This window comes from Apodemus sylvaticus, chromosome 9 (assembly GCF_947179515.1).
Source record: "Apodemus sylvaticus chromosome 9, mApoSyl1.1, whole genome shotgun sequence".
Classification (NCBI taxonomy): Eukaryota; Metazoa; Chordata; class Mammalia; order Rodentia; family Muridae; genus Apodemus; species Apodemus sylvaticus.
In genome coordinates, this window is record NC_067480.1 from 62256118 (window position 1) to 62544475 (window position 288358).

The 288358-nt window shown below is 36.8% G+C and overlaps 1 pseudogene; it reads left to right on the forward strand.

Moving 5' to 3' along the window:
- Nucleotides 1–44055: 44055 nt before the first annotated feature.
- LOC127691910 (ADP/ATP translocase 2-like) lies at nt 44056–174314 on the forward strand (annotated as a pseudogene).
- The last annotated feature ends 114044 nt before the right edge of the window (nt 174315–288358 follow it).

Genomic DNA, 288358 nt, shown 5'->3' on the forward strand with positions numbered 1-288358 from the left:
AGCTACTGCAGTACACTATTGGCTGCTGGGGATGTTAATGATCATGTAGAGATTTTCTTATACACCTATCTATTATGACACACTCTGTTTAGAATAGAGTATATCATATATTCTCCTTTTAGTGTCCTTAGAGCAAAAAATCCATCAAGTAATAATATGTATATACATGAAATGTACTATGAAGAAAAATATACTGTCTACAGAAATTATTAGAGAAACAGACATTTCCTTTTCAAGTATACAAAGTTCTACAATCAAGATTTCTTAGTTTAATTATCTGAATGGTTTTCTGACGATTTTAATGAAAAATGCATCAGAGATGTTTTATTATTTGGCAAAAATGTACAAAATGATTTTTTAGATACAATTCCTGTTGTCACCATTAATATCTTCAAGGAGTATCAGCAATTGAATGAAACTCCATGAGCATGACTTTTCAAATGGAAGTCTCAAATCTCATGCAGAGCAGGCCTTGACCTGGTCTTTGGAACACATTTCCTAGTAATAATGACATGTACTAACTGCAAATAATTGAAATAGATGTAATTCTATGATACTTTAAAACAATTATTAAGCTCTGACATGAAAAATGATGATATGTAATACTCAGAAGCACCAATTTTGTAGTTTAAAATAAAACTCTTTATTGAAGATCAAGTTTGCCTAACCAGAGAAATGCCTAAAGGATAGGAGAGTTTTCTTCAGATTTCAGTATAATGGAATATGACACTACATGTCTGCATGTTCCCATTTATTCTCATAAGTTTAATTGTATTATTGTATGGTAAATGACCTGGAAAAAATGAGAAAGTTGATTGCCAAATACATCGTGTTTGTTTGTGGGCATGAAGCATCACTTAGTTGATGCTAATTTAATTAATCTCACCTAGAGCATGCACATTATCATGGTACTTAATGTACTGAAAATATGTACCCAGGATTTTGACACTATTCTCTATTACTGATACATTTTACTCTTGGCATTATATTAATATATCATTAAGACAACTTCCAACAAAGATACAAGATCACAGTTTCTGGCTTTAATTTAAAAAATGAGAATATTCCCAGGATCAAAAATTATCTTATGATTGAATTTTCTATCCCATTTTGTATTTTGGTAATCTATGATATATATTATGGATGAAAATTTATCTTTTAAAAATCAATATAATGAAGGCAAAAAAGCATATCAATAGAAATAAAATACTGAATTTACAGTAAATAACTGCTATCAATTTCACTTGTTCTATGAAATTATGTTTTTTTTTTCAGTTTCATTTTAAAAACTTAACAGAATTGTGATAGTTCTCCTTAGCTAAGAGGACAGAATAACTATTTGCTTTACATTCACTATCTTGCCTGAAGGGTGAAAAACTGAATTTACCCAGTAATTGCTCCATTTGTGAAATGCAGCATCAAAGCCTTTATGTATTTTCTGTAGTCTCTTGGAAAGGCTCATGTCTAATTTTTATGCTCATATCGTTCATAAAATAGTCCTCTGACTCTTCTATTTTCTCTTGTAATTACAAGGTTTCTTACTCCATTGTGAATATTCCTCTGAACTAATCTTAGCTTAACTGAACTTTTTTTGAAAACCTGCCTATCCATCAAATATGACAGACCTAATGCATTCAGTAGCCATAGAAAATCAATGAGCTACACACTTTCCCACTTCCTGCCACAATCAATAGTGTTCAGATAATGGGTGGAACATTTTTAATCACAACAACTCAGAATCTTCATAGCATAAATCTTTCCTCTTCATTTCCCACTTCCTGAATTTGTAGACACTGAGTAACATCTATACAGATGTTATCATCAGTGAAGTAATGCAATTAGATGATATGTCAATGCTAACAGCTTCAGATCACAAATGCCAGAATTCTGGCCAATGTCTCATCTTTTATACTCTCCACTTTAAATCTACATGTTGAGTATACTCTACAACAATGTGAGAAGTTGTTTATATTTCTGTTCATTTAAATATGCCTATAGAAGGAAAGACAGGCTTTTATATTTTAATAAACTAATTTGAAGTCTTTAGGAATGGTTTAAAAGATTTTCTTTTGTAGTTTATGTTTTGTTAGTTTTTCATACATGTACATACACACACATACACACACACACACACACACACACACAGTCTCAGACTATTAGAGTTGTAGTTCTTAGCAGCTTAGAATTTAGATTCAGGAGAACAAAGACAAATTTTAAGTAGATATTTGTTCAGAAATCTTTCTCTACGTGTAAAATGGATGGGCCTCATATATAGCAATCACATACTCCACAACTGAGTTTTTTCAGTGTTTCTATTGCAGAATGTTATTCTGTAAATCTATCAATTAAATGAAACATATCATCATCTCTAAACATTGGTCCATTTCTTTCTATGTGGCTTGTACTCAGCTAGCTTCCTAAGGTTCTGGGTACATAGTGGAGAATCAATGTCTTTGAAATAGTTCATTTAGTGGATAAATTTAAATAGTGAAGCATAAAACATACTAAAATGTGTTCTTAAATATAGTTCCTACAAGATTTCAAGAGATCTATAATTGTTATATTTAATAGTGCAAAGAAAAAATCCATTACATTTCCTTTTCCTAAAAATAGGATGTGTAGAAATGTTCTAAAGTTATATTTTATATTTTATTTCTTTGTTGTTTCATAACAGCTATTTTGCTATCTTATTTTCTAGACTAGGTTTTTATTATAGTTCAAATACCTAATGGAACTGCATATATAAAAATTAGACAGCATATATAATTGGTTCTTACTCATATTTTAAATCCTATACTAATTTTACTTATAAAAATAAGATTGTTTTCATCATATATTTGATCTTAATGATCATAGTACAATATAAATATGAATATACTTTGTCTATGGCTTTGTACACACACACACACACACACACACACACACTTTAAAATTAAGTTAATATTTGAATTAAGTTATCTAGGTCCATCCACACAAGCAAAACTTTAAAATAACTTCTGTCTTTTTGCTTTGATGTAGCTAGTCCAATATGACATTAGAGTAGATATTCATGCTGTTGGATTTTCTGTTTTAGAGAAAAAAAAGTAGGAATGAAATCATTCTTTCTTAAGATGAGTCAAAGTTTGTTAAATAGATGGTAACTGAGCCCCAGTTCCTAAAGGTTCCTTATATTATTTTGTCATTACTTGTGAGAGAAATTCCCAGTGACTTCTTTATCAGAGCTGTTGTCATGAGAGACAACAGGATTATGACGCTAGGGTTAGTTAACTTCCCCTGCCATCAAGTATTTTAGATCCAGTTCCTTTTATTTTAATGTAAAACAGTATTGATGTTCAACATTGCAAATATAAGAATTTAGTTCATTTGTTCTCATTAGCAAGGATTAAAATTAGCCCTCTTACTACCCCACAAAATACATATATGGACATTCAAATACTTGGTTACCTTATACTTTCTTATGAATTAAGAGTTATGGAATTTGCTTTGGCCTTTTATTATAATGCATCTAATTCACTGGATATTCAATTCCTTTCTTGTTTTTTGACCTCTGTAACCTGTAGCGATAGAAAGAATTGCCAACATATTCTAATTGAAATATTAAAAGGCCTAAGTTGTTTAAAAAAACAACTCTTCTTGGCTTTTAAAGATATTTTAGAAATTAAGTTCTGTAACTGCTATAAATTAATAAAAAGAATAAAAGAAATTAATTTCTTTGCTAACATTTCAATTTCTAAGTAAACAATGCATGTCTTTTCTTTTTCATTTTTCTGCATTTTATCTTTAATCATTTCTTTCCTAATTTCTTTCTGTTATCCCTCCATCTCTATTTTCGTTCTTTACTTCTTCCATTCTTCTCTTTCTTCTTCCTTTCATTATCTTTGAGAGCCTCTTATTTGAAGAATGATGTCGGTTTTTCTTTCAGAAGATGCTGTCCCTGAGCTAGTTACTGATACTTCTCTCTTCATCTACAAGTGACAATGCTACAGTCAGATACTGCTGTTTTATTTTTTTCTAAATTCATAAATTTTAACTCGGGAACAAATGTTTTGTAGGCATACTATTTCCAAGTTCTTTCACACTTCCAATATAACAAATGTATAATAATCTGAATTTTTCTTATTTTTAATTCATTTTTGAGAAGATTACACAAATTTTAAAAACTAAGCCTTATCACATTCCTTACTTTCTGGATGTTTGTATGTTTTTATCTATAATTTTCTAAACTGTGTCTTTTTGAGAGTTCTATTGCTGTGGCATGATACCATGAAACATGAAAGTGCAGCTCTTATTTTTAAAAAGCATTTAATTGGGACCTCTAAACAGTTTCAGAGATTTAGTCACCCTCATCATGCTGGGAATCATGGTGGCCCAGAGGCAGACTTTGTGCTGGACAAGAGTCTGAGAATTCTATATCCTGAAATAGCTGTTCCTAAATCCCATCCTAAGTGCATTATCTCCTCCAACAAGGACACACCTCCTCATTTTTCAAATAGCACCCTTTGATGACCAAGTCCTCAAATTTAGGAGCTTATGTGGCTCATTCTTATTCAATCCACCATAGTAAGTAAATTATATGATGGTGGACATGGTTACATGGAAGCAGACATGGAGTTGGAGAAGTAGATGAGAGTCCTTACATCCTCATCCCCTCTCCTTAAAGTGCACCTTGAGGCAAATACCTCCTACAACAGTGACTAATCCTCTAATACCCCCTGACACTTTCAAATAGTGACCAAATATTCTAATCGATAAACTTATGGAGCCAGTTCAAATACAACCAATCATAATAAGTAAGCTACATGAAACACTCTCTCTATGATGAAATTTTAAACATTTATAATAAATATGATCATGTTTTAGAAATAATCAAGTCTTTAATAGTTGCTTCTACTGATGTTTTCTCTTTTAGTCATTTTTTCAATATTTTATGAATTGATAGTACTCTTGAGAATTTTATGAGTACTTCACTTACATCATGTCTGCACCTTTTCCACAAAACTCCTATGTTCCCCCACTACTTCTGAATATATATATATATATATATATATATATATATATGTGTATGTTTGCATATATATATATACACACACACACATATATATATATATATATATATATATATATATATATATATATATATATATATATGAAGAAAGAGAAATAGAACTTATGTCAATTTATTGTTGGCCCTACATATATGGTTTTAGGCCTCATCATTTAGGATCATCAAGATGCTTGTTTTTGTCAAAGACTGATTGTCTGGCTCTCAGCAGCCTGTAATTCTTGAGCTAGGAGTAAGATCTTTAGATTTCCCCTAATCCTCATTGGGATTGAAATCAGGGATGGTGATACATTCAGATATTCTTTCATTGAACAGGATAGTTTCACTACTCCTATATTTTTTTGTTTTTCCATATGAATGTGAGAATTGTGCATTCAAGGGCTGCAAAGAATTGTGTTGAAATTCTGAGGGGAATCTATAGATTGCTTTTGGTGAGATGTCCATCTATTCTTTGTTAATACTACTGATCAATGAGCATGGGGCATATTTCAGTCTTCTGATATCTTCTTTAATTTCTTTCTTTAGACACCTGAAGTTATTGTCATACATTTCTTTCATTTGCTCGGTTAGAGTTACACCAAATGATTTTATATTATTTGTAGATAATGTGAAAGGTATTGTTTTCCTGATTTCTTGCTTAGCTTATTTATCATTTATATAAAGGAATGTTTCTTTTTTAAAGTTAATTTTGTATCCAATCACTTTTCTGAAGGTGCTTATCAGCTTTGGAAGTTCTCTGGTAGACTATTTTAGGTCATATATATGTATTATCATATTGTCTACAAATAGCAATACTTTGACTTCTTCCTTTACAATTGGTATTCTGTTGATTTCCTTTACTTGTCTTTTTGCTTTATCTAGAACTATGTTGTAGAGATTAGGAGAGAGTTGACAGACTTGTATTGTCCATGATTTTAGTGGAATAGTTTAACAACTTCCTCCATTTAATTTGATGTTGGATATTTGCTTGCTGTATTTTGCCATTGTTATGTTTATATTTTCACCTCCATCCTTGAATTCTTTAATATGTTTAATATGGAGAGATGTTGGATTTTGTCAAAAGCTTTATCAGGATCTATTGAGATAATCATGTGGTTTTTAATCATGTTGTTTTTATTTTTTCTGACAAAGCCCAGTCAATCAGTCAGTCAAGGGGTTCTCCAGCACATGAGCAAGGATTAAAAAGGAAATAGACAATTAGAACAACATTATAGCATGACCCCAGTCAATTCTGAGACTGAAGATGGGTTTAACTATTTCCAGTCCACTTTTATACCATTTTAATTATATGCAGGAATTAAGATTGATAATAATACAATGAGGAACAAGCAAGACATTAAACACAAAATAGTCAAGGCAATAAGCAAAGTCTCGCCCATGACAGTAGTTTCCAAGAGGCTGTCAGAATGACCAAAATACCTGAGCCTACTTCCTTGCCCAAGCCCAAAATCTTGCCTGAAGTTTGCTTCTTTCATTGTACCCTAAGATTAAACTTCCTGCATTAACATACTTCCCTATTATAGCCTAATATCAGATTCTTGCCTAAACTTAACTTTCCTTTCATGCCCTAATGTCAGACTCCTGCTTGAGCTTGCATTACCTAATGTCAGATTCCTGACTGAAGCCCTTGTCCTTGTCCTTGGTCAATATCAAGTTCCTGCCAGGCAGCAAGGTACCCCAATATGGCTAGCTATATTTTTCCTTTACATTTTTGTATGATAGATCACACTGATGTATTTTCATATATTGAACAATTGCTAAATTTCTGGGATAAACCCTAGTTGATAATGATGGGTGTTCTTATATTTAGTTTGTGAATATTTTATTGAGTATTTTTACATCAATATTTATAAAAGAATTAGTCTGAATTTTAATGCTTTGTTGTGTCTTTCGTTGAGATATCAGGATGATTTTGGACTTATGGAATGACTAAATGAGTTTGGTAATGCTCCTTCTAGATTTCTTTGTGCATGTGTATGTATGTTTGTGTGTGTGTGTGTGTGTGTTTGTGTGTATGTGTCTCTGTGTGTCTGTTGGTTTGTATGTATTTATAATATTTTGAGGCATATTAATATTGCTCTTCTTTGAAAGTCTGATAAAATTCTGTACTAAAATCATCTGACCCTGCTTTTTGTTGTTTGTTGTTTGCAGGTTTGAATTTTTGGTTAGGAGACTTTTAATGGTTGCTTCTGTTTCCTTAGGGAATATAGGACTATTTAAATTGTTTACCAGGCTTTATTTTGGTAAATGGTTTCTGTCTAGAAAATTATCCAGTTTATTTAGATTTTCTAATTTTGTGGCATACAGACTTTTGAAGTAAGACTTATTGATTCATTCAATTTCTTCAGTGTCAGTTATTATGACTCCATTTTTATTTTTATTTTTTTATATATTTTTTATTTACATTTCAAATGATTTCCCTTTTTCTGGTCCCCAACTCCCTGAAAGTCACATAAGCCTCCTTCCCTCCCTCTGTTCTCCCACCTATCCCTTCCCACTTCCCTCTTCTGGTTTTGTCTTATACTGCAACACTGAGTCTTTCCAGAACTAGGAGCCACTCCTCAGTTCTTCTTGTACCTCATTTGATGTGCGAATCATGTTTTGGGTATTCCAGTTTTCTAGGTTAATATCCACTTATTAGTGAGTGCATACCATGATTGATCTTTTGAGACTGGGTTACCTCACTTAGTATGATGTTCTCCAGCTCCATCCACTTGCCTAAGAATTTCATGAATTGATTGTTTCTAATGGTTGAATAGTACTCCATTGTGTATATATACCACATTTTTTGCATCCATTCTTCTGTTGAGGGATACCTGGGTTCTTTCCAGCTTCTGGCTATTGTAAATAGGGCTGCTATGAACATAGTGGAGCATATATCCTTATTACATGCTGGGGAATCCTTTGGTTATATGCCCAGGAGTGGTATAGCAGAATCTTTCAGAAGTGACATGCCCAGTTTTCTGAGGTACTGCCAGACTGATTTCCAGAGTAGTTGTACTAATTTGCAGCCCCACCAGCAGTGGAGGAGTGTTCCTCTTTCTCCACATCTTCGCCAACACCTGCTGTCTCCTGAATTTTTAATCTTAGCCATTCTGACTGGTGTAAGGTGAAATCTCAGGGTTGTTTTGATTTGCATTTCCCTGATGACTAATGAAGTTGAGCATTTTTTAAGATGATTCTCCACCATCCGAAGTTCTTCAGGTGAGAATTCTTTGTTTCACTCTGTACCCCATTTTTTAATAGGGTTGTTTGGTTTTCTGGAGTCTAACTTCTTGAGTTCTTTATATATATTGGATATTAGCCCTCTATCTGATGTAGGATTGGTGAAGATCTTTTCCCAATTTGTTGGTTGCCGATTTGTCCTCTTGATGGTGTCCTTTGCCTTACAGAAACTTTGTAATTTTATGAGGTCCCATTTGTCAATTCTTGATCTTAGAGCATATGCTATTGGTGTTCTGTTCAGAAACTTTGTCCCTGTACCGATGTCCTCAAGGGTCTTCCCCAGTTTCTTTTCTATTAGCTTCAGAGTGTCTGGCTTTATGTGGAGGTCCTTGATCCATTTGGATTTGAGCTTAGTAGAAGGAGACAAGGATGGATCAATTCGCATTCTTCTGCATGCTGACCTCCAGTTGAACCAGCACCATTTGGTGAAAAGGCTATCTATGTTCCCTTGGATGTTTTCAGCCCTTTGTCGAGGATCAAGTGGCCATAGGTGTATGGGTTCATTTCTGGATTTTCAATCCTGTTCCATTGATCCTCCTGCCTGTCACTGTACCAATACCATGCAGTTTTTAATACTATTGCTCTGTAGTATTTCTTGAGGTCAGGGATACTGATTCCCCCAGGCTTTCTTTTGTTGCTGAGAATAGTTTTAGCTATCCTGGGTTTTTTGTTGTTCCAGATGAATTTGATAATTGCTCTTTCTAACTCTGTGAAGAATTTAGTTGGGATTTTGATGGGTATTGCATTGAATCTGTATATTGCTTTTGGCAAAATGGCCATTTTAACTATATTGATTCTACCTATCCATGAGCATGGGAGGTTTTCCCATTTTTTGAGGTCTTCTTCCATTTCCTTCTTCAGAGTCTTGAAGTTCTTGTCATACAGATCTTTCACATGTTTGGTAAGAGTCACCCCAAGATACTTTATGCTGATTGTGGCTATTGTGAAGGGGGTCATTTCCCTAATTTCTTTCTTAGCCTGCTTATCCTTTGAGTATAGGAAGGCCACTGATTTGCTTGAGTTGATTTTATAACCTGCCACTTTGCTGAAGTTGTTTATCAGTTGTAGGAGCTCTCTAGTGGAGTTTTTTGGGTCACTTAGGTGGACTATCATGTCGTCTGCAAATAATGATAGTTTGACTTCTTCCTTTCCGATTTGTATCCCTTTGACCTCCTTATGTTGTCAAATTGCCCGATCTAGTACCTCAAGTACAATATTGAAAAGATAAGGAGAAAGGGGGAAGCCTTGTCTGGTCCCTGATTTCAGTGGGATTGCTTCAAGTTTTTCTCCATTTAGTTTGATTCTGGCCACCGGTTTGCTGTATATTGCTTTTACTATGTTAGGTATGGGCCTTGAATTCCTGTTCTCTCCAAGACTTTTAGCATGAAAGGATGCTGAATTTTGTCAAATGCTTTTTCAGCATCCTATGAAATGACCATGTGGTTTTTTCTTTGATTTTGTTTATGTAGTGGATTGCATTGATGGGTTTCCGTATATTGAACCAACCCTGCATTCCCGGGATAAAGCCTACTTGATCATGTTAGATGATCGTTTTGATGTGTTCTTGGATTCGGTTGGCAAGAATTTTATTGAGTATTTTTGCAACGATGTTCATAAGGGAAATTGGTCTGAAGTTCTCTTTCTTTGTTGGATCTTTGTGTCGTTTTAGTGTCAGTGTAATTGTGGCTTCGTAGAAGGAATTGGGTAGTGTTCCTTCTGTTTCTATTTTGTGGAATAGTTTGAAGAGTATTGGTGTTAACTCTTCTTTGAAGGTCTGATAGAATTCTGCACTGAAACCATCTGGTCCTGTGCTTTTTTTGGTTGGAAGACTTTCTATGACTCCTCCTATTTCTTTAGGCATTATGGGACTGTTTAGATGCTCTAGTTGGTCCTGATTCAATTTTGGTATTTGGTATCTGTCAAGGAAATTGTCCATTTCCTTCAGATTCTCCATTTGTGTTGAGTACAGGCTCTTGTAGTAGGATCTGATGATTTTTTGGATTTCCTCAGTTTCCGTTGTTATATCTCCCTTTTCATATCTAAGTTTGTTAATTTGGATACTTTCTCTGTGCCCTTTGGTCAGTTTGGTTAAGGGTTTATCTATCTTGTTGATTTTCTCAAAGAACCAGCTCCTGGTTTTGTTGATTCTTTGTATGGTTCTCTTTGTTTCTACTTGATTGATTTTGGCCCTGAGTTTGATGATTTCCTGCCTTCTACTCCTCCTGTGCGAAATAGCTTCTTTTTGTTCCAGGGCTTTCAGGTGTGTCATTAAGCTGGTAATATATGCTCTCTCCATTTTCTTTTAGGAGGCACTCAGGGCTATGAGTTTTCCTCTTAGCACTGCTTTCATTGTGTCCCATAGTTTGGGGTATGTTGTGTCTTCATTTTCATTGTGTTCTAAAAAGTCTTTAATTTCTTTCTTTATTTCTTCCTTGACCAAGGTATCATTGAGTAGAATATTGTTCAGTTTCCACGTGTATGTGGGTTTTCTGTTGTTTTTGTTGCTATTGAAGACAACTTTTACTCCATAGTGATCTGATAAGAGGCATAGGATTAGTTCGATCTTCTTATATTTGTTGAGGACTGTCTTGTGACCAATTATATGGTCGATTTTGGAGAAGGTACCATGAGGTGCTGAGAAAAAGGTATATTCTTTTGCTTTAGGATAGAATGTTCTATATATATCTGTTAAATCTAACTGGTCCAAAGCTTCAATTAGTTTCATTGTGTACCTGTTTAGTCTCTGTTTTCCTGATCGGTCCATTGAAGAAAATGCAGTGTTGAAGTCAACCACAATTATTGGGTTAGGTGCAATATGTTCTTTGAGTTTCAATAAAGTTTCTTTTAAAGAGGGTGCCCTTCCATTTGGAGCATAGATGTTCAGGATTGAGAGTTCTTCTTGTTGTATTTTTCCTTTGACCAGCAAGAAGTGTTTCTCAGAGTCTCTTTTGATGACTTTGAGTTGAAAGTCAATTTTATCTGATATTAAAATGGATACTCCAGCTTGTTTCCTGAGACCATTTGCTTGTAAAATTGTCTCCCAGCCTTTTACTTAAGGTAGTGTTTGTCTTTGACCCTGAGGTGTGTTTATTGTAAGCAGCAAAATGTAGGGTCCTGTTTACGTATCCAGTCAGTTAGTCTGTGTCTTTTTATTGGGGCATTAAGTCCGTTGATGTTAAGAGATATTAAGGAATAGTGATTGTTACTTCCTATCATTTTTGACGTTATTTTTTTAAATTTGATTGCTTAACGTCTTTTGGGTTTGATGAAAGGTTACTATCTTGCTTTTTCCAGGGTGAAGTTTCCCTCCTTGTATTGGTGTTTTCCTCCTATTATCCTTTGTAGGGCTGGGTTTGTGGATAGATATTGGGTAAACTTGGTTTTGTCATGAAATATCTTAGTTTCTCCATTTACGGTGATTGAGAGTTTTGCTGGATATAGTAGTTTTGGCTGGGATTTGTGTTCTCTTAGAGTCTGCATGAGATCTGCCCAGGACCTTCTAGCCTTCATAGTCTCAGGTAAAAAGTCTGCTGTGATTCTGATAGGTCTTCCTTTATATGTTACTAGGCCTTTTTCTCTTACTGCCTTTAATATTCTTTCTTTGTTTAGTACATTTGGTGTTTTGATTATTATGTGACGGGAAGTATTTCTGTTCTGGTCCAGTTTGTTTGGAGTTCTGTAGGCTTCTTGTATATACATGGGCATCTCTCTCTTTAGGTTAGGGAAGTTTTCTTCCATGATTTTATTGAAGATATTTGCTGGCCCTTTAAGTTATAAATCTTCACTCTCATCTATGTCTATAATCCTTAGGTTTGGTCTTCTCATTGTGTCCTGGATTTCCTGGATGTTTTGGGTTACAAGCTTTTTTCATTTTGCATTTTCTTTAACTGTTGAGTCCATGGTTTCTATGTTATCTTCAGCATCTAAGATTCTTTCTTCTCTCTCTTGTATTCTGTTGTTGATATTTACATCTATTTCTCCCGATTTCTTCCCAAGGTTCTCTATCTCCAAAGTTGACTCACTTTGAGTTTTCTTAGTTGTTTCTACTTCTGATTTTAGATCCTGGATGGTTTTGCTTAGCTCCTTCACTTGCTTGTTTGTGCTTTCCTGTAATTCTTTAAGAGATTTTTGTGTTTCCTCTTTCATGACCTCAGCCTGTTGACCAAAGTTCTCCTGTATTTCTTTAAGTGTTTTTTGTGTTTCCTCATTATTGGCTTTTGTATTCTCCTGGATTTCTTTCAATGATTTTTGTGTTTCCCTTGCAAGGGCTTCTAATTTTTGATCCATTTTCTACTGAATTTCTTTAAGTATGTCCTTCATGTGTTCCTGTACCAGCATCATGACCAGTGATTTTAAATCCAAATCTTGTTTTACTGGTGTGATGGGGTATCCAGGACATGCTGGTAGTGGAGAATTGGGTTCAGATGTTGCCATATTGCCTTGATTTCTGTTAGTGACCTTCCTGCATTTGCCTTTTGCCATCTAGTTCTCACTGGTGTTATTTGGTCTTGTCAGTGCTGGACTCACCAGTGCAAGCTGCCCCTTCCCAGTTGGCCTCTGGTGCACAGCTTACCTCCTGCACTGCCTGGAGACAGGGTGCTGCGGCCTAGGCTGGCTGTTCAGATCCCGAAGCAGTCACCCGAAGGCTCCCGCTGGTGCCCGCTGGATTCACTGGAGCACACTGACTTCTCCCAGCTGGCCGCCCAGAAGCCCCTCCTGCCTCTTGCAGGACCTGGAGAGGACCTGGGTGTCGCTGCCCAGGCTGATCTGGATCAGGAAGCGGAGAGAGTTGAGCTGAGGGCTCCCGCCAGAGGTCTCAGGACTGGGACCCAAGCTCTGAGCTGCAGGAGCAAGCCGTGCTGCGAGCTCCCAGACTGCCTCTGGGTGTACACCGGGTCTCCCGCACTTCCTGGAGACCGAGTGCTGTAGCCCTGGCCATTCAGATCCCAAAGCAGGCACCGGAAGGCTCCTGCTGGGGCCTGCTGGATTCACACCGACTTCTCCCCGCTGGCCTGCTGATGTGTTCTTGGGTGCCCTCTAGTGTGCTTTGCCCCAGATTGTGTCTGTGAGCCAGATGGAGCCTGTGTGCACCCCCATGGAGTTCAGACAGTGTGCGCTCACAGACAGGGACCTCACCTGTGTGCTGATCACTCAGCTGGGCAGCTGATCCCCCAACCGGGCTGGTGCATACAAGGTTATCCTGGCCGCCCAGGCCCTGGGTCCATGCAAAAGCCTGGGAGGCCAAGGTCCGAGCAAAGTTCCCCTCGGTCTATGACTGTGAACTGGGTCCACCAGGTGACCAGGATGGCGGGCGTGCGAGCTCGCGCTCCCTGAAATAGCTGGGAGAGTCTGCTGGGCTAACAACCTCCTGGGCGGGTTGACACCCAGATGGCCCACCAAGCTGCCCAGTTCTTGGGGTCAGTCCATGGCCTGTTGGGGCCTAGACCCCCGCTTTGTTAGCCTCAGGCTATGCTTGTCAGCTGTCTCTGCCCTCCCGAGCTCTCTGGGTCCTGTAGGCAAAATGAAGGCGCGCGCGCTGGCCAGGGCCAAAAAACCTCCTGGCTGGGTTGGCACCCTGATGGCCCCCCGAACAGCCCAGGGCCTGGGTGCAGGCCAACGCTTGTTGGGTTCAGACCCCCGTGATGTTGGCCTCAGGTTATGTTTGTGTACCTCAGTCTGTCAGATCTCTCTGGAGTCCGAAACCAAGATGGAGGTGAGCCTCTCCTGACTGGCGGGAGGCCGAGTTCTGAAGTTTTTCTGTGCTTCTTTATGGGATTTACTAATTTCATCTTTAAAAACTTCTCTTATAAGAATGGATTTAAGGTAACCTTCTTGTGATTCTGCTGAATTTGTATATCTAGTGCTTGCTCTAGCAGAATAGCTAGGTTCTGGTGGTACTATATTACCCTGGCCTTTGTTGATTTTATTCATGGGCTATCCTTTAACCATCTGGTTGTGACTGGGGAAGCAAGAAAATTCAGACAATTGATCTCGGGGAACAGGAGGCTGCTCACCTATGCTGAGCATGCCCCAGGTCTACACAGCAGGCCATGGATTAACTGGGCACAGGTCTAACCTGGATGTTCCTGAGTCACTGCAAGGTTTATCAGATAGGCAGAGGGCAACAAAAATATGTGGGCCAGATGTTGGAGGTCTGGATACAGAATGTACCTCACCTTTGCTGGTTATCACTCATTTTCAGCACCTTGTCAGACATTCATATCTACCCTTACCACTGTCCACTGCAAATATGATTCTTCTATTATTAATGCTGAAAGTGACATTTGTCTATGAGTATAAAAAGTAAAAATTTGGATGATAATTTGACAATATATCAATTTCACTAGGAACAGCAGCAAATCCCATCTATAGTCTCATTAGCCCATGGGTGTACCATTAGGTTTGTACAACTATGCATGGATTTCATCCTGTGAAGTAAGCCTCAAATCCAATTACCAAGTATAATATCACCCCTATAATATTTTTATCACTGTTATATAATATTAATAAGCACCTCTTTCCTAAAGTTTGGTAGCACAGTTCGTTTTGGATCCACCATTGGGTAATGCCTATGATTCTTACAGATTCAAGGCAATCCTCAACAAAATTCCAACACAATTTTTATAGAACTTAAAAGAACAATTTTCAACTTTATATGAAAAAACAAATAACCCAGAATAGATAAAACAATCCTGAATAATAGAAAATTTTCTGGAGGTATCACTAACCCTGAAGTCAAATTATAGAACTATAGTGATAAACAAACAAAGAAACAAAAAACCTCACATGTTATTGTCATAAAAAATGCATGTTTATCAATGGAATCAAATTGAACACCCATCTATAAGATTAAATACTTATGGACACCTGATTTTTGATTTAAGAAAAGAAACACAAGAAATCATCTGCAATAAATTGTGTTGCTCTAACTGGATGCAGGCAGAATAATGCAAATATATCCATATTTATAACCGACAAAAAAGTGAAGTACAAGCGGATCAAATACCTTAACATAAAACTAGACACACTGAACTTGATAAAAGAGAAAGTACAGAAGAACTTAAACTCATTGGCACAAACACTAAGATTAAAGATAAAAGAGACCTCATGAAACTTAAAAGCTCCAGTATGGAAATGAATAGCATCGATAAGATATAGTGGTGAATGAATAACATCAATAAGACCTACTGAATGTATAAAGATTTTTGACAATTCTACATCTGATAGAGGTCTAATATTAAAAATATATAGTACATTCATGAAAATTGATATTAAGGTCCTGCCCAGTGAGCTGTAGAAGGAGAGAAGCCCCGCGGCCATACTCGCTGCCTGCCTGGACAGAAAAGGGTCACTAGGTACTGTATCACCCTGAGCTTTAGATCTCTGGTGGTGCGAACCGCCAGGGGTCTGCCTGCCCTCAGGAACTGAGCATATAGGTGGTTCATCTGCAAGCCAGTCCATCACAGGAACTGTGTCCTATGTGAGAATCAACAGAGAGAGTGACCCCCACCACACCATCTTCGCTCCATAATAAAGCAGACAGAGAACATCTGGTTGACTTTGACAGCTTAAGTATAACATTGCTTGAGGCAAGACTGAGAAGGGCTCCAAAGGCACAAAAGAGGAAGGCAGCATATCAGTAATCTGTGCCAGAGGAAACCCAGTCATCCAGTGTTGCAGAGATAACCTTAAAGATCCACAGTAGTTTGAAGCACCAGCCAGTGACAATAAGACCATCTAACACCTGGAAGAACTAGATGGCTAAAGGCAAATGTAGGAACATTACCAACAGAAACCAAGGCATTATGGCAGCATCTGAAGCCAATTCTCCAACACTAGCAAATCCTGGATACCCCAGCACACCAGAAAAGCAAGATTTGGATTTAAAATCACTGGTCATGATACTGGTACAGGAACACATGACAGACATACTTAAAGAAATTCAGGAGAAAATGGATCAAAAATTAGAAGCCCTTACAAGGGAAACACAAAAATCATTGAAAGAAATTCAGGAGAATACAAAAGCCAATAAGGAGGAAATGCAAAAATCACTTAAAGAAATACAGGAGAACTTTGATCAACAGGCAGAAGTCATGAAAGAGGAAACACAAAAATTTCTTAAAGAATTAGAGGAAAACACAAACAAGCAAATGACAGAACTGAGCACAAACTTCCAGGATCTAAAAAAAGAAATAGAAACAACTAAAAAAGGACAAAGGGATATAACTTTGGAGATAGAAAATCTTGGGAAGAAATCAGGGATCATAGATGCAAATATCAACAACAGAATACAAGAGATAGAAGAAAGAATCTCAGATGCCGAAGATACCATAGAAACCATGGACACAATAGTTAAGGGAAATGCAAAATGCAAAAAGCTTGTAAACCAAAACATCCAGGAAATCCAGGACACAATGAGAAAGCCAAATCTAAGGATTATAGGCATTGATGAGAGTGAAGATTTACAACTTAAAGGGCCAGCAAATATCTTCAACAAAATTATGGAAGAAAACTTCCCTAACCTAAACAGAAAGATGCCCATGAATATACAAGAAGCCTACAGAACTCCAAACAGACTGGACCAGAACAGAAATACCTCCTGTCACATAATAATCAAAATACCAAATGTACTAAAAAAGAAAGAATACTTAGGGCAGTAAGAGTAAAAGGGCAAGTAACATATAAAGGAAGACCTATCAGAATTACACCAGATTTCTCACCAGAGACCATGAAAGCTAGAAGATCCTGGGCAGAGCTCATGCAGACTCTAAGAGAACACAAATGCCACCCAAGACTACTATACCCAGTGAAACTCTCAATTACTATAGATGGAGAAACCAATATATTCCATGACAAAACCAAATTTACACAATATCTTTCTACAAACCCAGCCGTACAAAGGATAATAGGGGAAAACACCATTACAAAAAGGGAAACTATACCCTGGAAAAAGCAGGATGTTAAGCTTCTTTCATCAAACCCAAAGAAGATAACCACACATGTATAAAATTAAAATAAAAAATGATAGTAAGCAATAACCACTACTTCTTAATACCTCTTAACATCAATGGACTCAATTCCCCAATAAAAAGACATAGACTAACAGACTGGTTACGTGAACAGGACCCTACATTTTGCTGCATACAGGAAACACGCCTCAGTGTCAAAGACAAAAACTACCTTAGAGTAAAAGGCTGGAAGACAATTCTACAAGCAAATGGTCCCAGGAAACAAGCCAGAGTTGCCATTCTAATTTCAGATAAAATTGACTTTCAACCTAATGTCATCAAAAGAAACATAGAAGGTCACTACTTGCTGGTCAAAGAAAAAATCAACAAGAAGAACTCTCAATCCTGAACATCTATGCCCCAAATACAAGGGCACCCTCATTCATAAAAGAATCTTTACTAAAGCTCAAAGTACACATTGCTCCTAAAACAATAATTGTGGGTGACTTCAACACTCCACTCTCACCAATGGACCGATCAGGAAAACAGAAACTAAACAGGGAGACGGTGAAACTAATAGAAGCTTTGAACGAATTGGAGTTAACATATATATATATATATATATATATATATATATATATATATATATATATATATATATATAACTTTTCATGCCAAAACAAAAGAATATACCTTTTTCTCAGCACCTCATGGTACCTTCTCCAAAACAGATCATATAGTTGGTCACAAGACAGACCTCAACAAATATATAAGAAGATTGAAATAATCCCATGCCTCTTATCAGATCACTATGGAGTAAAAGTGGTCTTTAATAACAGTAAAAACAACAGAAAGCCCACATACACATGAAAACTGAACAAAACTCTATGCAATGATACCTTGGCCAAGGAAGAAATAAAGAAAGAAATCAAAGATTTCTTAGAATTTAATGAAAATGAAGGCACAACATACATAAATCTATGGGACACAATGAAAGCAGTGCTAAGAGGAAAACTCATAGCTTTGAGTGCCTCCAAAAAGAAATTCGAGAGAGCATACACTAGATGATTAATGGAACAATTGAAAGCCCTGGAACAAGAAGAAGCCAATTCACCCAGGAGGAGAAGAAGACAGGAAATCATCAAACTCAGGGCTGAAATCAATCAAGTAGAAACCAAGAGAACCATACAAAGAATCAACAAAACCAAAAACTGGTTCTTTGAAAAAATCAACAAGATAGATAAAACTTTAGCCAGACTAACCAAAGGGCACAGAGAAAGTATCCAAATAAACAAAATTAGAAATGAAAACAGAGATATTACAACAGAATCCGAGGAAATTCAAAAAATCATCAGATCCTACTACAAAAACCTGTACTCAACACAACTGGATAATCTGTAGGAAATGGACATTTTCTTAGACAGATACCAATTACCAAAATTAAACCAGGATCAAATAGACCATCTAAACAGACTCATTACCCTTAAAGAACTCAAAGGGTTCATATATAGGCTTCTGACCAAAAAAAGCACAGGACCAGATGGTTTCAGTGCTGAATTCTATCAGACCTTCAAAGAAGACTTAACACCAATACTCTTCAAACTTTTCCACCAAATAGAAACAGAAGGAACATTACCCAACTCCTTCTTTGAAACCACTATTATGCTGACATCAAAACCACACAAAGATCCAACTAAGAAACAGAATTTCAGGCCAATTTCCCTTATGAATATCGATGCAAAAATACTAAATAAAATTCTTGCCCACCAAATCCAAGAACACATCAAAATGATCATCTACCATGATCAAGTAGGCTTCATCCCAGGGATGCAGGGATGGTTCAATATTAGGAAATCAATAAATGCTATCCACTACATAAAAAAAAACTCAAAGAAAAAACACATGATCATGTCATTAGATGCTGAAAAAGCATTTGACAATATTCACATCCTTTCATGCTAAAAGTCTTGGAAAGAACAGGAATTCAAGGCCCATATCTAAACATAGTAAAAGCAATATACAGTAAACTGGTAGCCAACATCAAACTAAATGGAGAGAAAATTGAAGCAATCCCACTAAAATCAGGGACTAGACAAGGCTGTCCTCTCTATATATATCTTTTCAATATAGTTCTTGAAGTCCTAGCTAGAGCAATTAGACAACATAAGGAAGTCAAAGGGATACAAATTGGAAAGGAAGAAGTCAAACTATCACTATTTGCAGATGATATGATAGTATACTTAAGTGACCCTAAAAACTCTACTAGAGAACTCCTACATCTGATAAACAACTTCAGCAAAGTGGCTGGCTACAAAAGCAATGTAAGCAAATCAGTAGCCTTTATATATTCAAAGGATAAGCAGACTCAGAAAGAAATTAGGGAAATGACTCCCTTCACAATAGCTACAAACAGCATAAAGTATCTTGGGATGACTCTAACCAAACAAGTGAAAGACCTATATGACAAGAACTTCAGATCTCTGAAGAAGGAAATCGAAGAAGATCTCAGAAAATGGAAAAATCGTCCATGCTCATGGATTGGCAGGATTAATATGGTTAAAATGGCCATCTTGCCAAAGGCAATCTACAGATTCAATGCTATTCCCATAAAAATCCCAATCCAGTTCTTTTTTTTAATATTTTTATTTTCTATATTCTTTGTTTACATTCCAAATGATTTCCCCTTTCCCGGATCCCCCCTCCCCATATGTCCCATAAACCTTCTCTCCATCCATTCTCCAATCAACTCCCTCCTTTTTTTCTCACTCCTTATATTCCCCTCCAATCCTAGATCAATACTTTCCAGGATCAGGACCTTCTCCATACTTCTTCATGGGAGTCATTTGTTATGCGATTTGTGCCTTGGGTATTCAGGGCTTCTGGGCTAATTAATATCCACTTATCAGAGATTGCATTCCATGTGTATTTTTTGTGACTGGGTTACCTCACTTATGATGATATTTTCCAGATCAAACCATTTCCCTAAAAATTTTGTGAATTCATTGTATCTAATTGCTGAGTAGTATTCCATTGTATAAATATACCACATTTTCTGTATCCATTCCTCCTTTGAGGAGCATCTGGATTCTTTCCAGCTCTTTCTGTTATAAATAAGGCTGCTATGAACATAATGGAGCATGTGTCTTTATTGCATGCTGGGGAATCCTTTGGGTATATGCCCAGGAGAGGTACAGTAGGGTCCTCCGGAAGTGTCATGTCAAGTTTTCTGAGGAACCTCCAGACTGATTTCCAAAGTGGTTGTACCATCTTACAGCCCCACCAGCAGTGGAGGAGTGTTTCTCTTTCTCCACATCCTCGCCAACACCTGCTGTCTCCTGAGTTTTTTACCTTAGCCATTCTGACTGGTGTAAGGTGAAATCTCAGGGTTTTTTTTTTTTTTTTAAGTATTTTTTTATTCGATATAATTTATTTACATTTCAAATGATTACCCTTTTATAGCCCGCCCACTCCCCGAATGTCCCATAAGCCCACTTCTCTTCCCCTATCCTCCCACCCACCCCTTCCCACTTCCCCGTTCTGGTTTTGCTGAATACTATTTCACTGAGTCGTTCCAGAACCAGGGGCCACTCCTCCTTTCTTCTTGTACCTCATTTGATGTGTGGATTATGTTTTGGGTATTCCAGTTTTCTAGGTTAATATCCACTTATTAGTGAGTGCATACCATGATTCACCTTTTGAGTCTGGGTTACCTCACTTAGTATGATATTCTCTAGCTCCATCCATTTGCCTAAGACTTTCATGAATTCATTGTTTCTAATGGCTGAATAGTACTCCATTGTGTAGATATACCACATTTTTTGCATCCACTCTTCTGTTGAGGGATACCTGGGTTCTTTCCAGCATCTGGCAATTATAAATAGGGCTGCTATGAACAGAGTAGAACATGTATCCTTATTACATGGTGGGGAGTCTTCTGGGTATATGCCCAGGAGTGGTATAGCAGGATCTTCTGGAAGTGAGGTGCCCAGTATTCGGAGGAACCGCCAGACTGATTTCCAGAGTGGTTGTACCAATTTGCAACCCCACCAGCAGTGGAGGAGTGTTCCTCTTTCTCCACACCCTCTCCAACACCTGCTGTCTCCTGAATTTTTAATCTTAGCCATTCTGACTGGTGTAAGATGAAATCTTAGGGTTGTTTTGATTTGCATTTCCCTAATGACTAATGAAGTTGAGCATTTTTTAAGACGCTTCTCCACCATCCGAAGTTCTTCAGGTGAGAATTCTTTGTTTAACTCTGTACCCCATTTTTTAATAGGGTTGTTTGGTTTTCTGGAGTCTAACTTCTTGAGTTCTTTATATATATTGGATATTAGCCCTCTATCTGATGTAGGATTGGTGAATATCTTTTCCCAATTTGTTGGTTGCCGATTTGTCCTCTTGATGGTGTCCTTTGCCTTACAGAAACTGTAATTTTATGAGGTCCCATTTGTCAATTCTTGCTCTTAGATCATACGCTATTGGTGTTCTGTTCAGAAACTTTCTCCCTGTACCGATGTCCTCAAGGGTCTTCCCCAGTTTTTTTTCTATTAGCTTCAGAGTGTCTGGCTTTATGTGGAGGTCCTTGATCCATTTGGATTTGAGCTTAGTACAAGGAGACAAGGATGGATCAATTCGCATTCTTCTGCATGCTGACCTCCAGTTGAACCAGCACCATTTGTTGAAAAGGCTATCTTTTTTCCAATGGATGTTTTCAGCCTCTTTGTCGAGGATCAAGTGCTCATAGGTGTGTGGGTTCATTTCTGGATCTTCAATCCTGTTCCATTGATCCTCCTGCCTGTCACTGTACCAATACCATGCAGTTTTTAACACTATTGCTCTGTAGTATTGCTTGAGGTCAGGGATACTGATTCCCCCAGATTTTCTTTTGTTGCTGAGAATAGTTTTAGCTATCCTGGTTTTTTTGTTGTTCCAGATGAATTTGATAATTGCTCTTTCTAACTCTGTGAAGAATTGAGTTGGGATTTTGATGGGTATTGAATTGAATCTGTATAGTGCTTTAGGCAAAATGGCCATTTTAACTATATTGATTCTACCGATCCATGAGCATGGGAGGTTTTCCCATTTTTTGAGGTCTTCTTCCATTTCCTTCTTCAGAGTCTTGAAGTTCTTGTCATACAGATCTTTCACATGTTTGGTAAGAGTCACCCCATGATACTTTATGCTGTTTGTGGCTATTGTGAACGGGGTCATTTCCCTAATTTCTTTCTCAGCCTGCTTATCCTTTGAGTATAGGAAGGCCACTGATTTGCTTGAGTTGATTTTATAACCTGCCACTTTTCTGAAGTTGTTTATCAGCTGTAGGAGCTCTCTAGTGGAGTTCTTTGGGTCACTTAGGTAGACGATCATGTCGTCTGCAAATAATGATAGTTTGACTTCTTCCTTTCCAATTTGTATCCCTTTGACCTCCTTATGTTGTCGAATTGCCCGAGCTAGTACCTCAAGTACAATATTGAAAAGATAAGGAGAAAGGGGGCAGCCTTGTTTGGTCCCTGATTTCAGTGGGATTGCTTCAAGTTTCTCTCCATTTAGTTTGATGCTGGCTACCGGTTTGCTGTATATTTCTTTTACTATATTTAGGTATGGGCCTTGAATTCCTGTTCTCTCCAAGACTTTAAGCATGAAAGGATGCTGAATTTTGTCAAATGCTTTTTCAGGTTGGAAGACTTTCTATGACTCCTTCTATTTCTTTAGGCATTATGGGACTGTTTAGATGGTCTAGTTGGTCCTGATTTAATTTTGGTATTTGGTATCTGTCAAGGAAATTGTCCATTTCCTCCAGATTCTCCAGTTGTGTTGAGTACAGGCTCTTGTAGTAGGATCTGATGATTTTTTGTATTTCCTCTGTTTCCGTTGTTATATCTCCCTTTTCATTTCTAAATTTGTTAATTTGGATATTTTCTCTGTGCCCTTTGGTCAGTCTGGCTAAGGGATTATCTATCTTGTTGATTTTCTCAAAGAACCAGCTCCTGGTTTTGTTGATTTTTTGTTTGGTTCTCTTTGTTTCTACTTGATTGATTTTGGCCCTGAGTTTGATGATTTCCTGCCTTCTACTCCTCCTGTGCGAAATAGCTTCTTTTTGTTCTAGGGCTTTCAGGTGTGTCATTAAGCTGGTAATGTATGCTCTCTCCATTTTCTTTTTGGAGGCACTCAGGACTATGAGTTTTCCTCTTAGCACTGCTTTCATTGTGTCCCATAGATTTGGGTATGTTGTGTCTTCATTTTCATTAAGTTCTAAAAAGTCTTTAATTTCTTTCTTTATTTCTTCCTTGACCAAGATATCATTGAGTAGAATATTGTTCAGTTTCCACGTGTATGTGGGTTTTCTGTTGTTTCTGTTGCTATTGAAGACCACTTTTACTCCATAGTGATCAGATAGGAGGCATGGGATTAGTTCAATCTTCTTATATTTGTTGAGGTCTGTCTTGTGACCAATTATATGGTCGATTTTGGAGAAGGTACCATGAGGTGCTGAGAAAAAGGTATATTCTTTTGTTTTAGGATAGAATGTTCTATATATATCTGTTAAATCTAATTGGTCCAAAGCTTCAATTAGTTTCATTGTGTCCCTGTTTAGTTTCTGTTTTCCTGATCGGTCCATTGAGGAAAGTGCAGTGTTGAAGTCACCCACAATTATTGTGTTAGGTGCAATGTGTGCTTTTAGTTTTAATAAAGTTTCTTTTACGAAAGAGGGTGCCCTTGCATTTGGGGCATAGATGTTCAGGATTGACAGTTCTTCTTTTTGTATTTTTCCTTTGACCAGCAAGAAGTGTCCCTCAGAGTCTCTTTTGATGACTTTGGGTTGAAAGTCAATTTTATCTGATATTAAAATGGCTACTCCAGCTTGTTTCCTGAGACCATTTGCTTGTAAAATTGTCTTCCAGCATTTTACTCTAAGGTAGTGTTTGTCTTTGACCCTGAGGTGTGTTTCCTGTAAGCAGCAAAATGTAGGGTCCTGTTTACGTATCCATTCAGTTAGTCTGTGTCTTTTTATTGGGGCATTAAGTCCATTGATGTTAAGAGATATTAAGGAATAGTGATTGTTACTTCCTATCATTTTTGACGTTATTTTTTAAATTTGAATGCTTAACTTCTTTTGGGTTTGATGAAAGGTTACTATCTTGCTTTTTCCAGGGTGAAGTTTCCCTCCTTGTATTGGTGTTGTCCTCCTATTATCCTTTTTAGGGCCGGATTTGTGGATAGATATTGGGTAAACTTGGTTTTGTCATGAAATATCTTAGTTTCTCCATCTATGGTGATTGAGAGTTTTGCTGGATATAGTAGTTTTTGTTGGCATTTGTGTTCTCTTAGAGTCTGCATGAGATCTGTCCAGGACCTTCTAGCCTTCATAGTCTCAGGTGAAAAGTCTGCTGTGATTTTGATAGGTCTTCTTTTATATGTTACTTGGCCTTTTTCTCTTACTGCCTTTAGTATTCTTTTTTTTGTTTAGAACATTTGGTGTTTTGATTATTATGTGATGGGAAGTATTTCTGTTCTGGTCCAGTCTGTTTGGAGTTCTGTAGGCTTCTTGTATATTCATGGGCATCTCTCTCTTTAGGTTAGGGAAGTTTTCTTCCATAATTTTATTGAAGATATTTGCTGGCCCTTTAAGTTGTAAATCTTCACTCTCATCTATGCCTATAATCCTTAGGTTTGGTCTTCTCATTGTGTCCTGGATTTCCTGGATATTTTGGGTTACAAGCTTTTTGCATTTTGCATTTTCTTTAACTGTTGAGTCCATGGTTTCTATGGAATCTTCAACATCTGAGATTCTTTCTTCTATCTCTTGTATTCTGTTGTTGATATTTGCATCTCTGTCCCCTGATTTCTTCCCAAGGCTTTCTATCTCCAAAGTTGTCTCCCTTTGAGTTTTCTTAGTTGTTTCTACTTCTGATTTTAGATCCTGGATGGTTTTGCTTAGCTCCTTCACTTGCTTGTTTGTGCTTTCCTGTAATTCTTTAAGAGATTTTTGTGTTTCCTCTTTCATGACCTCAGCCTGTTGACCAAAGTTCTCCTGTATTTCTTTAAGTGTTTTTTGCATTTCCTCCTTGTTGGCTTTTGTATTCTCCTGGATTTCTTTCAATGATTTTTGTGTTTCCCTTGGTAGGGCTTCTAACTTTTGATCCATTTTCTCCTGAATTTCTTTAAGTATGTCCTTCATGTGTTCCTGTACCAGCATCATGACCAGTGATTTTAAATCCAAATCTTGTTTTACTGGTGTGATGGGGTATCCAGGACATGTTGGTAGAGGAGAATTGGGTTCAGATGTTGCCATATTGCCTTGATTTCTGTTAGTGACGTTCCTGCGTTTGCCTTTTGCCATCTAGTTCTCACTGGTGTTAGTTTGTCTTGTCAGTGCTGGACTCACCAGTGCAAGCTGCCCCTTCTCAGTTGGCCTCTGGTGCACAGCTTACCTCCTGCACTGCTTGTAGACAGGGTGCTGCTGCCCAGGCTGTTCAGATCCCAAAGCAAGCACCCGAAGCCTCCCGTTGGGGCCCGCTGGATTCACTGGAGCACACTGACTTCTCCCAGCTGGCCGCCCGGAAGCCCAGCTAGCCACTTGCAGGACTTGGAGATGTGGTGCTGCTGCCCAGGCTGATCTGGATCCAGACGTGGAGAGAGTAGAGCTGAGGGCTTCCGCCTGAGGCCTTGCCCCAGATTGTGTCTCAGTCTGTCTGATCCCTGGAGTCCGGAACCAAGATGGATGCACCTCTCTTGACTGGTGGGAGGCCGAGTTCTGAAGTGGCTTCCGTGCAGGAAAGGCACCGCACAACTGCAGCTGCTTGCCGCCCGGCTGGTCAGCGAAGGTCAGTGGTCGTGGGCCAGGGCCTAACTGGACCCTGTGTCGCCTTGGTTCCACTGCTGATGGCCCTTCAGCTGGACCAGCCACTGCTGCACTGCTGCTGCCGCTGCCGCCGCCACCGCCACCTCCCGGTAAACTTCCTCAGGGTTGTTTTGATCTGCATTTCCCTAATGAATAATGATGTTGAGAACTTCTTTTTTTTTTTTATTCGATATAATTTATTTACATTTCAAATGATTTCCCCTTTTCTAGCCCCCCACTCCCCGAAAGTCCCTTAAGTCCCCTTCTCTTTCCCTGTCCTCCCACCCACCCCTTCCCACTTCCCTGTTCTGGTTTTGCCGAATACTGTTTCACTAAGTCTCTCCAGAACCAGGACTTCTTAAGGTGCTTCTCGGCCATCCGAATTTCTTCAGGTGAAAATTCTTTGTTTTGATCTGTACCCCATTTTTAATAGGGTTATTTGGTTCCCTGGGGTCTAACTTCTTGAGTTCTTTGCATATATTTGATATTAGCCCTCTATCCGATGTAGGGTTGGTGAATATCGTTTCCCAATTTGATGGTTGTCGTTTTGTCCTTTTAAAACTGTCCTTCGCCTTACAGAAACTTTGTAATTTTATGAGGTCCCATTTGTCAATTCTTGATCTTAGAGCATAAGCTATTGGTGATCTGTTCAGGAACTTTTCCCCAGTGCCCAGGTCCTCTAGGGTCTTGTAACCCAAAATGTACAGGAAATTCAAGGCACAGTGAGAAGAGCAAATTAAGGATTATAGGCATAGATGAGAGTGAAGATTTATAACTTAAAGGGCCAGCAAATATCTTCAATAAAATTATGGAAGAAAACTTCCCTAACCTAAAGAGAGAGATGCCCATGAATATACAAGAAGCCTACAGAACTCCAAACAGACTGGACCTGAGCAGAAATACCTCCCGTCACATAATAATCAAAACACCAAATGTACCAAACAAAGAAAGAATATTAAAGGCAGTAAGAGAAAAAGGCCAAGTAACCCATAAAGGAAGACCTATCAGAATCACAGCAGACTTTTCACCTGAGACTATGAAAGCTAGAAGATCCTGGGCAGATTTCATGCAGACTCTAAGAGAACACAAATGCCAGCCAAAACTACTATATCCAGCAAAACTCTCAATCACCATAGATGGAGAAACTAAGATATTTCATGACAAAACCAAGTTTACCCAATATCTATTCACAAACCCAGCCCTACAAAGGATAATAGGAGGAAAACACCAATACAAGGAGGGAAACTTCACCCTGGAAAAAGCAAGATAGTAACTTTCTCTTCAAACCCAGAAGAAGTTAAGCAATCAAATTTTAAAAATAACATCAAAAATAACAGGAAGTAACAATCACTATTTCTTAATATCTCTTAACATCAATGGACTCAATGCCCCAATAAAAGACATCGACTAACTGACTGGATACGTAAACAGGACCCTACATTTTGCTGAATACAGGAAATACACCTCAGGGTCAAAGACAAACACTACCATAGAGTAAAAGTCTGGAAGACAATTTTACAAGCAAATGGTCTCAGGAAACAAGCTGGCATAGCCATTCTAATATCAGATAAAAGTAACTTTCAACCCAAGGTCATCAAAAGAGACTGAGGGACACTTCTTGCTAGTCAAAGGAAAAATACAACAGGAAGAACTCTCAATCCTAAACATCTATACTCCAAATGCAAGGGCACCCTCATTCAGAAAAGAAACTTTGTTAAAGCTCAAAGCACACATTGCACCTAACACAATAATTGTGCGTGACTTCAATACTGCACTTTCCTCATTGGACCTATCAGGAAAACAGAAACTGAACAGGGACACAATGAAACTAATTGAAGCTTTGGACCAGTTAGATTTAACAGATATATATATAGAAAATTCTATCCTAAAGTAAAAGAATATACCTTTTTCTCAGCACCTCATGGTACCTTCTCCATAATCGACCATATAATTGGTCACAAGGCAGACCTCAACAAATATAAGAAGATTGAACTAATCCCATGCCTCCTATCAGATCACTATGGAGTAAAAGTGGTCTTCAATAGCAACAAAAACAACAGAAATACCACATACACGTGGAAACTGAACAATATTCTACTCAATGATATCTTGGTCAAGGAAGAAATAAAGAAAGAAATTAAAGACTTTTTAGAACTTAATGAAAATTAAGACACAACATACCCAAATCTATGGGACACAATGAAAGCAGTGCTAAGAGGAAAACTCATAGCCCTGAGTGCCTCCAAAAAGAAAATGGAGAAAGCATACACTACCAGCTTAACGACACACTTGAAAGCCCTGGAACAAAAAGAAGCTATTTCACCCAGGAGGAGTAGAAGGCAGGAAATCATCAAACTCAGGGCTGAAATCAATCAAGTAGAAACAAAGAGAACCATACAAAGAATCAACAAAACCAGGAGATGGTTCTTTGAGAAAATCAACAAGATAGATAAAGCCTTAGCCAGACTAACCAAAGGGCACAGAGACAGTATCCAGATTACCAAACCTAGAAATGAAAAGGGAGATATAACAACAGAAACTGAGGAAATTAAAAAAAATCATTAGATCCTACTACAAATGTCTATACTCAACACAACTGGAGAATCTGGAGGAAATTTACTGGAAATCTGGAGGACAGTTTACTAGACAGATATCTGACACCAAAACTATATCAGGATCAAATAGATCAACTAAACAGTCCCATAACACCTGAAGAAATAAAAAGGGTCATAGAAAGTCTCCCAACCAAAAAAGCACGGGACCAGATGGCTTCAGTGCAGAATTCTATCAGACCTTCATAGAAGACCTAACACCAATACTCTTCAAACTATTCTACAAAATAGAAAGAGAAGGAACTCTACCCAACTCATTCTATGAAGCCACAATTACGCTGATACCAAAACCACACAAAGATACAACAAAGAAAGAGAACTTCAGGTCAATTTCTCTTGTGAATATTGATACAAAAATCCTTAATAATATTCTTGCCAACTGAATCCAAGAACACATCAAAACAATCATCCACCACGATCAAGTAGGCTTCATCCCAGGGATGCAGGGATGGTTCAATATAAGGAAATCCATCAATGCTATCCACTACATAAACAAACTCAAAGAAAAAAACCACATGGTCATTTCATTGGATGCTGAAAAGGCATTTGACAAAATTCAGCATCCTTTCATGCTTAAAGTCTTGGAGAGAACAGGAATTCAAGGCCCATACCTAAACATAGTAAAAGCAATATACAGCAAACCGGTAGCCAACATCAAACTAAATGGAGAGAAACTTGAAGCAATCACACTAAAATCAGGTACTAGACAAGGCTGTCCTCTCTCTCCATATCTTTTCAGTATAGTATTTGAAATTCTTGCTAGAGCAATTAGACAACATAAGGAGGTCAAGTGGATACAAATTGGAAAGGAAGAAGTCAAATTATCACTATTTGCAGATGACATGATAGTCTACTTAAGTGACCTGAAAACCTCCACCAGAGAACTCCTACAGCTGATAAACAACTTCAGCAAAGTGGCTGGTTATAAAATCTACTCAAGCAAATCAGTTGCCTTCCTATACTCAAAGGATAAGCAGGCTGAGAAAGAAGTTAGGGAAATAAGACCCTTCGCAATAGCCACAAACAATATAAAGTATCTTGGTGTGACTCTAACCAAACAAGTGAATGATCTATATGACAAGACCTTCAGGTCTCTGAAGAAGGAAATCGAAGAAGACCTCAGAAAATGGAAAAATGTGCCATGCTCGTGGATCGGCAGGATTAATATAGTTTAAATGGCCATCTTGCCAAAAGCAATCTACAGATTCAATGCAATCCCCATCAAAATCCCAACTCAGTTTTCACAGAGTTAGAAAAACCAATCCAGTTCTTCATAGAGCTAGAAAGAACAATTCTCAAATTCATCTGGAATAACAAAAATCTCAGGATAGCTAAAACTATTCTCAACAGTAAAAGAACTTCAGGGGGATTCAGTATCCCCGACTTTAAACTTTACTACAGGGCAATAGTGATAAAAACTATATGGTATTGGGACAATGTCAGGCAAGCGGATCAATGGAATAGGATTGAAGACCCATATATGAACCAACACACCTATGGTCACTTGATCTTGGACAAAGGAGCTGAAAGCATCCACTGGAAAAAAGATAGTCTTTTCAACAAATGGTGCTGGTTCAATTGATGGTCAGCATGCAGAAGAATGTGAATCTATCCATTGTTATCTCCTTGTACTAAGCTCAGCTCCAAATGGATCAAGGACCTCCAAATAAAACCCGACACAATGAAACTAATAGAAAAGAAACTGGGGAAGACCCTGGAGGACATGGGCACAGTGGAAAAGTTCCTGAATAGAACACCAACAGCTTATGCTCTAAGATCAAGAACTGACAAATGGGACCTCATAAAACTACAAAGTTTCTGTAAGGCAAAGGACGTTGTCAAAAGGACAAAATGTCAACCAACAAATTGGGAAAGTATCTTCACCAACCCTAAATCTGACAGAGGGCTAATATCTAATATATACAAAGAACTCAAGAAGGTAGAACCCAGAGAACCAAATAACCCCATTAAAAGTGGGGTACGGAGCTAAACAAAGAATTTTCACATGAAGAACTTCCTAGAGCTGAGAAACACCTTAAGAAATGTTCAACATCATTCATCATTAGGGAAATGCAAATCAAAACAACTCTGAGATTTCATCTCACACCAGTCAGAATGGCTAAGGTCAAAAACTCAGGAAACAGCAGGTGTTGGCAAGGATGTGGAGAAAGAAGAACACTCCTCCACTGCTGGTGGGATTGCAAGATGGTGCAACCACTTTGGAAATCAGTCTGGCGGTTCCTCAGAAAACTGGGCATGACACTTCCTGAGGACCCTGTTATATCACTCCTGGGCATATATCCAGAGGATTCTTCAGCATGCAATAAGGACACATGCTCCAGTATGTTCATAGCAGCCCTATTTGTAATAGCCAGAAGCTGGAGGGAGACCAGGTGTCCTTCAACAGAGGAATGGATACAAAAAATGTGGTGTATTTACACAATGGAGTATTCAACTATTAGAAACAATGGATTCATGAAATTCTTAGACAAATGCATGGAGCTGGAGAACATCATACTAAGTGAGGTAACCCAGTCTCAAAAGATCAATCATGGTATGCACTCACTCATAAGTGGATATTAGCCTAGAAACTTTGAATACCCAAGACATAATCCACAAATTAAATGATGTCCAAAAAGAATGGAGGAGTTTCCCCTGGTTTTGGAAAGGCTCAGTGCAAGAGTATAGGGGAAATCCAGAACAGGGAAGTGGGAAGGGGTAGATGGAGGAACAGGGGGAGGGAATAGGGTTTATGGGACTTGCAGTGAGTGGGGACCCAGAAAAAGGGAAATCATATGAAATGTAAATAAAAAATATATCAATAAAAAATAAAATAAAATATAAATTACAAAATGATTCCAAAGCAAGCTACATAGAAGCATCTAAAATTTCCTTTTACTTGTAAATAGTCTATATTCGTTATGGAAAAGGAGTATCTCAATAAATACAAATGCTTTAAATTTTTTTAAAAAATTGATATTAAATAAACTAAATAGTCCAATAAAAATGCGCATGAGTTTCCTGACACTAGAGTAGTGTCAGGCATTGGCTTTCAGGCACTGGGTATCAAGTGAGATGAGTCAGTGGTTGGCCACTCCCACTAGTTCTCAAGTTCTGTATGGCCTTTACTACACCACATCTTACAGCAGGACAAATTGTAGATTGAAGGTTTTGGGACTGGGTTAGTGTCCTAGTCCCTTCAGTAGAAATGCTGCCTGTTTACAAGAGATGGCTAGTTTAGTCAATTGTACTTCACTAGGAGTCTTCACAGGGCTCACTTGTATAGAGTCCTGGGCATTTCCATTACACTAAGTTTCTCCTTTCCTCCTAAAATGCACCCCCAATTCTCAGTTTCCGACTCCTTGGTTTGCTTTAGAACCCCTTTTTCCTACTGTGTTGTCTCTTCCAACCTTAATAATATGTGTCTAGTCTTATTGAGTGACATGCCATGTTTACATGAGTCCCCTGGTTGACCTGTCTTTTTCTGAGAAAACAGAGGAAGTGTGGATTTAGTCTAGATGAAGTTTGGGGACAGGCAAACTGGGATGAGCAGAATGAGGGGAAACTCTGTTTAGGCCATAATACATGAGAGAAGAAAAAAAAAACAAGGAAAAAGGGGAAAAAGCTCTAAGCAGATAATTTTTAATAGAGGAATCTCAAATGTCTAAGAAACAAAGAAACAATTAAGGACATGTTTAACATCCTTAGGCATCATGGAAATGTAAACCAAAACTACATTGAGATTCCATCTTGTACTTGTCAGAACTGCTAAGAGTAAAAACACACGTAACAGCTAATTCTGAAATGGTTGTGAAATAAGAGTGACTTTGCTCCAAATTTGTGCAGTCACTTTTAAAATAAATGTTGCATTTTTTCCTAAATAGGAACTAATCTGCCTCAAGACATAGTTATAGCACTTGTGTATATTTCCAAAGAATGATCTATTCTAGCACAAGACACTTACTCAACTGTGTTTCTATCAGCTTTATTCATGATAGTAATTGGAAACACCATACATGCTTCTGGGTATTGATAGGTGGATAAAGAAAACATAATACATTTAAATAATAGTGTATTACTTAGCTATTCAACGAAAATAACAAATTAAAAATTTCAGGGCAAATGTATGGAAAATTATCCTCAGTGAAGTAAAACTTTTGAGGTTTGGTCTGTTCCTCTTTATTGTAATATCAAGTACAGACCTCTAAGACCCAGTTGCTCCAGGGAGAAGACAGTCCAGACAGAGACCCAAGTGATGCTATATGACCTTGCCTCCATGTTATTTCTGATTGGTAAATAAAGATACCTATAGCCTACAGCTGAGGACAGTTGAGATAGGTGGTGCTTGGTGATCCTTGCCTGGGGGGCGGGGATCAGCAGAGACCATGAGGAGAGAGAGAATAGGGGAAGAAGGAGGGGGAAGACACAATGGGTTAGAAGTCAAGAAAGCATGGTCCTGAGTTCTGGCCAATTAGATTTAAGAGCAGCCAGATAAAACATAAGAACTCTCCAAGACATCTTTCAAAAAAAAAAAAAAAAAAAAACATAACTCTGTGTTCTAGATAAGGAATAGATTTTGATAGCATAGAAAGTAGATATCGGCTCAGCTCTAGTGCTGTTTAAGGCTTATAAAATACAAATGGGGTGTGTGTGTGTGTGTGTGTTTTATCTTGGAATTAAATGCTTAAAACTGGGATAGAAACCCGATTAGGATTATATTTTCTGCAAAATAGGAGGAGCAGAAAGATGACTTTGTTATGTTTTCATTTATAAGTAGATATTAGCTTTTAAGTAAATTATAATCAAACTACAATCCATAGACCCATAGAGTTTAGAAAAATACTTTATTTGGGATGTAAGGATTTTCCTGGGAAAGGGAGATAGAAGAGTTTTTTTAGGTGTACTAAGTGAGATTAGGGAAAGGGGAAGTAGAGATAAGGTCCTAGAAGAAAGAAGAGAGCTTGAATTGGGCGCATGATATAAAAGCATAGTGCAGTAGAATCTTCCACGTGAATCTTTGAGTGGGACTCTAGTCTTAAAAATAAATAAATGACTTCTTATGCTAGTCTCTATACCCAGAGCTTGGTGCATTTTAGATTATCATCAGTGAAGCTTCCTCTGGTGGTAGATGGGAGCAAACTAGACCAATAGCAAGACATTATTCAGAGATACAGTCTAAATTGGAGGTCTCTATTAGTCTCCTCTCCTTAGAAATCAAGGAACCCCATAACAGACGGAAAGGAAAAATTGTAGGACTCAGAAGGGATGGAGGATACCAGGAAGACAAACCTCACTGAATCAATGAAGCAGGGCTGATTTGTGTTCACAGAGACAGAAATATCAAGCATTGTACAAGGTGACATATATGGATCTATTTTCATTTTTCTACATAATTACTGCCAGTTAGACTAACACTATTTACTGAAGAAGCTTTTTTCCAATCATATATTTTTCACTTGTCAAAGATCAAGCCACCATAAATATGTGGGTTTATTTGTGTATCTTCAATTCTGTTACATTGTTTGACTTGTCTGTCTCTGTACCAATACAATGCAGTTTTTATCACTATTGCCCTGTATTGCTTGAGGACTGGGATGGTGATTTCCCCAGAAGTTCTTTTATTTTTGAGTACTGTTTTTATTATGCTATTTTTTGTTTTTCCAGATAAATTTTATGATTGTTCTTTCCATGTCTGTGAAGAATTGTTTGGAATTATGGTGAGGATTATATTGAATTTGTAGATTACTTTTGGTAAGATGATCATTTTTACTATGTTAATCTTACTGATCCATGAACATGGGAGATCTTCACATCTTCTGAGGTCATCTTCAATTATTTCTTCAGGGACTTGAAGTTCTTGACATACAGAACGTGTTTGGTTCTAGTTATATCAATGTATTTTATATTATTTGTGACTATTTTGGTGTTTCCGTATTTTCATCCTTAGACTGTTTGTCATTTTTATGAAGAAAAGCTACTGATTTGTTTGAGTTAATACAATATTTAACCACTTTGCTGAAGTTGTTTATCAGCTAGAGAAGTTCTCTGGTAGATTTTTGGGGGTGGCTTGTGTATACTATCATATCCTTTGCAAATAGTGATATCTTTATTTCTTCTTTGCCAATTTGTATCCCCTTGATCTACTTTTTTTCTTTTGTCTTATTGCTCTAGCTGGAAGGTGAAGTACTATATTGAATAGATGCATGAAGGGGGACAGACTTGTCCCTGATTTAGTGGGATTACTTCAGGTATATCTGCATTTAATTTGATATTGGCTCATGGTTTGCTGTATACTGCTTTTATTATGCTTATGTATGTGCCTTTAGTTACTGATCTCTCCAATACTTTTAACAAAAGAGGTACTATATTTTGTCAAATGTTTTTTAGCATCGAAATTGATGACCATGTGATTTTTTTTCCTTTGAGCTTGTTTATACAGTGGATTTTGTTAATGGATTCTCAAATATTGAACCAACCTTGCATCCCTGGAAAGAAGCATATTTGCTCAACATGAATTATGGTGTGGTTTGTTCTTGGATTTGATTTAGTAAAAACTTACTGAGTATTTTTGCATTGATGTCATGAACAAAATTGGTCTGAAATTCTCTTTTTCTGCAGGGTCTTTGTGTGGTTTAGCTATGACAGTAACTGGCTTAACAGAATGAATTAGGTAGTGTTCCTTCTGTTTGTATTTTATGGGATAGTTTGTAAAGTGTTGCTATTATTTCTTCTTTGAAGGTCTGGTAGAATTTTGTGTTAAAGCAAATTGCCATGGGCTTTGGGGGATTAGGGGTTTTAAATTAGTTTTTCCTTAGGTGATTTGGGTTTGTTTGGATAGTTTATATGATCTTGATTTAAGTTTGGTACTTTGTGGTTCGTGTCTAGAAAAGGATCATTTCATCTAGACTTTCCAGGTTTGTTTAGTATAAGCTTTGTAGTAGAATCTGATATATTTTTAATTTCCTCGGTTTCTGTTGTAATGTTATATTTTTCATTTCTAATTTTGTTAATTTAGATTCATTCTCTGTGCTCTTTAGTTTTTTAGTCTAAGGGTTCATCTATCTTGTTGATTTTCTCAAAGGGCCAGCTTTTGATTTTGTTGATTCTTTGTATTATTCTCTTTGCTTCTCTTTGGTTGATCTCTGCCCTAAGTTTGACTATTTACAACTCACAGACCACATGAGCTTTTGTGCTAATATCCACTTATCAGCAAGTGCATATTGTGTGTGTTCTTTTGTGATTGGGTTCCCTCACTCAGGATGATATTTCTCATCTCTTCATTGAGCTCCCTTTCTACTCCCTTGGATGTGTTTGCTTCTTTCTATGCTAAAGCTTTCAGGTATGCTATTAATTTGCTAATATGGGATCTCTCCAATTTCATTCTTTTTTAATTTTTAATTTTATTAGATATTTGTATCACTTACATTTCAAGTAGTATCCCTTTTCCTCATTACCCATCCAAAAATATCCCTCTCCTCTCCCCCCTCCCCCTGCTTACCAATGCCCCCCCCTCCAACTTTCCTGACCCTGCATTCCCCTACACTGGTACCTTCACAAGACCAGTGGCCTCTCCCCCTTATTGATATCTGAAAAGGTCATCCTCTGCTACATATGAATCTGGAGTCATGGATCCCTCCATGTATACTCTTTGGTTAGTGGTTTACTCCCTGGAAACTCTAGGGGTACTGGTTGATATATATTATTGTTCCTCCTATGGGGTTGCAAACTTCTTCAGGTCCTTGGGTCCTTTCCCTATTTCCTCCATTCGGTACACTATGCTCAGTCTATTGGTTGGCTCTAAGCCATGAGTATTTTGATGCACCTTCTAAGAAGGATCAAAGTATCAACACTTTGGTCTTTCTTGTTTTTGAGCTTCATGTGGTCTGTGAGTTGTATCAATTAAAGTAAATGTGGTACACTTAGACAATGGAGTACTACTCAGCTATTAAAAACAATGACTTCATGAAATTTTTAGTCAAATGGGTGGAACTAGAAAATATCATCCTGAGTGAGGTAACACAATCACAAAAGAACACAGACAATATGCACTCGCTGATAAGTGTATAGTAGCACAAAAGCTCAGAATATTCAATTTTATAAGGAACTAACTGCTATGAAGTTTCCTCTTAACATTGCTTTTATTTTGTCACAAAAGTTTTAGTTGTTGTGTCTTCATTTTCTTAAAATTCTGTAAAGTCTTTAATGTTTGAGTTTATTTCTCCCTTGACCAAGTTGAGTAGAGAGTTGTTCAGTTTCCATGAGTATGTGGGGTTTCTCTTATTTTTGTTATTGTTGAAATCCAGCTTTTTCCCTTGGTGATTAGAAAGATTATTTCAAATTTCCAGTATCTGTTGAAGCCTGTTTTATGCCCAAATATGCAATCATTTTGGAGAAAGTTACATGAGGTGCTGATAAGAAGTTACATTTTCTTGTTGGGGGTGAAATATTTTCTATATATATATATCTGTTCAATCAATTTGGTTTATAACTTCTGTGAGTTTTACAGAGTATATAGTTTCTCTTTCAATGGCATGTCTATTGGTAAGAGTGGGGTGTTGATGTCTCCCACTGTTATTTTGAGGGTTTCCCTATGTGTTTTTGAACTTTACTAAAGTTTACTTTATGAATGTGTGTGTCCTATAATTTTGGGCCAGAATGGAAACTTTCTCATTCGATTTTTCCTTTGAAAAATGTCCTTCACCATGTCATTTGATAAGTTTTGGTTGAAAGTCTTTATTCTATATTAGAATGGATATTTCTGCTTTTTTCTTGGGACCATTTGCTTGGAAGAGTTTTTTCCCAGCCTTTTACTCTGAGATATTTTCTGTCTCTGTCACTGATTTGTGTTTCTTGTATGCAGCAACATGATGGATCCTGCTTATCTATCCAGTCTATCCTGATTATATATTTTTATTGGTGAATTGAGTCCATTTATATTGAGAGATATTAAAGACAGGTGATTGTTAGTTCCTCTTACATTTGTTTTTGTAGGTGGCATTGAGTGTATGTGATTCTCCTTTTGGTTTTGTTATGAGAAGATTAATTTCTTGTTTCTTCTTTGGTGTAGATACTCTCTTTGTGATGGAGATTTCCTTCTAGAATCCTCTGTACTGCTAGATTGGTAGATTGTTTAAATTTGTTTTTTCATGAAATATTTTGTTTCTCCATCTATGATGATTGAGAGTTTTATAGCATATAGTAACCTGGGCTGCCATTTGTATACTCCTAATTTCTGTAGGACCTATGTCCAGGCTCTTCTGACTTTTAGATTCTCTGTTCAGCAGTCTGATGTAACTATTACAGGTCTGCCTTTATGTATCTACCTGGCCTTGCATCTTTTAGCCTTCGTTCTTTGATCTGTGCTTTTAGTGTTTTGATTATTATATGAGGATTTTCTGTTCTGTTCTAATCTTTTTAGCATTCTATAGGTGTCTTTTACATTTATAGACTTAGCTTTCTTTAAGTTGTGGAAGATTTCTTCTATGATTTTGTTGAAGAATTTTTCTGGTCCTTTGAAGTGAGAATCTTTGCACTCTTCTATTCCTACTATTCTTAGGTTTGGTCTTTTCATTGTGTCCGGGATTTCCTGGATGACTGTGGTTTATGAGGTTTTATCCTTTGCAATTTTTGACTTTTGTATCAATATCTTCTAAGATGTCTTCTATGCCTGATATTCTTTCTTCTATCTTTTGTATTCTATTCGGTTGTTGATGCTTGCATCTGTACCTCTTGACCTCATTCCAAGGTTTTCCATTTCTAGACCTGCCTCCCTTTGTGACTTTTTTTTTTTATTGTTTCTACTTCTATTTTTAGGTCTTGGACTGCTTTGTTGAATTGCTTCACCTGTTTGTTTGTGTTTTCCTGTATTTCTTAAAAGGATTTAATTTTTTTCTCTTTATGGATGTCTACATATTTACAGCTTTATTTCATTTAGTGGGTAATTTCTGTCCTCCTTGAAGGACTGTATTATCTTCATGAGATATGATTTTAGGTCAGCATCCTGGTTTTCTAGAGTGTTGGGGTATCCAGGGCTTGCTATGGTTGGCAACCTGGGTTCTGATGGTGCCATTTTATATTGGTTTCTATTGCTTATGGTCTTGAGTTTGTCTCTCACTATCTGGTTATCTCTGGTGTTAACTAGCCTGGATGTCTCTGTCTTGAGTGTGCCTCCTGTTTCCCTGGGTTACTACAGGTGTCCTTAGAGGCCTGTGGCCCTGGCTGCAGCAGATTCCCTGGGAAGCCCTCAGACTACTGGTTCTTCAGAGTGGCATACACACTTATGATCTGCTTAGACAGAAGGTGTGGGTTTATTGTCATTATTTGGTAAGAAATATAGTGCATGAGAACTTTGGAAGACTGTAATTTATAGGTTCCACAAGAAAAGAGTTAAGACTGAGTCACATACAAAACAAAATACAAAATTTCCAAGTTCATAGTTTAGGAAATGTAGCATTCAGAAAGTATCTCAATAAGATAAAATCATAAAGATATCACCTCCTGTTCATAGTCTGAAAGCCATGTGTTTGAGCAACTGTAATATATTGCTCTTAGTGTATGTTGCTATTAAGCCAGATATTGCCCTTGCTTTAGTAAGCTGGTGGGAAGAAGTCACAATTATATTTCTCAGCCATTCTTACAGACAGCCATCCTCTTTTTGGCTAAGACTAAGTTTTTATCCTCAAATTTTAGATACCTTTGGGCATTGGAAGTTTCCATGAAATATAACCCATACGATGTTCTCATTTTCATTGGTTAACAAAGATAAACAACTCTTTGGGTGTATTTGTGAGTGTCAGTTCTCTACACCTGTGTAGGCAGTCTTCTGACCAACTGACTGGTTGTTTCCCATTTCCCCATGCATATTTTGTCTTTGTGAGGATTCTTCTCGCTTCTCTAGAAGTGAGAACTCTGTGATATGAGTTTTTTTTTTCATTGTCTAATGTTGTGCTTCTTATGGCTCTGTCTTTTATTCTACTCACACTAGCATTCATCAAATGTTCTTCAGAGTTATGAAGTGTCTTTGTGGAAAAGTGAAATTTATGATTGGAAAGTTTATCATAAATTTTCTTTAATCACCCAAGTTTACCATTTTATGGGTTTTAATTCTACAGTAAATAATCATTTAACATTTTAAGGGATAAAATATAATTTGATGGCAATATTTCTTCCTTCTCTTTCTTCCCTCTAAGCAATCTTATAATTCCTGTCCAACTGTCCTTCAATTTGTGCCATATTTGTAATACTTTTTGGAGAAATACTTTCTTTAGTGGAATCAATATTTAACATTTTCTCTACATTAATTATAAAACTTATTAATTAAATATTTAGATTTTCAATATCTATCACCATTTATGTAATGTTGTTCTTTCTCTATTCTTGGCATGGAGTTCATGTTTCTTGTCTAAAATTTGATTAAGATATTAAAATCTCTGCATAATTTATTGTTTTTGATAGATCATGTTTGTACTTTCAAAACTATTGAATGAATAATATACATTGTGTCATTCCTCCCAGTAAACTAATTTAAATATGCAAAGAATTGTCTAATCATCCATTTAAATTAGATTCCCATTTTGATTATTCTCTTCTTCATTGATGAAATTCCATGAGTCTCTCCTGCCCCTTGCATATTTTTACATATAACGATGTTCCGTGAAGTTGTATATATTATATATATATATAAATATATAATATATATATATATATATATTATATATATATATATATATATATATATATATATATATATATTAATTTTAGGAGCTATTGAGTTCATGTAGACAACCATTATTTTTAAAAATTAGAATATGTATGCAACTGTTATAGAGCAAATTTCTCCAGCTATATAGTTCAACAATTTGAGCAAAGTCTTTCTTTTTCCTTTAAGATACATAAATACTCTCTCTTGTTGCAATGGAAATATGTAGGTAATAAAATATGAACTAAGGATCTATTCAGTTTTCAACCAAATTAAAGAAAAAAAAAGGCTGAGAGATACCTCAAAATTTGTTCATCATCCTTAATACTTTGAAAAATGAAAACTAAAAATCATTGAGATTTTATTTTATCCCAGGGAAGAGGGATAACATCATGGAAAAAAACAGCAGGAGCAGCAGTAACAGCAACAACAACAACAACAACAAAACTCACCATAAATACTGGTTCAAATCATGGCAAAAGAGGAATGCTCATCCATTGTTGATAGGAATGCAAATTGGTACAGCCATGCTGGAGGATTATAGAGATTGCACAGATTATAGAGAATCTGTAAAAGTTAAAAGTTAAAGCTACATCTCCCGTATGACCTGGCTATATGACTTTTTGGCAACTTCCTACACCTCAGATACTTGATTAACAATGTTCACTGCTGCATTCATGATAGCTAGGGAATGGGAACACATAAATTAGTGCCTTTCAAAGGAGGAATTCATAATGAAAATAAGATACATATACACTGTGGGATTTACTCATATGTAAGAAAAATGGAAATTCATGAAATTTACAGTTAATTGCATGGGCCAAGAAAATATATTTGGTGTGATGTGTCCAAGAATCAGAAGGCAAAATAATGCATATTCTTTATTTTCTCTGGTTCCTAGCTGTAAATATTCAGACTTGAGAATACAACATGAATTATCCATGGCAATCATGAAAAAATAAAAGTACAATAGGCTTGAGCAAGGGTGTTCTTGAGAAAAATATGCGAATAAGGCAACATTAAGGGGCAACCTGCAAACAGGAAGGAAGCCCCAAATGGGGAAGAAGGGAAAAATGAATACAGAAGAATAAGAAAAAATAAAAAATGAGTCTAATAAAACCCCATGGAATCATATTATTTTGAATTTATTTAAAATTATAAAATATTCATCAATGCATGCACATATATGCATACATACAAACAAAGAAACTAGAGAGACTTAGTCATATTTCAAAGAGACTAAAGCAACTTGGTCTGATAGTGTTCTACAATAAAATATAATTTAACAAAAATATGCAGCTACAGTTATGAGATTTCTCTATTCAATTGGTTGCTCAGAGTAAAGTATGTAATTCCCAAATCAATATAGTTTATATACCCTCAGTGGAGGAATGGATACAAAAAATGTGGTATATATACACAATGGGGTACTATTTAGCCATTAGAAACAATGAATTCATGAAATTCTTAGACAAATGGATGGAGCTAAGAACATCATACTAAGTGAGTATGAGTAAACAAGTCTCAAAAGATCAATCATGGTATGCACTCACTGATAAGCGGATATCAGCCTAGAAACTTGGAATACCCAAGACATAATCCACATATCAAATGATGTCCAAGAAGAACAGAGGAGTGGCCCCTGGTTCTGGAAAAGCTCAGTGCAGTAGAGTAGGGCAATACCAGAACAGGGAAGTGGGAAGGGATGGACAGAAGAACAGGGGGAGGGAAGAGGGCTTATGGGACTTTGGGGGAGTGGGGAGCCAGGAAAGGGGAAATAATTTGAAATGTAAATAATAGGTATATTGTATAAAATAAAAGAATCCCCTACTGTCATTTTGTAAATCTTTGAAATGTTCTGTATATTAAGTTTATACTCACATATAAATAAGTGTAGCTACCACCATTTATCATCATTTTCTTTATAGAAAATGGAGACAGTCCAAGAAATCCAATGCTAGATGTAATAGATCATTGGGAAACAGGCATGAATAGCTGTATCTGTATCACAGCATGTGCATCTACAATTCAGAAAATCTCTCAAAGGAAGAGGAAGAGATATTAGAAGAGCCAGGATAAAAGGAATCTGCTGTGACATAGTCTTTCCTATAAATATATGCATAAATAATACCAGAATTATATAATAGCATTGATGAAAGAATTTTTTTCCAGTGTCTTACTCCCAGAAGAAGACTGTAGGCAGCTATTGATTGCTAGGAAGGAAGAATTAGTCTCTCTCATACAAGAAAGCTTTCCCTGAAACCATAAACACAAACACAACAAAAATGGTCTCAACTGGTTTTATTGTTACATGTTTACATGTCATACACACACACATACACACACACACACACACTCACAAACATACACACACACTTACACACAAACACACATACCCAAACACATGGCACTAATTGCTTATTTTAGTGTATTAATTAGACTGTTTTCATTAAACATTCATTTTTCCACTGCATTAAGGACCATTTTCTTTTAAATCTATTGTTGATCATGAAGGTAAAAATCATGAATCAATAAAATGGACCTTTCAAATCAACAGACTGTCATCTAGAGACACTAAAGAGGTGAATTTTAGCCCGTTCAGATCCATTTTGAATGTCTAAACTTTAAGCAGAAAAGGAATGAGCTTCAGTATTGCAAATCATTTGGTTTATATTTACTTTTTAAATCTAAAATTTGAAACTAATGCATAGTACATCGACAAATGTTACTTTAATTGGAATATTCAGTGCTCTGAAATTTTAGTGTTAATAGCAATGATTTAATGGGAGATAGTAGAGAGTGTAAAGACTTGGAAATATGAAATACATTTAAATATAGCCTTTTTCATGCAAATTTTCTGTAATCAAGATGAGTAAATTACTTTATAAGATTCTCTATTCTCATTCCTATTGAGGGTTACTATTTTCTATCTTCTAGTGCTGTGCTAATTAGCATGATAACTTATAAAAAAAACTTTTGCTTAAGAAGGGCTAGACTAATAATAGTAACTGTCTGATTTCAATTTGATTTAAATTTAACAATAAGAATATTTATACGACTCAAGTTCTTCTATCTGTCATACACTGAGATGCATTCTGCTCTGTTACCCATAATTCCAGAAAGAGGCTGCATGGCTAAGTGACCAAAATACTCCTTTGTCTTTAAAGATGCCTATATTTCTGAAAGTGAATTTTCTACTTTTGTTTTTTTTCTTAGTCTTTTGAATAAATTGATGTGAAAATTATTTCATTGTAGACTTCATCACTCATTTACTGTATGAGTTTGATAAAAATATTTTATCTTACATTATTTCTATTCTTAACAGGAAGATTGCAATTGTTTTATCAATTATTACTATTAGACAAGTTAATATTTACAGGGTTTATAAAAATTATGTATTTTTGTATCTAAATGAACCTTTCATTTATAAAGACCATGAGGGTGATAAAGCCAAATGGATTCAAATCCCAAGGGGGCAATGAAGAAAGTTGAGGTAGGAACAATCACTGATGTGCAGATTCACTTGTTCCCTTATCTGGAAATTTTCTGCCCTGAATATAGAGATTCCTAGTCAGTTTTACAGCTGATTCCAGGTTATCTGCACAGTTGAAATTCACTAGGAGTTACAAACAAAATGAATGTGATAACCATGTCTAATCTCAATCAGAATGGCCAAGATAATAGAACATGGGTTTTGGGCAACTCCCATTCAAAATCCACAGGTGACAGCCAAAGTGAGAAATAACTATTTATTTAGTAAAGTAGTTCACTGCCCCATTGCTTCTTGTTACTAAGATAGGTGCTATGTAGCTCTTTTCTGTAAGCTATTTTGAAGTGTTTTAACTTTTTTGTTATGATAATATGCAATTATTATGTAAAAAATTTACTTAAAATTACTGAGTATACTAAATTGACTAAAAAATTTTAATGTATTATATATAAATAAATTTCTTCAATCATCACCCTTGATCATCCCAGATTAAAGCTTGTTTGTGTATGTGCTTTGAGGCAGTGGCCTAGAACAAAAGAGTAAGGGGATATTTCTTGTAGAACTGCTTTCTGGGATGGAGGTACAGAGGGACAACAGATTTTCATCAAAAGGAGATTTTTATCTTTTATTATGGATGGTGTGGTTTGCTGATTATCTGTTTGGCTGTTAATCTATTTTATAAATAGAAAGAAAGAAAAAAGTACATGCAGTGTGTAGGTGAAGAAGCAGGGAGGATCTGGCAGACTTTATGGGAGAAAAACCATCAGAATATGTTGTATGAAGGAATTATTTTTGAAAACAACGATGTAGCTCTCAGAGTGGCTAAAAGCATGCAAGGAACTCTCTCTCCCTCTCTCTCTGAAATGTATGACCTTAAAATATTTTTAGTGAGATTTAAAAATAAATTATATTTTTAATTTAACTATCCTTTTAGAAATTCAAATTTTTACTTCAAAGTATTTTTTTATTGAAGTATAGATTCTTCTATACCACATATCCTAGCCACAGTTTCTCCTCTCTCTGCTCCTCCTAGCTACGCCCACAGCCACTCTCCTCTGATTTAGTCCCCCTCTTTTTCCACACCAGACATGAGAATACCTCAAAGAAATGATAGTCAAGCAGGACAGAATAGAATAAAGTTGGACAAAGGAAGAATACTTTGCATTTTCTGTATGTCTTATTAATTTGTCCTTGATATTTTCAGGATATAAAGTTTGACTTTAGGACTCATAAAGAGAGATTGGTGAAAACTGACTATATTGAAGTGCTGAATCCAGGATTAGACAGCATCATTCTCTGTGGCCTGTGTAATTTGAGGTATTGTTATCTCTCCTTTATAAGCAATATTTATTAGCTGTTTTTTGTTTGTTTGTTTTTGTCTGTCTGTTAGTTTTTTATTAATGAACAAGGGATTTTGCTCACACTATTTGACATATATCAAACTACAGTGTTAAAGTTCTTGCTTTAGCAGTCATTGAAATATCTCTTTGGTGTCATCCAGGCTAATTTCAGATTGTTTTTGCAACAATAGGTAAAATCAAAACTAAGGAATAAATAAATGCCAGTTGTTCAGGAGTAGTATGAAATTATTATGAATAATTTCAAAGATAGATTGGTTCAACTGACAATCCATTGTTAGTCATGAATTGAATTAATTCTTCTTTCTACATCTTCAAAACACTTTAGTTGGTACATGAAGGACAATTCTGAGTATGCAAATTTAAAAAATAGTGTTTTAAAACTTGTTACTAAACCTTCCATTTCTCTATCCTGTAACAGCAAAACCCTCCATAGATTCCTCATTATAGCCTAAACCTTATAAGCACAGTTTTTTTTCTGGTCACATTCTTTTGACACTGTCAGTTTTTGAGCCAATATCAATAACACCCACTGTGTTTTACTTATAACATTCTAAGCTTTAATGCTAGACTCTTGATTCTTTGAAATAATTCCACTGAAGCAATGTGAATCGTTGATCAGGTTGGAACAGCAACATTTTATTGTGTTGAATATGTTTACACTGTTAGCAAAACTCTGAGAAAATCAACTTAGGAAAATAATTATCTTTGTGTTCACATTTTGGAAGTATAAATGTGTCTTGTCTTGAAAGCTGAGGTGGAGAAGAGTGATTCACAACCCTTTAACTAAGAAGGACAGAAAGGAAACATTAACACTTCTGTGTTTCTCCTTATCTCCTCTTCACTCGCACAAACTAATGCAAAGCACTAGCCATATCCAGTAAATTCTCATTTGGTTTAATCTTCTCTGGAAATCTGACATACATCTTTAGTGGTATATGCTATTAGCATCCCAGACTCTTTTTGTTGTTGTTGTTGTTACTATGAATACCATCAAACTAACAAAATTAACCATCCCTAACATCAGAGGTAATACTAAATGCCTGTTTTTTATGTATTGTAAGTTCCTGATATTTTTCATATTTCTAGAATTACTAAAGCTTAATTTCTCAAGAATTTGATGTCTTGTAAATTATATAGAAGTCTCTTATTTGCAAGAGAATTCTTCTATTAAATGTCAGTAATATAATATGTGAAATATACGCAAGAAAAATATGTACTATACATAATGTAAGTATACAGAAGGCCCATGTAAGGATGTCAAGATAAATATACTAGATCTACCACAATGCTGCAAAATTCTGTTCCCAACTACTCTCCCAACTGTCTGATCTGGAAAACAGGCTCTATTTAAGCAAGTACAAGACTTCTTTTATTCTTACAATTATTAACCATGATTTGCAATATGGTTAATTTTAGAAATTTAACAAAATGAAACACATTGTCTATGTAGGTCTTGAAATTTTTCCAAGTAAAAATTACAAGGTGTTGTGCTTTTTATATATTCACAAAGAATGCCTTCAAGGACAGCGAGGTGTCAACTATCCTAATCTGCCTTTAGTTTGCAAGGGCACATTTCATTTTTTGTTCTTGATTTGACTGAAATATAAGGCTTGTGAATATTTTCCTTGCCATTTCTTGATAAGTTACACTATATGGTCTAACTTTTGCCACCATATTAAGTGTGAATTTCTCATGTAGACATTCTGAGACATTTTCTTTTGGTACTCTTAAGCTAATATTATTACACTGATCATGTTTTTCTTTTCTGCTTTTATCGTAGATTTTGAAATAAAACCTTATACCTTAGAACAAGTAAGGAGTTGTTCATTGTTAGCGACTTTGACTGTTATCATTGAACTCATCATTTCCATGTTTATGACTGTTGAGACTGGATGAATGTGCTGTTTTATTGTCACTTAAAAACAACATTATTTGTTGGAAATATTAGATTCGTAGAAATACTACTAGTACAGGACAAGTAATCTTCAGAAAATAGAGTTTTAACTTAGTAGTGTATAATTAATCAAAATATGTAATATAATTAACATAATTATATGTAACATCTTAATAATTAAACATTAATATTTAATTTTTATTTAATTGATTATCAATTGATTAAAATATTTTACCTAGAACAAGTTTTATTTTTTTGGTCAAATAACTGAGTTTATTAGGGTTTCTTAAAGGAATATGGGTAAGTCATAGGTGGACAGAAGTCCCAACTACTGTCTAAGAAACTCCTTTCATTTGGCTCTACATCTACAGGAGAATCAACACAAATCTGCATTCAGAGTACCACCTACCCTTAGGGTATTAATGATGACAGCAAGCTCATACCACATAAAACAGACGAAATCTAACACTGGGAAAGTTCAATGCTTCTTCTCACTGTGTTGTGGAGAATTCCTGAGATCATCAGAATTCTGCTAATCTCAGAAAACACTTCGTAACCATGAGAAAGACAGCTTGTTTCTTTGCATTTTACCCATACACCAATGCAATGGCACCTTGGGACAAGATAGAGTTACTCTGGCTGGGATTAAGTCTAGTCCTTTAAAACCTTTGGATTTCCAAACCACATGATGTATCCGGGATGCAAAGCATATTTGACCTTCTAGCCACCAGAAATGTTAACTCAATAAAATCACTTCTGTGTAACATAGCCAGTGTCAATTTTTTAGCTATTGTTTTTTTAAATACTATTATACATATAATATGAGTGTGTGTGTGTGTGTGTGTGTGTGTGTATGTGTACTTACACTCTAGACTTTATTCCCCTCCTAGTCCATCCTCTGACTGTTTTCCATCCCATACATCCTCCCTGCCACCTCTGTCTCCACGAGGATATCCCCACTCCCCGAACCTTCAATCCACCAGACTTCTAAACTCCCTGGAGCCTCCAGTCTCTTGAGGGTTAGGTGCATCTTCTCTGACTGAACTCAGAACTGGTAGTCCTCTGCTGAATAATATGGAAGGTAGACTTCTGCCTCCTCCTCCCAATACACATTTTGTCCTTTTGTTTTTGGTTTTTTTCCAGAGAGACTATCTTAGAGTAGATATTCTGCTTTCCTGGGTTTTATACTATGGATTCCTCCCAGGCATTTCTGCTGAGGCTTAGGTATTGCTCATTATGCTGCCTGGTTGGTGGTCCAGTGCCTGAGAGATCACCAAGGTCCAGATTAATTGAAACTGCTAGTCTTCCAATGGGCTCACCCTCCTCCTTGGCTTCTTCCAGATTTTCCCTAATTCAGCCTTAGGCAACAGCAGCTTCTGTTGATTGGTTGGGTGAAGGTATCTGCATCTGACTCATTCAGCCTCTTGTTGGGTGTTTCAAAGGGCAGTCATGATAGGCCCCTTTTTGTCAGTGCTCCATAGCTTTCATGGGGACTCACCTTGAGATGGATCATACTTTGGGCATATCACTTGACCTATTTTTGCTCAGACTCCTCTCTATTTCCATCCCTGCAGTTCTTTCACGTAGGAAAAATTATGTCAGAGTTTTGACTGTGTGATGGCAACCCCATCCCTCACTTGATGCCCTATCTTTATACTGAAGGGTGGGCTTTGAAAGTTCCCTCTTCCAACTTTAGAGCCTTTCATCTAATGTGTCTCTTATTGAGGCCTGAGTGTTTCAACCTTTTACCTCTTGAGGTTGCCTGTTTCCATTCTTTCTGCTGGCTTTTGGGGCTTCAGTCCTTTTCCCCTACCCAATACCAGATCATGTTCCCCTCTTCCCCTCTTCCCCTCTTTCCCTCTTACCCTCTTCCCCTCTTCCCCTCTTACCCTCTTCCCCTCTTCCCCTCTTTCCCCCTTCCCTTTTCCCCTTACCCTTTACCTCTCATGTTCCTCCCTCCCTTCCACCTAGTGGTTGCTTTCTTCTCCTTCCTAAGTGGGATTCAGGCATCCTCACTTGGGCCCTTCAACTTGTTGACCTTCTAGAGTTCTGTGGACTGCATCTTGTATATGCTGTACTTTTTTTGGCTATTATCCACTTATTAGGGAGTACATACCATGCATATACTTTTGAGTCTGAGTTACCTCACTCAGAATAAAGTTTTCTTGTTCCATCAATTTGCCTTCAAAACTCAGGATGTCCTTGCTCTTAATAGCTGAGTATTACTCCATTCTGTAATCAAACCAGATTTTTGTATTAATTCTTCTGACATGGGACATCTGGGTTGTTTCAAGATTCTGACTATCACAAACATGGACACTATTAACAGAATAGAACCTGTGACCCTGTGGCCTGGTGGGGCATTTTTTAGGTATATTACCAAGAGGGGTATTGTGGAATCTTCAGGTAGATCTGTTTCCAATTTTCTGAGAAACCCACATTGATTTCCAGAGTGCTTGCACAAATTTGCAATCCTACCAGCAATGGAGGAGTATTCCTCTTTCTCCACATCCTCTCAAACATTTGAATGGTTTTGATCTTAGCTGTTCTGATTGGCATAAGGTAGAATGTCAGAATCATTTTGATATGCATTTCTCTGATAACTAAAGACTTGACCAATTCTTTAGGTGCTTCTCAGCCATTTGAGATTCCTCTGTTGTAAATTATTTGTTTGATTCTCTATCCCACTTTCTGATTGGGTTGTTTGGTTTTTTTTGTGGTTAGTTTCTTAAGTACTTAATAAATTTTGGATATTATCTCTACATAGGATGTGGGTTACTAAAGAATTTTTTCCCTATTTTTAGGATGCCAAATTGTCCTATTGACTTTGTCCTTTGACTGATAGAAACATTTTAGCTTCATGAGGTCCCATTTATCAATTCTTGATCTTAGAGTTTGAGCCACAGGAGTTTAGAAAATTTTGTTTAATGTTTAGAAATGTTTAGAAAATTTCCCCATGTGCTAATAAGTTCAACGTTCTTTCCCACTTTCTGTTCTTTTAGATTCAGTGTATCTGGTTTCATGTTGATGTCCTTGATCCACTTGGATTTGACCTTTGGGCAAGGTGACAAAAGTGGTTCTATTTTCATTTTTCTACATACAGATAGCTAGTTAGATCAAGAGTATTTATTGAAAATGTTTTCTTTTTATCATTGTATAATTTGGGATTATTTGTCAAAGATCAAGTGTGAATAAACATATGTATTTATTAATGTGTTTTTAATTCTATTCCATTGATCTACCTGCCTGTCACTGTACCACAGCCATGCAGTTTTTATCATTATTGCTCTGTAGTAAAATTTAAAATCAGGGTTGGTAATTCCCCCCACCCATGATGTTCTTTTATTGTTCAAAATTGTTTTTGCTATTCTGGGTTTTTGGCCTTTCCAGATGAAATTGAGAATTACTCTTTCCATGTCTTTGAAGAATTTTGTTGGGGATCACCTTGAAAAATCTGTAGATTGCCTTTGGTAGTGTATCCATTTTTACTATCTTAATTCTGCTAACCCATGAGCATGGGATATCTTTCCATTTTCTGAGATCTTCCATTTCTTTCTTGAGAGACTTAAACTTAACGTCATACAGATCTTTCACTTGCTTGGTTAGAGTTACCACACCATATTTTATATTATTTGTGACCATTGTGAAGGGAGGTATTTTCCTAATTTCTTTCTCAGCCTATTTATCGTTTGTATAAAAGAAGGCAACTGGTTCATTTGAGTTAATTCTATTTCCAGTGATACATTTATTTCTTCTTTGCCAATATGTAATCCCTTGATCTCTTTTTATTGTCTTATTGGTCTAGCTAGCACTTCAAGTATTATATTGAATAGAGATGGGTAGAGTGAGCATCCTTGTCTTGTCCCTGACTTTAGTGGGATTGCTTCAACTATATATCTATTTAATTTGATACTGGCTGTTGATTTGCAATAAATTGCTTTTATTATAGTTAAGTATGGTTCTTTAATTCCTGATCTGTCCAATGCTTTTAAAATCAAGTGGTGTTGTATTTTGTCAAGGCCTTTTTCTGCATCTAAGGAGATGACATATGATTTTTTTTCTTTGAGTTTGTTTATATAGTGGAATATGGTAACGGATTTTCAAATGCTGAACCAATATTGTATCCCTGATATAAAGCCTATATGATCATGATGAATGATGGTTTTGATGTGTTCTTGGATTCAGTTTGCAAGAATTTTATTGAGTAGTTTGGCATCAATACTCAAGTGAGATTGGTCTAATATTCTTTTTATGTTAGGACCTGTGTGGTGTAGTTATCAAAGTAATTGTGGCTTCATAGAATGAATCAGGTAATGTCCCTTCTGTTTCTATTTTATGGAATAGTTTGAGGAATATTGGTATTAGGTCTTCTTTGAAGTTCTGGTAGAATTCTGCTCTAAAACTGTCTTGACCTGGGCTTTTTTTTTTTTTTTTTTTTTTTTTTTTTTTTTTTTTTTTTTTTTTTTTTGGAGGTTTTAAATGACTTCTATTACTTTATGGGATATAGCCCTGTTTTGATAGTTTGCCTGATCTCAATTTAACTTTGATATATGGTATCTGGTTAGAAAGTCATCCATTTCATCTAGATTTTCCAGTTCTGTTATGTATAGGCTTTTGTAGTAGGATCTGATGATTTTTCGACTTTCTTCCATTTCTATGGTATGTCTCCCCTTCCATTTATTATTTTGTTAATTTGGATAATGCCTATCAGCCCATTATTTAGTTTGGCTAGGGGTTTATCAATCTTGCTGATTCTCTTTAAGAAGCAGCTTTTTTTTTTTTTAAATTCTTGCATTGTTCTATTTGTTTCTATTTGGTTGATTTCTGCCCTGAGTTTGACTATTTCCTGCCTTCCAATCCTCTTGGGTGAATTTACTTTTTTTGTTCTAGAGCTCTCAGGTGTGCTGTTAGATTGCTAGTATAAGATCTCTCCACTTTCTTTACCAGGGCGCTTCCTGCTATGAATTTTCCTCTTAGCACTGCTTTCATTGTGTTCCATAACTCTGAGTATGATGTGTGAACATTTTCATTAAATTTCAGGAAGTTTTTAATTTCTTTATTTCTTCATTGGCCAAGTTATCATTGAGTAGAGAATTGTTCAGTTTCCACTTGTATGTAGGCTTTCTCTTGTTTTTGCTGTTATTGAAGACAAGCCTTAGGTCATGGTGATTTGATAGAATATATGAGATTATTTTAAACTTCTTGTATCAGTTGAGGATTGTTTTGCAATCAATTATATGGTTGGTTTTGGAGAAGGTACCATGAGTTACTGACTGAGAAGAAATTGCATTCTTTGTTTTATGGTGAAACATTTTGGAGATATCTTTTAAATCTATTGCATTACTAACCTCTATTAGTTTCACTGTGTCTATGTTTAGTTTCTGATTCAAGACCTGTCTATTAGTTAGAGAGGGGTGTTGAAATCTCCCACTATTATTGTGTGGGGTTCAATGTGTATCTTGAGTTTTAGTAAAGTTTCTTTTATGTTTGTGGATGCCTCTTCATTTGGTTCATATATGTTCAGAATTGAGACTCTCTCTGGGGATTTTTTCCTTCAATGAATATAAAATGTCATTTTTCATCATGCTTGATAACTTTTGGTTGAAAGTCTATTTTATTGGATATTAGGAGGGCAACTCCAGCTTGTGTCTTGGAACCATTCACTTGGAAGACCCTTTATCCATTGTTTTACTCTGAGATAGAATTTGTCTTTGTTATTGAGGTGTTAGTCCACTGGGCTCCCATCTACAACTGTGGTACTTCAGAAAGATCCTTATCAAATGTTCTTAAGTGCAGAGGATCTCCTGGGATGCCTCAAGATGTGGTATCTTCTGGAGAGCAGACTAGCGAGCTGTCTGTCCCTTTAGAGAGGACCAGTCAGATGAGAAGTTTTAAAATTTTTATTTCTTAAATTTTTATTTCTTAAATTTTTATTAATTATTTTATTTAAATTCTGCTAATCATCTCCCAGACCCTCCCTACAGTTCTTCATCTCATTCCTCCTCCATCTTGCCTCCAAGAGGGTGCTGCTCACTCTCTCTTCCACCTGTAACATCCCCCTTCCTTGGGGCCTTAAGTCTTTACTGGATTAGGTACATCTTCTCTCACTAAGACCAGACCAGGCCGTCCTCTGCTATATATGTTCTGGTGCCCTCAGTCCAGCACCTGTATGTTACCTGATTGGTGGCTTAGTCTCTGGAAGCTTCTAGGGATCTGGGTTTCTTGAGAGTCCTGGTCTTCCTATAGGATCACTCTCCTTTTTAGTTCCTTATCCAATTTTGGGGTAAAAGTATCACATGTGTCTCAGTTAGCTACTTTGCAGATCCTCTCAGAGCACAGACATATTAGGTCTTGTCTATAAGAACATCATAGCATAAGTAATAGTGTGAGTATTTGGTGCCCTCCACCTCATGAGATGAATCACAAGTTAGACCAGTCACTGGACAGCCTTTCCTTCAGTCTCTTCTCCATTATTGTCCCTGTAGTACTTTTAAAAGAGGAACAATTCTCAGTCAGAAATTTTGACTGTGAATTTGTAACACTGTCCCTCAATTTAGGTCCCTGTCTGTGCATAGGAGGTGGCCACTTTAAGTTTCCTGTTGGGGATCTGTGCTGTTTGCATATTGATGTTAATTTCACTTTCCCCGGAAGGTGTTATCTGGAATGAGGAATAAGTCATGTACACAGGCTACATCTTGTGAACCTCCATGATTACATAAAGGGATCGATCACTGGGCAAGCAGGCAGGACAGAGGGAGAGAAGAACCAGGAGAGAGGAGCTTTGGGGTTGGGGATTGCAAAAGGGCAAGGTGTGGCTACTTGTATCTCCCGATCTGCCAGGATTCACCGTTAAAGGAATTAGATTTAATATGACTTACAAGATTAGGATTCTACTTGTTGAGACCAAAGATTGAGTTAAAATTGTTTTTGAACAATGTTTGTGTGATGTTTTTCTTCTCTCAGCAACTCAACTGGGTACCAAAGAGAAAGGTACAGTGGCAAAGAATGGGTTTGCCTGATGTGCACCACAAAAGCTGTAGGGGTGATTTGAAGTATGGGACTGATGTGGTAGTGACTCACTAATGGGAACTTTGAGAGTTGGGTGAAGAAATTTCAACAATAAACAGGCCAGAGAGTCTGCCAAGATGGGAACAAACTACTGGTGCCATGTCACCCACCATGTTGCCCAGAGTAGTGAGGGATATTGTTACTCATTTTAATATTTTCTGCAAAATTCCCACTTATTCACTGTTGGCATTTTGACTAAGATCACCTCCTTTGAGTCATGGGAGTCTCTTATATCCAAGGTCTCTAGGACTTTGTAGAGGGTCCCCCAACTACCGACCCCAGAAGCTCAAAGTGTCTGTTCTCCTGTGCCTCCAGGATTCTTTCATGACCTCCACCCCTATGCTGACCCTATTCCCTTTTTCCCTCCCTTGTCCCTCTACCTCAAAGGTTCCTCCCTCTCTGTCCCTCCTATTATTAGTCTGTGATTCTCATTCTAATTGGGATGAAGCATCCTCTCTAGGGCCTTCCTTCTTATTAAACTTCTTATGATATATATGTTATATCCTGAGTATTTTGTACATTTGGCTAATATACACTTACCAGTGAGGACATACCATGCATTTCCTTTTAGGTCAGAGTTGCCTCACATAAGATGACATTTTCTAGGGTTGGTGAAGATATTTTCCCAATTTGTTGGTTGCCATTTTTCCTTTTGACAGTGTCCTTTGCCTTACAGAAACTTTGTAATTTTATGAAGTCCCATTTGTCAGTTCTTGATCTTAAGGCATAAGCTATTGGTGTTCTGCTCAGGAAAATTTCCCCTGTGCCCATGTCCTCAAGGGTCTTCCCAAGTTTCTTTTCTATTAGTTTTAGTGTATCTGGTTTTAAGTAGAGGTCCTTGATCCACTTGGAGTTGAGCTTAGTACAAGGAGATAAGAATGGATCAATTTGCATTCTTCTTCATGTTGACCTCCAGTTGAATCAGCACCATTTGTTGAAAAGGCTATCTTTTTGGTACTGAATGGTTTCAGCTCCTTTGTCGAAGAACAAGTGACCATAGGTGTGGGGGTTCATTTCTGGGTTTTCAACTTCATTCCATTGATTTACCTGCCTTTCACTGTACAAATACCTTGCAGTTTTTTGTTTTTTGTTTTTTTGTTTTTTTAACACTATTGCTCTGTAGTACTGCTTGAAGTCCAGGTTACTGATTCTCACAGTTCTTTGACTGTTGGGAATAGTTTTAGCTATTCTGGGTTTTTTGTTATTCCAGATGAATTTGAGAATTGCTATTTATAACTCTATAATGAACTGAGCACTTGGGAGGCAGAGGCAGGTGCATTTCTGAGTTCAAGGCCAGCATGGTCTACAGAGTGAGTTCCAGGACAGCCAGGGCTAGGCAGAGAAAGCCTGTCTCAGAAAAAAAAAAAGAACTGAGTTTGGATTTTTATGGGGATTGCACTGAATCTGTATATTGCTGTTGGCAAGATGGCCATTTTTACTATATTAATCCCGCCAATCTAAGAGCATGGAAGATTTTTCCCTTTTCTGAGGTCTACTTCAATTTCGTTCTTCAAAGACCTGAAGTTCTTGCCATATAGATCTTTCACTTGTTTGGTTAGAGTCACAGCAAGATACATTATATTGTTTGAGGCTATTGTGAAAGGTGTCACTTCTCTAATTTCTTTCTCAGTCTGCTTATCCTTTGAGTATAGGAAGGCAACTGATTTGCTTGAGTTGATTTTATATCCAGCCACTTTGCTGAAGTTGTTTATCAGCTGTAGGAGTTCTCTAGTGGAGTTTTTTGGGTCACTTAATTATACTATCATATCATCTGTGAATAGTGATAATTTGACTTCTTCCTTTCCAATTTGAATCCCTTTGACCTCCTTATGTTGTCTAATAGCTCTAGCTAGAGCTTCCAATACTCTATTGAAAAGATATGGAGAGAGAGGGCAGTCTTGTCTCTTCCCTTATTTTAGTGGGATTGCTTCAAGATTCTCTCCATTTAGTTTGATGTTGGCTACATCTGACAGAGGGCTAATATCAAATATATACAAAGAACTCAAGAAGGTAGACTCCAGAGAGCCAAATAACCTTATTAAAAAATGGGGTATAGAGCTAAACAAAGAATTTTCACCTGAAAAATTTCGAATGGCTGAGAAACACCTTAAGAAATGTTCAACATTATTAATCATTAGGGAAATGAAAATCAAAACAACCCTGAGATTTCATCTCACACCAGTCAGAATGGCTAAATTTAAAAACTCAGGAGACAGCAGGTATTAGTGAGGATGTGGGGGAAAGAGGAACACTCCTCCACTGCTGGTGGGATTGCAAGCTGGTACAGCCACTCTGGAAATCAGTCTGGCAGTTCATCAGAAAACTGGGCATGACACTTCCAGAGGAACCTGTTATACCACTTCTGGGCATGTACCCAGAGGTTTCCCTGGCATGCAATAAGGACACGTGCTCCACTATATTCACAGCGGCCTTATTTATAATAGCCAGAAGCTGGAAAGAATCCAGATGTCCCTCAATGGAGGAATGAATACAGAAAATGTGGTATATTTACACAATGGAATACTACTCAGCAATTAAAAATAATGAATTCATGGAATTTTAGGCGAGTGGGTAGACTTGGAAAATATCATCCTAAGTGTGGAAACCCAATCTCAAAAGAATACACATGGAATGCATTCTCTAATAAGTGGATAGTAATTAGACCAGAAACTCTGAATACTCAAGACACAACATATCAAATGATTCCTAATTTCTCTCCATTTAATTTGATGTTAGCTGTTTGGATGCTTCATATTAATTTTATTATATTGAGGTACATAACATGAATTACAGATCATTCCAATATGCTTAAACCGAGAAGTGCTGTATATTGTCTAAGGCTTTTTCACCATCTAATTTTGATGATCATGTGAAGTTTTTCTTGATTTTTTTTTTTACATAGTTATTACATTGATCAATTTTTATCTATTGAACCATCCCTTCATCTCTGGGATAAAGCCTACTTTATTATATTGAAATACAGTTTCATGTGTTCCTGAATTTCGTTTCCAAGAATTTTTTAAGTATTTTTGCCTCAATATTCATAAGCAAAATTGGTCTTAATTTCTCTTTCTTCATTGGCTATTGGTGTGGTTTAGGTATCAGAGTAACTATGGCTACAGGCAAAGAGTGAATTGGGTAGTGTTCTTTCTGTTTCTATTTTGCAAAATACTTTGAGGAGTATTGGTGCTAGCTCTTCTTTAAGATTTGGCAGAATTATGCCCTAAAATCATCTGGCCTTGACCTTTTTTTGTTAGGAAGGTTTTAATGGGTACATCTATTTTTGTATTGTTTTTTGGAATATTTAGATAGTTTATCTGATCTTGATTTAAATTTGGTACATGGTATCTATCTAGAAAATCATCCATTTCATGTAAATTTTCCTGTGTGGTTCAGTATAGTAATATCTGATGATTTTTTTAATTTCCTAAGTTTATTTTCTAAAAGAACCAGCTCTTGGTTTTGCACATTTTTTTTTATTCACTCTATTTTTCTAACTGTTTGATTTTTATCTCTGAGTTTGAGTAATTTCTCCCATATACTCCTGTTGGGTGTGCTTGCTTTTTTTTGTCCTAATGCTTTTAGGGATGCTATTTAGTTGCTGGTAAGGGATCTCTTCAATTTCTTTATCAAGGCACTCAGTGCTGTTAATTTTCCTCTTAACACTGCTTTCATTGTGTCCCACAAGTTTGGGTATGTTGTGACTTCATTTCATTGAATTTTTTATTTTATTTGTTTTATTAGATATTTGCTTTATTTAATTTTAAATGGTATTCTCTTTACTTGTTGAATTCTATAAAAACTAAAATCGCTGCCTTAATTTCTTCCTTGATCAAGTTATCATTAAGCAGAGAGTTGTTTAGCTTCCACGAGTATGTGGGTTTTCTGTTGTTTTTGTTGATAGTGAAGTCCAGAGGTTGTCTGATAGGAGGCATGGAATTATTTCAATTTTCTTGTATCTATTGAACCTTGTTTTGCAAATTATTATATGGTCAGTTTTGGAGAAGGTACTATAATATGCAGAGAAGAAAGTATATTCTTTTGTTTTAGGATGAGATGTTTTATAGATATTCATTAAATACATTTGGTTCCTAATTTCTTTTAGGTTTACTATGTCTCTGTTTAGTTTCTATTTCCATGATCTGTCCATTGGTGAGAGTGGGGTTGTGAAGTCTCCCACTATTATTGTATTAGGTTCAATGTTTGCTCTGGGCTTCAGCAATGTTACTTTTACAAATGTGGCTCTCCTTTGATTTAGGGCACAAATTTTCAGAATTGAGAGTTCATTTTGATAGATTTTTTTCCTTTGAAGAGTATATAGTGTCCTTATCCATCTTTTTTGATAACTTTTTGTTTAAAGTCTATTTTGTTAGATAATTAAAATGGCCACTCCAGCTTGTTTCTTGAGATAATTGCTTGGAAAACTTTTTTCCAGTCTTATACTCCACGATAGTTTCTGTTCTTGCAATTGAAGTGTGTTTCATGTGAGCAGCAAAATTTTGGATCCTATTTATATTTCCAGTCTGTTAGCTTGTCTCTTTTTATTGCGGTATTGAGTCCATTGATATTGAGAAAAAATACTTTTTTTTTAATTATAAGGAGTGAAAAGAAATTAAAAGTATAATTGATAACTATCAATACTGTCATTATGGAAATGGCTTTTAGCAAATACTAGTTAGATGAATATTATTGCTTCCTACTTTTAAGTATTATATACAATACTGAGAGGTGGGGTTTGAGGTTTGGGGGCCCATATTGCCTGTACTTGCTATATTCACTCTCCTGCTTATATACAGATAAAATCTGATCAATTGCTATACTGTACCTGTAAAATAAATTTGAATCTTCTATTATTGAAATGAAATTATTACATTAATATTCAGATTTTATTAGAGAAATTTTGGAATATAATTTACAGTAGAAAAAAGTCAGGCACTTGAACATACAAAGCTACAAATGGCATATTTATATTTCACCTCTAGACACAAGGCTCATCTTGGTAGAGGAGTTGAGAGAATGTAAGATGCAGACTTTAGGGAAGTCCATCGCTAAATTCTATGTTCAGGTCATGACAGGGCTATTATACTCATAAAACAATAGTCATTGTGCTTGACACACAAAATCAAGCAATATTCAAGCCTATAATTATTCCAGCATGGTTGGGAAAGCAAGCAATGAGTTTCTACCCATACCTCAGGAGCTCTTAACACATCATTGTTGCTGGAAGAGGCAGACAGCTTCACTCAAGGGTTCAACTACTGTCAAATGAACTTAGTTACAGTTGATGCCTGGATATACACATGATTATATGGGCAAAAAATCTGGAATATATGTGTTATTAAAAAAGGAAAAAGATTGAAGTATATAAAAGGAAAAGAAGTAGATAATGGAATTTTGAGGAACTTGTGAAAGTTTGAAGGAAGAGTTGGGGATAAATATGATCAACATACATTGTGTTCAATTTTTGAATTCTCAAACATTTTTATACAATATATCAAAATTTTGTCCTAGCCCCAGAGTCCAGAAGCCAAAATCATTTGTCAAACCAGTCCTGTTCTGCACTAACATGTTGCCAGTCCTGTCCAGTACTTCCCTGCCTCTTCTTCTATTTCTTTCAAAACAACAGATGCCTCTGTGTATTTCTTCAAGAATTTCTTTCCCAAAGTAGTAGCCATGGCCATCTTCAAGATAGTGGCAGCACCCATCAAGTGGGTCAAGCTTCTATTGCAAGTGCAACATTCCAGCAAGAAAATCACTGCAGAAAAGCAACACAAAGGCATTATAGGCTGTGAGGTTTGTATTCCCAAGTAAGAGGGTGTTCTGTCCTTCTGGTATAAAAACCTGGCCAATGTCCTCAGATACTTCCCCACTCAGGCTCTCACCTTTGCCTTCAAAGATAAATACAAGCAGCTCTTTCTTGGTTGTTAGACAAAAGGATCCAGTTTTGGCAATCCTTTGCAGGAAACATGCATTAAGTGGTGTTGCTGGGACTTTATCCTTGTGGTTTGTATAGTCTCTTGATTTTCCCATACCTGTCTAGCAGCTGATGTGGACAAAGATGGAACTGATTGGTAAAGATATGCAAATATGATTGGATTAAAAGACAGTTCCAATGCTTTAATGTGTCAGTACAGGGTATTATCATCTACCAAGCTGCCAACTTTGAGATCTATGACACTGCAAAGGGAATGTTCACATATCCCAAGAATAGTTACATCTTCATCAGCTGGATGATTGCATTGTCTTTTAGATATAGTTCACCATCATATGATGATGCAGCAGGGATGCAAAGAAATATAAATATATATATATGTGTGTGTGTATGTATATTTAACAGGCATGTTGCTTGACTGCTGGTAGATAAAGCAAGGATGACTTTTTTTCAAAGGTGCCTGGTCCATTGTTCTTTTTATGTTTGTCTGGTATGATGAGATCAAGAAGTGCACATAATTATGTCCCAGGTGTTCGCCCCAAGAACAGCCATGTTGTATAACATAAAATATCTTGAAAATTTCTGGACAGACTTCCTGGGCTTGTCTGTCTTATCAATAGCAAATTCATGTATTGTAGTCATTTTTCACTGTGGTATATTTCTTCAAATAAATCTTTTATATCTGTTCAAAAGTAATCACAATCTTACATAAGGTGACCTGTAGCTAGTGCTTATTAAGAACACCATTGCCTTTATATCCCACAACTGTTAGAAGAATTTCAATAGCAACATTCAAACAATCTAACAACAATTTCTGGAGGCATTTGTACTCTTAGGTTTCTGGCAGATCTGTTGGCTCATTAAGTCTCAATGAGATGTTTTGTAGGCAAATGAAAGTAATTCAATTTAAAGGCTCTTGAGCAAAATATGTTCCTTAGCTCAACTGGCTAATTATACTTAAGCATGTGGAGAGCTGGACATCTCCCAAACAAAAAACAATTCTAAATTCTTTCAACTGAAGTTCTTCAATTCATAAGACAAAATTGTTTAGTCTCTAAACACACAAAAAATTGTTACCTCCAAATGCTTCATCCAAATATATTCTGCCTTAAGCCTATGTTCTCATTTTAAAGATCATTTGGAAGTTTATGTTACTTATTAAAAGATTATAATCCAGCCTTTAATACTGTGTCACTAAAATTACAGACATATTTAAAGTTGTGGCTTATACCTTTGCAATTACTACATTGAAGACTCAGTGCTTTGTGTAGAAATATACAGTCTAATTTATTCTCTTAGAAGGTATTTCAGTTGCATTCTACCATTAATTAGGTCTTGTAGAGGTACTAATAAACCTATGTGTCTAAACATCTCATAATGGCCAATTCAATATTATATATCCATGTGCATGCATATCACTAAGCTACAAACTGTAAATTTTCAAAGTGTTGTAAGGACACAGCATATTTATTTATTAGACTGGATAAATTATGGGATTTGTGTATGCTGTAGGTTTCACATGAATAGTAAAAATTATTCTTAAAAGAAATAGGATATACATGTATGAAGATTAATATTTCTTGTATTTTCCTACTTCATTATTTGATGTTTATCTATAGAAATTATTGAAGTTATCAGTGGCAATTAAATAAAAAAGCAACTTTAGAAATAGAACCATTCTCAAATGTGTCTTTCAAAAAGTGCAAAAGTTTTTCTTAATTGCTAACGTTATGGTATAGAGTGGGTTTTTTGTATCCTCAGGTTTTCCTTAAAATTCAAGTGAAAAATATAAATGATTTTATTGACACCAGTTTTTCACAATTTGTGTAAACATACACATGGTAAATGTGTCTCACACATACACACATACACACACAAACAAGCACACACACACAATACACATATTCTTTTGGCAATTGTTATTATTTTACTTTCTATCTTACATGTGAAATCCAAAGTCACACACACACACACACACACACACACACACACACACACACACACATATTCTTTTGGCAATTGCTATTATTTTACTTTCTATCTTACATGTGGAGTCCAAAGTCACACACACACACACACACACAAATACACACACACACACACACTGTGGTGCATTTCCCCCCACATCAACCATTCTATAATTGGTTGTCTCAGCTCATTTGAACTCTCACCTGAGCTCCTTAGGTTTGAAGATGATAAGATCAAAATGCCAGTCTCTACTTTTTCAAGAGATCTATCTACTGCCATTAGTGTTTGATTTTCTTCAATGTGAAATTATATTTGGTTTTGTTTATTAGTGTTACATTTAAAAATGCTCAACTTTGTTAGTCATTAGGGAAATGCAAATCAAAACAACCCTGATATTTCACCTTACACCAGTCAGAATGGCTAAGATTAAAAATTCAAGAGACAGCAGGTGTTGGCAAGGATGTGGAGAAAGAGGAACACTCCTCCACTGCTGGTAGGTTGCAAATTGGTACAACCACTCTGGAAATCAGTCTGGCAGTTCCTCAGAAAACTGGGCACCTCACTTCCATAAGATCCTGCTATACCACTCCTGGGCATATACCCAGAGGATTCCCCAGCATGTAATAAGGATACATGCTCCACTGTGTTCATAGCAGCCCTATTTATAATTGCCAGAAGCTAAATAGAACCCAGGTATCCCTCAACAGAATTGTGGATGCAAAAAATGTGGTGTATCTACACAATGGAGTACTATTCAGCCATTAGAAACAATGAATTCATGAAATTCTTAGGCAAGTGGATGGAGCTGAAGAACACCATACTAAGTGAGGTAACCCAGTCTCAAAAGATCAATCATGGTATGCACTCACTAATAAGTGGATATTAACCTAGAAAACTGGAATACCCAAAACATAATCCATACATCAAATGAGGTACAAGAAGAACGGAGGAGTGGCCCCTTGTTCTGGAAAGACTAAGTGAAACAGTATAGGGCAAAACCAGAACAGGGAAGTGGGAAGGGGTGGGTGGGAGAATAGGGCGAGGGAATGAGGCTTATGGTACATTTGGGGAATTGGGGGCTAGAAGAGGGGAAATCATTTGAAATGTAAGTAAAAAATATATCGAATAAAAAATAAAAATAAATTAGAAATATAAATATACAGTCAGAAGGGGATATGGCATGTCATATTACATTGGCAAAATAAATGACAGAACTTTTGAATCGATTTACTTTTAATTTTCTGTGGAAATGTACATTCCTTGCTGGGATTAATTTTCAAAAAATAAAAATATTAAGACACATGCATACTATTTCCATGGCCTTAAAATATGGTACAATAGTAAAACATTATGCATTATTTTCATTTCTAAAGTGTACAACAAGTTCTTGCTTAGGAAGTGTAACTGGTTTTAAGTATCTAAGACTGCAAACCATAATGCATCACCCACTACATATTAATAAATCAATGCTCTTCCAATAAATATACAAACAATATACATATGCCACACTAATTTTTAACAAGATACAGTGAACCAGAACTGCTTTCTCCCCCTTTCAGATAACAAGATGAATGTTAATTCAATTTTAAAAGTCAATGAATAAAGAACAGTTCTACATAAACCATCTAATACTGTTCTAACTAGACTTTCAAATCATGCTTACCTTTCTCTGAAGTGTTTTGTATAAAGGTAACCTTGACTCCTTCTATAATTTGTTCTACCCTTTTGAAATTTGCATCAAAATTATTATCTTTATTCAAATTATTTTGGTAAACTATAGACATGTGCATATGCAGAATTTTTTGCAATCACACATTTTACATGATTTGAACACAAGTGTTTTGTGTTTCTTCTCCCTGTAAATCCTGTTAAATACTTGCTTTAACAAAATTAATCTATTCAATAGATTTTCTTTGCTCAGCCCCTTAATATTTAAGCCAAAATTGTGTAACTTCATTATTTTAACAAGTCTACAGTATTAAATAGAAATAAACTTAATTTTTTTAATTTATAACATCAGCGAATGTCATTACATACCTAAATGACAAATGAACTATTTCAAATTCAGGAATTGTATTTAATTAGAAATAATAATATGTACTATTTTAGACAAAGATCTATATTAGCTTTAATACACACACTATTTATGAAGGATTAAAAGTTTAAAAATATTAACTCAATACATTTAATAGCTATTAACAATGTTTGCCAGTATTAAAAGAGTATCATATCCATTGTTTTTCTTAAGCAAAGTATTCATAATATGTGAATATTTTTATATATATTTAACTAGAATACTTAATAATTGGATGAATTTCAGAAATTTGTCTACAATTACTTATAAAGTCTGCAGAAATTTGAGACATGTCTATAAAATATAAGGAAAGAAATTTTACTCATGTTTTATAAGATATTCCCATTATAAAAAGTGTTTCTTTTCCCCCATTCAAACTCAGATCTAAAGTTTCCAGCAGAATAGCAAAATATTTTACTGACAGACTAAAGTACCATGGAGTAGCCAATCATATACAATATTATATCTTCTCCAGACTTCACCCTTTTAGAATCTTTCAAAAAACATTTTTAAATGCACATCTTAGAAATAGCTTAAAGAAAATAAACATACTTTTTTCTTGTCAGTGACAGCTGTATCAAATGCACTGAGTCACACTGCCATGTGTGATCCATCCTTGAAATTATAGGAAGTACAGGCATTAGATTGTGATCAGTAATGATGACTTAGAAACCCAAGAAAATCCCAGCAGGATATTGAAAAGTAAATGTATTTCATACAGCTTAACTAGTGTGCCTAACACATTTACCCAAAAAGGAGTAATTTAACATTCTCTTTTTAGTATCAAACTTGCAAACACTGTGACCTCTAATTTAGAAGACAGTGTTATGCAACTATTTTCTTCAAAGTAAAACATCCCTTTTTGGAGGCAACAAGTATATCATAAAGCTCAGAAATCTAAAGGAACTCAAGAGGCCCAAGGAGATCAGCAGCACTTTACGAGATTCATATGGGCAAAGTTTTAAGAGCAGAAACAAGTGCTGTTGATAAGACATTCTTGGCACTAGCCAACTTCTTAGACAGGAGTTTCCCAGGAAGCAGTTTTGCTTAGTCATATTTCATGTGTCTTTTCAGTAATAGAACTACCTAAAGTCACTCATGCTCCCTTAAGTAACCCTTTACTTATATTTCTTTAAATAACCCAGAAGAACAAGGAAAAGGATAACTCACAAAAATACATTTCAGCAGAATAGTTTCCTTGGTGTGGATTGGCATCCTATCTGGATCCCACCGGTGGAAAAGTTCTATTTTTCTAATACAAGAAAATTATGTCTTGGACTGTGGAGGAGAGAAGGCAAACAAGGAGACCAGTATACAATTTTGCTGTTTCTTTTGGTAGATATTAGAAATTGTATACTGTTAGCAGATGACTAACAAGGGAGGAATCAGGGAACCATTAGTAGTAGATGAGAAATAGCATATCAAAACATATGGGAAGCATTTATTGCATTCACTGGGTTATAACAAAAAAGAAAACAAAGAAGTAAAGAAGGAAGGAAGGAAGGAAGGAAGGAAGGAAGGAAGGAAGGAAGGAAGGAAGGAAGGAAGGAGGAAGGAGGGAGGGAGGAAGAAAGAAAAGAGTGGATATGAGATTGTAGAGATGTGTTGCTGGTAGCACTCTGGTGATACAGGAAGGGATATGAAAAGATACATGGTATATACACTTATACATTTAAAAAATTAAAATAAATATAAAAATTTATTTTCCTTTCATTCTAGATAACCAACAAGTAAATATATAAAATTATGTCTTACAGTATTATGTGATAATATGAGGAGACTCAAATAACTCTTCATAAATGTTGGTAAGATAAGTCAGACTGAAAAATGATAGTAAATAGTATCAATTAAAGAACATTCTCAAAAATGCAGAGGTAGAGAGAAAGAGAAAATATCGGTGTTGTAGTTAGATTAGATGAAAAGATGAAGCAATTAGTCCTAAAGACAAGATTTCGGAGTGGTGATACTACCTGACGAAGCTGTAATGTGAGTATGTTACTCAGTGTTTGCCAGCATTTGTAAAACTCACAATATAAACAGAATCAAAATAGAGGACATGAAGTCCAACAATTCACATATTAATATTGGCTAATTATCATAACAAGTATCTGAAATTCATGCTTATTATTTCCACAAAGCAAAAATAGTCAACAAATGAAATCAATTCATGTAAAAAGATTGATAAGGCACACAAAGTTCATAATCATATTATTTTATAATAATATTATGTTTCAAATACTTAAAAGAAATAAATGATTAGTGTCAATATGACAGTCAGGCAGAATTTGTTACATTTTAGAATTAATGTATTTTATGTTTTGGTATCAAATATTTTTAATGAACAGAAAATGAAGAATACAGAATTTCCTCACAGTTCATGTTTTGTCTTTGGTACATGAGGTATCCCATAACTTTTGCATGAGGTATATGAGACATTTCCTATATCATTGTCATAATTTTGTGGGATTTATAATATAACAAAATGAATATCAATTTCATAGATGTATAAACATATTGATCAATATGAGTGATTATTCTATGAATTGATTCCTTTAACTTCTATTTTTATTTCAGGTCATGATAAATACATTATTTTTAAATATGGAATGTCAGGGAAGTTTAAAAATCAGGCTTTACTTCTCCATTTTCACAGTAATAAAATAGGAGGAGAATCTAAGTCTATAGATCAATTTTTAATCTGAGAATAGAGAAGAAAATGTTACTGTTTAAAAGGCCTATCTATAAAAAGAACTGTGTATGTTTCATCATCTCAATCCTGAACATGATTGGTTTTTTTTTTTTTTTTGAAGTAAAAGAATGCCAGAAATAGAAAAACTAAGCCTTTGTTGCTTGATTTTCTTTTCTTTGTGTTGTATGAAAATTGGAGCTACTAATATTAGCAGCACAGTCTGGTTAAGTCTTCTGTGGTGATTGGAATGTCCCTTGCTGAGCTAGTTAAGTGGGTCTTGAGTAGATTTGTGGCAAATGAATATATGAAAGATGACTAGGATGACTAAGAAATGAAATTTCTTCTTAAATGTAATCAGTTTATATATAAATTGAGCAGATGAAATTGAAAATTTAAAGTTTAATAATCTTGCATATCTGTGAATCATGTCACCAAAAAGAAGAAAACAATGCACCAGTTCTATGTAGGCAAAATCTGTATCATGTTGACATTTGGTAGGTTAGATTTCTCTTGAACCTTTATTCTTGGCTTTTGTTCTTGCCATACTGGTTAATTCTGAGGGTGATTGCTGAAATCCTCTGTGATTTCTGATCTCTTCTTTAACAAAGAGGATTAGATCGTTCAATAAGGTTTTAACTTTAATTTTTAACTTTAAAACTGAAATGATCAACTTGCAACCTTGTAATCCAGATTAGGATTTTAACCAATCACTGGGTAAATGAAAAAGCCAGTTGAGATTGAAAAGTAATGATTTGTATTTTCAGGGGAATTAGTTCCTTCATTTCTACTGGGTTCATCCAAGAGTGAGTCCAGTGGTTCCTAGAATAAATAGAATCTCTTACTGTTATAACTTCCAATGAGGAAGTGTGTGCTCTAATATAATACATGGCTTTACTTTGTTAATATGTAACTTTAAGACATCCAGTCTTACAGAGTCTCACCATAACTCAAACACCATTTGGTAAAGGCAGCAGATAAATTTCCTTGCAGGGCCAAAACAAAGATATGTTTACATATCCCTAATAAATCTACCAGACTGGAAATAATGGGAAGGCATCGACTGATTCTCTGTGACTACCCTATCTCATAAAGTAAATGTCTTAAAGTGGCACATCCATTTTCCAAAAACAAACAAACAAAAACATTCTATTGCAGCAGTTTCATACATTTTATATCCTCACAATGTCACAAATTATTGAAAATAAACTTAAAAAGTGTGCTGTTTTCAATAGTTTCCACTTTCTTCAATAATCCTAATTGAAGAAGCAGGGGTGTTGATTGCTAACTCAGTTTCTACTGTTAAGTTTTCAGATTCCTCAGACTGAAAAAGGCATGTATAGGTATTATAATTTTAGAGAAAGAAGTTTCAAAGGCCAGTTGCATGATTCCAAGTGCAGACAAAGAAACCAATGTCTAATGTCCACAGAGGGGACCAGGAATCCAGGCTGATGGCAGCTGAGGAGTTTCCCTCAACACCAGAGTGAAAGCCAAACTTTAGTTTTTTATAGAGAGGGCTTTTTAAACTTAGAGATCATACTGGAGTGATAGCTATTCACTGTCACAGTAGTAAGTATTCAGTTTAGTACAAGGAGATGAAGATGGATCAATTCACATTCTTCTGCATGCTGACCTCCAATTGAATGAGCACCATTTGTTGAAAAGGCTATCTTTTTTCACTGGATGTTTTCAGCTCCTTTTTCGAAGATCAAGTGGCCATAGGTATATGGGTTCATTTTTGGATCTTCAATCCTATTCCGTTTATCCGCTTGCCTGTCACTGTACCAATACCATGAAGTGTTTAACACTATTGCTCTGTAGTATTGCTTGAGGTCCAGGATACTGATTCCCCCAGAAGTTCTTTTGCTGTTGAGAGTAGTTTTAGCTATCCTTGGTTTTTTGTTATTCCAGATGAATTTGAGAATTGCTCTTTCTAACTCTATGAAGAACTGAATTGGGCAAGGAACTCCACGGAAAGCCAGACACAGAAACTAATAGAAACTGGGGAAGTCCCTTGAAGACAGCGGTACGGAGGAAAGTTCCTGAACAGAACACCAATAGCTTATTCTCTAAGATAAAGAATTGACAAATGGGACCTCATAAAATTATAAAGTTTCTATAAGCCAAAGGACACCATCAAAAGGACAAATTGGGAGCTTTAGATTTCTGGGGGTGCAAACTGTCAGGGATCTGCCTGCACTCAGGAACTGAGCAAATAGGCGGTTCATCTGCCAGTCCACCTGGCATGGGGCCTGTGTCCTGCCTGAAGAGCAGCAGAGGAAGAGAATCCCTGCAGCCATATTTGCTGCCTGCCAGGGCAGTAAAGCATCACTAGGTACTGTATCACCCCAGCTTTAGATCACTGGAGGTGCAAACCACCAGGGGTTTGCCTGCACTCAGGAACTGAGCACATAGGCCCTTCTGCCAGACAGTTGGGCATGGGGCCTGTGTCCTGCCTGGAGAGCAGCAGAAGGAGAGAATCCCCGCTGCCATAATCACTGCCTGCCTGGGCAGAAAAGCGTCACTAGGTACTATTTCACCCCGAGCTTTAGATCTCTGGGGGTGCAAACCACCAGGGGCCTGCCTGTGCCCAAGAACTAAGCACATAGGAAATTCATCTCCCAGCTGGTAGGTGATGGGGCCTGTGTCCTGCTAGGAAAGCAGCAGAGGGAGCAACTACACCTAGCCATCTTCATGGCCTGCCAGGGCAGAAAAGCATCATTAGGTACTGTATTATCCTGAGCTTAAGATCTCTGGGGGTGCAAATCTCCAGGGGTCTGCCTGCACCCAGGACCTGAGAACATAGGTGGTGCATCTGCAACCCAGTCGGTCATGGGGCCTATGTCCTACATGAGAATCAACAGAGGGAGTGACCCCACCACACACCATCTTCGCTCTATAACAAAGCCATCAGAGAACACCTGGTTCACCTTGAAAACCCAAGTATTACATTGCTTGAGGCAAAACTGAGCAGGGCTCCAAAGGCACAAAAGAGGAAGGCAGCATATCAGTAATCTGTGCCAGAGGAAATCCAGTCATCCAGTGTCATGGAAATAGCCTTAAAGGTCCACTGTAGGTTGAAGCACCAGCCAGTGACAATAAGACCATCTAACACCAGTGAGATCTAAATGGCTAAAGGCAAACATAGGAACATTACTAATAGAAACCAAGGCATTATGGCAGCATCTGAACCCAATTCTCCAACAATAGCAAATCCTGAATAATCAAATAACACCAGAAAAATGAGTTGGATTTAAAAGCACTGGTAAGGATGCTGTTAGAGGAACACATGAAGCACATAAATGAATTTCTTAAAGAAATTCAGGAGAAAAATGATCAAAAGCTAGAAGCCCTTAAAAGGGAAACACAAAAATCACTTAAAGAAGTTCAGGACAACATTGGTCAGAAATTAGTAGCCAATAAGGAGGAAATGCAAAAATCACTTAAAAAAAATCCAGGAGAACTTTGATCAACAGGCAGAAGTCATGAAAGAGGAAACACAAAAATCTCTCAAAGAATCAGAGGAAAACACAAACAAGCAAATGACAGAACTGAGCAAGAAATTACAGGATCTAAAAACAGAAGTAGAAACAATCAAGGAAGCACAAACAGAGACAACTGTGAAAATAGAAAACCTTGGGAAGAAATCAGGGACCACAGACGCAAATATCAACAACAGAATACAGGAGATAAAAGAAAGAATCTTAGATGCTGAAGATACCATTGAAACTATGGACTCAACAGTGAAAGAAAATGCAAAATGCAAAAAGCTTGTAACCCAAAATATCCAGGAAATACAGGACACAATGAGAAAGCCAAATATAAGGATTATAGGCATTGATGAGAGTGAAGATTTACAACTTAAAGGGCCAGCAAATATCTTCAACAAAATTATGGAAGAAAACTTCCCTAACCTAAAGAGGGAGATGCCATGAATATACAAGAAGCCTACAGAACCCCAAACAGACTGGACCAGAACAGAATACCTCCTGTCACATAATAATCAAAATCCCAAATGTACTAAATAAAGAAAGAATACTTAGGGCAGCAAGAGAAAAAGGACAAGTAACATATAAAGGAAGACCTATCAGAATTACACCAGACTTCTCACCAGAGACCATGAAAGCTAGAAGATCCTGGGCAGAGCTCATGCATACACTAAGAGAACACAAATGCCAGCCGTGACTACTATACCCAGCGAAACTCTCAATTACTATAGATGGAGAAACCAAGATATTCCATGACAAAATCAAATTTATACAATATTTTTCCACAAACCCCTCCCTACAAAGGATAATAGAGGGAAAACACCTTTACAATGAGGGAAACTATACCCTGGAAAAAGCAGGATATTAAGCTTCTTTCATCAAACCCAAAAGAAGATAACCACACAAGTATAAAATTAATATCAAGTGGATATTAACCTAGCAAACTGGAATACCCAAAACATAATCCACACATCAAATGAGGTACAAGAAGAAAGGAAGAGTGGCCCCTTGTTCTGGAAAGACTCAGTGAAGCAGTATTCGGCAAAACCAGAACGGGGGAGTGGGAAGGGGTGGGTGGGAGGACAGGGGGAGAGAAGGGGGCTTGCGGGACTTTCGGGGAGTGGGGGGGCTAGAAAAGGGGAAATCATTTGAAATGTAAATAAAAAATATATAGAATAGAGCGGCAGCAGCAGCAGCAGCAGCAGCAGCAGCGGCTGGTCCAGAGGAAGGGCCATCAGCAGTAGAACCAAGCGGACAGGGTCCAGGCAGACCCTGCGCCCACGACTACTGGCCATCGCTGGCCAGCCAGGCTGCGAGCAGCGGTAGATTTATGGTGCCTTTCACCACACAGAAGCCACATCAGAACTCTGCCTCCCGCCAGTCAGTTACGAGGCCTCCATATTGGTTCTCAGTCTACAGAGAAATCAGACTGAGGTACACAAATATAACCCGAGACCAACATTGCAGGGGTCTAAGCCCGACGGGCGTTGGCCTGCACCCAGGCCCTGGGCTGATCGGGGGGCCACCAGGGTGCAAACCCAGCCAGGAGGTTTTTTCCCCCGGGCCAGCGCGTGACACCACCATTTTGCCTAAGGGAAGCCAGAGAGACCTCGCAGGCAAAACCAAACCTGCTAACAGGCATAGGCCGAGGCGGACATAGCAGGGGTCTCAGACCGTCAGGCCCTGGACTGCCCCAGGTCCTGGGCTGCTCGGTGGGCCATCTGTGTGCCAACCCAGCCAGGAGGTTGTTTGCCCGGGCCAGCGTGCGCCGCCGCCATTTTGCCTACGGGAAGCCAGAGAGACTAGCAGACAAAACCAAACCAGCTAACAGGCATAGCCCAAGGCGGACATAGCAGGGGTCTCAGACGGTCAGGCCCTGGACTGCCCCCAGGGCCTGGGCTACTCAGTGGGCCATCTGTGTGCCGACCCAGCCAGGAGGTTGTTTATCCGGGCCGGTTTGCGCACCACCACCATTTTGCCTACGGGAAGCCAGAGAGACCTAGCAGGCAAAACCAAACCAACTAACAGGCATAGCCCGAGGCGGACATAGCAGGGGTCTCAGACGGTCAGGCCCTGGACTGCCCCCCAGGCCCTGGGCTGCTCGGTGGGCCATCTGTGTGCTGACCCGGCCTGGAGGTTGTTAGCCCAGCAGACTCTCCCAGCACTCTCAGGGTGCACACGCACGCCACCATCCTAGCCACCTGACAGACCCAATTAACACTCACAGCTGAGGGGAACTTTGCTCCGACATTGGCCTGCCAGGCTTTTACCTAGACTCAGGGCCTGAGCAGCTAGGCTAGCCTTGTGTGCACCAACCCGGTTGGGAGTTCTGCTGCCCAGCAGAGAGATCAGCAGACAGAAAAGGTCCCTGCAGCATACAGCCTCAGCACTCCCTGAAGGAGCAAACGGGCACCTTCTGGCTCACAGACACAATCTGGGGCAATGAACACTAGGGCTGCAGCGGCACCCAAGAGGAGGAAAGCACATCAACAACCTGCAACAGGGGAAACCCTGCCCTCCAGTGTTGCAGAAATAGCCCTAGAGCCTCTCAGGAGGCTGAAACACCAGTCGGAGACAAGACCAATTAGCTCCAGAGAACAAGATGGTAAAGGGCTAACACAGGAACGCTACTAACAGAAATCTAGGCAATATGGCAGCATCTGAACCAAACTCTCCAACATCAGCAAGTCCTGGTTATGCCAACAAACCAGAGAAACAAGATTTGGATTTAAAATCACTGTTCATGATGCTGCTAGAAGAACACAAAAAGGACATGAATGAATCTTTAAAGAAATACAGAGGAACATGAATAAGCTAGAAACCCATATAATGGAAACACAAAAAACACTTAAAGAAATGCAGGAGAATAAGGCCCAAGAGATAGAAGCCAATAAAGAAGAAAGGCAAAAAAAAAAAAAAAAAAAACTTAAAGAAATGCAGGAGAACTTGAGTCAACAGGCAGAAGTCATGAAAGAGGAAACACAAAAATCTCTTAAAGAATTACAGGAAAACACAGACAAACAAATGATGGAACTGAGCAAAACCACCCTGGACCTAAAAACAGAAGTAGAAACAACTAAGAAATCACAAAGGGAGACAAATTTGGAGATAGAAAACCTTGAGAAGAAATCAGAGGCCATAGATGCAAATATAAACAACAGAATACAAGAGATGGAAGAAAGAATCTCAGATGCTGAAGATACCATAGAAACCATTGACTCAACTGTCAAAGAAAATGCAAAATGCAAAAAGCTTGTATCCCAGAACATCCAGGAAATCCAGGATACAATGAGAAGACCAAACCTAAGGATTATAGGTATAGATGAGAGTGAAGATTTACAACAGAAAGGGCCAGCAAATATCTTCAACAAAATTATGGAAGAAAACTTTCCTAACTTAAAGAGAGAGATGCCTATGAATAAACAAGAAGCCTACAGAACTCCAAACAGACTGTACCTGAGCAGAAATACCTCCCGTCACATAATAATCAAAACCCCAAATGCACTAAACAAAGAAAGAATATTAAAGGCAGTAAGAGAGAAAGGCCAAGTAACATATAAAGGAAGACCTATCAGAATCACACCAGACTTCTCACCAGAGACCATGAAAGCTAGAAGATCCTGGGCAGATCTCATGCAGACTCTAAGAGAACACAAATGTCAGCCAAGACTACTATACCCAGCAAAACTCTCATTGACCATAGATGGAGAAACCAAGATATTCCATGACAAAACCAAATTCACACAATATCTTTCCACAAACCCATCTCTGCAAAGAATAATAAGAGGAAAACTCCAATACAAGGATGGAAACTATACCCTGGAAAAAGCAAGATAACCTTCCTTCCTCAAACCCAAAAGAAGATAACCACTCAAATATAAAAAGAACATCAAAAATGACAGGAAGTAATAATCAATATTCCCTAATATCTCTTAACATCAATGGTCTCAATTCCCCAATAAAAAGACATAGACTAACAGACTGGATAAGTAAACAGGACCCTACAATTTGCTGTATACTGGAGACACACCTCAGTGTCAAAGATAAAAACTACCTTAGAGTAAAAGGCTGGAAGACAATCTTACAAGCCAATGGTCACAGGAAACGAGCAGGAGTAGCCATTCTAATATCAGATAAAATTGACTTTCAACCTAAAGTCATCAAAAGAGACACAGAAGGACATTTCTTGCTGGTCAAAGGAAAAATCCACCAAGAAGAACTTTCAATTCTGAATATCTATGCGCCAAATGCAAGGGCACCCTCATTTGTAAAAGAAACCTTACTAAAGCTCAAAGCACACATTGCACCTAACACAATAATTGTGGGGGACTTCAACACTCCACTTTCCTCAATGGACCGATCGGGAAAACAGAAACTAAACAGGGACACAGTAAAACTAATTGAAGCTTTGGACCAATTGGATTTGACTGATATTTATAGAACATTTCACCCTAAAGCAAAAGAATATACCTTTTTCTCAGCACCTCATGGTACCTTCTCCAAAATCGACCATATAATTGGACACAAGGCAGACCTCAACAAAAGAAGATTGAACTAATCCCATGCCTCCTATCAGATCACTATGGAGTAAAAGTGATCTTCAATAGCAACAAAAACAACAGAAAACCCACATTCACGTGGAAACTGAACAATATTCTATTCAATGATACCTTGGTCAAGGAAGAAATAAAGAAAGAAATTAAAGACTTTTTAGAACACAATGAAAATGAAAACACAACATACCCAAATCTATGGGACACAATGAAAGCAGTGCTAAGAGGAAAACTCATAGCCATGAGTGCCTCCTAAAAGAAAATGGAGAGAGCATACATTACCAGCTTAATGACACACCTGAAAGCCCTGGAACAAAAAGAAGCTATTTCACCCAAGAGGAGTAGAAGGCAGGAAATCATCAAACTCAGAGCCGAAATCAATCAAGTAGAAACAAAGAGAACCATACAAAAAATCAACAAAACCAGGAGCTGGTACTTTGAGAAAATCAACAAGATAGATAAACCCTTAGCCAGACTGACCAAAGGGCACAGAGAAAGTATCCAAATTAACAAACTTAGAAATGAAAAGGGAGATATAACAACAGAAACTGAAGAAATCCAAAAAATCATCAGATACTACTACAAGAGACTGTACTCAACACAACTAGAGAATCTGGAGGAAATGGACAATTTCCTTGACAGATACCAAATACCAAAATTAAATCAGAACCAACTAGACCATCTAAATAGTCCCATAATGCCTAAAGAAATAGAAGGAGTCATAGAAAGTCTTCCAACCAAAAAAAGCACAAGACCAGATGGTTTCAGTGCAGAATTCTATCAGACCTTCAAAAAAGAGTTAACACCAATACTCTTCAAACTATTCCACAAAAAAGAAACAGAAGGAACACTACCCAATTCCTTCTACGAAGCCACAATTATGCTGATACCAAAGCCACACAACGATCCAACAAAGAAAGAGAACTTCAGACCAATTTCCCTTATGAACATCGATGCAAAAATACTCAATAAAAGTCTTGCCAACCGAATCTAAGAACACATCAAAATGATCATCCACCATGATCAAGTAGGCTTTATGCCGGGAATGCAGGGTTGGTTCAATATACGGAAATCCATCAATGCAATCCACTACATAAACAAACTCAAAGAACAAAACCACATGGTCATTTCATTGGATGCTGAAAAAGCATTTGACAAAATTCAGCATCCTTTCATGCTTAAAGTCTTGGAGAGAACAGGAATTCAAGGCCTATACCTAAACATAGTAAAAGCAATATACAGCAAACCGGTAGCCAGCATCAAACTAAATGGACAGAAACTTGAAGCAATCCCACTGAAATCAGGGACCAGACAAGGCTGCCCCCTTTCTCCTTATCTTTTCAATATTGTACTTGAGGTACTAGCTCGGGCAATTCGACAACATAAGGAGCTCAAAGGGATACAAATTGGAAAGGAAGAAATCAAACTTTCATTATTTGCAGACGACATGATAGTCTACCTAAGTGACCCAAAAAATTCCACTAGAGAGCTCCTACAGCTGATAAACAACTTTAGCAAAGTGGCAGGTTATAAAATAAACACAAGCAAATCAGTGGCCTTCCTATACTCAAAGGATAAGCAGGCTGAGAAAGAAATTAGGGAAATGACCCCCTTGACAATAGCCACAAACAGTATAAAGTATCTTGGGGTGACTCTTACCAAACATGTGAAAGATCTGTATGACAAGAACTTCAAGACTCTGAAGAAGGAAATGGAAGAAGACCTCAAAAAATGGGAAAACCTCTCAAGCTCATGGATCGGTAGAATCAATATAATTAAAATGGCCATTTTGCCAAAAGCAATATACAGATTCAATGCAATACCCATCAAAATCCCAACTCAATTCTTCACAGAGTTAGAAAGAGCAATTATCAAATTCACCTGGAATAACAAAAAACTCAGGATAGCTAAAACTATTCTCAGCAACAAAAGAAAGCCTGGGGGAATCAGCATCCCTGACCTCAAGAAATACTACAGAGCAATAGTGTTAAAAACAGCATGGTATTGGTACAGTGACAGGCAGGAGGATCAATGGAACAGGATTGAAGATCCAGAAATGAACCCACACACCTATGGCCACTTGATCCTCGACAAAGAGGCTGAAAACATCCAATGGAAAAAAGATAGCCTTTTCAACAAATGGTGCTGGTTCAACTGGAGGGCAGCATGCAGAAGAATGCGAATTGATCCATCCTTGTCTCCTTGTACTAAGCTCAAATCCAAATGGATCAAGGACCTCCACATAAAGCCAGACACTCTGAAGCTAATAGAAAAGAAACTGGGGAAGACCCTTGTGGCCATCAGTACAGGGAGAAAGTTTCTGAACAGAACAGCGATAGCGTATGCTCTAAGCGCAAGAATTGACAAATGGGACCTCATAAAATTACAAAGTTTCTGTAAGGCAAAGGACACCATCAAGAGGACAAATCGGCAGCCAACAAATTGGGAAAAGATCTTCACCAATCCTACATCAGATAGAGGGCTAATATCCAATATATATAAAGAACTCAAGAAGTTAGACTCCAGAAAACCAAACAACCCTATTAAAAAATGGGGTACAGAGTTAAACAAAGAATTCTCACCTGAAGAACTTCGGATGGCGGAGAAGCATCTTAAAAAATGCTCAACTTCATTAGTCATTAGGGAAATGTAAATCAAAACAACCCTGAGATTTCATCTTACACCAGTCAGAATGGCTAAGATTAAAAATTCAGGAGACAGCAGGTGTTGGAGAGTGTGTGGAGAAAGAGGAACACTCCTCCACTGCTGGTGGGGTTGCAAATTGGTACAACCACTCTGGAAATCAGTCTGGCGGTTCCTCTGAAAACTGGGCACCTCATTTCCAGAAGATCCTGCTATACCACTCCTGGGCATATACCCAGAGGATTCCCCACCATGTAATAAGGATACATGCTCTACTATATTCATAGCAGCCCTATTTATAATTGCCAGATGCTGGAAAGAACCCAGGTATCCCTCAACAGAAGAGTGGATGCAAAAAATGTGGTATATCTACACAATGGAGTACTATTCAGCCATTAGAAACAATGAATTCATGAAATTCTTAGCGAAATGGATGGAGCTAGAGAACATCATACTAAGTGAGGTAACCCAGACTCAAAAGGTGAATCATGGTATGCACTCACTAATAAGTGGATATTAACCTAGAAGACTGGAATACCCAAAACATATTCCACACATCAAATGAGGTACAAGAAGAAAGGAGGAGTAGCCCCTGGTTCTGGAAAGACTCAGTGAAGCAGTATTCGACAAAACCAGAACGGGGAAGTGGGAAGGGGTGAGTGGGAGGACAGGGGAAGAGAAGGGCGCTTACGGGACTTTCAGGGAGTGGGGGGCTAAAAAAGGGGAAATTATTTGAAATGTAAATAAATTATATCGAATAAAATAATTTAAAAAAATATAGAATTAAAATAAATAAATAAATAAATAATTTTTTTAAAAAAATTAACATCAAAAATGATAGGAAGCAATAACCACTACTCCTTAATATCTCTTAACATCAATGGACTCAATTCCCCAATAAAAAGACATAGACTAACAGATTGGTTATATAAACAGGACCCTACATTTTGCTGCATACAGGAAACACACCTCAGTGTCAAAGACAAAAACTACCTTAGATTAAAAGGCTGGAAGACAATTCTACAAGCAAATGTTCTCAGGAAACAAGCCGGAGTTGCCATTCTAATATCAGATAAAATTGACTTTCAACCGAATGTCATCAAAAGAGACATGGATGGACACTTCTTACTGGTGAAAGGAATAATCCACCAAGGAGAATTCTCAATCCTGAATATCTATGCTCCAAATACAAGGTCGCCCTCATTTATAAAAGAAATTTTACTAAATCTCAAAGCACACATTGCACCTAACACAATAATTGTGGGTGACTTCAGCACTCCACTCTCATCAATGGACCGATCAGCAAAAGAGAAACTAAACAGGGAGACAGTGAAACTAATTGAAGCTTTGGACCAATTGTATTAAACGAATATATATAGAACTTTTCATCCCAAAGCAAAAGAATATACCTTTTTCTCAGCACCTCATGTTACCCTCTCCAAAATCGATCATATAGTTGGTCACAAGACAGACCTCAACAAATATAAGAAGATTGAAATAATCCCATGCCTCCTATCCGATCACTATAGAGTAAAAATGGTTTTTAATAACAATAAAAACAACAGAAAGCCCACATACACATGGAAACTGAACAGTACTCTACTCAATGATACCTTGATCCAGGAAGAAATAAAGAAATAAAATAATTTTTAGAATTTAATGAAAATGAAGGCATAACATACACAAATCTATGGGACACAATGAAAGCAGTGCTAAGAGGAAAACTCATAGCTTTGAGTGCCTCCAAAAAGAAATTCAAGAGAGCATACACTAGAAGATTAATGGAACAACTGAAAGCCCTAGAACAAAAAGAAGCTAATTCACCCAGGAGGAGAAGATAGGAAATCATCAAACACAGGACTGAAATCAATCAAGTAGAAACCAAGAGAACCCTACAAAGAATGAACAAAATGAGGAGCTGGTTCTTTGAAAAAATCAACAAGATAGATAAATCCTTAGCCAGACTAACCATTGGGCACAGAGAAAGTATCTGAATTAACAAACGTAGAAATGAAAAGGGAGATATTACAACAGAAACTGAGGAAATTCAAAAAATCATCAAATCCTACTACAAAAGCCTGTACTCAAAACAACTGGAGAATCTGGAGGAAATGGACAATTTCTTAGTCAGATACCAAATACCAAAATTAAACTAGGACCAAATAGATCATCTAAACAGACCCATAACCCCTAAAGAAATAGAAGGGGCCATAGATAGCCTTCCAACCAAAAAACAAAAACAAAAACAAAAACAAAAACAAAAACAAAAAGCACTAGACCAGATGGTTTCAGTGCAGAATTCTATCATACTTTCAAAGAAGACTTAATACCAATACTCTTCAAATTATTCCACCAAATAGAAACAGAAGAAACACTACCCAACTCCTTCTACGAAGCCACAAATACGCTGATACCAAAACCACAAAAAGATCCAACTAAGAAAGAGAATTTCAGGCCAATTTCCCTTATGAATATCGATGCAAAAATACTCAATACAATTCTTGCCCACCAAATGCAAGAACACATCAAAACCATCATCCACCAGGAACAAGGAGGCTTCATCCCAGGGATGGTTCAATAAAAGGAAATCCATAAATGCTATCCTCTACATAAACAAACTCAAAGAAAAAAACCACGTGATCATTTCATTGATGCTGGAAAAGCATTTGACAAAATTCAGCATCCTTTCCTGCTAAAAGTTTTGCAAAGAATAGGAATTCAAGGCCCATATCTAAACATAGTAGAAGCAATATACAGCAAACCCGTAGCCAACATCAAACTAAATGGAGAGAAACTTGAAGCAATCCCACTAAAATCAGGGACTAGACAAGTTTGCCCCCTCTCTCCATATCTTTTTAATATATATAATAGTTCTTGAAGACCTAGCTAGAGCAATTAGACAACATAAGGAGGTCAAAGGGATACAAATTAGAAAGGAAGAGGTCAAACTATCATTATTTGCAGATAATATGATAGTCTACCTAAGTGACCCAAAAAACTCCACTAGAGAACTCCTACAGTTGATAAACAACTTCAGGAAAGTGGCTGGTTATAAAACCAACTCAAGCAAATCAGTAGCCTTCCTATACTCAAAGGATAAGCAGGCTGAGAAAGAAATTAGGGAAATGACCCCCTTCACAATGGCCACAAAGACTATAAAGGACCTTGGGGCGACACCTACCAAACATGTGAAAGATCTGTATGACAAGAACTTCAAGATTCTGAAGAAGGAAATGGAAGAAGACCTCAAAAAATGGAAAAACCTCCCATGCTCATGGATTGGAAGGATTAATATACTTAAAATGGTCATTTTGCCAAAAGCAATATACAAATTCAAAGCAATACCCATCAAAATCACAACTCAATTCTTCATAGGGTTAGAAAGAGCAATTCTCAAATTCATCTGGAATAACAAAAAATCCAGGATTGCTAAAACAATTTTCAACAACAAAAGAAATTCTGGGGGTATCAGTATCCCTGTCCTCAAGCAATACTACCGAGCTATAGTGTTAAAAAAAATGCATGGTATTGGTACAGTGACAGGCAGGCAGATCAATGGAACAATCTTCAATTTAAGATCCAGAAATGAACCCACACACCTATGACCACTTGATCCTCGACAAAGGGGCTGAAAATATCCAATGGAAAAAAGATAGCCTTTTCAACAAATGGTGCTGGTTCAAATGGAGGTCAGCATGCAGAAAAATGTGAATTGATCTATCCTTGTCTCCTTGTACTTAGCCCAACTCCAAATGGATCAAGGACCTCCACATAAAGTCAGACACTTTGAAGGTAATAGAAAAGAAACTGGGGAAGACCCTTGATGACATCAGCACAGGGGGTAAAGTTCCTGAACAGAACACCAGTAGCTCATGCTCTAAGATCAAGAATTGACAAATGATACCTCATAAAATTACAATGTTTCTGTAAAGCAAAGGACATCATCAAAAGGACAAATCGGCAACCAACAAATTGGGAAAAGATCTTCACCAACCCTACATCAGATAGAGGGCTAATATCCAATATATACAAAGAACTCAAGAAGTTAGACCCAAGAGAACCAAATAACCCTTTTAAAAAATGAGGTACAGAGTTAAACAAAGAATTTTCACCTGAACAACTTCGGATGGTGGAATAACATCTTAAAAAATGTTCAACTTCTTTAGTCATCAGGGTAATACAAATCAAAACAACCCTGAAATTTCACCTTACACCAGTCAGAATGCCTAAGATTAAAAACTCAGGAGACAGCAGGTGTTGGCCAGGATGTGGAGAAAGAGGAACACTCCTCCACTGCTGGTGGAGTTGCAAATTGGTACAACCACTCTGGAAATCAGTCTGGCAGTTCCTCAGAAAACTGAGCACGTCACTTCCAAAAGATCCTGCTATACCATACCACTCCTGGGTATATACCCAGAGGATTCTCCAGCATGTGATAAGGACATATGCTCCACTATGTTCATAGCAGCCCTATTTATAATAGCCAGAAGCTGGAAAGAACCCAGGTAATCCTCAACAGAAGAATGGATGCAAAAAATAAGGTATATATACACAATGGAGTATTATTCAGCCATTAGAAACAAAGAATTCATGAAATTCTTAGCAAATGGATGGAGCTGGAGAACATCATACTAAGTGAGGTAACCCAGTCTCAAAAGATCAATCATAGTATGCACTCACTAATAAGTGGATATTAGCCTGTTAAACTGGAATACCCAAAACATAATCCACACATCAAATGAGGTACAAGAAAAACAGAGGATTGGCCCCTGGTTCTGGAAAGACTCAGTGTAGCAGTAAAAGGCAAAACCAGAAAAGAGAAGTGGGAAGGGGTGGGTGGAAGAACAGAGGGAGGGAAGGGGACTTATGTGACTTTCAGGGAGTGTGGGACCAGAAAAGTAATCATTTGAAATGTAAATAAAAAATATATCTTATAAAATAAAAATACATCGGAAAAAAAACAATGAATTCGTTAATTTTTTAGGCAAATGGTTAGAACTGGAAAATATCATCCTAAGCATGGTAAAGCAATCACAAAAGAATACACATGGAATGCAGTCATTGATAAGTGGATATTAATTAGCCCTGAAAATCTGAATACTGAAGATACAATTATGTTCTATGTTCCATGAATAAGGAAGAAGAGTGCCCTAATCCTGGAAAGTCTTGATCCAGCATTTTAGGGGAGTACTAGGACAGAGAAAAGGGAGGGGGAAGGATAGGAGAATGGGTGGAGAGAAGGAGATTTATGGGACATATGGGGAGTGGGGAGCTGGGAAAGGGGAAAGCTTTGGAATGTAAAGAAACAATATCGAAAAAATATATATATATGTAATAACTTAAAATACGTACCAAAAAAAGCTATTTTCTGTCCCACTTTATTTAGGAATATTTAGGCAGTTGAAAATATGCAAATGCCCGCCAATAAAAATGGATAATAAAAATAATTCATAGCTACAGAATCTTTCCAGTTTGCATCTGTGCCCCTTACCCAACCTTGTACCACTGCTCTCTGTAATCACATCCTGCCCTGAGAGAGTTGATCTCTCAGGGGTGCTGACAGACCTAAGATCACAGACACATAGACTCACAGGAGAAACAAACTTGAAAGTCAGAGACAGCAAGACCAGCTGACATTAGGGATAACCAGATGGCTAGAACAAGTGCAACAACATAAGCAATAGAAACTAAAGACACTTGTCATTATCAGAAAACAGTTCTTCCACTATACCAAGCCCTGGATACTCCAACACACTGGAAAAGCACAATTCTGATTTAAAAACGCATTCCCTGATGATAATAAAGGACTTTAGGAAGAACATATATAACTCAAAGAAATACAGGAGGACACACGTAAACAGGTAGAAGCACTTAAAAGAGGAAACACATAAATACCTTAAAGAATTACAGGAAAATACAACCAAATAGGTGAAGAAATTGAACAAAACCATCCAGGATCTAAAAAGGAAATTCAAACAATAAAAAAAGTCATAAAGGGAGGCAGCCCTGAAGATAGAAAACCTAGAAAAGAGATCACAAGTCATAGATGCAAGCATCACCAACATAATACAGGATAGAAGAGAGAATCTCAGGTGTAGAAAATATCACAGAAAACATTGAAATAACAGTCAAAGAAAACACAAAATGCAAAAAGCTCATAACCCAATATTTTCAGGAAATCCAGGACACAATGAAAAGACCAAACCTAAGGATAATAGATATAGAAGAGAGCAAAGATTCCCAAATTAAAGGGCTAGGGAATGCCTTCAAAAAGTTATAGAAGAAAACTTTTCTAATCTAAAGAAAGGAATGCCCATAAACACACAAGAAACCTATAGATCCCCAAATAGATTGAACCAGAAAAGAAATTTGTTCCATCACATAATAATCAAAACAAAAATCACACGAAACAAAGAAAAATATTAAAATCGGTAAGGAAAAAGGCCAAGTAACATATACTGGCAAACTTATCACAATTACAAAAGACTTCTCAACAGAGACTCTAAAAGCATGAAGATCCTGGGGAGTTGTCAGACAGACTGTAAGAGAACACAAATGCCAGGCATGGCTGTTATACCCAGCAAAACTCACAATTGCTAACGAAGGAGAAACCAAAATATTCCACAACAAAACCAAATTTAAACAATTTCTTTCTACAAATCCAGCCCTACAAATGATACTAGATGGAAAACTCGAACATATGGAGGAAAATTACACTCTAGAAAAAGAAAGAAAGTAATCTTCTCTCAAGGAACCCAAATGAAGATAGCCACACAAACATAATGCAACTTCTAAAAACAAAACAAAATAAAACAAAAGTCCCAGGAAGTATAAATCACTGGTCCTTGATATATCTTAATGTCAATGGACTCAATTCCCACAAATAAAGGCATGGACTAACGAACTAGATACTACAACAGGGCCCAGCATTTTGCTGCATATAGGAAACACACCTCTGAGACAAAGATAGACACTATCTCAGATTAAAGACTTAATTTTTTTCCATTTAAATGGTCCCAAGAAACAAGCTGGAGTAATCATTTTAATGTTGAACAAAAAACGTTAGACCAAAAGTTTTCAAAAAGAATGAGGAATGATACTTTCATACTCATCAAAGGAACAGTCAACTCAATTCTGAACCTCTATACTCCAAATGCAAGGTCACCTTTATTGATAAAAGAATCTTTACTATAGCTCAAGATACACTTTGAACTTCAATATCAGGATGCTTTTACACTCCAATCTCATCACTTGACAGATCATGGAAGCAGAAACTAAACAGAGATGCAGTGAAACTAAGAAAAGGTGTGATCCAAATAGATTAAAGATTTGTATTTATCTCTATATTTATATCTACATAAAACATTTCATTCTAAAACAAAATAATATAACTTCTTCTCATCACCTCATCGTATCTTATCCAGAACTGACCATATAATTGGTTCCAAAACAAGTCTCAATATGTAACATGTGCAAGAAGGGTGCAATAATTGCATAGGTCCTATCAGATCACCATGGACTAAGGCTGATCTTCAATAACAAAAGAAACAACAGAAAGCCCACATACACATGGAAGCTGAACAACTATATATTCAATGATATATTAGTCAAGAAAGAAATAAGAGACCAAATAATAGTAGCTTAACAGAACATCTGAAAGCTCTAGAGCAAAATGTTGTTTTGTTGTTTCCAAATACAACCAAGAAGAGTAGAACAGGAAATAATTAAATTGAGGCCTGAAAAGAAACAAGTAGAAACAAAGAGAACACGAAAGATTTTAAACAAAGAGGAGCTGGTTTTTTGAGAAAAAATTAAGATAGATAAAACTTTAGCCAGATTAACCAGAGGGCACAGAGACAGCATTCAAATGTAAAACCATAGAAATTAAAAAAGATATATAGCAAGAGAAGCCATAGAAATGCAAAAAATATCATCAAATCCTTCTACAAAAGCCTATACTGAACACAATTTGAAAACCTGGATGAAATTAGTAATTTTCTAGACAGATACCAGGTTACAAATTTAAACATTCCCATAACTCTTAATGAATTTAAGCAGTCATTAAAAGCCTCCCAATTAAAAAAAAAAAAAAAAAAAAAAAAAAAAAAAAAAAAAAAGCCCACAACCAGATGGGTTTAGTGAAGCATGCTATTAGACCTTCAAAGAAGACCTAATACCAATCCTCTTCCAACTATGCCACAAAATAGAAACAGAAGTAACACTACCAAATTCATTCTATGAATTCACAGTTGCACTTATACTTAAACCACTCAAACACCCAACAAAGAAAGAGAACTTAAAACCAATTTCCCTTATGAATATCGATACAAAACTACTCAATAAAATTCTCTCAAACCAAATACACATCAATATGGTTTTCAGCAAAGTGGATGAATATAAAATCAACTCAAACAAATCAGTGCCTTCCTCTACTGAAAGGATAAAAAGACCGAGAAAGAAATTAGGGCAACAACACCCTTTGCAATAGCCACAAATAATATAAAATACCATGGTGAGACTATAAGAAAGCAAGTGAAAGACCTGTATGACTAGAACATCAAGTTTTGGAAGAAAGAAATAGTAGAAAACTTCAGGATATGGCAAGAACTCCCATGCTCCTGGATTAATATAGTAAAAATGGACACCTTATTGAAAGCAATATATAGATTCAATGGAATGACCATCAAAATTCCAACCTAACTCTTCATAGAGTTAGAAAGAGCAACTCTCAAATTCATTTGGAATAACCAAGAAAATGGGATAACTAAAGCTATTTTAAACAATAAAAGAACTTCAATGGGAATCCCCATCCCTGACCTCAAGCTGTATGACAGAGCAATAATGATAAAAATTGCATGAAATTCTTAGGCAAATGGATGGAGCTGGAGAACATCATACTAAGTGAGGTAACCCAGTCTCAAAAGATCAATCATGGTATTCACTCACTAATAAGTGTATATTAGCCTGGAAAACTCGAATACCCAAAAGATAATCTACACATCAAATGAGGTACGAGAAAAATGGAGGAGTGGCCCCTGTGTATTGGCAGGATTAATATAGTAAAAATGTGAATCCTGCTGAATACCATCTAGAGATTCAATGCAATCCCCATCAAAATTTTAACTCAATTCTTTATAGACTTAGAAAGAGCAATTTCCAAATTTATCTGGAATAACAAAAAACCCAGGATATTGAAAAGTATTCTCAACAATAAAAGAACTTATGGGGAATTCAGCATCCCTGATCTCAAGCTATACTACAGTGCAATTGTCTTAAAAATTGCATTGTATTGGTGCAGTGACAGGAGGGTAGATCAATGGAATAGAATTGAAGACCCTGAAATGAACCCACATACCTATGGTCACTTGGTCTTTGTCAAAGGAGCTAAAACCACCCAGTGAAATAAAGACAGCATTTTCAACAAATGGTGCTGGTTCAACTGCAGGTCAACAAAAGAATGCAAAGTGATCCATTCTTTTCTCCCTGTGAAAAGCTAAAGTCCACGTAGATCAAGTATCTACACATAAAACCAGACACACTGAAGCTTATAAGGAGAAAGTGGGGAGGAATCTTGAACACATGGGCACAAGGGAAGAGTTCCTGCACAGAACACCAATGGCTTATGCTCTAAGAACAAGAATTGACAAATGGCTCTGCATAAAATTGCAAACTTTCTGTAAGGCAAAAAGACACTGTCAATAGAAAAAATGGGAACCAACAGACTAGGAAAAGATATTTTCCAATCCGACATCAGATAGAGGGGTAATATTCAATATATGCAAAGAACTCAAGAAGCTAGGCTCCAGAAAACCAAATAACCCTGTTAACAAATGGGTAACAGAGGTAAACAGAGAATTTTCAACTGAGGAAATCTGAAGGGCTTAGAAGCACCTAAAGATTGTATTGATGGATTTCCGTATATTGAACCAACCCTGCATTCCCGGGATAAAGCCTACTTGATCATGGTGGATGATCGTTTTGATGTGTTCTTGGATTCGGTTGGCAAGAATTTTATTGAGTATTTTTGCATCGATGTTCATAAGGGAAATTGGTCTGAAGTTCTCTTTCTTTGTTGGATCTTTGTGTGGCTTTGGTATCAGCGTAATTGTGGCTTCGTAGAAGGAATTGGGTAGTGTTCCTTCTGTTTCTATTTTGTGGAATAGTTTGAAGAGTATTGGTGTTAACTCTTCTTTGAAGGTCTGGTAGAATTCTGCACTGAAACCATCTGGTCCTGTGCTTTTTTTGGTTGGAAGACTTTCTATGACTCCTTCTATTTCTTTAGGCTTTATGGGACTGTTTAGATGGTCTAGTTGGTCCTGATTTAATTTTGGTATTTGGTATCTGTCAAGGAAATTGTCCATTTCCTCCAGATTCTCCAGTTGTGTTGAGTACAGGCTCTTGTAGTAGGATCTGATGATTTTTTGGATTTCCTCAGTTTCCGTTGTTATGTCTCCCTTTTCATTTCTAAGTTTGTTAATTTGGATACTTTCTCTGTGCCCTTTGGTCAGTCTGGCTAAGGGTTTATCTATCTTGTTGATTTTCTCAAAGAACCAGCTCCTGGTTTTGTTGATTTTTTGTATGGTTCTCTTTGTTTCTACTTGATTGATTTCGGCCCTGAGTTTGATGATTTCCTGCCTTCTACTCCTCCTGGGTGAAATAGCTTCTTTTTGTTCTAGGGCTTTCAGGTGTGTCATTAAGTTGGTAATGTATGCTCTCTCCATTTTCTTTTTGGAGGCACTCAGGGCTATGAGTTTTCCTCTTAGCACTGCTTTCATTGTGTCCCATAGATTTGGGTATGTTGTGTTTTCATTTTCATTGTGTTCTAAAAAGTCTTTAATTTCTTTCTTTATTTCTTCCTTGACCAAGGTGTCATTGAGTAGAGTATTGTTCAATTTCCACGTGTATGTGGGTTTTCTGTTGTTTCTGTTGCTATTGAAGACCACTTTTATTCCATAGTGATCAGATAGGAGGCATGGGATTAGTTCTATCTTCTTATATTTGTTGAGGTCTGTCTTGTGACCAATTATATGGTCGATTTTGGAGAAGGTACCATGAGGTGCTGAAAAAAAGGTATATTCTTTTGTTTTAGGATAGAATGTTCTATATATATCAGTTAAATCTAATTGGTCCAAAGCTTCAATTAGTTTCATTGTGTCCTTGTTTAGTTTCTGTTTTCCTGATCGGTCCATTGAGGAAAGTGCAGTGTTGAAGTCACCCACAATTATTGTGTTAGGTGCAATGTGTGCTTTGAATTTTAATAAAGTTTCTTTTATGAAAGAGGGTGCCCTTGCATTTGGAGCATAGATGTTCAGGATTGAGAGTTCTTCTTGTTGTATTTTTCCTTTGACCAGCAAGAAGTGTCCCTCAGAGTCTCTTTTGATGACTTTGGGTTGAAAGTCAATTTTATCTGATATTAAAATGGCTACTCCAGCTTGTTTCCTGAGACCATTTGCTTGTAAAATTGTCTTCCAGCCTTTTACTCTAAGGTAGTGTTTGTCTTTGACCCTGAGGTGTGTTTCCTGTAAGCAGCAAAATGTAGGGTCCTGTTTACGTATCCAGTCAGTTAGTCTGTGTCTTTTTATTGGGGCATTGAGTCCATTGATGTTAAGAGATATTAAGGAATAGTGATTGTTACTTCCTATCATTTTTGACGTTATTTTTTAAATTTGATTGCTTAACTTCTTTTGGGTTTGATGAAAGGTTACTATCTTGCTTTTTTCAGGGTGAAGTTTCCCTCCTTGTATTGGTGTTGTCCTCCTATTATCCTTTTTAGGGCTGGGTTTGTGGATAGATATTGGGTGAACTTGGTTTTGTCACTACATAAACAAACTCAAAGAACAAAACCACATGGTCATTTCATTGGATGCTGAAAAAGCATTTGACAAAATTCAGCATCCTTTCATGCTTAAAGTCTTGGAGAGAACAGGAATTCAAGGCCCATACCTAAACATAGTAAAAGCAATATACAGCAAACCGGTAGCCAGCATCAAACTAAACGGAGAGAAACTTGAAGCAATCCCACTGAAATCAGGGACCAGACAAGGCTGCCCCCTTTCTCCTTATCTTTTCAATATTGTACTTGAGGTACTAGCTCGGGCAATTCGACAACATAAGGAGGTCAAAGGGATACAAATTGGAAAGGAGGAAGTCAAACTATCATTATTTGCAGACGACATGATCGTCTACCTAAGTGACCCAAAGAACTCCACTAGAGAGCTCCTACAGCTGATAAACAACTTCAGCAAAGTGGCAGGTTACAAAATCAACTCAAGCAAATCAGTGGCCTTCCTATACTCAAAGGATAAGCAGGCTGAGAAAGAAATTAGGGAAATGACCCCCTTCACAATAGCCACAAACAGTATAAAGTATCTTGGGGTGACTCTTACCAAACATGCGAAAGATCTGTATGACAAGAACTTCAAGACTCTGAAGAAGGAAATGGAAGAAGACCTCAAAAAATGGGAAAACCTCCCATGCTCATGGATCGGTAGAATCAATATAGTTAAAATGGCCATTTTGCCTAAAGCACTATACAGATTCAATGCAATACCCATCAAAATCCCAACTCAATTCTTCACAGAGTTAGAAAGAGCAATTATCAAATTCATCTGGAACAACAAAAAACCCAGGATAGCTAAAACTATTCTCAGCAGCAAAAGAAAATCTGGGGGAATCAGTATCCCTGACCTCAAGCAATACTACAGAGCAATAGTGTTAAAAACTGCATGGTATTGGTACAGTGACAGGCAGGAGGATCAATGGAACAGGATTGAAGATCCAGAAATGAACCCACACACCTATGGCCACTTGATCCTCGACAAAGAGGCTGAAAACATCCAATGGAAAAAAGATAGCCTTTTCAACAAATGGTGATGGTTCAACTGGAGGTCAGCATGCAGAAGAATGCGAATTGATCCATCCTTGTCTCCTTGTACTAAGCTCAAATCCAAATGGATCAAGGACCTCCACATAAAGCCAGACACTCTGAAGCTAATAGAAAAGAAACTGGGGAAGACCCTTGAGGACATCGGTACAGGGAGAAAGTTTCTGAACAGAACACCAATAGCGTATGCTCTAAGAGCAAGAATTGACAAATGGGACCTCATAAGGTTACAGAGTTTCTGTAAGGCAAAGGACACCATCAAGAGGACAGATCGGCAACCAACAAATTGGGAAAAGATCTTCACCAATCCTACATCAGATAGAGGGCTAATATCGAATATATATAAAGAACTCAAGAAGTTAGACTCCAGAAAACCGAACAACCCTATTAAAAAATGGGGTACAGAGTTAAACAAAGAATTCTCACCTGAAGAACTTCGGATGGTGGAGAAGCATCTTAAAAAATGCTCAACTTCATTAGTCATTAGGGAAATGCAAATCAAAACAACCCTAAGATTTCATCTTACACCAGTCAGAATGGCTAAGATTAAAAATTCAGGAGACAGCAGGTGTTGGAGAGGGTGCGGAGAAAGAGGAACACTCCTCCTCTGCTGGTGGGGTTGCAAATTGGTACAACCACTCTGGAAATCAGTCTGGCGGTTCCTCCGAAAACTGGGCACCTCACTTCCAGAAGATCCTGCTATACCACTCCTGGGCATATACCCAGAGGATTCCCCACCATGTAATAAGGATACATGCTCTACTATGTTCATAGCAGCCCTATTTATAATTGCCAGATGCTGGAAAGAACCCAGGTATCCCTCAACAGAAGAGTGGATACAAAAAATGTGGTATATCTACACAATGGAGTACCATTAGAAACAATGAATTCATGAAATTCTTAGGCAAATGGATGGAGCTAGAGAACATCATAATAAGTGAGGTAACCCAGACTCAAAAGGTGAATCATGGTATGCACTCACTAATAAGTGGTTATTAACCTAGAAAACTGGAATACCCAAAACATAATCCACACATCAAATGAGATACAAGAAGAAAGCAGGAGTGGTCCCTGGTTCTGGAAAGACTCAGTGAAACAGTATTTGGCAAAACCAGAACGGGGAACTGGGAAGGGGTGGGAGGGAGGACAGGGGAAGAGAAGGGGGCTTGCGGGACTTTCGGGGAGTCGGGGGGGGGCTAGAAAAGGGGAAATCATTTGAAATGTAAATAAATTATATCGAATAAAAAAAATCAAAAAAAAAAAAAAAGAAGCACCTAAAGAAATGTTCAACATCCTTAGTAATCAGGGATATGCAAATCAAAACAACCCTAAGATTATACCTCACACCAGTACCAGTCAGAGTGGCTAAAACCAAAGCCTTAGGTGACAGAAAAAGCTTGTGAGGATATGGAGAAAGAGGACCACTCCCCCGCTGTCAGGGGATTGCAAGTAGGTGCCACTCCAGGAATCAGTCTTGTGGTTTTTCAGAATATTGGACATAATATTACCTAAGGAGCCAGCTATACCATTTCTGGGCATATAACCAAAATATTCCCCAACATATAACAAAGACACATGATCTACTATGTTTATAACAGCCTTACTTATCATAGACAGGAAGCTGGAAAGCACCCAGATGTCCATCAACAGAGGAATGGATTAAAAAAAATGTGTTACATTTATAAAATGGAGTACTACTAAGCTACTTAAAACATTGGATTCATGAAATTATTAGGCAAATAGATGTACCTGAATCATCCTGATTCAGGTAAACCAATCACAAAGGAGCACACATGGTATGCACTCAGTGAGACTGGTGGTATATATTGTTCTTCCTATGCAAACCCCTTCAACTCCTTCAGTCCTTTCCCTAATCCCTCCATTGGGGACCCCAAACTCAGGCAGTGTGGATAAGTGGATATTAACCAAAAAGTTCAGAATACCCATTATAAAATTCAGAGACCACATGAAGCTCAAGATGAAAGTCAAAATGTTGGTGCTTAGGTCCTTCTTACAAAGGGGAACATTGGTCTGGGTGTGGGGTCCCCAATTGAGTTGAGGGGTGGTCCTGAAGAGCTGAAGGGGTTTACAGCCTTATTGGAATAACAACAATGTAGGCCACACAGACACCTCAAGATTCCCAGGGACTTAACCATCAGCCAAGGGGTACATATGTTTCCAGCCAAAAATGTAACAGAGGAATGCCTTGTTGGGCATCAGTGAGAGGAGTGGTCCTTGGTCAGGTGAAGGTTCAATAGATGCCTCAACAAAGGTAAATCAATGTCGGGGGAGGTGGGATTGGGTCAGGTAGAGGGGCATATATGTGGAGGCAGGGAGTGGGAGGAGGTGTTGCTGGTTTTGGGGGAGGGGGAAGCAGGGAAATCTTTACCATTTGAAATGTAATGAAGATTATATTCAATAAATAAAAAAAATTGAAAGAAAGGGGAACAAAATACTCACAGAAGCAAATAAGGAGGAATGTGCAGAGCAGAGACTTTAAGAAAAGCCATCCAGAGACTGTCCCAGGAGAGGATTCATCCCAGATACAGTTACCAAACTCTGACACTATTGTGGATGCTAAGAAAGGCCTGCTGAAAGAAGCCTGGCATAGCTGTTTCCTGAGAGGCCCTGCCATAGCCTTAGAAATATAGAGTTGGATAATTGCAGCCAACCATTGTGCCTGAGTTTGGGGTCCCCAATAGAGGGATTAGGGAAAGGACTGAAGGAGTTGAAGGGGTTTGCATAGGGAGAACAACAATATATACAATCAGAAACCCCAGAGCTCCCAGGAACTGAGCCACCAACTAAGGAGCATACATAGTTCTACATGCATATGTAACAGATGATGGCCTTGTCAGGCATGAATGGGAGGAGAGATCTTTGATCCAATGAAGGTTTGATTGATGTCTCAGTGTAGGGGAATTGAGTGCGGGGAGTTGGGAGTGTGTGGGTGGGTGGAGGAACACTCTCAAAGAAGCAGGGAGCAGTCCTGAGGAGGTAAGGGTTTTCCAAGAGGTATGGGAAACCAGATAAGGGGATAACACTTGAAATGTAAATAAAACAAATAAACAAACAAACTTGTGATAGAGATCTTCACAGTTTATATTATTTCTGACAGTGGTAGCAATGGGAAAGGACTCAGATTTTGTTGTTTTTGTTGTTGTTGTTGTTGTTGTTGTTGTTGTTGTTTTTATGGGCCTTGTCACTGGAAGTTGAACCATGCTCAAGTGAGTATATAGGCAACAAAGTTCGGAATTGTTTTTGCCTTATGTTTTGTTTTGTTTTTTTCCTTCTGGTGGACCTGGAAAGACTGAGAAGTGTAATTGAATGGGTTGCATTATGGAATTCCAAAATAAGCAATAAAAATATTGTGGAAAGAAAAGAAATGAAGTCATTAATATATATGAAATTCATTTTAAAGTTTAAATAAAAAAAATGTTTTAATCTGACCTATATGGCTGCTTTGCGTGCATAAGTGCACTATGTGCATGCTTGCATGCTTAGTACACCTGAAATACATACAATGTCATCAAATACATTGAAACTACAGACACAAATTTGCAAGCAGTGATATGGATGTTAAAAAATGAACTGTAATCCTCTAGAAGAGCATGCAGTATTATTACCCCTATGATATCTCCTCAGTTAGCCATAATTTTTTAATAAAATTTATTCTAAAATAATATGATTCTCTGCATGATACTTTTTGCATAATATAATAGAGATGATGAATCATTTAAATATAATATCATTTTATGAAACAAAAGAGAATAATTTCTTCATTGTCAGTGTGTTTATCTTTTAAAATATGTACAAATCAAGATCCATTGATTTTAATCATTTATTTTCCCTTTATTTCTCTTAGATAAGAACAATTCTGGGTCAAAATTTTGAAGATGGGTAGGGGGCCTAATGCCTCAACTGGGGGCTATATATATATATATATATATATATATATATATATATATATTCACACGTGAGGTACCGAGAATGTGTATTCTATTGCTTAAGGGTGAAATGTTCTGTAGCTATCTGCTAAATACATTTGGTTCATAACTTCTGTTAGTTTCACTGTGTTTAGATTCTGTTTCAATGACCTGTTCATTGGCAAGCTGTTGATGTCTCCCACTATTATTGTATGTGGTTCAATGGGTGTTTTGAGCTTTAGTGAAGTTTCTTTTATGAATATGGGGCTCTAGTATTTTGGGCATAGATGTTCAGAATTGAGAGTTCCTCTTGGTAGATTTGTCCTTTGGTGAATATGAAGTGTCCTTTCCAACTCTTTTGGTTGGGAGAATATTTTACTGAGTATTAGAAAGGCTACTCAAGCTTGTTTCTTGGACACATTTGCTTGAAAAACTTTTTCCCACTCCTTTACTTTGAAGTAGTATCTGTTTTTGTCACTCAGGTGTGTTTCTTGTGTGCAGCAAAAAGCTGGATCCTGTTTATGTATCCAGTCTCTTAGACTGTGTCTTTTTATTAGGGAAATAAATCCATTGATGTTAAGAGATATTAAAGGAGAGGCAGTCTGGGAGCTCACAACACAGCTTGCTCCTGTGGCACTGAACTTAGGTTCCAGTCCTGAGGCCTCTAGCGGGAGCCCTCAGATCTCCCCTTTTCCAGATCCAGATCAGCCTGGGCAGCAACACCACATATCCAGGTCCTGCAAGAGGCAAGAGGGGCTTCTGGGCAGCCAGCGTGGAGAAGTTGGTGTGCTCCAGTGAATCCAAGGGGCCCCAGCAGGAGCCTTCAGGTGCCTGCTTTGGGAACTGAACAGCCTGGGCCACAGCACTCAGTCACCAGGAAGTGCGGGAGACCTGGTGTGCACCCAGAGGCAGTCTGGGAGCTCACAGCACAGCTTGCACCTATGGCACTGAGCTTAGGTTCCAGTCCTGAGACCTCTGGCGGGAGCCCTCAGATCTCTCCCCTTCCGGATCGAGATCAGCCTGGGCGGCAACACCACATCTCAAGGTCCTGCAAGAGGCAAGAGGGGCTTCCTCCCGGTGGCCAGCGGGGAGAAGTCAGTGTGCTCCGGTGAATCCAGCAGGCACCAGCAGGAGCCTTCAGGTGTCTGCTTCCGGATCTGAACAGCCTGGGCAACAGCACCCTGTCTCCAGGCAGTGCAGGAGGTAAGCTGTGCATCAGAGGCCACCTGGGAAGGGGCAGCTTGCCTTGGTGAGTCCAGCATTGACAAGACCAACTAACACCAGTGAGAACTAGATGGCAAAAGGCAAATGCAGACCTCAACAAATATAAGAAGATCGAACTAATCCCATGCCTCCTATCAGATCACTATGGAGTAAAAGCGGTCTTCAATAGCAACAAAAACAACAGAAAACCCACATACACGTGGAAACTGAACAATATTCTACTCAATGATACCTTGGTCAAGGAAGAAATAAAGAAAGAAATTAAAGACTTTTTAGAATATAATGAAAATGAAGACACAACATTCCCAAACCTATGGGACACAATGAAAGCAGTGCTAAGAGGAAAATTCATAGCCCTGAGTGCCTCCGAAAAGAAAATGGAGAGAGCATACATTACCAGCTTAATGACACACCTGAAAGCCCTGGAACAAAAAGAAGCTATTTCACCCAAGAGGAGTAGAAGGCAGGAAATCATCAAACTCAGGGCCGAAATCAATCAAGTAGAAACAAAGAGAACCATACAAAGAATCAACAAAACCAGGAGCTGGTTCTTAGAGAAAATCAACAAGATAGATAAACCCTTAACCAGACTGACCAAAGGGCACAGAGAAAGTATCCAAATTAACAAACTTAGAAATGAAAAGGGAGATATAACAACGGAAACTGAGGAAATCCAAAAAATCATCAGATCCTACTACAAGAGCCTGTACTCAACACAACTGGAGAATCTGGAGGAAATGGACAATTTCTTTGACAGATACCAAAATTAAATCAGGACCAAATAGATCATCTAAACAGTACCATAATGCCTCAGGAAATAGAAGGAGTCATAGAATGACTTCCAACCAAAAAAAACACAGGACCCGATGGTTTCAGTACAGAATTCTATCAGACCTTCAAAGAAGAGTTAACACCAATATTCTTCAAACTATTCCACAAAATAGAAACAGAAGGCACACTACCCAATTCCTTCTACGAAGCCACAATTACGCTGATACCAAAACCACACAAAGATCCAACAAAGAAAGAGAACTTCAGGCCAATTTCCCTTATGAACATCGATGCAAAAATACTCAATAAAATTCTTGCCAAACAAATCCAAGAACACATTAAAATGATCATTCACCATGATCAAGTAGGCTTTATCCCAGGAATGCAGGGTTGGTTCAATATACTGAAATCCATCAATGCAATCCACTACATAAACAAACTCAATGAAAAAAACTACATGGTCATTTCATTGGATGCTGAAAAAGCATTTGACAAAATTCAACATCCTTTCATGCTTAAAGTCTTGGAAAGAACAGGAATTCAAGGCACATACCTAAACATAGCAAAAGCAATATACAGCAAACCGGTAGCCAGCATCAACCTAAATGCAGAGAAACTTGAAGCAATCCCACTAAAATCAGGGAGTAGACAGGGCTGCCCGCTTTCTCCTTATCTTTTCAATATTGTACTTGAGGTACTAGCTCGAGCAATTCAACAGCATAAGGAGGTCAAAGGGATACAAATTGGAAAGGAAGAAGTCAAACTATCATTATTTGCAGATGACATGATAGTCTACCTGTGTGACCCCAAAAACTCCACTAGAGAACTCCTACAACTGATAAACAACTTCAGCAAAGTGGCAGGTTATAAAATCAACTCAAGCTAATCAGTTGCCTTCCTATACTCAAAGGATAAGCAGGCTGAGAAAGAAATTAGGGAAATGACCCCCTTCACAATAGCCACAAACAGTATAAAGTATCTTGGGGTGACTCTTACCAAACATGTGAAAGATCTGTATGACAAGAACTTCAAGACTCTGAAGAAGGAAGTGGAAGAAGACCTCAAAATTGGGAAAACCTCCCAGGCTCATGGATTGGTAGAATCAATATAGTTAAAATGGCCATTTTGCCAAAAGCAATATACAGATTCAATGCAATACCCATCAAAATCCCAACTCAATTCTTCACAGAGTTAGAAAGAGCAATTATCAAATTCACCTGGAATAACAAAAAACCCAGGATAGCTAAAACTATTCTCAGCAACAAAAGAGAGTCTGGGGGAATCAGTATCCCTGACCTCAAGCAATACTACAGAGCAATAGTGTTAAAAACTGCATGGTATTGGTACAGTGACAGGCAGGAGGATCAATGGAACAGGATTGAAAATCCAGAAATGAACCCACACACCTATGGCCACTTGATCCTCGACAAAGAGGCTGAAAACATCCAATGGAAAAAAGATAGCCTTTTCAACAAATGGTGCTGGTTCAACTGGAGGTCAGCATGCAGAAGAATGTGAATTGATCCATCCTTGTCTCGTTGTACTAAGCTCAAATCCAAAAGGATCAAGGACCTCCACATAAAGCAAGACACTCTGAAGCTAATAGAAAAGAAACTGGGGAAGACCCTTGAGGATATCAGTACAGGGAGAAAGTTTCTGAACAGAACACCAATAGCATATGCTCTAAGGTCAAGAATTGACAAATGGGACATCATAAAATTACAAAGTTTCTGTAAGGCAAAGGACACCATCAAGAGGACAAATCAGCAACTAACATATTGGGAAAAGATCTTCACCAATCCTACATCAGATAGAGGGCTAATATCCAATATATATAAAGAACTCAAGAAGTTAGACTCCAGAAAACCAAACAACCCTATTAAAAAATGGGGTACAGAGTTAAACAAAGAATTCTCACCTGAAGAACTTCGGATGGCAGAGAAGCATCTTAAAAAATGCTCAACTTCATTAGTCATTAGGGAAATGCAAATCAAAACAACCCTGAGATTTCACCTTACACCAGTCAGAATGGCTAAGATTAAAAATTCAGGAGACTGCAGGTGTTGGAGAGGATGTGGAGAAAGAGGAACACTCCTCCACTGCTGGTGGGGTTGCAAATTGGTACAACCACTCTGGAAATCACTCTGGCAGTTCCTCTGAAAACTGGGCACCTCACTTCCAGAAGATCCTGCTATACCACTCCTGGGCATATACCCAGAGGATTCCCCACCATGTAATAAGGATACATGCTCTACTATGTTCATAGCAGCCCTATTTATAATTGCCAGATGCTGGAAAGAACCCAGGTATCCCTCAACAGAAGAGTGGATGCAAAAAATATGGTATATCTACACAATGGAGTACTATTCAGTCATTAGAAACAATGAATTCATGAAATTCTTAGGCAAATGGATGGAGCTAGAGAACATCATACTAAGTGAGGTAATCCAGACTCAAAAGGTGAATCATGGTATGCACTCACTAATAAGTGGATATTAACCTAGAAAACTGGAATATCCAAAATATAATCCACACATCAAATAAGGTACATGAAGAAAGGAGGAGTGGCCCCTTCTTCTGGAAAGACTCAGTGAAGCAGTATTCGGCAAAACCAGAACAGGGAAGTGGGAAGGGGTGGGTGGGAGGACAGGGGGAGAGAAGGGGGCTTACGGGACTTCCGGGGAGTGTGGGGCTAGAAAAGGTGAAATCATTTGAAATGTAAATAAAAAATATATCGAATTAAAAAAAAAAAGAACACCCATCCTACTCACGAAGTCTCCCTTTTTGTGACCTGAAAAAAAAAAGAGATATTAAAGACCAATGATTATTATTTCCTGTTATTTTCATTGTTAGAGGTAATAATACATGTTCTTGTGACTCTATTTTGGGGGGCTGTTGTGAACCTACTAATTTCTTGGGTTTTCTTGAATGTAGTTACCTTGCTTGCTTTGGATTTTTCTTCCTTTGATTAGTAAAACTATATTGTTTAAATTTGTTTTCTTCATGAAATATCTACGTTTCTTCATCTTTGGTGAATGAGAGTTTTCCTGAGTATAGTAGCCTATTTTCTTAAGGTTTATATTACATCTGTCTAGGATATTCTAGGTTTTAGTCTCTTTAGAGATGATTGGTATAATTATGATAGGTCTGCCTTTATCTGTAACTTGGCCATTTCTCTTCTAATACTCTTTCTTTGTCCTATACATTTAGTGGTTTAATTATTGTGTGATAAGAGGAATTTCTTTTTTCTTTTTTTTACATTTATTTTTTATTATGTATTTTCTTTATTTTCATTTCAAATGTTATCCCCTTACCTTAATTCTGAACATCTATGCCACAAATGCAATGGTCCACATATTAATAAAATAAACTCTATTAAAGCTCAAAACATACATTGAAACACACACAGTCATAGTGGGAGACATCACCATGACACTCTCATCAACTTACAGGTCATTGAAACAGAAATTAAAATAGACAAAATGAAACTAATAGAGGATACGAACCAAATGGATTTAACAGATAGCTGCAAAGCATTTTACCCTGAAACAAAAGAATATACCTCCTTCTCAGCACCTCATGGTACCTATTCCAAAACTGACCATATAATCAGACAAAAAAAAAAAAAAAAAAAAAAACAAGCTTCAACAGATACAAGAATACTGAAATAAGACTCTATCAGGTCACCACAAGCTAAGGCTGGACATCAATAACAACAAAAACAAGAGGAAAACCACATATCCGTGGAAAGTAAATAACTCTCTACTCCATGATAACTTAGGAAAGAAATAAAGAAAGAAGTTAAAGACTTATTGAAATCCAGTGAAAATGATGACACAACATACCCACACTTCTTGGATACAATGAAAGCAGTGCTAAGAAATCACATATCACTAAGTACCCTGATAAAGAAATTAGAGAGATCTTCCACTAGCAACTTAAGAGCACAACTGAAAGCCCTAGAATAAAAAGAAACAAACATACCCAAAAGGATTGGACAACAGGAAATAATCAAACTCAAGGCTGAAACCAACCAAATAGAAACAAAAATGAAAGATACAAAGAATCAACAAAACTAAAAGGTGGTTCTTTTAGAAAATCCACCAGATAGATAAACCCCTAGCCAAACTAACTAAAGGGCAAAAAGACATTATCCAATTTAACAAAATCTGAAATGAAAAGGGAGGCATAAGAACAGAAACTGAAGAAATTTAAAAAATCATCAGATACGACTATAAAAGGCTATTCTCAAAAATGTAAATGAAATGGAAAATGTAGATAAAATGGATGATTTTCTAGACAGATACTATGTTCTAAAGTTAAATCAAGATGAGGTAAACTAGCTAAACTGGCCAATATCCCTTAAGGAACTTAAGAAACCTTTCAAAACTTCCTAACACCCTGCCCCTCAAAAAGAAAGAAAGAAAGAAAGAAAGAAAGAAAGAAAGAAAGAAAGAAAGAAAGAAAGAAAGAAAGAAAGAAAGAAAGAAAGAAAGAAAGAAAGAAAGAAAGAAAGAAAGCCCAGGTCCAGATGGCTTTAGTGTGGAATTCTACCAGACCTTCAAAGCAGAGGTAATACTAACACTCCTCCAATTAGTCCATAAAATGGAAATAGAAGGAACACTACCAAATTCATTCTATGAAGCCACAATTACTCTTATACGTAAAACAAAGACCCAACAAAGAAAAAGAACTTCAGACCAATTTCCTTTATGAATATCAATGCAAATATTCTCAATCAAATTCTTGCAAAGTGAATCCAAGAACACATGAAAAAAATCACCGTGATCAAGTAGGCTTCACCCAGTGATGCATGGTTGGTTCAATATATAAGACTCCATTTATGTAATCTATATAAACTATATAAACAAACTCAAAGAAAAAATATTATATGATCGTCTCATTAGATGCTGAACAAGCATTTTACTAAATGCAATACACTTTCATGTTAAATGTATTGGAGAGATCACCAATGCAAGGTCCATTCCTAAACATAATAAAAGCAATATATAGCCAACCAAAAGCCAATATCAAACTAATATTAATACCAGGTACAAGACAAAGATGCCTTCACCTTCAATCAATATGGTATTTGAAGTTCTAGCTAGAAGAGTAAGACCACAAAAAGAGATCAAGGTGATACAAATTGGCAAAAACGAAGTCTCAGTATCACTATTCGAAAATGATATATTAATATACATAAACAACCTCAAAAAAGTCTCAAAGAGAACTTCTACAGCTGATAAGCAACTTCAGCAAAGTGGCTGGATATAAAATTAGCACAAATAAATCAGTAGTTTTCCTTTATACAAATGATAAATGGGATGAGAAAGAAAATAGGGAAATAAGACCCTTTACAATAGAGACAAATTATATATAATATCTTTGTTTAACTTTAACCAAACTAGTGAAAGATCTATATGAGAAGAACTTCAAGTCTCTCAAGAAAGAAATCAAAGAAGACCTCAGAAAATGGAGTGAGTGATCTCTCATGCTCATGGACTGGTAGAATTAACATAGTAAAAATAGCCATCTTTCAAAAGCAATCCACAGATTCATTGCAATTCCCATGAAAATTCCAACACAATTCTTCGAAGACATGGAAAGAACAGTTTTCAGTTTCACGTGGAAAAACAAAAACCCAAGCACAGTGAAAACAATTCTTAAGAATAAAAAGAAAACAAGCTTTATTACAGACCAATAGTGATAAAAGTTGCATGTTATTGGTACAGAGACATGTAGGTATATCAATAGAGTAAAACTGAAGACACAGAAATGCAAGCACATACTTCTGGACACTTGATCATTGACAAAGAAGCAAAAAACTTACAATAGAAAAAAAAAGCATGTTCAATAAATGGTACACATCTAACTGGCAGTTGGTATATAGGAAAATAAAAATAGATCCATATTTATCACCTCAGACAAAGCTCAAGTCCAAGTGTATCAGGCACCTCAGATACACTGAATGTAATTGAAGAGAAATTGGGAAAAAGCCTTGAACTCACTGGCAAGACAAAGTTTCTAAACAGAACTCCAATGACTCAGACTCTTAAGATCAAGAATTGATAAATGGGACCTCATGAAACTGAAAGGCTCTGTAATGCAAAAAATATACTCAATAGGACAAATCAACAACCTACAGATAGGGAAAAATATCTTCACTAACCCCACATCTGATAGAGGGCTAATATCTAAAATATCTAAGGAACTCAAGAAATAACCTCCAAAAAACCAAGCAATTCAATCCAAAAATGGGATTCACAACAGAGGAATCTGGAGTGGCCTAGAAGCACTTGAAAAAAAAATCTTCAAAGTCCTTAGTCATCAGGGAAATGCAAATAAAAATGAGACTGACATTCTACCTTACACCAATCAGATTGGATAAAATTAAATACTCAGGGGACAGAACATGTTGAAGAGGATGTGGAGAAAGAGAAACACTTCTTCATCACTGGTGGGATTGTAAACTGGGAAAATGACTCTGGAAATCAATATGGAGTTGCCTCAGAAAATTGGGAATAGATCTACCTGAAGACCCAGCTATACCACTCTTGTGCATATACCCAAAATATGCCCTACACTACCATAGGGGCATGTGATCCATTATGTTCCTAGAGACCTTATCTGTGAAATTCAGAAGCTGGAAACAACACAGATGTCACACAATACAAAAATGGATACAGAAAATGTGGTTCATTTACACAACTGAACATTATTCAATTATTAAGAAGGAGGATATCATGATTTTTTCAGGAAAATAAAAGGAACTAGAAAATATTTTTCTAAGTGAGATAACTCAGACCACAAAGGACCTGAATGGTATTTGCTCACTAAAACAATGGATATTAGACAAAAAATACAAAATACCTATGATACAATATACAGAATTCAAGGTTAACATACAGAAGGGCCTAAGTGAGGATACTTCAATCCCTCTTGGGAATGAGAACAAATCATTCGCTGGTGGCAGAGGGAATGAGGGACCTGGGTGGGAGAGGGGAAGGTGAAGTGAAATGAGGAACATGATCAGGTATTAGGGGTACAGGAGAAAAGCCCCGAAGGTCAGAAGAATCAATGGAAATAAGAAATCTCTGAGTGTGGGAGTCAGAGGGACCCTCCAGAATGTACCAGAAACCTAGGAGGTAAGAGACTCTCAGGAATCAAAGGAAGGTATCTTAGATGAAATGCCCAACAGTGGGGAGAGGGAACTTATAAACTCTACTTCCAGTAGAAAGACAGGGCATCAGGTGGAGGGATGGTGTTTACATCCTACAGTCAAAAATACTGACTGAGAATTGTTCCTGGGTAAAAGAATTGCAGGGACAGAACTATAGAAGATACTGAGGGAAAGGAGGTTACTGGCCCAAATTAGGATGTTTCTCAAGGGGAGTCTCCAAGGCCTGATACTATTACTTATGCTATTGTGTGCTTATAGCCAGCAGCCTAGCATGGCTTTCCTCTGAGAGGCCTAACAAGCAACTGACTGAAACAGACTCAGACTCACCCATTGACTGAAGTTGTCCATCTCTGCTCTTGAATGCTGAGGAGTAGGGCAGACCCATAGGAAAACCATCAGCCTCAACTAACCAGGACCCCTGGGATCTCTCAGGCACTATGACACCAACCAGGCAACACACACTAGCTGGACTGAGGCCTCTGATATATATAGCAGAGGACTGCCTGGTCTGGCCTCAGTGAGAGAAGATATGCCTAACCCTCAAGAGACATGAGGCACCACAGAGTGCGGAGGCCTGGTAGTCGGGGAGTGGATGGTAGGGTGAAAGGGGTGTGATGGGCAAGCAAGTGGACATCCTGGGGGAGAGAAAGCAGGAATAGAATTAGGAAGTCTGGGAGTGCAGACCAGTAGATGGATAATGACTGGACTTCAAAAATAAAATAAAACTAATAATAGGAGAGGAGGGAAGGGGAGCGGAGGGAAAGGAAGGGGAGGGGAGGGGAGAGGAGAGTAAAGGAAAGAAAAAAGAAAAGAAAAAGAAAAGAAAAGATAAAGAAAGGAAAAACTTTATAGATGGAGATAGAGCTCAGTGGTTGATAGTTGAGTAGACACGAAGTTACTATCCTTAATCCATCCTTGTTCTACTCCATGTAACCTTTGACTCATCACTAAATCTGAAGATATATGTGTAAAGCATACTCACTTTCTTTTCAATGTCAAGGTATGCAGTTTATTTATTATGGTTTATAATTTGGTATCCCTTTGGGGCTGCACGTTTCAGTTGTCTGCTTTTCCAGAGGTCCTGAGTGAGTTTAACTTCTAACACCCACATCAGATTGCTTATAATCAGCTCCAGGAGAACCTGACATCTCTGGTCTATGTGGGTATACTTACAGACAGACGCATAGTTAAAAATAATAAATTTAAATTTTAAACAAAGTAGAAAAATTATCTTCATTTTAAAATATATGATTCACTTAATCATTGTTTTGTTACTTGGAGAGACATCAGAATCATGGTGACTCTTACAAAAAGGAAAGCATTTAATTGGGGGTTGCTTAGAGTTTCAGAGACTTAGTTCATTATCATCACTGCAGGGTACAAGGTGGCAGGCAAAATTGGTTCATGAGATGTGATTAAGAGTTACATTCAGATCCTTAGTCTGAGAAAGAGAGAATGGTCCTGGTGTGAACTTTATAAACCTCAAAGCTCACCTGCAGTGACACACTTTCTTCAACAAGACCATGCATCCCAGTTTCTCAACTAGTGACTCTCCCTTAATGACTAAGTCTTCACATATATCAGCCTATTTGTGCCATTCTTATTCAAACCATCACAATGACTATATAAAATAAGATCATGTATTACATAAGACACGATTAAGTTAGAAACATAATAAAATAATCAAATTTAGTCAGTAGTGATATTTTATTCTGATAAGTAACTACTTTATTTCTAACCTGTAGATCAATTAAAGATGAGGATTCTGAAAATCAAGAGCTCTCAGGATGTTCTTTTCTTGTTTCACATACTGGGAGGTCAGATCATAGATCTGTGGAAGTCATCACCAACAGTATTAAGTATTCTTTTTGTTATGGGATTCCGGTGAGCTCATTTTACTGTTCTTTATTCTATTGTGTTTGAAATTCTCTATCCTAGTTTTCCTGATATAATTTAAAAACAAACATGAGTCATTATGTTTGTAATCTACTTTGATTAGTTTGTATGTGGTAACATTTTAATTTTAGGAGTAATATACTTATCAGCCTGTTCTTTGTGGATAGGCCTGGTAGGTGTTTTTGATCATGTAGTCAATGAGATGCAATTATCCTGATTCTGTAATTATAATCATGATATGGACACTATTGTCCATAAAATGGAATTATCTGGAAGGCACATTCCAAATACCATTATGTAGTGATTTATTGTCTGTATCAACCCAGAGTATTATTAAAAAGTGTTTTTGAAACTTATATTCAAAAATTGGGATACCACAGGAAAAAGAAAATAATTAATTATTAATCACATATGGCCTACTAAAACTAATTCAATGATGTATAAATGACTTATATAGACAAGGCACAAAAGGGATTATATGTGCAGTTTTAGCCATTATGATTCATATACTCATACAATCCTATATTTTATTGCTCATATACCTGATTACAGAGGCAGCTAGCTAGCTAATAGGTGATATCAATATATTACTTACTCAAAGTAAGGAAGAATCATGGTTCATTGTAGTTCTCTTAATTTTCTGTTATATATTTATGTGTATGTATGTGTATGAAAATGTATTATGAATGCAAATTAAAGTATTTTGGCTGTACAATTTTATAGTGACTAAAAATATTGTTACATATGTGGACATATATAAAAGTCTATCTGTTTATCATGACTACATATTCATGAATATGTTCAAGTATATATACATATACACATACACATACATATATAAACTTCTGATATCAACAGTATACTATAAGCTCATGAGAACACTAATTGGGTTAGCTGTCTTAGAACTAACAGTTTCATTGTTCTTACCAGATGAATGCTTAGGCTATGGATTTCTATTGAAAATTCAATGAGTAAATAAATTGCTCAATCAATTTTATTTTCTTTATTACTGAAACAATATATATGTTTATGTATGCATATACAAGAGAGATTTCATGGCACTGACAACCTCTAAATGCTTTAAAATTAATGAGGGAATAAAATAGATGGCAGATGTTTTTTCCATTTGTCAAATGTTTGGATCCTACATAGAACTTTGAATACTTGCTTTTGCATTTCCTAACTCCATTATTTCTTTCTAAACTTTTATTCAATATATTGTTCCCTCAGAGTATGTGATAAATCTAAAGGTACTCTATCTCAAGGGATGAAAAAAATCTCAAATTGGATTAAAAGTTAATGAAATATTTTACTACCACATTTTACCAAACCATTTGCAAGTTGCATCTGAGCAGCTTGATAATTTTAAAACCTCTCTTCTCTTCTCAGTCAGTGAAAGGACATGAAAAAGTTCTAATTTTATGATCCAGAAAGTCACATGCAAACGAGAGAAATTAGGTTATAAAAGGAAGATACCATACAACTGGCATAATGGTCGGTAATCTGCTAAGTACAGCTGTTTCAACATGTGCTATGATTATGGAGCAGAACAAACATGTTAGGCTTTGTCGTTCATTTAATACCTTATAAACAATTGGACTAATTTGGACAAGGCTAATGGAACAGTGCAAATGACACTCTTGTAAAAGGTTGGTGAATATGCAATGCAAATTGGACAGAAATTCTAAGCTTAAACATGTGGCTAATTTTAAAATGTCTAGAATAAAAAGACTACTTTAATATTCCATTGGGATATAAAGTTATTCCTATCATAAATAACACTATACTTTTAAATAAATGTAATCACTCTGATGGTGTGTTCCTGCCATTACTACCAAAGTAAAACCATGTCTTAAACTTTTCCATCTACACATTCTTGTAGAAAATGTACCACAGTTCTCCTTTGAAACTATCAGATCAAATGAACTAATATTTTTTTCTTTTTTAACAGAGAATATTCCCATGTTATTTTAGTGTGTTTGGGCAGAATGACAATGAAGGCTAATTTATTAGTAATTGACATTAGTATTTTTAAAAATATGGATTAGAAACCACAAGAGTCTGTTCAATATAGGTAGAATATCCATATAAATTCAAAGTAATAAACAATAATAAAACTAGAGAATTTCACTGATTTTAACAAGAATAGTTTTAGAGTAAATGTAGGGAAAAGAGGCAGAATGGTTCCACAAACTTTGATATAACAAATCTAAGCAAAACATTAAATTGATGGTCGTCAACTAGAAAGACAGTTCTTGATAAATATGTGTAAATTGTTAGCAGGCATATTTGAGTCAGATGAATAGACACACCACACACACATACACAAAAATAACAAAACAAACAAACAAACAAAAAAGTCAAGGATAACTGCTAAAAGAGACTGGACAAATTTTCAGGACAAATTGATGAAGGACAACTACATAATGTTTTTATTTTATTTATTTTGGAGAAAAACAGTTTGTTAGAAAAGAAGTACATTGTTTGTTACATCAGAAACAATGATTGTAGTATCACAAGAAGCAGAAGGAAAATATCCTGGGCAAGGTGAGCAGGGTGATTACAGTTTTAATGAATATAGTTGAGAGTGCTTACTAGGTATGGGCAAGTTAGAATGAGTTGTAAGGGGTGAAGCATAATCAAACTACATGGTGGTTTGGAAGAAAAATTGGCCCCATAGGCTCATAGGGAATGTGTCTATTTGGAAGTTTGGTATTGTTAGAGTAGATTTGGTTTTGTTGGAGGAAATTTGTCACATGTATTTATTTGTTTGCTTGTACACCAAAAGCTGTTCTCCTCCAGGTTCCCACCTCATAGAATGCCTACCCCCATCCCTTCCTCTCCTGAGAGGCACCCCACTGTTGCCTTAAGTCTCTGCAGGTATAAGCACATCCTCTCCCAGTGAGGCCAAAAAACTAATTTGTTGGGGAACAGATGCCACAGTTAGGTTACTGCTTTAGGGACAGGCCCTGCTCCAGTTGTTAGGAGCTGGAGACTGAGCTGCACATCTTCTACATATGTGGTTGAGGACTTTACAATACCTGTATGCTCTTTGGTTGGTTGCCGGATTCCAGCCTCAAAAAGAGTCAGGGGTCATCACGGACTAGGAATACTTGGTAGGTGAGTAAGAAAACACATCAATTGAGGAAACGGACAGGCTTGATCATTCCCATGAGGTCTTTCTGAATTCTGGAGTCAGAAAGCCCGTATATATTTGACTCAACCCCAGTCTTTTATTGAAACCATACAAGGATGTTGGGTTACTAAGTTCATAGAGGGGTGGGTAAATGCTTCTCTATTTTCCTGTGACAACACTTTCTTGTGATAGAGCAGTACAGAAGATTTATAACAGAAAAAAAAGAAACTATAAAAATCACAAACATGAAAGTTTTGTAGCAAGCACAATTCATGTATATATATATATATATATATATATATATATATATATATATATATATCCCAACCACCAGTCTCCAGCGAAGTCAGGGGCAGCAGCATTGTAGTAAGAAACTCAGTATATTTCAGATATGTATGAGACAGTATAGTTTCATAAAAGGGCAAACATGAGGTCATGCTGCTAACCTTGCAGTATTCAAGAACTCGTCGGTCTGTCTACAAAAACATCCTCACTTAACCTGTACGGAGAATTTCTAGGGGTTTGTTGCCATTGCCCCTGAACCCAAAGAACTCATTGCTGACTTTCTGGGAAATATCTGTATGTTATTCCATCCTCACTTTTGTAATAAAAATGTCTTGTATTTATTATATAGAATTGAGACTAAGACTTGGGGGAAGAGCTGCAGATTGACTCATCTCTGCCTGTGGCTCTAGGTTAACTTTCATTTCCACCTCAAGCAAATAACTGACATATATTTCTCTTGAATTCATGAAAAGCTTTCACTTTAATATTATTAGTAAGGTCTAGGTCCTGGAATCAAGTGGGCTACTACTAGGCCTTGTCAGGTCACCAAACACCAGCTTAATCAAGAAAGGAAGAAATAGAAGGAACAGTACATAGATAAGAGAATAAGTACTAAGAATATTTGCAGAAATGACATCAGAGATGCAGATACCCACAGCCAATATTTGGATGGAGCTCAGTTTACTTATGGAAGAGTTGGGGTTAAGTGTTTAAGGCTTACCCCAAGGGAAGAGGAACTCCACAAGAAGATTGACAGAGTCAACTCACCTGCATCCTTGAGAACTCTCAGAGACTGAACCACCAACTGTTGCGGACACCCCACATTAAGATACCTTGTGTACCCTTCCCCCCCCTGCAACTAGTTGGCTAGCGGGCACCCAACTCTTCCGATGGCTACCTCCGGCCTTTGTTCTGCAAACAAAGGGGCTCCACACCTCGGCTATCGACACCGCCCCCAGGCCGGCGTTCACCTGAGCTCCCAGGCAGTAGGCAGACGACCCGCTGAGACTTGGAGCCAGAGAATTCACAGCACCGCCTTTGAAGCTACCGACTTCTGGGGGGTTGGCCGATCCCCCAAATGTCTATAAAACCTGTCTTCAATTTATTAAAAGCAGTCTTGACCAGAATCCTAGGCTTGACTCAAATCCCTTGTCTGTGTCCCTGTACCCCAAGATTCTCTCAACAGGTAACCTGGTTCACATGTAGCCGCTGGCGGCTACATACTGGCGCCTGAACGTGGGAGACCTGGCACGAGAGAATTCCTGAGGTGGCCCTATCCAGCGAAGCTTCGCAGAAAAAGGTGAAAATTAATGGTATCTGCACGGTAAGCAACATAGAAGTCAAAACTAGCGCTAGTGAATTCGTGTCTATCGTTGTGAGTGCAAGGAAGAGATACAGTTTTTCAAGCATACTGTGTGCACCCGACACAGGAGTTGCTTGGGTTAAAAGGATAGGAAAAAATGGGACAGGAAAGTTCGCGCGAGATCTGCGCACGCAACATTCAAGAGTTGCTTCAGGCAAAAGGGATTGGGTTTGAAGAGGAAAGATTAGAAGATTTCTTGGACCAGATATATTCCTGTTGTCCTTGGTTCCGAGAAAAACGAACGTTAAATGAGAGAACTTGGCTGAGAATTGGTAATTCGCTAAAGGCAGCCAAGGCAGACAATATCACCCTCTGCCTTTGGACTCTGATTAAGGACATCATAGAGGAAGGGAGTTTGGAAGAATTAGGTGTTATTCATGAAAGTGAGGATTTTCAAGTAAAAGGCCATGTGGAGAGGATCCCTGTTATAGAAAATTCTCCACAACCTGAGTCTCGTAAACAAAGAGACAGTTCTGATGAGTCTGTGGTTAGGAAAAAAATAGCTCATCCCGAGAAAGGAGCAATTGAAGTTCATGGAGAAACTTGGCCCCCTGTAGCGCCATCCGCGCCGCCTGTGACCTTGATGGCAGAGGCCGAAATCCAGAAGGATATGCAATTACAAAAGTTAGAGTTTGAAATTAAATTGCAGAAATTAATGAGTTACAGGAGCTAAAAAGGGTCTCTAATACTAGAGAGAACAATAACTCGGAGACCCGCCAGTCGCCATTAGAAAGAGTTATAAACCAGGCCCGCGGAGAGGGGCAGGATACGTCAGAAATCTTAGCTTTTCCAGTCCTTGAGATAGAAGACCAGGACAATGTGGTCAGACAATATCAGACCTTGGAATTTAAGGTGATAAAAGAGTTAAAGCTAGCCGTAGCCCAGTACGGCCCGACAGCTCCCTTTACACAGGCGTTGTTGGATACTGTGATTGAGTCGAATCTAACTCCACAGGATTGGAAAACGCTGTGTAAAGCTACGTTGTCGGGGGGGAGATTTCTTGCTCTGGAGTTCTGAATGGCGTGAGGCTTGCAAAAGAACCGCCGCCACTAACACTCAAGCAGGCCATCCAGAATGGAATGCGGAGATGTTGTTGGGGGAAGGCCTATTTGAAGGAAATAATAACCAGATTGGGTTTCCCATCGCAGTGTATGCGCAGATTGCGGTGGCCGCCCGCCGTGCTTGGACTCTGTTACCAGCTAAGGGAGATATTAGTGGAAATCTAACAGCTGTGAAACAGGCTCCCGACGAACTCTTTCAGGATTTCGTAGACAGATTGCTGAAAACGGCTAATAGAATTTTTGGAAACTCTCAGGCAGAGAATCCGCTGGTTACGCAACTAGCCTATGAGAATGCTAATGCGGCCTGCCGAGAGGCCATTAGACCCCAGAGAGGAAAGACAGACCTAGCCGGTTACATTCGCCTTTGTTCTGAGATCGGTCCGTCCTATAATCAGGGTTTAGCTATAGCTGCAGCGCTGCAGGGAACAACTATTCAAGGGATTCTGTCACAAAGACGAGGAAATAGGAGATGTTTTAAATGTGGTAGTCTGGGTCATTTTAAAAGTGATTGTCCTGATAATAAGCCCAGTATAAACGGGCAATCAGGTGGTCCACCAGGAACGTGCCATAAGTGTAGAAAAGGAAATCAATGGGTTAAGAGAGACAAGTCAAAAAATAACTTCCAAGGTAGACCAGTGTCGGGAAACGGGGGGAGGGGCCAGCCCCAGGCCCCGATGCATCAGACTGTCTGCGGGGCACAGCTACTGCCGAGCCAAGGAAATCCATCCTTGACCTCGCCAGAGCTACACCAGGAAGTGCAGGGTTGGACCTCTGTTGCATCGGCCATGCCGTACTAGCTCCAGAGATGGGAGTTCAGGTTTTGCCCACGGGAGTTTTTGGGCCATTACGTGAAGGTACTTGGGGATTGTTGTTAGGACGAAGCAGTTCTACTGTGAAGGGACTGCAGATTTATCCAGGAGTCATAGACAGTGATTATGAGGGAGAAATTAAAATTATGGCTGCTTCCTCTCGTGGTGTCATAAGTATTCCAGCTAATCAAAGAATTGCCCAGTTAGTCTTGGTGCCCTTACATCCACTGCCTTCCAAATTCATTAAAGATAAGAGAGGGGAGGAGGGCTTTGGCTCCTCCGGAGTGTTCTGGGTTCAGTCTATTACTAATAAAAGACCTAACCTTAAATTGACTATTGAAGGAAAGAGTTTTGAAGGATTAATAGATACGGGAGCTGATGTTACAATTATTAAGGGACAGGACTGGCCGTCTAATTGGCCATTGACAGAGACCCTAACGCATCTGCAAGGGATCGGTTATGCAAATAATCTGAAACAGAGCGCTAGACTTCTAACTTGGAAAGATGCAGATGGAAATTCAGGACAAATTCGGCCTTTCGTGATGCAGAAGTTGCCTACCACGCTCTGGGGCAGAGACCTGTTATCTCAGATGAATTTGATTCTGTGTAATCCTAATGAAATTGCCTCTAAGCAAAAGACAGTGTCGGAGGAATCCGAACCTACTCGGGGGCTTGGATATGAAGGACAAGGCACTAGTAGGTTTAAAAACCCCCAGGCAAACCCTAACTCTAGAAGTCTGGGGCATTTTCAGTAATGGCCACTATCTCGCCTGCACCCCACGCCGATAAAATTCAATGGCTTAGCGACATTCCAGTGTGGGTTGATCAGTGGCCTTTAACTAAAGAGAAATTGGAGGCTGCCTCTCTTTTGGTGCAGGAACAGTTAGAGGCAGGACATCTTATAGAGTCATTATCTCCATGGAACACGCCGATATTCGTAATTAAAAAGAAGTCCGGCAAATGGAGATTGTTACAGGATTTAAGAAAGGTAAATGAAACAATGTTGCCCATGGGAACCTTCCAAACAGGTCTTCCATCTCCTGTGGCTATTCCAAAAGGGTTTCATAAAATAGTCATAGATTTAAAAGATTGTTTCTTTACCATTCCTTTGCACCCTGAAGACTGCAAAAGGTTTGCGTTCAGTGTTCCTTCTATTAACTTTGCAGAGCCTATGAAAAGGTTTGAATGGACCGTGCTTCCCCAGGGCATGGCAAACAGCCCCGCCTTGTGCCAGAAATTCGTAGCACAGGCCATTCAACCTGTGAGACAGAAATGGCCAGATATTTACTTTGTCCATTTCACAGATGATTTTCTAATTGCAGGAAAAAATCCTCAGACCTTGCTTTTATGTTTTAGAGATTTGCAGCAAGCCCTGGTCGCTAAAGGGCTGCAGATAGCTCCAGAGAAGATTCAGATTCAGGAGCCATATAACTATCTAGGTTTTAAACTTACGGACCAGTCAATTTTTTCCCAGAAGATAATTATCCGCAGGGACAATTTGAAAACTTTAAATGATTTTCAGAAATTATTGGGTGACATTAATTGGCTTCGGCCGTATTTAAAACTTACCACAGGGGAATTACAACCTTTATTTGATATTCTTAAAGGAAATGCTGATCCGACATCCCCTAGGGTATTAACTTCTGAAGGACTTTTTGCCTTACAGACAGTGGAGAAAGCTATTGAGAACCAATTTATTACCTATATAGATTATTCCTTACCTCTGCATCTGCTAATTTTTAATACTACTCATTCGCCTACAGGATTATTATGGCAAAAGGCTCCTCTGATGTGGATTCATTTGAGGGTGTCTTCTAGGCGTAATATCTTGCCATATTTTGAAGCAGTGGCCCAAGTAATTATGCTTGGTAGAAAGCAGGCATTGACTTATTTTGGTAAGGAACCGGACTTTATTATACAACCTTACAGTGTAAATCAGGATGAATGGCTAAAACAGCATAGCACAGATTGGCTGCTGGCTCAGATTGGTTTTAAAGGGTGTATAGACAATCATTATCCTCAAGACAAGTTAATAAAGTTTTTAAATATGCATGAGGTCGTATTTCCAAAAATGACATCTCTACAGCCGCTGCAGAATGCACTCCTAGTGTTCACAGATGGTTCATCAAAAGGAAAAGCCGGATATCGTGTTAACAATCAACAGGTGGTCGTAGAAACGCCTGGGTTATCTGCTCAGTTATCAGAGCTTACAGCAGTGCTGTGTGTTTTTCAAACTGTAAATAGTACGTTTAATCTCTTTACTGACAGTGCTTATGTTGCATTTTCGATACCGCAACTAGAAACCTGTGGCATGTTTAATTTTAATACGCCAGCTGGATCCTTGTTTTCACAATTGCAAGGTATCATTCTTGCTAGAAAAAATCCTTTTTATATAGGACATATTAGATCTCACTCGGGTCTCCCTGGACCTCTGGCTCAGGGCAATGAGTGCATTGACAAAGCACTAATTGGTCAAGTCTTGGCACTCACACCCATAGAATTGGCAAAACGTGATCATGATAAATTTCATCTTTCTAGTCATACGTTGAGGCTCCGTCATAAAATCACAAAGGAGCAAGCTAGAATGATCGTAAAGCAATGCCCTAATTGTCTCACTTTAGCACCAGTGCCCCATTTAGGGGTTAATCCACGTGGCCTGGTGCCCAATCAAATTTGGCAAATGGATGTAACTCACTATGCGGAGTTTGGGAAATTAAAATTTATACATGTTTGCATTGATACGTGCTCAGGACTTATTTTTGCTTCCCTGCATACCGGAGAAGCCTCTAGAAATGTAATTGATCATTGTTTACAAGCCTTTAATACCATGGGAGTACCCAAGGTCATTAAGACAGACAATGGACCAGCCTACACTGGTAAGAACTTTATCTCATTTTGTAAAGAATTTAATATAAAACTTAAAACTGGAATTCCTTATAATCCAATGGGGCAAGGAATAGTGGAGCGCGCCCATCGCACGCTTAAAAATTGGCTTATTAAAACTAAGAAGGGAAATTTATATCCCCCTCGGTCCCCAAAGTCACATCTTGCCTTTGTTCTATTCGTTTTAAATTTTCTCCAAACGGATGCGGAAGGCCAGTCTGCCGCTGACAGGCATTGGCATCCGGCTACTTCCAATTCCTACGCCATGGTTAAGTGGCGGGATCCTTTAAATAATTCTTGGAAAGGCCCAGACCCCGTTTTGATATGGGGAAGAGGCGCGGTATGCGTTTTTTCACAAGAACAGGACGAAGCGCGTTGGTTGCCAGAGAGATTGGTAAGACAAGTGGATTCAACCCCAAAAACGGTTGGTAAGTATATTTAGGTCAGAAGGCTGTTTTCCAAGCCGCCCCCCCCATTCATTTGGGGAGATATAGTTCCTTTGTCTTCTTGCAAATTAAGTTGCAAGCCAGGCCTTTTGCCTGAGTGGATTCCACCCCCAAACTGTAGGTAAGTATAATTAATTCAAAGGCTGTTTTTCAAGCCACCTCCCAGTTGCTTGGGGAGGCATAGTTCCTTTGTGTTCATGCAAACTAAGTCGCCGGCCAGGGCTCTTCCCTGAGGCCACTGAATTTCAATTAAACCAAAAACCGGTTTGACCTCCCAAGACTAACCAGACAGGTTCTCTTAATCTCCTTTTATATTTGAAGCAGATAACACTCAGAAGACGAAATTCCTTCAGCAATGGCCCTAGGTGGAGGATGGGTTGCCTTTTCAGCTAGCCAACGCTTAGCTGCAGAGAATTTACTCTGCCAGTGGAAATCCTCGGAGATGAGGCTGCTTGATACTCGGAATCATGCGTGTTTGTTGTCACAACAAACATGGGCATCAGTTGAGGTGCGAGGCGAGGCACTGCAAGGGAAAGGGAAAAAATTCCTGGCTCCGAGTTTCCCTGAAAAGCACGCCCAGCTGCATGGGGGTTTGACATCGTAAGACCGTCCTGAAAAAGGCGGTCTAGCCCCCCCCCCCTGAAAAAAGATGTCGGTAACACTTAAGGGGGCTGCGGCCAATGCTTTCACTCACTGATGAATGCCCGTCATCCATTGGATGAACTTAATCATTTCCACTGAGTGGTTTTAAATTTAATAATTAAGGGGGAATTGTACCCTTCCCCCCCTGCAACTAGTTGGCTAGCGGGCACCCAACTCTTCCGATGGCTACCTCCGGCCTTTGTTCTGCAAACAAAGGGGCTCCACACCTCGGCTATCGACACCGCCCCCAGGCCGGCATTCACCTGAGCTCCCAGGCAGTAGGCAGACGACCCGCTGAGACTTGGAGCCAGAGAATTCACAGCACCGCCTTTGAAGCTACCGACTTCTGGGGGGTTGGCCGATCCCCCAAATGTCTATAAAACCTGTCTTCAATTTATTAAAAGCAGTCTTGACCAGAATCCTAGGCTTGACTCAAATCCCTTGTCTGTGTCCCTGTACCCCAAGATTCTCTCAACAGGTAACCTGGTTCACATGTAGCCGCTGGCGGCTACAACCTTGGACCCTTGAGAGCAAGGAAGAAAAACTTGCCACAGGTACTGTGTTTCAGGGCACAGGGCTATGGCCTCTTGTGGGCCCCAGTATGAGTACTGAAAGGCCCCAAGGCATACTTCTTTGGTGCAAGTACATCCTCATGTCATTGGAGTTTTTATTTTACTCATTCTGAGCTGTGTAAGGTGGAATCTCAGGGTCATTTGCATTTCCCTGATGATTTAAGATTCTGAACATTTCTTTATGTGCTTCTTGGCCATTGGAGATTCCTCTGTTGAGAAATCTATGTTTAGCTCTGTACCCCATTTTCTTTTTTATTTTATATTTTTATTTTCTATATTCTTTGTTTACAGTCCAAATGATTTCCCCTTTCCCAGATTCCCCCCTCCCCATATGTCCCATAAACCTTCTTCTCTCCACCCATTCTCCAATCACCTCCCTCCTTTTTCTCTGTCCTTATATTCCCCTCCAATGCTAGATCAATCCTTTCCAGGATCAGACCCTCTCCATACTTCTTCATGGGAGTAATTTGTTATGCGATTTGTGCCTTGGGTATTCAGAGCTTCTGGGCTAATTAATATCCACTTATCAGAGATTGCATTCCATGTGTATTCTTCTGTGGTTGGGTTACCTCACTTAGGATGATATTTTCCAGATCAAACCATTTGCCTAAACATTTTGTGAATTCATTGTTTATAATTGCTGAGTAGTATTCCATTGTGTAAATATACCACATTTTCTGTATCCATTCCTCCCTTGAGGGACATCTGGGTTCTTTCCAGCTTCTGGCTATTATAAATAGGGCTGCTATGAACATAATGGAGCATGTGTCTTTATTGCATGCAGGGAAATCCTTTGGATATATGCCCAGGAGAGGTATAGCAGGGTCCTCCAGAAGTGTCATGTCCAGTTTTCTGAGAAACCACCAGACTGATTTCCAAAATGGTTGTACCATCTTACAGCCCCACCAGCAGTGGAGGAGTGTTCCTCTTTTTCCACATCCTCACCAACACCTGCTGTCTCCTGAGTTTTTGACCTTAGCCATTCTGACTGGCATCCCATTTTCTAATTGAATTTTTGGCTATTTGGAATCTAAATTCATGAGTACTTTATAAATTTTGGATATTAGTCCTTTAGTGGATATAGAGTTAGGAAATAAAATTTCCTAATCTATAGGCAGCCATTTTGTCCTCTTGATAGTGTCCTTTGTCTTACAGAAGTTTTTGGTTTCAAGACATCCCAGTTATCAATTCTTGATCTTAGAGCCTGAGCCATTGGCATTCTGCTCAGAAAATTATCCGCTGTACCAATACGTTCAAGGCTATTTCTCACTTTCTCCAGTATTAGAGTTAGTGTATCCCATTTTATGTTGAAGTCTTTCTCCAGTATTAGCTTTAGTGTGACCCATTTTATATTGAGGTCCTTGATCCACTTGGACTTGAGTTTTGTGCTGGCTGACAAATAACAATTATTTACATTGTTCTATGCAGTCATATGGTTAGACCTGCACCATTTGTTTACGATGTTTAAGTGTTTTTTTTTCTATTGCATGATTTTGGCTTCTTTATTAAAATCAAGTGTTCATTTGAGTTTTTGGAGTCTTCAATATCATTTCATTTTTTAATATGGCTTTTTCCATACCGATACTATGAAGTTTTTTATTGCTATTATTCTGTTCTACATCTTGAGATCAGCAATAGTGATTCTACCAGAAAACCTTTATTCAGAATTTTTTTAGCTCTCCTGGTTTTTGTTGTTGTAGTTGTTGCTGTTGTTTGCTTTTTTGTTTGTTTGTTTTTCTTTATGAAGTTGAAAAATTGCTTTTTCAAAGTCTATAAAAATTTGTTGATATTTTGATGGGAATTTCATTTAATTTGTTCATTGCTTTTGGTAAATTGATGATTTTTACTATGTTAATACAATTAATCCTTGAATTTGGGACATCATATCTTCTGATATCTTCTTCAGTTTCTTTCTTCAGAGACTTGATGTTCCCACCATATAGAACTTTCACTTTCTTGTTTAGAATTATGTCAACATATTTTATGTTATTTGTGACTATTATGAATGGTGTTGTTTCTCTAATTTCTCAGCCTATCTATTCTTTTGAGTAGAGGAAGACTATAGATTTGTTAGAGCTAATTTTATATCCAGCCACCTTGCAAACCTTGTTTATCTGTTGTAGGAGTTGACTATCATATCATCTGCAAATTGTGATATCTTTACTTCTTCCTTCCCAATTTGTACTCTTTTGATTTTCTTTTGTTGCCTAATTGCTCTGACTAGAACTTAGAGTACTGTATTGAATACATAGGGGGAGAGTGGGCAGCCTTGTCTTGTCCCTGATTTAATGGGATTTCATTGAGTTTTTCTCCATTTAGTTTGACATTGGCTATTGGTTTGCTATATACTGCTTTTATTATGTTTAGGTATAGACCTTGGATTCCTGATCTCTACTGTACTTTTAACATTAAGTTTTGTAGTTTGTTCAAAAGCTTTTAAGCATCTAATGAGATGATCATGTGTTGTTTTTTTTTTCCTTTGAGTTTATTTTATATAGTGGATTGCATTGATGGATTTCCATATATTGAACCATCCCTTCATTTTCATTGAATTCTAGAAAGTCTGTAATTGCTTTATTTTATGCCTGACCAAGTTCATATTGAGCAAAAAGTTGTACAGTTTCCATGAATATATGGGGTTTCTGTTCTGTTTTGTTGAAGTTCAGCCTTAAATCCATGGTGATTGGATAAAATGCAAAGGGGTTATTTCAATTTTCTCTTATCTGTTGAACTTTGACTTGTGCCCAGTTACAAGTTTAATATTGCAGAAGTTTCTGAGAGATGCTGGTTCTTTTGTTTTGTGGTGAAATATTCTGTAGATATCTGTTACATTCACTTGGTTCCTAAAATCTGTTACTTTCATTGTTTGTCTTTTGATGACTGGTCATTGGTGAAAGGGGAATATTGAAGTATCCCACAATTAATTGTATAGGGTTCAATGTATGATTTGAGGTTTAGAAATATTCCTTTTATGAATGCAAATACCCTTGCTTTTGGGGCATATATTTTCTGAATTGAGATGTCATTTTGGTGGATTTTTTTTTGATGAGTCTAGTGTCCGTCCCTGACATTGTTCTATGCAGTAATATGGTTAGACCTGCACCATTTGTTTACGATGTTTAAGTGTTTTTTTTTTCTATTGCATGATTTTGGCTTCTTTATTAAAATCAAGTGTTCATTTGAGTTTTTGGAGTCTTCAATATAATTTCATTTTTTAATATGGCTTTTTCCATACCGATACTATGAAGTTTTTTATTGCTATTATTCTGTTCTACATCTTGAGATCAGCAATAGTGATTTTATTTTTAAAATCACTTCATTAAAATCTTCCAACCCTTTACTCTGAGGTAGTGTCTAAATTTGTTTCTGAGATGTATTTCTTATATGTAGCAGAATGACTGATCTTGTTTTTGCATCGATTCTGTTAGGTTGTGTATTTTTATTAGTGAATTGACTCCATTGATACTGAGAGATATTTATGATCAATTATTGTTATTTCCTGATTTTTGATGTTGGATATGGCACTGTGTGTAAATGTGTGTGTCTATGTATTTTAATTATATTGTTTTTGCTATGAAATAATTAGTTTTTTTTTCTTTCTATGGTGTAGTTACCCTTCTTGCATTAGAGTTTTTACTTAGTATCCTCTGTAGGGCTGTATGAGTAGAAAATAGTGTTTAAATTTGGTTTTGTCACAGAATAACATGGTTTCTTCATTTATGGTGATTGAAAGTTTTGTAGATATAGTAGTCTGTGCTAACATCTGCATTTTCTTAGAGTCTCCAAGGCATCTGTCCATGATTTTCTGACTTTCAGAAACACTTTTGAGAAGTAAGGTGGAATTCTAATAGAGCTTCCTTCCTATGTTACTTGTACATCTTTGTCTTGCAGCTTTTAATATTCTTCCTAAGTTATGTGTAACATTGAGCTGCCTTTTAATTCTGAGATACTCAATCCAGGCCTATTGTGACATTCTCTCCTCTTGCCTGCCAATCTGGATATAGAACGCTCAGCTACATTTCCAGGACCATATCTGCCTGTCTTGCGTCATGGTTCCTACCATGATGACATTGGAAGAAATTTCCTGAACTTTAAGCCAACCTCATTTAAATGTTTTTGTATATAAAGTATGCCATTGTTTTGTCTCTTCACAGCAATAGGTACCCTAACTAAAATAGGATATTAACCGTAAAAGGAAGAATATCCCAGTAATACAAAACAACAACAACAGCAACAACAAAAAATGAACCAAGGATGAACTTACATTTGTACCAGTTGTATAAATGTTATGAATAAAGAAAACGTAATCTAATAACAACTGAAATAAAATAATGACCATTGAATAATGTAAAGGAACATCCCAGAGAAAAACGATTTAAAGAATAATCAAATTATATTTGATAACATAGTACTAAGTCTTAAGTTACCATTTTGTCTTTATGAGACAATGTCAAAAATAGGACAACCAAAACAAAACAAAGAAATAATTAAAATATCAAAATGTCAAGTATAAGAAGGAAATAAAAGAAAAACCTCTGATCATTATAAAAATTAGAAGCAGCATACACTAAATGATAATTGAAGGGAATAAAGATAAAGTTGTATGATGAAAGAAAAATAAGAATACATGTACACCTATATAGTGTATGAAATTAAACCTTTATATCTTTATAATAAGGAAATTTATTGAGGGACTTGCAGAAAGAATAGAAGAATAGCTTTATAAGTAATGGAATATAGCCCACCAGTTAGCAAAATCATGATGGGTATGCCTCAGAGAGGCAGAGCCCTTACAAATAAGCATCTTGAAGACTTATGCTCTTATGGAGCAATTCTTGGCTTATCGACCTCATGTCTTTATTAATCGATGAGATGTAACCAGGCTCTGAAATTCAAGATTTGTTCTCTCAATGAAAAGTCTGCTGAATGATCAATTGCTGATTCTATGTCATAACTCAGTTTACTCTGGATATCAAAGCTTTTCTTTCTTTGACAGAAAATAAGAGTTTGAGTCTTATTATAGGGAAAATAAACAATTTTCACTGATGTAAAAAACAAGCAGTATATAAAATTTATTGTAAAATAATATAAAACAATTGTAATAATTTGTGCAGCATCTGGAAAGACTCAGTGAAACAGTATTCGGCAAAACCAGAACGGGGAACTGGGAAGGGGTGGGAGGGAGGACAGGGGAAGAGAAGGAGGCTTACGGGACTTTTGGAGAGTGGGGGGGGGCTAGAAAAGGGGAAATCACTTGAAATGTAAATAAATTATATCGAATAAAAAAAATTAAAAAAAAACATAATAATACATTATATATATATATATATATATATATATATATATATATATATATATATGTGTGTGTGTGTGTGTGTGTGTGTGTGTGTGTGTGTGTGTGTGTGTGTGTGTAAGATAGCACCAAAACTATGACTAGGCAAACATTTTAAAAATAAATTCCCAACTATATCTGGAAGTGTGATGTAGGATTGAAACTAAGTGTAGCATGAGAATACAAATAATTAAATTATTGAACACATGACATTGGGAATTAAAAATTATATGGCATCGGTCATTGCTGAAATGATAGGTGTTTTATTGATGCAAAGAATAATTTAAACATTAAAATTCAATTGTATTTAAAGATTAAATGATGAGATTATATGGTAATCTAAATATATACATAAAATTATTTGATGATAATGAAGACACAGAGTAGTGGGTGATAAGCAAAAGAAATAAGATACGGCTACTAGGAATGTCAAGTGAAACTATATTTTAAAAATTAAAAAAAAAAGTATTCTGGAGTTGGAGAACTGTCTGAGTTTTGAAAGTTCCTGTCTTATCTTGAAGACTGGTTTCCAGTGTTGAGCACCAATGTAAAATGGTGATATATTCTTCTAATTCCTGTGTCAGTAGTATAGAGAAGCTCATTCCATAAGCTCTCAGTAGTGCCTCAGAACAGAAAGTATAAGCTGAGATTCAGTGAGTGTCTTAGAAGGGAATAGGGTTAAAATGGAGAGGGAAACTCTGATGTTCTTCTCTGGCCTCAACTCTGACATTTATGAACTCAGGCACAACACAAACTGGGAGATAATCATATGCCCCCACCACACATGAACACAATACACACATACACATACAATTTTAATTTATTAAAGATATAATTGATTTTTTTACATTTTTTTTCATTTTTCTTAAGTAGACCTCAACCCATTCTTGACCTTTTAAGGCCTTGTATAGTATTACATAATCAGAGACACACCCTGTATTACTATCTTTCTCATTGTACCAATCAAAGAGACTTTTTCAAGTGAGATTTTTAGCTCTGTATTCCCTCCTGCAGGCAGAATATCACATGCCTTAAACCTATTCTGTAAAAATTAACAATTCTTCCTAAATTCCCATGTATAGAAAATAAAATCCCTTCTTCATAACTTAAGAAGAATATATATCTTTCAAAATGTAGACCAGACAAGAAATGTTCATTTGTCAAGAACTATCCAAGAGAAACATTAATATCATTGAAGCTTGTGCTATCATTGACAAGAGGTCAGAACATCTGACCTGGATGTAGAAGAAAAGTCAAGACACATACTCCAGACCAAGCCCATTTATTTACATTTCTGTCTTTTGCCGAAGACCTCATTTTTTTTTTTGAGTCCTGCTGGTAAAATCATTGCTTTTTAGTGGCTATAAAATGATATGATGCTTGTTCTATCTTTTATTTCCTATGGTGTAACATGGGCAACAAGAAATAGAATATGAAATAAAACTTTTGAGAATATAAATGAATATTAACTATGCCTAGGATTTACAGATAAGGCTGTTAACTTGCAAGCCTTCTTAAAAGTCAGGAATGCAAATCGATTGTCTTAAGAAAATAAAACATAGTAAGGAAGAATAATTAATGAGCTAAAATTTTAGTTTAATATATAAATCACTTTTCCCTTAATTTTCCTCTAGATAGTAGTTGATATTCATTTTCTAACACAGTTCAAACTACCTTACACTAAATACAAACATGTGAAATATAAAATAATATTAAATATCTATGATCAGGTGTGTATTTCAAGAAATGTTTCAAAAGATGAACTGATCCTTCAGTGGATGGTATATTTCACACACAATCATCTACTGCATGCTATTTTGCAATAAGATACTTTCTTTCCTATGTTCAGAAGTATTTTTAAATCATATTAACTTATCTTTCACTATAAAGGGGTTAAAGATGACTTAGATCAGTATTATGTAACTATTTTGGATGAAATTGTTTTAAATAAATCATTTATTTATTAAAATTCTCTTAAATAAATAAATCATTTATTTATTTAAAATAAAATATTAAAATTCTCTAAACACTGAATTTTCTACAGTGTACTGCCATTTTGCCTACAAACATTTGGAAGCAAATGGAATTTTACTAAGTCCGTTCTATATATCTCAGGAGACAGAACATTGATGTTATGATCTTCTATCTGTGAATTGCCAGGCTACTTCTAAATAATAACATTACATATACCTTAAATAATTCCTCAACCTTTATATTTCATTTCTGTTGGTATGTATAAGCAGGAAAAATCATATCCATACTGAGGCATTTTGTGGAGTATGACTTTTCTTTTGGCTTTTGTGACAGGCAATAATATAAACACTTTGCTTTAAACCCATGAAGCAATTATAGTTATTCTTATCTGGACCTATTACTCATAATATACCAGGCAAAAGGCACAATGGTTCTGTCAGTTTAGAAAGTCAAAAAGTTTTGACAATGGCCAGCTAAGCAGATGACTGAACAAGGTGTGTAGCAAAAAAAATATATATATATATTTACAAATTTTGTCTCATAAAGGACACTACTAACAGCCCCACATTAGATAGAGATGTACAGCAGGTCATTAACTATGTATGTTTTTCTTGTATCACCTACTTTTTGTTATATCTCCAATCAGTATTTCATGTAAGTTAGGCCAACATGGAACTTGTAGTTGTGCTATCTTCATGGCTCAGCCTTTATGGGAACAGGTATAATAGTATTCCACGTACATACTATGAAGCCTGGCTCAGGGGCTGTTATAATGGAATCGTTGCCAATATGCTTGATCAGTTGCACAATAATATCAAAACCAGGATCTGTTACAATTCCAAAGGAGAGGTGCTTTTATTAATTTATAGGGAAATGATATATATCAAGAGAAACTCTCTAAATAATACATGAATTCCACCCAGGTTGAAATTTAGCTATTTGTTTACAGCTCAATAATCAACTTTACTTGCAGTAAAAGGCCAAAATAAACTCATATTCATGTTAGTGGAGTAAACAAACCATTATATGTCTCTCTCCCTTTTCCTCTTATTCCTGTTCTAGAAGAGTCAAAATTAAGAACTGAAGTACAGGGAAGCATCTAGGGTGTAAAAGAAAAGCAGCAGTAGTGAGCAGAGGAAGAAAAGGCCACTTTTTCTTTTCTTTTCTCTTCTTTTTTTACTGGATATATTCTTTATTTACATTTCAAATGTTGTCCCCTTTCTGGTTCCCCCCTTCCCTGAAAATCCCATAAGCCATCTCCCCTTCCCCAACCAACTCTCTCCCACTTTCCTGTCCTGGTATTCCTCTACGTTATTGCATCAAGTCTTTCCAGGACCAAGGGCCTCTCCTCCCTTCAGTGTCTAACACTTCACAGCTGTCTGTACATTTTGATTTCTGTTACTACCAATTATAAACACAGCCAGCAAACAAACAGCCTTATTATTGACTTAGGATATCATTCTCGTGGGATATTGTAAGGTCCTTTCCATATAACATAATAAAGAAAAGCTCAGCCACATGGAGCAAATTGTCTAAAATCATCATTGTGGGCCACTAATATAATCTGAAACTGGAATGTCAGAAATGATCTTAGTTAAATCTCCATCTCTAGCTTTATGTGAAAGCAGCTAAAATGTGGTACTTAAGAGAGGGATCCTAGAGGATGGCATCATCGTCATTATGGGGACATTCTGCTTTAGTCACTTTCAATGTTTTCTGCCAATCCTTAAGGAATCTTTGCTTCCTTAAACTTGTGTGCCTTTGATTTTTTTCCTGATAACCAGGCTGAAAGAAAAGAAATCTCAAAACTGAAACCACCATAACTCTGAAACAAGTTAAAAACGTTTCCCATCATAAGTTGAGAATATAAGGTATTTACAATGGCAAGCTGTTGGCTAACAAAAATACGTTATCATAAAAATAAAAATCAAATAAATAAATAAGTTAAACACTTTCAATAAGTATATGTAAGAAAATTAAGTCTCAAATCATGTGCCTTACATTAAATATCCTAAGAAAACATTATAAAATGTTCCACAGTTTTAGTTAGAATGTTAGCTAGTCCTTGTCCTTGTCTATAGAATCTCACAGTCACAGTACTGGTGTACTGGTTCATTAATTCTTGTCTAGTTTACTGAAATTCCTGTTGGGGCTAAGTCTCTCATGCCTCTTTGACCTAATTTTTTGTCTATCTGTATAAAGAATTTCTTCTTCAAAGTTTAGCTTACTTGATTTTTCTTTCCTTCCTTTCTATTTTTATGACTGTGTGTTAACCTTGATTAATGTGAAGGCAGAGAGTGTTCAGTATGTTAATGTATTTTCTTACTTGGTAAGCAAAATAACCTTGCAATGTTCAGTACTTGCTGAAAATACAAATGAACCTGTTTCTTTAATTGTTGTATTTCTTTTTACATTTCTGTTTGTGTTCTGAAGCATTCATTTGCCACCCTGTTAACCTCACACAAATTATTCTATACAGGACACACCAAAAAAAAAATACATCAAGTCTAGAAAATTTCTTTCGTGTTGCTACAATACAGGTATGAATGTGAAACAAAAATCTAACAATGCTCACTTTCTCCTGACCATGAACACAGTTCCATCTAGTTTGCTCATGTTATGGACTGAATTATTTGTGCATACCCGCTTCAGAGGCTGACATACTGCCTTCCATATTGATAGCATTAAGAGAGATGGATTTGGTAGGAAACCATTTCAGTGGTATGGGTGTCTTACTGAAGGTCTTGGTATCATTATAAAAGAGGGAATACTGATGTCTCTAGGCTTCTTCTCCCTTGTGGAATACAAAGAAAAGCTGTTACCATACAGTATTGAAAAGAAATCTCTTTGTAACTAGCTGGCCACAAAGTTGGATATTTTCTTTTCCCTTTTGCAACACAGAAGTCCTATGCTACCTATGCTGGCTTTAACCTCATTCTATAACTCAGGCAATTGCTGAGCATATATTAATACCTTTGCCTTTTGAGTAGTTAATGCTATAAATCTTTTCCATTAGGACTAGAAAAATCTATGATGTTTTTTTTTCCTATGCACCAAAACATACATATGAATTTCAGATTTTCTTGAGATACTATCTAGAGTTTCTTCACGGAACTAGGTAAAACATGAAAAATGTGCATTAATTCAAATAGAGGTCTAGAGAAAGAAAATGATGAAAGTGGGCAGATAATACATTTTGCTATTTTTAACAAACAAGAAAAGCAAATGAACCAAAGATATAACCAAAAAAAAGTTCCTTTTTCTTTTCTTTATAGAAGAATTTTAATAGAAAATCATGGCTGTTTAGGCAAGGGATCACATCTAAGTACAATCATGGTCTGTGTGACTTGGTTACAATCCAGAAAAGCCTTGTAATCCAGGAGATAGAAGCAAGAATATATATAAGCTCAATGTCTGCCTGGTGTAGAGCAAGTTTCAGGTATAGAAAAGCATAGGGCAATGTATGGTGGTTAATGCCTTTAGTTTCAGGAGACTGAGGCAAGCCGATCTCTGAGTTCTAGTCAGTCAGTTCAGATGGTCAGTGAGTTAAGTTTAGTGAGTTGAACTGGGTTTAGCGAGGCAGTTTTGGAGACAATGCAGTGAGTGAAGTAAAGTGGAACTGAGTTCCTTTGTGAGTTCCTTCAGTTAAGTACAGTCAGCAGAGCCAATGACTAAGAAGGAGCCAGAAGATTAGAACAGTTAGAGTTAGTTTGAGGCAACACAGAAATGTTCAGTCAGATGAGAGAATCCAGACTGTATCAGCCAGCTTGGATCAGAGTTTGAGTCAGAAGAGTTTACTTGAACCAGCCAGCCAGAGGTCAGAAAGAAATAGAAAGTGTGAATACAAATTGGAAGGGAAGAAGTCAAAATATCATTATTTGCAGACGATATAATAGTATACACAAGCAACTCCAAAACTTCCACCAGAGAATACCTACAGCTGATAAACTATTTTGATGAAGTGGAAATAAAACCAGATATGTTGAATCTAATAGAATAGAAAGGAAGCAAGCTTCAAACACATTGTCACAGAAGAAAATTTCCTGAAGAGAATACCAATGGCTAATGCTCTAATATCAACAATTGACTAATAAAATTTAAAAGCTTCTGTAAGGCAAAAGACGCTATCAATGAGTCAAAACTGCAACGCGCAGAATGGGAAAAGATCTTTAAAAACCCTACATCTGATAGAGACGTAGGCTAACATCCAAAATACATAAGAATTCAAGAACTAAATAACCCTATAAAAATTGGGTACAGAACTAAACAAAGATTTCTCAACTGAAGAATCTCAAATGGCTTAGAAGCACTTAAAAAATGTTCAACCTCTTTAGTCATCAGGGGAATGAACATTAAAAGGATACTGATATTCTACCTCACACTGATCAGATTTGCTAAGATCAAAATCCCAGGTGACAGCAGATGCCGGTGAGGATTTGGAAGAAATAAATTAAAAATAACATTATGGCCATACCTTGTTTTGTTATGGTAGGTGAAGAATACATGTATATAAAGCCTTATGCATTTTAAAAACCTATCTAAACTCTAAAATGCATATTTTATTGTTATTAAAATATTCTCATCTTTACCAGGAAAGTATGAGTATGAATGAAATATTTAAATGAAGGACATGATGGTGTTTGCTACCCTATAGGAAGAACAACATTATCAATCAACCAGAAACCCCAGAGCTCCCAGGGACTAAACCGCTAACCAAAGAGTACACATGGTAGGACCCAAGGCTCCATCTGCATACAGTGCAGAGGCTAGCCTTGTCTGGCATCTGTGGGAGAAGAGGCACTTGGCCCTGTGAACCCTAGATGCCCTAGTGAAAGGGAATGCCAGGATGGTGCGTTGGGAGTAGGCAGGTGGTTGGGAGAGCACTGTCATAGAAGCAGGGCAAGGGGGAATAGGATATGGTGTTTCCAGAGAGGAAACCAAGAAAGGGGATAACATTTGAAATATAAATAAATTAAATATCCAAGAAAAAAAAGAAATATAGTAAATCATACATTTATCATAATGTGATTTTTCTTTCAAAAATTACTGTATTTACCCAAGTTTATATGATAGATTCAAGTGTATACTAATCTATAAATTGAGGTTGATATAAAAATGGCTCTGTTCCTTTAATTATTATTGCTCATACCTGATCATTTGATTAGCACCCAAGAATTATGTGCATAAAGAACCAATAAAATATTTTTACTGATATGGACAGTGTTTGATTCCATATATATATATACATATGTACATACATACATACCTATATCCATTCAAAGAGATTCTTTGAAGACCTAGTGGTCCTTATGTTTTCTAAGCAAACTCTCCTCAGTAAATCTAGTAAGCCTTAGGTGTTGTCCGACTTCTATTGCTTTTGCTCTCATTAAATATCCTTGGATAAAAAGCAGTTTAGAGGTCAAAGTATTTAGTTTAACTAATTATACACACACATTCACACACACACACACACACACACACACAGAGAGAGAGAGAGAGAGAGAGAGAGAAAATCTAGCCACTGTTAACATAGATATGGTTACACTATAATGAGACATTTTCCCAGGTGATTGTCTCTTTAATTGTCATGCTGACAATTAAAATTAAACATCTTACTAGCCCATATTTGTAGATGAATAAAAATACATGGCCTGGAATGAGTAAAATGTAATGAAATATGCCTAATATATTCCTTTTTTAATGTTTTTTTTTATTACTCAGGGAATACTGTAGGAGATGTTAGAGTTTGTACAAGTAGTATCAAAAAGTCAGCTCTGACAAAGTATTTCCTAGACATAGTTCCATAAACAACACTGATATTATCAGTGATAATATCAATGAAAATGTTAAAATGGAGGGACTAGGGTCTCATGGTGTCTCATTCCTTGACAAACGATTACAGATTACTAATGAGTGCTAGGAGTCTGAGAATGGAGTCTCATAGCTGTGATTCCTTATTGTTGTCCAATGTTGAGTGGTCACATTTATAATCATATTTACACACATAAGAAACCAGACTGAGCAAGTTGTATTTATATATTTGTGTGCAAGTATATACATACACACACATATGCACATGCACACACACACAAATAATAATCAAATTAAAACATGCTAACGATGTGATCTATGGGAAGAGTGTGGAGGAAAGGGACCTGGAAGGGGCTGGAAGGAATAAAGCAAGGCAAAGTGATCTAATTCTAGTTCAATTAAAACATACTTTAAAAGTATGATTATCTTTTGTCATTACATTAAGCTATAATTATTTTTAGATAATTCAGAAACACCTAGTAACTTTTTTCTTAATAAGCTGTTATTCAACTATAAATTTAAAATTCAAGCAAAACCAAAGCATATTGCTACATAAAACTACCTTCTTTGTCAACTTGGGGATCAAATGAAATAAAAGTATAATATTAATTTTGCATTTTATCTAACACAATGAAGCTGTCACTGCCTCAGTTTAATTGCATTGGTCAGTCAGGTAATGGATATAACTATCCACTGTCTTACAAGCTTTTCAAGTACCACAAGCTAAGCTAAAAAGAAAGGTTTTCTGAAACTCTGTATAGAGTTGACAACCCTCTATCTCATCTGCAGATAAGACTCTGAATACCACAGAATACACTTCTTTTTTTTAATATTTTTATTTTCTATATTCTTTGTTTACATTCCAAGATCCCCCCTCCCCATATGTCCCATAAACCTTCTTCTCTCCATCCATTCTCCAATCACCTCCCTCCTTTCTTTTCTCTGTCTTTATATTCCCTTCTAGTGCTAGACCAATCCTTTCCAGGATCAGAATACACTTCTAAGACCAATATATACACTTTCTCTCAGCTTGGTAAGTGTCTGTTGATTTACAAATAGATATCTCAGATTTCAGTCATATTTCCTGGCATGCAAATATTTCTGTCTAAAATGCATAATGAAACAAAAGCAGAAAATTATCCCTACATATGTAAATCCAGATTGTAATCATCTTATTGCAGCAAGTAGATTATGTTAGTCACAGGCTGTATAAAAAATAATATCATTTACATATATAGTTCATTAAAAGTCATTGTTGTGGAGTGTGAGGTGGTGACTAAATAGTTAGAGCCTGACATTTGAGAACCTGAATTTGGATCTAAAGAACTTAAAACGTTGGATGGCTACTCATAATTCCTGCTTCAGAAGCTGGAGAGTAAGCTTACAAAAATGATTAGCTATTAGGATAACATAGCTTTGACTGAGTGATCTTGAGTCAGTGAATAGATATGCATATATGTATCACACAGAGAAACACACTCATACACAAACACTCATACACACACATATATATGTAAATGAGTATATGCACAGAGATAAAAAATTAAATTTATTTTAAGTATACTACAATATGATATACAGTATTCTCTTAAAGGATTTTAAGAGTACAACCATGCTCTCTGTGCATTTCATCATTTATGGTCAGAGGACCATAGTACAAACCAAGTGAATTAAGTATGTTGCTTATTCCTTGTTTTATATTTTTCTCAGAATTCTGGGGGCTAGTATAACAAAATAACCGTGTTGGTAAGCCTACTTACTTCTACGGGCATTGTCTTGTTTCCTTTGGTTTGCTAATGGTGATCATCATGTTTATGAATCTTTTAGGGTTTCAACAACATCAGAATTTATTAAATCTGAATACACTAACAGGGTTTAGTTTCAATAATGGCAACTTGTCCCATAATCCACCTACATATTATCTTGGCAGAGGGAGATGTTACTGTTTCTCTTTTGATATGAATTACTTAAATTAACGTTCTTACTTCACAATACATACTATACATACCTACATACCCTTGTGTGTTTGTTAAAGAATGACAAAAATGAAGCCATGAAGTGTTTATTGGCATCAAAGGTGGGTTGAGACATAAAAATATTGATAAGATATCTAACCAGACAAGAGGCAGGAAGGAGCTTCTGTTTAAGATGCTTAAGCAAAGCTCTTTAGCTTTGACAGGGAATATGCAGAGTCCAATTCTAAGGTGACACACACACACACACACACACACACACACACACACACACACAAACAGGTCTGGAAATAAAACAAAATAGAACAAAACATCCAAAACAATTCAGAAGCAGGAAACATCAAGTCAGATCTAGATGCAGATTGTCAGCAGGAAGAGGATAACAGTCAAATAACCTGTTGACTCAGCAGAGAACTGAACTTAGAACTAAGTCAAAGAGTCCTTTATTCTTGATGTGCACACCACTCTTCAAATGATTATTTGACTTAGGAACATGACAGTTCAGGTTTATACAAACCTGACTATATAATGTTCAATAAAAGGAATTACCATCCCTTCTCCTTGGTCTTGTGTGTCTGATAATTTTTTTAAAACTAAGTTCCTTGAAGATATTGTAATAAACCCATGTTATCTGAAGAGTTTCAATTCACAGCAATTAACTTTTAGGATTGTTCCTTTTCTATTTCCAGAAATAAGTCATTTATATTTCTGCAATGTATGGGCACCAGCCAAATGATAAACTGTATAGGTTCACCCATGATCTAAAGTTATCCTTTTCCATTAACAGAGTCTGCAAGGGGAGTGAATATGATCAAGAACATTGTTTTGTACAATATAGATTGATAAGCGTAAGCCTACTTGAGATGTTAGCCATCATCTAATAACAATAATCAACAGAATATTGTCTGGTTAAATAGATTTTATTTTATTCTAAATAATTCTGAATTAGAACAAAGATACAGAAAAAGAAGAATTCAATTGTAACCATTAAAAGACAGATTCTCTTAGATGAGCCATGATTTTAAAAGCCTATAACCACTTAGTGTTTCATAATGAGCCAAGTTATGAAACCATGATACTTTTTCTTTAAAAAATCAATAATGATTTTCTTAAAAAAATCAAAACCCATGACTTATTGAGATGACTGATGCAATGCAAGCCTTTGTATTAAATACCACACAAAGTCTTTCTACTTAACAACTGTGCATAAATTGTTTTGCAGAATAGTCTTAAGAAGGGTTCATTTATGAATATATTCTACTGCTTTCTTTTCTGATTCTATAAAGCTTCAGGGAAAGTATTTTCTGCTTTCTTGAATTTGCTATATGTACATAAATAACGGTAAAATCAAACAATTAGTAAGGCTACTAAAGAAATTTAACTGTACATTAATGTATTCTAGCTGAAAAGTTATAAAACAAAGTTAATTCAGTCTCAAAATATGAATTTGAGCCCCTAAAGTATAGATTTTTATTTTGGGAGAAAGGGCAATTGGAAGAGAAGTTTACATGAAGATTATATGGGTCATTAAAATTAAAATAGCTCAACAGTATATTTTCATAAATTTTAATGTTTTAGATCAAATAAGTTAATAAATGGACTCATAATTTTAAGGGTAACAAATAAAATATTTCCTTTAATAGGAACCTTGCTACAAAAAACTTAATTTAAAATGTACCAAGAAATTAAATGAAAAATTAATTTTTATAAATATTACCAAGATATTAAAAGCACTTGTTCACAGGTACATTTTTATAACTGCATAATACAGCATGAACCAAAAATCTTCACCTTTAAGAAATGCTAGATTTCTCTCTCAAATACATTGAAATAGTATTTGTTGCAAAATGTTAATTATTGTGATTAATTGGAAAGTATTATACCTTGAATCTGTAAATATTTTATGCAGGTAAAAAAAAAAACCTCTCCATTTTCAGAAGTCAATATTCTGTCATTATAGCCCATGTAAATGGCTTAATTAAAAATAAACTAACATACATATAAATATGAACCCCTTTTATAAAAGATTTCTTGATGAAAAGCTGTTTTCCACTTTTCCTTTTTTTTAAAACAAAACAACAACAAAAATTAAATAAGCATGGCTATGACATAAATATTTTGAAAGTTGTTTCAAAAATAACTGAATCAAATAAGATCAACAACAGATAAGTAAAAAGTAGAAATTCATTTACTTGTTTTAAATAAAAGAAAAAGTTACTTCAAAAATAGAATAATAAGTACAGCAATCAAAATATCAACTCCATACTGTAACATAAGAACATCTTTGCTTTAGTACTGGCTAAAGGTGAGAAATACCATAAGCGGCTCTAATGCCTGCCTCCTAACTTTCTTAACACTTTATACAACCTATTGGAACACCACTACCTAGAAGCTGTAGTGTATAAGCAACAATGGGAATCACCTGGGCACCTCATTGTGTTTGATTTATGCTTGATGGCTGCTCCATAGCTGAACTAGCACACCCTCTTGTTTCAACTTAAACTTCAAGGCATTCGTAAACGGCATATTAACTGGCACATAGGGCCCTTTTGTAGAAATCTCACTTCTGTTCTGCTATACAGGAACTCTGGAATCATCTTCCTTCTTTCTTACTCCACCCCATCCTGCTCCTTTTCCCCCTCTTCCTCCTTGTCCTCCTCCTCTCCTGTTCCTCCTCTTCTTTCTCCCTGCCCCTGTAAGCTGTACTTTTGCTATTTTAAGAAAGCTCCATCCTAAACTTATGTTCTCTTTATGTGATGCTGTAGCTCTTTGAGTTCAAAATATTAAACTGTGGAGCCACCAGTAGATAGTCTTGATCCATTATACATATTTTCTTGATTAAGCTAACAATATCTCACAACAAAATCAAAACTCAGGACTATTAAAAAGGGGCTGAAGATAAGGATTAGAATGGGATGAACTATAAGAAAAATAAGTAAAGATAGAAGGTGGGCACACATTTGCATCTCTAACAAAGAAGTTAATTGCAATAGATACTAGCTAACAAAGGCAAAATCAGTTTTCTTCAGTGGAGTGACACTAGGTCTGTCACCTACACTATAGTGCAGGTTTTACACACAAGAGCAGTTTGCCAACATGAAAAGCACTAAATTCATTTTATATGCTTTGTTTCATTGTTATTGTTTATTTTTCTTTTATTTCTCATTGATTTGTGTTTATATTTGTATTGTTTTTGGGAGAGAGAGTGAGAGAGAGTGGAGAGACAGAAAGAACATGAAGTTGGGTCAGTAGAAATATGGGAGAAGATTCAGTAGATGGCAGAGATAGAATATGATGAAAATATTTTGTTTCAAGAAATATTTTTAATGACATTTTAAAACCTGTGACTTTTTAGATGTACTCTACTGCCTCTACCTATTTAAGTGAATATTAGTGGTTACAAGAGAAATACAATACCTTCCCTAGTTTCCAGAATTTCTAGGGGGAACAGCCTCTGGAAATTTATAGTGGTAGATGGAATAGCAAGAGGTACAATATTGACTGCCTTCTTTACTTTCTTTTCCTCTTAAGATTCCTGCCAATTACTTCCCTCGGATTACTTTCTGCTCTACTTATAAAAGAACTTAATCTAAAAGTAACATTTTACTGAACAGCATTTAGTTCAGAAAGGTCACTATGTTAAACTACGTTGTGTGGTTATATGATATGCCTGAGCGTGGGTGATTTATAGTGAAGGGAATTTTATTGATCCATGGATCTGGAAGATGAAAAGTCCAGGATCAAGGAATGAACATCTGGCCATGATTTTTGTAGTAAAACAGCAGAAGGACAAAGATAGGTCAAGACAGAGAATAAGATAAAATGCCCAGCCTTAGCCCTTTTATAATGGTCATTAATCTGCTCATGAGAAAGAAGACATTGTGAGTTAAGACCTCCCCTGAGGGAGGCCCCACTGTTTTGAATTTAAGTTTTTAATGGGATAATTTTTAGGGTGCATCCAAAGCAGAACAGTAATAAATAGTGCATGAACATAGATTGGATACTTGTTTTCAAATGGTGTGAATTCTATTGAGGAATTATAGGAAATTTATCATGACTTTAGAACTTTTTTTCTGCTAAGAGTAAATTTTTTAGGACATTTGTGTATGTTTGTATGTATAGGGGTATTGTGTCATATTTTTAACTAAGTTTCCAGTCTGCCACAATAATAAAACAAACACTATATGATTCACATATGCAAATAAGAACAGAATTCAAATTGTTTTATATATGTATGTATGTATATATATATATATATATATATATATATATATATATATATATCAACGTGTTTTCTAACTGAATTTTATTTAAAATATAAAGATAATGACAACAATTATAGTGGAAATGTAGTTTGATTCACCTTAAAAATTAACTGTTAAGATGTACCCTATATGGAGCTGGGGAATAATATTAATACAGCAAACAACATAGTTACCTAGGCATCAATATAGATAGCAATTCTTTATACTACCAATTGACAACTTAATTAATTAGAGTCCTGGAATGTTCCATTACAAAGAATAACAGTGTAACTCTGTAATTGTGCATATGTGTGTGTTAACATATATTTAACATATATATATATGTATGTATAATGTTTTCTGATTATATATATATGTATATACATATATATACATATACATATATATATATATATATATATAATCAGATAAATAATGACAATAATTGGAAAAACCAAATATAAACTTTGTGATCAGTTCAACACTTGTTTTAATAGCATAGTTTTCACAAACATGGCATTCTAAGGGGAAATGTGTTTGAGAAATTATAAGGGAATAGGATAGTAAGATGTAGAAAGTATTAAAAAATGATCTATGCTAAAATTATTATGTAATCTAAAATTATGTTAAAATGTAATTAGGATTGGGACTAAAACAATTGACACATCAAGAAAGCAGATGTGCTTTAACATACAAGTATACATTAGGGGATATAACAAAAGCAGACGTGATGAAACAGGTTGAGTTCATGGAGCCTGCAGTTTTCCCAAGCTGTCTGTTTTATGTCTACTTAATTCATTTCTTTACAAAGGACATTGGCTATATTTCAGTGTTGATAAATAATAAACAATGGATCACATGTATAGTTTGACATGCTCTAACTAGCTAATAGAGATTTACACTTTTACTTGTCTTTTTCTGTTAGGAAGTATGGTCTTTTATATGACACATATCAGTCTGGACACAAACCTTTAGCCCACTGTAAGTACACTTGGTGAACAGTCTATAGCTGTGTTCTCCAATCCATGTGCATCACTAATATAGTGGAATATTCTGTCTGCCTAAATTATATACCTGTCTTTTCTAGAATTGTTTCTCTGCTCAGATACAATAAAGGGATCCCACATTAGCTCCTTCAAATGAAAGCAAAGCAGAAAGAGAGAAAAATGTCTTCAGGATTTAATTTCTATTGTAATTTCACACACACATACATATACACATATACAGAGAGAAGCAGAATTAATATTTTTAGTGAATAAGCAGGTATATTTTGGAATGCCTATTGCTTGTATTTCCAACTTAGAGTAAAAGCATCTCTGCCCTTTATTTCATGCAGTAGGTCTTTCCAAGAAACAAACTTTTGCAAGAAACTTTTCATGGAAGAAACAAAAGCATGGAATGTGGAGATGGCTCAGCACAAGAGCTCATACTTCCCTTGCAGAGGGTACAGGTTCTCAGAATACACATTAGGCACTTTACAATTGCCTGCAATCTCAACACTAGAGAATCAAAAGCCCTATTTTGAACTCCTCAGACACCTGCACTCATACATGCAATGAACATGTCCCCCAACCAAATACACAGATACAGACATAGACACAGACACACAGACACCCCCCCCACACACACACATACACACACACAGTTGGTTTTGTTTTGGTTCTGCTTTCACCAGTTACATGTCAAAATAAAGAGGTGAGAGATGTCACCACACACCTTTGTGAGCATTTAGCAAGAGGAAAAAAGTATAACTTGAGTTACTAGTTGACTGCAATCATTTAACATATGACATCAAATCTCCACCAATAAATGTAGAACTGTCAGGGCACTTGCAGAAAATCACACACACATACACACACACACACACACACACACAAACAAACACACACATAAGGGCATCACAGCAATCTTAATTTTGAAAAATTAGAATAACTATGATTTTGATCTTATGTCTTCACACAAATTCCTTCAACAAAAACATATATGTGGCCTATATTCAGGAGATATGTAGGTATTTACTAAGATCGATTGCTCCGATACAAATGTTGCAATGCAGTACAATCAGGTTAAGCCATATTGTCATGTTTTTAAATTTACAAAAAAAAATGAAAATAAAAAATCAGAACAAATAATGAATAGTATACCTTAAGGTACTGAACTCAAAATCCAAATGACCTTTCTGCATAGAAAGTAAACACAGCTTTCAGAAATACAGAAGGCTCTGCTTATGCCCAGGAGTGGTATAACAGGGAACTCCAGAAGTGTCATACCCAGTTTTCTGAGGAATCCCCAGACTGATTTACAGAGTGGTTGTACTAGCTTGCAATCCCACCAGAAGTGGAGTAGTTTTCCTCTTTCTCCACATCCTCATCAACACCTACTGTTTCCTGAGTTTTTCATCTTAGCCATTCTGACTGGTGTGACATGAAATCTCAGGGTTGTTTTGATTTGCATTTCCCTAATGAGTAAGGATGTTGAACATTTCTTAAGGTGCTTCTCAGCCATTCGACATTCTTCAGGTGAAAATTCTTTGTTTAGCTCTGTACCCTATTTTTTAGTAGGGTTATTTGGCTCTCTGGAGTCTACCTTTTTGAGTTCTTTGTATATATTGGATGCTAATCCTCTGTCAAAAGTAGGGTTGATGAAGATCTTTTCCCAATTTGTTGGTTGTTGTTTTGTCTGATTGACAGTGTCCTTTGCCTTTGCTCCACTATGTCCATAGCAGCCTTATTTATAATAGCCAGAAGCTGGAAAGAACCCAGATATCCCTCAATGGTGTAATGGATACAGAAAATGTGGCATATTTACACAATGGAATACTACTGAGCAATTAAAAACAATGAATTAATGAAATTTTTAGGCAAATGGTTGGAAATGGTGGAAAATATCATCCTAAATGAGGTAACCCAATCACAAAAGAACACACATGGAATGCAGTCGCTGATAAGTGGATATTAGCCCAGAAGCTCTGAATACTCAAGACAAAATTAACATATCAAATGATTTCCAAGAAGAAGGAAGGAGAGGGCCCTGATCCTGAAAAGGCTTGATGCAGCATTGTAGGGGATTTCCAGGACATAGAAATGGGACTGGGGGTGATTGGGGAATGGGCAGAGGGAAGAGGGATTATGGGACTCATGGAGACTGGGAACCAGGAAAGGGGAAATCATTTGGAATGTAAACAAAGAATATAGAAAATAAATTTTAAAAAAAAAAGAAGAGAAAAAAAAGAAATATCTAGCAACAACAGCAAAGAAACTAAAAAACTAACTTAATAAATAAATAAAGGAACCCAATACTACAGCCAAAAGGAAAGAAAGATAGAAAAGATAGAAAGAAAGATAGAAAGACAGAAAGAAAGAAAGAAAGAAAGAAAGAAAGAAAGAAAGAAAGAAAGAAAGAAAGAAAGAAAGAAAGAAAGAGGCACTAGAAGGTTGATCTTGTGCAGATTTTCAGCTCTTCCATGTTCTAACTGTATTCACTATAAAAAGAAACAACAACAAAATAAACTACGTATGTGGGTTTGAATAAATAAATAAATAAAAAAAAGAAGGCTCTGCCTATCTATTCTGGGCAGAAACTTGAGACACATTAGTTTCACCAAAGTACTATAGCATATGCCCACAATTATATTGGATTTTATGATTTATTTCATTATTGTCCAGTAGATTGCCAAAAATGTAAGACATATAATTATGCAAGTAACATTTCACACATAAGTTACCTATAAAGTATCTTAATAACCCTAAATGAAAATATATTCATAAACTATAATTTGAAAAAAATACAAATATGTGGATGGGACATAATCATTAAGGGTTTACTTCACAGAGTGCTGAAGCAAAATTTCAATTGGAAAATAATTATGCTATATGAAAGATGAATATACTGCATTTCTTTCCCAGGGAAACCTATTAGATGGGAAAACAAATGAACTGGGCTTACAACCATGATCATAAAATGCCTCTTGTGATATTTATTTCTATTTATTGATTTAAAGTCACAAATTTATCTTGATGTATTTTGCTCACCAAATTGTGAGGAAACATTCTTGTCTCTCCTAGGATATTTTTGTGTTCCTTATTTTGTGCCCTCTCATTTGTACTCAAATGATTTTAATTGCAGGTATCGAAAATGGTATTTTAATTACTATCCTCTGAGAAGTCCACCTGAACTCTCGGGCTAAATCCTGCTTTCATTATACTCTAATATGCACCTACGTTGTCAAATTTATTTATATCTACATTCCAGATAATAAAGACTATTAAGAAATGGATTTTTTTCTAAATATTTTATTTTATCATCATCCAGATTATGAAGCATGCCAAAGAATCCTATTGAACAGAAAAATGTGAGTTTATAACAGAATTGTAACTACCAGCATGCTTAATTAACAATACTTGAGGAGGGCTGGGGAGATGGCTCAGCGGTTAAGAGCACTGACTGCTCTTCTGGAGGTCCTGAGTTCGATTCCCAGCAACCACATGGTGGCTCATAACCATCTGTAACAAGATCTGATGCTGTCTTCTGGTGTGTCTGAAGACAGCTACAGTATTTCTACATATACTAAACAAATCTTAAAAAAACAATACTTGAGGATATTTTAACCTATGCAAGTCAGGCATAGGACAGCACGAAGCTTGTCTACATAGATACTGACATTAGTGTCTGATAATTTTTTTTATTCGATATAATTTATTTACCTTTCAAATTATTTCCCTTTTCTAGCCCCCCACTCCCCGAATTAATTGATTTGATAATATTAGAAAATAATATAAAATAAACCTCCATAGTAATGACACTAAAAATATGCCATGCTCAGCATCTATTCAGTGCTCTAAATTTGAGGTACATTTTATAATCTTTTTATTGTGTATTAACCAGTTCCTGAAAGAATTATATTGATAAATTAAGACTTTTTTAAATTTATTTTATCAAATTCTTGCTGTACACTCAATGAAAGTTGTTGTCCTAAGGTGCCAGGACAGAGACATAACAAATGAACCAAAGATTACTTGTTCTTGGGATATAAAAATCTGATCCACGTGGAGGATTGTTTTCTGAGAATTCTGTAGTTTCCAAAGCTGTAACAGCTGTTCAATGACTAAACTTTGAGGCAAGCAAGCCATCATAAATAATAATAAAGATCAGACACACCATACAAAGGCCAGTATCTGCCCCCAGGATGCTTAAAACTAAGGTATTCTGCAGAGGACCATATAATCACTTCTTAATAATGTGATTATTGAGATGGAAGAAAAAAAAAGTATTTTTTTACCTTTTTAAAAATATTTCATTTATTTACATTTCAAATGTTTTCCCCTTTTGAGGTCTCCCCTTTGAAAACCTCCTATCCCAATCCCCCTTGACCTGCCTCTATGAGGGTGCTCCATCACCCACCCACCCACCCACCCACCCACCTACTTTCATTTTCCTCCCCTAGCATTATCCTACACTGGGGTATCAAACACACTCAAGCCCAAGGGCCACTCCTCCCACTGATGTTCGACAAGGCCATCCTCTGCTGCATGTGTCTGAAACCATGTGTACTCTTTGATTGGTGGTCCAGTACCCTGGAGCTCCAGGGGGGTCTGGTCAGTTGACACTATTGTTTCCCCCATGAGGCTGTAAACACCCTCAGCTCCCTCAATTCCTTCTTCACCTCCTCCGGGGGTTCCTGCTGTCAGTCCGATGGTTGGCTGCAAGCATTCACCTCTGTGTTTGTCAAATATCTGTGTTTGTCAAGTGACTGTACGTGTGTGGGTTTTTTTCATGGTCTTCAATCCTATCCCATTGATCTTCCTGCCCGTCTGCAAACAGTTTTTATCACTATTTCTCTGTAGTAGAGCTTGAGGTAAGGGATGGTGATTCCCCCAGAAGATCTTTTGTTGTGGAGAAAAGTTTTTGCTATCCTGGGTTTTTTATTGTTACAGATGAATTTGAGAATTGCTCTTTCTAGATCTATGAAGAATTGATTTGGAAATTTGAAGGGGATTGCATTGAAGCTGTAGATTGCTTTTGGCAAGATGGCCATTTTTACTATATTGATCCTGCCAATCCATGAACACGAGAGATCTTTCCATCTTCTGAGACCTTCAATTTCTTTCTTCAGAGGCTTGAAATTATCTTTCACTTGCTTTGTTATACCTAGATATGAAATATTATTTGGGACTATTGCTGCTGATATGTCTTTCTAGTCACTATTATACTGCCTAAAGATTCCTGGACATTTGCCCACCCCGTTGGGCAGATTTCTTGCAGATTAACATAAAAATTAACTTTCATGAATTAGCTCATTAATGAATTAGCTCATTAGGTCTTTTCTCTAGCTGCTCCATTGGGGACCCTATGCTCAGGCCATTGGTCGGTTGTGAGCCATGGGTATTTTGAGACACCTTCTAAGAAGGATCAAAGTATCAACACTTTGGTCTTTCTTCTTCTTGAGCTTCATGTGGTCTATAAGTTGTATCTTTGGTATTACATGCTTTGGGGATAATATCCATTTATCAGCAATTGCATACTATGTGTGTTCTTTTGTGATTGGGTTAACTCACTCAGGTTGACAATTTTTAGCTCTATCAATTTGCCTAAGAATTTCATGAATTCATTGTTTTTAATAGTTGAATAGTACTCCATTGTGTAAATGTACCACATTTTCTTGTATCAATTCCTCTGTTGAGGGACATCTGGGTTCTTTTCAGCTTCTGGCTATTATAAATAAGGCCGCTATAAACATAGTGGAGCATGTATCCTTTTTACATGTTGGAACATCTTCTGGCTATATGACCAGGCGTAGTATAGCTGGGTCCTCAGGTAATAACAGACTGGATACAACATTTACTGCATGCAGGGAACTCATCTCAAGCACAAAGACAGAAACGACCTCATAGTAAAACACTGGAAAACAATTTTCCAAAAAAATTGTCCCAAGAAACGAGCTGGTGTAGCCATTCTAATAATGAATAAAATTGACTTTCAACCTAAAGCAATCAAAAGAGATAAGGAAGGACACTGCATATCATCAAAGGAAACATCTGCCAAGATGAATTTTTAATTCTGAACATCTATGTTCCAAATACAAGGGCAACCACATTCATAAAAGAAACTTTACTAAAGCTCAAACCACACATTGCATCTCACACAATAGTGGGAGGTTTCAACACCCCACTCTCATCAATGAACAGTACAGGAAACACAAACTATACAGAGACACAGTGAAACTAAAAGAAGTTATGAACAAAGTGGATTTAATAGATATCTACAGAACATTTTATCCTAAAACAAAAGGATACCTTCTTCTCAGTGGCTCACAGTACCTTCTCCAAAACTGACCATATTTAGCATGTTTTTAATAGTTTATATTCAGAGTTTTTTAGGGCATTAAGTTCAATTATATCAGTCTCATTCAAATTTAATCAGTTTGCCCAAATTTTCTTATAACATTTTGTTTAGGAACTTGGGTAAACAATAGCAGCAGATGGTATCTACATGAATCTATCATCTATCTACCTGACTATATTTCATTGTAATGCTGAACTTCATTATGTGATTATCACAATGGTTGTATGTACATATGAACACATCCATGCTTTAGTTATATAAGATCAAATTTTACCTGGTACACTTTTTTCTTACATGTTGATTAATTTGGTATTATTCTGAGTATGTAAATTAATTATGTTGCCTAAATTAAAGCAAATATTTAATAGATAATGACAAAGTTTATAATTTTGGTAGAAGAGCATATCAATTTGAAAATATTTGCATTTCCACACCTTAAAAGAAATATTATTCCCTTCCAGACTAACATTAATTTCCTCTTTGAAACTGAGGAATAGCTTTTCATGAGAATCTATGGTAATCTATGAGAATATGGTAATCTAAAAGTTAATCCTTTCCTAACTCCCCCATACCTGTCAGTTTTTCAACTGGTTGAGTACTTCTTAAAATTTCTTCTCACACTATCAGGAAGGAAGCTAATGTACTGTGAATCATTCTAGAGTGTACATTGCTTACATTCCTAATTATTGGCATCATAATAACTATATTGTATAATTGGCTGGTTTTGTTGGAAGAACAAAACAGAACTTTCACTTTATACAACCAGAGATTAGTGGCAAAGACCTTTTTGACTATTTAATGCCCTTCCATTTGATAGTCAAATAAAAATTTTAAATCATGTGATCTCAAATACACTTGAAATAACCCACATTATGTTGTGTAGCGTACACAATATGGGATAGGGCAGAAAAGGCTTATGAGTTAATTGAGTTTTCTCTGTTGCTATTGCTCAAGTCAGTCAGTGGATTAAGTAACAACTGTTTTCATCCATATGAACTTATCAATGTACATCACATAAAAGCTGCTGTTACTGCTGTAGAAAGCAAAGTGGAAAAAGTGGGAGGAACAATGGCAAAGAAGTGAATGCCAGTGCACTTTTGGGCATTATTGCAGGTTTAATGCACTGCTTGATTTGGGAGTTCCTTTTTCTTTCCTTGATTATTGCATTGGTTTCAATTTGGGAATGAGGATTTAAAAGAAAAAAAACTTCATCCCAATTATTTTCTCCTTTAGTTTTACTTTATTCGGGGAATCCACATCACATACTGTCAGCATCATAATAACATAGTACTTGAGGAGATCTCCTGCAGTCTTTACTATCAGTGAATGTTATTTTTAATAATTCCATACCAATTCTTTCTTTATCCCTGCCACATATTATATCAGAATGTAAGTTCATTGTAGCTGTGTAAAGTTTACTATCCTCATAAATGTATTTTGGTATGGTGAACTATATGGAGGTATGTCATCATATATTTACAGGTATATGCATATATTGTGATGTTAAAAAGCCATTCTGGATATGAAATATATTCATTTAAATTCAATTTTTACAAAATTTCCAAAGCAGAAAAGTATGTTTAAAAATTAGCAAATTGATATTCTAGTTTCTATGTAAATAGTCAAAATTAATGATGAAAGGAAGAGGTAGAGATGATCATGGTAAGGTTAGGTTGGCACACAAAGAAGGAAAGCAAAGAAAGACTAAGGTTTTTCTGTGCATTATGTTCTTAATATATATAAAAGTGCAATTTGCAGACCACATGAAGCTCAAGAAGAAGGAAGGCCAAAATGAGGATGCTTTAGTTCTTCTTAGAAGTGGGAACAAAATATTCAAGAAGGAAATATGGCAAGAAGGTGTGGAGCAGAGACTGAAGGAAAGGCCATCCAGAGACTTCCCCACCTGGAGATTCATCCCATATACAGTCACCAAATCCAGACACTATTGTGGATGCCAAGAAGTGCTTTCTGATCCTGATATAGGTTTCTTCTAAGAGACACTGCCAGAGCCTGATACATACAGAGGTGGAGGCTCACAGCCAAACATTGGACTGAGCTTGGGGTCACCAACGGTGGAATTAGAGAAAGGTCTGATGGAAATGAAGGGGTTTGCAACTTAATAGGAAGAACAGCAATATCAACCATCAGATACCCCCCCCCCCAGAGCTCCCAGTAATTAAACAAGTAACCAAAGAGTATACATGGTGGATTACATGGCTCCAGCTGTTTACATAGTAGAGGATTGTCTTGTCAGACATCAATGGGAGGAGAGGCCCTTGGTCCTGTGAAGGCTTGATGCCCCAGGGTAGAAGTATGCCAGAGCATGGGTGCAGGGGGAATGAGTGAGAGGACACTATCATAGAAGCAGGGAGAGAGAAGATGAGATGGGGATTCCCAGAAGGGAAACCAGGAAAGGAGAAAACATTTGAAATGTAAATAAATAAATATATCCATTAAATCCATATATATATATATATATATATATATATATATATATATATATATATATATAGGTAATGTGCTGTGTTTAGCGTGCAAGAGGTGATCATTAGCAGCTACAATCACCATGTTCCCTACCATGATGACAATGGACTAAACCTCTCAATAAACTCCCATTAATTGTTTTCTTTTATGGGAGCTGATATGGTCATGGTATCTATTCACAGCAACAAAACTGTGTCTAAATACTCCATCCTTTGAACCTGATTTGACCTGATCCTCATCATGTAGACCGAGAGGTTCACAGAAGACCGTGATAATTCTTTGATCAAACAAATCCAAGTTCTCACATCCTGTAAACATAAGAAAATACAAGGTGTAAACAAAACATTAATACATTATTAAACTGTATAGAATATCAATATCTAGACCTTTTAACCACAGAATTGTTTCAAAATTTCATCGTGTTTATGAAACTTTAAGTAGGAAGGAGTCTGCAATTCGGAAGCATGAAAAAGCTTGCAGAATGGTTGTGTCACACATTACATCATCCTCTGTTTTCTGACTACCTATGTGTTGTACAAATTACTTTAATCCTTGTAATGGAGTTTCTACCCCACCTTTGGTTATTGAGTTCCCGGATAAAAAACACACAGCCTAAGCTGGGCAGATACCTAGCCTTCACGCTGTTAGAATCTACTTTCCTTACTATTTACTACATTCTATTGGGGCTGATTTTAACTCCCATCAGCCTGCTCTCAGGGTTATGTTTTTATGGCTCACCTAACCCTTCTCCTTTATCCTCCTGCATCTTCTTGTCTTCCTCTGATCCCAAGTCCAGGAAACCTATACCCCACATATGTCTCTTCTGCACAGCTATTGGCTGTTTGCATCTTTATTCACTAATCAGAAATAACTTGGTGCAGGTTCACAGGGGCTACTCACAGACTCCAGGTTTTGGGGCCCTCACTTAGCATTACAAGAGATATTAAAAGACAATACCTCAATACCTGTTTACCTTGCAAATCAGCATTGCTCTGTGTTTTCTTAATTTATGATTAACTGTACTAATAAGTTTTTTAAGGGATCTCCATACTGTTCTTTTTTATGTGTATATGTGTATATGTCCATATATCTAGGGTCAAAGGTCTGTAAGTGAAACAAAATAGGACTTAAATTTCAGGTACTTGAAAACAAATAAATGTAACTACTAGGAATTAAAGTGAAGTATTCTGTACCTCCCTTTTCCCACATGTTCCTCTGTCTCTCCCACATCCCTCTCTTGCTCTTTCTCATGTGCTTATTTTGTTCCCATTCTATGTAGGATTGAAGCATCTACACTTTGGTCTTCTTACTTCTTAAGTACCATATGGTTTGTGGGTCATATCCTTGTTATTCTGAGCTTTTGGTGGTAATATTCACTTATCAGTGAGTATAGACCTTTTATGACTGGATTATCTCACTGAGAATAATACTTTCTAGTTTTATCCATTTGCCTACACATTTCATTAAGTCGTTGTTTTTAATAGCTGATTAAAACTCCATTGTATAAATGTGCCACATTTTCTGTATTCATTCCTCTGTCGAGGGACACTTGAGTTGTTTCCAGTTTCCGGCTATTATAAAGAAGGCTGCTACAAACATAGTGAAGCATGTGTCCTTGTAATATATTGGAGCATCTTTAGGTTATATGCCCAGGAGTGGTACATCTGGTCCTTCAAATAGAACTATTTTCAACTTTTTGAGGAACTGGCAGAGTGGTTGTTCTAACTTGCAACCCCACCAGCAATGGAGATATGTTCCTCTTTCTCCACATTCACACCAGCATCTGTCACATGAGTTTTTGATATTATCCATTCTGATTGTTGTGAAGTAGAATTTCAGAATCGTTTTGATTTGCATTTCCCTGATGACTAAGGAGGTTGAACAATTCTTTAAGTGCTTGTCAACCATTTGAGATTCCTCAGTTCAGAAGTCTTTGTTGAGCTCATTTTATTAGGGTTATTTGGATCTCTAGAGTCTAACTTTCTGAGTTCTTTGTATATATTGAATATTAGCCCTCTATCAGATGTAGGGTTGGTGAAGATCTTTTTCCAATCTGCGGGTTGTCATTTTGTCCTATTGACAGTGTCCTTTGTCATATAAAAACTTTTCAGTTTTTGAGGTCCCATTTATCAATTGTTGATCTTAAAGAATAACCCACTGGTGTTCTTTTCAAGAAATTTACCTCTGTGGCAATGTGTTTGAGGCTCTTTCTAACTTTCTATTCTATTAGATTCAGCATTATCTGGTTTTATGTGGAAGTCCTTGATCTACTTGGACTTGAGCTTTGCACAAAGAGATAAAAATGGATCAATTTACATTCTTCTACATGATGACTGCCAGTTGAACCAGCACTTTTCGTTGAAAATCCTGTCTTTTTTTCTACTGAATGGTTTTGGCTTTTTTGTTATATTTCAAGTGACCATAGGTGTGTGGGTTTATTTCTGGGTCTTCAGTTCTATTCCATTGATCTATCTGTCTGCCTCTCTACCAATATAATGCAGTTTTTGTTATTATTCCTCTGTAGTACAGCTTGAGTTCTAAGATGGTGATTCCCTCAGAAGTATTACTATTGAGGATGGTTTGTGCTATCTTGAGATTTTTGTTATTCCAGATGAATTTAGGAATTGTTCTATATCTGTGAAGAATGGAGTTGAAATTTTGATGGGGATTGCATTGAATCTGTAAATTCCTGTTGGTAAGATGGCCATTTTTACTATGTTAATCCTGCCCATCCATGAGAAGTACAAAGGCTAAGGAAATTGAATGCAAACATGTTACAGTGGGGAATGTGGAACTGGGCAGAGTCACTAGAAATCTCAGACTCCAGGAAATGGAGAGAGTCCCAGGACCCAATGGAGATGGCATTAGCTGAAACACCCAACAAAGGGGAAGTATAAGCTTTAAAGACCACCTCCTGTATATAGGCACAGCCCCCAGTTGAGGGATGGTGCCACCTATGCATCTCAAATCTTTTAACTCAGAAATGTTCCTTTCCAAAGAAAAAATAGGGACAAAAATGGAGCAAAGGCTGAAGGAAAGACCATCCAGAGACTGTCTCATATAGGGATCCATCCCATCTGCAGATACCAACGCCCCCTTCTTGTTAATGCCAAGAAGTAGTTGCTGACAGGAGCCTGGCATGGCTGTTCCCTAAAGGTTCTATCACCACCTGACTAATACAGATGCAGATACTCACAGCCAATCATCAGATTGTGCCTGGGTATCTTAATGGAAGAGCTAGGTGAAGTACTGAAGGAGATGAAGGGGATTGTAATCCCATAGGAAGTACAATATCAACTAACTAAATCACTCAGAGTTCCCAGGGACTAAACCACCAACCAAAGAGTATGCATGGAGGTATCCATGGCATCAGCCACATATGTAGCAAAGGGTGGCCTTATCTGACATCAATGTAGGGGAAACAATTGTTTCTGTGGCGGCTTGAAGTCCGAACATAGGGGGATGCTACAGGGGTGAGGCAGGAGTGGGTGAGTGGACAGAGGGGTGCACTCATATAGGCAATGTAGAAGGGGGAGAGGAAGGATAGGTTGCGAAGGTCTGTGGAGGGATAGCCCAGAAGTGGGATATCCTTTGAAATGTAAATGTATAAAATGATTAATAAAACCCCACAAAGTGTGATATTCTGTAAGAACAGTTCTTTTTGTGCTTTTAACTGTTGAGCCACTTCTCTAATACTAGCTCAATTATTTTCAATATTGTATTATTTTAGAAAAAAAAACTTACTTCCACCCATTAAATATTTAAGACTAGACACAGAATAAAATATTCCACATTTGCTAAATATTAATGCTGTCAATAGCAAACTGTCAGAAAATACAAGTACTTAAGGTTAATTCAGACTCATAATAAAAATATTATATATTCTTGTATTCTGGACATTATCTGATATGGGTAGCTAATTATTATAGGAATAATGGATGTTGATCTCTGGTCAAATTAATCTTAAAGCTTTTGGTTATGAATAGGTACACTAAAAACCAGTTATCTAGGACTGGAGACATGGCTCAGAGTTTAAGAGCACTGACTGCTCTTCCATATGTCTTGAGTTCAATTCACCACAACCACATGGAGGCTCACAACCATCTATAATGAAATCTGATCTTCTCTTCTGGCATGCAGGCATATAGGCAGATAAAACACAGTATACATAATAAATAAATACATGAAGTCTTTAAAAAATTTTAAAAACAATATCTAACTAGTAAAAGAATCTCATTACTGTTGGCCAATCACATTAGAGATGTAAGCCAATGCTTATAATGAATTTATAGGAAATCCAATGTAGGTAGCCTGTTTCCATATACTAATCATAACTCATTCAGCTTTTTGATGATTTTTCCTATAATTGGTTTGAGGACATTGTAGATTTACCTCCATCTTTCATGATAATAAATAAGTTTAGAATGCATTTATCTTTCTGTACTCCATTATTGTATTGTTTTGAGTATTTGATATTTTAAGGAGAAATCCATCCCATTTAGGGCTGTATGTTCTTAGGCCCCTCTTTCTTTGTAAAGTATGGGTATGTGTCTCTGTATTTTTTCCCATCTGCTGCTGGAAGAAGACAACCACATAATGACTAGGTAAGTCTCTGATCTATGAATATAGCAGAGTATCATTAGGAACCATGTTATTGACTTTGTTTGTTTGTTTGTTTAGTAAAGTGTTGTTTGGTTTTATGCTGATCTCTGGGATATCTACTTTCTAGTTCTTTAGTTCTCAAGAAGTATTGCTTATAGGTTCCTTCCTTTGAAGTGGCCATTAGATCAAATTAGACAGTGACTATCTATTTCCTCAAGTTCTGTGCCACTATTGCTCCAGCAGATTTTGTAGGAAATATAGATTATAGGTGGAAGGATTTGTAGCTGCATTAGTATCCACATTTCTTTCTCAGTAGCAACCCTGTCTCATCACTATAAGCCTTGCCTGGACAGGTTAGACTGTATTCTCTATTACTAGGAGTCCTTACTGGGGTACCCTTTATAGATTCCAGGAAGTTTGAACTGCACTGTTTCCACACTACTCCCAAAATGTGCCCCCAATTCCACCTGTCTATCCCTACACTATTGTTGCATCTTTACCCTCACCCAGATCCTCTATCACTCATCCACACTCACACATAGTCCACCAGCAAAATCTAATCTGTTTCCTCCTCCCAAGGAGATCAATGCATTCACATATCCCTGGCTCGAGCCCTCTTCTTTAACAAATCTCCCTGGGTATGTGTATTGTTGATTGGTTATCATTTATTTTTAAAAAATCAAAATATAAGTAAATACATACAGCATTGCTCTTTCTAGATCTAGATTTTTATTTACAGGGAAATATAAATATACATATGTATATATATCCCTGTAAATTTCAAGACATCATCTTTTTTCTTTTTTTATTGGATACTTTCTTTATGTACATTTCAAATGTTATCCCCTTTCCAAGTCTCCCCCTCCCAGACACCCTGCATCATCCCTCTTCCTCTGCTTCTATGAGGGTTCCTGCCCAACTACCCACCCACTCCTGCCTCCCGACCCTGGCATTCCCCTACACTGGTGCATGAAGTATTCACAGGACCAAGGGCCTCTCCTTCCATTGATAACTTATGAGGCCATTCTCTGCTACATATGCAGCTGGAGCCATAGGTTCTTCCATGTATACTCATTGGTTGGTGCTTTAGTTCCGGGGAGCTTTGAGGGATCTGGTTCTTGTTCTTCCTATGGGGTTACAAAGCCCTTCAGCTTCTTCAGACCTTTCTCTAACTCCTCCATTGGGGACCTCATGCTCAGTACATTGGTTGGCTGAGATCATCTGCCTCTCTATTTGTCAGGCGGTGGTAGAGCCTCTCAGGAGACAGCTATATCAGGCTCCTATCAGCAAGCATTTCCTGACATCCACAATTATGTCTGAGTTTGGTGACTGTATATGGGATAGATCCCCAAGTGGGGAAGTCTCTGGATGGAATTTCTTTCAATCTCTCTGCTCCATACTTAGTCTCCATAATTTCTCCCCTGAGTATTTTGATTCCCCTCTAAGAAGACCAAAGCATCCACACATTGGTCTTTCTTCTTTTTCAAATTCATATGGTCTGTGAATTCTATCTTAGGTATTCTGAGCTTTTTAGCTAATATCCACTTATCAGTGAGTGCATACCATGGGTGTTCATTTGTGATTGGAATACTTTACTCAGTATGATATTTTCTAGTCCCATCCATTTGCCTAAGAATTTCATGAAGTCATGGTTTTAATAGCTTAATAGTAGTCCATTGTGTAAACATACTACATTTTCTGTATCCATTCCTCTGTTGAAGGACATTTGGATTCTTTCCAGCATTTGGCTATTACAAATAAGGCTACTAACATAGTAGAGCATGTGTCCTTGTTTTATGTTGGAGCATCTTTTGGGTATATGCCCAAGAGTGGTTTAGCTTTGTCCTCAGGTAGTACTATGTCCGATTTTCTGAGGAACTGCCAAAGTGATTTCTAGAGTGGTTGTATCAGCTTGCAATCCCACCAGCAATGGAGGACTATTCCACTTTCTCCACATCTTCTCTCACCTGAGTTTTTGATCTTAGCCATTCTGACTGGTGTGAGGTTAAATTTCAGGAACCTTTTGATTTGCATTTCCCTGATAAGGTGCTTTTTAGCCATTCAATATTCCTTAGCTGAGAACTCTTTGCTTAGCTCTGTACTGTTGGACATAACCCTGTGGTCATCATTCTCACTGGACTCCACCCTTGGAGACACCTGGCTACAGCCAGGTTTTTCCCACCTCACAGTTATCTGGCAAGAGCCGGGTAACCCAGCCCACTTTAAAAGGAGGTTTCGTGCCCCTTCACTCTCTCTTGCTTTTCTCTCTTGCCCTTGCTTTTGTCCCTGTTTCTCTTCTCTCGCCCTTTTCCTCCCTCTTTCCACATGGACATGGCCAGCTCTCAACCCTCTATATCTTTTCTTTCCCTCTTTCCTTCTCTATCTCCTTTTCTCTTTTAACTTTTCTATAATAATGCTTTGAAATAATGGACTGTCTTTTCTTATCAAAACCCACCATGGAGGAACATGGGACAGGTCTCAGAGTCACCAGGCACCAGGAAATGACTCAGCCTCTTCACAGCCAGGCTTCCTCTACATAGTACATGAGCAGGCCATGTGAGAACAGCCATGCCTTCTGGACGAAGACCTCCCCATTAGCCAGGCAGCCAATCTCTTCAGGTACTCTGTTGCCTGCCATCTCTACTCAGGTAAGGTGCATGTGCCCAGCCTGTTTTCCCCTATGTGGACCCAGCCTGACCATTTTCCTTAGCCGTTCCCTCTGCCTGCTTTCTCTATGGTGGGTTCACAGGCCCTGCCCATTTTTACCCACACTGTTACCCAGTTTTTTTTTTTTTAATTTATTTATTTATTTTTTATTCGATATATTCTTTTTTTTTTAATTGTTTTATTCGAAATAATTTATTTACATTTCAAATGATTTCCCCTTTTCTAGCCCCCCCCCCACTCCCCGAAAGTCCCGTAAGCCCCCTTCTCTTCCCCTGTCCTCCCTCCCACCCCTTCCCAGTTCCCCGTTCTGGTTTTGCCAAATACTGTTTCACTGAGTCTTTCCAGAACCAGGGACCGCTCCTCCTTTCTTCTTGTATCTCATTTGATGTGTGGATTATGTTTTGGGTATTCCAGTTTTCTAGGTTAATAACCACTTATTAGTGAGTGCATACCATGATTCACCTATTGAGTCTGGGTTACCTCACTTAGTATGATGTTCTCTAGCTCCATCCATTTGCCTAAGAATTTCATGAATTCGTTGTTTCTAATGGCTGAATAGTACTCCATTGTGTAGATATACCACATTTTTTGCATCCACTCTTCTGTTGGCGGATACCTGGGTTCTTTCCAGCATATGGCAATTATAAATAGGGCTGCTATGAACAAAGTAGAGCATGTATCCTTATTACATGGTAGGGAATCCTCTGGGTATATGCCCAGGAGTGGTATAGCAGGATCTTCTGGAAGTGAGGTGCCCAGTTTTCGGAGGAACCGGCAGACTGATTTCCAGAGTGGTTGTACCAATTTGCAACCCCACCAGCAGTGGAGGAGTGTTCCTCTTTCTCCACACCCTCTCCAACACCTGCTGTCTCCTGAATTTTTAATCTTAGCCATTCTGACTGGTGTAAGATGAAATCTTAGTGTTGTTTTGATTTGTATTTCCCTAATGACTAATGAAGTTGAGCATTTTTTAAGATGCTTCTCCACCATCCGAAGTTCTTCAGGTGAGAATTCTTTGTTTAACTCTGTACCCCATTTTTTAATAGGGTTGTTTGGTTTTCTGGAGTCTAACTTCTTGAGTTCTTTATATATATTGGATATTAGCCCTCTATCTGATGTAGGATTGGTGAAGATCTTTTCCCAATTTGTTGGTTGCTGATCTGTCCTCTTGATGGTGTCCTTTGCCTTACAGAAACTCTGTAACCTTATGAGGTCCCATTTGTCAATTCTTGCTCTTAGAGCATAAGCTATTGGTGTTCTGTTCAGAAACTTTCTCCCTGTACCGATGTCCTCAAGGGTCTTCCCCAGTTTCTTTTCTATTAGCTTCAGAGTGTCTGGCTTTATGTGGAGGTCCTTGATCCATTTGGAGTTGAGCTTAGTACAAGGAGACAAGGATGGACCAATTCCCATTCTTCTGCATGCTGACCTCCAGTTGAACCAGCACCATTTGTTAAAAAGGCTATCTTTTTTCCATTGGATGTTTTCAGGCTCTTTGTTGAGGATCAAGTGGCCATAGGTGTGTGGGTTCATTTCTGGATCTTCAATCCTGTTCCATTGATCCTCCTGCCTGTCACTGTACCAATACCATGCAGTTTTTAACACTATTGCTCTGTAGTATTGCTTGAGGTCAGGGATACTGATTCCCCGAGATTTTCTTTTGTTGCTGAGAATAGTTTTAGCTATCCTGGGTTTTTTGTTGTTCCAGATGAATTTGATAATTGCTCTTTCTAACTCTGTGAAGAATTGAGTTGGGATTTTGATGGGTATTGCATTGAATCTGTATATTGCTTTTGGCAAAATGGCCATTTTAACTATATTGATTCTACCGATCCATGAGCATGGGAGGTTTTCCCATTTTTTGAGGTCTTCTTCCATTTCCTTCTTCAGAGTCTTGAAGTTCTTGTCATACAGATCTTTCACATGTTTGGTAAGAGTCACCCCAAGATACTTTATACTGTTTGTGGCTATTGTGAAGGGGGTCATTTCCCTAATTTCTTTCTCAGCCTGCTTATCCTTTGAGTATAGGAAGGCCACTGATTTGCTTGAGTTGATTTTATAACCTGCCACTTTGCTGAAGTTGTTTATCAGCTATAGGAGCTCTCTAGTGGAATTTTTTGGGTCACTAAGGTAGACTATCATGTCGTCTGCAAATAATGATAGTTTGACTTCCTCCTTTCCAATTTGTATCCCTTTGACCTCCTTATGTTGTCGAATTGCCCGAGCTAGTACCTCAAGCACAATATTGAAAAGATAAGGAGAAAGGGGGCAGCCTTGTCTGTTCCCTGATTTCAGTGGGATTGCTTCAAGTTTCTCTCCATTTAGTTTGATGCTGGTTACCGGTTTGCTGTATATTGCTTTTACTATGTTTAGGTATGGGCCTTGAAATCCTGTTCTCTCCAAGACTTTAAGCATGAAAGGATGCTGAATTTTGTCAAATGCTTTTTCGGCATCCAATGAAATGACCATGTGGTTTTGTTCTTTGAGTTTGTTTATGTAGTGGATTGTATTGATGGATTTCCGTATATTGAACCAACCCTGCATTCCCGGGATAAAGCCTACTTGATCATGGTGGATGATCGTTTTGATGTGTTCTTGGATTCGGTTGGCAAGAATTTTATTGAGTATTTTTGCATCGATGTTCATAAGGGAAATTGGTCTGAAGTTCTCTTTCTTTGTTGGATCTATGTGTGGCTTTGGTATCAGCGTAATTGTGGCTTCGTAGAAGGAATTGGGTAGTGTTCCTTCTGTTTCTATTTTGTGGAATAGTTTGAAGAGTATTGGTGTTAACTCTTCTTTGAAGGTCTGGTAGAATTCTGCACTGAAACCATCTGGTCCTGTGCTTTTTTTGGTTGGAAGACTTCCTATGACTCCTTCTATTTCTTTAGGCTTTATGGGACTGTTTAGATGGTCTAGTTGGTCCTGATTTAATTTTGGTATTTGGTATCTGTCAAGGAAATTGTCCATTTCCTCCAGATTTTCCAGTTGTGTTGAGTACAGGTTCTTGTAGTAGGATCTGATGATTTTTTGGATTTCCTCAGTTTCCGTTGTTATATCTCCCTTTTCATTTCTAAGTTTGTTAATTTGGAAACTTTCTCTGTGCCCTTTGGTCAGTCTGGCTAAGGGTTTATCTATCTTGTTGATTTTCTCAAAGAACCAGCTCCTGGTTTTGTTGATTTTTTATATGGTTCTTTTTGTTTCTACTTGATTGATTTCGGCCCTGAGTTTGATGATTTCCTGCCTTCTACTCCTCCTGGGTGAAATAGCTTCTTTTTGTTCTAGGGCTTTCAGGTGTGTCATTAAGCTGCTAATGTATGCTCTCTCGGTTTTCTTTTTGGAGGCACTCAGGGCTATGAGTTTTCTTCTTAGCACTGCTTTCATTATGTCCCATAGATTTGGGTATGTTGTGTTTTCATTTTCATTGTGTTCTAAAAAGTCTTTAATTTCTTTCTTTATTTCTTCCTTGACCAAGGTATCATTGAGTAGAGTATTGTTCAATTTCCATGTGTATGTGGGTTTTCTATTGTTTCTGTTGCTATTGAAGACCACTTTTACTCCATAGTGATCAGATAGGAGGCATGGGATTATTTCGATCTTCTTATATTTCTTGAAGTCTGTCTTGTGACCAACTATATGGTCGATTTTGGAGAAGGTACCATGAGGTGCTGAAAAAAAGGTATATTCTTTTGTTTTAGGATAGAATGTTCTATATATATCTGTTAAATCTAATTGGTCCAAAGCTTCAATTAGTTTCATTGTGTCCTTGTTAAGTTTCTGTTTTCCTGATCGGTCCATTGAGGAAAGTGCAGTGTTGAAGTCACCCACAATTATTGTGTTAGGTGCAATGTGTGCTTTGAGTTTTAATAAAGTTTCTTTTATGAAAGAGGGTGCCCTTGCATTTGGGGCATAGATGTTCAGGATTGAGAGTTCTTCTTGTTGTATTTTTCCTTTGACCAGCAAGAAGTGTCCCTCAGAGTCTCTTTTGATGACTTTGGGTTGAAAGTCAATTTTATCTGATATTAAAATGGCTACTCCAGCTTGTTTCCTGAGACCATTTGCTTGTAAAATTGTCTTCCAGCCTTTTACTCTAAGGTAGTGTTTGTCTTTGACCCTGAGGTGTGTTTCCTGTAAGCAGCAAAATGTAGGGTCCTGTTTACGTATCCAGTCAGTTCGTCTGTGTCTTTTTATTGGGGCATTAAGTCCATTGATGTTAAGAGATATTAAGGAATAGTGATTGTTACTTCCTATCATTTTTGACGTTATTTTCAAAATTTGATTGCTTAACTTCTTTTGGGTTTGATGAAAGGTTACTATCTTGCTTTTTCCAGGGTGAAGTTTCCCTCCTTGTATTGGTGTTGTCCTCCTATTATCCTTTTTAGAGCTGGGTTTGTGGATAGATATTGGGTAAACTTGGTTTTGTCGTTAAATATCTTAGTTTCTCCATCTATGGTGATTGAGAGTTTTGCTGGATATAGTAGTTTTGGTTGGCATTTGTGTTCTCTTAGAGTCTGCATGAGATCTGCCCAGGACCTTCTAGCCTTCATAGTCTCAGGTGAAAAGTCTGCTGTGATTCAGATAGGTCTTCCTTTATATGTTACTTGGCCTTTTTCTCTTACTGCCTTTAATATTCTTTCTTTGTTTAGAACATTTGGTGTTTTGATTATTATGTGACGGGAAGTATTTCTGTTCTGGTCCAGTCTGTTTGTAGTTCTGTAGGCTTCTTGTATATTCATGGGCATCTCTCTCTTTAGGTTAGGGAAGTTTTCTTCCATAATTTTATTGAAGATATTTGCTGGCCCTTTAAGTTGTAAATCTTCACTCTCATTTATGCCTATAATCCTTAGGTTTGGTCTTCTCATTGTGTCCTGGATTTCCTGGATATTTTGGGTTACAAGCTTTTTGCATTTTGCATTTTCTTTAACTGTTGAGTCCATGGTTTCTATGGAATCTTCAGCATCTGAGATTCTTTCTTCTATTTCTTGTATTCTGTTGTTGATATTTGCATCTCTGTCCCCTGATTTCTTCCCAAGGCTTTCTATCTCCAAAGTTATCTCCCTTTGAGTTTTCTTAGTTGTTTCTACTTCTGATTTTAGATCCTGGATGGTTTTGCTTAGCTCCTTCACTTGCTTGTTTGTGCTTTCCTGTAATTCTTTATGAGATTTTTGTGTTTCCTCTTTCTTGACCTCAGCCTGTTGACCAAAGTTCTCCTGTATTTCTTTAAGAGATTTTTGTGTTTCGTCTTTCATGACCTCAGCCTGTTGACCAAAGTTCTCCTGTATTTCTTTAACTGTTTTTTGCATTTCGTCCTTGTTGGCTTTTGTATTCTCCTGGATTTCTTTCAATGATTTTTGTGTTTCCCTTGCAAGGGCTTCTAACTTTTGATCCATTTTCTCCTGAATTTCTTTAAGTATGTCCTTCATGTGTTCCTGTACCAGCATCATGACCAGTGATTTTAAATCCAAATCTTGTTTTACTGGTGTGATGGGGTATCCAGGACATGCTGGTAGAGGAGAATTGGGTTCAGATGTTGCCATATTGCCTTGATTTCTGTTAGTGACGTTCCTGCGTTTGCCTTTTGCCATCTAGCTCTCACTGGTGTTACTTGGTCTTATCAGTGCTGGACTCACTAGTGCAAGCTGCCCCTTCCCCGTTGGCCTCTGGTGCACAGCTTACACCCTGCACTGCCTGTAGACAGGGTGCTGCTGTCCAGGCTGTTCAGATCCCGAAGCAGGCACCTGAATGCTCCCGCTGGGGCCGCAGGATTTCCCGGAGCACACCGACTTCTCCCAGCTGGCCGCCCGGAAGCCCCCACTAGCCTCTTGAGGGACTTGGAGATGTGATGCGGCTGCCCAGGCTGATCTGAAGCAGAGAGAGTTGAGCTGAGGGCTTCTGCCTGAGGCCTTGCCCCAGATTGTGTCTGTGGACCAGATAGAGCTGGTGTGCACCCCCAGGGACCGCCGAAGTTGTAGGCTGCTGTGACCTCCCCTGTGTTCTGCTCACTCCGCTGGGCAGCAGATTCCCCAACCAGGCTGGCGCGCACAAGGTTAGCCTGGTCGCCCAGTCCCTGAGTCCAGGCAAAAGCCTGGGAGGCCAAGGTCCGAACAAAGTTCCCCTAGGGCTATGACTGTTAATTGGGTCCACCAGGTGACCCAGATGGCCAGCGTGCGAGTCCGCGCTCCCGAAAGCACCGGGAGAGTCTGCTGTGCTAACAATCTCCTGGGCGGGTTGACACACAGATGGCCCACCAAGCCGCCCAGTTCTTGGGGTCAGTCCTGTGCCTTTTGGGGCCTAGACCCCCGTTTTGTTAGCCTCAGGCTACGCTTGTTAGCCGTCTCTGCCCTCCCAAGCACTCTGGGTCCTGTAGGCAAAATGGCGGCGCATGCGCAGGCCAGGGCAAAAAAACCTCCTGGCTGGGTTGGCACCCCGATGGCTACCCGAACAGCCCAGGGCCTGGGTGCAGGCAAACGCCCATCGGGCTCAGACCCCTGCGGTGTTGGCCTCGTATTATGTTTGTGTACCTCAGTCTGTCCGATCTCTGGAGCCCAGAATCAAGATGGAGGTGAGTCTCTCCTGACTGGCGGGAAGCCGAGTTCTGAAGTGGCTTCCGTGCAGCGAAAGGCTCCGCAGAACCGCAGCTGCTTGCCGCCCGGCTGGTCAGCGAAGGTCAGTGGTCATGGGCACAGGGCCTAACTGGACCCTGTGTCGCTTTGGTTCCACTGCTGATGGCCCTTCAGCTGGACGAGCCACTGCTGCACTGCTGCTGCCGCCGCCGCCGCCCCCGAACCACTGTTACCCAGTTTTAATAGGATTATTTGCTTCTCTGGAATCTAACTTCTTGAGTTCTTTGTATATATTCAAAATTAGTCCTCCAGTGGATGTAGGATTGGTAAAGATATTTTTATCAAGTTGTTGATTGTTGTTTTGTTCTATTGACAGTGTCCTATGCTTAAAGGAATTTTGAAATTTTATGAGGTTCCACCTGTCAATTCTTGATCTTAGAGCATAACCCATTGGTGTTCTGTTCAGGAAATTTTCTCCTGTGCCTGTGTGCTTGAAGGCCTTCCCAACTTTCTTTTCTATTAGTTTTAGTGTATCTAGTTTTATGTAGAGGTCCTTGATCTTCACATAAAAGAAAAGAGATAAAATATTTGTAAAAGAAGATAAGAATTGATGTATTTTCATTCTTCTACATACTGACCACCATTTGAACCAGCAGCATTTATTGAAAATGTTGTCTTTTTTCTACTGAATGGTTTTAGCTCCATTGTCAATGACATCCTTTTTAAACAGCAGAGTAATACTTCATTGTATAAATGTATCATATATTCTTTATCCATTAGCAGATTGTGAGATAAGTGGGGTGAATGTAGTCTCTGTCTGTTATGGATAAAGTCACAATAAACAGAGTTGAGCAAGTGACTATGGGGTAGAATAGAAAAAGGTATACGTCTAAGAGTGATATAGCTTGGTCTTAAGGTAAATAGGTAACTACAATTTTTTTAATATTTTTAATTTCTGTATTCTTTGTTTACATTCCAAATGATTTCCCCTTTCCCAGATCCGCACTTCCCATATGTCCTATAAACCTTCTTCTCTCCACCCATTCTCCAATCATCTCCCTCCTTTTTCTCTGTCGTTATATTCCCCTCCAACTCTAGATCAATCCTTTCCGTGATCAGGACCCTCTCAATACTTCTTGATGGGAATCATTTGTTATGTGATTTGTGCCTTGGGTACTCAGAGCTTCTGGGCTAATTAATATCCACTTATCAGAGATTGCATTCCATGTGTATTCTTTTGTGATTGGGTTACCACACTTAGGATGATATTTTCCAGATCAAACCATTTGCCTAAAAATTTTGTTAATTCATTGTTTCTAATTGCTGAGTAGTATTCCATTGTGTAAATATACCACATTTTCTGTATCCATTCCTTCTTTGAGGGACATCTGGGTTCTTTCCAGCTTCTGGCTATTATAAATAAGGCTGCTATGAACATAATGGAGCATGTGTCTTTATTGCATGGCAGGGAATCCTTTGGGTATATGCCCAGAAGAGGTATAGCAGGGTCCTCTGGAAGTGTCATGTCCTGTTTTCTGAGGATCCGCCAGACTGATTTCCAAAGTGGTTGTACCATCTTACAGCCCCACCAGTAGGGCAGGAGTGTTCCTCTTTCTCCACATCCTCGCCAACACCTGCTGTCTCCTGAGTTTTTGACCTTAGCCATTCAGACTGGTGTAAGGTGAAATCTCAGGGTTATTTGGATTTGCATTTCCCTAATGACTAATGATGTGGAGCACTTCTTAAGGTGCCTCTCAGCCATCTGAATTTCTTCAGGTGAAAATTCTTTGTTTACATCTGTACCCCATTTTTAATAGGGTTATTTGGTTCCCTGGGGTCTAACTCCTTGAGTTCTTTGTATATATTGGATATTAGCCCTCTATCAGATGTTGGGTTGATGAATATCCTTTCCCAATTTGATGGTTGCTGTTTTGTCCTTTTAAAAGTGTCCTTTGCCTTACAGAAACTTTGTAATTTTATGAGGTCCCATTTGTCAATTCTTTTTTTTTTATTCGATATAATTTATTTACATTTCAAATGATTTCCCCTTTTCTAGCCCCTCCACTCCCCGAAAGTCCCATAAGCCCCCTTCTCTTCCCCTGTCCTCCCTCCCACCCCTTCCCAGTTCCCCGTTCTGGTTTTGCCGAATACTGTTTCACTGAGTCTTTCCAGAACCAGGGGCCACTCCTCCTTTCTTCTTGTATCTCATTTGATGTGTGGATTATGTTTTGGGTATTCCAGTTTTCTAGGTTAATAACCACTTATTAGTGAGTGCATACCATGATTCACCTTTTGAGTCTGGGTTACCTCACTTAGTATGATGTTCTCTAGCTCCATCCATTTGCCTAAGAATTTCATGAATTCATTGTTTCTAATGGCTGAATAGTACTCCATTGTGTAGATATACCACATTTTTTGCATCCACTCTTCTGTTGAGGGATACCTGGGTTCTTTCCAGCATCTGGCAATTATAAATAGGGCTGCTATGAACATAGTAGAGCATGTATCCTTATTACATGGTGGGGAATCCTCTGGGTATATGCCCAGGAGTGGTATAGCAGGATCTTCTGGAAGTGAGGTGCCCAGTTTTCGGAGGAACCGCCAGACTGATTTCCAGAGTGGTTGTACCAATTTGCAACCCCACCAGCAGTGGAGGAGTGTTCCTCTTTCTCCACACCCTCTCCAACACCTGCTGTCTCCTGAATTTTTAATCTTAGCCATTCTGACTGGTGTAAGATGAAATCTTAGTGTTGTTTTGATTTGCATTTCCCTAATGACTAATGAAGTTGAGCATTTTTTAAGATGCTTCTCCGCCATCCGAAGTTCTTCAGGTGAGAATTCTTTGTTTAACTCTGTACCCCATTTTTTAATAGGGTTGTTTGGTTTTCTGGAGTGTAACTTCTTGAGTTCTTTATATATATTGGATATTAGCCCTCTATCTGATGTAGGATTGGTGAAGATCTTTTTCCAATTTGTTGGTTGCCAATCTGTCCTCTTGATGGTGCCCTTTGCCTTACAGAAACTCTGTAACCTTATGAGGTCCCATTTGTCAATTCTTGCTCTTAGAGCATAAGCTATTGGTGTTCTGTTCAGAAACTTTCTCCCTGTACCGATGTCCTCAAGGGTCTTCCCCAGTTTCTTTTCTATTAGTTTCAGTGTGTCTGGTTTTACATGGAGGTCCTTGACCCATTTGGAGTGGAGTTTAGTATATGGAGATAAGAATGGATCAATTTGCATTCTCCTGCATACTGACCTCCAATTGAACCGGCACCATTTGTTGAAAAGGCTATCTTTTTTCCACTGGATATTTTCAGCTCCTTTGTTGAAGATCAAGTGACCATAGGTGTGTGGATTCATTTCTGGGTCTTTAATTCAATCCTTTGGTCCACTTGTCTGTTACTGTGCCAATACCATGCAGGTTTATTTTTATTAATTACATTTTTATTTGACAGTTTTATACATGATTACTTCATTCACCCATTTACCCTTTACACTCACCCCCACAATTTCCCCTTCTCCCTAAATGATCCTTTCCATGGTCATGGTTTTTCTTTTCCTCTGTGGCCCACTGAGTTTAACCAGGGTCATCTCCATGACTGTGGGTTTGGAACTGTCCTCTGGAGCCCATCGGGATCCAGAAACAACTGAAGAGAATAACTCATCATTGCCTGCTGTGCATTGACAACCAACAGCTCTTCAGGGAGGGACTGTGCCGGTCTTATTCAGACTCAGTGAAGGCGACCACAGTTGATATGGGTTCATAATAGTAATAACTGTTTATAGCATTTCATGGTTGGTTTAATATTTACTACTAGATGGAATTGTTGGTCAGTAACTGTTTATGATATAGAGGCCACTACTCTTCTGTGTAGCCACTCACATAGCGCTATGACCATGTGTGGAAAACTTTTCATTGCTACAAAGAATTTCCTGAATCTAGGTACTTATAAAGAAAAATGGTGTATTTAGCTCATAGTTTAAAAGGTTCGAAGTGCAAGTGAATGACAGGACCCCATATCCGTGTCTCACTGGCTCACCCATACCATGCAGTTTTTAACACTTTTGCTTTGTTGTATTGCTTGAAGTCAGGGATACTGATTCCCCCAGAATTTCATTTGTTGTTGAGAATAGTTTTAGCTATCCTGGGTTTTTTGTTATTCCAGATGAATTTGAGAATTGCTTTTTCTAACTCTGTGAAGAACGGAGTTGGGATTTTGATGGGGATTATGTTGAATCTGTAGATTGCTTTTTGCAAGATGGACATTTTAGCTATATTAATCCTGCCAATCCATGAGCATGGAAGATTTTTCCATTTTCTGAGTTCTTCTTCGATTTCCTTCTTCAGAGACCTGAAGTTCTTGTTGTATCGATCATTCACATGTTTCGTTAGAGTCACAGCAAGATACTTTATATTGTTTGTGGCTATTGTGAAGGGTGTCATTTCCCTAACTTCTTTCTCAGCCTGCTTATCCTTTGAGTATAGGAAGGCAACTGATTTGCTTGAGTTGATTTTATAACCAGGCCCTTTGCCGAAGTTGTTTATCAGCTGTAGGAGTTCTCTGGTGGAGGTTTTCGGGTCACTTTATTAGATTACGATGTGATCTTCAAATAGTGATAATTTGACTTCTTCCTTTCCAATTTGTATCCCCTTGACCTCCTTATGTTGTCTAATTGCTCTAGCTAGAACTTCAAGTACTATATTGAAGAGATATGGAGAGAGAGGACAGCCTTGTCTAGTCCCTGATTTCAGTGGGATTGCTTCAAGTTTCTCTCCATTTAGTTTGATATTGGCTACCGGTGTGCTGTATATTGCTTTAATGAGGTTTAGCTATGGGCCTAGAATTCCTGTTCTTTCCAAGACTTTTAGCATGAAAAGATGCTGAACTTTGTCAGATGCTTTTTCTGCATCTAATGAGATGATCATATGTTTTTTGTCTTTGAGTTTGGTTATGTAGTGGATTGCATTGTTGGATTTCCTTATATTGAACCATCCCTGCATCCCTGGGATGAAGCCTACTTGATCATGGTGGATGATCATTTTGATGTGTTCTTGGATTCGGTTGGCAAGAATTTTATTAAGTATTTTTGCATCAGTATTCATAAGGGAAATTGGCCTGAAGTTCTCTTTCTTTGTTGGATCTTTGTGTGGTTTTGGTATCAGCGTAATTGTGGCTTTATAGAACAAGTTGGGTAGAGTTCCTTCTGTTTCTATTTTGTGGAATAGTTTGAAGAGTATTGGTGTTAGGTCATCTATGAAGGTCTGATAGAATTCTGCACTGAGCCATCTGGTCCCGTGCTTTTTTTGGTTGGGAGATTTTCTATGACCCTTTTTATTTCTTCAGGTGTTATGGGACTGTTTAGATGATCTATTTGATCCTGATTTAGTTTTGGTGTGTGATATCTGTCTAGTAAACTGTCCATTTCCTCCAGATTCTCCAGTTGTGTTAAGTATAGGCTTTTGCAGTAGGATCTAATGATTTTTTGAATTTCCTCAGTTTCTGTTGTTATATCTCCCTTTTCATTTCTAAGTTTGTTAATCTGTATACTGTCTCTTTGTCCTTTGGTTAGTCTGGCTAAGGGTTTATCTATCTTGTTGACTTTCTCAAAGAACCAGCTCCTGGTTTTGTTGATTTTTTGTATCGTTCTCTTTGTTTCTACTTGATTGACTTCAGCCCTGAGTTTGATGATTTCACGCGTCTACTCCTCCTGGGTGAAATAGCTTCTTTTTGTTCCAGGGCTTTCAGGTGTGTCATTAAACTGTTAGTGTATGCTCTCTCCATTTTTTTTTTTTGGAGGCACTCAGGGCTATGAGTTTTCCTCTTAGCACTGCTTTCATTGTGTCCCATAGATTTGGATATGATGTATCTTCATTTTCATTAAATTTTAAAAAGTCTTTAATTTCTTTCTTTATTTCTTCCTTGACCAAGGTATCATTGAGTAGAATATTGTTCAGTTTCCATGTGTATTTGGATTTTCTGTTGTTTTATTTTGCTATTGAAGACCACTTTTACTCCATAGTGATCTGAAAGAAGGCATGGGATTATTTTGATCTTCTTATATTTGTTGAGGTCTGTCTTGTGACCAATTATATTAGTTGTTTCTACTTCTGATTTTAGATTCTGGATGGCTTTGCTTAGCTCCTTCACTTGCTTGTTTGTGTTTTCCTGTAACTCTTTAAGAGATTTTTGTGTTTCCTCTTTCATGACCTCAGTCTGGTGACCAAAGTTCTCCTGTATTTCTTTAAGTGAATTTTGCATTTCGTCCTTATTGGCTTTTGTATTCTCCTGAATTTCTTTCAATGATTTTTGTGTTTCCCTTGTAAGGGCTTCGAACTTTTGATCCATTTTCTCCTGAATTTCTTTAAGTATGTCCTTCATGTGTTCCTGTACCAGCATCATGACCGGTGATTTTAAATCCAAATGTTGTTTTTCTGGTGTGATGGGGTATCTAGGACATGCTGTCAAAGGAGAATTGGGTTCAGATGCTGCCATATTGCCTTGATTTCTGTTAGTGATGTTCCTGCATTTGCCTTTTGCCATCTAGTTCTCACTGGTGTTAGTTGGTCTTGCTGTCAATGCTGGACTCACCAGTGCAAGCTGTCTCTTCTCAGCTAGCCTCTGTCGGGCCAGACCCACCAGAGCAAGCTGTGTCCTCCCAGCTTGCCTCTGGGTGCACCAGGTAACTACATTTATGTTGTAACTTCAGTTTATTTCCATTGCCCCATATATTTTTTTAATGCCAATACTTTGTGGACCTTATTACTTTAGCTCTTTATGACAATTTGAAATCAGGAATGGTGATACTTGTATCAGGTTTTTATTTATTTTTTTTGATTATTGTTTTATTGTTCAGGATTATATTTAGTTATCCTGGGTGTTTTTGTTTTCTACATTACTTGAGAATATTGCTTTCAGGGAAAATAAGGATTTCCAGTGGAATCTTTATGGGAATTATGTTGAATCAATAGTTTGCTTTTGACAGGATGGTAAATTTTACTGCTAACCATACCATGGAATACCTTTCCATCTTCTGATATCTTTTTTGATTTCTTTCTTCAAAGTCCTGAAGTTTTTATCATACAAGTCTTTCACTTGCTTGATTAGAGTTAATCCAATATATTTTATATTTTTTGAGGCTATTGTGAAGGATTTATTCCTTCAGTTTGTTTCAAAGTTCAATTGTTATTTGTATATAGGAAGGCTACAATTTTTTTTTTTTTTTTTTTTTTTGTTAATCTCATATCCAGCCAATTTGTTGAAAGTGTTTGTCAACTTTAGAGTTTCCTTGGTGGGGCACACCTGTAAGAGTGTTTCCAGAGAGGTTTATGTGAGGAAGGATACATTGTCCTGAATACAGACAGTACATTTTCACAGGCTATCAGCCAGAAAAGATTTCAGTTTTCTTCTTCTCGATGGTGGACACAGTAATCAATCACTGCTAAATTAGCTCTGAACCCTCAAAATCTGAAGGAAAAACAGGGTTTCCTTCCTTAAGTTTTCTTATCAGATACCTTGTTATAAAATGTGAAATTACTGTATATATACTTGGTAATTCTAAATGATGTTTTGATTGATTGTAAAAATGACTTTCCTTGAATTTTAATGTGGATAGTTGTATCTATATTTTGAGGTGTTCTTGCATATTGAATATGGATTAAATCCCTCAACCATTCATGTTCTCAAGGCTTTACCTACACCTGTTGATATCATTGACAGGTGCTTGAGTTATAAATGGGTTATAAGATCTCTTCCTTCAATACTGGCTTATTAAATGTTGAAGCATTATTGAGGATATGTATAAATGATGTGTAGCTTTGAAAGGTATATATTGATTCTTCAAGTTTGTCTCCTTCTGCAGCCTCTTTTATAAGGTTAGCAGCTTCTTAATATTTATTTCTATTTTATTTTAACATATAGGTTTATGTGCTTATAGGAGTAAGTTTTTGGGTATTATATCAGTGTAGTATCTGTAGAAGCCAGAAGAGGATATTGAATGTACTAGATATGTAATTACAGATAAATGTGAGCAGGATGCTGGAAGCTAGGAATAGACAGCAGTGTGCTGCAAGAGAACAAATGCACTTAACTGCTGAGCCATTTCTTCAACTGTCTCTTTGTTTATTGTAATTCTTTCTTTCTTTTTCTAAGGTAATCAAGACTTATAATTTTTAAATTATAGGTTAATTGTCTCACATGTGAAAAAATGTCATAAGAACCCCCCTTATCTTATATGCTAAGGTAAAAATTAAATTAATGGCATCCAGCTACTATTTGGAACATGTTTTTCATATTTCACTGTTATTTGTACATTTTTCTCAGATGCTCTAGTATAAAATTTTTCAGAAAATTGACTATATATTTTTCTGTTAAGCTTATATAGTATAGTATATTATATCAAAATATGAATTATTATCTCCTTACGAAAATAAAATGGTCAGCATATTTTATTCATTAGGACAGCTTAATGATTTTATTATTATTATTATTATTATTAATATATGTTCAGAAATATATTTGATAACTTCAATCAAGTCAACATATATGGTTTCAATATGAATTTCAGTTTTTTATCATTACTTCTTTTACTTTTGAGATTATATATAATTATATCACTTCCTCATTCACTCTCTCCCCTCCATACATACAAATAACCCTGCTTGTTCTTTTTCGGGCTTCATGGTCACTTTTCTTATTAGTTGTTAAATGCATGTATATGTGACAAAATGCATTATAAATTTTATATTTGTTTTCTATTACATATCAAAGGCACTCTAATAGACATCTATTCTCAAAATAATATGCTAAAAGGGGCAAGGGAGTCAGAGGATAGAATAATCTATGAAAATTTCTAAATATTAATTATTTTCCAATTTTAAAGTCTATACTAAAATACTTATGGAAAAAGAGAATATCAATTAAATATATTAATTTTCTTTATACTTTCATTAAGTATTGAATGGGGGAGGAGGACAGTGAGAACTTCGGATAGTTAAAGGCACCTGTCATTAAGCCAAATGACTTCTGTTTATTTCCTAAGATTCACTTGGTTGACAAAATTTTTTTCCTGAAAATTGTTTTCTGATTTCTGTATGTATATTATAGTACACAAACTCCAATAAAGACACAAACTCTTATAAACACTAAACAAAAATAAATTTAGTGGTGTGGTCTTGAAGATGATTAGGAAATTGTAATATATTAATTTCATAAAATTTTCTTTTGTAATCAAAATTATTTAACACACATAGTGCATCATTAGAGATGACTATCCTGTTGGTAATAACTAATTACTACTAAATTAATACTAATAATTAATACTAAATTTGAATATATGTATTTATATGTATATATGACATAGGCAGCAGATCTTTGTATTCTTTCACGTACACACAACTGATTAATCTTAAAGGTATTCTTAAATAGTCAAATATGTTATATTCTGAAAGTTACTTGAATGTAGTTTAGGGGAAAGCTGCAAATGAATAAAACCAACAGACTAGAAAATATGTGATATATTCCTTTTTATCACCAGTTCTGTAAAATATATTTCATTTCCTTTTGAGTTATTCTAAATTGAAACGGAAAAGGTAATATTTCTCTTTCTTTAAAATATATTTATAGTCCATTTTATTATTACTTAAATTTATATCTGAAGAGGAATCTAGTGAGATTTGAAATTTGAGATTTGAAACTGAACAGTGAGGAAATCAAGATGTTGAAGGTATCCAGAAAACATCCAGAAGTTAGTGTTAGTGCTGATTTTTTTATTAAAAACTAGTCATTTGCATTTAGGAAAAAATATTAGAGATATAGTTACAGAATATTTTTTTCTGCTAGTATTATGTATGATAGCAATGAAATTACTTTTCTAAAGGAGCTTGAGCAGGAATCTTCAAACTTTAACCATGTTTATCTGTTTTACCCTAATGGAGAACAATGAATTATTTATCCTTCAAACTACAGAAAAATATATAATATTTTTTAACAAAACATAAATTATACAATGAATAAAAACATGATATTGTTAAAAATCATTTGTACCTGACTACTTGTTTAAATCTATTAGTAGAGTCTGTAATTCTAAAAGCATCTCTGCACATTTCATGTAAGTTGTTTTTCTTTTTCATCATTAATTGTTGTTTTTCATAAAACAGAGTCACTACTGGTCTGACATTTATTGGGTGGCCCATGTTGATATTGAACTTGTAGTAAAACCCCTGTCTCATGTTTGTGCAACCATGCTGAATTTTCCCCTGATTGTATTACTTAAAATGATAGACATTTAGAAATCAGAAAGTTAAATCTTCAGGTGAGACACATTAAGTTTCACCAGAATAAAAAAAGTTAAACACATAATTCAAACAGTGGTCATGGAGATGATATAACTGACACAATATATATTTTCAGGTCCTATGAGTTTGTGAATTGACTTTTATTACTGCTTATTTCAATGACATGGAATTTTTTAAAATAAATCACTGCCACTCAAGTCTAAATACTTTTTGGTTACTTCAGAGAGAGTTGTTTGTTTCAGCTAGAGAGACAGTCATTGAAAACTGAAAAATAGCTTCAAATTGTAATTTCAGAACATTGCCTCTTGGCTGATAACATAAAATGAGTTTAACTTTTGATCTACATCCATGAAATAATTTTATATTTGTCCCAAAATGAATGGACATGAATTGCTAGATGTCCCACCCTTTGTAGAAGAGCAACTGAAAACTGTTGGTTGCTAAGAGAGGGATGTGTTATACATGTGAGTGTTACTATGCAAAAGGACAACACTAATTGGGCTCAGAGGGATGTAAGCATTAAAAACAAAAGTAGAACAAGTTGAGAGAGAAATGGAGGCACAAGAAGGAATTGGGAGGAGGTAGAATTCAATGTATATGATCAATGTAAAAGAATATGAAATCCTCAAAGAAGAAATAGATAATATTATCTAAGTGAATTATTTAGCCAAGTCTAAACTACTCATTTAGATTTTCTACAAATGCACAATGTTGGAGACAAATCATAGGTATCCTAATAAATATGACCAAGAACCAGAAAATAGGTGAACTGAAGTTAGTATTATTTGTTCTCTTTTTATTCTATTGCTATGAGAGCACTGGGCAGGAGGCTTTGATTAGTGGGCAAAGGCTAGTGTTAGTGAAACTGAGCCTGGTTTTAAAGGACACACAAGCACAGGTTTTATACACATTAGCATTATTCCTTTCAAAAATAGCCAATAAAATGAAGTCAAGTAACACTGAGTTATTTTTGCTTAATTTCAATAGGAACTCTCCAGAGCTCCATAATACTTTGTTTTTTAATGTACTTCTTGATGGATTCCTCATAAATTGAGATATATGAAAGGAAAAAAAAAGCACATTTTTCACTCTTACTATATTCTTCTAAATTTCATTTCTCTAAATATACATTTTAACTCTCTGTACATGTCATATTTTATACTGAAAAATATGATATGTAATAAAGTTATCTAATATGTAATACAGCTCTACTTCATGGATAGAAGTTTGAATGAACCTATACTTTTATAGCTTTAATCAAAACCTAGAGAAACTCTCTAAATTTTATACCATTTGAAGATGATTTAGATCTGAAGTATGTACAGTTAAGGCAATGTTACATGAGTATTATGTTAAATGTATTCTGTATCTCAGTCTCTTTTAACTTTTGATGTTTGATTAACATTAAAGTAAATAATAATTCAGTTTACATTTCCAACTTATTATCTTTGCATGGAGTACTGTCATCAGAGTATAACCCCAGATTATTTTCTTTTCCATTTATTAATATAACTTAACTTCCATAATCTTCAGAAATCCAATTCTCCTCTAGTCTCTTTCAGCCTATGATTCTCTTTCATTTCATTCATCTTCAGTTAATAAAGTGGCAGAATAGAAATCTCTTTTAAAGTATTCCTTTTAAAGATTTAAAAAATTCCAAAGATTTCAGATTAGCCACAGAAAGAATATTGAATGTGCGCATTAGTTGATGACATAGGCTGATATTTGTAAATCCCTTTGTGGATAGACTTTTATGATATAAACCATAAATAAGGTGTTTCTGTTTTATGGAAAGTTTCATTTGCCATTTTGTGATAAAGAAATAAATATGATATTAGAAATGGTTTTAAAAGATCTCTGTATGTGCCTGTTTCTCATGATTAAATTGCCCTTATCTCCAGACATGTACTTGGTTTAGAAGGATGTGAGAGGAGCTGCACATCAAACTGATTTGGGAGACAAAGTCCTTCTCTTTTTATCATTTGTCTAGAGCCAACGTAGTACTACTTCTGAATAAGATCCCAAGTAAGCCAAATCTAACCAGAAGGAAAATGAAACTCTGGTCATGTACAAAAAGGAAAAAAAAAAACTGAATATGACATTTTTCTTCCACTGGTAGTGAGATGTTATGCTTGCTCCTCAAGTTTACGGAAAAAACATCCAAGCAACCAACCTAAACAAACAAAAAACCAAAAAACTGAAAACTACAAACATAAGTTCCCCTAGCATTGTCATATGTTAAATTTCATTCCTATCATCTGTTCTTCCCAGCTAAAATTTGACAATTTCAAGGCATTCGTAATAAGCAGGTGTGTAACAAAACACTTGTTATTACTAATTATATTCATTAATGATTGAATGCTTATATATAAAATTATGCAGTACAGTTTAGCTTGCTATAATTTTGCCCAAATCAATGTGTGACTTACAAAATATTTAAAACCTATTTTAAAGGACTATCGAAATGGACTTCTATGTTTTATAGCTGAGTCTAATTTTTTATCAATTGTATGCATTATCAGTGTTACTAATATTGATCTTTCACATTGTTTCTCCTCTCTTTATTTCAGTAGTGTATAAGAGCTAAACTCAAGCCAATAAGTACTCAGATAAGTCTAAATTCTTTTGACTGTTTCAGTAATGGAGGACTCATTACATGGTTCAGGGTGTAAGATGTAGTCTTTAAAATTAGATTCAAAAAGTTTGTTTAGCAAATGTGTGACTATAGTCTATTTCTCTGAAAAAGACACTACTCACTACTCATTCATAGCTTGAGATTTTTTTTATCTGTCTATAGGTATGTTTTATAGATAGGCAGTCATGTCAACCCATGACAATGTACATGAACACAGATTAAACAGTTTTTATTTTTTAACCAATTACATATATATTAGTTGAGATTGTGTTAAAAATAACTATGACAAAAGAGTAAGAATGCAGTTTACATATAGTGAGTACAAAGGTCATTACAGATTACTTATTTGAAGTTATTTTATTAATTCTTTGTGAATTTAATATAATATAGATATTTAAACCTATTTTGATATATAGAATAATATAGTGTAATTATAATATAATATAATTATTCTCTTCTATTCTGTCAACACTGCCATATTTATTCTCTCTGCCCCATTTCATTACCCATTTATTATTCAATTAATAAAGAAATTATTAATTTCTTTCCTGAAAACAACCAAGTCAAGTTTGTGTTAGCCATATATTTCTGACTGTGGGACATGTCCTGGTGGAGTACAGACCAAACACTAACATCACTAAAAAAAAATGAACCACACCCAACAACAGGATCAAATACTAATTTCTACTCAGCCAGCAGTAGGACTTTGGGCCTTCATGTTGTGAATCTGTCTTGACCTTCCTCAGGTATCATGTATTCTGTCTTAACGTTCACTTGTTAGGCATGTGTCCTGCAAACAGTTTCCTTTTACTCATTTACTGTCTCTGGGTCTTAAAATCTTTTCATCCCCTCTTTCACCATGAAACCCAGAACCATTGGCAGAGAAAATGTTAAAGCAGTCTGTCTTTTAGGTCTGAGCCTTACACAACTGAAGAGATACTTATGTGGTTAAGAGTACTTGCTGATGTTGTAGAATACTCAGGGTCAATTCTTTACACCTATATGGTGCAAAGTATTGTGTCATCTCTTTGTATCATCTACTCCAGTGCTATAAGACTAAGACCTTCTTTACACCTCTGTAAATCCCTTGAAATCATACATTGTATAGACATTCAGCCAGACAAATCCTCATGCATAAAATAAAACATACATAAAATAAAATCAAATAAATGTTTTTAAGTTGAAAAAAATTGTTGTGGTTTATAAACTTTACAAATCTAAACAAATAAAAAAAACAATAATGTAATGACAAAATTTTTCCTAAAATATCTCTGTAAAATATGTGATTCTAAATTAAGCATTTTCAAATAGATTAAGAAGGTATGGTAGTTTAAATATGCTTGGACTATATGCAGGCTACTTGACTTCTGACTTCCACTGCTGGCAGGAAGTCCCGCCTTGCGCCTGTGCAATCACTAACCTTTCCCTGCTACAACTTTTCTTGCTGACAGACGCTGCCATCCCTGCCACCACAGGTTCTGTTGTAGCTACAGCGTGGCTCTCTCCAGGCTCTCAGAACCACAGCAACCTGTATTCCATCCATGCGAAGTGGTGTCATGTGGTCCCAATGCCATCACTCTCAGAGCCCACAGCTCTCTGAACTGCAGCAAACCTGCACCCCATTCCAGTTGCTGCACCCCACCCCCCACCACCATGTCGTCCCTCTCCGCTGGCTACAGCGCAGATTTCTGGGGAGCTGTTGCCTGCCACAGCCTGGCCATAGCCCATGCCCATGCTCAGCTCAGCTCCACACTGGCTGCTGAGATGCTCCACTACTTTTAGTATCTGATTCTCTCACAGCCCTGCTGCTTCTCTCACAACCCTGTCCTCCATCCCCTTCACTGTACGATCTCCCTGCCACCACTCTCAGACCCCCTCTCCCCCTTCCTCTTTGGCTGCTGCTGCTGTTCAAACAGCGGGCCATGGCGGGTCTTGCAGCCACCCATAGGCAGGAGAAGCAGGATTGGGGGATTGGGCTCCGCAGCCAGGGTGGTTCAGAATGCTCAACATGACAGCCAATCACACTGGCTTCCACAATGTATGTGCTACCTGTCAGGTTCTTCCTTCTACCCAATGGCACATTTAAATAAACTTTAACCATAATAATAAATAACCCTTAGTTTTCAAATGAAGTCTGGCCAACCTCTTTGGAACAAAGGGTTTCCTCTCATGCCTAGCCCATGCACGACTGGCATTCCAGATAACACTCCTGCTTAGGACATTTAGACCCTCCTTTGGGTGCCCCCACTCCAAACACTCAGAAGGAACCCACATTCCCTCTTCCTCTCACCGACGGAAATCCTGGAACCAGGTTGGGTTCTTCCTTAGCCGTTTGCCACCTAGATTTTCTTGTGACGACCTGAATTTCTAGCCTTGGCTGTAACACACTGCTAATAGTCTTCCAGAATGCTGGGATTCTATCTAGCTGGTACCCCTCCCTCACCCAGTGGGCGCTAATTGTCTTCGACCGTATATTTTTAAAATTAACAGTCTGGTAAATGATAAAGGTCCTAAATCTCACCTATTCCGTTTTCCCACATCCTTAACTTGTTTGTTTCTATAGCCTGCATGCTCAAGTTGATGTTAACGAGCCTAAGTCTGCCTAGACAAACTCATTTTCTGTCACCCCAATTTAATTTATTGCTGCCAGATTCCTTACTCTGATCCTAACATGCTTACCAAAGCAATATACTTTCCTCTACCTATGCAACCCGTCAAAGCTACTTAAAATTCCCATTCCTATTCTCTCTTTACTATTGCCCTCCTATCTTGCACTCAATCTTGTCAGAAGTTTGTTATTAGATTTAAGACAGACAGAATTCCCAAAGGCCTGACAGCTTCTCCTAGGAGGTCTCAGAAGAAAGATATGGACACAACCCCTGGATGCTGCCTGAAAGAGTGCAGTACACAAGACCAGATACCTTGAGTCAAATGACTTAGCTAAACAAAGGTAAGCCATTTCTCAAGTCATGGGTATCCATTCCATAGATAAAAAGCCATGCATCTTCTGTGCTTGAAAGCCAGACTGACAGCCAAAGCCGCTATGGAGACCAGAGACCACAAAGAACTGCTGGCTATTTGAATCTGTCATTCTTTAATAATATAACTGCTAAGTTATACTTTATTCCTCAGACTTCTGACTACATTGACAGCTAGACAGTTATCTCCTTACCTAAACACTGTTTCCATTAAATGCTTCATATTTCCTCCTCTTGCTGTGTCACTGTCCTAACATCTGCATTCTTATAGATTTCTTTAATAATAAATATTCTACGATATGATCCAACCTTCAATCCTATTCCTTCTGATCCACAAAGGCTCATCTTAAAGACTGTTCATATGGTTAACTCATGTTGTTATCTCTTTAATAAACTTGTTAGCTCAAGTACAATATTGAAAAGATAAGGAGAAAGGGGGCAGCCTTATCTGGTCCCAGATTTCAGTGGGATTGCTTCAAGTTTCTCTCCAATTAGTTTGATGCTGGCTACCGGTTTGTTGTATATTGCTTTTACTATGTTTAGGTATGGACCTTGAATTCCTGTTCTCTCCAGGACTTTAAGCATGAAAGGATGCTGAATTTTGTCAAATGCTTTTTCAGCATCCAATGAAATAGCCATGTGGTTTTGTTCTTTGAGTTTGTTTATGTAGTGGATTGCATTGATGGATTTCCGTATATTGAACAAACCCTTCATTCCCAGGATAAAGCCTACTTGATCATGGTGAATCGTTTTGATGTGTTCTTGGATTCGGTTGGGAAGAATTTTATTGAGTATTTTTGCATCGATGTTCATAAGGGAAATTGGTCTGAAGTTCTCTTTCTTTGTTGGATCTTTGTGTGGCTTTGGTATCAGCGTAATTGTGGCTTTGTAGAAGGAATTGGGTAGTGTTCATTCTGTTTCTATTTTGTGGAATAGTTTGAAGAGTATTGGTGTTAACTCTTCTTTGAAGGTCTGATAGAATTCTGCACTGAAACCATCTGGTCCTGTGCTTTTTTTGGTTGGAAGACTTCCTATGACTCCTTCTATTTCTTTAGGCATTATGGGACTGTTTAGATGGTCTAGTTGGTCATGATTTAATTTTGGTATTTGGTATCTGTCAAGGAAATTGTCCATTTCCTCCAGATTCTCCAGTTGTGTTGAGTACAGTCTCTTGTAGTAGGATCTGATGATTTTTTGGATTTCCTCAGTTTCCGTTGTTATATCTCCCTTTTCATTTCTAAGTTTGTTAATTTGGATACTTTCTCTGTGCCCTTTGGTCAGTCTGGCTAGGGGTTTATCTATCTTGTTGATTTTCTCAAAGAACCAATTCCTGGTTTTGTTGATTCTTTGTATGGTTCTCTTTGTTTCTAATTGATTGATTTCGGCCCTGAGTTTGATGATTTCCTGCCTTCTACTCCTCCTGGGTGAAATAGCTTCTTTTTGTTCCAGGGCTTTCAGGTGTGTCATTAAGCTGGTAATGTATGCTCTCTCCATTTTCTTTTTGGAGGCACTCAGGGCTATGAGTTTTCCTCTTAGCACTGCTTTCATTGTGTCCCATAGATTTGGGTATGTTGTGTTTTCATTTTCATTGTGTTCTAAAAAGTGTTTAATTTGTACTAGCTCGGGCAATTCGACAACATAAGGAGGTCAAAGGGATACAAATTGGAAAGGAAGAAGTCAAACTATCATTATCTGCAGAAGACATGATAGTCTACCTAAGTGACCCAAAAAACTCCGCTAGAGAGCTCCTACAGCTGATAAACAACTTCAGCAAAGTAGCAGGTTATAAAATCAACACAAGCAAATCAGTGGCCTTCCTATACTCAAAGGATAAGCAGGCTGAGAAAGAAATTAGGGAAATGACCCCCTTCACAATAGCCACAAACAGTATAAAGTATCTTGGGGTGACTCTTACCAAACATGTGAAAGATCTGTATGACAAGAACTTCAAGACTCTGAAGAAGGAAATGGAAGAAGACCTCAAAAGATGGGAAAAACTCCCATGCTCATGGATCGGTAGAATCAATATAGTTAAAATGGCCATTTTGCCAAAAGCAATATACAGATTCAATGCAATACCCATCAAAATCCCAACTCAATTCTTCACAGAGTTAGAAAGAGCAATTATCAAATTCATCTGGAACAACAAAAAACCCAGGATAGCTAAAACTATTCTCAGCAACAAAAGAAAATCTCGGGGAATCAGTATCCCTGACCTCAAGCAATAGTACAGAACAATAGTGTTAAAAACTGCATGGTATTGGTACAGTGACAGGCAGGAGGATCGATGGAACAGGATTGAAGATCCAGAAATGAAACCACACACCTGTGGCCACTTGATCCTCGACAAAGACGCTGAAAACATCCCATGGAAAAAAGATAGCCTTTTCAACAAATGGTGCTGGTTCAACTGGAGGTCAGCATGCAGAAGAATGCGAATTGATCCATCCTTGTCTCCTTGTACTAAGCTCAAATCCAAATGGATCAAGGACCTCCACATAAAGCCAGACATTCTGAAGCTAATAGAAAAGAAACTGGGGAAGACCCTTGAGGACATCGGTACAGGGAGAAAGTTTTTGAACAGAACACCAATAGCGTATGCTCTAAGAGCAAGAATTGACAAATGGGACCTCATAAAATTACAAAGTTTCTGTAAGGCAAAGGACACCATCAAGAGGACAAATCGGCAACCAACAACTTGGGAAAAGATCTTCACCAATCCTACATCAGCTAGAGCGCTAATATCCAATATATATAAAGAACTCAAGAAGTTAGACTCCAGAAAAACAAACAACCCTATTAAAAAATGGGGTACAGACTTAAACAAAGAATTCTCACCTGAAGAACTTCGGATGGCGGAGAAGCATCTTAAAAAATGCTCAACTTCATTAGTCATTAGGGAAATGCAAATCAAAACAACCCTGAGATTTCATCTTACACCAGTCAGAATGGCTATGATTAAAAATTCAGGAGACAGCAGGTATTGGAGAGGGTGTGGAGAAAGAGGAACTCTCCTCCACTGCTGGTGGGGTTGCAAATTGGTACAACCACTCTGGGAATCAATCTGGCGGTTCCTCCGAAAACTGGGCACCTCACTTCCAGAAGATCCTGCTATACCACTCCTGGGCATATACCCAGAGGATTCCCCACTATGTAATAAGGATACATGCTCTACTATGTTCATAGAAGCCCTATTTATAATTACCAGATGCTGGAAAGAACCCAGGTATCCCTCAACAGAAGAGTGGATGCAAAAAAATGTGGTATATCTACACAATGGAGTACTATTCAGCCATTAGAAACAATGAATTCATGAAATTCTTAGGCAAATGGATGGAGCTAGAGAACATCATACTAAGTGAGGTAACCCAGACTCAAAAGGTGAATCATGGTATGCACTCACTAATAACTGGATATTAACCTAGAAAACTGGAATACCCAAAACATAATCCACACATCAAATGAGATACAAGAAGAAAGGAGGAGTGGCCCCTCGTTCTGGAAAGACTCAGTGAAGCAGTATTCAGCAAAACCAGAACGGGGAAGTGGGAAGTGGTGTGTGGGAGGACAGGGAAAGAGAAGGGGGCTTACGGGACTTTCGGGGAGTGGGGGGCTAGAAAAGGAGAAATCATTTGAAATGTAAATAAATTATATCGAATAAAAAAATTAAAAAAAATAAAATAAACTTGTTAGCTACAGAAAACCTACCCAGATCTACTGCTAATGGACCAAGTAGGCTCCATCAAGATAAGTATATCTGCCCAAGTTCCCACTTTACTACCTTTCCAAAGGGTGGGATTCCTCTGGGTTTCAATTGTACATCTTAAAAATTTTCCTTTCTCCCAAATGTACTTAGTCTTATTCCCTACCTATACTAATGTGTTCCAACATTTTGTTAAGTCCAGGCCCTTGCCATATCCAGGACAGCTCCAGAGAAGCAACCTTAAGATGTGCCAATCTCTTCTCAGCTTCTCTAGATGCAGACAGCTTCTACTGGACTTGTTTTCCTGAATTATCCTCAAATGGCTCCACAGACAGAACCTGGACAGCAAAAAAGCATCCAGTCCTCCTGAGACTGGACAAAGACCCCTATACCCCTTTCTCTAGGTTCCCTAGAGACACATCGCCCCAATATCAGCATGAAGCAGCCAGATCTCAACAATGACTCTATTCCTGCTTCGCCATATTTGCCATCACTTCTTTTCTTTTTTCTTTTTCTTTTTTAATTAAGCAAATATTGGAGTTTGTTGGTGTTCTGTCTAAGCTCCACCCCACACCTACCTGGCAATAGCCAGGTATGCCCCGCCCCAGAGATCTGGCCCACTATAAGAGGGGCTACTTGCCTTTCCTCTCTCTCTTTGCTCTCTGCTCTCCCACATACTCTCACCTCTCTGCCCCTTGGGCTACCTCTCCACTTGGTCATGGCCTGCCTCCATTTCTCTTCTCTCTCTCTCTCTCTCTCTCTCTCTCTCTCTCTCTCTCTCTCTCTCTCTCTCTCTCTCTCTCTCTTCCTTTCTCTACCACTAACTCCCATCCCCTACTCTGAATAGACTATTCTATACCATGCCTGTGTGTGGGTGTGGTCCCTCAAGGAGATGAGATGCCTGGACAGGATCTGCCTGGGCACACCCTTCCCACACTGCTGTGCCACACTCCCTTGACCCCCCATCCTCTCCTTTTTAAGGCCCCACACTAAGTGTGATTTGAATTGTAGATACCTGGCTGAAGAGGTTTCAGAGTTGAGGAATTTTAGTTTGTTGCCTTTAGCTCATTCTTAAAATGTGTTTTGGTGAAGAGTGTGTTTTTTGTTTTTTGTTTTTTTTAACTTTGCTTAGTTTCTTTGGTTTTGTTTGTTTGTTTGTCTTTCCTGGGTTATCTACCACAGGGTAAGGTGGACAGATTCAGATTGCGTTTAGGAAGGAAGTCTAAGAAAAGACTTTGCCCTGTGGTTTACTCTCATGAAGAACATTTCAATCAAACACAGAAATCTTAGAAAAGAAAAATACAAAATGTGTGGTTCAGGTGTTAAAGGGGTACCAGTAAGTGCAATGTAGCTAAATCCTGCTTTTAGGAATAACAAATGGAATTAAGGTAGCAGTGATCTCAAACAAGATCCTACATAGCTAAGCATATTATTTATTCATTTGTTGTGACCTCCCCCAGCCCTTCAGAATCTAGCCCATTGTTCTCAAAGAATAGCAGCCCAGAAGCCTGACTGCCAACCACCTGCAGAACAAGCAGGATCAGTTTCTAGCCTTCAGGGGAGTGTCTTGGCCTGCCTATTTATCTTTGAAGAGAAGCATAAAGGTTGAGTCTTGAGCAAGAAATCATGCCTGTCTCCATGTGTTTTCTTTTGCCACCCTGTTCTTCTTATTCCCATCTCTCCTTTCAGAGAACCCACCTCTAGCGTGTAGCTGCAAGCAGCTACAATTTGTAATTCAGCAAGAGATAGTTATATTACATTATTATTACCTGTTTATTGTTTTCATTCAGAATTTTATTCTGGCATGAACTGTAATACAGAAATGGAGGGGATGGCAATGATCTAAATCTTGAGGCATTGTGGCCATGACAAGCTTATTATCCAGGTATGATGGTACACACCTTTAATCAAAGGTGAGACAGGCAAGCAGATATCTGAGTTTAATGGCAGCCTGATATAGAGCAAATTCGAGGTAAAGGAAAGCATAGGTCTAGAAATGGTGGTACATGCCTTTAATCCCAGCATTCAGGAGAGAAAGCACTGCAGATCAATGAGTTCAAGCAGACAAGTTTAGGAAATGAAGAGTTGAAAAATGGAAAGCTTGTAATAATGTAATAAGAATATTATAATAAGAACAATTCTTAATTAATTAATCAATTATTCTTAATGTAATAAGAACGAGGGGGGCAAGGAGATGCTCCACCCCAGCTAGCAGCAGAACATGGCTGCTTCAGCCATGTGGTTCTGGCTTTAAAGTCAATACTAGGAGTTACTGGGAAAATTGGTGCAGATAGCTATAGCTAAGAAATTATTGGTGAATACAAAGAGACCAGCACCGCTATGTAAAATCTTTAGAATGTTTTCTGAGAGCATAAAGAAGCTGTGGAAGGACATTTATAGTAATCAAAGGAAATATCTACCAAGATAAACTCTCAATTCTGCTCCAAATGCTAGGGTACCCACATTCATAAAAGAAACTTTTCTAAAGCTCAAAGCACACATTGAACCTCAAACAGTTTGAGGAGATATTCAACACCCTGCTCTTACCAATGGGCAGATCATGGAAATGGAAACTAAACATTAAAACAGTGAAACCAACAAAAGATTTGAACCAAATGAATTTAACAGTTATTTATAGAAAATTTCATCATAAAACAAAAGAATATGCCTTCTTCTCAGTACCTCATGCTATGTTCTCCAAAACTCACCACATAATCAGTCATAAAACAAGCCACAACAGATACAAGAAGATTGAAATAATCCCATGCATCCTATCAGATCACCACAGACTAAGGCTGGTTTTCAAGAATGACAACAACAACAAGAACAAAAGAAACCCATGTATACACACATATACACATGGAGGCTGAACAACTCTCTATTCAATCATAATTTGATTGGGAAGAAATAAGAAAGAAATTTAGGACTTTTTAGAAATGTATTGAAAATGAAGGCATATCATACCCAAATTTATGGGACACAATGCAAGTAGTGCTAAGAGGAAATGTCATAGCTCTGAGGGCCACCATAAAGAAATTGAGAGAGCACACACTAGCACCTTAACAGCACATCTGAAAGCTCTAGAACAAAAAAAAAGCAAATGTGCCTAAGAGGAGTACACAGGAGGAATTAAGCAAACTCAAGGCTGAAATCAACTAAGTAGAAACAAAGAGAACTGTACAGAGCCATATTGGGGCAGTCATGCACTTGGTCAGAGTTTGACTTTGGTCAAGGTTAACTTCTCCCAGATAGCCAGGATCCTGCTCCACCTAGGGCCAAGTGCTCGACGTAAAGGTTAAGTTCATTGTTCCTCCAGGTCTAGGAATTCCTGAATTAAGCAGGTGACCCACCCAGCTGCTGGAGCAGTCAAGAGGAGGACCTCCAAGAGAAGCTAGACAACTTCCACTGGAACTCAGCCTGGAATCTGGAGGGAAGGGTTTGCCCAAACTGTTAAAAGGTCTGGCGCCATTAAAGTTTCTGGCTTTGATCAGTGAATATTGTCTTAGCCATACTTCTTTTCGCCCCTCTTCCCCATTTATCCCTCAGCTTCTGTTCCAGAAACCCACTTCGTAATAGCTGCAGGCAGCTATGGAACCCAACAGAGAACTATACCAAGAATAAACAAAATAAGGAGCAGGTTCAAACTTATATCCAGACTAACCAGTAAGCACAGAGAAAGTATGCAAATTAATAAAATCTAAGTTGAAAATGGAAATATAACAATGGAAACAGAAAAAATTAAAAAATCACTAAATCCTACTACAAAAGTCCATATTCAACAAAACTGGAAAATCTGGGTGAAATGGATAATTTCCCAGACTGATACCACTTAACAAAGTTAAGCCAGGATCAGATAAACAATCTACATAGTTATGTAACCCCTAATTAAATAGAAGTCATTAAAAATCTCCCAACCAATAAAAGCCCAGGACCAGATGGTTTTCATGCAGAATTCTATCAGATCTTCAAATAAGACCTAATACACTTCAAACTATTCCACAAAATAGAAACAGTATGAACCCTAACAAATTTTCTCTATGAATATACAGCATGCTAACACCAAAACCACACGTCTCAATAATGAAAGAGAACTTCAGACCAATTTCAGTTATAAACATTTATGCAAAATACTCAATAAAATTCTTGTAAACCAAATCCAAGAACACATCAAAATGTACAATCATACCACATATGCAGGAATAGTTCAAAAACTGGAAACCCATCAACATAATCTACTATATAAACCAACTCATGGGGAAAAAACTCATGATGGTCTTAATGGATGCTAAAAAAGCATTTGTCAAAATTCAATACATCTTCATGTTAAAAGTCTTAGAAAGACATTTACCATACCTAAACATAACAACAAAAGGAGGTCAAAGGGATACAAATTGGAAAGAAATAAGTCAAAATATCACAATTTGCTGATCATAAGATAGAATACTTAAGGAACCCCAGAAATTCTACCAGAGAAAACCTACAGCTGATAAACAAATCCAGCAAAGTCTCTGGATATAAAATTAACTCAAACAAATCAGTAGCCTTCATCTATTCAAAAAATAAATGAGTTGAGAAGGAAATTAAGAAAATGACACCCTTCACAATAGGCACAAATAATATAAAATATCTTGGTATGACTCTAGTCAAGCAAGTGGAAGATTTGTATGATAAGAATGTCAAGTCTCTGAAAAAAGAAATGGAAGAAGATCTCAAAAAATGAAAAGATGTCACACGCTCATGGATTAGCATGATTAACATAGTAAAAATGGCCATCTTTCCAAAAGCAATCTACAGGTTTAATGCTATCCCCATCATAATTCCAATACAAATTTTCACAGAGAAAGAAAGAGCAGTTCTCAAAATAATTTTTACAGCAAAATAAAATAGTACAGCAAACACTATTCTCAACAATCTGGGGGAATTTCTGAGGGAATCACCATCCCTGACCTCAAGCTCTACTACAGAGCAACAGTGATAAAACCACACACCTGTAGTCACTTGATCTTTAACAAAGAAGTTAAAATCATCCAGTGGAAAAAGATAGCACATTCAAGAAATAGTGCTGGTTTAAGTGGTGGTTGTCATGAAGGAGAATGCAAACTGAACAATTCTTATCTACTTGTACAATGTTCAATTCCAATGGATCGAAGAACTCCACATAAAACCAGATACAATGAAAATAATAGAAAGGAAAGGGGGAAGAGCCTGGAAAACATAGGTACAGGGGAAATTTTCCTGAGCTGAAAACCAATGGCTTATGCTCTAAGATCAAGAATCCAAAAATGGGACATCATAAAATTTCAAAGCTTCTGTAAATCAAAGGACACTGTCAATAGGACTAAAGGCAAACAACAGATTAAGAAAAGTTTTTAACAATCCTATAACCAATAGGGGGCTAATATCCAATATAAACAAAGAACTCATGAAGTTAGACTCCAGAGATCTGAATAACCCTATTTAAAAGTTGATTACAGAGCTAAACAAAGAATTATCAACTGAGGAATCTTGATTGGCCAAGAAGAAACTAAAGAACTGTTCAACACTCTTAGTAATCAGGGAAATTAAAATGAAAATGACCCTGAGATTTCACCTCACACCTGTCAGATGGCTAAGATTAAAACTCATGTAACAGCAGACATTGGTGAGGATGTAGAGAAAGAGGAACACTCCTCTATTGCTGGTGGGATTGCAAGGTGGTACAACCACTCTGGAAATCAATCTAGAAGTTCCTCAGAAAATGGGACATAGTACTACCTAAGGACCCAGCTATAACACTCATAGGCATATACCCAAAATATACTCCAACATATGACAAGAACACATGCCCCATTATGTTTATAGCAACCTTATTTATAATAGCCAGAAGCTGGAAACAACCCAGATATCCCTCAACAGAAAAATGGAGCAGGGCAATGGTGGCACACTCCTGTAATCCCAGCACTCTGGGAGGCAGAGGCAGGCAGACTTCTGAGTTCAAGGCCAGCCTGTTCTACAGAGTGAGTTCCAGGACAGCCAGGGCTATAGAGAGAAACCCTGTCTCAAAAAAACCAAATCCAAAAACCCCCAAAAAATAAAATAAAATAAAAGCATACCGAGAATGTGGTACATTTTCACAATGGAGTACTATTCTAGAGTGACCCTACAGGAAGACCAGCAGTCTCAACTCACATGGACCCCTGAGATATCTCAGACACTGAGCAACCAAAACAGGCAGCATATACCAGCAGTTATGAGGCCCATGACACATATACAGCAGAGGAATGCCTTGTCTGGCCTCAGTGAGAGAAGATTCATCCAATCCTTGAGAGAATTGGGGCCCCATGGAATGGGGTTGCCTGATGGGGTGGGGACATCCTCATGGATAATTGGGAGGATGTATATGATGTGGAACAGTCAGAAGGCAGACCAGGAGGGGGGATAAAGACTGGACTGTAAATAATGATTGCGGAATAAACAAAATGATGATAAAAAATGATTTAATGAAACTTGCAGGTAAATGGATGTAACACATTTGATTTCATGTACTCACTGATTAGTAGATATTAGAGAAAAAAGCTCAGAATACAACTTAGAGACCATATGAAATTCAAGAAGAAGGAAGAACGATGTGTGGATATTTCAGTACTACTTAGAAAGGGAACAAAATAATCATGGAAGATAGATTGTGGGAAGAACATGGGAGGACAAGAGTTGAGGGGAAAAGAAGTATGGACTGACTGGAGGGAGCAAACGGGTGTATTTTAGCATATTTGACTCCATGTTTTATTCACTCCTAAGAGTCAAGCTTCTATTTCTCACAGATTGAATTATTTTTTAGTAATCAGCTGACCCTTTTGCAGTTAGGCAGTTAGTTTGAAAATTAGATGATTGTCGTAACAATACATCCTACTTGGCATAATGCTCTGTTTTACCATGGGAACTTCCCACCCCTGAACATTTATGAATTTTCTCCTTGCTTACTGCTTATAAGCCAGTAAAAAAAATGAAGTTTCTTTAGAGATTGATCAGATTACCTCTATTGCTCTCATTCTTCTTTTCTATTGTTTGATTCATTCATCACGCTGAAGGTTCACACTGAAGAAACCTCTGGCCAGGGCAGTGGAAAGGATGAGGTCTGAAAGGAGTCAGGTGAGAAGTATAGGTGGTCAGGAAATTGAACAGAAGTGTGTAGCAATGGGGGATTTATAACTGAGTGTAACCAACAGAAAATCCAAGATGCCTGGAAATCAAGATGCTTGCAGGCCCCAAAAGGGGAGGGCATTAGCTAAAGTACCCAACAAATGGAAGAGAGAACATGTAGAGACCATATCCAGAGGTTAGTCACAGCCCCTGATTGAGGGATGAATCCACCCACCCTTCTCAAATTTTTAACTAAGAATTGCTTCCAACTAAAGGAAAGTCATGGTGAAAGATTGTAGTAGAGATTTAAGGAAAGGTCACCTGGAGATCCATCCTATATGCAGCTATCAAACCCAGTATCTATTGCTGATGCCAAGAAGTGCTTCCTGACAGGAACCTGATACGGATGCCTCGCCAATGGCTCTACCAGAGACATACAGTGAAAGAGGAGCATAGAAGGTAATGTGTGAATTCCAGACATTAGAACAAAAAGATATAAAGTTGAAATTGCCTTGGAGACCCCCAAGATGTTAAAGATGCCTGAGCCATGGTATATGTGCTGAAATAAAAACTGCTAATAGGGAATGGAAACAGCTCAAGAGATAAAAGTTTGTTGTATTCAACAAAGATAAAAGGTGTTGGAGCCAGTCCACAACTTCACTCTACAAACATGTCAGGAAATAGGAAGGATGCAGCTCACCTGGATATTACAGAGTGAATTCTCTGGTTCAAAATCAGGGCAATGATTATGACTAAATTTTCAGTTAGCATTCTTTTGCTCTCCTTCAACCAAGGTCTTGCTACTGTCTGGGTGTGACTTCCTCTTTGCATTTAAGCAGGAAATTCAGGCCTTAGTGTTTTCCAATCTCCTAGCCCACCTGGGGGGTGGACTATTGTCCTCGGAAGATCTGTAGCCTCCTGCAATGAGCCAGATATCCAGTTTTCCTGTCCAGACCCTGGTATATTGGGAGAACGGTTATCCCCCCCCCCCACCTTTAAAATGAAGCTATCCGTTAAACGTTGGGCCTTGATCAAAACTTTGTCTTGGCTTCATTATTCTTCTTGCCCAACCATTCTCCTTTTAGTACCAGATTTCCTTTCAGGTGTAACCTGTTCGACCAAGCTTTGGGACAGCAAGAGCTGGGAACATCTTTATGACCTCAACTACAGAGGAGAAAGTCTTCACCCACAGCCTTCCTAATGGTTCAAATCCTGTTGTCCTCTGGATGACAAGAACTATAGTTAGTCCAGCATGTGCGCTTCTACACCATTGAGAATACACTACACAAATGACTGCTGCCAATGAAAATAAATAATACTAGGTCTCCAAAAAGGAAAAAATTGGTTCTCATCTATCTATATAGATTCTGAGAGAATGGCTTCAGATGATGTCAATTTGAATAAAAATTACTACAGGAAACCACAGGTTCTTTATGTCACCGTACATATTAGAACATGACTACCCAAAAGGGACATGGCACCAGAATGAAAATGATTCCAAGGCACATCATATCACACCAGTCTTTTCCCAAGAGATCCCCATAGAAGGCTGAAGACACACCTGACTTCTGCTCTGAACTTCTTGCTATCTTGTGTTCATTTGAAATGCATTTACATGACAAGCATGTGTTCCCAGACTCTTGATGGAGAGCTTCAAGTCTGGTACTTTGCAGGCTGTCAGTACAGGCCAGATCCTTAACAATACCCATGGTTTGGCGGACCACGACAATCTGAAGTTTCCATCAGAGACATGAGCATGCTCTGAACACAAGCCGTGTATTATTTAGAATTAAACATCACTTTAATGATGGGAAATTGAAAAAGGAGTTAGAGATCTGAAGAATGCTTTGACAGCAGACATGGAGATTCAGAGTTTTGAGTTTGTCCAGCTAGTTTTTTATTTTACTTTGATCCAGTATTTCCTCACTATTATATTTTTGATTGGTAGTATATTTTTGTGCTGTTAGAGGCATATGATCGATCTTATCTTATTTTACTTTTTTAATAGGTGATTGCAGTTAAGAGATAGTACTAATTTCAGAAGAGATGTTGGACTTTAAAATGTTAACATTGTTGAAACTGTTACAGACTGTGGAGACATTTGAAGTTGGACTAAAAATACTTTTCCTCATACTAGGTTTGCCCCATAAACTTGCATTTGAATAAGACTATGGGGGCCAGTGAGTGGAAGTGGTGATTTGAATATGCTTGGCCCATAGAAAGTAGTACTATTAGGAGGTGTGGCCTTGTTGGAAGAGGTGTGTCACTGTGTAGGTAGGCCTGATGGCTCCTAGTATTCGAGCTCAGCCTAGTATAGGCATCTCTTCTTAGATGCCTTTATATCAAGATGTGGATCTCTCAGCTCTTTCTCCAGTATTGTATCTGCCTAGACTCTGCCAAGCTTCCTCCCATGATGATAATGGGCTAAACCTCTGAAATTGAAACAATCCCAATTAAATGCTGTCTTTTATAAAAGTTGCCTTAGTTATGGTGTTTCTTCACAGCATTGAAACCCTAACTAAAACAAAAGCAAATTAAGGAGATTTCACTCATGTCATAAATAAATTTATGAAAATAAATGAGAAATAATCCAATTTAGAAATTTATCTAATTTAAATGAATAGGCCTAAATTTCTTATCCGTCATTAAATAAAATGGGTTATAAAAATGACCCATTTTTATAGTACTGATAGAAAAGTACTAAAAGACTCAAAGCAATTTGACAAATGTCGAATAAAATAATAAAATGACCACCACAGAGAGATAAATATAGGGATACTATCTATCATAGAAGGAGACAGAAGCCAAAGTTTTGAGATTTTTCTACAGAGTTCTGTCTCTGGGTTATCTTTCAAATTGAAGAAATATAATTTTTTCTCTTCTTCTTGCTTTGTTCTATACCTTAGCATATGTCACAGATTTTTTCACAGTAAACTTAGTGGAATTTAATTCCTTGAAGAGTGAAATGCTAGGAATCACAGTCAGGCAAAGTTGTATCACTTGAAAAGTTTAGAAAAAAGAAACGAAAACAAATCAGTGTTCATGTTTTTTGGGGGTTTTTTGGTTTATTTTTGTTTTTTTTTTTGCTAATTCTCTCTTTTTTATTTAAGGTTGGCATGTATATACACATTTGTATGTATATTGTATATGAGTGTACTTACATATAGAAGTATGGGCATGTGGAACCCCAAAATTGAAGTCAGGGACTAGTGTCAATGGCTTTTCCAACTTACCCTTTCATCTCTAAATTAAACTCTGAGCATGAAGATGTGGCTAATTTCTCCAGTCAGCTTGCTCTGGAGTCCCCTGTTTCTGCCTTAAATCTAGAATTATAGTTCAGTTGCCATGTACGTAAGGCATTTATTTGGGACATCCAAATCTTGCTCCCATCCTAGCTCATGTAAATTGTGTTAATCAGTGAGCCATCTACCTAGCCCTAAATCCTCTGCACATTGTTAATAGCACATTTCCAAAAGGCAAAATGATGCATTTGGTGTATCAGATTTTCCGCTCTATTTACTTAATATTTATTGATTGTTGATATTGTATAATACAGTAGATATTCATTTTAAAAAATACTGTTATAGCCAAAAATAAGATTTCAAATGGAAATTTACATATACATAAACCTTAAGCATCATTTTATTGTTTTCTTATGCATTAGAAAATATAAGTGATCTTTCTCTTTTCTAACAACTCATGATTGTTACTTAGAATACAAGAGAGAAAAAGGAAGCATAAATTGCCGGTATCTCAAAAAATGCCAGCTAATCTCTAAATTCACTGCTCTTTAATTTATAAAATTTTACTTACATTTCATAAACCAAAAAGAATTAGCTAATATGTAAAAGATCAACTATCAGAAAGAAGTAATAAAATTATTTATTTTGTTAAAATTCACCAAGTAGTAGTTTTTGTTTGTTTGTTTGTTTTGTTTGAAACAAACTCTTACTATATTCCAGGCTGTCTATGATCTTTCAATCCTCTTACTCTGCCTCCTAAGTGCCAAGGTTAGAGACAGAAACCATCTGGTCCAGCTGATGATAAATCTAAAATAACCAAGTAATCTATAGACTTACTTTTATGTTATTATTTTTTGGAGTATTCATTAGTTTCTAGGACATTAAAAATTCAGTACATTTTATGCTTTATTCTTTTATGTAGTTTTGTGTTAAATAGCTCTCATTAACAAAAAATAAAATTATCTTGTGTGTGACACATGAATCTTCAAGGAGGATGACTGCCTGTTTAACTTAAATATTTGTTTGCGACAATCATTTTTCTTTTTACTGTGCATTCAGCTGAAACTTTTATATGGATTTGTCTTGTTTTATTTTTACTTGCTACCAGATGCAAAAGTTTTTGTTTCTCCTAATAATCACAAATGAACTGCTATGGCCATGTGACATGATATAATTTCCTTCTCTTTTGATATCTCATCAGCAATTGGCAATTCTGAAGCAATATTAACACAACATATAAAGAAACAGCTGCTTAATTTACCTTAATAGTTAGACAATGCCACAATATATCAAGATAGCAAATTCAGCAGAATCTGGGAAGCATATGTTCATTGTTCATCCATACAACACTATGCTTCTTTCATTCTCTCATAAAACTTGCAGAAAATTGTGTTTTTTGAGTAACAACTCATATGTATAAACTTTCTGAACACTGGTTCTACACATTTATTAGACCACACAGCAGCCAAAACACAGATTTCTGCAACTGGGAATAAAAACAGTTCCAGCTAACCTTGCAACAATACTGCTTTCAAGTATATGATCCAGGTCTGAACAGAAAGTGAGAAATAACCTGAGAGCGAGCACGTTTGTCTCTGAGATTTTGTCCTTAGCAAAAATGGAATGCATTGAGCATAAAGATTTCTTGGGTGACTTAACCACTATATTGAAAAATGTGGCAGAGGAAACTCTTCAAGGTCATTTGAAAGCAGTTTAAGGTAAGGAACACCGTGTGTTGTAAGAGGTGAAGTGTTAAATTTGGAAGAAGTACTGACATAAAACACTGCTGTCTTGTGATCCTCCATCTTATCATCATCATCATCATTTGCGTTAATTTGAATTACTAGCATTTCTTCAATCCTGTTTATAGAACCTGCACTGTTTTCAGAGATCATGAGAGGGATCACATATGAAGTGGGACAGTGTAAAAATAAATCAAGAGTATGCAGGTATATGTGTTGTTTCAGTGTTATTGAGAACTAATAAACCATGAATGTCACCTACAGGCTATGTGAAGGTTCCTAATGGCTGATTGTATGAGGTTATAAAGCTAAGTTTTAACAAGTCTTTCAGAACATGGAAAGATCCTCTGCTGGTTTGAATCACAGATAGTACCTGATTTATTCTTTTTTCATTTCCGGCTATACTTCTGATTGTTTTAATGATATTTCAGAAATGTCTCTTTTATCAGTACTTAAAATACACACTTTACTTAAATAATATGTAACTTCATTACTTATAAAATTAACTTATTTTTCTCTGATATATTTTACATTACACATTCCTGAACTTATTTAAAAGTGAAGTAGCCTTTATACACAAATAGACACACACACATACACACACATATACACATATACACACACACACACATACACACACACACACACACACACACACATACACACACCACAGGCATGCAAACACAAAAAACACACATGTGCATAGACATATAAACATAAAATTGTCACAAGGACAATTGATAAAATAAAAATTATTGTCATTGCCAATGAACATGTCGATTGAGCTTAAAAAAAATCACCATTTAAGTAACTTTTTAGGAACAGGTAGAAACCTCTATTATCTATGAAATCATAATTTAGTTGCTCATTAATATTTTAAAACAGATAATGTTTTATTTAAAATAATAACAATATAATATTTTATGTTCTGAATTTTTTATAATCAAACTTTTGGGAGTATACGTATTTGATTCAGTAGCTGGGCATGATGTGTCAGGAATTAGATTTCACTCAATGAACAACACATGAAGAAAGAAATATTGGTGCTTATTGTTACACTTCACAGTGGCTTCTATAATTGTGGCTCTTCTAAAAAATAACAAATAAACAAATTAAGAGTCTAAATAAGAGTCAGTTAGGCAGACTGGGAGCGCACAGCTTGCTCCAGCAGCACAGAGCTTAGGTCCCAGTCCTGAGGCCTTTGGCTGGAGTCATCAGATCACTGCTTCGGGATCCAGAACAGTCTGGGCTACAACACCACATATCCAGGTCCTGCAAAAGGCAAGAGGGGCATCACGGAGGACAGCTGGGAGGAGTCAGTGTACTCTGGTGAGTCAAACAGGCCCCTGTGGGAGCCTTCAGGTGTCTGCTTTGGGATCTGAACAGCCTGGGCCCCAACACCCTGTCTCCAGGCAGTGCAGGCGGTCAGCTGTGCACCAGAGGCCACCTGGCAAGAGGCAGCTTGCATGGTGAGTCCAGCATTGACAAGACCAACTAGCACCAGTGAGAACTAGATGGCAAAAAAGCAAACGCAGGAATGTCACTAACAGAAATCAAGGCAATATGGCAGCATCTGAGCCCAATTCTCCTTTAACAGCATGTCCTGAATATCCCATTACACCAGTAAAACAAGATTTGCATTTAAAATCACTGGTCATGATGCTGGTACAGGAACACATGAAAGACATACTTAAAGAACTTTAGGAGAAAATGGATCAAAAGTTAGAAGCCCTTACAAGGGAAACACAAAAATCATTGAAAGAAATTCAGGAGAATACAAAAGCCAATAAGGAGGAAACGCAAAAATCACTTAAAGAAATACAGGGGAACTTTGATCAACAGGCTGAGGTCATGAAAGAGGAAACACAAAAAGCTCTTAAAGAATTACAGGAAAGCACAAACAAGCAAGTGAAGGAACTAAGCAAAACCATCCAGAATCTAAAATCGGAAGTAGAAACAACTAAGAAAACTCAAAGGGACACAACTTTGGAGATAGAAAACCTTGGGAAGAAATCAGGGGACATAGATGCGAATATCCACAACAGAATACAAGAGATAGAAGAATCTCAGATGCTGAAGATACCATAGAAACCATGGACTCAACAGTTAAAGAAAATGCAAAATGCAAAAAGCTTGTAACCCAAAATATCCAGGAAATCAATGACACAATGCGAAGACCAAACCTAAGGATTATAGGCATAGATGAGAGTGAAGATTTACAACTTAAAGGGGCAGCAAATATCTTGAATAAAATTATGGAAGAAAACTTCCCTAACCTAAAGAGAAAGATGACCATGAATATACAAGAAGCCTACAGAACTCCAAACAGACTGGACCAGAACAGAAATACCTCCTGTCACATAATAATCAAAACACAAAATGTACTAAACAAAGAAAGAATATTAAAGGCAGTAAGAGAAAAAGGCCAAGTAACATATAAAGGAAGACCTATCAGAATCACACCAGACTTTTCACCTGAGATTATGAAAGCTAGAAGATCCTGGGCAGATCTCATGCAGACTCTAAGAGAACAAAAATACCAGCAAAAACTACTATACCCAGCAAAACTCTCAATCACCATAGATGGAGAAATTAAGATATTCTATGACAAAACCAAGTTTACCCAATATCTATCCACAAACCCAGCCCTACAAAGGATAATAGGAGGAAAACAGCAATACAAGGAGGGAAACTTCACCCTGGAAAAAGCAAGATAGTAACCTTCTCTCATCAAACCCAGAAGAAGTTAACCAATCAAATTTATAAAATAACATCAAAACTGACAGGAAATAGCAATCACTATTGCTTAATATCTCTTACCATCAATGGGCTGAATGCCCCAATAAAAAGACAGACTAGATGACTGGATACATAAACAGGACCCTACATTTTGCTGCATACAGGAAACACACCTCAGGGCCAAGGACAAACACTACCTTAGAGTATAAGGCTGGAAGACCATTTTAGAAGCAAATGGTCTCAGGAAACAAGCTGGAGTAGCCATTTTAATATCAGATAAAATTGACTTTCAACCCACAGTCGTCAAAAGAGACTCTGAGGGACACTTCTTGCTGGTCAAAGGAAAAATACAACAAGAAGAACTCTCATTCCTGGACATCTATGCTCCAAATGCAAGGGCACCCTCATTCATAAAAGAAACTTTATTAAAGTTCAAAGCACACATTGCACTTAACACAATAATTGTGGGTGACTTGAACACTGCACTTTCCTCAATGGACCGATCAGGAAAACAGAATCTGAAAAGGGACACAATGAAACTAATTGAAGCTTTGGACGAATTAGATTTAATATATATATATATATATAATTCTATCCTAAAGCAAAAGAATATACCTTTTTCTCAGCACCTCATGATACCTTCTCCAAAATAGACCATATAATTGGCCACAAGACAGACCTCAACAAATATAAGAAGATCAAACTAATCCCATGCCTCCTATTAGATCACTATGGAGTAAAAGTGGTCTTCAATAGCAACAAAAACAACAGAAAACCCACATACACGTGGAAACTGAACAATATTCTACTGAATAATACCTTGGTCAAGGAAGAAATAAAGAAATTAAAGACTTTTTAGAACATAATGAAAATGAAGACACAACATACCCAAATCTATGGGACACAATGAAAGCAGTGCTAAGAGGAAATCTCATAGCCCTGAGTGCCTCCAAAAAGAAAATGGAGAGAGCATACACTATCTGTTAATGGCACACCTGAAATCCCTGGAACAAAAAGAAGCTATTTCACCCAGGAGGAGTAGAAGGCAGGATATCATCAAACTCAGGGCCGAAATCAATCAAGTAGAAACAAAGAGAACCATACAAAGAATCAACAAAACCAGGAATTGGTTCTTTGAGAAAATCAACAAGATAGAAAAACCCTTAGCCACACTAACCAAAGGGTACAGAGACAGTATCCAGATTAACAAACTTAGAAATGAAAAGGGAGATATAACAACAGAAACTGAGGAAATTCAAAAAATCATTTGATCCTACTACAAAAGCCTATACTCAACACAATTGGAGAATCTGGAGGAAATGGACAGTTTCCTAGACAGATATCACATACCAAACCTAAATCAGGATCAAATAGATCAACTAAACAGTCCCATAACACCAGAAGAAATAAAAAGGGTCATAGAAAGTCTCCCAACCAAAAAAAGCACAGGACCAGATGGCTTCAGTGTAGAATTCTATCAGACCTCCATAGAAGACCTTACACCAATACTCTTCAAACTATTCCACAAAATAGAAACAGAAGGAACTCTACCCAACTTGTTCGATGAAGCCACAGTTACGCTGATACCAAAACCACACATAGATCCAACAAAGAAAGAGAACTTCAGGCCAATTTCTCTTATGAATATTGATGCAAAAATACTTAATAAAATTTTTGCCAACCGAATCCAAGAACACATCAAAACGATCATCCACCATGATCAAGTAGGCCTCATCTCAGGGATGCAGGGATGGTTCAATATAAGAAAATCCATCAATGCTATCCACTATATAAACAAACTGAAAGAAAAAAAACCATATGATCATCTCATTAGATGCAGAAAATGCATTTGAGAAAATTCAGCATCCTTTCATGCTAAGGATGTCTTGGAAAGAATAGGAATTCAAGGCCCATACCTAAACATCTTTAAAGCAATATACAGCAAAACGGTAGCTAACATCAAACTAAACGAAGAGAAACTTGAAGAAATCCGACTAAAATCAGGGACTAGACAAGGCTGACCTCTCTCTTCATATCTTTTCAACATGGTACTTGAAGTTCTAGCTAGAGCAATTAGACAACATAAGGACTTCAAGGGGATACAAATTGGAAGGGAAGAATTCAAATTATCACTATTTGCAGATGACATGATAGTCTACTTAAGTGACATCAAAACCTCCACCAGAGAACTCCTACAGCTGATAAACAACTTCAGCAAAGTGGCTGGTTATAAAATCAACTCAAGCAAATCAGTTGCCTTCCTATACTCAAAGGACAAGCAGGCTGAGAAGAAGTTAGGGAAATGACACCCTTCACAATAGCCATAAACAATATAAAGTATCTTGGTGTGACTTTAACCAAACAAGTGAAAGATCTATACAACAAGAACTTCAGGTCACTTAAGAAGGAAATCGAAGAAGACCCCAGAAAATGGAAAAATCTTCCATGCTTGTGGATTGGCAGGATGAATATAGTTAAAATGTCCATCTCGCCAAAAGCGATCTACAGATTCAACACAATCCCCATCAAAATCCCAACACATTTCTTCACAGAGATAGAAAAAGCAATTCTCAAATTCATCTGGAATAACAAAAAACCCAGGCTAGCTAAAACTATTGTCAACAAGAAAAGAAATTCTGGGGAAATCAGTATCCCTGACTTCAAGCAATACTACAGAGCAATAGTGTTAAAAACTTAATGGTATTGGCACAGTGACAGACAAGTGGACCAATGGAATAGAATTGAAGATCCAGAAATGAACCCACATACCTATGGTCACTTGATCTTCGACAAAGGAGCCAAAAACATCCAGTGGAAAAAAGATAGACTTTTCAACAAATGGTGCGGTTTCAATTGGAGGTCAGCATGCAGAAGAATGAGAATTGATCCATTCTTATCTCCATGTACTAAACTTCACTCCAAGTGAATCAAGGACCTCCATGTAAAACCAGACACACTGCAACTAATAGAAAAGAAACTGGGGAAAACCCCTGAGGACATGGGCACAGGGGAAAAGTTTCTGAACAGAGCACCAATAGCTTATGCTCTAAGATCAAGAATTGACAAATGGGACATCATAAAATTACAAAGTTTCTGTAAGGCAAAGGACACTGTTAAAAGGACAAAACGGCAACCATCAAATTGGGAAAGGATATTCACCAACCCTACATCAGATATAGGGCTAATATGCAATATGTACAAAGAACTCAAGAAGTTAGATCCCAGGGAATCAAATAACCCTATTAAAAATTAGGGTACAGATCTAAACAGAGAATTTTCACCTGAAGAAATTCTGATGGCCAAGAGGCACCTTAAGAAGTGCTCAACATCATTAGTCATTAGGGAAATGCAAATCAAAACAACCCTGAGATTTCACCTTACACCAGTCAGAATTGCTAAGGTCAAAACTCAGGAGACATCAGGTGTTGGCGAGGATGTGGAGAAAGAGGAACACTCCTCCACTGCTGGTGGGCCTGTAAGATGGTACAACCACTTTGGAAATCAGTCTGGTTGTTCCTCAGAAAACTGGGCATGACACTTCTGGAGGACCCTGCTATACCTCTCCTGGGCATATACCCAAAGGATTCCCTGCCATGCAATAAAGACACATGCTCCATTATGTTCATAGCAGCCTTATTTATAATAGCCAGAAGCTGGAAAGAATCCAGAAGCCCCTCAAAGGAGGAATGGCTACAGAAAATGTGGTATATTTACACAGTGGAATACTACTCAGCAATTAGAAACAATGAATTCTCAAAATTTTTAGGGAAATGGTTTGATCTGGAAAATATCATTCTAAGTGAGGTAACCCAGTCACAAAAGAATATACATGGAATGCAATCTCTGATAAGTGGATATTAATTAGCCCAGAAGCCCTGAATACCCAAGGCATAATCGCATAACAAATAACTCCCATGTAGAAGTATGGAGAAGTTCCTGATCCTGGAAAGGATTGATCTAGCATTGGAGGGGAATATAAGGACAGAGAAAAAATGGAGGGAGGTGATTGGAGAATGGATGGAGAGAAGAAGGTTTATGGGACTTATGGGGAGGGGGTATCCGGGAAAAGGTAAATCATTTGGAATGTAAACAAAGAATATAGAAAATAAAAATATTAAAAAAAGAGTCAGTTAACATGAATCAGCACAAAGGGAAATCTCCTTTGCTTTAACTGTAAGGAAAATAATTGAAATTAAACATTTGGCTTATATCCTCTGTCCTGGTCCCCCCTCTATCCTCCCCACTTATAATGCTGAATATTTACTTAGATAAATTGCTATGTTCCTTTGCACATGATATTTTTTAAAATATTAAAATTATTCATAAAATTAGTCATAGCCATTAATCATAAAATTGTGGCTAATATGAGGACCTTTTCAGACCTGAAAAAGTACCAATATGGTTTTATGTAAATTATTGTTGAAAGATTCTTATATTTTGATTAGAAGCTGAAGTTTAATGAAACATTTTTTCTCATCCAAGTATGTCATAGAATAACATTTTACCAGTTTGTCAAAATTACTACCCAAAACAATGTCATGCAACCAATACTTTCATGAAAGCAGTTAAAATAAAACACTTATAATACTCTCACTCCAAATATTCCATGGTTATCATGATTGATAAACCAATAAGAGTTCATACTTAATAAAAAATAAATAAAACATTGACACTGAAATTAAACTCATAGTTTACATATTTTCTAAACTGCAGTTTATATTTAAACTGTATTTCTAAAACTATATACTGCAATTAAAAATTACATACTACAATATCCAATGTAGTTTTGATAACATTTATTATAAATGCACATAAGAAAATTACTTTACATATTTTTGCAACTATTGGTGTGTGGAGAGAAAAAAAGATAACCTTAAAATTATTTGCACATATTTTGAACCTCTGATCACATAGTTTTAAGATAACTTGCCAAATTGAAAATGGAAGAATACATTTAGCTTTTTAAACTTTTCTAAAGACACTAAATTTTAAAATAGATGACCAAAGGCTAGCAGCACTTTTCATTACCTATATTTCATATGCTGAAAATATAACAGTGGAAGGCAATTTAAGAGATAATGATCATGAGTTAGAAGCAAATAAAAGGACCAAGAAAATATGCTTTAAAAAAGTATGCATCAGCAAGCTCAGACAACTGCTAGAAAAGAACATATTGACAGAAAGTCTATAGAGAACTTGGGAGCTGGCAGTTCCTAAGATGTAGTAATGAAAGCAAGGAAATAAACTATAGCCGTGAAAATAAAATATGAAAGGAATCACTCAGTAAATGGTTTGAATATAGTACAGACTTTTAAAACAGGATTAGGAATAGGAAAAATCACAAATATAAGGATGTAAATATACTCAAGAATCTGTGGACATCTATGGGAGGACCAAAGATAAAATAAATTGCAACAAGCCAGAAGCTTTAAAAGTAAGAAGAGAATCAAAATACCATTAAATCAGACAAGGGGATACAAGGCAGAAAGCCTTGGTCACTGGGCAGCCAAGACAGGTGACAGAAAAGCATCACAGTCAAGAAATAGATAGTTAAGCCAACATTTTCATTTTATTAGTCATCTTACTGGTCTTTCCTACTAAAATCCTAGTTGGAACAGTCTCTAGTATTGGACCAATATTTCTCAAACAGGCATATTTATGACAATGCTAAACAAAATTCCCTTGAGAACAAAACTTGAATGTGAATATTGTTTATGAATGTATATTTAAGCTTTGGATTTTAGGGGCAGAGAAAACAAAGAAGGAAACTGAGACATAATCATGGATTATTTCTTAAAGTGACCTGTTTCTGGAGAAGATGCAGGGAAAAGAGAATGCTGATGCCCATTTACATCTATTTGCTTAGCTATGTGATCAGGTATCTAAACTTAAGAAATACTGACATAACATCAGCAGGGTTCTCATCATCACTAATGTACTTTTCCTATAGATAACTAAGCACTGACTGGAAGCAAAAGAGGAAGTTACAATAAAAAGAAAATATTAAGAAAATAATATATGCAGTGAAAGAAAAATATTCTCAAATATTAAAATTGTTTTTTATTATAACATAATTTGTATTAACAACAGAATCAAAAAGTTTTAAAACATAATAGCAGAAAGGAACATGTTGCCTACCTCATCACTAGTAGTTGAATCCTCTCCACTTTGCCTCTTGTCATGGTATTGTAGAAAGAACTATCCAAGTAACAAATCAGAATTATATTCCACTCCTTATTCTCTGCATTAGTTGTTAAAATAAATATATGGAGCACTACCTAAAATAAGTTAATGTAGGCTCTGAAAATTTGTATATGTTCCTTCTCATATGTAGGTTGCAGACTCTGGTGGTGTAAAATGCATATACAGATGGGAGAAAATATGAGTTAAAGACTAACAAACTGGGAGGACCAAGTGACTCTAAAAAAAGAAATGATGAGGTGAGTGGGCAGGGCAGAAAATAAAGCAAAGTAAAACAGAAACACTGGAATTAAAGATCACCACAACTAATAGGCAATAGGGAAACAATTACAACATGTATGAACACACAGAGAGAAGCACACATACACAAAGAGACATACACAAAAACACATACCACACATGTACATACACACACACAAACATACACACACACATATACACATTGAAACCATTAACAATGTATATTTATTTAATAATTATTTTAATAATAACCCATGAAGCAAATATGAAAAAATTCCAAGCATTTCATTAGAATGCAGAACTGTGATATTGCTGTCTTAAATAGACATTTACATTTTGAGATTGATATATTAAATTTTGTAGCTTTTTCCATGTATTTGATACCAGTTAGGTATGAGAAGTACATTTCTGCTCAGAGTTTGATTTCCTGTGATATTTTTAAATCTACCTATCTATATTTTATATCTTTGTCTAAGGAAGTGTAACCTTCCTTAGACAAAGTTTCTCTTTAATTTTACATTTAAATTAGCAAATATACAGTACATCTACCAATGGTTTTCACTGTGGAATTTTCATGCATATGTACTCTGAACTTTCCAAATATTCACCTTTATCATTATGCTCTCTTGTTACCACTCTTATCTATCTACTCGTGGAACGTATCAAAGAATAGAGATATGTAAGAATTCTAAGGTCATATGGGTAAACTCCAAGAAAACAAGACAATATTGCGACCTCTGCTGCTTCTAAGTATGGTTAAACTCATTTTCTGTGCTTTTGTGCCCATCCTAGGTCTTGTAAATAGGAGTGTTTTGACTTCAGATTACCATATTACCTTAATATTGTTATTTAAATAATATTTCCTGGCAAGGCTTGACCTTGTTTGTATGCAGGTTGAACTCATGTAAGCATTTATTTTTCATACATTTCTGAATAGTTCTCATGGTATGGAAGATGGTCAGATTCTTTGAATGAAGTTGGCTATTGCATGAGACTATAGATCACCTCACATACAGACTCCATTCTTCACGTCCCTCTACCCCTAGGGCAGTGACAAGCTATTTCACCACAGCTGCTTTCTTTCTATGTATTTGTAATTAATCATGCATAATATGGGAATACATTACTATACTAATATGCAAATTATTTCAATATTCATTTATCTGTTGATGGGCATCTCGGCTGATGTCATAACCAGGATATTGTGATCACTTGGAGAACAAACAATTTCAGTACTGATTAAGCAATGGACCAACAATGAATAAAAACTAATAACGCAAATGAATCTACCACATGCCTGTAAACTGTTCAGAAAAGTACACTTATTATTTTCTCAGAATATGTTATTTATACATTGTTGAATACAGAGGGATAACTTAGATGTAACATAATTTAATAACATAACATTATTAAATAACATGCAATTATCATTTGAATAACAAATCCAGGTTTCTTTCTGGGAAATCATGTTTGAATACAATTTTTCATATTTCTAAATCTTAAGAGGCTATAACTGTAAGTACACCCTAAAAATGCAATAAATTAGAACAACATATAGAAGCACTAAGACAAGCAAATCTCTTCAAGTATACTGAACTATACATAAATACCTCTTCAAATCCTTTATAGGCTATTTAAATGAATTTGTTTCTTATGACTGCTAAAACTACCTTTAAATGTGAATATCACAATTACTTGAGAAAGCAATTTTTGTTTATGTAGTGGTTTACATTGATGGATTTCCATATATTGAACCATCCCTGCATCCCTGGGATGAAGTCTACTTAGTCATGGTGAATGATCATTTTGATGTGCTTTTGGATTTGGTTGGCAAGAATTATATTGAGTATTTTTGCATCAATACTCATAAAGGAAACTGATCTGAAGTTCTCTTTCTTTGTTGGATCTTTGTGTGGGTTGGGTATTTTGTTTTAATATCAAACAGTACATTCAAGAATATAAGATACAAGTGTTTTTAAAACAAAATTAGAAGATTTTGAATGATGAAAAAAAGGAAGAAACAAAGTAAAGAATGACCACCATTTTTCATGGGAACAGTGTGATCCTACGGGACCATGCAATAAGTGGGAAATGACAGATTATCAACACACTGAAGTCTGGGCAGCATCACCCGTGGACATGGCAAGTAATGTAAACCAGGGCTTACTTTGATGAATATAATGACCTGGAGAATATAAGCACATGTGCATGCACCACCTCCACAAACATCCATACAAACACACACACATACACACACACACACACACACACACATCACACAGAGAGAGAGAAAGATGGGCATAGGGAGAAAGAGAATATAAAGTTAACTTATCAAGTAATAAGCTCAGAATATTTTGTTCATGGAACTAATAAATTTTATTAGGGTCTATATAAATTCAGCTGTGAAAGTTTTAGAATTTAATGATTTCCCAATTCAAAACGAATTTTGCAATAAAAGCTAATTAGCAGGGAAATGAATACCTAAACTATCTCTCATGTGTGTAAAAGAGTAAAGATCATTAATTGAAATTAAAATGTAACAGTATACTAATGTAGCATAACATAAAATTCCATCTGTTCTACAGTACCACAAAAACAATCAGAAAAAAAAGTAAAAAAAAAAAAAAAAAAAAAAAAAGAAAAGATCAAGCACAGCTCATCTTTCTTATACTTTCCTGGTTAACTGCTGGTAAATTAAAATTAATTTGCATAAAAATGCTGTTAGTAGAAAAGTTTTAATGGTGTCTTAGAATGTTCCCTGATCAAGCCGAGAGCAGTATATGTGTTTGTTTGTTTGTAGGTGTGTGTGTGTGTGTGTGTGTGTGTGTGTGTATAGGTAAATACTCTACATGTATAGATTTAATAAAAATAATTTTTTAAATAGAAAAAATGAATTTGAAGGAGAGCATAGAGAGGTACATGGGAGATTTTAGAGACAAGAAAGGATTAGGGGAAAATGGTGTGATTAAAATGAAATCACAAAGATAAAAAAAAACCAATAAAATAATAAAATCTATGTTTCATAAACTCATATTTATTCTTAAAACACATAAATAAATAAAGTACAATTTGAATAAATCTCTGATTTATGCAAATTTCATTATTTTCAATATATATCTAAGTGCAAAATAAAAGAGTAGATAATACTGATTAGCTTAATCCAAATTCATGGAATCAAATATGAATTCCCAGAAAATAGAAGTTTGCCTATATTACTTTACTTCTGATTAAGTCTTTTTAACCTTTTAAAAAATTTATTTATTTATTTATTTATTTATTTATTTATACTCCATATTTTACACCCCTGTCCACTCTCTGATTTTTCCAAATTAAATACCTCCTCCCCACCCCTGTCTCCACATGGATATCCCCATCCCCTACTACTTCTCCTAACCTCTAAACTTCCTGGGGCCTCCAGTCTCTTGAGGGTTAAGTGCATCATCTCTTAATGAACACTGACCCAGCACTCCTCTACTGTATGAGTGTTGGGGGGGCCTCATATCAGGTGGTATTTTCCGCCTTTTTGGTGGTCCAGGGTCCTATAGGATCACTCTAATATTCAGCTTCTTCTAGCCTTCCCTAATTCAATGACACTGGTCACCAGCTTCTGTCTACTGGTTGGATTTAAGTATCTGTGTTTGACTCTTTCAGATGCTTTTTGGGCCTCTTCAAAAGAAGCCATGCTAGGATCCTGTCTGAAAGCACACCATACTATCAGAAATAGTACCAGGGCACTTGAGTTGGATCCCAATTTGGACTGTCACTGGACCTCCTTTTCCTCAGTCTCCTCTTTATTTTTGTCCATGCAGTTCTTTTAGAAAGGCATGATTCTGGGTCACACTTTTTGACTGTGCTATGCAACCCCATCCCTTCTTTTTCTACTGGAAGTATCCTCTCCCCATTGTAGGCAATTTATCTAAGATTCCTCCCTTTGAGTACTGAGAGTCGCTCACATCCCTAGTCTATGGTTGATTCTAGAGGATCTTCCCACCTTCTACTTCCTGAGGTTGCCTGTTCCATTCTTTTTGCTAGCCCTTAGTGCTTCAGTGCTGCCCTCTCTCCATTCTTCAAAATGCAAACTTCCAGTTAGACCAGCACCATTTGATTTCTTTTTTCCCATTGCACATTTTTGTCTTCTTTGTCAAAGATCAAGTGATCATGGGTGTGTGGGTTTATTTCTGGGTCTTCAATTCTATTCCATTAGTCAACCTTTTTATTGTTATACCAATACCATGCAATTTTTTATCACTATTGCTCTATAGTAAAACTTGAGGCCAGGGATGGTGATTTCCCCAGAAATTCATTTATTGTTAAGAACTTTTTCACTATCCTGAGATTTCTGCTTTTCTGGATGAATTTGAAAATTTCTTTCCCTGTCTTTGAAGAACTGTGTTGGAATTTTGATCAGGATTGTGCTGAATCTGTAGATTCCTTTTGGTAGGATGGGCATTTTTACTATGTAAATTCTACTAGTCTATGAGCATGGGAGGTCTCTCCATTTTCTTCTGTCTTCTTTGATTTCTTCCTTAAGAGACCTGAAGTTCTTTTCAGGTCTTTTACTTGTTTGGCTAGAGTTACTCCAAGATATTTTATATTATTTGTGATTATTGTGAAATGTGTTGTTTCCCTAATTTCATTCAAATCCCATTTATCATTTGTATAGAGAAAGTCTAGAAATTTATTTGAGTTAATCTTATATCCAGCCACTTTGCTGAAGGTTTTAACATTCAATTTGATCATAGTTTAGTCATTCCTTTTTTAATTTTTGTACTTTGTTTTCTTTGAGGGTTTTCTATTGTATTCAGTTTTTGTTTGTTTGTTTTTTTAAAAAAAAAACCTGGCAATTGGGTTGGTCAGAGAAGAGGCAATGATATTGAAAGATTTGGGGGATGGGAAGAATATGAGAAAAATATATTTAAATTTGGAAGTTGTTTTATAAATAGAAACAAACGGCGGCGGCGGCGGCGGCGGTAGCAGTGGCTGCTCCAGCTGAAGGGCCATGAGCAGTGGAACCAAGGCGACACAGGGTCCAGTTAGGCCCTGCGCCCACGACCACTGACCTTCGCTGACCAGCCGGGCGGCAAGCAACTGCGGTTCTGCGGAGCCTTTCGCTGCACGGAAGCCACTTCAGAACTCGGCTGCCTGCCAGTCAGGAGAGACTCACCGCCATCTTGATCCCGGGCTCCAGAGATCGGTCAGACTGAGGTACACAAACATAATCCTAGGCCCAACACCGCAGGGGTCTGAGCCAGACGGGCGTTGGCCTGCACCCAGGCCCTGGGCTGTTCGAGTGGCCATCGGGGCGCCAACCCAGCCAGGAGTTTTTTTTTTTGCCCCGGCCGGTGCACGCGCCGCCATTTTGCCTACAGGAGCCAGAGTGCTCGGGAGGGCAGAGACTGCTAACAAGCGTAGCCTGAGGCTAACAAAACGGGGGTCTAGGCCCCAAAAGGCACAGGACTGACCCCAAGAACTGGGCGGCTTGGTGGGCCATCTGTGTGTCAACCAGCCCAGGAGGTTATTAGCACAACAGACTCTCCCGGTGCTTTCGCGGAGCGCGGACGCGCACGCCCGCCATCCGGGTCACCTGGCGGACCCAAATAACAGACATAGCCCTAGGGGAACTTTGCTCGGACCTTGGCCTCCCAGGCGTTTGCCTGGACTCAGGGCCCAGGCGACAAGGCTAACCTAGTGTGCGCCAGCCCGGTTGGGGAAATCGGCTGCCCAGCAGAGTGAGCGGAGCACAGGGGAGGTCACAGCAACATTCACCTTCGGAGCTCCCTGGGGGTGCACACGGGTTCCACCTGGTCCACAGACACAATCTGGGGCAAGGCCTCAGGCAGAAGCCCCCAGCTCAAATCTCTCCGCTTCAGATCAGCCTGGGTGGCCGCCACATCTCCAGGTCCCTCAAGAGGCTAGTGGGGGCTTCCGGGCGGCCAGCTGGGAAAAGTCGGTGTGCTCCGATAAATCCTGCGGGCCCCAGCGGGAGCCTTCAGGTGCCTGCTTTGGAATCTGAACAGCCTGGAAAACAGTACCCTGTCTATAGGCAGTGCAGAGTGTAAGCTGTGCACCAGAGGCCAACGGGGAAGGGGCAGCTTGCACTGGTGAGTCCAGCACTGACAAGACCAAGTAACACCAGTGAGAGCTAGATGGCAAAAGGCAAACGCAGAAACGTCACTAACAGAAATCAAGGCAATATGGCAACATCTGAACCAAATTCTCCTCTACCAGCAAGTCCTGGATACCCCATCACACCAGTAAAACAAGATTTGGATTTAAAATCACTGGTCATGATGCTGGTACAGGAACACATGAAGGTCATTGAGGAGAAAATGGATCAAAAGTTAGAAGCCCTTGCAAGGGAAACACAAAAATCATTGAAAGAAATCCAGGAGAATACAAAAGCCAACAAGGAGGAAATGCAAAAAACACTTAAAGAAATACAGGAGAACTTTGCTCAACAGGCTGAGGTCATGAAAGACGAAACACAAAAATCTCTTAAAGAAATACAGGAGAACTTTGGTCAACAGGCTGAGCTCATGAAAGAGGAAACACAAAAATCTCTTAAAGAATTACAGGAAAACACAAACATGCAAGGGAAGGAGCTAAGCAAAACCATCCAGGATCTAAAATCAGAAGTAGAAACAACTAAGAAAACTCAAAGGGAGACAACTTTGGAGATAGAAAGCCTTGGGAAGAAATCAGGGGACAGAGATGCAAATATCAACAACAGAATACAAGAGATAGAAGAAAGAATCTCAGATGCTGAAGATTCCATAGAAACCATGGACTCAACAGTTAAAGAAAATGCAAAGTGCAAAAAGCTTGTAACCCAAAATATCCAGGAAATCCAGGACACAATGAGAAGACCAAACCTAAGGATTATAGGCATAGAGGAGAGTGAAGATTTACAACTTAAAGGGCCAGCAAATATCTTCAATAAAATTATGGAAGAAAACTTCCCTAACCTAAAGAGAGAGATGCCCATGAATATACAAGAAGCCTACAGAACTCCAAACAGACTGGACCAGAACAGAAATACTTCCCGTCACATAATAATCAAAACACCAAATGTTCTAAACAAAGAAAGAATACTAAAGGCAGTAAGAGAAAAAGGCCAAGTAACATATAAAGGAAGACCTATCAGAATCACAGCAGACTTTTCACCTGAGACTATGAAGGCTAGAAGGTCCTGGGCAGATCTCATGCAGACTCTAAGAGAACACAAATGCCAACCAAAACTACTATATCCAGCAAAACTCTCAATCACCATAGATGGAGAAACTAAGATATTTCACGACAAAACCAAGTTCACCCAATATCTATCCACAAACCCAGCCCTAAAAAGGATAATAGGAGGACAACACCAATACAAGGAGGGAAACTCCACCCTGAAAAAAGCAAGATAGTAACCTTTCATCAAACCCAAATAAGTTAAGCAATCAAATTTAAAAAATAACGTCAAAAATGATAGGAAGTAACAATCACTATTCCTTAATATCTCTTAACATCAATGGACTCAATGCCCCAATAAAAAGACACAGACTAACTGACTGGATACGTAAACAGGACCCTACATTTTGCTGCTTACAGGAAACACACCTAAGGGTCAAAGACAAACACTACCTTAGAGTAAAAGGCTGGAAGACAATTTTACAAGCAAATGGTCTCAGGAAACAAGCTGGAGTAGCCATTTTAATATCAGATAAAATTGACTTTCAACCCAAAGTCATCAAAAGAGACTCTGAGGGACACTTCTTGCTGGTCAAAGGAAAAATACAACAAGAAGAACTCTCAATCCTGAACATCTATGCTCCAAATGCAAGGGCACCCTCTTTCATAAAAGAAACTTTATTAAAACTCAAAGCACACATTGCACCTAACACAATAATTGTTGGTGACTTCAACACTGCACTTTCCTCAATGGACCGATCAGGAAAACAGAAACTAAACAAGGACACAATGAAACTAATTGAAGCTTTGGACCAATTAGATTTAACTGATATATATAGAACATTCTATCCTAAAACAAAAGAATATACCTTTTTTTCAGCACCTCATGGTACCTTCTCCAAAATCGACCATATAATTGGTCACAAGACAGACCTCAACAAATATAAAAAGATAGAACTAATCCCATGCCTCCTATCTGATCACTATGGAATAAAAGTGGTCTTCAATAGCAACAGAAACAACAGAAAACCCACAAACACGTGGAGATTGAACAATACTCTACTCAATGACACCTTGGTCAAGGAAGAAATAAAGAAAGAAATTAAAGACTTTTTAGAACACAATGAAAATGAAAACACAACTTACCCAAATCTATGGGACACAATGAAAGCAGTGCTAAGAGGAAAACTCATAGCCCTGAGTGCCTCCAAAAAGAAAATGGAGAGAGCATACATTACCAACTTAATGACACACCTGAAAGCCCTAGAACAAAAAGAAGCTATTTCACCCAGGAGGAGTAGAAGGCAGGAAATCATCAAACTCAGGGCCGAAATCAATCAAGTAGAAACAAAGAGAACCATACAAAAAATCAACAAAACTAGGAGCTGGTTCTTTGAGAAAATCAACAAGATAGATAAACCCTTAGCCAGACTGACCAAAGGGCACAGAGAAAGTATCCAAATTAACAAACTTAGAAATGAAAAGGGAGACATAACAACGGAAACTGAGGAAATCCAAAAAATCATCAGATCCTACTACAAGAGCCTGTACTCAACACAACTGGAGAATCTGGAGGAAATGGACAATTTCCTTGACAGATACCAAATACCAAAATTAAATCAGGACCAACTAGACCATCTAAACAGTCCCATAAAGCCTAAAGAAATAGAAGGAGTCATAGAAAGTCTTCCAACCAAAAAAAGCACAGGACCAGATGGTTTCAGTGCAGAATTCTACCAGACCTTCAAAGAAGAGTTAACACCAATACTCTTCAAACTATTCCACAAAATAGAAACAGAAGGAACACTACCCAATTCCTTCTACGAAGCCACAATTACGCTGATACCAAAGCCACACAAAGATCCAACAAAGAAAGAGAACTTCAGACCAATTTCCCTTATGAACATCGATGCAAAAATACTCAACAAAATTCTTGCCAACCGAATCCAAGAACACATCAAAACGATCATCCACCATGATCAAGTAGGCTTTATCCCGGGAATGCAGGGTTGGTTCAATATACGGAAATCCATCAATACAATCCACTACATAAACAAACTCAAAGAACAAAATCATATGGTCATTTCATTGGATGCTGAAAAAGCATTTGACAAAATTCAGCATCCTTTCATGCTTAAAGTCTTGGAGAGAACAGGAATTCAAGGCCCATACCTAAACATAGTAAAAGCAATATACAGCAAACCGGTAGCCAGCATCAAACTAAATGGAGAGAAACTTGAAGCAATCCCACTGAAATCAGGGACCAGACAAGGCTGCCCCCTTTCTCCTTATCTTTTCAATATTGTACTTGAGGTACTAGCTCGGGCAATTCGACAACATAAGGAGGTCAAAGGGATACAAATTGGAAAGGAGGAAGTCAAACTATCATTATTTGCAGACGACATGATCGTCTACCTAAGTGACCCAAAGAACTCCACTAGAGAGCTCCTACAGCTGATAAACAACTTCAGCAAAGTGGCAGGTTACAAAATCAACTCAAGCAAATCAGTGGCCTTCCTATACTCAAAGGATAAGCAGGCTGAGAAAGAAATTAGGGAAATGACCCCCTTCACAATAGCCACAAACAGTATAAAGTATCTTGGGGTGACTCTTACCAAACATGCGAAAGATCTGTATGGCAAGAACTTCAAGACTCTGAAGAAGGAAATGGAAGAAGACCTCAAAAAATGGGAAAACCTCCCATGCTCATGGATCGGTAGAATCAATATAGTTAAAATGGCCATTTTGCCTAAAGCACTATACAGATTCAATGCAATACCCATCAAAATCCCAACTCAATTCTTCACAGAGTTAGAAAGAGCAATTATCAAATTCATCTGGAACAACAAAAAACCCAGGATAGCTAAAACTATTCTCAGCAACAAAAGAAAATCTGGGGGAATCAGTATCCCTGACCTCAAGCAATACTACAGAGCAATAGTGTTAAAAACTGCATGGTATTGGTACAGTGACAGGCAGGAGGATCAATGGAACAGGATTGAAGATCCAGAAATGAACCCACACACCTATGGCCACTTGATCCTCGACAAAGAGGCTGAAAACATCCAATGGAAAAAAGATAGCCTTTTCAACAAATGGTGCTGGTTCAACTGGAGGTCAGCATGCAGAAGAATGCGAATTGATCCATCCTTGTCTCCTTGTACTAAGCTCAAATCCAAATGGATCAAGGACCTCCACATAAAGCCAGACACTCTGAAGCTAATAGAAAAGAAACTGGGGAAGACCCTTGAGGACATCGGTACAGGGAGAAAGTTTCTGAACAGAACACCAATAGCGTATGCTCTAAGAGCAAGAATTGACAAATGGGACCTCATAAGGTTACAGAGTTTCTGTAAGGCAAAGGACACCATCAAGAGGACAGATCGGCAACCAACAAATTGGGAAAAGATCTTCACCAATCCTACATCAGATAGAGGGCTAATATCCAATATATATAAAGAACTCAAGAAGTTAGACTCCAGAAAACCGAACAACCCTATTAAAAAATGGGGTACAGAGTTAAACAAAGAATTCTCACCTGAAGAACTTCGGATGGCGGAGAAGCATCTTAAAAAATGCTCCACTTCATTAGTCATTAGGGAAATGCAAATCAAAACAACCCTAAGATTTCATCTTACACCAGTCAGAATGGCTAAGATTAAAAATTCAGGAGACAGCAGGTGTTGGAGAGGGTGCGGAGAAAGAGGAACACTCCTCCACTGCTGGTGGGGTTGCAAATTGGTACAACCACTCTGGAAAGCAGTCTGGCGGTTCCTCCGAAAACTGGGCACCTCACTTCCAGAAGATCCTGCTATACCACTCCTGGGCATATACCCAGAGGATTCCCCACCATGTAATAAGGATACATGCTCTACTATGTTCATAGCAGCCCTATTTATAATTGCCAGATGCTGGAAAGAACCCAGGTATCCCTCAACAGAAGAGTGGATACAAAAAATGTGGTATATCTACACAATGGAGTACTATTCAGCCATTAGAAACAATGAATTCATGAAATTCTTAGGCAAATGGATGGAGCTAGAGAACATCATACTAAGTGAGGTAACCCAGACTCAAAAGGTGAATCATGGTATGCACTCACTAATAAGTGGTTATTAACCTAGAAAACTGGAATACCCAAAACATAATCCACACATCAAATGAGATACAAGAAGAAAGCAGGAGTGGTCCCTGGTTCTGGAAAGACTCAGTGAAACAGTATTTGGCAAAACCAGAACGGGGAACTGGGAAGGGGTGGGAGGGAGGACAGGGGAAGAGAAGGGGGCTTACGGGACTTTCGGGGAGTGGGGGGGGGCTAGAAAAGGGGAAATCATTTGAAATGTAAATAAATTATATCAAATAAAAAAAAAAGACAAAAAATAAATAAATAAATAAATAAATAGAAACAAACATATATAATAAAATTGAAAATTAAATAATAAAAAAAGAAGTTCTCTGGTAGAATATTTGGGGTTACTTATGTATACTATAATGTCATCTGCAGTTGACTGCTATAAACTTCTTTTTTTCTGGGCTGGTAAATAGCTTTCCTTATAAAATAGCAAACAGCTCTGGCATTCAAGCATCTTGGGGTCTTCAAGGCATTGTCAACGTGATAGCTTCTTGTTTCAATATCTGGGATCCACATATGATCTTCTGGGTTCTTCCAAAGTCTGATGTCTTTTCTCCAGATCTGCTCTCTGTTAGAACTCTAATCTAAGGTGATCCAATGCACTGGTCCTGCTCTGTTATTTTTGGTGAACATCCCATAATACTTGAGTATGGGGTTATTCCACAGCCCACTGTACATGGGTCCCACCAGAAGAGAGCTGGTCTCCTAGGACTGTTGACACAGGATTCCAGGTCCACAGGATGGACAAGTTCTAGTCAGAAACAATAAGACCAACCAACACCAGAGCTAACCAGATTGTAAAAGGCAAATGCAAGAACCTTCACAAAAGAAACCAAGGCTACTTGATATCATCAGAACCCAGTTCTCCCACCACACCAAGTCCTGGACATGCCAACACATCAGAAAAGCAAGATGTGGATTTAAAATCACATCTCATGATTATGATATAGGACTTTTAAAAGGACAGAAATAACTCCCTTAAAGATATACAGAAGAACATAGGTAAACAGGTAAAATCCCTTAAAGACAAAAGACAAAAATCCTTTAAAGAATTATAGGAAAAAAAATACAAACTGGTGAAGGAATTGAACAAAACTATCTAGGATCTAAACATGTAAGTAGAAATAATAAAGAAATCACAAAGTGAGACAAGTCTGCTGATAGAAAATCTAGGGAAGAGATCAGGAGTCATATATACAAGCATCAACAAAGAATACAAGAGATTGAAGAGAGAATCTCAGGTGCAGAAGATACCATAGAAAACAGTGTCACAACAGGTAAAGAAAATGCAAACTTCTGTAAACTCCTAATCCAAAACATCCAGAAAATCCAGGAAATAATGGGAAGACCAAACCTAAGGATTATAGGTATAGAAGAGAGTGAAGATTCCAATCTTAAAGGGACAGTAAATATCTTCAACAAAATTTATAGAAAAAACTTCTTTAAAATAAAGAAAGCAATGCCCATGAATATACCAGAAGCCTACAGAACTCCAAAAAGACTGGACCAGAATAGAAATTCCACCTGTCACATAATAATAAAAACACCAATTGTACAAAACAAGTACAGAATATTAAAAGCAATAAGGGAATAAAAGGTCAAGTAACATATAAAGTCAGACCTATCAGAATTACAGAAGACTTTTCACCAGAAACAACGAAAGCTACAAGTTCCTGGGCAGTTGTCATACAGACCCTGAGAGAACACAAATTCCAGCCCAGGCTACTATACCAAGCAAAACTCTCAATTATCATAAATTGAGAAATCAATATATTCCCTGACAAAAACAAATTTATACAAAATCTTTCCACAGATCCAGCCCTTCAATGGAAAATAAATGGAAATTTCCAACAAAAGGAGGGAAACTATACCCTAGATAAAGCAAACAAAAATCTTCTTTTAACAAACCAAAAAGAAGATAGCCATATAAACATAAGTCCACCTGTAACAACAAAAATAGCAGGAAGTTATTTCTGGTCCCTTCTTAATCATCACTAATTTCTTAATTCCAGTTAAGCAACATCAATTAGATAGAGTCCCTTCTATTCTGGACTCTAAATTCAGAGCCAAGTGGCCAAAGCTGCTAAGTTCTACTGCTTGGTGGAACTGAAACATCATCCCCTTGTTCTATTACATTATCACTAGCTGTTTGTATTCCAATTCCTTTACTGCCTAAGCTTAGCTGTTCTGGATCTTGCTCTGTAGACTGACTTTGAACTAAGAGATATTCATCCCTGTCTCTCAAACACTGAGGTTAAAGTATTGTCCAAAAAGCCTGTATTTAAATTTTTCTTCACCTAGAACTAGCTCTGTACTAGGTTGGTGTTAAACTCAAGAAATCTGCTTGTCTTTGCTTCCTTGGATTAAAGGTTTGTACTTCTATGCATAGACATAAACATAGCTGGGTAGGATCTTGCCACAAGGTCACTACTCCATTCATTCAATTTAATATTTTTGAACAAACGATCCAGCTCCATTTCACTTCCACCAGCCCTTTAATTCTCAAATCACAAATTTTATAGTTATCCTTTCTCAGCTTGCTATACTTGTTTATAGTGCTTCTCATGAGACTTAACCAGAGAAGAATGTCTATGATGGGTGTTTCTGAAACTTTCTTAATCAATGCAATTAATCTTAGTCTTTTCACCTTAGCTTCATGCAGACTCTTCAGACAAGGGCAAAAAGTAGCCATATTCTTTACCAAAATGCCATAAAAACAGAGTCTAGGCCACATTGTATTTTTCCACTAAAACCTCTTTGGTCATGTCATTCTCAGTAGCAAATTCTTCTATATTCCTATTAGGATAGACCATTAAGCCCTATTTAAAACATTCCACTGCTTTCCAAATTCAAAGTCCCAAAATCTACATTCTTCTAAATAAAAGCATGGTCAAGCCTATTACAGCAATATCATAGTCCCTGGTAAAACTTATTTCTTTATTAAGGTTTTACTGCTGTCAAGAAATGCCATGATCAAGAAAAGTCTTATGACTTATGACCTCATCAAGGTGGGAGCATAGCAGGATCTAGGCAGGCATGGGGCAGGCAGAGCTGATGTTCTACATCTTTATCTGAAGGTAGCTACTGGAAAACTGAGTTCCTGTCAACTACAACCAGTGTCTTAAGACCATGCCCATATTGACACACCGCTTCCAACAAGACTACCTTTTAATAACGCCACTCCCTGGGCCAAAGTATGTACAAACCATCACAGAAGGGTACACATGTATTTTATCATCAGATCATTTCTCCTCCACAGCTTCCCTTTTTAATGATAAGTAAAGGTCTACCAGTAAAATCTGCATTATACATGAATGTCTCTCTGAGATTTTTTTCATGCTGTTCATAAACATATTTGAGACATTAATATATCAAAGAATTCTATGGTTTTAAAAAGTAATAAACACTTAGAATACCTCTTACACGTCTGTGAATTATGGTAAAATTATAAATTTGGGAGGGTATGGCTTGAATAATTTTCATGTCATCTTTTAAATCTTTTGTATAACTCAACTATATGTCAGAGAAAACATTTTATCCAATAGTAATGACAAGAATTTTCATAAATCCTCAAAGCACATTGATGAACAACTATAAAAGTTTAGTAACTCAATTTTCTAATACAGGACGTATTTTCATAACAGAAGAAATAGGTTTCAGTGTTAATTTTTCTATTAAAAGTTATAAGAAAAACAAAGATAGTCATTAGAGATTAACTTTTTTCTAAAAGTAAGGGTAATATTTTACATCTCTTGAAGTGTTTCTAAGTTTACAGTGTTGTGGGGTCCATTTAAATCCAACATAACTCAAACACCACATCAAAGCACATGACAAAAAATGTATTTTAATCAAGATGTTACTGATCAGTCAGACACCAATCTCCTTATAATAGTAAGTTTTCTGCTATTGGGAAGTCCCCACCTACTTTAGGGGTTGGGACCTTTAATTATATTCTCCCTAAATGGAGTCTGAAAACAAATGTTAGCATTTCAAGTAAGTTTCTTTAGTTGGTTGCAATGATTAAGGAAAATATTTGTAAATAATTTGCTACACTGTAATGTAATATTAAAGGATGTTTCTGATTATTGAGCTACCACAGGTTGACAAATACTCTGGTAATGAGAGTTTAAAATGTATTGGATCTTAATTAAACTGTAGTTTATAATAGAAACTAATGTTATGCTATACATCTTTTGTGTTTATACTTTTAAACATTATGTATGATATTCATCTGTTAATACCTATTCTCCAATAGCATGACTAGATTTGTATGTCATTTACCTATTGTCCTGTAAGCAACCACATTTAAGCTCAGTAGATTTCACAAACAATAATATAGAAGAAAGGACTTAGTATTTTTATGATAAATATTCCTGCTCTTTTTATGATAAATTTTCCTGCTCTCTTTTATAAATAAATTCAAAATTATGTGATTATATCAATAATAAAGCACTTTTGTTCTTCAATCATAATTTGTGAAAACCTTTGTATTTTGAATGACAAAATTAGATTGCCTGTACATTCAATTAAAGCAGTGTCATGGTGAAATGACCTCAATGTTGTCAGTCATTCTTTCCCATCAAAAGATTGGCTCATAAGTGTTAAATAATTAACATGACAAAGCATTGTTAATCTTTATTTCCATACAATTTAATAGTGATACAAACTATTCCAAACTAAACTTTCCTTATAACAACATTAATAATTTAAACTCACTGTCCTTAAATATAATAATGAAATGCTATTTTCACTCTACAATGGATTGTGCTAAGTCTACATTCTCTCTGACTTGTTCTGCCTCTCACTAAAGACTCAAATATGGCATTCAGTTTTTTACATTGGAAGACCTGAAAGATAACTCTGGTAGTGCTTAGTTCTGAATTCTATTCTAGAGGGTTGTATCCAATCTCATTTTTTTTATAATCAAAATGCTGTTTGCCAACCTAAAATAAGGATCAAACTGCCACACTGAAGGAAGGTTCAACAACTCAACCAATGGATATGAGAGGTGGCAAAGAAACACAATGGAAAAGGAGACACTAGACATGTTTGTGATCCCATTGGAGATCAGAATACCCTAAGGATTAGCCTACTGCCCAGACTACTTTATGGTAAAACATTTATTTTTAGATGCATTCATTACAGAGTTTTATTTAATACTACCTGAAAAATATAAATTTACTTAGTATACTATTGTATAATATCTATTATACATAATTCTCATAGATAATGGATACATAAATGCGTTTGATTACTTTTATTATAGTTTAATTTTATGGGAAATATTTTACAAATACCTCAGTAGTCTAGCGTCTTAGGGGAAATACCATGCAGTAAATGAACTATTCTGAAAGTGAGATAATAAGCCATAGGTTAGCAGACAGGATGAAATGCATACATATTCACATGAAATTAAAAACATATGCTACTGAGTTACTTCATTTCCTTATTCATATCACAGATGTTAATTCAATCTATGCTTAATAGATGATGGTATATTGTGCCCATTACTTATTCCAACTGTTCATGCTTTCCCACATACCACAGACAGAATGATATTCCTTAAATTGAAGAATGACTTGTTACAAAAAATTCAAAAATCTCATCCATCCACATGTTCTTTTCTTGAATTACTTTTATTATTATTATCATTATTACTATTATTTATTAATTTCTTCCTTTAACAAAAGTATTTGTCCATTTGTTCAGATCTCTTCTTTTTTGGTTTTACTGTGCATGACATCTCTCTAGATTTTCTTCTAAGATCATATCTTATCATCCATAATTAGAGTTGTTGTGGTTATAGAAAAGGGAGCTTCCCATGAACCTGAAGTATAAACATTCATTTCTTTCTCTCTTTAAATCTGTATCATAATTGAAGTTATTTAGTGAACATTAGAGTGAAGGACCTCATTATAATGAAAATACTGTGAAGTTCAGCAGGGTCAATCGGTTTACCAACAGGGGCAGGAAACAAGGCTGGAAAATAAACTCCTTGCCTTGAGGTCATTTGTAGCAATAATCACTTCCCCTGCAGCTTTAATTATCATGTTCTAGCTTTTTCCTTTTGTACTTAGTCTTGAGAATAAGTCCCTGTCACAATAATTAATTTAATTACATTACTCTGAACTTATTACTCATATCGAAATAAATGTGTCACTATAGAGAAACTAGTCCAAACAGTAAACAGATAGATTATGATTTATTCCTATCATTCACGATGAGATTTCAAGATACTGATAGGGCTTATCAGTTTCTCTGTACTTGTAATGACTATTTAAAAGCATTCTAAAGTAGTAGCTCATACTTCTTACTACTAATGACCTGGAGGCAAGGAGTTTGTTTTTATATAGAATTCTGTACTTAGCCAAGTATATGACACTGTGAGCCATCTTAAAGCCTCTGTTTTATCATCATTAGAAGAGAACAGAGTCTTGCAAAACTAGGCATGTGAGCATAGGTAGGAAGTGTAACCAGTGGATGACCAATATGCAACTAGAAATTATTATATTTTATGTTTCACATGAGTCATAATTAACAATTGTGAAGATATATTTCCCATAAAATAAAATTTTAAAAATATTAAAATGTATAATCATTAAACATAATTAAACAAAATTGATTATATTTGAGATAATGGTAATAGTAATCAATTAAACCTTGTTATTTTGATATAATTACAAACTCACAAACTGAAGAATAATTAAATAAATATTTTAAATATTTTTCTTTAAAGATAATATCTCATTTGGTTAAAAATCATTAAAACCATAAATACAAGGCTTTATGTAAAGGTTCTGCTTTTGACAGATTATTCTCCATTAAGAGAAGTCTAAAATGATAAATGAGTTGAAAAGACATGTAAGCTGTGTCCTACTTGGAGATCACCAGAGGGAGTGATTCCGCGCTGCCATCTTCCCTGCCTGCCAGGGCAGAAAAGCAGCACCAGGTACTGAGATCACCAGAGGTTAAGATCTCTGGGGGTATAAACGGCCAGGGGTCTGCCTGTGCCCAGGACCTGAGCACATAGGTGGTTCATCTACCAGCATGGGGGAAAAAATCCTGAACAGATCACCAATAGCTTATGCTCTAAGATCAAGAATTGACAAATGGGACCTCATAAAATTACAAAGTTTCTGTAAGGCAAAGGACACTGTTAAAAGGACAAAACGGCAACCATCAAATTGGGAAAGGATATTCACCAACCCTACATCTGATAGAGGGCTAATATGCAATATATACAAAGAACTCAAGAAGTTAGACTCCAGGGAACCAAATAACCCTATTAAAAAATGGGGTACAGATCTAAACAAAGAATTTTCACCTGAAGAAATTTGGATGGCCGAGAAGCACCTTAAGAAGTGCTCAACATCATTAGTCATTAGGGAAATACAGATCAAAACAACCCTGAGATTTCACCTTACACCAGTCAGATTGGCTAAGGTCAAAAACTCAGGGGACATCAGGTGTTGGCAAGGATGTAGAGAAAGAGGAACACTCCTCCACTACTGGTGGGGCTGTAAGATGGTACAACCACTTTGGAAATCAGTCTGGCGATTCCTCAGAAAACTGGACATGACACTTCCGGAGGACCCTGCTATACCTCTCCTGGGCATATACCCAAAGGATTCCCCGGCATGCAATAAAGACACATGCTCCATTATGTTTCTAGCAGCCTTATTTATAATAGCCAGAAGCTGTAAAGAACCCAGATGCCCCTCAAAGGAGGAATGGATAAAGTACATGTGGTATATTTACACAATGGAATACTACTCAGCAATTAGAAACAATGAATTCACAAAATTTTTAGGCAAATGGTTTGATCTGGAAAAATATCATCCTAAGTGAGGTAACCCAATCACAAAAGAGTATACATGGAATGCAATCTCTGATAAGTGGATATTAATTAGCCCAGAAGCTCTGAATACCCAAGGCACAAATCGCATAACAAATGACTCCCATGAAGAAGTATGGAGAGGGTCCTGATCCTGGAAAGGATTGATCTAGCATTGGAGGGGAATATAAGGACAGAGAAAAAGGAGGGAGGGATTGGAAAAGGGATGGAGAGAAGATTTATGGGACATATGGGGAGGGGGGATCCGGGAAAGGGGAAATCATTTGGAATGTAAACAAAGAATATAGAAAATAAAAATATTAAAAAAAGAAAGAATACTAAAGGCAGTAAGAGAAAAAGGGCAAGTAACATATAAAGGAAGACCTATCATAATTACACCAGACTTCTCACCAGAGACCATGAAAGCTAGAAGATCGTGGGCAGAGCTCATGCAGACTGTAAGAGAACACAAATGCCAGCCAAGACTACTATGCCTAGCGAAAATCTCAATCACTATAGATGGAGAAACCAAGATATTATCCTGCTTTTTCCAGGGTATAGTTTACCTCGTTGTATTGGTGTTTTCCCCCTATTATCCTTTGTAGGGCTGGGTTTGTGGAAAGATATTGTGTAGATTTGGTTTTACCATAAAATAACCTTCTTACATCAAACCCAAAAGAAGATAACCACACAAGTATAAAATTAACATCAAAAATGATAGGAAACTATAATCACTACTCCTTAATATCTCTTAAGATCAATGGACTCAATTCCCCGAATAAAAAGACAAAAATTAATAGCCTGGATACATAAACAGGACCCTACATTTTGCTACATACAGGAAACACACCTCAGTGTCAAAGACAAAAAGTACCTTAGAGTAAAAAGGCTGGAAGACAATTCAACAAGCAAATGGTCTCAGGAAACAAGCCAGAGTTGCAATTCTAATATCAGATAAAGTTGACTTTCAACATAATGTCATCAAAAGAGACATGGAAGGACACATCTTGCTGGTCAAAGGAAAAATCCACCAAGAAGAACTCTCAATCCTGAATGTCTATGCTCCAAATTCAAGGGCACCCTCATTCATAAAAAAACTTTACTAAATCTCAAAGCACACATTGCACCTAACACAATAATGGTGGATGACTTCAACACCACACTCTCCTCAATGGACCAATCAGGAAAACAGAAACTAAACAGAGAGACAGTGAAAGTAATTGAAGCTTTGCACCAATTGGATTTAACAGATATATATATATAGCACTTTTCATCCCAAAGCAAAAGAATATACCTTTTTCTCAACGCCTCATGATACCTTCTCCAAAATCGATCATATAGTTGGTCACAAGAGACCTCAACAAATATAAGAAGATCAAAATAATCCCATGCCTCCTGTCATATCACTATGCAGTAAAAGTGATCTTTAACAACAGCAAACACAACAGAGAGCCCACATACACATGGAAACAGAACAATACTCTACTCAATGATACCTTGGTCAAGGAAGAAATAAAGAAATTAAAGACTTTTTAGAATTTATCGAAAATGAAGGCACAACATAACCAAATTTATGGGACACAATGAAAGCAGTGCTAAGAGGAAAATTCATAGCTTTGAGTGCCTCCAAAATGAAATTGGAGAGAACATACACTAGAAGCCTAACAGCACACCTGAAAGCCCTGGAACAAAAAGAAGATAATTCACCCAGAAGGAGTACAAGGCAGGAAATCATCAAACTCAGGGCTGAAATCAATCAAGTAGAAACAAAGAGAACCATAAAAAGAATCAACAAAACCAGGAGCTGGTTCTTTGAAAAAATCAGCAAGATAGATAAACCCTTAGCCAGACAAGCCAAAGGGCACAGAGACAGTATCCAAATTAATAAAATTAAAAATGAAAAGGGAGATAAAACAACAGAAACTCAGGAAATTCAAAAAATTATCAGATCCTACTTCAAAAGCCTGTACTCAACACAACTGGAGAATCTGGAGGAAATGGACAATTCCCTAGACAGACACCAAATACCAAAAGTAAATCAGGATCAAATAGATCATCTAAACAGACCTATAACCCCTAAAGAAATAGAAGGAGTCATAGAAAGCCTTCAAACCAAAAACACATAGGACCAGATGGTTTTAGTGCAGAGTTCTATTGGATCTTCAAAGAAGACTTAACACCAATACTCTTCAAATTATTCCACCAAATCAAAACAGAAGGAACACTACACAACTATTTCTACAAAGCCACAATTGTGCTAATACCAAATCCACACAAAGATACAACAAAGAAAGAGAATTTCAGGCCAATATCCCTCATGAATATTGATACAAAAAATACTCAATAAAATTCTTGCCAATGGAATCCATGAACACATAAAAATGATCATCCAGAATGATCAAGTAGACTTTATCCCAGGGATGAAGAGTTGATAAACTATACAGAAATCCATCAATGCAATCCACTACATAAACTACTCAAAGAAAAAAACCACATGGTCATTTCATTGGATGCTGAAAAAGCATTTGACAAAATTCAGCATCCTTTCATGCTTAAAATCTTGGAAAGAACAGGAATTCAAGGCCCATACCTAAACATAGTAAATGCAATATACAGCAAACCAGTAGCCAGCATCAAACTAAATGGAGAGAAACTTGAAGCAATCCCACTAAAATCAGGGACTAGACAGGGCTTCCCCCTCTCTCCATATCTTTTCAATATTGTACTTGAGGTACTAGCTCAGGCAATTAGACAACATAAGGAGGTAAAAGGGATACAAATTGGAAAGGAAGAAGTCAAATTATCATTATTTTCAGATGATATGATAGTCTACCTAAGTGATCCAAAAAACTCCACTAGAGAACTCCTACAGCTGATAAACAACTTCAGCAAAGTGGCAGGTTATAAAATCAACTCACGCAAATCAGTAGCCTTCCTATACTCAAAGAATAAGCAGGCTGAGAAAGAAATCAGGGAAATGACACTCTTCACAATAGTCACAAACATTATAAAGCACCTTGAGGTGACACCTACCAAACATGTGAAAGATCTGTATGACAAGAACTTCAAGATTCTGAAGAAGGAAATGGAAGAAGACCTCAAAAAATGGAAAAACTTCCCATGCTCATGGATCGGCAGGAATAATATAGTTAAAATTGCCATTTTGCCAAAAGCAATATACAGATTCAATGCAATACCCATCAAAATCGCAACTCAATTCTTCATAGAGTTACAAAGAGCAATTCTCAAATTCATCTAGAATAACAAAAAACCCCAGGATAGCTAAAACTATTCTCAACAACAAAAGAAATTCTGGCAAAATCAATATCCCTGACCTCAAGCAATACTACCGAGCAATAGTGTTAAAAACTACATGGTATTGGTACAGTGACAGGCAGGCAGATAAATGGAACAAAATTGAAGATACAGAAATGAACCCACACATCTATGACCACTAGATCCTCGACAAAGGGGCTGAAAACATCCAATGGAAAAAAAGATAGCCTTTTCAACAGATGGTGCTGGTTCAATTGGAGGTCAGCATGCAGAAAAATACGAACTGATCCATCCTTGTCTCCTTGTACTAAACTCAACTCCAAATGGATTAAGGACCTCCATAAAAAGCCAGAAACTCTGAAGGTAATAGAAAAGAAACTGGGGAAGACCGTTGAAGACATCGGTACGGGGGGAAGTTCCTGAAAAGAACACCAATAGCATATGCTCTAAGATCAAGAATTGACAAATGGGACCTCATAAAATTACAAAGTTTCTGTAAAGCAAAGGACACCATCAAAAGGACAAATCAGCATCCAACAAATTGGGAAAAGATCTTGACCGACCCTACATCAGATAGAAGGCTAATATCCAATATATACAAAGAGCTCCAAGAAGTTAGACCCCAGAATACCAAATAACCCTATTAAAAATGTGGTACAGAGTTAAACAAAGAATTTTCACCTGAAGAACTTCGGGTGGCTAGAAGCATCTTAAAAAATGCTCCACTTCATTAGTCATTAGGGAAATGCAAATCAAAACAACCCTGAGATTTTACCTTACACCAGTCAGAATGGCTAAGATTAAAAATTCAGGAGACAGCAGGTATTGGCGAGGTTGTGGAGAAAGAGGAATGCTCCTCCAGTGCAAATTGGTACAACCACTCTGGAAATCAGTCTGGTGGTTACTCAGAAAACTGGGCACCTCACTTCTGCAAGATCCTGCTATACCACTCCTGAGCATATACCCACAGGATTTCCCAGCATGTAATAAGGATACATGCTCCACTATGTTCATAGCAGCCCTATTTATAATAGCCAGAAGCTGGAAAGAAACCAGGCATCCCTCAACAGAAGAATGGATGCAAAAAATGTGGTATATATACACAATGGAGTACTATTCAGCCAATAGAAACAAAGAATTCATGACATTATTAGGCAAGTGGATGGAGCTGGAGAACATCATACTAGGTGAGGTAACCCAGTCTCAAAAGATCAATCATGGTATGCACTCACTAATAAGTGGATATTAACCTTGAAAACTGGAATACCCAAAACATAATCCACACATCAAATGAGGTACAAGAAGAACGGAGGAGTGGCCCCTTCTTCTGGAAAAACTCAGTGTAGCAGTATAGGGCAAAACCAGAAGAGGGAAGTGGGAAGGGGTGGGTGCGAGTGAGTACAGGTGGAGGGAAGGGGGCTTATGAGACTTTTGGGGAGTGGGGGGCCAGAAAAGGGGAAATCATTTGAAATGTAAATAAAAAACATATCTAATAAAAAAAGAAAATAAAGAAAATAAAAGAATGTATAAGCTGAATAGCCACGTAGAGGCCAGTGCCTTAATATATACAGAACTGTTATGTTATTCTTACTGAAATTTCAGTTGTAAGGAATCACAATTTTTAATATATTGAATGTTTTAAAAATAATGCTAAATTCTTCACGTATGTAGTAATGCTGAATTATATTAATCACTACTTATTGGTTCTAATGCAGAAAAGGACGTAGATCCTGAAGTTGAATCATCTTGCAAAATCTCATTATGTTGAATATATAGACTTCTAAACACATGCTGATGAGGTCCAGGGATAAAAGGAAATAAGATCATGATTAGAACTTGGTATTCTGACAATTATAAGCAGTCATCTAAAATAAAAACTATAGGACAAATATATAAGACATGGGAAGAATAATTGAATGATAAAATTGGGAGATAATATGTTTTTAACACAGAACTTTAAGAAATAGGAAGTGTTCAACATATCTTTATTAATTAATTTGTAAACACCTTAAAGAAAACTCCAAAATCAATCATAGTTTAGTTCATGAGAAATGTTTATCTCATTGAATCTGGGAAAACTGGTCAAATAATTTAAGAAAGCATTTATTTAGATTTTATTTTTACTTACCTTATTGTTGTATAATGATTCAGAGATTTATAATTTAAAAAAGAGTTGATGGGTTAAAGCATTTGCTCACTATATCAACACAATCTGTGCAGTACCAACTCTAAATTGATAAATATAGTATGGGTGATAAAGATATAAGATTATCATTACCATTAAAAAATTGTAGCTTAAAATTGCTAAATAGTAATGGGTAAGATTTAATTTTAAGTGTAAGGATTCACTCTTTCCTTTAGTGCAAAGCTACAGGAATAAGATTACTTAAATTAAGATTTTTCTTATGTTGTTAGAAAGCATAATGTTGCAGTAATCAATTAATAAGAATATGTATTACTTTTGGTGTTGTATTTTTATATGAGTAAATTCATTTGAATTATTTCTTTAGAAGGAGATTAATATATTTCCAATTAACATTACTGTAATTAATGTCTGTTTCTATTGTGCTATCAATTATTATTAGAATTAATTCCTCAGTACCTGCATTCATTAACATTATGAACCATAGAATGATTCATTCATTAGTTTCCTATTAAATACATATGTAGTATGAAACATATTACATATAATAAGGACTATCGAAATTATAAAAAATAATAGTTTTTTTAATTTAAAATTTTTAAATTTTAAATCTAATACCATTGCTTGTACATTTGAGCTCTAATATTCTATCATACAAAGTTTATTTGATTTTGTTTCTTTTAACTGAGCATCTATTTGTGCATTTAATATATGGTTCAAGTTTCAGCATTGAGAAAAATCGCAGTTTGTATAATTAATAACAATACCAGTCAGCAATTAGTGGTAGCCTTTCCACAGACTCTTAGAGTTTCAGACTAGATTTTATAGATGTCATAGTCTCATTTGTGGGATTTTCTTCCCTAATATCTTTGAATGATTGTCTCTAATTCTCTACATATGGTCTCAGTTTTCCCCTAAAGTGCCACATCAGCTATCATTACCTTCAGCTTCAAATACAATTTCTGAGTTCATGTTAAACAGAACCAACTTTGATATCCTCTCTCCATTGTTAGTTTCAATTTCAGCCTGATATCAAACTGTCACAATACTTTACAGATATCTGAGAAGCCCATAAACTTTTCTTTATTCCTGTGTAAATTGTTGTGATGAGTTTCTCTGACTCCAGACATACCCTCAGAAACCATTAACTTGTCAATGTCCTAAATTCCAGTTCCAAAATGAGATTACTTTTGGGGGTAAAAAGCACATCCTATGAGGAAGTCAATAGTTCTTCACTGATCATCAAATTTATGTAAGAATTCCCATTCAAGATAAATGATATCATTTTAAATTTCAACTTCAGGCATTTCTTTTTTTTTATGACAATGTTCAACACCATGGATAAAGTTGTGTGTTTTTATTCTCAATCTATTGTCTTCAATAACAAATATATAATATTTGTCTAAGAATATCAACTCATTAATTCTATCACACTAATTTGTGCTATAGATTTCTCTAGCTTCAAAAACGTTTATCTGTATATATAATAACTGTTGAATCAATCAATGTAAGTACTAGTAAATCATTTTTATTATTATTATCAGAGAAAACATTCATGTATGCTTTTATGTAACAAATCTGCATGCCTGTCTCCCATATTTTCTTTGAATACATACCTATGTTATACATAGTTTATTTTTTTCAATGACAATCACAATATTTGTCAAAATAATTTTAGCTCAAGAAAATCAAGCAGAAAATGTAAAACTCAAGACCGTATTATCCTAGGCTTGCTGTTCTCTTTGGAGCTGGTATACCTATTAGTGAACTTGCATGCTAAGAATAAAGCAACTCATGGCATTTCAGATCTCTTATCCCAAACAGCTGATTTTCCCTATCCTACGAGATTATGGCAATGTTCAGCATAGGAAAAAGAGCAAGTATTTAAGGGAATTCTAACAGGATGTCTCCGGCTCTAAGATAACAGTGTGGAGTAACACAAGAGTGATCTCAGAAAACCAGGTTGGGCACATGAACAGAAATGTCCTATATGATATCATGATTAGATGTTCAGAAAATTAATATTAGACCTTACATTGGAATTCCTAATCTTTTCAAAAATCAGGTATCCTATTATTATGAACACAGAGAGCCAGAAAAAATTTGAATGTATACATTAGTATCACAACTTGAAAATATAAAATCTGAGCTCTGCGTTCAGGACTGGGGTGCGGAATACCTTGATATGTTCAAGGCCCTGAGTTCAATCTCCAAGATAGGATAAAACAAAGACACTGAGAAAAGAATTATTATTACCTTAAGGGTCAGCTGGTGTCACTGACATTAGACATAATCCAAGATCACACACACTTGTATAAATCCCTCTGCAAACAAACAAACAAAAACCCAGCAACAATTTTTTTAACCACTAACTCATACTTGCCTTGGAAAGTATACCATTCTGAAGCTGTCAATAGAATTAAGAGAGGAAGAAAACAGAAAAATAAAAGAGAGCATACCAGTAGAAACTCTTAAGAAGAAGTGGAATTAAAACCATAAATTATCTCTGAGACTAAGATGATTCCACATGATCTACAGAGTCTTATTAAATAATAGAAATACAAATGTATTAGAGATGGACTTTCAAAATCAGAATTGTGATATTTCTCTTGAGTAAAAGTTCTCAGTCTAACACTTTCTTCTTCTTGGAAAAAAAATATGAACCACATCTCCCAGTCAACCACATGACATTAGATAAGATAAAGAATTTGCTATAATTCAAGCCTTCTCATCAATAAATTGGTCCTGTATGACAGAAATTCACTTAACTTCTTAATCTCCCCTGAAGATTCACTGGTACATTATTGCACATATATAATGTATAAATGCACACACACATACACATACATATACATATATAAATATGAATATATAAATATACTTACCTATATGCAAATATTATATATGTGTATGTATATGTGTATATATACATACACATATATAAAACACATATGTAATTTTTGTATATTTGTATACACACATAATATATACATATATACACATATACATATATACATATATACACATATGTGTATGTATATATATACATATATTTATTAATATATTCATATGTTATTAATCCCACAAGAAAGAAATAGCTGAAAAATATTTTCCCCATTTATTTTTTTAAAATTTTTTATACAATATAGTCTTTATTTACATTTCAAATGATTTCCTCTTTCCTTGATCCCACCTCCCATAAGCCCTCTTCCCTCCTCCTGTTCCCCCATCCACCCCTTCCCACTTCCCTGTCCTGGTATTCCCCCATACTGCTGCACTGAGCCTTTCCAGAACCAGGGGCTACTCCTTCCTTCTTCTGGGACATAATTTTATATGTGGATTGTGTCTTGGGTATTCCAAACTTCTAGGCTAATATTCGCTTATCAGCGAGCACATACCATGAGTGTTCTATTGGGCCTGGGTTACCTCACTTAGGATGATGTTCTCCAGCTTCATCCATTTGTCTAAGAATTTCATGAATTCATTGTTTCTAATGGCTGAATAGAACTCCATTCTCTCTCTCTCTCTCTCTCTCTCTCTCTCTCTCTATATATATATATATATATATATATATATATATATATATATATATATATATATATAATCACATTTTTGTATCCATTCCTCCGTTGAGGGATATCTGGGTTCTTTCCAGCTTCTGGCCATTATAAAGAGGGCTGCAATGAACACAGTGGAGCATGTATTCTTATCACATTCTGGGGAATCCTCTGGGTATATGCCCAGGAATGGTATAGCTGGGTTCTCCAGAAGTGTCATTTCCAGTTTTCTGAGGAACCGCCAGTCTGATTTCCAGAGTGGTTGTACCAGCTTGCGATTCCACCAGCAGTGGAGGAGTGTTCCTCTTTCTCCACATCCTTGCCAACACCTGCTGCCTCCTGAGTTTTTAGTCTTAGCCATTCTGACTGGTGTGAGGTGAAATCTCAGAGTTGTTTTGATTTGCATTTCCCTAATGACCAATGATGTTGAACATTTCTTAAGGTGCTTCTCAGCCATTCGAAGTTCTTCCAGTGAAAATTCTTTGTTTAGCTCTGTATCCCATTTTTAAAAGGGTTATTTGGCAATCTGGGGTCTAACTTCTTGAGTTCTTTGTATATATTGGATATTAGCCCTCAGACAGATGTAGGGTTGGTGAAGATCTTTTCCCAATTTGTTGGTTCAGGATTTGTCCTTTTGACAGTGTCCTTTTCCTTGCAGAAACATTGTAATTTTCTGAGGTCCCATTTGTCAATTCTTGATCTTAGAGCATAAGCTATTGGTGTTCTATTCAGTAAATTCTCCCCTGTGCCCATGTCTTCAAGGGTCTTCCCCAGTTTCTTTTCTATTAGTTTCAATGTGTCTTGTGGAGGTCCTTGATCCACTTGGAGTTGAGCTTGGTACAAGGAAATAAGAATGGATCAATTTGTATTCTTCTGCATGCTGACCTCCAATTGAACCAGCACCATTTGTTGAAAAGGCTATCTTTTTTCCACTGGATCTTTTCAGTTCCTTTGTCAAAGATCAAGTGACCATAGGTATGTGGGTTCATTTCTGGGTCTTCAATCCTATTCCACTGATCCACCTGCCTGTCACTGTACTAATACCATGCAGTTCTTAACACTATTGCCCTGTAGTATTGCTTGAAGTCCGGGATACTGATTCCCCCAGAAACAGAGCTCATTTTACAAAGCCACAATTATGCTGATTCCAAAACCACACAAAGATCCAACAAAGAAAGAGAACTTCAGACCAATTTCCCTTAGTAACATTGATGCAACAATACTCAATAAAATTCTTGCCAATTGAATCCAAGAATATATCAAGACGATCATTCACCATGCTCAAGTAAGCTTCATCCCAGGGACAAGGTGATGGTTAAATATAAGGAAATCCATCAATGCAATCCACTACATAAACAAACTCAAAGAAAAAAGCCACATGGTTTTTTTATTAGATGCTGAAAAGGCATTTGACAAAATTCAGCATCTTTTCATGCTAAAAGTCTTGGAAAAAACAGGATTCAAGGCCCATACCTGAACATAGTAAAAGCAATTTACAGCAAACCAGTAGCCAACATCAAACTAAATGGAGAGAAAATTGAAGCAATCCCACTAAAATCAGGGACTAGACAAGGCTGCCCCCTCTTTCCATATCTTTCCCGTATAGTACTTGAGGTACTAGCTAGAGAAATTAGACAACATTAGGAGGTCAAAGGGATACAAATTGGAAAGGAAGAAGCCAAACTATCACCATTTGTAGATGATATGACAATATACTTAAGTTACCCAAAAACTTCCACCAGAGAACACCTACAGTTGATAAAAATCTTCAGCAATGTGGCTGGTTATATAATCAACCCAAGCAAACCAGTATCCAAGCAAATCAGTAGGATTAATATAGTTAAAATGGCCATCTTTCCAAAAGCAATATACAGATTCAATGCAATCCCCATCAAAATCCCAACTCGGTTCTTCATAGTGGTAGAAAGAGCAATTCTCAAATTCATCTGGAATAACAAAAATCCAAGGATCGCTAAAACAATTCTCAACAGATTTTTCCCATTTCTATAGGCTGACTACCATTCACTATAATAAATTCTTTCTTTACTATGCAGAAAATCTGTGATTTGATAAAATTTGGTTTGAAAACTGTAACAATGAGTCTTCTCACTGGGACGAGAGAACAAGGAAAGGAGATAACATTTGAAATGTAAATAAAGAATTAAAAAATAAAACATTCTTATTAGTTATATTTTCTGAAACATGGTTATGATAATCATAATGAAGTGTTTGAACATCTTCTGTAAGTATATGGATGCTAACAAATGGCAACTATACTTAGTTTTGATACTTTTATTTAATATTTTTCTCATAAATCATAAAAATATAAATTATAATATTTTTGTATTTTAAACATTTTTGTAATTGAGACAGACTTCCTGCACTTTGCTTCCTCTTCTATGTTGTCATTTACTTTTCTTAAACCCATCCTATTGCCCACATTTTCATGTGTATAGCCTCATTTTTAAACTTATATTTGTAGGGGCATATCTAATTCTCTTTGAATCATTTGAGAAAAAGTGTTTTTCCTAACATATATTTTTGCTATTTACACAAAATTAATTGTTATATATATGAAGGTTTATTTTGGGTTATTATGTTATTATAATCTATTCTATCATTTTGCATTTTTGTGTTGTGATACAGTATTGCTATTTGTTACTGTAGCTCTTTTGTGTAAGTTGAAACTCATCATGTTTTATCTATAGTAAATTTGCAATTATTCAGAATTCAACTTACTATTTCCAGTCTCTCATTTGATTCTATGTAGAAAAACTTTTACATTAATATAATCTTTTTATTAATTATATCTTCTGAAACGTAATTGCTATATTCATAGTGAAGTGTTTGTATAACTTCTGTAAGTATGTACATGCTAAGAAATGGTACATATACCTAGTTTTGATACTTTTATTTATTATTTTTTTTTACTATCAGTTTTAGAAATGTTTATTTAGAACACAGTACTAGAAGGAATATGTAGTGTCCTTTGAACAAGCACTCTGAAGGCTCAGGAAGGCAGATCCTTATGAGACTGAGTCCTGTATGATATACATGTTGACTTCTATATCAGCTAGTGCTTCATAATAATAATAAAAATGTCTCATAAAAGAAAATACAATGTTGTATTACTAAATCCTATTATGGTAAATACCTTAAAACAATGTAAAAGTCTGTCTGCTTTTCTATTATCTATATTCAATAATTAATTGCTTGATTTCCTCTTATGCTGATTTCATGAAATATCTGTACACATCCATACAAGAGAATGTTCTTTTGTCACTTAGTTGGATTTCTTAACAGTTATATCTTTTATTCTCTAATATTTGGTGAACTTCATTTAAGTACATATAATCCACACTATAAGTCCTTAGATATACTTATGGCTACTGCTTTCTTCTCTTGACATTTTTAAACAAGTCCTGTAAAATCTTATTTCCTTTATGGGCTTAAACTTATTAAAAAAATGTCATCAGCTGGGCAGAGCTCCTAATTATGACAATAACCTTTCAGTGCATTTTCACTCTGTGGAATGTAAATTATTCTTACATTCTAGGAATATCAATCTTTTGTTGATGTTTGAGCTTCCTACTGGCTCAAATCAACAGCTCTTACATATAGTATTCTTACTCTGCTATAACAACAGGTTATGGATTCTACATGAAAAAATAAATTAAATGACATAAACTGGCTTGCCTTCAATTATTGTGAAAAACATGGGAGTAAGCACTTTCTTTCCTGTGTTACACCAGAAATAATTCATGTTCTTAGAATCGGCTCTAATACTTCAGATTATTCAGCTAAACTATAAAATTATACTTCAAAATTATCTATTTATTATTTTGTAGACTTTCAGATATTCTTTTATATACATTCTTTCCACAAAATGAGGGATTTTCCTATCAGTACAGTTTAGGTTGGGCTTTTGCTATTTCTTATGCACTTCACTAGCAGTTAAATCCTTTAGTCATCATTTCAATGTCTAAATATATTTAGTTTAGTTTTGTTTTAATTAACATAAATTTAATATGTCTGTTTTTTAGAGATACCACATTAGAACAGACAAGGGTAATTGACAAGTTATTATATGTTTTCAGTAATTAAGTAGATCATCATGTGATAATGTGATAATAAAAGACATCATTCAGTGTTTACATTTATTATTGAATCATTATATTTAATATTTTAGTACACTGTTACCAGTATCAAAAGAATACTTTTAGTAAGTAACAAAAACTCTTTCCTTTCTAAACATGAGAAAATATAGCTTAAAGTGGCAAATAGATTTTCAATTTATTTTAGTAATCACTTTATTTGTTTACATTTTAAATGATACCCTCCATCCTGGTTTCCTCTCTGCAAATCCCCCAATTCATGCTCCCTCCATTTTGCCTTATGGGGGTGCTCCTCCAAACACTTACCCACTCTGGGTCTCTCTGATCTAGCATTCCTCTATGCTGGGACATGAAACCTCGACAGGACCAAGGGCTTCCCCTCCCATTGATGCTACATAAGGTCATCCTCTGCTACATAGGTAGCTTTTGTCATGGACCACTCCATGTATATTCTTTGTTGGTGGTTTAGTCCTGAGTGATAGGTAGTCCTGTTCGTTGATATTGTTCTTCCTATTGGGTTGCAATACACTTCAGCTCCTTCAACGCTTCCCTTATCTCTTCCATTAGGGTCCCTGAGATCACTCCTATGATTGGTTTTGAGTAGCTGCATCTCTATTAGTAAGGTGCTGGCAGATCCTCTCAGGAGACAGACATACCAGGCTCCTGTCAGCAAGTGTTTCTTGGCATCAGCAATAGTACTGGGGTGTGGTGTCTGCAGGTGGGATGGATCCCTAGGTGGGGCAGTCTCTTGATGGCCTTTCCTTTAGTATCTGCTCCAGTTTTTATCACTGCATTACTTTTATACAGGAACCATTCTGGGTTAAAAATTTTGAGATGGGTGCATGGTCCTATTCCTCAACTGGGGGGCCATGGCTATCTACTGAAGGCAAATAGGTTTTCTAAGTCAAGAGTAAATGTTTAAAATGGTAATTCAAAAATTTGCCCATGCATAACAATTTTATAATTCAGGTCATTATAAATTATCTGGTATATTTCAACTCAGAAACCTCTGAAAGATAGTGAGTGTGTTGTATGGAAATGGCATTGAAACCAGCTCCTTAAGCATGAGCAGATTTGGAAAATGATATAAGCTGGTAGAGGTTGCACAGTGAGCTCCCAGGCTGTAGTAATGTAAACCAGGAACTCATTCTCCATGAATTTAATTGAGCAAATTAAACTTCAAAGAAAGCAGACTTTGGAGATACAAATAAAATAAAGCTTTTAAAAACAAATTGCTAGAATTTTGTCTTTATAGCTTGTCTAAATACTCTCTTTCTCAAATGATTGAGTTTAAATATCTATTTTCTGGTACATTCAAATCATTTTCACTTTCAAGAGTTCCCATAACTTTTGTTACATCAAGCAAATGAGTGGGTTTGGAACTGTTTAGACTTTTGTATATGAAAGTAGAAAAGTAAATACCAGGTGCGGAGTAGTCAATAAAATACACACAATACATTCTAAGAATAAAAACAAAAGCAAAAGAGTTACATATAGTTTTGAAGATTCAACACTAAAATTTGTGTACTTAAAGAAACGTTCACACAAAAACTTTTATACTCATTTTCATCTTTGCATATTGATCGTCTGAAATATAATGGATCAGGAATTTAGCCTGTGTCAAGCCTTGGATCCCCCTTCTTTAACAAGCACAGGAGATCTTTTTAGTTTCCTCTCCCTCTCCAGTTACTTTGACTTAGGATAGGTGTACATCTTTTCCATTTTAATGGTCCTTTCGTGTTTTATTTGGTGATTATTGATGATGATTTAATCTGTCTATTGACATTAATAATTAAGATTAGCATTATCAAAAGTCAGCTTTACATGGTGCTTAGGGCAGATTTTTAAAGCCATTTTCATTGTCCTTTATTTAGTATGAGTAATAGAGCACCTATCCTGGCTCCTTTACTCAGCAGTACCCCTTCACTGTCTCTCTAAGGTTTTAGCTACTAATAGCATCATAGTTGATGGCAAGAATAGGAAGTTTCCTATTTGGTCAGCTAACGCTCAGGAAAAAATATTTGTCTCTATTAGTCTAAAATGTTATTGTAGATATTTATCTACAAGTTGATGGAGGTCTCAAGTATAGGAAGTTTCCATATGGTCAGCCAACTCTCAGAAAAAAATATTTGTCTCTATTAGTCTAAAATGTTATTGTAGATATTCATCCACCACCTCTTCTTTTAAACTTCATTTTGTTTGCGCACATATGTGTGGGAGAATGAAAGACAGCCTGCTTTCTGGTTGAGTAGATTTAAACCCCAATGACCCAGCAGGAGATAATTCTGCAAGAAAGGAAAGGCATTTGCCATACTCCTAGACAACAGGCTCCTGACAACAGGCCTCAGCTCTTCATAATTCTGCGGCTATCAGTCATGTAGGGCAATGCCCCAATCCCCTCCATGGGAACCTTATAGATCACAAAAGGTCTCCATTTTATTGAAGTATATAAAGGACTGAATGGCTTATCCAATTAAACTCTCCTTCCTAGACACTCCTTGCTGCAAAACATTTTCAACCTCAGGCCTGCCCTGAGAAAGTGGGATATTATTTCACTCATCCCAAGTCTCCACCATGACAATAAAAGCTTTAAAACCATGGGCCGCCTCTTCTCATCAGGATCTGCTTGCTGGAACAATGAAACATGTCTTCCTCTAAAGAGTGGCACCTAATCTCCCTCAGGAGGCCTCCTTGTACTTTAAGACACCAGCCATGGGTCTCCACCAAGCCAAGCCACCAGCTGAGCAAGTCAAGAACTCTCTCCTTCCCTCAGGAACCATCCGACATCCCTTTTCCCTTCAGTCCCCAGGCTAGAGCCAGCCCTGTGGGTCCCACTTTCTTCTCATCTATTCTGAGGCATCCAGCAGAATCTGTGATGTCCAAGAGCTAGAACCTGCCATTCAGAAGTTCTCTGGGACCACAGACTGTGCATCCACACCCCAGAGTGGGTCCTGTGACTTCTCACAGCCTGACACCCACCCAGTGATTGCATGTGATGCACACAATCAAACTTCCCATGTCTACCTACATGAGAGGCCATAGCCCTGTGCTGGGCCAGATTCAGGCTACAATTTTAACCTGCACATGTGCACATATGCTTCTGTGTGTGTGTGTGTGTGTGTGTGTGAGAGAGAGAGAGAGAGAGAGAGAGAGAGAGAGAGAGAGAGAGAGAGAGAGACAGAGAGACAGAGAGAGACAGAGAGACAGAGAGACAGAGACAGAGACAGAAAGAGGCAGAGACAGAGATAGACAGAGAATGGGAGGGTGTTTCCAAGTTTCTGGCTCATTTGACCATGCCACTAAATTCCACTGTTTTATCTCTAGATTTAGTTTTCTCTTTCCACCTTGGATCCAGGGATCAACCTGAAGTCATAAGCTTGTGCAGCTTGTCTTCTTTCCTACTGAGCAACCTCACTCTCCCAAGAGAGTGAGAGTCTCACAAGACTCACAATGAGTCTGTTTAACTCATCACTTCACTTTAAATATATTTTTCTTTGCACACATAAGCATGTACTATATCATCACATTTGGTATTCATCAACTGCCCAACAGAAAGAATGAAATGGTAAATGATATTGTTTAATTGGGATATTTCTTCATTTTTATTTTAAACAGATGGTGTCTTATTGCCATGTTATATGTTATGGTGATGACTCAAAGATGCATGTATCTTTTCTCTCCTTTTTATATTTTTAATTTTGTTGTTGTTCTTGGTTTTGTTTTTTTGAAACCAGGATTCTCTGTGGAATCTTTGCTGTCCTGCAACTCTCTCAGTAGATGACCCTGGCCTGATATTGGGTCTTAGAGATCCTCCTTTCTCTGCCACCCAAGAGCTAGGATTAAAGGCATGTACCACCACTACCCAGTTTATCTCCATTTTTCAGTATTCCTATATATAAGAAATTCTTTATACACACACACACACACACACACACATATATATATATAATACATACATATACCAAATTCTCACTTGTCTCAAATTCTTGAGATATATATATATATATATATATATATATATATCCTACTGGTAGTCATTTATTTATTTACATTCAAATTGCTGCCCCTATTCCAGGTCTGCCTTTACAAAGCCATTTCCTTCATTTTCTCTTCCCTTCTCCTCTGAGAGGTTGGGCGTCCCCCTGGGTGTCCCCCATTCCTGACATATCAAGTCTCTGCAGGTTAGGCACACCCTCTCCCACTGAGGCAGCCATGATGGGGAATGGATTCTACAGAGAGGCAACAGCTTTAGGGACCACCTGCTCTAAGTGTTGGGGAACCCACATGTAGACTGACCTGCACATCTACTACATACTTGCCAGCCCTGTGTCCAGCCCCCATATGCTCTTTGTTTTATGGCTCAGACTTTGACAGCTTTTAAGTGTCCAGGTTACTTGATGTTGTTCATCTTACTATGGAGTTCTTATCTCCTTCAGGATCTTAATTCTTTCTCCAGTTCTTCTGTAAGAGTTCCTGGAGCTCCATCCACTGTTTGATTGTTGGTGTCTGAATTTTCAGTCAGCTGCTGGGTAAAGCCTCTCAGAGAACAGTTATGCTAGACGCCAGTCTGCACACATAGCAGAGTGTCATTCATAGTGTCAGGGATTGTGTTTGCCAATGGGATGGGTCTCAAGTTGGGCCAGTTATTGGTTGGCTATTCCTTGTGTCTCTGCTCCATTTTTGTGTCTGCATTTCTCTTAGATGGGACAAATTTTGGATATGGGGGAGGCTCCCAGGTATTAGTGCCAGTAACGATTGCCTACATGCATAGCAATGGGGTTATTTAACCTAAAGAGGTCACTTCCTATAGCCAGAATAGACCCTGCCAGTTGAGGTATAAGGCCACCAATCTACATAAAAACTTTTGACATTATAGATGTTTAAAGAATATTAATAAGAAGGACTCCAAATCTCACATTTGGGCATCCAGTGTGTGGCTAAATGTTGCCTGGAGATACATAACACACAAATCTTTTCTCCCTAGATAGTAACCATTGCAGACCAAAGAACAGATACTACCAATGTCCAATTTGTTGAAACAGTAAGTTTATTGGGGTTGCTTATAGGATAAGAGTGAGAGGTTAACAACAGGAATAAAAGTGACATAAAGACAGGGTGATGATGAAAGTTTATTCTTGCATACATGGCATCTTACAAATCTGTGAAGCTAAAGTACACTAAAGAGCCTGCAGGCAGCTCAGGAGCTTGAAGAAGGTTGTTGCTGGGTGCTTTAGTTGGTCTAATTCTTTTCCAGGCAGTTCAGCTGATCGATGCTTCTTCCAAGTAGCAGCTTCAGTCTCAGTCTTCTCTGTAGCTTTCTCTGTAGCTTTGCGGTTCAGCTTCACTCATGTTGAGAAGGACTCAGCTTTTAAAATTCTCTCTTTAATGGTGGATTCTACTGAATCTGGTCACCCTCAGGAACCTTACTGAAGCTATTTAGAATTATTTACCTTCCTAATTAAGAATCTTCCCTGTAAGACGAAATGTTTCAATCTCACAGCAAACTGTTACACAACAGCATCTTAAATGTGTCATGAAGAATTCTAGAGTCTAAAACTAATGGTATATTCAGGAAATGATGTAGGGTGGTTAACTTGTCGGATTAACATTTGATCTAGTAGGATATATCTGGTACATGTCAGATGACTATCAATCAAGATGCAACAGGAATTCTAAGCTATATTAGATTGGGCTTAAATATGATCTAATATTCAATTTTATAATCTAGTGTAGATTTTTCTGTAATTTCACTGTGAGCTGATTCTATACTAATGAAAGTCTACATTCAATTTGCTTTTAAGTAAATTTGAAATACAGATCAACTATACAGTTATAGGTAACTACTGTCATTTGAATAGTAAATGCCAATCATATTTTTTTATCTGAATGCCAACATTTTTTTCTTGTGATACTGTGAGGAAAGGCTGTAAAACAGGAGGTAGAGAAGGAATTTTGGGGGGAGTATATGGCTCTTAGTGGGGTTTCAAGATTTTAAAGGGATTACTTCCTATTCTCTATCTCTCTGATTATGATGTCTGAATAGAATTTGATTTCTCTTCTTCGTGCTTCTGCTTCCATGGCTTCTCCTCCATTGTGAGAAGTATGATTCTGGAACTATAAGCCAAAATAATCCTTTCTTCTTTAAGATGATTTAGGTCATGGTACTTTATCATTGCTGACAATTCCTATTGACTATGTCCTTTGCCTTACAGAAGCTTTTCAGTTTCAAGAGGTCCCATTTACCAATTCTTTTTTAAAAAATAAGGAACACAGTTTTTAAGATTTATTTATTTATTATATGTAAGTACACTGTATCTGTCTTCAGATACTGATCTTAGACCCTGAGCCACAGTAATTCTCTTTAGGAAATGTCTACCCATGCCAATTAGTTCTAGGATCTTTCCCACTTTCTCTTTTATTAGATTCAGTGTATCTGTATCTGTTTTCTTTTTAAAGATTTATTTATATTTAAGTTAACTGTAGCTGTCTAAACATACTTTTTCTTCTTTCTTTGGCCCAGCTCACTCTAGCCCTGCTTGTTCTGGTCCAAAGATTTACTTGCTTATTACATGTAAGTACACTGTAGCTGTCTTCAGACACCCTAGAAGAAGGCTTTAGATCTCATTATGGATGGTTTTGAGCCACCATGTGGTGGCTGCAATTTGAATTCAGTACCTTTGGAAGAGTAGTCAGTGCTCTTAACTGCTGAGCCATCTCTCCAGCCCCAGTGTATCTAGTTTTATGTTGAGGTACTTGATTCACTTGGATTTGAGCTTTATGCAAGGAGGCGGCAAATATGAATCCATTTTCATTTTTTTAACATACAGTTTGTTAGTTAGACCAACAGCATTTATTGAAGGTGATTTCTTTTTCTATTGTATATTTTTGGCTTTTTTGTCAAAGACAAAGTGTTCATAAGTTTTATTTCTGGGTCTACAATTCTATTCCATTGATCAGCCTGTCTGTCGCTGTACCAATACCATTCAGTGGGGGGCTAGAAAAGGGGAAATCATTTGAAATGTAAATAAAAAATTATATCGAATAAAAAAAATAAAAATAAAAAAAAAACCCTGCATGGTATTGGTACATTGACAGGCAGGTGGATCAATGGAATAGAACTGAAGACCCGGAAATGAATCCACAGAATTATGGTCACTTGATCTTTGACAAATGAGCTACAACCATCCAGTGGGAAAAAGATAGCCTTTTCAACAAATGGTGCTGGTTTAACTTGAGGTCAGCATGCAAAAGAATGTGAATTGATCCATTATTATCTCCTTGTACTAAGCTCAACTCCAAGTGGATCAAGGACCTCCACATAAAATCAGACACACTGAAATTAATAGAAAAGAAACTGGGGAAGACCCTTGAGGACATGGACACAGGGGAAAATTTCCTCAACAGAACACAAATAGCTTATGCTCTAAGATCAAGAATTGACAAATGGGACCTCATAAAACTACAAAGTTTCTGTAAGGCAAAGGACATCCTGAGTTTTTAAGGCAAATGGATGGGAACTAGAAAATATCATCCTGAGTCAGGTAACTCCGAACCAAAATGACATGCATAGTATGTACTCACCAATAAGGGGATATTAGCCAAAAAAAGTATAGAATAGCCATGATACAATCCACAGAACTCAAGAAGATTAACAAGATGAAGGGCCACTTGGGAGAGAGAAGAAAACAATCATGGGGGTAAAGGGAGAGAGATCTGGGTAGGAGAGTGGACAAGGAAGGGAAAAGGGGAACATGATCAGGCATTTGGAGGGGGAAGAAGAGTGCAGGTCTGAGTGCCAGCAGAAAGATTGAAAATAGGCAACCTTGGGAGGTAGAAAGAGAGTGGCCCTGTAGAATATACCAGAGACCTGGGAGGTGAGAGATCCTTATGATTCAAAGGTACAGGCCTTTGATGAAATGCCAAACAGCAGGAAGAGGGAACTTGTAGAGTCCATTTCCAGTAGAAACACAGACCATCAAGTAGAGAAATGGGGTTACCATCCCACAGTCAAAAATTCTGACCCAGAATTGTTTCTGTGAAAAACTACAGGGACAAAAATGTAGAAGAGACTGAGGGAAAGGTTCAGTGAACCCCCAACTTGGGTTCTAGCTCAAAAGAAGTCTCCAAGGCCTGACAGTTTTATGCTCTGATATGCTTGCAGAGGGAAGCCTGTCATGACTGCCCTCTGAGAGGCCCATAGAGTAGCTGAGAGAGTCAGATGCAGATACTTACATCCAAACAATGAATGGATGCCAGGGATCCCTGGTTGAATTAGGGAGGGGCTGGAGGAAGTTGAGGAGGAGGGAGATCCCATAAAAAGATCATCAGTTTCAACTGAGCAGGGCCCCTGAGATCTCTAGGACATGGCCACTAACTAGGTATCATACATTAGTTGATATTAAGCCCCTAATACATATACAGCAGAAAAGTTCCTGGTCTGCCCTCAGTGGGAGAAGAAACACCTAGCCCTTGAGAGGCTTGAGGCCCCAATAAGTTGAGAGGTCTGGTGGGGTAGGGTTGGGGAGTGGGGAAATACTCTTGGATAAGTCTGGAGGAGGAATTGTTTGGGGAATAGGTTGGGTTGAGACAGGAAGGGGGATAATGTCTGGACTGCTTAAAAAGATTAAATAATGATGGGGAAAAGAAAATTTAAAAAATTATACTCCCAATATGTCTCTCTCTCCCTCCCTCTGTCTCTGTCTATGTCTCTGTCTCTCTCTTTGTCTCTCTGTCTCTCTGTCTCTCTGTCTCTCTGTCTCTGTCTCTGTCTCTCTCTCTCTCTCTTTCTCTCTCTCTCTCTCTCTCTCTCCCATATGATGTGTGTGTGCATGAAACAGTAAAGGGCTAAGTCCATGGAGAAACTAAGTCTTCCTCTCTTGTCAGTTAAAGCCTTAGCAAAGTGTGAGAATCAATTAGTACTCTGACTCATCGGCAGCATCTATGAAACAGCAATAACCATCATGCAAAATACCCAATAAAGGTGCAGTAAGTGCCATATTTGTGTGTGTGTGTGTGTGTGTGTGAGTGAGAGAGTGGTTTCAAATGATGTCATGAAATTAGATGACTTAACAAATTATTACTTCCCTGTTAACTTACCTACTCCTTAATTTTTAAAAAATTGACTTCTATACTGTATAAGCCAATATCTACATTGTGTATTTTTCACTTGATACTCTATGCAATTTTTCTTTAATTTAATTTTGAGTTCTTGAAAAAGATAGATATCCTACCTGGTTATATGCAGGAATGTACCCACTGTTCAGGATATCTGCGATATTTGTTATGTATAAATTTCATGGCTTATTATAAGAAGGAAGAAAAACAGAATAATGTGCTTTTTAGCATTTTAGGAAAAATGAGATATTATTCTGCCATATCATGAAGGAACTCAGTAAAGATTCAATAAATAATGATTTATATTTTGCTTGACCATTGATTTTGCTAAATAATGAGTATTCATTAAACTTGTGTTAGTTGAATAATCAGGAATATAATTGACCATATGACATTCTTTCTGTTACTGAATGTTCACCTCTATACCCAACTATCTTCTTCTTATTGTATTTGAACAGTCCACAAAACTGAAATGAAATAAAAAATATCATTCATTCTGATGTAAGCCTTTCCAGTAATAGAGATCAAGATATAGATTCTTAAATAGCCCATACACATTTACCACTTCTCCTGACATGAATAATAGTAAATGGTTTTCTGACTGCGTGGAAGATAGGATGGGGCATCATATTTCAATTGAAAATTAAATTTAATTAAAATTCAGCATATGTATTTCAAGAAGAAAATATTGTATTAATAGTAAATGCATTTAAAAAATTTAAATATATTTGTATATCAGAATGTAATGTTTTTATCAAACTACACAGTCATATTTTATTTAATATTTGTATATGTATAGTTTTAATTGAAACTGAATTACACTCTCTTTGCCTTACCTTTCCTCCTTCCATCTACTCCCAGTTGTCTTCCTCCAATCTACTCCAAGTCTATCCCCATTCTCAAATTGATAGTCTCTTTTATTTGATTCTTTTCAGGAATGTAGAAATGTCTTTATTCAAAAATACAAAATAAGTTATCTGTAGGCATGGAAAATGACAGTGGTTAACCAGTATATATTGCCAAAGAAAACCAGTAACTGATAGTTACAGTGATCAACAAGACTTCTCTTTAGTCATTTTCTTCGGGTGACGTCTCTGAAGTTATTGGTGAGAAACCTGCATTTAGCTTCATGCCACATTTCATTAATAATGGCAAAGCACTGTTCTAGGAGTTAGATCATGTCACCTCCCATTCTACCCATTGCACCCATTCCAGGGTCCTTTAGTTAAGGGATTTCTGTCACTACTACAGCTTCGGCTATAGTCACCAAGGAGGCCACCCCAGCAGCATCCAGTAAAGCAGTTCTTACAACCTTTGTTGGATCAGTGATTCCCTTTTCCACCATGTTCACAAAATCTCCAAGCATGATGTCATATAATTCTTATGAGGAACTCTGCATAATTTTCTCAATTATCAAAGATACTGCTGTCTTGATAATATAGACTAAATCCATTTATTCATTAAAATAACAATTCTACCCTAGTATTCTATGATATAAGTCAATCTTCCACATTAGAGGAACATATAAATCACAATACTGTATTCATATTTAAGGCAGTGAAAACAGACTATTTTTAATGTAAGTATGTTAGTATACTATGCTGCCAGTCTCTAAATAACATTAATTAGCTAATAATGGGACTCTAAAGAGGCAAAATACATGTTTTAACGCATTTTAAAAATGAAGCATGTGAATATACAAACTGTCCAAGATGAAACTTGAAGAAATATTATATAGATATTAAAGAAAATATATCTAAAATGAGTCTGTAATCACCCACAGTTAAGAATATAAGGACAAACTCATGAGAAAAACATTTGATCTCATGAGATAAGACTCATTTATCAGGAAAAAAGAAATGCATTCCTTCCCCATTTGCATCTACTCCCCAGAGAAGACCCTGTGCCCAGCCCTCCACACTACAAACACATGCAGATAAAGCTTGGTCAACCAGAATTTCTGACACACCCAGGGTCACAACTCAAGTCCATGTGGATCAAGGACCTCCACATAAAACCAGATACACTGAATCTAATAGAGAACGTGAGGAAGAACCTCTAAAACATCTGCATAGGGGAAAATTTCCTAAACAGAAATCAAATGGCTCAGGCTCTAAAATCAACTATTAACACATGCAACCTCAAAAAATAGAAAGGCAAATTGTAAGGCAAAGTACACTGTCAATAGGACAACATGGCGACCTACAGATTGGGAAAAAATCTTTACCAACCCTACATCTGATAGAGAGCTACTATCAAATATATACAAAGAACTCAATAGTTAGAATCCAGAGAACCAAATAATCCTATTAAAAATGGGCTATAGGGCTAAATAAAGAACTCCTAACTGAAGAAGACTGAATGGCTAAGAAGCACTTAAAGAAATATTCAACATCCTTAGTCATCAGAGGAAAGATAATCAAGATGACCCTGAGATTCCAACTCATACCAGTCAGAATGAATAAGATCAAGAACTCAGGTGACAGCACATACTGGTGAGGATGCTGATGGGATTGGAAGCTGGTAAAACCAACCACTCCAGAAATAAGTCCGGCAATTCCTCAGAAAATGAACCTAATATTACCTGCGAACCCAGCAATATCATTCCTGGGCATATACCCAAAAGATGCTCCAACATATAATAAGGACACATGTTCCACTATGTTCATAACAATTTTATTTATAATAACAAGAAACTGGAAATAACCCAGATTTCCCTCAACAGAGGAAAGGATATAGACAATTTGATACATTTATATAATAGAGTACTACTCAGCTATTAAAAACAATGACTTCACGAAATTCACTGGCAAGTGGATGAATCTAGAAAGTATCATTCTGAGTGAGGTAACCCAGTCATAAAAGAATACACATGATATGCCCTTGATGATATGTGGATATTAAGAAAGTAGTTGAGCATACCCATAATACAACTCACAGATCATATGAAGCCTACGAAGAAGGAAGACCAAAGTGTGGATGCTACTTAGAAGAGGGGGGGGGGACAAAATAATCACAGGAAGTAGAGAAATACAGTTAATTCAAAAGAAGATAGGAAGGTGAGGGAAAAGGAGGGGTGAAATCAACTGTGGGGGAGATAGGGAGAAGTACAGAAAGTCAGGACAAATAGAGCTGAACTGAGGTGCTTAGCATTGGGGGATGGGGAACTGGGAGTAGCCACTAGAAGGTGCCAGATTCCAGGGAAACAAGAGGTTCCCAGGACCCAACAGGGATGACATTAGCCATCATAACAAACAAAGAGGAAGAGAATTTGTAGAGACCATATCCAGTAGATATGCATGGCTCCCCATTGAGAGATGGGGCCACCCAACCTTCTCAGAACTTTAACCCAGAATAATTTCTGTCTAAAGGAAATGCAAGGATAGTGTGTGGAGCAGAGAATGAAGGAAAGGCCATCCAGATACTGCCCCATGTAGGAATTCATCCCACCTGTAGATACCAAACACAGACATTATAGCTTATGCTAAGAAACACTTGCTGACAGGAGTCTGGTATACCTATTCCCCTTAGAGGCTCTGCAGAGTCTGACCAATGCAAATGTGATAAACATAGGGAACCATTGGACTAAACATGGGGACACCAATGAAAGAGTTAAGGGAATTACTGAAGTTGCCGAAGGGGATTGTAACCAGATAGGAAGAACAACAGTATCAACTAACAAGACCCCCCTACCCCCAAGAGCTCCCAGGGATTAAACCACCAAACATAGTGTACACATGGAAGAACCCATGGCTCCAATTGCATATGCAGCAGAGGATTACCTTATCTAGCATCAATGGGAGAGGCGGCCCTTGTTCCCTTGGATGCTGGATGCTCCAGCATAGATGGATGCTAGGGCAGTGAGGTAGAAGTGGGTAGGTGGTGAGGGAGCACCCTCATAAAAACAGGGTAGGGGTTTGGGATAGGGGGTTTGTGAAGGGGAAACCAAGAAGGGGGATAACATTTAGAAAAATGCAAATGAAACACAAAGCAACAAAAATGCGTGATCTCAAACTTCTTCATTAATATGAATTTCACATACAAAATCAAAATTTCTTCAGAATTAATATGCCATTATGAAGTTGTCTAAAAATCACTAAGCTGAAAATGTTGAATTGAATGTAAATGTCCCTCATAGCTATATTATTTCAATATACTATTCTATTTCTGGAAATGAAAGAATAAATGACAGAAATTGATGAATTCTATAGTTTAATATCCGCTCAAAAAATTACTAATTATTAATGTTACTGCCAAAGAAAATTGGTAACTGCATTTAGAGCCTGTTTTGGATAAAGGAATAAGAACCTAGTAGAAACAAATGACTTTTTTCTTCGGGCCACAACTACGTTAACAGGTTAGAAATTCAAATATCTATTCTTGTGGTTGTTATTACTTTTCAGAACATATAATTTTAAATGAATCTTAAATTGAAATTCTTCTCACTATAAAGACTTTGAAACATTTAATTGAACAAGTTTCTTTAACTTCCATTTTAGTTCTTATAAAGAAAAATTTAACTTTTATATGAAATTAGAACTATCCCTAAAAAACAACCAATTCCTTTAGCTTGTCACATCTGTAGATTCATAAAACAAATAGTATATATATTTCCTATAAAACCTTTGAATGAAGTTAATATTTTAATATCTACTAAAGAAAACAATACTTTATTTCCCATCAAGGTACACCAAAGACAAAAGTAATTAAAACACATGATTCAAATTTGTATTAAAATATCGTTAAGTTTCTTCTTTTGTTACTAAACACACCAACTAACTGTATTAGTTTCTACAATGTCATTTTCTCATTTAAGACATCAAATTTAAAATTCTCTAAAGTAATACAAGATAAAATGATATATTTAATAATGTAGAGAACATTTTGTTTCTGTGATAAGGATCAATAATCTAGACGTACAATTATAGATGTCTGAATATTTTATTTACAATACTGACAATTTCATTATCAGTTATCTCTCTATATGGGCTCTACTACAAGAGAGGCAGTTATGAGCATGAAGGTGTCTGTCTCTACTGCGTGATAGTTGCATCAAAATTTCTGAGAATCAGTTTTCAGTGTCAGTAGCCCTTCAAGGGTTCCTTATTAAAGTTCCTTCCATGATGTAGAGTAAAACCTATGCATACCCTTTATTTCAAAAACTAAATAGCTTGGTTAAATAATGACTTTTTATTACTCTTTTCCCCTTTGCATTCTAAGTTTCCTCATTGTTGTAGTTAGGTAAATCTGGAGTTTCAAGGGTTGATTAGTGCTTAAGCATGGTGAGAAAACAAGCTTAAAATCTCTGGAATCCAAAACAAAACAAAACAAAACAAAAAAACCTGGGCGTGGTGGCGCATGCCTTTAATCCCAGCACTTAGGCAGCCAGATTTCTGAGTTCAAGGCCAGTCTGATCTATAGTGTGAGTTGTAGGAGAGCCAGGGCTACACAGAGAAACTCTGTCTCAAAAATCCAAAACCAACAACAACAAAAAAGAATCTCTGGAATCCTTTAAATAGATGTATTTGTATCCATTTCAGATGATTGTTAGAGAATCATCTGAAATGATCCTGAAATTAAGGATCTAGGACAAGGACAACTCACAATATTGTAGCATAGGGCAAGGTACTGTTTGGGAAGGATCCCCTGAATGAACCTTGGGGACATTTTCTTTTATCATTAAGGAAAGACAATGTTGAGTACAGATAATGTCAGTGAAATAAGTAAAACAGGAAACTGAAATAACAAGATGGTTCAGAATGAGTAGTTATTGCTTGCAATTTGACTGGAGTTATTAGTACTAAAATGTGTGTGTGTGTGTGTGTGTGTGTGTGTGTGTGTGTTTGTGTGTGTGTGCGAATGTATAAAAGGAAATGAGAGTAAAAAAAATTATATCCATGTTTGAAAACATCTTTTGTTTGCTGAACCGACATTTACTAAGGACTACTTTCAAGTCTACTTTTCCATCCTTTGGCAATTTCCAGTAAAGTATGAGAATAGTTTTTATTTTAGGAAGAAAGAAAGAAAGAAAGAAAGAAAGAAAGAAAGAAAGAAAGAAAGAAAGAAAGAAAGAAAGAAAGAAAGAAAGAAAGAAAGAAAGAAAGAAAGGAAGGAAGGAAGGAAGGAAGGAAGGAAGGAAGGAAGGAAGGAAGGAAGAAAGAAAGAAAGAAAGAAAGAAAGAAAGAAAGAAAGAAAGAAAGAAAGAAAGAAAGAAAGAAAAAGAAAAAAGGGAAAAAAGAAACAACAAAAAACTTCCTTATCTGAAGACTTTCTTGACCTGATATGATTATTTGGTGTCTTACTCTAATATGGTATTTATGCCATCTCATTCCTGTTCTTCTGAGAATAAAACTACATAAGATAAGAAGTAGCTTATCTCCTGATGAACTACTTTGTAGATTTTTCTCAGTAAATCATGATCTAAGAATAACTTTTATTTTAGGAAAATAAAAAGAAAATCTGTAATAAAGTATCTGTCACTGCGACTCAGCAATCAAAGGAGTTATACCAAATTGAAGACAGTCTTCAGAAAACTCCACTATACTTTATCAGATATAATTTTCCATGCTTTATTAGAATAAATATAAATGTTTGTCCCTTTTGCTTGCTCATAGATTTAATAAGCTTAAAGTTATTATTAAGTGCACAGCTCACTATTCTGCTATTTAATTGCTTTAGTTTAATGTCTAGAAGAAGTAAAGAAGTTGCTACCTGCATTAAACAAGTGTGTCTAAAAGTTCAAACAAGTTCATTCTTAAGTGTTTAAATATTTTAAATAAAATCTATCATACATTGTAAATAGTATCTAAAATAAATAGTCAAATATTTCTACTGGTTTACCCAGATTTTCTCACTAGAATTCAGATTTTCTTTTTAAAAAAAATACAATTTGGATTAAGAAAAAAGAAAGAAAGAATCATTGGATATTAGGAACATGTGCCAGAGGGGAAGGGATTTTAAGAATTAAGATACCATATTTGTTCAATTTATTAACAAAAAAAATTACAAGAACCATTTTCAAAGAGTCACAGGAGGTAGAGGGTGCCATAGATTTGGGAAGAATTGAGGAGAGGGAGGGAAAAGACTGGAGAAGTAGGTGTGGGAGAAGACAAGGGAAATGTACAGAGGGTAAGGAAATTGAACAGAGGTGTGTAACGATGGGGGTTGAGGAACTGGGGGTAGCCACCAAAGAGTCCTAGATTCCAGGGCAGCAAGAGGTTCCCAGGGCCCAGGAGGAATGACATTAGCTGAAAGACCCAAGAAAGGGAAGAGAAACCATATCAACTGGCTAGGCACAGCCTCGGTTGAGGCATGGAGTCACCCACCCATCTCAAAGATATTAAGCCAGAACTAATTTTGTCTAAAGGAATTACAAGGACAAAGAGTAGAGCAGAGACTGTAGGAAAGGTCATCCAGAGACTGCCCCACCTGGAGATCCATCCCACTGCAGCCACTAAACCCAGTCACTATTTCTGATGCCTAGAAGTGCTTGCTGACAAGAGACTGACATAGCTGTCTCCTGAGAGGCTCTGCTAGAGCCTTACCAATACAGATGTGGATGTTTGCAGACAACCATTGGACGGGGCACAGGGAGCCCAAAAGAGGAGTTAGGGGAAAGACAGAAGGAGCTGAAGGGCTTGTGACCCCCATAGGAATTACAATTACCAACCAACCAGACCTCTAGGGCTCTCAGGGACTAAACAATCAAAGAATACACATGGAGGGACCCATGGCTCCATCTGCATATGTAGCAGAGGATGGCCTCATCTAGCATCAGTGGGAGGGGAGGCCCTTGGTCCTGTAAAAGCTTGATTCCGCAGCATAGGAGAATGCTAGGGCAGTGAGGTAGAAACGGGGTTGGGTGGGGGAGCACCATCATATACCAGGAAGAATGATAGATGGGATAGGGGGGTTGCAGAGGGGAAACCAGGAAGGGGAATAGCATTTAAAATGTAAACAAATAAAAGAATCCAAAATTTTTTTTAAAAAAGAAAAGAATCATTATCAAACATATAGGAATGCTCTGAGTCTGATGACAGAAACAATCTTCATTGTCCAGAGTATATAGACAAAAATATTAAAATTGGCTCTTTTAATAATTTTATTATTTTAAAATTAAAATATTGCATCATCTTCCTCTTTTCTTGCACTCCATCCAGCCCAGCCCATGTCCCCCTGCTTACTCCCATTTCAGTTGATAATTTCATTTTGGTTATTATTGATACTTACCTACATATACATATAAATACTGCTTAGTTCATTTAGTAAGGTCAGTATATATATGATTTAAAGGTTGTGCACTTGACATTAGTTAACCAACTCTGAACTCATCCTTGTTTACATTTCTCTGACTAGTTCTGGAACCCTGAGAGATTCCCTGCTTCCATGTTAGCAAGTCTATTTATGTTGTTCTGTCTTACACTAAACTGTTGGCACTTCATTTATCTTGTAAATTCAGATTTTACATCCTATCAACAAAAATAATGTTTCATATAAATTTGCTGAAATAAAACAATAAAACTATATTTAACTAATTTTACACATTTTGGTTCTCTTTCAAAAAATCTGAATGAAATATTAATATTTTTGTTCCCCCTCTTGGGTACTCGTGTTAACTGTCCTTTCATTGGTATTGTATATTAAACTGTAAATAACTCTTCAAGAGATGTTTCTTAAGAGAAAAAAAAATCATCTTCTATACATGCTTTACATTTTGTTGTAATGGTGTTTTTTTTTTCTTTTCCTGATAAAAATACAATGTTTTGGGTATTCCAGTTTTCTAGGTTAATAACCACTTATTAGTGAGTGCATACCATGATTCACCTTTTATGAGATACAAGAAGAAAGGAGGAGCGGTCCCTGGTTCTGGAAAGACTCAGTGAAACAGTATTCGGCAAAACCAGAACGGGGAACTGAGAAGGGGTGGGAGGGAGGACAGGGGAAGAGAAGGGGGCTTACGGGACTTTTGGGGAGTGGGGGGGGGCTAGAAAAGGGGAAATCATTTGAAATGTAAATAAATTATATCGAATAAAAAAATTAAAAAAAAATACAACATTTTACTTGGTATTACTTTCTCTTGTCTAAAAGGGCATTGTTTCCTCTCTCTCTCTCTCTTTCTCTCTCTGTCTCTGTCTCTCTCTGTTTCTCTCTCTCTCTCTCTCTCTCTCTCTCTCTCTTTCTCTCTCTCTCTCTGTGTGTGTGTGTGTGTGTGTGTGTGTGTGTGTGTGTGCATGTGCATCTGTGTGGGTTTGTCAGAGTTTCTGGGGATAAACATTTATATTCATGTATGTCTAAAATGTAGCTTTATTTTATTACTACTTAAGAAGGTAACTTTACCACTATCTTTTTAGTGTTTTTAAAGACACCGTTATTTTTTTAAATCTTTACTGTAGTGAACAAAAACCCTATGGTCACTATTTATATTATACATGCTGACTGGCCATGTCTTCACCATCTGTTTTAAAATTGTCTCTTTACTACTACCTCTTAACAGACTACTCAACAGCTTTTTCAGTTGTTGATTCACACTTGTCATATGAGCTTTCCGTTTGTCCACCGGTAGATGAATTGGAGCCATAGCTACTTACCCACTGTTCCTTCAACAGCTACCTTCCATGTTTCTGAGCATCCTTTTACACATTTACATCTACAACGAATTGCATATTTTCCCTGCAGTCTCTCCATGTATTCATGCCTTTTTCTTCCTAATACTTTGGAACATACAGTTTGTATTATTTTTGCTCTCAAGGTTATGGATGTCAAATTCTACTGAGATAAATAAAATTTTATATTAACAAGTGAAATTTTAGTTTACATGGTTGAATTTTGATCTCTAGAAGTTCAGTATGTTAGTTTATTATGACCGAGAAAACACAACTCCAGGCTCTATGGATTTAAATCCCAAAATTTTATTGTCCTTGAATTATTATACAGAACTTTGAAGTTATTCTAACAATGAGACCATACTCTCTTTAGGGTATATACATTCATTTTTATATCTACATTCATTTTATATACAGTGTAGTTGATTGGAATTTGTGGTCTTCCTCTGATTTGGTTTCATTACTCTGCTACATGCCTCTGATTTCCCATTGCCTTCTTTCCTGTGTGTAAAACTTTGTGGCACCACACTTTGGATATATATATATATATATATCTATATATATATATATATATTTGTATAATTTTTAAAAAATTACTGTACATAAATAATTTAATTATATCTTTGTTATCCATGCTAAATTTTACTTATACCAACTGAAATAATTTTTCTGAGAATAAAAAGGGCTACCTGCATATATAAAAAATTATATATAGTAAGTAGTCCTTTTAAATAAACTGTAACCTAAATTTTGTAGAATTTCATGGTTAATATATGTACAACATAAATTCTTCAAAGTCTGAATCCATTATTGCCTATGTAGAAACCACAACTTTATCTAAAATTCATCATATCAACAATCCCAAAAGCTACAATTGGTGAGATAGTAAGTTGCATATCCTCCATTGCTAGGAAGCTGGACAGCAAATCTCAACCTTTGAATGCATAGTGGTGTTAAGAATGTAAACATTAAGAGGTATTCACATTCACATGGAAGAATATTGACAGAATAAAGATATTTCAATCAGTGCAAAATGTGTCACAAGTAATTCAATGAAGTTTCAAGGTAATAAACTTACAATTTTAACATGCATTTTTTTACGGTATAAAATATTTGTATTGGATATTTTCTTTATTTACATTTCAAATGTTATCCCTCTTCCCAGTTACCCCCTGAAAGCCCCCTATTGCATCTTCCCTACACCTGCTTCTTTGAGTTGTTCCCCCAACCACCCATCTATTCCCAACTCCCCAAACTGGCATTCCCCTACACAAGGTCAACAAGCCTTCATAGGGCCAAGGTCTTCTCCTCTCATTGATGTTCAACAAGGACATCCTCTGCAACATATGTGGCTAGAGTCTTGGGTCCCTCAATGTGTATTTTTTGGTTGTTGGTTTAACCCCTGGGAGCTCTAGGAGTTGATTAATATTGTTATTCCAATGAAGTTGCAAACCCCTTCAACTCCTTCAGACTTTTCTCTAATTTCTCCATTGAGGACACTGTGCTTAGTCCAATGGTAGGCTATAAGCATCTGCCTCTGTATTTGTCAGGCTCTACCAGACCCTCTCAGGAGACAGCTATATCAGGCAAGCAAGCACTTTATGGCATACCCAATATCAGTGAGTATATGTGTGGTCTTTTGTGACTGAGTGTTACCATATTCAGGATAATATTTTCAAGTTCCATCCATTTGCCTAAGAATTTAATGAAATCATTGTTTTTAATAGTGAACTGAGTAGTACTCCATTGTATTAATTTACCAAATTTTCTGTATATTCTGCTGTGGAAAAACATCTCACTTCTTTCCAGCTTCTGGCTATTATAGACAAGGCTGTTATGAATATAGGTGGAGCATGTATCATTGTTATATTTTGGAGCATCTTTTAGGTATATGCCCAGGAATAGTATAGCTGCATCCTTAGGTAGAATTATGTCAAATTCTCTGAGGACAGATTTGCAGAGTACTTGTACCAGCTTGAAATCCCACCAAAAATGGAGGAGTGTTCCTTTTTCTCCATCCCATTGCCAGCATTTGCTGTCACCTGAGAATTTGATCTTAGCTATTTTGACTGGTGTGAGGTAAAATCTCAGGGTTGTTTTGATTTGCATTTGCTTCGTGACTAAGGATGTTGAACATTGCTTTAGGTGATTCTCAGCTATTCCATATTCCTCAACTGAGCATTATTTGTTTTTGCTTTGTTCCCCCAATTTAATAGCGTTATTTGGTTTTTGGAGTCAAACTTCTCAAGTTCTTTGTATATATTGGATAAGAGACCTCTATCAGATGCTGGATTGGTAAAGATCTTTTCCCAATGTGTTGGTTGCCATCTTGTCTTATTGTCATATCATTTGCCTTACAGAAGCTTTGCAATTTTATGAGGCCCCATTTGTCTATTTTTGATTTTAGAGCACAAGCCATTGGTGTTCTGTTCAGGAAAATTTCCCCTGTTCCCACGTTTTTAGGCTGTTCCCCACTTTCTATTCTATTAGTTTCAGTGTATCTGATTTTATGCAAAGGACCTTAATTTGCATGGGCTTGAGCTTTGTACAAGTAGATACGAATAGATCCATGTGCACTCTTCTATAGGATGGCCACCAGTTGAACAAGCACCATTTGTTGAAAATGCTGTCAATAGGATCAGAGGTGTAGAAGACACAGCATCTGTCCCAACACCAGGAGTAACTGGGACTAGCAGGACACAGGCACACAGGAACTCTGCCATTCCAGTAGTACAGGTTCCTTCCCATCTGTCTGGGCCAGTGCCCTGGGCAGACCTTGGGAACAAATTCCACAGCTAGTCCCAAAATGTCCAGAAGAACCTCCACTCCTAGGCCCTTTTACACACCCAGGATCCTTGGATCTTGGGAGCCCAGGATCTGAGGATTACAGAATTCCCAGGAGCTCGGTCACACCAGGATCTCAGGGGCCCAGAGGCAGTTTGACTCCCAGGAGTTCAGACACACCCACTATTTCAGGATCCCAGAATTACAGAATCACAGGATCACAGAAACACTTTGACTTTGAAGAGTGCTGAGACAACCAGGATCACAGGAAGGACAGGACACAGTCATATATAGCAAGCACAGGAAGCACTACAGATAACCAGATTCCAGGAGGCAAGTATAAGAACATAAGTAACAGAAAGGTTAATTGGCATCATCAGAACCCAATTCTTCCATTATAGCTATTCCTGGACAGACCCTGACACTAAAAAAAGAAGATGTGGATCTAAAATCACTTTTTGTAGTGATGATAGAGGACTTTAAGAAGGACATAGAAAGTCCCTTAATGAAATACACGAGAACACAGGTAAATAGCTAGAAGCCCTTAAAAAAGAAACAGAAAAATTATTACAGGAAAACACAATCAGACAGGTTAAGGAAAGGAATAAAAGCATTCAGGATCTAAAAATGGAACTAGAAACAATAAAGACATCACAAAGGGAGACAAACCTGGCACTAGAAAACATAGGAAAGAGATCAGGACTCATAGATGCAAGTTTCACCAAAAAGAATAAAAGAGAAGAGATTCAGGTGCAGAAGATACCATAGACACATTGACACAACAGTCAAAGAAAATACAGAAAGCAAAAAGCTCCTTACCCAAATCATCCAGAAAATCCAGCACACTATGAGTAGACCAAACCTAAGGATAATAAGTATAGAAGAGAGTGAAGATTCCCAACTTAAAGGGCTAGGAAATATCCTCAACAATATTATAGAAGAAAACGTCCTGACTCTAAAGGAAGAGATGCTCATAAGCGACCATCCAGGCACAGGTAACTCAACCAGCTCAGCCAGGGAAGCACCTGACCAACAGGGAGTCTAGCATTTAGACAGAGCCTCCACACCCCCATTGTCCGAGGTCACCAGCCACCATCTTGGCACCGGCAGCTCAACCAGGTACACAGAGTGCACCAGAGTGAAGGATTGCCCAGGACACAGTCTGCCTAAGTTCCTTCCCCACCAGGGAGCTGGGCAGCTTGACAGTTGCCTGGGCACTTATCATGCAGGGAGCGCCTGACCTGCAGGAAATCCTGTGGTTAGACTGAGTCCCATGGTCCAAGGTTGCCAGCAACCATCTTGGCTAAGGGAACTCAGTCAGGAAACTGCCTTACCTGCAGGGAGTCCAACATTTAAATGAAGCCCCTTGGTCCAAGGTTGCCAGCCACCATTTTGGCACAGGCAGGTCAACCAGGCCCACAGGAGGTTCAAGCACCAGCCAGTGACAACAGGACTAACTAGCTAGAGATAGCCAGATGGCAAAAGGCAAACTCAGGAACATTTCTAAAAGAAATCAAGGCAATATGGCAGCATCCAAACCCAATTCTCCAACAATAGCAAGTCCTGGATATCCCAACACACCAGAAAAGCAAGATTTGAATTTAAAATCACTGGTCATGATACTCTTAGAGGAACACAAAAAAGACATAAATAAATCTCTTAATGAAATAGAGGGGAACATGAATAATTTAGAAGCCCTTACAATGGAAACACAAAAATTACTTAGAGAAATTCAGAAGAATTTGGGTCAACAAACAGAATCCAATAAAGAGGAAATTCAAAAATCACTTAAAGAAATGCAGGAGAAATTGAGTCAACAGGCAGAAATCATGAAACGGGAAACACAAAAGCATATTAAAGAAATACAAGAAAATAAAAACAAACAAGTGAAGGAACTGAACAAAACCATCCAGCATCTAAAAACAGAAGTAGAAACAACTAAGAAATCACAAAGGGAGAAAACTCTGGAGCTAGAAAACCTTGGGAAGAAATCAGGGACCATAGACACAAACATCAACAACAGAATACAAGAGTTGGAAGAAAGATTCTCAGATGCGGAAGATACCATAGAAACCATTTACTCAACAGTGAAAGAAAATGCAAAAAGCAAAAAGCTTGTAATCCAAAATATCCAGGAAATAAAGGACACAATTAGAAGACCAAACCTAAGGATTATAGGTATAGATGAGAGTGAAGATTTAAAACTTAAAGGGCCAGCAAATATCTTCAACAAAATTATGGAAGAAAACTTCCCTAACCTAAAGAGAGAGTTGCCCATGAACAAGAAGCCTACAGAACTCCAAACAGTCTGGACCAGAACAGAAATACCCCCTGTTACATAATAATCAAAACCCCAAATGTACTAAACAAAGAACATTAAGAGCAGTAAGGGGAAAAGGCAAAGTAACATATAAAGGAAGACCAATTAGAATTACACCAGACTCCTCACCAGACACCATGAAAGGTAGAAGATCCTGGGCAGATCTCACGCAGACTCTAAGAGAACACAAATGCCAGCCAATATTACTATATGCAGCAAAACTCTCAATCACCATAGATGGAGAAAACAAGGTATTTCATGATAAAACCAGATTTACACAGTATCTTTGCACAAGCCCAGCCCTACAAAGGATAATAACTGAAAAACACCAAAACATGGATGGAAACTACGCTGGGAAAAAGCAAGATAGTAAACTTCTTTCATCAAGCCCAAAAGAAGATAACCACTCAAATCTAAAAATACATCAAAAATAACAGGAAGTAATAATCACTACTCCTTAATATCGCTTAACCTCAGTGGACCCAATTCCCCAATAAAAAGACTTAGACTACCAGACTAGATAAATAAACAGGGCCCTACATTTTGCTGCTTATAGGAAAAGACAAACACTACTTCAGAGTAAAAGGCTGGAAAACAATTTTATAAGCAAATGGTCTCAGGAAACAAGCCGGAATAGCCATTCTAATATCAGATAAAATTGACTTTCAACATAAAGTCACCAAAAGAGACACAGACGGACACTTCTTACTGGTCAAAGGAAAAATCCACCAAGAAAAACTCTCCATTCTGAAAGCATTTATGCTCCAAATGCAAGGGCACCCTCATTTATAAAATAAACTTTACTAAAGCTCAAAGCACACATTGCACCTAACACAATAATTGTGGGCAACCTCAACACTCCACTATCCCAAATGACGGATCAAGAAAACATAAACTAAATAGGGACACAGTGAAACTAATGGAAGCATTGGACCAATTGTATTTAGCAGATATATAAAGAACAGTTCACCCTAAAGCAAAAGAATATACCTTTTTCTCAGCACCTCAGGGTACCTTGCCAAAATCAACCATATAATTGGTCACAAGACAGAACTCAACAAATACAAGATCGAAATAATCCCATGCCTCCTATCAGATCACTATAGAATAAGAGTGGTCTTCATTAGCAAATAAAACATCAGAAATCCCACATACTCGTGGAGGCTGAACAACACTCTACTCAATGATACCTTGGCCAAAGAAGAAATCAAGAAAGAAATCAAAGACTTTTTAGAATTTAATGATAATGAAGGCACAACATACCCAAATCTATGGAACACAATGAAAGCAGTGCTAAGAGGAAAACTCATAGCCCTGAGTGCCTCTAAAAAGAAACTGGAGAGTGCATACACTAGAAGCTTAAAGGCACAACTGAAAGCCCTGGAACAAAAAGAAACTAATTCACCCAGTAGGAGAAGAAGACAGGAAATAATCAAACTTGGGGCTGAAATCAATCAAGTAGAAACAAAGAGAACCATACAAAGAATCAACAAACCCAGGAGCTGGTTCTTTGAAAAAATCAACAAGATAGATAAACCCTTAGCCAACCTAACCAAAGGGCACAGAGACAATTTGCAAATTAACAAAATTAGAAATGAAAAGGGAGATATAACAACAGAAACTGAGGAATTAAAAAAAAATAATCAAATCCTACTACAAAAATCTATACTCAACACAACTGGTAAATCTGGAGGAAATGGACAATTTCCTAGACAGATACAAAATACCAAAATTAAATCAGGATCAAATAGATCAACTAAACAGTCCCATAACCCCTAAAGAAATAAAAGGTGTCATCGAAAGTCTTCCAACCAATAAAAGCACAGGACCAGATGGTTTTAGTGCAGAATTCTATTAGACCTTCAAAGAAGACACCGATACTCTTCAAACTATTCCACAAAATAGAAACAGAAGGAACACTACCCAACTCATTCTAGTAAGCCACAAATATGCTGATCCCCAAACCACACAAAGATACAACAAAGAAGGAGAATTACAGGCTAATATCCCTTATGAATATCGATGCAAAAATACTCAATAAAATACTTGCCAACCGAATCCAAGAACACATGAAAAATATTATTCACCATGATCAAGCAAGCTTCATCCCAGGGAGGCATGGATGGTTCAATATATGGAAATCTATCAATGTGATCCACTACATTAAAAATAAAAAACCCAAAGGAAAAAACCACATGTTCATTTCATTAGATGCTGAAAACGCTTTTGAAAAATTCAGCATCCTTTCATGCTAAAAGTCTTGGAAAGAACAGGAATTCATGGCCCATACCTAAACATAGTAAAATCAATATATAGCAAACTGATAGACAACATCAAACTAAATGGAGAGAAACTTGAAGTAATCCCACTTAAATCAGGGACTAGACATTGTTGCCTCCTCTCTCCATATCTTTTTAATATAGTACGTGAAGTTCTAGCTAGAGCAATAAGACATAAGGAAGTCTTACGGATTACATGAGGAGGTCAAAGGGATACAAATTGGAAAGGAAGAAGTCAAACTATCACTATTTGCAGATGATATGATAATATACTTAAATACCCAAAAAAAAACTCCACCAGAGAACTCCTACAGCTTATAAACAACTTCAGCAAAGTGGTTGGTTATAAAATCAACTCAAGCAAATCAGTAGCCTTCCTATAGGCAAAGGATAAGCAGGATGGAAAATAAATTAGGGAAATGACACCCTTTCACAATAGCGACAAACAATATAAAGCATCTTGGTGTGACTCTAACCAAACAAGTGAAAGATCAGCATGAGAAGAACTTCAGGTCTCTGTAGAAGGAAATCAAAGAAGACCTCAGAAAATGGAAAAATCTTCCATACTCAGGGATTGGCAGGATTAAAATAGTAAAAGTGGTGATCTTACCAAAAGCAATCTACAGATTCAATGCAATCCCCATCAAAATCCCAACTCAGTTCTTCAGAGAGTTAGAAAGAGCTTCGGATGGCGGAGAAGCATCTTAAAAAATGCTCAACTTCATTAGTCATTAGGGAAATGCAAATCAAAACAACCCTAAGATTTCATCTTACACCAGTCAGAATGGCTAAGATTAAAAATTCAGGAGACAGCAGGTGTTGGAGAGGGTGTGGAGAAAGAGGAACACTCCTCCACTGCTGGTGGGGTTGCAAATTGGTACAACCACTCTGGAAATCAGTCTGGCGGTTCCTCCGAAAACTGGGCACCTCACTTCCAGAAGATCCTGCTATACCACTCCTGGGCATATACCCAGAGGATTCCCCACCATGTAATAAGGATACATGCTCTACTATGTTCATAGCAGCCCTATTTATAATTGCCAGATGCTGGAAAGAACCCAGGTATCCCTCAACAGAAGAGTGGATGCAAAAAATGTGGTATATCTACACAATGGAGTACTATTCAGCCATTAGAAACAATGAATTCATGAAATTCTTAGGCAAATGGATGGAGCTAGAGAACATCATACTAAGTGAGGTAACCCAGACTCAAAAGGTGAATCATGGTATGCACTCACTAATAAGTGGTTATTAACCTAGAAAACTGGAATACCCAAAACATAATCCACACATCAAATGAGATACAAGAAGAAAGCAGGAGTGGTCCCTGGTTCTGGAAAGACTCAGTGAAACAGTATTTGGCAAAACCAGAACGGGGAACTGGGAAGGGGTGGGAGGGAGGACAGGGGAAGAGAAGGGGGCTTACGGGACTTTCGGGGAGTGGGGGGGCTAGAAAAGGGGAAATCATTTGAAATGTAAATAAATTATATCGAATAAAAAAAAAGAATGAAAAAAAATAAAAAAAAAAGAAAGAGCAATTCTCAAATTTATCTGGAATAACAAAATTCCCAGGATAGCTAAAACTATTTTCAACAGTAAAAGAACTTCCAGGGAATCAGTATACCGGTCCTCAAGCAGTACTACAGAGCAATAGTGTTAATAACTGCATGGTATTGGTACAGTGACAGGCAGGTAGATCAGTGGAATAGGGTTGAAGAACCAGAAATGAATCCAGACACCTATGGTCACTTGATCTTTGATAAAGGAGCTGAAACCAATAAATGGTGCTGGCTCTACTGGAGGTCAGCTTACAGAAGAATGCGAATTGATCCATTCTTATCTCCTTGTACTAAGCTCAACTCCAAGTGGATCAAGGACCTCCACATAAAAGCAGACACACTGAAACTAATAGAAAAGAAACTGGGGAAGACCCTTGAGGACATGGGCACAGGGGAAAAGTTCTGAATAGAACACCAATAGTTTATGCTCTAAGATCAAGAATTGACAAATGGGAACTCATGAAATTACAAAGTTTTTGTAAGGCAAAGGACACTGTCAAATGGACAAAATGGCAACCAGCAAATTTGGAACAGATCTTCACCAACCATACATACGACAGCAGGCTAATATCCAATATATACAAAGAACTCAAGAAGATAGATGCCAGAGAGCCAAATGACCTTATTAAAAATGTGGTACAGAGCTAAACAAAGAATTTTCCCATGAAGGACTTCGAATGGCTGAGAAGCACCTTAAGAAATGTTCAACATCATTAGTCATTAGGGAAATGCAAATCAAAACAACCCTGAGATTTCACCTTACACCAATTAGAATGGCTAAGATTAAAAACTCAGGAGACATCAGGTGTTGGTGAGGATGTGGAGAAAGAGGAACACTCCTCCACTTCTGGTGGGAATTCAAGTTGGTAAAACCACTCTGGAAATAAGTCTGACTGTTTTTCACAAAAGTAGGCATAACACTTCAGGAGGACCCTGTAATACCACTCCTGGGCATATACCCAGAGGATTCCCCAGCATGCAGTAAGGACACATGCTCCACTATGTACATAACAGCCTTATTTATAATAGCCAGAAGCAGGAAAGAACCCAGATTCCCTCAATGGAGGAATGGATACAGAAAATGTGGAATATTTACATAATGGAATACTACTCAGCTATTAAAACCAATGAATTCATGAAATTCTTAGGCAAAGGGTTGAATCTGGAAAAATATCCAAAGTGGGGTAACCCAGTCACAAAAGAACACACATAGAATACAGTCACTGATAAGTGGATATTAGCTCAGAAACTCTGAATACCCAAGACACAATTACATATCAAATAACTCCCAAGAAGAAGGAAGGAGAGGTCCTGGATCCTGAAAAAGCTTGTTCCAGAATTGTAGGGAAGTACCAGGAGAGAGAAGTAGGAGAGGGTTGATAGGAGGATGGGCTAAGAGAGTAGGGCTTAGGGAACTTATGGGGAGGGTGGAAGAGGGAAATGGAAAATCATTTGGAATGTAAACATAGAATATAGAAAATAAAAAATAAAGACATGCACAGAGAAAAAATAAAATAAAAAATAAAAAAATAAAAAGTCCACCAAGGCAAAACAAAACAAAACTAAAGAGCAGCAATCCAATCTCTCTAAGCTCAGGGTGGATAGGAAGAGTGATGTCTCCCTGTTGTTTGGTTCTGCAAACTGGGGTAAGGCTGGTTTGAATTAATTTATTCTCAGTTACAGAAAGCTGTAGTAAGCCTGGTATAGGAGTCACAATGGAGATCCTTATTAGGAGCTGATTTGCACAAGACACTCCATAGTGGTCTTGAGGTAAGTTTTGACATTCCTAGGCCACTGGCCTCTTTGTGAAAAGGGAAGACAAAGATGGTATAACAGAAGATTACCAAGGGGGAAGAGTGACAACTAATTTCTCGCGAAGGTCCTGAGGTTGCCTATGTTCCTCTTGTCAGTGTTTTCAACTGATGTGTCTTCCTTACACAAAGAAAAATGCAAAATTTGTATGTCAGTATATGTAACATAAATTATAGTAAATTTAAATGAAGGCTGCTCATTTCAATATTAATGGCTTCCTAGCCATTCAATAGATGATAAACAATTCATTAACTAACTTGGAATAGTTACTGGGGATTGTTTGTACGGTTATTTGATTAATATTTTCTAGTTGTGATTTAAAGCAGAATGTGAGGAAGATAAACATTTCATGTTGATAAATAAGGAAAGACTCTGGAGTACTCCCCCAGCCCCTTGGGTTTTAATGCTTTCAATGAAAAGACCTAAAGGCATTTGAGATAAAATACATTTTGCATCCCAGTCTTTCTACTCACATCCTGAGCCTGTGCCTTCATCCCCTCCCCAGCATTGGCTCTGAGGTAAGTTATCTCCTGCCAACATGTATCCTGGCATGTTATATTTCTTAAATGAATGGAAACCTTGTTTGGAAAGAAAAGAAGTACAATGATCACCTTACCTGTTCAAATGATCATGTGAGTGTGATTTTTTTATCATCATTAAAAATATGTTTAATGGGGAAAAAAAGATATTCTCATAAACATACAAGAAACCTACAGAACTCCAAATAGATTGGACTAGAAAAGAAATTCCTTCTGTCACATAATAACCAAAACACCAAATGCACTAAACAAAAAAAGAATATTAAAAGCAGTAAGGGAAAATGGTCAAGTAACATTGAGGTCAAGTAACAATGCAGGACTATCAGAATTGCAACAGACTTCTCACCAGAGACTATGAAAGGTAGAAAAGCCTGGACAGATGTCATACAGACCCTAAGAGTACACATATGCCAGCTCAGGCTACTATACCCAGCAAAACTCTCAATTACCATAGATGGAGAAAACAATATATCTCATGACAAAACCAAATTTATACAATTTCTGGTATAAATTCACAAATCCAGTCCTATATAGAATAATAGATGGAAAACACCAACACAAGGAGGGAAACTACACCCTATAAAAAGCAAGAAAGTAATCATTCAACAAACACACACAAACATAATTCTACCTCTAACAACAAAAATAACAGGAAGTATCACTTTTCCTTAATATCTCTTAATATGAAAATTAATGTTACTAACATCATAATCATTTGAAATTAAAAAAATATGAGGAATTAGAAATTTGTTCACTCTAATCTAGTGGTCTCTCTAATTTGGTAATTGTAGAAATATATTCAATATTAAGCACTACATACACACTTTTTGTTTGTTTGTACATGACTGTGTCTTGCTGTGTATTACATCATGGTCTTGAAATCATGCTTCTCCTATCTCTGCCTCTCAATTAGTAGGATTATCTATTTGATGTTTTTACACTATACTGTGGTTTTCATAACAGCGTACATATTTCAAAATTATATAAACAGCCAAAAGAAGCATGGACAATTAATTTGGGAGGTGGCTAGTAAGAAAACAACAAAGAGTGAGACTGAATTTTTTGCTTGATATTTATAATTATTTTATCAATTTTGAAGAAGATGACCTTATAAGTTACTGTATTTCTAAGATGAATTCTTTTCAAATCATCACAGCCAATGAACCAGAATCTTACCCTCACCTAATATCTTTGCCATCCTTGAAGCAGAACCATTGTTCATTGAAAGAGTTGATGAATGACTTCATTGATAGACCATTTTAATACACACACCATTTCTTAAATGAATGTAACCTGTTCATTGTGGGCTAAGAATAATGACAGACACTCAAGTCAAATAGCTTTGACCACATCAGGAAATCTGTATCCAAATAATTGTGCATACAATTCATTCCTTGGTCCAGCAGAACTCTTAACTCTTAGCTACTATGGAGGTGAAATCTATGATGATGCAAGGTATATTGAAGTACAGCCTTATTACAATTAACTCCAATGTCTAAAAATTGTTCTTATTCTGTGTTTGTCCTAAAGTACTAGCCAATATTTTAAGCTCTCCTAAAAATAAAACAAACAAACAAACAAACAAAAGTTGCCAATTCTGTAGAACACATCTTTAACCTAGAACTTGGGAGTTAGAAGACAGATTTCTCTAAGTATGAGGCCAACCTGGTCTCTATAGCCATTTCTTTTTCTTTTATTTTTTATTAGATATTTTCTTTATTTGCATTTCAAATGTTATCCCCTTTCCTACATTCCTCTCCGAGGACCCTTTATCCCATGCCCTGCCCCGCTTCTTACCCACTCCTGCTTCACTCCTCTGGTATTCTCTATACTGGGGAATTGTGCCTTCTCAGGACCAAAGTCCTCCCTTTAATGCCCAACAAGTCCATCTTCTGCTGCATATGCAGCTGGAGCCATGGGTCCCTCCTTCTGTACACTTTGGTTGGTGATTTAGTCCCTGGGAGCTCTGGGGGTACTGGTTGGTTTATATCATTGTTTGTCCTAATTGGTTTATATTGTTGTTTGTCCTAGTACCTAGTTGTTTCTCTAGCTCCTCCACTGGGGACCCTGTTCTCAGTCCATTGGTTGCCTGAGAGCATCCAAATCTTTATTTTTCAGGCACTAGCAAAGCCTCTCAGGAGACAGCTATATCAGTAAGCACTTGTTGGCATCCACAATAGTGTCTGCGTTTGGTGACTGTATATGGGATGGATTCCCAGTCAGGACAGTCTCTGGATGGTCTTTCCTTCAGTGTCTGCTACACACTTTGTCTCTGTATCTCCTCCATGAGTATTTTGTTCCCCCTACTAAGAAGGATCAAATTATCCATACTTTGGTCTTCTTTCTTCTTGAGCTTCATTTGGTCTGTGTACTGTTTCTGGCTTATTCCAAGATTCTAGGCTAATATTCATTTATCAATGAGTACATACCATGTATGTTCTTCTGTGATTGGGCTACATCACTTAGGATAATATTTTCTAGTTCCATCCATTTGCCTAAGAATTTCATGAAGTCATTGTTTTTAATAGCTGAGTAGTGTTCCATTGTGTAAATGTACCACATTTTCTGTATCCTTTCATCTGGTGAGAGACATTTGGGTTATTTCTAGCTTCTGGCTATTATGATAAGGCTGCTATGAACATAGTGGAACATGTGTCCTTATTACATGTAGAAAAATTTTCTGGAGATTTGCCCAGGAATAGTGTAGCTGGGTGCTCAGGTAGTACTATGTCCAATTTTTTGAGGAACCATCAAACTGCTTTCCACAGTGTTGTACAGCTTGCAATCCCACCTGCAGTGGAACAGTGTTCCTCTTTCTCCACATCCTCACCAGTACCTGCTGTCACCTGATTTTTTTTTTATCTTAGCTACTCTGACTGGTGTGTGGTGGAATCTCAATATTGTTTTAATTTGCATTTCCCGATGACTGTGGATGCTGAACAAATCTTTAGGTGATTCTTAGCCATTCCATATTCTTCAGCTGAGAATTATTTCTTTAGCTTTTTATCCTATTTTTGATACCATTATTTGGTTCTTGCAATCTAACTTCTTAAGTTCTTTGTATATGTTGGATATTAGCCCTCTAATGGATTTAGGGTTGGTAAAGATTATATCCTAATCTGTTGGTTGAGATTTTCCCCTATTGACAATTTACTATGCTTTACAGAAGCGTTGTAATTTTATGAGGTCCCATTTGTCAATTCTTGATCTTAGAGCATAAACTATGGGTGTTCTGTTGAGAAAAATTCCCCTATGTCCATGTGCTTGAGGCTCTTCCCCACTTTCTCTCTATTAGCCTCTGTGTATCTACTTTTATGTGGAAGTCCTTGATCCACTTGGGCATAAACTTTGTACAGGACATAAGAATGAATCAATCTGCATTTTTCTGCATGCTAAGCTCCAGTTGAACTAGCACCATTTGTCAAAAAGGCATTTGTCTTTTTTCTGCTAGATGGTATTTGCTCCTCTGTTAAAGACCAGAGGTGTGTGGGTTCATTTCTGGGTTTTTAATTCTATTCCATTGATCTATCTGCTTGTCTCTGTACCAATACCATACAGGCTTTATCCCCATTGCTCTATAATATAGCTTGAGCTCAGGGATGGTGATTCAGCCAGAAGTTGTATTATTGGTGGAATAATTTTTGCTCTCCTTGGTTTTATGTTATTCCAAATGAATTTTCAAATTGCTCTTTCTTACTCTAGGAAGAATTGCATTGGAACTTTGATGGGGATTGCATTGAATTTGTAGATTGCTTTTAGCTAATGGCCATTTTTCACTATATTAGTCCTGCCAAACCATGGGCATAGTAGATCTTTCCATCTTCTAAGATTTTCAAATTTTTTCTTCTGAAACTTGAAGTTCTTTTCATTCAGATATTTTACTTGCTTGCTTAGAGTCATATCAAATTATTTTATATTATTTGTGACTACTGTGAAGGATGTCCTTTCTGTAAGTTCTTTCTCAGCCTGTTTATCTTTTGTGTAGAGGAAGGTTACTGATTTGCTTAAGTTAATCTTAAGTCTGCCATAAACACCCATTTATATCTTTATTCTTTTTCCAATCTTTTTTCTTCCCACATAATCTCTTTCTTGTCTTCCTTGCCTTTTTTTCTCAATTTTATTTTATTGTTCTTTGAAATACAGCCCATGTTTACATCAACAGATATTAGAAAGTTGTAGATTTCCTGTATGATATGGTGACTGAGAAATATCATGTCATTTTTTGTCTCTCTCTACTTTTAGCTCATTGGTTTTATTGTGTACCATGCTCAAAAGCTTGTAAATCTCTCATGAATTCTTGAAATATCTCAGCATAAGTCATGAAAGTTCATTCAGAGGTTGTTCCTGGTTTTCTCACTTCTGCTCCTGCACACCCTGAAAAAATGTAATTTGATCCATGAGTCACTGGCCCAATGCTTTTAGCAAAGTTGTTGAGCCATACTTTTGTGCTTCTTTGATAATAGCTTCAACAAATTAAAGTAACTATTATTGACCTATTTTCTTTTCTAATTTACAAAGGCTGAAGGTTCCACAAATACTCAAATGCTAGTTCAATTTTGTTTTTCTATAAATACTCAAATATTTTTATCTCACATTTTCTGGCTGAAGAGACCCAGTGTTTCCTTCCATGACTTTGCTTAGTGATTTTATATATATACCAAATTTTATTCTGTTTTTGTTTTGTTTTGTTTTGTTTTGTTTTGTTTTGGTTTGGTTTGTTTTGGTTTGGTTTGGTTTGGTTTGGTTTGGTTTTTTGGATTTGGTTTTTTCAAGACAGGGTTTCTCCGTATAGCCCATGGCTCTCCTGGAGCTCACTCTGTAGACCAGGCTGGCCTCAATCTCAGAAATCTGCCTGCCTCTGCCTCCCAGAGTGCTGGGATTACAGGTGCGTGCCACCACTGCCTGGCTCTGAATTGTATTATTTACCATTTTATGTTAGATCTAACAGCAAAATATTTCATAATATCCCTGTCAATATTTAAGAAAACAATTTTCTTTCTAGCCTCAATTCATGTGGTCCTCATTTTATACATTCAGTATAATGACTATGATTGTTCATTCTACCGTCAATCAATATGAAGCAACTAGCATGACCCAAATATTTGATAAATTATTTTGCTATATTTTGTTTCTTTACCCATTTTTTTCTGGGATAAGATGAAATTTTAGCATGATATTTGTTTGGTCTGAAACTGGAAATATTGATAATTTTTTTTTAACTTTTAAAGTTTGTGTTGCTTCCCTTGAGAACTCCATTTAGTTTCATTCTGTAGTTTGTAACTGCACTGTTAATTTTCATTATGTTTATTGTTTATGAAGTTTTGTATAATCTAGATATTACATCTTTGTTAGACATATGTCTCTAAGGACTTTTTCCTTTCTCTTTTTACTCTCCTAGTATTGTTCTTGCTATAAGAACTCATTTCATTTCATGAGGGCCTATTCAGAATTTTTTGGCCCTAAAATATGTTCAATTAGTTTATTGTTCCAATTGTGCCAAAAAATCTTGTGTTTAAGTATATTCCTCAGTATATTAGAGTGTCAGATCTTTGTTCATTGCTCTGTGCTCTGTGTAGGATTTGAGATGAGGAATCAGTTTCATTTTTTTAATTTAGCTATCCTATTTGATTAGTATCAATTACTAAATATCTGGTACTTCCTCCCATGATCAATGTTGGCCTTTTTGTAAAAAATTAAGTCATTATAGGTTCATGTCCTTATATCAGTTCTCAGTTATAATTCATCAAACAATGAATCATTTTTGCCAGTACTATGCTGTTTTTGTTACTATAACTCTGCAATATAATTTGAAATCATGGATGTAGATACTGCCAACATAATTTTTGTTGACATTGATTGTTATTTGATTAATTTTATAGTTCAGTATTGGTTGAATTTTCTGGGCTTTTTATACTTCCACATTAAAATTAATATTTTTCCAATTTCTGTGAAAAACGCCATTGCAATATTTTTGGATACTACACACTAATTATTCTTCAAAGCAGACATAAAACAGTCATATAATAAAACTGACTCTTAGTAAATTCTTATATCCAAAGAGTAATGAATCTCTCTATCTTTATCATGAAACTACTTATGCAGTGCATAATAATAAAAGCAGAAGAATCTCATAGTTGGTTTAGACTCATAGATAATAAGACTGAAGAAGATAAGTTCAAATGGGACAAATATGCCATAACCCTTCCTTTCAAGGCTGGGACTGCTTCAGCTATGGAAGTTGATAAGTGAGTTTAAGAGCCAGAAGTACCAGATAACTGCAAGGAAACTGTGTTTTCTGGACATATCAATGAAGCTTCACATTTGGAATCAAAGGAGTTAAGTGGGAACATAAACTGGATTATATCCCAGCAAAGAAAATAAAGCTATTGTCAAGTGTTACCTGCTGGATAATGGAGAGTCTGTTTTCTTTAGGAATATGTACCTGTGTTAACTGTTCTTCAAAGAAGGGAGAACAGAACAATCACAAATATGTGAGTAGCACAAATTAGATTTGATGTACTTAAAAAACTCAAGAAAGGGCACAAACTTTGTTGGGTATGGAAGGGAAGGCAAGTGATTATAGGAAGAGTTGTAAGTATAAAATAAAATATTTGAATGATGGGCTCAAAAAATAAAGAAGCAAATTGACTTTAAAATAAAATAAAGGAAAAGTTGCTTTATTGGTTCTGATTTAAAGATTGAATGCATTTTTATACATTCTACATAATTATTCTGTATACATGTAGACATTGATACAAGAAAAAATGTAAAAGGAAAAGAAAGAATTCAATATTTTGGTATTGCTCCTTGGGTATCTTTAATATGACAATGGTAAATATATGTATATATAAGAGATTTTTGCTAGGGGCACCTAACACAATAATTGTGGGTGAATTCAACACTCCACTATCCTCAATGGACCGATCAGGAAAACAGAAACTAAACAGGGACACAGTGAAACTAATTGAAGCTTTGAAACAATTGGATTATATATATATATAACATTTCATCCTAAAGCAAAAGAATATAACTTTTTTCTCAGCACCTCATGGTACCTTCTCCAAAATCGATCATATAATTGGTCACAAGTCAGATCTCAACAAATATAAGAAGTTCGTATTAATCCCATGCCTCCTATCAGATAACTATGGAGTAAGAGTGGTCTTCAATAGCAACAAAAACAACAGAAAGTCCAAATACACATGGAGGCTGAACAATACCTGACTCAATAATACCTTGGCCAAAGAAGAAAGAAAGAAAGAACAAAAGAAAGAAAGAAAGAAAGAAGGAAGGAAGAAGGAAGGAAGGAAGGGAGGAAGGAAGGAAGGAAGGAAGAAAGGAAGGAAAGAAGGAAAGAGAGAAAGAAAGAAAGAAAGAAAGAAAGAAAGAAAGAAAGAAAGAAATCAAAGACTTTTTAGAATTTAATGAAAATGAAGACACAGCATATCCAAATCTATGGAACACAATGAAAGCAGTGCTAAAAGGAAAACACATAGTCCTGAGTGCCTCCAAAATGAAAATGAGAGAGCATACACTAGTAGCTTAACGACACACCTGAAAGCCCTGGAACAAAATGAAGTTAATTCACCCAGGAGGAGTAGAAGACAGGAAATCATCAAACTTAGGGCTGAAATCAATCAAGTGGCATCAAAGGGAACCACACAAAGAATCAACAAAACCAGGAGCTGGTTCTTTGAGAAAATCACCAAGATAGATAAACCCTTAGCCAGACTAACCAAAAGGCACAGAGACAGTATTCAAACTAACAAAACTAGAAATGAAATGGGAGATATATCAACAGAAAGTGAGGAAATTCAAAAAATCATCAGATCCTACTACAAAAACCTATACTCAGCAAACTGGAGAATCTGGAGGAAATGGATAATTTCCTACAGAGATACCAAATACCAAAATCAAACCAGGATCAAATAGACCATCTAAATAATCCCATAACCCCTAAAGAGATAGAAGGGGTCATAGAAAGTCTTCCAATCAAAAAAAAAAAAAAAAAAAAAGCACACACCAGATAGTTTTAGTGCAGAATTCTATCAGACCTTCAAAGAAGACCTAACACCAATACTCTTCAACCTATTCCACAAAATAGAAACAGAAGTAACACTACCAAATTCGTTCTATGAAGCCACTATTATTATGCTGATACCAAAACCTCACAAAGATCCAAAAAAGAAAGAGATCTTCAGACCAATTTTCCTTATGAACAATGATGTAAAAATACTCAGTAAAATTCTTGCCAACTGAATCCAAGAACACATCAAAACCATTGCTCATCAGAATCAAGTAGGCTTCATCCCAGGGATTCAGTGATGATTCAATATACAAAATTCCATCAATGGAACCCACTACATAAACATACTCAAAGAAAAAAAAAACCACAAGGTCCTTTCAATAGATTCTGAATAAGCTTTTGAGAAAATTCAGCATCCTTGCATGCTAAAAGTCTTGGAAAGAACAGGAATTCAAGGTCCATACCTAAACATAGTAAAATCAATATACAGCAAACCGGTAGCCAACATCAAACTAAATGGAGAAAAACTTGAAGCAATCCCACTAAAATCAGGGACTAGACAGGCTGCCCCCTCTCTCCTTATCTTTTCAATATAGTACTTAAGGTACTAGCTAGAGCAATTAGACAACATAAGGAGGTCAAAGGGATACAAATTGGAAAGGAAGAAGTCAAACTATCACTATTTGCAGATGATATGATAGTATACATAAGTGACCCCCCCAAAAAAAATCCTACCACAGAAGTCCTACAGGTGATAAACAACATCAGCAAAGTGGCTGGTTATAAAATCAACACAAGAAAATCAGTAGCCTTCTTATACTCAAAGGATAAGCAGGCTGAGAAAGAAATTAGGGAAATGACACCCTTCACCATAGCCACAAACAATATAAAGTATCTTGGTATGATTCTAACAAACAAGTGAAAGATCTATACCACAAGAACTTCAGGTTTCGGGAAGAAGGAAATTGAAGAAGACCTCAGAAAATGGAAAAATAATCCATGGCCATGAATTGGCAGGATTAAAATAGTTAAAATGGCCATCTTGCCAAAAGCAATATACAGATTCAATACAATCCCCATCAAATTCCCAACTCAATTCTTCATAGAATTAGAAAAAGTAATTCTGAAATTCATGTGGAGTAACAAAATAAAACCTAGGATAGCTAAAATTATTTTCAACAGTAAAAGAACTTCTGGGGGAATCAGCATACCAGACCTCAAGCAATACTACAGAGCAATAGTGTTAAAAACTTTGCTATGCAGGTGGATCAATGGAATAGGATTGAAGACCCAGAAATAAACCCACACACTTATGGTCACTTGATCTTTGACAAAGAAGCTGAAACCATCCAGTGGAAAAAAGATAGACTTTTCAACAAATGGTTCTGGTTCAACTGGAGGTCAGCATGCAGAAGAATGCGAATTGATCTATTCTTATCTCCGTGTACTAAGCTCAACTCCAAGTGGATCAAGGACCTTCACATAAAGCCAGACACACTGAAACTAATAGAAAAGAAACTGGGGGAAGATCTTTGAGGTCAGAGACACAGAGGGGAATTTTCCTGAACAGAACACCAATAGCCTACATCTGACAGAAGGATAATATCCAATATACACAAAGAACTCAAGCAGTTAGATCCCCAAAAATTAATAAACCTATTAATAAGTGGCGTACAGAGCTAAACAAAGAATTATCACTTGAAGAACTTCAGATGGCTGAGAAGAGCACCTTAAGGAATGTTTAATATCATTAGTCATTAGGGAAATGCAAATCAAAACAACCTTGAGATTTCACCTCACACCAGTCAGAATGGCTAAGATTAAAAACTCAGGATGCAGCTGGTGTTGACAAGGTTCTGGAGAAAGAGGAACACTCCTCTACTGCTGGTGGGATTGCAAGCTGGTACAACCAATCTGGAAATCTGTCTGGCTGTTCCTCAGAGAACTGGGCATGACACTTCCAGAGGACCCTGCTATACCACTCCTAGGCATGTACCCAGAGGGTTCCCCAGCATGTAATAAGGATACATGCTCCACTATGTTCATCGCAGCCCTATTTATAATAGCCAGAAACTGGAAAGAACCCTGATGCCCCTCAATGGAGGAATGGATAGAAAAAATGTTGTATATATACATAATAGAGTACTATTCAGCCATTAGAAACAATGAATTCATGAAATTCATAGACAAGTGGATGGAGCTGGAGAAAATCATCCTAAGTGAGGTAACCCAGTCCCAATAGAACACTCATGTATGTGCTCACTGATAAGCTGATATTAGCCTAGAAGCTTGGAATACCCAAGACCCAATCCACATATCAAATTATGTCCAAGAAGAAGGAAGGAGTGGAACCTGGTTCTGGAAAGACTCAGTGCAGCATTGTAGGGGAATACCAGCACAGGGAAGTGGGAAGGGGTGGGTGGGGGAACTGGGGAAGGGAAGATGGCTTATGGGATTTGTGGGGAGGTGGGATCAAGGAAAGGGGAAATTATTTGGAATGTAAATAAAGAATATATCAAATAAAAAAAAGATTCTTGCAGCTTTCTCTTCTTAAATCAAGAAGTACTATACCAAGGACCTCCAAATAAAACCAGACATGATGAATCTAGTAGAAGAAAAAGTGGGAGATAACCTCAAACCTAGCAGCACAGGGGAAAATGTCCTGAACAAAACACCAATAGCTTGTGCTCTAAGATCAACAGTTGACAAATGGTACCTTATAATATTGAAAAGTTTCTGTAAGGTAAAGGATGCTGCCAATAAAACAATAACCCACACATTGGGAAAAGGTCTCTACCAACACTGCATCAGATAAAGGATTAAATCCAAAATGTACAAAAAACTCAAGAAGTTAGAGTCCAGAGAACCAAATAAGCCTCTTTAAAACTGGGGTACAGAGCTAACTAAAATTCTCAAATAAGGACTCTCAAATGGCTAAGAAGCACTTGAAGAAATGTTCAATATCCTTAGAGAATCCTGAGATTCTACCTCACACCATTAGAATGGCTAAGAGAAAAACTCAGGTAACAGCAGATGATATCAAGGATGTGGAGAAAGAGCAACACTTCTCTTTTGCTAGTGGGATTGTAATCTGGTATACCACTCCGGAAATCAGTCTGGCAGTTCCTCAGAAAATTGGACATAGTTCTACCTGAGTACATAGCTTTACCTCTCTTGGACATATGCCCAAAAGATACTCTGACATATAACAAGGACATATGTTCCACTATATTCATAGCTGTCTTATTTTTAATAGCCAGAAGCTGAAAATAACATGATGCCCCTCAACAGAGGACTGGATACAGACAATGTGGTACATTCACATAGTGGAGTACCTATCAGCTATTAAAAAGAATGACTTCATGTAATTCACAGGCAAATGGATGGAACTAGAATATATCATTCTGCGTGAGATAACCCAGTCTCTCTCTCTCTCTCTCTCTCTCTCTCTCTCTCTCTCTCTCTCTCTCTCTCTCTCTCTCTCTCTCTCTCCTCTCTCTCCTCTCTCTCCTCTCTCTCTTTCTCTCCCTCTCTCTCTCTCACACACACACACACACTCACACATACAAACATTGTATATATTCACTGATAAGTGGATATTATACAAAAAAAACTCAGAATACCCATGATAGAACTCACAGACTATATGAAATCCAAGAAGGAAGAACAACATATGAATGCTTCAGCTCTACTCAGAAGGGAGAAAAAAAAATCATGGGAGGTAAAGATAGGAGGGGATTGGGGAAGGAGATGAGAGAGGGAGGAAAAAGTGGGGGGGGCATGATCAGGTGTGGGAAGAGACAGTTGAGAAGTATGGAGGGTCAGGAAATTGAACAAAAGTGTTTTGCAGAGGGGGATGGGTTAGCCAGTAGAAAGTCCCAGATCTCATGGATGAAGAGGTTCCCAGCACCCAACATGGATGACATTCTCTGAATTACCCAACAAAGGGGAGAGTGAACCTGTAGAGACCATATCCAGTGGATAAAATTGGCCTCCGATTGGAGGATGGGGCCACCCATTCATCTCAAAAATATTAATCTGCAATTGCTCCAGTCAAAAGGAAAGTATGGACAAAGAGTAGAACAGAGACTGAAGGAAAGGCCATCCAGAGGCTCCTTCACCTAGGGATCCATCACAACTGCAAACAACAAACCCAGACATTATTGCTGATGCCAAGAATAATTTGCTGACAGACGCCTGGTATAGCTATCCCCTGAGCGGCTTTGCCAGATCCTGACAAATATAGATGTGGATGCATGCAGCCAACCATGGGGACATCGATGGAAAAGTTAGTACAAAGACTGAAGAAGCTGAAGGAGTTTGAAATCCCATAGGAAAAACAACAATATCAACCAACGTGACATGCCAGAGATCACTAGGATTTAACCACCAACCAAAGAGTTCACATAGGGAGACCCATGGCTTCAGCTGCATAGGTAGCAGATGGGTGAGTGAGTGGAGGAACACTCTCATAGAGGCAGGGAAGTAGGGAAGGGATAGACAGTTTGTGGAACAGAAACTGGGAAGGGTAATAGCATTTGAAGTGTCAGTAAATAAAATAACCAATTGAAAAAAGTACCTTCCCTCAGTACAGCTTAATACTTTACCTACTTCATTTTTCTTGATTTTTGAAGGATATAAATCCTGTTGCCAGCTGGATGGAACACACATGACAGTGAGTAAGTTAGTCTCAGAAAGCCGGCAGTTCTAGTTCTGCTGTCTGAGCAAATTTATTCTTGGGAACATTTCTTTAGCCAATGATTGGGAAAGACAGAATTGGAGAACAGATATATTTTGTGTATTATTAAAATAAAATTCACAGACTACAGTCTTTTATGGAAATAAAAATATATGTACAATTGTAAGCATTTAGACAACCTGTCATTGAAGAAACATACTTTATTCAATATGTAGAAATGTTTAAAAATATGAAAGAAATGAAGTTCCTATAATATCATATGCAAATTTACATTCATTTTTATATAGAGAGAACTTTCAAGCCATAATAATGAGTTTCTCTTAAACTATATCATGCTATAATATGATAAAAATTGAAATGGAAGACCCTATCTAAGACCCAGCAATAGCACTCTTGGGAATATACCCAAAAGATGCCTTACTGTGCTACGGGGCACATGTTTCACTGTGTTCATAGCAGCCTTATTTGTGATAGCCAGAAGCTGGAAATAACCTAGATATTCCATGACAGAATAATGGATAACAGAAAATGTGGCTCATTTACACAATGGAATACTATTCAGCTATTAAGAAGGAGGACAGCCTGAGTTTTGCAGGCAAATGATGGAACTAGAAAATATCACCCTGAATGAGATAACTCAGACCCAAAAGAACATGGAAGGCATATACTCACTGATAATTAGAGAGAGGCTAAAACAAGTACATAATACCCAAGATACAGTCCACAGAACTCAAAAAGATCAACAAGCTGAAGTGCCCAAATGAGGAAACTTCAGTCCCACTCGAGAAGGAGAAGAAAACAATCACAAATGGGGATGGAGGGAGGGACCTTGGATGAAAGTGGAGGGGGAAGGGGAATGAGGAGAGGAGAACCTGATCTAATATTGGAGCAGGAAAAATGACTGAAACCATCAGAGCCAGCAGAAAGAATGTTAACTGGCAACCTTGGGAGATAGCAGGTTGGGAGAACCCTCCAGAATGCACCAGAGACCAGGGTGGTGAGAGACTCACAGGACTAAAAGGGGGGGACCTTAGGTGAAATGTCTGACAGTAGGAATAAAGCCTACCTCCATCAGGAAGACAGGACTTCAAATGAGGGAGAGGGTGGGATATCCCAGAGTCATAACTTTGACCCATAATTGTTCCTGTCTGGAACAATTACAGAGATGGAAATGGAGAGGAGCATGAGGGAAAGAATGTCCAGAGACAGTCTCCAAGTGGGATCCAGCTCAAGAGAAGGTTCCAAGGCCTGACACCACTACTGAGGCTATGGAGTGCTCACAAAAAGGGAAGGAGCATGACCACACTACAGAAGATCCAACAAGCAGCTGATAGAGTCAGATGCAGCTATTTGCATCAAACTAATGGACAGAAGCAGCTGACCTGAGTTTTTGCATTAAGGGAGGTTGAATGAAGCTAAGGGTGAGCCTATAGGAGGACCAGCAGTCTCATTTAATCTGGACCCCCAAGATTTCTCAAACACTGGACCACCGAACAGCCAGCATACACCAGCTGATATGAGGCACCCAACACACATACAGTAGAGGACTGCCAGGTCTATAAATATAGCTAATTAAAAAAGGGGGGGAAAAAGAACTGGAAATGATAATATTATATTAAACTATGTTCAAAAGCAAGATAGAAATGATAATGTTTAAAATTGCCTAGGCCCTTTCATTTCAGAAAAACCTAAATATTTAGATGTACACAGCTGAAAAATAAAATAATGAATACATAAGTAAAATTAAATGCATACGCACATATATGTTCACTCACATAGTTTCCTATATACATGCACACATGTACACAGTGGGATAATTTTCAACTGTACAAATGGAGAGTCTGTGTCTTCTCACATGCTTGTAGACTTGGAAATCAGATTGACACCAAAGGAAATTTATCACATAATATCATTTGTATGCTGTATCTAAAAGGAAAAAAATCATAGAGTTGCAGAACAAAGCAGGTCCAACTACTCTTTGTTATTCAGAAGGAGAACAGTCAGAAATAAAGGACCAAAGAACTGAGAATAGTAAGGGTAAAAATAGAATCTTGGGATCTAAGAGTTGTTAAAACTGTATTGTGTCAGAATAATTTTGAGAGTTTAGTTGCTTTCATCACCTAAAGTAACTATGTGACAAGGAGAATGTGTTTAGTCTCTGTATTGAAGTTACTGTTATTATCATCCATAAGGAATCATACCTTAAAGCCGAACTATTTGTAGCCTCTTTCAACCTGAATTAAACACCCATCAATCTGATTGAACATCAATGAATCTATTTTCTTCCTTGAAAGATGTGTGTGAGTCTGTCTGTCTGTCTGTCTGTTCATCTGTCTGTGTCTGTGTACATGTAGATAGGATAAAGCTAAAGAAACATTTTCAATAGTCTGTTTCTTTAATATGGATGAACTGTGAAAATTTATTTCAAGTTATCATTAGTTTCTACTGTCTTGATTCCTCTATCTTGGTGGACTCTATCATATACCTTGTATATATATATATATATGTGTGTGTGTGTGTGTGTGTGTGTGTGTGTGTGTGTGTGTGTGTGTCTGTTTGTCTGCATGCTTGTATATGATATTTAATTAATTTGAAAGAAAGTAGATATCCCTAGAAAGTAGTACATTAAACAAAAATAAGAAAGATTTAAACAGTCAAAAGTAACATACTTACAGTTATATTTAGATTCTGAGCTTTAACTTTTATATGTGTTTGAATATGTTTATGCTTGGGAGTGTACCCAAGGGGAAATCCTACTTGGAGGGGGAGACTTGAGGGTACTAGAACATACTAACGTGAAAACAGAGGGGGACTGCTGGTAGAAGTGGAGGATGGCTGGAAGAGGAAGGAGACATATACCTATGCTTGAATTAAGAAAAACAGTTGCCCTCTGGTGGAAGAAGAAATACCTCTTGAATACAAAGGGTCATCTGTCAGAAGCTCTATCCTGTAAGTTCCATATTAATTTAAGGGAAGAAAACCTAAGAAAAAGGGTTCTTCCTCCTCAGAGCAGCTTCCTAGGAACTGCTCCTAATGACCTGTAAAAAGAACTAGACACAGCTGTGGTTGGACAGGGATGATGGGTAAAAGCATTTCTTACTGACAACAGAACAGTGATGTGGTATCCAATGGTGCTAGGTTTTAAAGGTTTGAGAAGTACATGATTGAAGATGTCCTCGATTCCTGCTCTGAAACCATGAAGGTTGTAGAGATAAAACAATGTGTGGCAGAATAAGAGCATGCATGGAGGACACAGGCACCACAGAATGAATATTTAAATGTAGAGTCCATGCAAACCCCAGGATATTGGAGATTTCAGGATCAGGAGACCATTGGGGAGGACAGTTTGAACCATGATATAGAGCTGGTTTGGAACAAAAATTTGTGATTCAGGTTGTGGAGATGAAGGAGCAGGGATACTCTTTCCTTTTGGAAAACTTGAAGTCCCAAATTATATTTAAGAAGCTACAGGATTTAATATTTCCTTTGCTAGATTTATTTTTTCTTTGGTTTCATTGTTCCTTGCTTTGCTATGATCATTCCCATCTGGAAACAGAATATGTACTCTGTGCCTTTATATATTGGCAATATTAACTATTTTTTAAATTTATTCATTAATATATATATATATATTTTATGTATTTCAAATGAGTTTACAGATTGCCCTGAGTCAGATTACACATGGACTTCTGACTTTTAAATTATTATAATTGTTAAAAATTTTAAGGAAAAGAAAAGTTATATTTATGGTTTTAAAGTGCTATGTTTGGATGTCCAGTTGATGTGGGATAAAATCATTCATCTGTTTGTCAACTTGACTGGTTTTGGAGTCACCTAGGAAGCAACACACTAGCACACATGAGAGGAGTTATTTAGCTTCTAGGAATGCCTGTGAGGAATTATGTTGATTAGGTTAATTCAAGAGGGGATGTCCACACTAACGGGCTGATTAAATTTGAGACCCTGTGAAAAAGGAAAAAGCTAGAGAATACAAGCATTTGTCACTGTCTGCTTCCTAACTGTGGAGGCAGTGTGAGCAATTTATTCAAACACTTGTTCCCTTGATTTCCTGTCATCGTGGACTCTTCCCTGGAAATTCAGCCAGCATGAACACTTTCAATCCTAATTTGTTTTATTTGTTTTTGTTTTTCTATCCCAGAGGTTTTTTTTTTTTTTTTTTTTTTTTTTTTTTTTTTTTTTTTTTTAATCATGGCAACAGAGATGTAATTATAGTAGAAAGATGGTGGCAAATACGAAAGGTATCCTTTCACTGTTGATTTTGGAATAGGTAGTTGTCTGTTACAAAATTCAACAAATAGAAGCCTTTAAAAGCACATTTAAGGCTTTACTATAAAAAAGAAGAAGTTGATTGGAATAGATTGAGCATACTCAGTAAAAGCAAAATATATCACTATTGTATCTCCCCAGAGATTACTTAATCATTATATTATCTTGTAGAGATGGGGCACTTCTGATGCTCATGAGTCTTGTGGTTATCTTATAGCTATCTTTTCAACCAAAGAAGGGCTATTTCAGCCCACAGAAAACAGCCAGAGAAGACAAAATGAAGTTCATTCATAGTACTAGTAAATTCTTCACTGAAGCAACTGACATTTGCCAAGTCATATTGGGTACTTCATAAGTGTCAGTATACATGATGGTCTTGTTAAATAGGAGTATATAAATTATATATCGATAATATGATTTTTGAATGTCTGTGTTTCTACATTTAGAAGTGACAACCCAAATTTTATATCACTTTTCCTCATTCATATTAGACAAAGCAGAATATTTAGTGCAGTGAAATACCTTGATCTCTAATTTCTGCCTAGAATGTTTGGCAAAGGGTTATGAAACTGTGACTACAGCAAAGTGGCAGAAAACTTCAGCATTATGGAGTTAATTCTTTTCTCTTTCTTCTACACAACCATGAACTGAACAATATTGTACTATACTACACACCTTTATTGTAGTATAGTGTACTATACTACATACCTTCCTTCCAGTAAATGTTATACCACAATGTGTACTATACTACACCTTTCAGTAATATCATAAAACCATGGACTCAAACATCTATAAGTAGCTATCATAAACTTTCATGACTAATAAACTGATAACCTTGAGTGATGTGTGATGGTTATAGTAGCAGAAGGCTGACACAGTGCATTACATTTGATTTTCCTAAATTAAAATTTATACTTTTGTTTCTCAAATTGTATTCCAATAAAATAAAATTTACTCTGTGTCAATAGAACTTTAGAAATGTATGTGAACAGAGTAACTTAAAAAGGAAATTACATGTCACTACTAAATTACCTAGTGTACATTTTGGTTTCAGTTTATTTAGTTTTTAATCTTGGAAATATCTTGATAGTTTTTGCCTTCTAATAATAGAACCATGCATAAATAAAATAGTCTGAATACTAGGTAAAGAATGGTTCACTGTGGGTAATTTCTGAACTATTTCGAAAAAGAGTTAGAAATTGGTACACAGTAAATAATAATAAAAAATAGAGATCAAAAATGACCACTATTAGCAATCCTTGTTTTCAGTATAAGACACCCAGTTGGCAAAACTAAGTGCTGATGGACCTGAAATCATTTATCACATTGACTTGGAAATGACCTCAGATCCTTTTGTGCTAATGCTTCAAGCTTGTATTTTTGCAATTTTTTTTTTACAAAAATCAATTAATGTAATCATGAAAACTGTGGTTGAAGTATTTTTTGAATTATTAAATTGATTTTTGCTTATTCTGCTTGGTACATTTGTGGCTTATTAGAAAGGCAGAGGTTATAATAGGAAGGACTTTCAGATCTATGCACTCTGATGGCTTCAGTAATCGTTTTGCACTCAATATCAATTAATCTCACTTTGCTATCGATGTCAGCTTTACTGTTACTTTAAACATATTTTAAATTGCACAGGAATCATTATCATCTAGAGAAATACTAAGGCTTCCAGTAAATGTTATACCACATAAAATGTTTTAAATTGATTTTTTTCATTCTTCTTAATTTAAAAATTCTCATATAGTAAACAAAAAACCCTCTGTAATAGACATTTTATCTCTAAGAATTTTGGTTACAAATATATTTAGTACTTGAAAAACTAAAAAAATCTAATATTCCATTTGTATTTTATGATTAACAAAAGTATAATTCCAAAATACAGTATTTAGAAAATTAGGACAGCAAATTATGATACTGATTTTTGACATTTTATTTTTACAAAGAAATGCTTTGCATGGTTATCACGGAGGGATTTCCAATTGCTGAATCTGACGAGCATTTTGGTATAACACAAGAACACAATTCATCCTTCAGAACTATTAGTAACAAAGAGGCTACACTTGGGATAAAGTAAACTCTCCTTTTTCCTTTCCTGCTTGTTTGAAACAGGGCCTGATCTTGGAGCCCAACCTGGCTTTAAACTTGGCCTCCTTCTGCTTCTATCAGCAATGTAACAGTATCATATACTTCTCTATTTAAAATGTGTATAGACTAAATATGAAATCTGTTAGTATAAAAATTTATATGTATGTATGTATGCATGTATTTGCCTAGAGATCTGCATGTGTAATAACATGTGTGCAGAGATCAGAGGACAACCAGCAGGAAAGAGTTCTCTCTGTTACCATGCAAATATTAGAGATCACGATCAGGAATTCAGGCTTACTGCCCAGTATTTTTACCCTCTCAGCTATTTTATAGTCCCAGAAATTTTGTTTTTGTTTTTGTTTTTTTTTAACAGTAATTTTTATTTAGAATTTTAGATTTGCAAACATGCAACCAGCATAGTGTGTTTGTCTTTGGAAACTTTCTCTCCCATAGATGGCTCCCTATTATTAACAACTCACACTACAGGAGTGCATTTTCAGGATCCACAAACTAAGGTGAACATGCTAATGGCAGCTAAATACATTTACCTGATAATCATTGAATATTTTTTATTGGATATTTGCTTTATTTACATTTCAAATCTTATCCCCTTTTCTTTTTTTTTTAATAAATATTTGTATTTTCTATATTCTTTGTTTACATTCCAAATGATTTCCCTTTTCCCGGATCCCCCCTCCCCATATGTCCCATAAACCTTCTTCTCTCCATCCATTCTCCAATCACCTCTCTGATAAGTGGATATTAATTAGCCCAGAAGTCCTGAATACCCAAGGCACAAATCGCATAACAAATGACTCCCATGAAGAAGTATGGAGAAGGTCCTGATCCTGGAAAGGATTGATCTAGCATTGGAGGGGAATATAAGGACTTATCCCCTTTCCTTGTTACCACCCTGAAAACTCCCTATCCCATTCACCCTCCCCCTGTTCCCTCCTGCCCCAATTTCCTAACTTGCATTCCCCTTTTCTGGGGAATCTAGCCTTCTCAGGACCTATGGCCTCTCCTCTCACTGATCTCTGAAATGGTCATCTTCTGCTACATGGGTCCCTCCATTTACTCTTTGGTTGGTGATTTAGTCCCTGGGAGCTCTGGGGGTACTGATTGGTACATATTTTTGTTTCTCCTGAAGGCCTGCAAACCTCTTCAGCTCCTTGAGTCCTTTCTCTAGCTGCTCCATTGGGAACTCTATGCACATTCTATTGGATGGCAGTAAGCTATGAGTATTTTGATCCACTTTCCAATAAGTATCAAAGTAGCCACACTTTGGTCTTCCTTCTTCTTGAGCTCAAGTGGTCTGTAGTACAGAGCTATATTGTGGCGTCATGCCACTTGGTAGGAGCTTGACATTGATTAAGGTGAACTTCCTTTCCCAGCCTTTATTCAGGAGGGATTCCTGTGCTAGTCAGGATCCTGCTAGGGTGGAGTGCTCATAGTGAAGGTGAAGTTCTTTGTTCCACCTAGTCTATTAATTCCTGAATAAGTAGGTGACCCGCCCAGTTGCCCCAGGTGGAGCCAACACCCAATGAACAGCCAGACCAGTTTCCCAGAACACATTCTCGAATTTGGGGATTGTCTTGCCTGAAACCTTAAAACACTGGGTCCCCCAATAAACCATGAGACTTTGAACAGCTGGTGTTGTCTTAGTCTTAGTTCCTCTCACTACCCTGTCCCCCATATATCTTCAGCTTCTTTTCCAGAGACCCAGTTCACTGTAGCTACAGGCAGTTACAGTCTCTAAGTTGTATCTTAGGTATTCTGAGATTTTTGGTTAATATCAGCGAGTGTATACCCTGTGTGTTCTTTTGTGATTGGATTACCTCGCTCAGGATGATATGTTCTAGCCCAGTCCATTTGCTTAAGAACTTCATGAATTCATTGTTTTTAATAGCTGAGTAGTACTCAGTTGTGTAAATGTACCACATTTTCTGTATCCATTTCTCTGTTGAGGGACACCTGGGTTCTTTCCACCTATTATAAATAAGGCTGCTATGAACATAGCAGACCATGTGTCCTTATTACATGTTGGAGCATCTTCTGGTTGTATGCCCAGGAGTGATAAAATGGGGTACAGAGCGAAACAAAGAATTCTCAGATGAGGAATACTGGATGGTTGAGAAACACCTAAAGAAATGTTCAACATCCTTAATCATCAGGGAAATGCAAATAAAATGAACCCTGAGATTCTACTTCATACCAGTCAGAATGACCAAGATCAAAAATTCAGGGGACAGTACATGCTGGAGAGAATGTGGAGAAAGTTAAATACTTCTCCATTGCTGGTGGGATTGCAATCTGGTAAAACCACTCTCGAAATCGGTTTGTTGGTGCTTCAGAAAATTGAATATTTTGTTTCTGAATCTCATTTTTCAGGTAGGATTATATTTATCTTTTCCAATAAACTATGTTTTTTATGAAACTTCCCCCATCCTTTCCCCCTTTTATGACATGAACATTCTGGAACTCCTTTGAGCTATTGTGCAGACTGCCTACCACATAAGGTTTTATCTTGTACTTTGTGAATGGACTGTGTTTATAGATTTGGAGAAAAAGCACCTCTTGTCAGGACATACCTATGATTTTTTTATTATTAATGTTTCCTTCTAAAAAAAATGTCTGAAGTTGCTTAAAGGTTGTCTCCATTATAAAGTTTCTATTTGGATTTTTTTCTTTAGGAACCCATGCTGAACATCACTACACTTATCATCTTTTATTTTCAACTGTGGAAACTCAGTTCCTATAATCCTTCATACCTTTATTTTTTCATTCTCCCTATATCCCTTCCCAGATTATTTCCTATTAGAGTAGAATGGTTATGAGTTTTTTAAAAGTCTTTAATCTTAAAACTCTCATCTCATTAATTTCTAAACTCTTTCTCATACTCTGTAATTCTGTTAACTTATTTTGTCAAAGTACTCCATGTTCTTATGATGGCATGATTTATTTATTCTTATGTTAAGATCAATTATTATTTAATATTATATCATAAACTTTTTCAAAAATTGATAAATTCAGTGTTATGTGTCCTTCACCACATTATTACATTATATATTTTTTTCTCTGTGGTGCATACACACACACAAACACACACACACACATACACAAAGACACACATACTCCTGCTTATATAAACACACAAAAATTTACATAGTCAACCTATTTCTTCTTTTTAAATTCCTAGCATCCATCTCTCTCTCTCTCTCACTCTCTCTCTTTTTCTAATATTCCTGTTCTAGATTGAATTTCTTTAACAAATTCATTCAATTATGTAGAGATTTATCCTGTTTTGTTTTAATATAATAATGTGCACAAAAGCTTTCTTCATCTTTGTTAATAGAGAAATAAGTATTTAACTCTCATTTTATCAATAAAATGCTGTGTCGACGTCTCTATCCATTCAAAAGTTCAATGGCCTCTTGTTGACACCAATGCTTGACATCTATAAATAAAATAACAAAAAATAAATACAAATATAACAATTTCTACTTTGAGATAATTTTTGAAAGCAACTTGCTCAAAACCTTAAGAATAAAATTGCTGAGTTGTTTGACAAAAATGAATGGCAGTAAAATATATCAGCAGCAACTATTTTAATGTTTCTGTTTGAAGATATCTTTTTCTCTAAAAAATAATGAGGAAATTTTCATTTTGGTGCCCAACATTGCAATGAGATTTTATATAATTTAATTTGATACCAGAATATTGAAAAGTAACAAAATAGATAAAAATAAAATTTTTCAATTACACTTCAATGATTACTTTAAAGAACCATATTATAGTAAATAAAAGAACATAATCAAAAACAATTTAACCCTGAAGTTTACCATAGCTAATAAAATTACTACATTAAAATTAATTTCCATTATATTATCCTATTTGTGAGAAGAGACCTATGATACAGTATGAAAAACATTCCCAAATTCCTGAAAATCTTTTTTTTCTTTTCTGGGCAAATAGTTATGAACCATTATGTTATTATCTCTGATAGTCAATGGGTATTTATGTGGACTATTTTTGAGAATGTTCCATGCAGGAGTTTTGAGGCTGCTCTGTGAGTCTTGAAGGCTACATATTATCCCCTTACCATTCATTAACACTGTTGCAGTATCACAAGTGGGGGGGGGGAGAAATGTCAGGCAATCTCATTCACATGTAATTACAGGAGAAATCATTTAGAAGTTTTTATTCATCTATACCACACCATAGTAATACCCACATATTTCACAAAAATTAATCCTTTTATGATATCTATTCTATATGAAATAAGAACATGTTACATATTTTATCTATTTTAAAATATCTTAAAATTATTCATTAAACCATTGTATGGTAACCTTACAATGCCTAGAAACTGAAATGTATATTAGACTGAATTTACTGCATATTACATCACATTAATTATTATATGTTCTTCATTTTTCATTCAGTAAAGTAGATATAAATTCCTTGAAAATAAGATGGAATTAAATAATGCTGAATTCATTTTTTATAGCTAAAAGTTGGGAATGTCTTTTTTCATTTTCAAATCAAAGTGTTTTATTTGTCTAATCCTAAAATATACACAGGAAGCAAAATTTGAATCTCAGTTTATCTTTGTTTATAGTTACAATCTTAATATAGTTTCAAAATATATCTTAGTGTTTTAAATTTTCTGTGACTTCATAGTCAAGTTTCTGAAATTATATTTGCTTTCTCAAAAATTGTAAAATAGGAGAAAAACTAATTTCTGTTGTTTTTTCCACTTCCCTCTATTCCTTCTTCCTTTCATGATTTCACCTCGCATTCTTTAAGATTCTGGCAACTGGTTAGTGACAAATATTATTAACATTTTTTTGAGCATTTGGTACATGGGCTAATGCTAAAATTAAAAAATTAATCTTTTCACTTCTTTCTACTTCAAATACCAATGCATATAGAATAAAGTGAAACTGCTGATTTAGCATTGGTGTAAGGCTATATGGATGACTATATAGAATAGAAGATTAAAACAAAGAATATATTAACAATATATATTGTTATATATATTATATATTATATTATTTTATTTATATATTATATTACATTATACATTTATATATTATATATATATTATATTATTTTATATTATATATTATATATAATATATTATTTATATTATATTATTTTATATTATATATTATATATAATATAAAATGGCATAACTAGACCCAGGGAAAAAGATCTATTGTTAAATTAATGTATTTGGGATATTTTTTTTGTCCTGGAGAGAAAAAAAATATATTTATATTCAAAATAAAATTATGAGATTAAATACAAATGTGAGTATATGAGTAGTCCTCCACAAATATTACAAGATAGTTTAAGATTCTGGCTACTTTTAATTTGATATTGAACATTGTCCAGTTTATCTCATGACTTTACTCACACAAAGTTATGTAGCAGAGATGGAAGATACAACACAGGTTGTTTATTCTTTTTGTTTCTAAATTATTTCTTCATAATCATGCCTCATTGTGTGGATCGTATTTCACCTTATCACTGAAATACAATCCTACAACTTACTTCTTTTCTAAGTTTGCTAATGTGCTCTTATTTAACATAACTACACTTCTATTTCCTTCCTGTCATTATATTTGTCCAAACAATTTTCATTTATTGTTTGGATGTCTAAAAAATGACTTCTTAGTAGAATAGTAATGTATTCATGTGCTGTAGCATTAACCATTATTGATATAACTTGCACAGTTTATTATTATTTGATAAAATATTGCTATAATCTAAATTAACATTTAACATTATCTTGCATTTCTTGTACTCATTTGGAATCTCTTAATTTTATTCCAGTCCAGGCCTCAACCAACGTGATTTCATTATCTATAAAATTAGCTGAATTTGGAAATCAATGTGGGATTATACGTTATATATCTGATATTTTATTGAGCTTTTTAATGTTCCAGCATATTGTTTTGATGTCATTTAAATTGTTGAGTAATCATCTCCCTTATTTCAATATTATCTTGGTATGGACAAGATTAGTACATATTTAGATCTGTTATGAGTATGTGATTATTATTCAAACAGTGTCATTATGAATTACTCACACAGTTTGTTCATGATCATATAGGTTTCCACTTATTTTAGGTAGACTGATATATAAGACTTAAGTTTTAGGATAAGTAAAATGTGGGTGAACCAGTTGATATACTCTAAGCACCAATGTCTTCTAAACCTGCCTAAATATGCATTTTATGTCTCTTCCCACACCAGCATTTTGTATTATTGGCAAAAAAGGTAAAATTATGTGCTTTTCACCCTGGTAAGAACATATTTTGCAATCCTCACAAGCAATAATTTAGAATGTACTATTTAAAGGAATAAAGTCTTTACAGAGGTGACCAAGATAAAATAAGATTACTGTGATAACATCCAAACAAACTTGTTATTGTCCTTAAAAAAGGAAGTAGTATAGACACAAGGATAGTTGTTCAAGGAAATACACTCTGACTATATTAAGACAAAA